The 288,358-nt window shown below is 39.1% G+C and overlaps 4 protein-coding genes and 2 long non-coding RNA genes across 16 annotated transcripts in view; 5 read left to right on the forward strand and 1 right to left on the reverse strand.

The window, feature by feature from the left end:
* Positions 1–18,296: 18,296 nt before the first annotated feature.
* On the reverse strand, positions 18,297–41,580 carry TMEM242 (transmembrane protein 242). Its single transcript, XM_042016964.1, has 4 exons — positions 41,390–41,580; positions 39,411–39,511; positions 34,035–34,172; positions 18,297–19,501 (listed from the first exon to the last, which is right to left on the reverse strand). Exons 1-4 carry the CDS (start codon positions 41,523–41,525, stop codon positions 19,403–19,405), a joined length of 474 nt encoding a protein of 157 aa, XP_041872898.1. The 5' UTR covers positions 41,526–41,580; the 3' UTR covers positions 18,297–19,402.
* A 7,345-nt stretch (positions 41,581–48,925) lies between these two features.
* On the forward strand, positions 48,926–53,242 carry LOC121658835. 2 transcript variants are annotated; one of them, XR_006014066.1, is made up of 3 exons: positions 48,926–49,774; positions 50,478–50,657; positions 51,343–53,242. It is a non-coding gene; the product is annotated as an uncharacterized LOC121658835 (long non-coding RNA). The 2 variants fall into 2 exon arrangements; XR_006014065.1 differs by lacking the exon at positions 48,926–49,774 and having other exon boundaries at positions 50,365–50,657.
* A 9,314-nt stretch (positions 53,243–62,556) lies between these two features.
* ZDHHC14 (zinc finger DHHC-type palmitoyltransferase 14) lies at positions 62,557–158,418 on the forward strand. 6 transcript variants are annotated; one of them, XM_042016161.1, is made up of 10 exons: positions 62,557–62,661; positions 63,627–64,158; positions 116,250–116,422; positions 125,338–125,496; positions 136,333–136,470; positions 140,088–140,136; positions 144,598–144,700; positions 146,413–146,522; positions 148,936–149,038; positions 157,177–158,418. In XM_042016161.1, exons 2-10 carry the CDS (start codon positions 63,908–63,910, stop codon positions 157,576–157,578), a joined length of 1,488 nt encoding a protein of 495 aa, XP_041872095.1. In that variant the 5' UTR covers positions 62,557–62,661; positions 63,627–63,907; the 3' UTR covers positions 157,579–158,418. The 6 variants fall into 6 exon arrangements, with proteins under 6 accessions (XP_041872095.1, XP_041872094.1, XP_041872097.1 ...); XM_042016160.1 differs by lacking the exon at positions 62,557–62,661 and having other exon boundaries at positions 63,207–64,158; XM_042016163.1 differs by lacking the exon at positions 62,557–62,661 and having other exon boundaries at positions 63,207–64,158; positions 157,222–158,418.
* Positions 158,419–194,677: 36,259 nt separating this feature from the next.
* On the forward strand, positions 194,678–202,703 carry LOC121659315. Of its 3 annotated transcripts, XR_006014272.1 has the most exons (5): positions 194,678–198,115; positions 198,869–198,988; positions 200,483–200,642; positions 200,759–200,948; positions 202,231–202,703. It is a non-coding gene; the product is annotated as an uncharacterized LOC121659315 (long non-coding RNA). The 3 variants fall into 3 exon arrangements; XR_006014274.1 differs by lacking the exon at positions 200,759–200,948; XR_006014273.1 differs by lacking the exon at positions 198,869–198,988.
* Positions 202,704–205,865: 3,162 nt separating this feature from the next.
* SNX9 (sorting nexin 9) lies at positions 205,866–264,696 on the forward strand. Of its 2 annotated transcripts, none has more exons than XM_042016729.1 (18): positions 205,866–206,015; positions 224,271–224,357; positions 226,738–226,812; positions 227,948–228,070; positions 241,576–241,759; positions 242,543–242,693; positions 244,109–244,193; positions 244,897–245,022; positions 245,310–245,427; positions 248,317–248,447; positions 249,852–249,955; positions 251,646–251,749; positions 254,473–254,550; positions 259,681–259,757; positions 260,670–260,759; positions 262,267–262,381; positions 263,814–263,905; positions 264,550–264,696. In XM_042016729.1, the coding sequence occupies exons 1-18, from the start codon at positions 206,004–206,006 to the stop codon at positions 264,595–264,597; spliced, it is 1,800 nt and encodes a 599-aa protein (XP_041872663.1). In that variant the 5' UTR covers positions 205,866–206,003; the 3' UTR covers positions 264,598–264,696. The 2 variants fall into 2 exon arrangements, with proteins under 2 accessions (XP_041872663.1, XP_041872662.1); XM_042016728.1 differs by having other exon boundaries at positions 205,867–206,015; positions 242,540–242,693.
* A 15,716-nt stretch (positions 264,697–280,412) lies between these two features.
* SYNJ2 (synaptojanin 2) overlaps positions 280,413–288,358 on the forward strand; it is a 68,373-nt gene continuing 60,427 nt past the window's right edge. Inside the window, exon 1 of one of the 2 annotated variants that reach the window (XM_042017112.1) lies at positions 280,413–280,879. In XM_042017112.1, the coding sequence (XP_041873046.1) occupies positions 280,759–280,879 (121 nt within the window). In that variant the 5' untranslated portion in view covers positions 280,413–280,758. The remainder of the gene's footprint in view (positions 280,880–288,358) is intronic. The other variant, XM_042017111.1, reaches the window with a different exon arrangement.

The raw sequence follows: 288,358 nt of genomic DNA on the forward strand, positions 1-288,358 counted from the left end.
TATTTACTTTTTCTATTTTGCATAATGCAGCAATAACCTATTGATTTGTCATGATATAAATATAGCACTAAGAATAAATCCTCTCTGTTAAATATACCATCATTTTATTCAGCCTGGTAGAAAAGGCATAGGAAACAGTGATGAAAAATACCAAGGAAAAAAATACGTTTTTAAAGGTTAGTTCTTTTTTGTGTGTATGTGTCTGTACTCTATTAATGTGCCATCTGCTTGCTAGGACGTAGATTCATTTACCATTACAGTGTTCTAACATGATTACCTTTTTCCCCCCCTCAAAAGCCACAAAGGGGCTAAATATAGATTTACTTAAAATTCTAGGAAAAGAGGCGGTCCTTGGCCTAGACTCAATTGTTCTCTTGATTTTGAGAGCATTACCACTAGCATTAAATGTAATTTACTTTATCTGATGACAGTTTGCTGAACAAGATCTTAAGTTTTAATAGGATCAGGACATAGATGGTAAGTGGAGAGAAGCATTGTGGGTGGAATTCATCCCACCCCATTACCCCTTTTTTAAGAACAAATTGAGCACAAAGAAGGTATTACGCTGTATCCAGGAGGTGGGCCGAGTTAGAGGGCATCAGCACATCCAGTCTCCAGGCTGGAACAGAGTCTGACGCCCTGCTGCATTTCCCCTGGTGGGTTGTTGCCCTGCTGTAGTACAGTTGTGAGCTCATTACTCAGATATATGCTCCTCTTCCCTCTATTCACCACTGCACTTCTAATTACCCTCTAGTTTATGATAGCTACTACAGGCTCACGCAGCAGCTCAGGGTACCTGTTCTGTCAGCCATCCACCATTTACACAGCAGAACCTTTTTTTTTTATGTCTCATACTATCACGGTTAAATTTCATAGTATGATAAAGCCCTTCACCAATCAAAGCACCAAGCATTAGAGGAGAAATTGGTTTCTCATTCAGAGTTATGGGACTATTATGACCTCCCACATTACTGCTGGTTCATTTGCAATCAGCTTTTTCATTATCTTTCAGCTACACCGGACCAGAATTATGTTAATTGCCCATTAACTACAGTTGGGTGATTCATTTATTCTTTTAATTTAGAGTATCGAAAATGGATCTAACCTCTATTTTGCTTTTAAAACTTTTTGACACAATCTCTGCCATTACTGAGTTGAAAGTTAAAACAAGATATCAATAAGACCATGTCCTTCATAGGGTATGGAGCCTCTGTGGGCAGCACATCTGGTATTTCTTGCAAAGTATTCTGCTAGGAATGACAAGTAAGTTTATCAGAAGAGTTTATTTCTTTTTCTTTCCTTTTCTGCTGGTGTAGAATTTTCTGCATGTATGCTGAAGTGTCTCAATTTTGTTTTTCCCTTTATTATTTCTGCCTCTTTTAAAGGAGTTGATCCTTCAAAAGTATCCCCTACCTAGCAAAAATTTGTATATGTCTTCCACACAGCGAGGTTATCAAACATCTGTAGAGTTTTCTGCAGTTGGGATGTATGGCCAGTCTTACCCAGGCTGAGAGTAGATGAGAGGGAAGACAGGTGTCAGTGAGGGATGGAGTCACTAGGGCAGCTGGAAGGTCTGGGGAAAGTATAAGAGACTTTGAAATGCAGAAGGAGGAAAAAGGAAAGTCATGTTGGATCACACAGTATCACACAGTATGGTATTTTGGTGTAGCCTATTTCAATTATAATTTTGAATAGATCAAGTCAGATGAGCACTTGGGGGTGCAGGAAATCTGACATTTGAGCATGACAATTTTTCTGCTTTTTTAACTGGAGTTTTGTACAAGGAAAGGTAAGGTACAAGGAGGGAGCACTGAAGTACAAAAAAACCCAAATAGGCAGCATTTTACTTTTATCATTCCTGAGGGATTTAAAATTACTTAGAACATTAGATTGCAGATACTACACACTTAAACCATAACCATTTTCAACTGAAAAATGCAATGAAATGGATGTGATTATTTGAGTTACATAGATAGATATAAGTATTTATGATGAATGTCTACATTTCACAATATATGAAGTCAATATTTGTCTTTTATTCCATCCTTTTTTTCTCTCCACTTTTTAGTACTTTGCTTTATTCTTTCAATTTTTTTTCTGCAGGTTTTTGTTGCCCATCTTTCTATAGCATCTGCTTTCTTTTCAATTAACTTCTAATTTTCCCTTTTCTATACATCCTCGGACCTTGACTTTTCAAAGCTTGTAGAAAACTGTTCATATTAAAATCAACTGTATTTTTATCACGTGAACTCAGTGTTGCGGGACTATGAAGAAAGTATCACTGATTTATTATTAAACCCTTTTTTTTCAACAGAATTAATGGGGGGTAGTGCTGTTGTTTTGATTTGCAGGGAGTTGAATTTGGTTTTGTGGGGGCTTGGGGGGTTTTTTTGGAGTTCTTTTTGTGGGGTTGTGTTTTGGGGTTTGGGTTTTTCTGTTTGTTTGCTTGCTTATGTTTGGTTGGTGTGGGTTTTTTCTCTCATCTCAGAGAAAGATTTGTAAATGAACTAGAAGTGTGTAGATCTTCATTTTTCTGAAAGCTGAAGGGTTGACTGCACAGGTAATTAAATTTTTGAGGGTTTTTCATGTCAATATCCTTTTTGTCAAAAAACACAGAGCAGAAATATGTCTTAAGCCATATTCTCATTTTCACATGTTACATGGTTTATCATTTCTCAGCATGGCAAAATCCACAAGGTCAGTCTGATAGTCAGTGTCACACAAACCATACACAAAATTCATAAATTTGTCCTCTGCTCAGCCATTTTCTACACATTACCATGAATTACATCTATGAAGAGCAGGTGTGTCTCCCACAGTCACTGGTGCACTCTATAAATTCAGAGGTTAATTCAGCATCTTAAAACATGGTTGTTGCTTCCAGCAATCTCTTGAACTTCTGTTTATGTAGCATCACTTCCCAAGCTCACTCTTGTTCTCCTAATCACAGTTGTCATCTTTTTGGAAAGGATAGCAGCCTTGTAGATTAATTATCTCTGAATTGTGACTGGAACATCCAAACTACTTGCTGGTCTTTCAGCATCTTTATAGTGAATCACACCACCCTGCTCATGAAGCTAAACAGTATCATGTTGTAAAGACATAAATTCAGACAAAGGGACAGCTAGAAGGAAGGAATAGCACAGATAAGCAGAGCAGCCCCAGTGTGGCTCAGCCTCACAACATGGGCAAATTTCCTCCAGTACCTTACATTAATGCAACTAAATTAGTTTATTGAGAGAATGAAACTGCAACGATAAAAAAGTGTAAAATATTAGGCTCCAAGAACCACTAGTTTAGCTGCTTTCACATGGGTAGACTGTTTTTTCACCCCACATTTTAAAAGTCAAGAGCCTAGAAGTGCTTAACAAAGCTGCTCAGATGTGTGTCTGCTGGAACTTGTGGATTTTAATTGCACCCAGGCACACAGACACTGGGATTAGCTCAGTTGGTCAGACCACGGTGCTAAAAATACCAAAGTCACGGGTCTGATCCTTGTATGGCCCATTCACTATAGAGCTGCACTCAATGATCCTCGGCAGTCCCTTCCAAATCAGAATATTCTGTGATTCTGCATTCAACGTCTTCTGAACTGAGGTTCTACTCCCTGATTGGGATTGATTGATTTACGCATTCCTAAACTATCTATCCTTAATAATCACAGTAATCAATGTAATAATACTGTGTTGTGAAATATGCCGAATGCAAAATATATAGAGATTTCAACTTTGCTTCCAGAATCTGAATTATTTCATTGCTGATAATCTTCATTTTAAAAATGTAAACTTTAATCTTGACTTAATAAAACATGGAACGGTATGATACTAAAAACGTTAAGTGTTAGGTTCGATGATAAGTTCATTTACCTATGAACTGCGGAGACGGAAAAAGGGTGATAGTCCCAGGCTCGCTCTGTAAGAGACGGAGCAGGATGCGCTAACTGAAGGAGAGCAGCGTTTTTCCATATACGGATACTGCTCTCTGCTGGAACAGCGCAGCGCTACAGCTTCATACAGCTTCACACAGCTTCACCTGCCCCAGGCTCACTGGAGGTGACAAAAGCAAAATCAGGTTGCTGTCCCGATTCACAGGTTTGCTTGCTCTAACCACCAGTTATAGTGTTTTCCTGGCTGCCCTCCCGCTAGAAAACATCACATCTGAGAGATATCTCTGACTCCTCTGCAAGGCTCTAAGAACAGAGCAAGGCATGATTGCCTCCATAATGCATGGCAGTGACGCTGCACAGAGTCCTTCTTACCATCAGCTCAGCCCTGAACCCACATAAGAAGCTGGTCCTAACGCTGATTTCCCTGCATCTTTCTTTACTTGGATGGATACGATCTGTTTGGGTCTAGTTCCACTTCTAGCTTTCATCTTTTCTCTTAAATCTATCCCCCGTCTTCTTCTGTCTGTCTTCTTGGCAACCTACCCTTTTCAGGGTGACTGTCTAGTTGAGAAGGAAAATGAGCTGACTGGACTTTCCTGTAAGATTAGTGCCAGCCATTGGGGTTTGTAGTTTTGACACTCAAGATTTCGCTCTTCCTGTATTTAGTTTATGCAAGATGACTTTTTAGCCATAGTTCAGACGGTAAGAATAGAGCTGTGAAAGAACGTAACGCAATGCAATCAACATGCCAAAAAGCCAAAAGAAAGTGTAATTTATGCCAATTTGTACTACCTTGATGGGTAAGCCCAGCAGAATATATTAACAGATGATACCTCTACATGATGCCATCTGCTATAATTTAATGTATAATCATGCCTTTAGTACAGAATACTAAAGGATGGTTTAAAAACTTGTAGAATATATCTCAGAATTACAGTAATTTCTACTGATCCCAATTATGTCTCATAAAGCTTTGTTGATTTTTTTTTTCCTTTCTTAAAGTGTAGGCTGTTTTCATAAAGGAATGTTTGATTCTGGTTTGCAGACTGCATAAGCAGAAGGGCTCACAGGAGAATCAGCCATATTTATCCTTTATTCCTCATATTGGGCAGAAATAAACCAGGATATTTACTGTATGAAGAGTTATTACACATAAAGGTACAAAATTCAGTTTCACATTTTGTGATAAGCACGGAACAGCCAGCTTTCTCAGGGGACGCAGATCTGATTTTGAACCAGCCTGAGCTATTTTAGAGTTTGCCTCAGAGCCCATATGAAGCCTGTCATTTTAAACCGGCATAAAATATGGAGCTTTTTTATTATTTGAGTGCTAAATACAACTTGATGAGGTTTAAATCACAGGAAAAATGTGTTCATTCATCATTAGAAACAGAATTGTTGATACTTTCCCTTATAGCTTCATGATATTGGTTTTAAGGTTTCTTGTTATCTTTATCAAAATTTGTGTTTTCTGTCAATTTAGAAAACTATTGAAAAACAAGTTCTTGAACCTTTCCAAAATGATCATCTCAGGCAAAGGATCAGTAGATTCAAAAACTCTAAGTGATTGTTTCTAAGATATAAAACAAGTTTATATCCTTCAGCTGTAACTCAAACAAATTATTGTGAACATTTTGTAGTATTTTGAGCTGTGGTAAATTTTGATCTTTATTATTTATCTCCAAAAGGAAATAAAGCGATGTATTATAATGTTTTGCTGCCATCTGCATAAAGACATTCTGGAACCTCAAGTATGCATTGGGTAAACAAATATATTTGACAATATCTTCCAAATCAAGAAGTTGATTGATGCAAAAATAAACAGAAATAGACATGCTACATTAAGATATGGGGGTATAATGTGATCAAGAAATCACAATAGGAAAACATTTTGCTTGTTTGTTTCTTTCAGAGTTCAGTTTTTCTTATAAAAGAATTCTTAGAAAAAAAATGACAGATATATTACCTGAAAGTGTGGTTGCTATGGATGTATTCATAGCATCTTAGCACAGATATTTGCTACCTTGTCTAACTTGAAAGAAACCCACATGAAAAGTTTCTTTTAAATTCCTAGTCAATACACATTAGCATGAAAGTTAAACCAGTTTATACCAGTAGAGGATCTCATATGGTTTATAGTGTCCTCCTGTTTCATTGTTAAAATATTTTTTCAAGCAGCATTCCAAGGGAAAGAAAATAAAGATATTTATACACAAGCCTTAGGAAGTAATTAAATAAAGTCAGTTTTCTGCGTGGGTGAAAGGTAGCTACAGATACATTTAGCCTGAAAAAGCAGAAGGGAGTTCTCAGTTATAAGGGAAGCTCATTCTGGAAGAGATTTTTGGTGGATTTAGTCAGAACAGCAGCAACTAAATCCCTAATTTATGAAGAATATAACATGGTCCTTGCAATCAGAGAGTTTTGAGAACTCAGGAGGTCTCTTTCACTGCTGTGTCCCTAGAAATAAGGTGTGTATTTGTAGAGGGAACAGTTCACTGTAAATGACCAGTATTTCTTAACCACTTCTTTCCAGTAGTTTTCCCTCCTCTTAGAAGTACAAGCTTAGAACAACCTTCAGTCATCTGTGGATCTTGATACCCAATCTTAAAACCACAGCCCAGGTTCTGGTTTTGAATTGTGATGTATCCACCATAGCACCACTAATGCTCACCTCCTGATCACCAGCTGGTGGAAACAGCAGATCCCTGTGTGTTGGCCCTCTTGTGACCTTGAGATATGTCTCCTAGTTGCCCTGGATTTCCTGTTCCTCCCTGAATCTTTATAGCACTGTTGAGACACAGATTTGGTTCCTTATCTATCAACTTTCCTTTTTTTTTTAAAGTACAAAAACCTGCAGGATTATGATCAAACCAACTGTTAAGCTAACTTTGGTTTTGGAAGGTACTGGAAGAAACATCCCCAAGTATGATGCAGAATAATCTCTTGCCCCGTAATCAGATCAGCTGTAAAACCTTGATCTGGATATTATTTTCCTCCTGTGGCACATTTTATGGTGACTGCAAGTTCTACTGTATTTATAATGTCTTTCTTTTTCCTCATCTGCATTCTAGCAGATTTGAGCAGGCCTAAAGGTCACTCTGCATGTAGCCACAGTAGCTTTTTAAAAATCTTTGAATGCTAATCCAGTTCTGAACTGCTTTTCATTTGCATATTTGCTTAATCAGAAGTGTGTAAGGTCAGCACAGGAGCTTCATTAGGATATTCATGGCTAAAATTCCTCTCCTCATCACTTCTCTTATAGTGTTAGCCCAGCTCTGCACAGGTTGCACACCTCCCTCATGCCCCTGCTGGAAGTGACAGCAGAGACAAAAACAGATCCAGAAATAAATGGGGAGGCTGAAACCCTCTAGCAAGTAAGGGGGCAGAAAGAGCTTGTATATGCCAACTATGTTTTAGGCTGTGCTATTTCAGCTACTGTGACCATCAAAACAAAGTCTGTTTTGGAAAGCAGAAGCACAAAGCAAAGATAAGGAAGCTAAGAGCTGCAGATGGCTGGAAACAAGCTGTTTTAAAGAAAACTTAATTGTTAGTCAGCAATGATGGAAGAATGCAATGCTTCTGGGGCTGGGTTCAAATTTATCCTTGCAATATTCCTTCCAAGGTGGCGGTATTCTGCAGAAATCTGCAGCACCACCTAATAATTGACTGCTACTCATCTAGCTGTTCTATTGAACAGTGTCTCTGGCCAGGCAGCTTGGTATGAAATAGCAACCTTTGCACACCTTTCCTTTTAGTATGTTATTGAGTCTTCAGTGTCCCTAGTCTCGTCATCTTTCACTTTCACCCGCTGCCCAGCTAAGAATTTTCATCTTACTGAGGTCATCATTTAATCCACATCCCTCACCCACTGCAAACATCACTTTCTTCCTTCCTCAGCTGCTTCTACCCGGATTTCTTCTACCAGTCATGGGTACAAAGCCTAACTGTACTACTATTTCATAAAATAAGAGAGAATTTAGAAATGGAGAAGAGAAAATGCTAACAAATATATTAAAAGAGACCATTAAAGGTACATGACTCTTTTAGAACATATAAAACTCATGAATGTCAGGAAGTGGCACTGCAATATATGCCATACAAATGTTTGACCTTTTGTACCTCTGCCTACCAAACAGGAGGCACACATCCTTCATGTTCATCTGGCTGGAAGGACACAAAATGGCCTTGTGTGATATTTCCCTTACCTGTTTTACTATTAACCACACACGCTGACTTCTATATGGGATGCGAAATAGTGGGAAAACTCTATTTCAGTCCAAGTGCAAGTGGTATCAGACAGATATTCCATGCTGAAATTTTCCCTACCTTGTGAGCATACAACCCATTTCTTTTTGTGACAACTTAGAGCTAGAGTAGAGATAGTTAAGGCTTTCAATTTTATATTTCAGAATGAATAGGAACTTCAGAGTTTACAGCTACTGCCCACTAGGGATAACTGCAAAGGCTATTTTGTGAAGATGTTTGAACACTATTGCCTCAAAGAAGGGAGATGTTAATAGAAGCTTTCTATTCAAATTTTAGGAGGATGTTACAGTCACTGTGGAGGCAATATAAGAAAACTTGTAGTTCTGAGAGTACAAAGCCCATTAGTAGAGTTGAGAGGAATTAGAAAACATACATGTAGACAAACTGAACATCTGCTAAAGATGAGACGGCTTTTTAAATGGAAAGCGGAATAACGCTAACAGATGGCCAGTAGGACAATTAAAAAAAGCAGGAGTTAATTCCAAACATCGTCTTACAAGAATAGATTCTGATGTTCATTACATAATATTTTGGTCAGATTTATTTTTCAACATTTTCTAAAAGCTAATTAATGTATCTACGCCATTCTCATATCTTTCCCCCTTTCTTGCCATTTACCCTTCTTCTAAAGTTTCATATTTCACTGGTTCAAGCTTTCCCTGTGTTTTGGTGAGATTCCACTGACTGCAGAAGTTTTGGTAAAAAGTGATTAAAGCCTGAAGAGTTTAGCTCAATGTGAAAGTAACTGTAATGAGTTTTCCTGTTTGTTGAGGTAATGATTTTTACAATAAAAGGCCCCAGATCACCAAGATCATGGCTTGCTTTCCCCAAACTAGTCCCTGTCCTCTACCTTGTACACTGTGTTAGCACAAGCTGAGGGATTGTGATGCACTAGGTCAGGGAACCAGAGCAGCTGGGAAATAATCCTTTTGGGAGAAATCATCTTTCAGCTTGAACTGTCACTCAGCTGCACTACTGATGCTGCTAGCTGAGCTGACGGGATGGCAAAGGATGTGGCTGCAGGAAAAAGAGACTTACAGGCTACTTTTTCATGCAACAGTATCCGCTTAAATAAATGTCCCATTAAAGCCTCAAGTGAAGCTAGAAGCAGTTGTAATAGGAATAGGCAAATGTTCAAGGTTGGCACATCACTAGAGACAGGTCATAAGTAGAACAAATACATCTCCATTCTAACCCAAACTGTCTCTTTTGTCAGAGCCTAAACCTAAAACCAATCTATTTTCTTAACAACATTTGAAGTGACACATAGTAGGAAATAGCCCATCATTCTTGAGAGATTTTTGCCCTTGAAAATATTTGGCTGGAAGCTTTCACAGTTTGTGTGATTTTTACCATTATTTTACTCAGACTGCTTTTGTCATTTAGCCTTGAATTTGAACAGCCAAATACAAGCTGTGTATACTCCCTCCTCACTTATCTAAGTACTGCCTTCCCCACCTGCAGGTAGGGGCATCTGGCCAATGGAACACACTGGATGAGTTGTTTTTTGTACAACAGAGTCTAGATTTATGAACCTTTAGCTTGTGATAGAAGGTTATATGTTAGTTTATGATGATGAATTAGCAAAGAACAACTTCAGAAAATCTTCAGTATCATTTTTCCCTTTGTTGCCTTGACTATAGAGAAATATTCTTACCATGTATCTCAGGGATCTCTGGTGATCAACAGAACATGATGAAACATTGCAAAAAACTGCACACATCCATGATTAAGTAAGCAAACAGAAAAAACCATGAAATTCTACTGTTAGCTCAAAATTTTTTACAGTTTTCTTTAGATGAAAAACACTCTGGTTCCACTTACACAAGATGGTCCCTAGATTATTCCAAAGGGAATGTGGGCTTCTCCATTAAAGAAGCGTGGGCAATACTGCAATAAGCTGCTTGTGTAACAAAGGATTTTTCAGGAACATTTCTTTAGTTTAATGGCAATAGAGCTTACAAGAGCTAAAGATCTGGCAACTCACGAACTATTCTGTCTGTCTAGAGCTCAGCAAGGAAGAGAGTTCTGAAATAGAAATCTTTTGATCTTAAAATGACAAGATCTGAATAGTAAAACCCCCTCTCATAAGAAACACAGGCTGTAATTATGGCACATCTATTATTTAAAATGTTCTTGAAAATTCACATAAAAGCTGTTCAAAACAAAGTAAAGCATTAGGTCAGGGAGTGGTCTGTAATACTGGGGGAAAAAATTTAAATAAATTTCTGCCTTCTTTATTCAAGCATTTGCTTGAGATAATTGCCATGCAACATATAAAATGTTTGACCCAAATGAATTGATTCTTTCCCTGTAAAAATGGATTTTAGTTTATTCTGTTTTGTTTCAAAGAAGACCCCGTGCATGCATTTGCAAAATCTTTGCTGAGGCTCAGGTCTTTCCCTTCCTATACAGCCTCCTCCCTGGACAGCTGAGCTGTATTTGTGCCTGATGGTTGGCAAATCTGGCAGAGTCACTGTTAACATGTTAGCCACAGCTATTATAAACAAAATTCTGCAGTGTAACTGTCTCACGGCAGATATCAATTAACCTAGGAAAACCAGTGAGCTGGAGCTTAGTCATATTTGATAATTAATGTGTGATGGTTTCCAACCAAAATTAATATAGTGATGGAGTAAAACATATGGAATAATACTTAAGCTTACATCAAAGGCAAATACTGAATACATTAGGATACATTATCTCTACTCTTTCTGGAGTACATTATGTTCTGTTAAGATGTGATGTTCTGAATTTCTGCCTGGGCTTCTCAGAGAATTTGTGTGATGGCTCACAAATGTGTTCCCCAGTGCCCTCCTCTCTAGCACTCTTCCAATTCAGCTATCATTTTTTTTGTTTCAGATGAAGCATTAACACTCATTATCTGTCAGTGGAATAAAAAAAGAAAAGAAAACAAAACAAAACCTTTAAGACCCAACAACCTTTTTTTTTTCCTGATGAAACATCTTTCCTGGGTGATACTTCTGATGCTATCAGTGGGAAAAGCCTTCAAAGAAAATGGATATCCAGCCTGAAACATTACATAATGCTGAGTTGAAAGACAAAGTGTTTTCTGGAATTTTAATTTTTTTCAAGCAGCTGCCTTTAAGTGAACACAGCCATCACTGTTATAAAATATTCAGAGCCTCATACATATCAGAGACACAGTTACTAGGGCAAACAATCTCACACATCCATTAAACAAACACTTAGAATTTTTCCTGAGCCCACTCTAGGTTCTTACAATACCACTAGTTTTAACTGATTTTTCCTGGTATCCATTTGTTCTCTTCTTTATGGTAATTTTCAACTTTCTAGGACCCTGCCGGCTTTGTGGGGGAGCAGGCTGGCACGCAGTCATGGGAGCCAGAGATTAAAAGACTCCTCTGTGATAGGTCATTAGCCATTCCGCTTGCTGTACCGTAGCTCATTTTCCCATTCCTAATTGATCACTTCATTGATCAGACATTATGGAGATGGCTTAGGAACCTAAGCCTTAGCTTTGAAATGCAGTAGAGACTGCAATTACCTGAAAGTCTTCAAGGGTGCCTGCAATTTTCAGACAGTCAGAGGCTCAGTTAATCAAAGATTCTGGCTAATGGAAAGGAGGGAGAAGAGCTGTTTCAGCTGGGGTCCCTAAGGCCAGGACTTTCAACAGAGATCTGGAGAGAGAGCAGGAATGTACCTATAAATTTTTCTGTGCAAAAATCTTGTGGGGTACCAGTGCATGTTGAGAGGAGATACAGAATCCCCTGTGCTGAAGATGGGTTGGCAAAACTGGCACCTGCTGACAGGTGCAACAAAAATGTTTGCTGAGCCATCCCTAGCAGTAGGGGTTGTTGCACCCAGGAGTTTGAAATGGTTCATGAAGTCTGTTCTGCCCCCTGTGATTATATTCTTTCCTCTGCCTTAGCACGTGCTGTCTGCCTTGGAGGGTCTTGGAGGGCAGAGAGGCTTGGGTGTTTGCTACGTGGGCAGCTGAGGAGTCCTGAGGCGGCGCAGGGCTGGAGCAGCTTGCCCAGTCGGCCCTCTCCTACACACACCTGTGGGAGCCGAGAATGCAATCACCACACTGTGCCTGCGTGCCTGCATGCTCATGTGTGCAGACGCTGCTGGCATCTTACGTGTTTTCCTCTTGAAATCCCCCAAAAGGCAACAGCTTCCAGGGATGCGGACAGTCTCCAAGTGATCACAAGTAGCGGCTAACTGGAATTGAGGCAGTGTCCAGAGATAACATGCTATCAGGCTGCCCTTGTGTTTCCCTTAGTCCCTTAAGGGAAGATGCCCCTTTTTCCAGTTAAGATAAATATGACATTAAAATGTGAGGTCTCTACTATTTTCTCTGGCATTGCAGATCCTGCCAAATAATGTTTTTCCTCTGTATTTGCTAATTATTTCCCTACTGCCAGTTAATATGCATCATGCTCCAGGTGTGCACACTGTGGTATAGGTCATCTGCTCTGAAGACTGGTTTTCAGTGGTGTGCACATTGTGGTACAGAGGATAAGATATTTCTCTTTGAAGGCAGTTTATAAATCTTATTGGGCTTCTTCATGATGAAAGGCACTATAGATATATGAGAGATCAAAGCTGTGTAAAGATCAGCGGTATTTGTTTGCATGAGGTTTCTCTTTCTGTTCCTTCTGAGGATTTTGAGCTTCAAAGTTTCAGCTTTAAAGAAATTCAAAACCCAAAAGAAAACCCTAGAAAAACCCACCATGTTATAGCTGGTTTGAGGTCAGGCCAGCAAAGGGCCACAGGATTCCAACATGGACTCAAAAAAGCTCTTCTCCAACATTCTCTATCTGGCAGCAAAAGCTGGCACACAGAAAATTCTTGGTCTTTCTTAATGTCAGTAGGGTCCAGAGCAGTAAGTTTTGGACAGAAAGAATGCTGCTTAACAACAAAGAGGGAAACAACAGCTTAACTCAAAACAAGTGTTTCTATTTTGACTTGTCAGCCTACTAGCAAAGTTATTATCATTTGTGACTATATAGAGGTAATTGGTCTAAAAATTCAGATTAATTTCTTACACTATTTATGGTATAGTTTTTAAGGTGCACTTCATTTTTCACTTAAATTTTTTAACATTGGGAATTTTGATATATGCTTCTGCAGATATCTATAGGAATTGGGAATAAAAATCCAGTACATTAATTGAAAAGCACTGGCTGCAAAGCATTGTTTTTGACTGCTATGTACTTTGATATCAGAATAGTGTTTGGCATCAAGTAAGTCATCCCTGATGTGTGAGCTTCTATTTTTCAACAGGACCACTGCAGTAAATTTTCTTTAATTCATAGTGTGTTCTCATAAATGACATAAAAATAAACCTGTGACCCATAAGAACAGATTTCTATAACAGAGCCACAGTATGGTCACACAGAACATTCAAATATATTACAAGTACAAATACATAATGTAGTAAGGCAATTTTTTAAAGAAGGCAGATAACCCTCTGTGCCCAATCTGAAAATCCTTCTCCTCTAAAGGGCTGCAAACAAAGTACTTGTCAGTATTTTCTGTTTATCTACTATCAATAAAGCCCTTACTGTGAGCATCCAAAATCCACACACCTAAAACCACTTGTATTTTTTTTTCTTCACTTCTTTTAAAGAAAAAAAAAATACCCAAATGAAAGGAGAAGTAATAAAGAACTGGTATGGATCTACATATGTCTCAGTAGAACAACAGAGTATGAAAGCAATGAACCAGACCCAGATATATGAGCAAATCCCAGACTTTCTGCAAATCATCTCCACAGTACTCTTGAGATAAGTTGTACCAAATAATAAATAAGCTGCGTAGCCAAGCAGAGTAGAGAACAATAACCTGTCCAGTACATTTTATCAATTTTAAGTCATAGTCCAACAGCCAAGGGGAAGAATAGGAATCAGGAATAGAGTTTAATCAGTTGCTATTGCTTGCAAGAACTCCAGAGGCCTTACAGAAGAGACAAATGCAAATCAAGTCCAGTGGTGCGCGATAAAAATAAGTTCAGTCTTGTGGTGAAAATGTTTCTTCTAGGGAAGAATACAGAAAATGTTTCCGTGCTGGAAAAATCCAACCAACCATGAAAGTAAATGTTCCCATTCTGAGTTGGTTTTTTGGTTTGGTTTTTTTGTTTTGTTTTGTTTTGCTTTTTTTTGTAAGGAAGAGCAAAGCATTCAATTTGAAATAGGTCTTCATGTCCCAGGAGGCTATCCTGGGGCATATCTGACACAGGAGGCATCCCTCTCCACTGTCAAAACTGTTCCCCCTTCATGTTAGTTATTCTTGAACTTTACCCTTTCCTATCCCAAGTGAATAGCTTGACCACAAAATTGTGAGTCAGCTCCTGAGGTTTTTTCCTCTTTCTCTCCAATGTAATAACTACTGTGTTATTTACATTCAGTGAAACAGCTTCAGCAGGAGCTAATGAGGCAGACGCTGTTCCTGCACGTCCCTAAACCATATGGCAACAGAGCTTTGGTCTGGGAAACTTTCCTATAGCTGGGTGGGCAGCGCTGCAGAGTGGATGGCACCGACTGCTCAAACTCTTTGAAGTGAGCGAGTGAGTGAGTGCTGCACCTCCATCCTTGGGAGAGGAAAGCCTTGTGCTGGCAGGTGAGTGTGGCTGAGCTAGAGTAGGGGCCAGCCATCACAGGGCAAAAACTGCACCCATAGCCAAATAGTTCATTGTCAGCTATCTCCTCCCTGCTCTGCTGATGATCAGAGTAACACCTCAGATGGGAAGGACAGCAGGATCCACAGTTGTCAGGCTGATGAATAACTGAACTGATCCTCTTGAAGCTCCAATTAACAGCAGAAAGTCTTTCATAGAAACAAGTGTTCAATTAAATAAAATTGATGATTTTGGGACATGGAGGATTAAAAATTTCTTAAACTTTCTGCATAACAGTCTACAAAAGCTGATTTGTTCCCTTCCAGAACCTCAGGATTAGCCCCCAAATATGCTTGAATAAAGTCTCTGCAAATAGCTTTATTTAAATGTGAAAGGAGAAATAACTTGTCTTGTTCACTCCATTCTAAGTTTCTAGTGCTCAGCATCCATGAAATGGATTGCTTATGGTGAGATAATGTCTTTTTTGTGCCTTCCAAAGTCTGTGAAGAATGTCTTCCTGGTTAATAGGTTGATTTAAACTGTATATGCTCCAGAACATAAATATGATTATTTATCATACTTGCCCAAGATAATGACAGTAAAGAAGACAAGGCTGAAATTCTTTATGATTTCCTCTCTCCCACAGCCAGTGACGTTCAGCACACTATACACAGATGGCACGCCACATAAAGGATCACATTAGCTGTTAAACATTTTTTCTTCCCATTAACTAATTTAACAATAAGTCCACACTATGAAGGAAATAGACAAATTACAGAAAACTTCGGTCAGCTTAATCCTGATTGCAAAAACAGGCCATTTGCCCAGATGGAATTGTTTTCTGGCCTATCAGGTTTGAAACATCTAGAAATTTGGCAACCACCAGCCCAGACTCTCGCAGTGTTGATTCAGCTCTTCATCCTTAATTGCATTTCAGGCATGTAACACTCTGGAGATTTTTGACTGACAGCCTAAATATTGAAGGCTACTCCGTTCTGCGTGCATGTTAGGTGACCTGAATTTTCTAAAACGATGAGCTCTTAGGAGCCTGGTTTAAGTCAGTAGATGCCGTAGGTGACAAAAATCACAGCAAAAGCCCCTGAATTTTTTTTTGCCAGAGTGGGCAGTGGACCAATTTAAACAAGCATTCCCATCTTATTTTCATTTCCTACCTCCTAGAGCAAATACACTGTTAGTGACTTTGGGGCTGGTGGTACTGTGGGGGCTCCCTCAGTAATCACAAGCATGGCAGAGCTGGGCAGGCTGCTGATCTCTTCTCATCACTGTTTGTTTTCCTATTTTTCTTTTTGCTTCTAAGCAACACAGGAATATGGAGGGAGCTCATGGATTATTAAGCATTAGCCTACAGGCTAATTTTAAGAACATACATGCCCTCTGTTATTCCTATAACTCAATGTGACCAGAAAGTTGGAAAAAATCAGTGGAAATGAAACAGAGACCAGCTGAAGAGTAACTTGAAACAATTTGAAACTCACTGTGGGTATTCTACATTACCCACTTTGAATGGCAGTGTTGCAAACATCACCTTACTTTAGTGTAACTTTTTGCGCAGGAAGAGTTGAGGATGAAAATAAACTTCTGTTTTGTTCTTACACTCCCTTGATAGAGAGTAAGCAATTTTTAAATAAAAGAAAGCAATTAGGGAGTCACTGATCCACCAACTTTTTTGTGCTAGTATCTACTTCTAGTATTTAACTTTTGAAACTTGTTAATTTTTTTTAAATGTCTACTGTCTGTTGTTGTTTTTTGCCTAATTTTATTCGTTCCGTTTCAATAACTACATACACTATGGTATCTAGCTGCTATTGGTGTACTAAGAACTTCTCCTTCTATTTGTTCAGTTTTGTTGTGGTTTCCAATAAGTTTTTGCCAAATATTTTCATAAAAAGAAAAAATGACCCATCACAAAACCAGCAGAATGTTCACCGAGTGGAGATCTGCACAGTGCAGTAACAAATATCCAAGATCTCTTGTGTTTTTCATGTCAACTGAGACTTGATTTACTCCTACATTATGCTTGCACTCTTCTACTCAAACCCTTATGTAGAGAAAATCCATTTCCAGCCAAAAACACAACTTTGGAATACAATGATCCATGAACTCCTCTCTCTTTGAAACATGTTTAATGTTCAGCCTTATACCTCAACATGGATTTATTTCATCACTCTGTACTTGTCCTGTTAAGCATAGTTCTATTTTAAAGATTTCTGTCTCTATATTTCACTGCTAGAATTTTTTGAAGAGCATAATCTGGTATGTCCTTGTAACTGGGTACCCCCAGATTTAATTTATCTGATGTGTCATAAGGGAATTTTTTTTATAATAGTTACACTAATCCAGTGGCTAACCATTTCCAGAAGGGACAGTTCTCCTGTGTCAAGACTTACCAACTAACCCTCAGAGCTCTGAAGTGCTAGAAGACCGCTCATATTCCTTCTGGGTTTCACCTGAACTGTGTCCACGTGCAGTCACTGCTGAAGGGGGGTAAGCAAGGGTAGGACAGCTCTCTCCAGAGGCAGCCAGCACGCAGGACTGATGTGACAACTTGTACAATTCCAGGAACAGCCATTCATCTCAATACAGTGCAAGCCACCCTCTGGCCAGCCTTTCTCCATTGAACATGCAAGGCACTTTGGATGACTGATTTAGGTGAGCTATTTAACCCAGATAAAGATGACCCAAATCCCACCTTAGAAACTAAAAGTAATCCTAAGGACATCATGTGATTTGCATTTATTTAGTTCACTTCAGTATTTGACCAGCTATGACACAGCTACTTGTTAAAATTGGTAACTCAGCACTAATATGCTTAAATGTAGGCAAAACAGGTATCACCACTCACACGAAAGTAACAGAAATACAAAAATAGTACCATTTTTCATGTGTGTATGATGGCAGTATTCACCACAATTTAATATTGAATTACAAGCATCAAGCTCTGGAAAAGACGTCAACTATTACACTTCAATTGTTTTAAAGGTATTATTTTAGTGTCATGTTTCATAGGAAAACTGTTGCGTTGTTTGGTTGGGTTTAGCAAGCCGCAGCCTTCTCAGAGGGTGCAGCGGGGCTGCTTAGGACAGAGCGGCAGGTCCGCTCTCCCGCAGCCCCTCCGGACGGCCCCGCGCCCCTGCTCTGGCCAGCTGTCAGCTCCGCAACACGGGGACAGTAAAGGAGGCAGAAGAAGGGTCCCTCACGGCGATCTCAGAGGAACTTTTATTGTCACACGCTGACCAGCCGGCTCCCAGCGGCGGAAACACACCTGGTCCGGGCGCACGGGATTTTCTCAGGGGTTCAGGGGCAGTACCTGGGCGGAGTTGGGGTACTGGAACCAATAGGGAGAACTGGAGGGAGAGGCCAGGGCTAAGGGCAGGGGAAGGGGGGGGAACAATGTGGAATAAGAAAAGCAGTGGGTAAATACAGTACCACAGAAAACCATACTTCTCTATTATTCATCTGACATTTAAGGCTTTTTAAATATTCTTTCCTAGGAATATAAAGACTTACATCACAAAAGACAACTTTTAAGAGGACTTTATTAAATCTGACAACTGACTAACTGGACAGTGTGCAATTAATAAGAAAATCTGATAATTGAGCAACAAAGGATTGTTCAATGACAGCACTTTTTTTTTTTTATTTCTGCAGTTTTACAGATCTTCAGTTCTGCAAATACAACATCTGAGTAAGACATTACTCTTTCTAGTTTACACCCACACTTCATGAGATTATTGCAGTGTGGAAAATGTCACATTGCTTCTCCTGGCGTAAGAGCCACAGAAATGACTGGAACACACAAAATTAGTCCTGCCCATACACTTTCTCAGCTGAAAACATCTGCGTAGGACTGACTGGGTGTCTCACTCTTTTACACCTTTTTCACTTACTATTTTAATTGATATACAAATATAGTAGAGACTTTTATACAAACTATCAGATTCATTATTCTGGGATCCAATTTCAAAAAGTTAATACTGAGAAAACAGTGAACTTTGTAGAGATCTCTTCTGATGCTCTGCAGAGGAGCTTATAGGTCACTACTTGCATATTGGGTTTTAAACTTACCCTTCAAACATATAAAAATGGTTTAGATACTTTCTCTGTTGCAAACTTAAATATGTCCTTTACTTTTGAAGAGTGCACTATATGCTTTACCCTCAGGCTCAGCAAGAGATCTGTTATGATTGACTTGATGGTTATATTCCTAATAGAACAAGTCACTGAAAGTACTGTTCTTGTTTCCTAGAGAAATTTCACAAAATTCTTCTTGAAACACAGGATGGGACAGGAGTTTACTGGGATTATATCCATATATTTTACTAATCAAGATCAGTTTCTTCTGTTAGTCTTTGAAAAAATCTTTTTTCCAGTTGAATCCAACTTATCTTGGAGGGTTCATTTTCTCCCAAAACAACTATACCAAACATGCTGAAAAGCACAGTATAAATTGGTTTGGTTTGGTTTGAATTCCCTTGCTGCTAGATGTTAACTGGCATTCCCAGGTTCAGTGCACTCAGTCAGTAACTTGCTCAGTCTGAGTCTTCTTTGTTTTTCAGAGGGGACACTTCTGCTACTTCTGCTCCTATTCTTGCTGGAAGAGACATCTCCAAATGGCTCTGAGTCTTTCACTTGGACTTAAGTAAGTTTTCCCATTCAACAGTGGACTCACTATTTTTAGGAATTGCTGGAAAGAGTGACTGCATCTTAGTTTGAAATTCTTTCATCTATAAAAGAGATTTAAAAATAGAATCAGTTAACTGTTACTAAGGAACACATAAAGTAGCACCATGAACCCCAGGCTTATCCCACAGAAGAAGGTGTGCGAAGCAAAGAATAAGTAAAAAGCTTTCAAAATAATAGAAAATTAAGACTTTCCCTCTGTTTATGTTGGTTCAGTTGACAAAGTGAAAAAAAGCATGAAGGGACCCACAACAATCACCCCTTCTAATGCACTACACTGGGGTGCCTGATTTGGAGTGCTTGCCTGAATGATCCACTACTGTTACATGAATTACTATACACACACACACACACACACACAAAATATTTTTGTTTGGAGGAAAATTATCTCAATGAAATGTGCCCCTATTTTGACTGCAGTGCCTTTTTCTACACTTGTAATGGATGAAAGGTCCAATAGTCTATTCAACGATTTTAAAACAAGGGCTAAAACAAAATACTGGTCAGCTCTGACAGCTTAGGTCTATCCCACCACATGGATAAAGGTGACAAAACAAAGTCTAATTCAAATGTATATACCAGTAGGAAAGAAAACAAGATTCATAACGATATATGGGACCAAGCTTTTCTTTCACTGCTGAGAAAATACTGTGAAAGAGGAAGTGTATCCGTATTTTATATATATATATTTATAATTTATATTTATGCTAAGAATTTTATCACCAATGTCTGATTCAGTAGTCCTGGAATGCCAGAACTAAACATTGACTTTAAAAAAATCACTTATATTAGAATATTTACATTTAGTGAGCTTCTTTCTTCCAGGACTTTTACATGTATTTTTACATATATATTTTAAAGGATAGGCATGGAAAAACCAAATCAGTGAAAATCCCATTACACAAACAGCAGGATGTACAGGCAAAGTTTTGGACTGCTATTTTTAGGAAGCTCTATGACAGAATCTATGACATTCACACAGAGAAGACAGGATGTGGTATTCAAGCACTGGATGCAATGACCTCTTGAAGAGCAAATGCTGTCTCAGGCAGTATGTCCCACAGAGAGGTTCCAGGAAATCTAGATATTCCAAACAGCCACACAGGCATCTACTCTAAAATGCCTATGTTTTGTGTGTTATAGGTCATCAGTATTTATACAAATACCTCTGGGTTGTTTTCTCTTCAAGTCCTTCTGTGTATGAATAATTCTGACGAAGAATTGGTCCTTCTTTAGAGACATGCTACCCGAATGCAATTGTTCAAGTTACAGCTGATCTACAGAATGAAATATCATGTATATCTGATATACAAAGAATGAAACAATTTACAAAGAAATTACCAGTCCTTTAGTAACACAGTAGCTAACTATGATGGATGAAAGCATTTCAGAACCCTAGCTTTTGTGTAATAATGCCTGGGTACTGCTAATCAAATAAAAGACATGTTATATAAAGCAGGAGGAAAATTCAGAGCCAAATTATCCTTTTTGCTTTTTCCTGATTTTGTTCCTAAGTAAAACTAATTCACTCTCTGTTTTGTATTTCATTCTGATCAGATAGTTGTTTTGATTAATTATTCCTTCTTGGATTTTAAAAATCTTGGCAATCACCCACAATTGTTCCTAAACTAACATTTTTGCTTCTTATTTAAAACTGAGAAGCTCTCATAGACAGCTAATGTTCCCAAGAATAATAAACACCAGTATCAGAGCTGATGTAGAGGAACAGCCCGAATTACATTAAACAATTGCTGACAATTAAATACAAGTATTTACGGTAGGAAATGTTTTAGGAGCTTTGGCTTAGCTGTTTTTTTCCAGTCCTATGTAATTAAGTTATCCCAGCTCACTGATGGATGGAAAGTATTCAATTTACTTAACATTTTTTGCTTCCTAAAGAGTGATTCAACTCTTCTACTCTTTCATCTCACTCTAAGTATTATCTGGGTGTTTGGAACACAGGAATGGTCAGATACTAACCTGATGTAATATGCTGTAGCTCTGTTAGTGTAACTGGAGATAAAACATTCAGCACCAGCCAATCATCTGGTGCAATGTGGATTTTCTGGCTGTTTCTAAACTAAGACTTAAATTTCTCTTAGTGTAAAATTTAAATGATAAACTCATAAGCCCTACAAGACACCTCTGTTACCCCACTGAAGATGCACAAAACCAAAGTGAAACTAACAGCAATTCTATAAAGCCTCCAAAAAGAAGATGATGGGTGGAGGAGCCACGCAGAAAACTACAGTGATTCCTCACTCTGACAACCACCTCATAATGATTAACATGCCAAACCCTAACTCTTGAATGCAAAAAGCTGTCTTGTCTGGAAAATAAAACACTTCAACTCTGTTCTGAAAGAAAAAAAAGGTATTTATTTAGAAAGCAGTGAAACACTGCTAGCAGTTGCAGATTTAAGAATATTAGATAGATTTCTGTCCCCTCAGATCATTAATTTATGTTCTGCAGGTAAAAGCAACTAATTTCCTGGAAAAGCAATTTTTCCTTAACACGTGGATCAGATCTGAAATATTCAGTGTCTTTCTTTTGCTTTTAAGACTCCCTGAGAAATTTTCTCAGCCTTGTGTTCCCAGATTTTGATGCTTATTTGTAAAACCTCTTGAAAGTGATGCCAGACTCAATGTTTCATTTACCACTTACTCTCTTGCCTGCCCTTTTCCACAAGCCCGCACTGCACAAAAATAGTTTCTCATTGCAATTCACAGCTTTGACCACGTTTTATGTTTTTCCACAGATTTTCTTCCTTTGTGATTCCTGGACAGTGATCTATTTCAATAAATTGTAATGCCAAGCTGATCACTACTGTGCACTGTCTTCTCAGTGTAACACTTTCGGCTGTCAGCTCTTTAAGAAGGACATTATCTGCAGTGACTGGCAAGGGCCTCATTAATACATGACTTCACAGTATGTCTAAACCAGGGCCAATTTCTTCCCAACAAAAATGTCACAGCTAGCTCTTACTAGAACCTTTCATTTCTATAGCTCCTAAAAGATACTACACCTGATCATTTCTCTCCACAACGGTTTTTGAGATCTCACTAGTAAGACATTAAGCAACTTAATTAGTACCAGTCATGGACTCCTATTTTTCCCCTCTCCTCCCAGTCAGATAGTGCAGTACAATGTTTCATTGGGGTTTTGACCTGGACCTCTAAGGTATCTTCCCCCTTCCCTCCTGTTCCACTAAGAACATCAACTTCTGAGTTTCTTCCTTCATTTCCACATTTGTGCTTGTTGCTCTCCCAAATGCACTTCCAAATCCCAGCCACTGTCTTCCCTGCACTCTCAGCTCCTCTAAAACTCACTTCTCACACTTTCTTAAACCACGGAGAAAGCTTTGAAAAAAGAACCATTCTCTGGTGTCACGGAACTGGTGTATACCCACATAAATAACCATGAAAATAGGATCCCTAAGTTCCTGTCCCTTGTCTCCCACTGACAATGCCTGCTTGCTTACAAACCATTCTAATACCCCATTTTAGGCTGTAACTTCTTCATGGATTAACTTTATGATCTTAGAGGTCTTTTCCAGTCTAAATGATTCTTTCAGTCAGAGACTTAGAGCTCAGTCTTCTTGGCCTTGATTGATGGAACTCTAAAATATTTTTATATTTAGGACCAAATTTGGCCTCCAAAGTACCTCACACTGGCTTCAGGGTTGTTCTTGCTTGCATTTAGTTGACACTAAATGGGTCATACTAGGCCCAGTGCGACCTCAAAGTATCCCTGCAGAGAAAGTTTGTTCACTAAACATTTAAGTTAGTCCCTCAACAAGCTGGGCATACCAGTGTCCAGTCCTCCTGCAGTGTGGTGAGATTCTTGTGAAGACAATTAATCAGCTTTATGTTCTATTATGCTGAACACTTGAGATGTGAGAATTGGGACCTTGTCTTCACTTGCTTTAACTCTTGGGACGAACACACTCCTTGATGACGGAAATGCTGCAGTTAGGAATCTGTGTCTTGCCCTGCCTTTTCTTTTCAACAGACATGCCACTCGGGAGGTCTCTTCTCCTCTTCTCCTGTATTTCCTCCAGATTCCACAATACTCACATCAGTGGTCTCAAATCAAAAGGCATTAATTTAATTACAAGAGCTAATGTGCTATGTACTAAGCACTGGAATGTTTTGAAATAACTCACTGCAATGGCTGCCTCTTTATTATTGTCAGCCACACTGGCACTGGGGTACTCGGTTCAACTGTGATAATGTCTTCAATTAATAGTGCAGTAAACCAAGCACTAAAAGCTGAATGTATTTTACCTCTTCCCGCTGCCTTCAGTACCATAGGCCACTCTCAACTGCTGCTTCTGAACGTAGTGGTACATGAACGATCTGTAACACATTTCTTAACATTCCAGCACGCTCCATTCCTGCAGGCGACTCTCTGAAGTGAATTTCACTCAAGTGAATTCTGTTTTTTTGTCACAGATATTACGGAGCTTGACGCTGTTTTTTCTTGCCAAATAAATTACAGTAACTGTTCTACCTCTGTCAGGCTTCTCTCTAAAAGGGTATCATCTACCTTACTGCATTAAATAATCTGTAATAGCTATAGATCACTGTTACTTTCTTATCTTAACCTAATGATCCTGCCTCAGATGGCAAAAATATGGGGACCTAAAAGCATCTTCCATTTAATAATCTCTTTTTAATGTACATCGTTGACAGAATGTCACACAAAAATTGGGATAGCACTATTACTGAGAGCACTTACATGGCTGCTCATATTAAAATGAATGGAAGAGGGGCTAAAAGAGTCTATTTGATTCCTAGAATGAAAGTTTTACTAAGAAATGTTCTCTTTAATGTCTGACATTCATAATAGACCAACCCAGATTCCAGGAATTATTAGTTTCCTATTTTAGTACTTGTATCAGTAAGAACTGCTTACATTAGCTTCCAAGTGAAATAAGGTTACATGCCCTGAACTGGAATATCAAGTGGCAGCAGAATGCAGTCTGTACATGCCCTCTGTTCTCCTCAGCCACCATCCATTTCACAAGGCATGAAGATGAGGCAGACGGCCCTGGATTTAAAAGTATCAGCGAGGATTGCTCTTGTCACCTTTTCCCAAATCTTAAAGTAATTGCTGTTGTCCTTGTTAGCAAATGATTACCAAGGGCCAGGTTCAGAAATAGCAAGTTATTTGTAGAAAATGACAAGTGTTGAGCCCTTGCAGGACTGGAGGAGCAGAGCAGCCAGCCTGGCAGCTGAAGGTGATTGTCCTTCTCTCAGTGTAAAATGGGGCACTCACTGCGGGTCACGCTGTGCCAGTTCTGGAATAAGCATGGAAAATAGAGCCCTGGTTCACATTCTTACATCTTGCACTTCACTGGCAAAGGCATGATGAACGTTTGGATTACGCAGAACTACAAGTCTATGAAAACGGCCCTGAGAGTGTCAATCCTGGCAGTAAACATCCTAATATTTAACCACCTTGCACTGTACTCTCATAGTACACTGTTCGCCACCTATTTGCCGATTCCAGTGTTTCAGGCTTGCAGAGAGAAAAGCAGCAGCAGAACTGTGTTAAGCTATCTAGAGAAGTCAGCAGCTCATACTGGCCCCCTGTCTCATGGAGGCTTACACACATGCCTAACCTTATGCGGTGTTGAGCACTCTCTCTGAAACCAGAGGGCTATTTGCAGTGCCTAAAATTAAACAAACACATTGACATATTTTTCCACAAATTTATCTCTAAAAATCTTGTGTAAGTGGGTAAAACACATCCTGTGCTTTTTAAAAGAAAATCAGCATGAAAATAACCTAAGTGAACTTTACAGGGAGAAGGGGAGAGGAACATCACTGTTTAGAACGAAGCTGTCAGCGTTCCCAAACAATTAGAAATATGTAGTAGCCTCCCACAGCTACTCCATATTCTGTCTTGAAATACCGGTGAACTACAGAGACCTGTCAAGTCACAGGGGTCAGGCTGCCTCTTTTCCAATTATTGGGTCACATGATGAGATAAAAACACATGAAATACTTTCCTCGTGTTACTTTTCCATGAGTGCAGAAGACATGTTGCTAATTCATAAATGGGAAGAGAGCTGGTCTACATCACAAACATATTTTACTAGCCTCACTTTGGCTTCATTTCAGTGCAAATGTGACTTAGATCCCAAAGTGGGAAGAAGATGCTATTCCAGTAGAAAAGCCTTAAGAAAGTAAAACTGTTCTGGGTTAAGGTTAGATAATTTTGAACTAAAAAAAAAAAAAGGGATGTGGTTAGCTAGTTATGTTCAAATTTTTTATTCACAGAGACAGTAATTTTGTAAACTGGATTCTGAAAAAAAAAAAAAAAAAGGGATTTCCTTAGGTTCAGAGATACAGGAGTGTTCTTTTCACTTTTATACATTTCCATGTTGATATTTCTGAAATAAAATGTCAAGGACTTAAATTTTTGTAGTATATGGTACCTCAAAGTAAAGGCTTTTGTGCCATGCAGAAAAATTGAGTGTGGAATACTTTTGATATTACTAAAGAATGTGCCATTTATTTCTGCAGAATCTTACTTTCAAATCTGGGTGCCTGGAAAGGACATCCACATCATTAGTCTATTATGGTGTATTAGTCATTGCCCCTTAGTCACCCTGGGCAATTTGAAAAATTAATCTTGGAATAATTTTAAATTTAAAGAAGTAAAATATCCACATTTATAAAGCTAAACTGGTTAATGGACCAAAAATCTCAGGACGAGTCTCTCAACCCTATAAACTCTTCTGCGCTGTAATTTGGATTTCTGAATTAAATTCAAAACAGGAATTGTCTGCAAGCAAGCAGTTTCCTGTAAAAAGCAAGCTGAGTAATTTCTTTCCTCTCTATGCCCAGGAATTAATTGTATGTATAATCCACAAGTGAGATTCAAGGCTGGGGAAAGGGCCGGTAAAAACCCAAAACTCTTTGGTGAGGCTTCAGCCTCAAGGCCATGACTGTCGCTGAATTCCATGCAGGAAGCTGTCAGAGCCAGTGTGACCCCCAGAGGCAGGCGGGAGAGCCGGATGCCTCCAGGCAAGCAGAGCACTGGGGATCCTGGCCTATAGCGGGGCACGGCAAGCATGGCCATGCACCACAATTAACACACAGGAGGATGCCAGGGGGCCAAGATGTAGCACGAATAACTCGCACCCATCAGAGAAGCCTGGATTCAGATCTTGCTTGTACATGCACATTTTATAGTTCTATGTGGCCAAGACGTGGATCAACCCACTCATCCACTTAGGGTGACACAGAGGTGTTTCAGACCACGGCTTCCCAACAGGTTGCTGGCAGCCAACAGCTGCAAGTCTCTCCCAAGACACAACAGCAAAACTCCTCAAGACAGCTACAGTTACAGCCTTCCCATATTCTTGAAATACTCCCTTACAGCTGTCCCTATTCATAAAGCAGATGTAGCAGCTTTCCAGTAGGAAAATGATGATCTTAATCCTTGAATAATCATTGGGCATTATCAAGTAAACAGTGAAGCCCATTGGTTTCTTTTTTCCCTTCTTGGATAAAATACTAGCAGTACATACGTGTGGAGGAAAGTCTTCTCCAAACCAAACTGATTAGGCACTATAAGCGGTACAGAAAAATCCAGTATAAGGAGGACAAAGTGCTAACTTGTACTAGTACTCCACCTTCTCTCTAAGAGCTTGAGTTTAAATAAGTGTTGAGGAAATTAAAAAAAATTTTAAATGGGCAGATTTGATTTCTATAGAAATATGTGATGATGAAATAGCAAGGAAAAGGTAAATTTCTATTATGCTATCAGACATAAGCATGATGAGGAACAGAAACTTCACGAAGAATATTTATGTGAGGATTAAAAACAACAATAATTAAAAACTAATAACAAAAAATTTAGGAACGACTCTAGGATGTCTATAATTATTTTAGGAGATATGGTGCTTTTATAGCAACATTTGCTCATTTACGAAATAGAATAATAATTTCAGCCACTGCAATATGCCTATATTGAGATTTATAAATCTCAGTACTATTTACAGATGCCAAGCCCAGGAACATCTGAAAACTATGTCTCCAAGCTCTCATCTTCTATTTTAAATTAATCCATCCTTAAAGCCAATACTCCTTTGTATTTATACTGTGCCTATGACTATACTTTCACAAAATTATATCAAGCATCTCGTGACATAAGCAGGGGGATGTTATTTTTACGCTTAAAATGGTGATTCAGAGGTTAGATTTTCTCTAGAGAAAAGCAGTTCACTTAGGAAATGTTCTTACCAACAAAGCCAAGCATATATTCTCTGCATTGCTTCTAATTGTTTTAGATGTCTCTTTAAGGCCATGCAATTGTTTTAGACTCTTAATATTTTAAAAGTTAAGATCAATGAAAAACAGGATATTTCATTAGGAGACACCATAAAAGTGATAAACTAATATTTTATAAGTATATTAGTCACAAATTGCTAAGCAATTCTTCTCACTATTTTTCCAGCTTTCCACAGAACAGCAACAATCAGAATCTCACAAACCTACATATGAATCATCCCAGCCCTTTTCCTACGGGACAGAGAATGCTTTTATTTCTGAGGAAATGAAACCTAATTTATTGAGGGCATGAGGAACAAGAGGGCTTTTAAAGCATAATTTATCTTGTTTGTTAATTGTTGTACGCTTCAGTCTACAAGGGCTGAGGGCACTGTTCTGCTTTTAAAAGAAGGTTCATAATCACTGGCAGTTTAAAAAAAAAGAAAAAAAAGAACATCAGACATTAATAGATATGTTTTAGTATCTGACAAGTACTCTATAGCTGCGAGTTTAGTTCAAAATAAAGGTTTACAACTCAACCATTAATTTCTAAAAAATTCCAGAAAACTTAAAGAAAACTGTCACCTGCTCTAGGTGACCCTACCTTGGCAGGGGGATTGGACTACACACTCTCCAGTGGTCCCTTCAAACCCTAGTTATTCTGTGATTCTATGAAACTTTTCCCAGTAATAAAAAGGCATGGTGGATCATAATACTAGTAGAATATGTAAATAAAATTAAAAAGGTTTAATTTTTCAAAACTTCAATGAAAATACTCATTTAGTTCAACTGTAGCAACAGCAGGTTTAAGATATTTTGAATATTTTACTTTTAAAAATTCTTACTGAGTGAAACGCCATTTATTCTTTAACTGAAAATTTTTAATTTCATTGAAAAGCTCACATGCAGAATGTTGAAATAAGATGTTTCTACTATTATTCAACTTTAAAATAAACCTGAAATGATAAATTGGCCAAACTCAACTTTTCTACAAAATTTATTTCAATACTTCCATGTTTTGCATCAGCAAACAGCCATCCCACTGCACCACGAGTGGGCACCTACATGGTTTGGAAGCTGCAAGCTCAAAACCAGCAAGATAGTGCCATGGAAGATAATACCAGGATGTGGTAGCTGTTAAATAGCAAATAAGCTTGTTGAAAACAGTGGTGCCAATTTATGTCAAGCCAGACTTATTTCAAGCTTGTGTTTAACACAACACATGTCCTTCCACATTGTAAGGTGCCTCAGAGAGGAAAGCTGTGGGTATGTCTGGATGAGTCTCAGATTCAGATCAAGCGTGGTCTTTGGAAGCAAATCTCCCAGTTGTCATGCTTCCTGGGCATCAGTCTGTGTACTACTGAACAGTCTCAAAATGCATGACCTGCAGTTTTTTAGGGTGACACAAATCTGAAGCGTTCTAGTAGTGCACATAACATAGTCCAACTGCAAACAGGCATTCAAGCCATAGGGCAAGGCCAGTGTCAGTCCCAATTTGGAAAATTCCTGGAATGGTTGTAGATATCAGATCCTCAGCCTGCTAATGCTTCACTGTCCCAGTGCTGCTGGCCGATGATACTCACTAATATAGACAGAGCTTCTATGCTCAGAGATAATCAAAGGTGGTATGCATTTAAATATTGTTCTGAGAGGTTGCAGGAAGCAAGTGAAAAAAGTCTGATTATTACTGACACGTGGTTATTTTCTTCAAGAGGTACAACATAAAAGTAGATAACCACCATCTCCTAGGTTCTGAAAAAAGATTTCTCTTTTATGCTTCTGAAAAATAGAACTTAAACCATTATCAAACTAAGTCCTCATTGAACCATCACTTCTTCACTTCAGAATAAGAGTTCAGAGGAACTTAGTAGGGTTTATTACTTACCTGCCTGTTCTCATATTACAACAGTGGTAAGTGCAATCAGGGAATATTAACAACCCAACCTGAGACAGAGTAAAATCTTTTATATTCCTTACCAAGACATAAAGATCAGTTACTTACTCTCTCCCCTGGGTTTTGACACTGGCATAAAAGCAGCAGACTGTAAAGCTACAGAGAACCACCTTTAACAATAAAGCCATTTAAGAGCTGGAAGCAGTCATTGTCACAGCACTGTTTTAAGAACTAATAAACCACAAAGATTAAATAAAAATCTAGAATCACCAAATCTGGTGCATCACATCAGTGCCTGGAAGGAATTTTAACAACAGCTTGCTTCTAGGGCAAACACAGGCTGTCTCAGAAGGTGTGAGGACAAGGAATCCTGAACTGTGGCTTCCGTTTCCTTCCACGACACAAACTGCTGAGCAATCGTGCTGCTAACACAGATTAATTACAAAAATTACAACTCATCAAGGAAATATCACTCCACTTTGCTCTTGTCATTTCATCTCTGACTTTGGGAGCGATGACAAAATAATTTAAACAGCCACAAAGCTTAAGGTAATATATATTTTTATCAATCACTTGCTGTCTCATCAATAATTCACTCTCACAGGAAACACGTACCCCACCATTAGAAGCCACAGTATTTTGGCAGCGGCAGCCAGTGAGGCCGCTCTGCTGGGCTCTGGCTGGGGGCAGCAGCGTTTGGCAGTGCAGCACCGCTTGTCTAAAGCCCGGCTGGCTGTGGGACCCGAGCCCGCAGTCCCCGGGATCAGGGATGAGCCGGGCCCTTGGCGCTGCTGTTCCGGCCGGCGCCACCGGGTGTCGCTGCGGGGCAGCGGCGGCGCCTCGGCCGCGCCCGGCCCCGGGGGAGCCGCCGGGAGCGGGGCGGGAACACAAACGCCAGAAACCAACCCGGCTTGGGGCACAGCAGCACCTGCCTGCCTTAGTTCTACCCTCCAGGGGTGCGGGAAAGGCCCATCACGGCTCCCTGCCGGCGCCGGGCCGCTCACAAGGCATTCCCGGCGCGTGGCACAAGGATCAGGGCCGCCAGTGACACCGACTGCACATCGCACTGCCTCGCAGCGGGGCGCGGCTGGCGTGGGCAGCGTTCAGAGCACAAAAAGCACGGAGCACACCTCGCACTGCACTTCTCCAACCTCAGTGAGCAGATCTGCTCTCTTCTCCGGCCCAGTCAGCCAAGCCCCGGTGTGCTGCGGGCCGGCCAGGACGGGAACTGCCCCCGGCCTTCCTGGCCACACCAATCCCTCGTAAACATCTGCTGGTTCTGTTACTCCTCCTGGTGTGACTTCTGCCAATCCAACACATCTGATTTTCTACTGAGGCTTCTTGTACTTCATTCAAGGCATTAAACACTTAACCATGCAGTCTTACTTGACTCAGAACTCCCCCTCAAACCTGGCAAGTGAAAGTCAGTCCTTTATTCACCAAGATCCCACCTCGAGAGTCCCAGGGACTGAGCTGGCAAAGGATTTGAGAGAGCACTGGAGTTGAGGTACTCCTATGTGCAAATGAAACATCCTTCTTGTTTGCTAAATGAAACACCTGCAGTGCTTACAATCAGAATTTTATTATCCTTCACAATTTAATACCAAGAGAAGCTATTTAAAATCAAGAGACTGTATTAGCTGTCAATAATGTTATCAGTATTGCTCTTAAACAGATGAAGCTGCTGCCTAGCAGGACCAGGTCACTAATTAGCAGGTCCCAAGGGCAGCTTGTTACTGTTAAGAGGAAGAGACTGGGCAAAACGTCGTCCTCTCTCTGTCCAGCTGCCAAAACTTTAGTTATTAAATTCACCCAGGTTCCTGGCATCAAAATTAGTCTCCCCCCAAGTTACATCTAATATAGCACACTGAGAGGCTAAAGTCTGCTTTAAGTCCCTAGTTTTCAAATCTTGATACCTGATGCTACTAGATTGGAAACTGTGACTTGAAATTTTACAGGTATTGGAAACTTGCATGGACTACAGAGCCAGTGAATTCACAGTTCTCAACCGCACTGAAGACTCAAGACATTTTATTCAGGTAAATCTGTAAAAGCCTCCTTTTAAAACATTTAACTGAAATTAAAATGTTCATTTGCAAATGTTAAACTTAGATCAAAATCTACAGTGTCTTCCATGATCTGAACAGTTTATGTGGAAAGAAACTTTATTTCACTCAGTCCTAAATTCGGTTTCCTAAAAATAAAACTTTATTTATTTTTGTGGGCATCTAATAATTATTAGACATAACATATGCACTGCAATTTACTCAAAGAGTAAAAATCAGTATTGTAACTGACTGTTAATCTATTATCTCTGCTTACATGAACACAATTAAGGATTTTCAAAAGTATCACAATGTTCCTCAAAAGTTTTAGGACAATGTATCAAATAAAAACAGGCCCTTCTGAGAATGAGCATATGTTTAAGGGTCTAATTTATTTTTAGCGCTATGAACCTCTTTGGTCAGAATATTCCATTTTTAACAAGCTTATACTTTTGTACCTCCAGCAATTTTAAACATATATATATATTTGATTTTAACAGCTATATAGCAACAGGAAATTTACAAATTGCTGATTTTTGATTCTGCAATAATGAATAGCACTACTGTATGTGTTTCCTTTCTGCAGTGAAAATTTAGAATTCTATAGTGAATGCAATAAGTACCTCAGTGGAAAGCAGAAAGAGCTGTTCCAAGTAATCTCTTGACAGAAATCTACTCCTTCAGCATCTGCAATCCTCACTGTGCACTACAGTGAAACATAAGCACTCCACGACAGAAAACAATACTAACAGACATTTTCAAGAGCCTCTTAAAACACAGTTTCCCTCACCTTCTTTCAACACTAACGCAACACAGAATATAATAAGGTGCACCTTTCTGACCAGGAACACTCAACAATTCTCTAAAATGCTTGCAGTTTGCTTCTGACGCAAGAGCCTTTGCTGTCAGAAGCCCCAGGAGACTCAGACATGTCCTAGGGCTTGGCCATCTCAAGCTTATGTGGGTGTTCCCTGTCAGGCAGCCTCAAGAAAAGCCTCACAGGGAAACCAGTAACTGTGGGTCTAGGCCAGTACTTCTCAAGGAAGTAAAAATTAAGCTTACCAACTACCAAAAACCAGATAACGTAAATTGCAGACTAGGATCAGACTCTGCTGTCCTTCAGCAGGACCAGACACCCTGACAGAATGAGAAATCAGAATTGGCAGTATAGTGTGAAATGAGTCCTTCTGACTGGTGATAGGACTGCTAGCAAACTGAGTGAACTGTTGTAGCTCAGCATGCAGAGAGTATAAACTGATACTCCCACTCTTCCTCCCCCTTCCCCGACATTCCAACTCAGCCACATGTGGAGGACTTCAGTTTAAACAAAATGTGCTGTAGCTGCCTCCTATGTCCTGCCATGCTTTTTTGGTGTTCGGCCTTCCTTTATCTGTTCCTATGGAGATTCAAGATTGAAAGCTAAGAAATAAAGGATTGTGTAATTCTGTATTTGGGACTCAAAGTGTGAGCTACAGGATACATCAGCAGAGTAGACAAGCAATAAGAGCTTCAAGAAAGGTATTAATGAGAACAGTACTAAGATGAAGTAGTATTATCTTCCTCCTTTATATATGCTTTGCTGAATATATAAATAATTACCATGTAGGGTAAAGGAAGTCTATTCATTCCTAGTCCTAAAGTGGATGCAAACAGCTCTGCCAAACTTATAGCTGCAGGGGACTCTAAGTCATTGCTCATTACTAGGGGCAAACAAAAATGCTCATATGACCTTTAGTGTTCACACTCAACGTTGTGAAACACTGGAACATAATCAATTTACTAAAGATAGCTGTAGCTGGTATCCTGGGATGTACAAATGCTTCCTGAGCTTCTCTGCCTTGACATGACATGTCAAGGACCACCATTACAATGCACATGATACTCCAGTTTCTGTCCCTTGCTGCTTCTAGAAAGCAAGCTGGTTTCCTTTCAATTTTTCTTACATCCTCTGTGCCCTGATGAAAAAAATAGAACTTGGAAAAATAAATGGATTGCTCTAAAGATAGGATTCAAGGGGGTAGCCTTCACTTCAATAAGCAAAGGATATACAAAGTTAGCTACTATTTTAGTCTCTAAATTTGAACTCTGGTTCTTTTGTGAAGTATCTGAAACATCTGTGCAAATAAACATAACGCAGGAGAAAACTGTTCCTCCCCCTAAACTGTCTCCTCCCACAACTTGCCATTTTTGCAGATGTAAGAACACCTTCCCTGTTTGCACACATTCTGGTTAGTCATTCTATGTGTGGTGAATGAAGGTGTAATTCTTAGGCTGAAGCAGTATAGAGATGCCATCCCAAGATGCATGACCCAAAGAAAAATACGGAGTTGAGGGCATCATATTTGCTACTCACACTGTGCACACCCAGAGCCTTCCAGATGGCAAAACTCAGCAATCCAACTCCGCACCACGCATAGAGTGAGCCCCATCCTAGGGCTCGTAAGGCCAGCGATGAACCACTCTCTGGTAGTGCAGCTGTGGCAGTAATCCCCTAGAACCAAAGATAAAGAGATCATGACAAAGCAAACAATAATTGGAAAAAAAATTAGAACTAAAAAAGTTGGTGATTTAGATTTTTTCCTGACCTGCCAGTTGTACTAGTGTGGCCACAGAAAATCTTATGGCTGCCAGCACATCTGAAGAGCCAGGAAAGGGGCTGGATGAACTGTGTTCCTACCAGGAGCAGCTTTCACAGTTGCCAGTGCAACCCAGGGATGATTTTCATTGCCCAGAAATACCAAAGTCAGCTGTTTCATGGGCAAAAGAATCCAATGCTCAGTTATCTCACTGGTCAAAATACAAAACTGAATTGAAACCAGTCACAAGCCCTTATGCCAGTGACATCTGAACATAATCACTGTATATCACTGATTTTGGTACTTTTTCATGGGGGGCACCCAGCGGCCTACAGGTCTTTATCTGCGCTTCTGGAACAGCACACTGGGAAACTGCAAGAACACAAGCAGCTTTCATCTGGACATGGAAAGGGTATAACAGTGACCCAGGGACTAATTTCAAGGGGCTACAACTCTGAAGAAGCTCTGGAAACTATTTAGGAAAATTTTTTAAACACAACCAACCATGCTGAACCCATGCCCATGCAGAGTTCACCAAGCAGCAACACTGAAAATGCTCTGTGGTCTCCACACTTCTCATTTTTGTCAGAAGACACCTACAAGAGCAGGTGGTTTTAAGATACTGCTGCATAGAAGTCTGCCATGAGACGTGTCCTGAAAACACAAAACACTGTCACTTGGAAAAGCCACCTCAGGCCAAGAATGGAGCATCAGCAATGATGGGGTCCCAGCCACAATGAAACCTTCTCTGTCACAGCACATAAATGGGCATTGCAGCTTCCAGGGGCACCAGGCACATGCTGGGTGACATCAATCCATGTGCACCCCACACTCACTGCTAGCTGGCCGTTCTCATCTCACAATGCCCATTGTACTGCACCTATTTGGTATAGCAGAGCTTCAACCTGTGTAGCCCACAGCAGCAGTCAGACAGACAGAATACTCTTGCTCATACTGGCAACTGCCATTCAGAGGATTTTTTTCCCCTCCGAATGATCACTGTTCAATTGTTCACAAACAAACACAGATTTTAGATGGTGATTGTTAAAGATGGGCATCTATGGTCCTTCGACAACTCAACAGTTCCACTTAACTGGGTATCTTGGAAAAACCCCAACTAATTATTGCTCAGGGGTAACATAAATGAGATTGCACACATAAAATTATATTCAATAAAGAATTATTTCATTTATAGTCTAAAATACAGAAAAGTGAAATTAACTTGTGGAAGGATCAAAAAAACTTTTCTCCAAAATGTGCCAAAGAATCCTTCTCTTTTACTCATCACAAAAAGCAGGGAAAAAAAATCTTTTGTATTCTTGCTTTAAAAAAGCTTTGAAATTTTTACTTTTTTTTTTTAAATGCTTCTCTGTCTTCTTTGATACAATTAAACATACTTAGTGTCTACCACTATGGTCAGTCAAGTAGCACCTGTAGTTTTTCTCCTCTCGGCTTCGTATTTACTGAAATGTTAAAATGATCCTCAGACAGTTCTCAGCATTGACACTTTCCCTTAGGATTAAGCTGTAGGCACAGCTACCCAAGGAGAAGCCCACACTTGGAAAGGGCACAAGAAAAATATTGGAATAAATAAGGGTATCTTGGCCCTTATTTATTCCGGTTTGGACATCCCAAAGTGGAAGCTGTTAACAAAAACAATGCTCTGTAAGCATACACACACACAAACAGCAGAGATCTCTAGTCACACTATAATATCAGGTCCTATTATCTCCTTACCACAGATAATGAACTATTATAACTCTTTCAGTTACTACTGCTTGGAGCAGATTTGAAATGCTGATTACTTTTGACATTTTTCCTGCTTCCGTTGTCTAATCATATACAACAACACTGAGAAAAAAATTGTCCCATTTAGAAGATGGGAAATGAATGGACAAAAATATCCTCTACACAGAATCTTTAAATAGGAGTCATTATCTGTGAAAATTGCTGGCAAAAAACCCACCCGAATACTATTTAAATGCTTGATTGTACCAGAAAAATAGTGGTAAATGGAAACAACTGATCTGGTTTTACTGACTGCAGTCAAACAGGGTTCAGTCACAGGCTGATTCCTCAGGGTACTTAAGTACACAGTTAAGGGTTTCTGTAAACAGGGCAGTTGGTTAAATGATTATCAGATATGCTGTCCAGAGCATCAAGAAAGCTGATTAATGAAATCCTAAAAAATTAAAAAGGACAACAGTACCATGAGGAAAAAAAGATGTCACAATCAAAAAAACATTTTTAAGATAATTTTTATTTGCTAACCTGTTATTCTGTGATCAGATTGTTTTCTCATCATTACTGCTTTGAAAAAACAAATTCTTTAATTTAAAGAATGAGCTTTTAAACAATATTTGAGTCTTTCCAAAAACAGGCCAGAAAAAAATAGGGCAGAATTAGCTGATTTGTTTTCCAAATATATGCTGCTTTTTTTATTTGGTTGGTTGTTGTTGTTTTGTTTTCCTCTGGAAGATATAAACAGGAAGCAGGAGAAGGAAAAAAAATCACTTTTTTTTTTTATTCAAACACAGGCCTTGATCATATAACTGCTCCCTTGTGTGTGGAGTGTTTCCAAAAGGAAGCAGTGCCTAAAATAAAGTGTGTTCAACTGTTTGGGTTGATTGTGTTCAGTGTATCACTGTTTTGTGTGACCTAATCCATTGTACAATTAAACACCTGAATAAATGCTGGTAGAAGTGGACACCTCTGACAAGGAGGCTGCTGCAGCTGAGCATTTAATTTTAACGCCCCCTCCCCCATAATTTCTTAACTGAAGTTTTTCTCAGTGGTTCATCACTAAACAGGATAATGTAATCTCCGTTTTTAAGACAATTTGGGCATCAGTCCTACCAATGTTTATATTTACTTTAATTCACCACCAAGGTATTACAACTTTATCTCTTGCCAGTAACACTGACACTACTCTACAAGAGTAGGATCTCATACTGTTGCCTCCTGGTGGTTTGAATGCAGTCATGAAGCCATGATGCTATGATGCTACAGGTTCCCCTCTAAATTGCTGCTTTTTTTTTTCCTCCCCTAAAACTATTTAAATCTGACCCAGGCTGCATTACATTTGCTTCCTGTTTCTACCTGATTTGCACGCCTCCATTTCACCAACACAAAAACTGGCACTAGCCAGAAAAGAAGCTGAAACAATAGGTCTTGCATTTTTTCCTAAACACTGAGCAACAATTCTCATTCCTTCAGACCTTCCCCCTAGTTCATACCAGCACAGTCACTGCAGTCATGCAGTGAAGTGGATCAGATGACTGATTTGGACCAAAACTAATGAAGGAAATTAAAAAAACCCCATTAATTAACCAGGATCATCTCACCAACCCAATAGCACACATATTGGTGTCTTCACTGGAACAGGAATAAATTGCCAGAAACTAAGGGCTGGTTGAATTAATTCTTTCAACATCAATGCTGGCTGATGTTGGCTTAAAGAACCTGCCAAACTATGGCCTCACCTTAACATGGAAAAAAATAGTATTTAGGCATTGAACATCTAAGAAGGGTGCAATTTCCTGTAGCTATTATTATACATGACGTATTATTAAAAGTTACTTGCAGTAACTATAAATTTAGGTAAAAATGCTAATGCAAAACTTCATTGGTACCTCAGAGAGCTTCTATAGAGAGTTAAGCCATTCTCAAAGTCTAGCCTTTCCTTTTTTAAACTGCTCACTGAAAAGTACCTTGCCAAACAAGTATCTTTCCACACTCTGGAGTATTGAAGTTGAGGGGCCCATGAATCACAGATTTTTGCTAGCAAACTGTTGTAATTCCTTTGCACAAATACCAACAGATACAGTTTTCAGCAAAGATCGAAATGGTATATATCACTTGATGACATTTCCAGCATATATATCCTTGGATGTCAATGCAATGTCACTCTTGATAAATTTCACACCGATAACAGGACAGCTCAGACACCCAAGAATATGTGCAAGCTGGAAAAAATGCAGTGCTCAAGAGAAAGGAAATTTAAAAAAAAAACATGGTGAAAAAGGAGACAATTTCCTTATTGCAATGTATTTCCACAGCTTGTGAAACAACTTCTCATGAAGTTTTCTATTTTTTCTATTTCAAATAAGAAACTCATGCTTATTGTTTCTGTAAAGGCAATGGATGAGTTATGCCATAGCAGCCTAGAGAGGAAAGTGGGAAGGCAAATGAAGGATCCTCATGCTCTTTGACCACAAAGGGAGATTACGAGTGATCAGAGATGAAGGTTCTGATATAAAGTACGATGGAAGATTTTTTTTTTCTCTTGATATGCATTGAATTAACTTGATATGTTATTGAATCATCATTTTTAAAATAAACACAACTGATCAGTTCTTACTTCCCTAAGAACATCTGTAATACATGTTGCATTTTAGGAGCTTGGTGGAGATGAGACTGATCAATTTCAAGGGCATATTTTTGACACTTTCAGCAATAACAAAGCATTAGTGAGGAATAAAACATCCTTCAATCACATGTGCTGTGTTTCAAACTAATATACCAACATGGTATAACTGCTAGCTTTGTTTTGCAGTTCTTTTCTTCAGAATGCACAAGTGGATCCAGTTAGTAATTGCCTGAGCTCAGATTCATTTTGGGCATCAGATCTTATAGTTCCATAATATTCATTCTCATCCTTCCCCTTACACAGTAGGATGGGAGTGGAGAGCTTTAATTTTGACTAAATGATTCCATTTACATATTCCACAGCTTGCAGACCTTCTACCTCCTCATTCCCATCCTTACTGCAGTCACCTTGCTTCCAGACTCACTGCAGCACTGAGACCACATGCTGAACTGGATCACTGAGGTGATACAGGCTCATGTCTGAAGTGCATTCACATCACAGAATCAAACGAGACCAGCAATTTTATTCCACTGTACAGAAGTATGATTCCAGCAAACAGTGTAAGCATTATGTATTTCAGCTAATCTCAAGGACTAAAGTGTTCAGCAGGGCCAACTCCGAACTGATTTTTAAATGAATCCTACCCCTGTACTGAATTCAATTAAGTCTAGTGCTCTCATCATCAGCTTTGCCAAGTTCCACATATATCATCATGTCTATAAGGCATCCAGTCCATTCTTATTTCCTGCACATCACTACTGGAAAACAGCTTAAAGGAACAAACCTTACTGAACCAGTCTGGGTTCTTCTTTTTTGTCATTGCAAGCGTGGTGCCAAAACCTGCTATCATTCCCGCTGTAGCAACAGTACCTAGAAAAATTCCACCTGCCAAGAAAAGTTGAAGAAATAAAAATCAACACTTCATTACTTAAGGGGAAGGAAAAAAACAACCAACGTGTTTAGAAAATAAAAAACACGAAAAATTAAGATCTGTCAGCACATGCTGAAGGGAAAGTCCCAGTTGCCTACATTTTTTATGTTAGCTCAATATGACAAAATAGCAAGACAAAGAATTAGTTCTATAAAAGAGAGCACTTTGAAAATAATGGCATGTGTATATATTTTCAAGCCACACACAGAAATTCAAATTCTAGGATGCTTTTTCACAGTACTTTGAAGTTTCTCTCAGTCCAGAGCCAGGCTACTAAAATCATCTTGTTCTTTGGTTATGCCTCACTCTTCCCCAAAAGAGAAGTTTAATTGGTTTTGTTGCATGACTTGTTATTTCAAAGGATCACCTAAAAACGGTCACCACCAGTTCCTCTGAAGACCACTACATAAGCAACGCTTGTTCTTTGGCTTTATGTTCTAATGCTCAATTTAAAATTCTGAAAAAATGTAAATTTTTTTTTTGTAATTTGAAACAATTTTTTTAAAACACAGGAAATTACACTCGCAGAAGCTTTCCCAAGACAGAAAGCACCCCTTGCTTTTCAGTCCTTTCAGTGTTTCCAAAGTCACTTGGGGTACCTGGATTCCTTCTAGCTCTTTCACCGAAGGCACACGTAGCCATACCTGCCCACTTTTAAGTAAAAGGCTTGTTACAAAGACTTACTGCACTGTAGAAACCAATCTGATTAATATTAAAATTTTAAAATTTCAGGGGGTTACATGTTCTTCCCTTGCAGGTATTGATACCCACCCTGTTTTCCCTTTCCTAATACTAGTTAGGTAATTAAAAAATGGTCTGAATAGGAAGTAAGAAGCAAAATAGAGTTAAGTTAGATCTTAATTTTAAAAAGTTTTTATCTGATTACTGTGATGAAGAAGTTTCCTGTACTCGTGTCAATGAAATCTGTTAGGTACCTCCTCTGCCTGGGAGCACAAAAACCTCGCATCCTGACCGAATTATGCAGTCCACAAAGTTTTACATTTCCAGGCCTGGTAACCAACATTTTCCCGATTTCAGGCACAATAATTGGTGTGGGTACGTCCATCCTCTGGCCGGGCGCGTCCCGGGATGTCCCGGCCGGCGGCGCTGGGAAAGGGCTGCCTGAGCCCCGGCCTCCGCTCCGCCGGGGGGCGCGGGGAGACCGAGCAGACACCGGGAGCAGCCCGGAGATACGTATAAAAATCACAATATAATATAAACATAAAGCAGGACAGCGCCGCCAGCCCGCCGGACGTGCGCCCGCTGCCCTGCAGCTGTGTGCGACTGCGGAGACTCTGGCTCTGCCCTACCCGCAGTTCTCCGGGTTCGTTCCCTTCGGGAATCCGCAGCGCTGCCCGGCGCCCGCGGGAGCCGCCTCTTCCCCGAGCGCTCCTGCCCCCTTCGGCCCGGCAGCGCCGAGCGTAGACTCCCGCAGGGCTGAGCTCCCTCCGGGAAGGAGGCGGCTCCGCTCAGCGCCCGTCCCGCGTCCCGCGTCCCGCGTCCCGCATCCCGCCCAGCTGCCCGCGCCGTGCCGGGCCCAGTGCCCCGGGGCACGGCGCCTGAAGGGTGACCGGCGCCGCCGCTGCCAAGGACGAGGGAAAAGGCGGCCGGCGCTGCAGGGGCTTCCCCGCTGTGTCCAGAAGCCTCGGCGAGGGCATTCCCAAACATCTCGCCTTCTGCCCGGGGGCGGGAGAGTGGGGAAAGACCTGGGGCTACGGCAAGGGGAGCACGGCTGGGGACGGTGTCAGGGCTGCCGCACACGCTGCCGCTCGTCCCTGACCCGTGCAGGGGCAGGAGGGGAGGAGAAGGGAGGAGAGGAAGGCTGTCTGCACCTTTGATTAAGAAGAGCTTGTCCTGGGATGCCGCAGAGCCCGCAGCCCCCCGGGGCAGGGACAGCCCGCGCCCGGGGTCCAGCGGCGCTGCGGGCACTGCCCCATCATGGGCGGCCCCGCCGGCAGCCGCCCCCATGGCCCAGGACACGGGAGTAGGAGGCGGCGGCGGCTGCAACCCGGAAGGAGAGGGAGCTGGGCTGGCACACGCAGCCGCCTTTCCTCCTCGTCCCGCTCCTCGGCCGCGCAGCCGGGCGGGGATCCCGCGGGAGCGCGGGCGGAGCTGCCGCTGCGTTGGGAACGGCCTCCTGTTGTTCGGGCGCGTTCAGCGTCCTGAGAGCCCAAATCTCGCAGAGGGAAGATGAGAAAAAGTTGTCAAAGCCTCTTTTAAATCAAGTCTTTTGTAGCAGCCTCGTAAGGGTTTTGATTTGGGTTGTTTTGTGGGGGTTTTTTTATGTCCGTGGGACAGATCGCGTAGTGGACTTTACCAAATAAAACTGGGAGACCAAATAAAACTTAATTCCCATGAATTCTAGGAAGGTGTACCTTGACGAATGGCGTTGCTTTAAAGTACATATTTTTGTTCTAAATTCTCATTCTTTCAAGTTATGTAAATAGTTTCTCACGCTACGAGAACATACATTTGGGTTTTTTTCATCTCTGTGCCACCCTAATTCTCAGCTGCTGATGAATATAAATTGATGTGCTATCTAATTTTATCGCTTTATCAAACAGTGTACTAATTTAAGATTCAGTATGGACCGGTAAAGTGTATTTTTAGTTGTAACAGTCAGTACTTCAACAGCAAACAATGAATGTAAATAAATCCAAACCAAGCATTTCTTCCCCAGCTTCCTTCTTTGTATCTTTCAACATAATTTATAGCATGTATCTAAGGGTCTAATTATAGGGACTGGGTTGCTAGGCAAAAATTTAGTATTTTGGGAAACTTCCTGTTCATGGTACTTCTAAAAACCAGTCCAAAGCTGTTTCCTAATAGTCCATGTGCTGTGTAAATTAAACAATGTTTTACACAGAGAGCCCATCACTAACTCATTTTTTTCTAATCTGGACAGCAGGCAAATGACTCCTAATCTTCTTTTCTCTAGTCTTATTTTTCCCATAAAAATGTACCCCAAAATCTTGTGTGTGCTTCGGAATAGAATTAGACCTTGCCACAAATAATAAAACCTCCTGGAAAAGCTTAGAGAAGGGCATCTTAGAAAAACTGCAGAGTGACAATGTGAAAAGAAGAAATTACTTTTTATATAAAAGTACTTAAATTTATTAGAATGCATAAAAATAAAACAGCAGCATGCATGTCATTTTGATTGTAATTGGTGTCAAGATCATCACTGCATCTGATAGAGGAATCCTTGAACCGTGAGAGGCAATTAGATTATTGTGTCTGTTGTATTTTTTTGTGTCTTTGCTGATAACAATCCTATATTTTATTCTCAGGATAGCTTTTTGAGTTCACATCAGTCAAGACATGACTTTCTTTCAAATTTTTCCAGACCAGGAAAAAAGAGAAGAGAAAGGTATAATGATGTTATTTAATCCTGTTTTGAGCAATGCCAAGAATCTATATTTGAGAGTTAGATAAGATCTGTCTCTATTAATCATTCACAGAGACTTAAAGTAGGGCATAAAGACCGTGAAATCCACTCTGAATAACTTAAAATTCTTAATGTTGTAAATTTTACTTGCTTTTAAAAACCCAAGAGATACTCAGCAGAATTGTGTTCATTTAGGTTACAATATTAATCTCTTCTTGCTGTATAATTGACTGTAATATAATGTTGTCTTTCCTTTTTATTACAAAAAACTTGGTGAGCCAAAAGCAGACAGTGGGAGGGAAGCAAAGTTTTCCACTTCAAAGGATGTGTAAATCTTCACTTCTGATGTTATGGTTAGGAATTTTATATCAACCCCTGGGTTTTAATGAAAAATTGGTAACATGGTGCCTCTCCCATGGGAGTTCATATTATTGTACAATATTGGTGAGGGAGGAGTGTGGAGAGTAAGCAAGAGCACCAGGAAGAAAGTAAATTTTAAAATAAAACCGAAGAAACAAATTAGCATAAGAATATTCCCTAAGAGATTTTTATAACCCTTGCAAACACGTGGTATTGCTGCCAATAAGCAGCTCTATCACGAAATAGAACCCCAGTGTGCAAACTTCTTAACGTAATGCTGTGGGATATTTCAGTCCTGGCCTGTGTATCTCCTGCCCTCCTTCCTTTCCGGTGCAGGACTGCACAGGAATACCTGGCCTTCTCCACTAACAGTGAGTTCCACTTGAGGATCAAGCTTGCAGTTCAGGTATTGAGAGGCAAAGAAGCTAGTGGATAAGCTGGCTGGGACATAATACAGGCACTAATTCGATATATTCACTAAGTTACCCGTCTGATTATATAGCCAAAAATCTTGAGTGCCACTGCAAAAAATGTTTGCACCTGAGACACAGAATCCTGTTTGGAGTTTGAAAATCCAATTCAAAACAGAGAAGAGGTTGATTGGAATACTGGTTAAACTGACATGTTCAGTAACTGAGCTGGATTATGGAAAAGAACTTGGGAAAGAGCCAAGTACTGGTTTTGGAAAGAGAGACAATGCAGCAGTTGAGCTACCCTTTGGCTCTCAGGAGAGCTGAGCTTTATTCTCTGCCTGACTCACTGGGGTCATTTCCTCAATTTATGGCAGCTTTGATATTCCTGAAAGCACCATGCAGCATCAGCACTGTGTACGGGCAGGGGCATGAAAAAACCAGTTACATATTTCCAAACAATTTTCTGGTCGATTGGACGAGAAATTGCAGCTATGATTGGGTTTCTGCAGAAACCTCTGTTTTTACAATTAGCTGGTTACTGTTGTGCATCTCCTAAGGATCTGGTGGCTGAAATTCCCATGTTGAGAGTCTGTCCTCAGGTCTCTTGTCTCATACTGCAGCAAAAATCTGGTCATCGAATAGTGATGGGTAGACTTCAATCACATAAAAACTGACAAAAGGCAGTGCTCATTTGTCAAATGTATGCATGTCCTGGGTTGCAGTGTATTCTATCACCATCCTCATGAGGTGTTGAAATCAGGTGGGGCAGTGTTTCCTTGCCTCCTCCCCCCAGACTATCTTTCTGTTAATTGCCCATCATTGTCCTGCCGCCTGACTCAGAGATAACTCCCTCCGGACTATCTTCTGTTAATGAGCCTAATCAACACTTGGCCTCATGACTCATTACCCCATTGTGAGATGCTCCACCCAGAGGGAGGAACCAAGCATCCCATCGTGGATATAAGCTGAGGCTGAACACCAGAGACAAGGCCTTTCCACTGGATTTCCAGAGGAGAGGAGCTACACAGCCACCATTGGACTTCTTGAGGAAGAACAGACTCTTTTACTACAGGATCACTGCTTCAGAGGACTGCAGCCACTATTCTACCAGACTGCTACCACCACCCTGCCTAACAGGGTGTCAGGTTGTACCTTGACTCTGTCAGTTTGACAGTGTTTTCTTTTACCTTTTATTTTTCCTTTTATTTAATTTCCATTAAATTGTTATTCTGACTTGGTGCCTCCCACTGGTTTGTTTTCAAACTAGTACAATGCACAATTGTGAAGAGCCTTGCACTGGAGAATCAAAATACATAAAAAATGCTGGTTGAGCTGTCTTCGCACACTTATAAAGGGGTATTTTTTGTTTTGGAGGTGATGAGGAGATTAATCATTTTGCGCAAGGTTCTGCTGTGGTTCTGCAGCAAAGGCAGGAGCCAAGAGGCCAGATCTCCAGATTCCCATCCACCTACCCCAGCCCCAGCGATGCTTTTCTAAACTGCAGCTTGCTTATACAGAATATGCAACCCTCTTCTTTAATTTCACTTCTCCATTTGGTTATTCAGCAGTGCATGTGAGGCATAACGTTGGACAAGACTGGGTGTTCCAGCATGCTGCACAGACACCGCAGGGGCATTGTTTGTTATGGCCACAGCCTGGCCACGTTTCGGTGAATGGCAGAAGTCCCGTTTGGCAATCTGGCCTGGGTTTCAGTTATATATCCCCAATTAGCATTGTGGATGATGACACTATGGCTGGTCAGAGGTGCACTACAGGTTTCAGACCAGCTGATAACCTATCAAGGCTGTCACGTGCCTTGGACAGAATTCAGGTGAGGCTGCAGAGATGAGAAAACTTACAGAGGTCTTATATGCCTGTATCCACTTGTTTTCTGTTCTTATCCTTTACTAAATTACATGTTTTATTACCTGCTCAATGTTTATAATACTCTCTTTTGGCAAGTAAAATATGCCTGTATCTGTTTGGCTTTGCCCACATTTACTAGAGAGAAAAATCACAGATCCCTTCCCAAATCCTGTAATATTCCTACTATCTTTAGAGACCTAGCAAATATGTTTACAAGTTATTTTTTAATTTCACTGCGTACCACATCTTTAGTGGTGTTAGTATGTGTTTTATTATAGAACTTTTAATAGTTACTTTGCTGTACCATATTAGAAAAATCTCCTCCACTGTCCAGAAAAAAAAAAGTATTTCTGACTGAATTTTTTAAAAAAGAAACAACAGAAATTAATTATTACTTCATGGTGTCACTAGAGCATGGCCTGGTACTTGCGTCTCAGCCACTTTTACTGGATGCTGCAACCTGAGGTAGCAGCAGGAATCCTGAACCACTAGACCAGCTGACTGGGTTCTGCTGGGTGACAGCCTGGGAGCAGGATTTTCTACAGAGAAAATCTGCTCCTGGCCCACATGGCCAGAACTGGAAACCTCCAAAATTATGGTTGGGAAGACAAAGGAGGCCTCTGAGTGACAGTCCAATCCACAGAGTTGTCCATCCTGTGTGTTACCTGCTGTGGCTCTGAGAGATGATTTTGTTGGCAACTCAAACAGATTCCCACAAGGACAGTCAGGCTCAGATCACACTGCCTGGAGAGGTTTTACAGTTTCCTTTCAAGAAAGATTTCATGAGGATAAAGCCATGAGTGAGCTGCTCTGAGCACAGAGCTTGAGCCTGCTTTGGGAAGGAGGTTGGACTGAGACCTGGATGTCTGGTTTGACTCCACAAATATGTTCATGGGCAAGGGTAACTAAAAGCTTGGCTCTGATGTAAGACCCCACACCATGGTGGCTGCAGGGTGGGAGGGATGCACTGCTGGCATGCACCCCTGGGCAGCAGAGGATCCCGTGTTCAGATGCTGCTGCATGGCATGTGCCTGTGGGAGAGCTGCTGTGCCTGCCCCATGCCACTGGCCATGCTCATGTGGCCAGAGACACCAGTTTGGGAACCCTCAACAGTGGCATGTGCTGCAGAGGAAGAAATTGGACTGGCATTTCATTTATTGTGAGGAGGTTGCCAGTATAAACTCGACTCGTGTATGCTAATAGTACGTCACCTGCTGAGAAAGCCAACTGTAAAATTAATTGTCAGGAATACGAGATGTATATTTTTCCTAATTGGCTTCAGTGCAATTCAGTGCAATTATATCCAAAGTCATTCATAGAGCTTAATTGCTATAGTTTAATATTACAATTTAAAAAGGCCTGGAAGAAGAGCTAGGTTCCTGATGAATTATAATTATCACTTTGTGTAGATGGGTGGAAAACATTTTGAATTAAATTAGTCTTGTTACATAAATTAATATTGTGATCTGGATAAAGCACTTCTGATTTCACATCTAAAATATTTTTAAGAGCACTAAGTTTGTGCCAGAATTTCACTTGGCAGGTCAAACTGTCTTTTAAAATTACTTGACTTTTCAGTAGCATCTTATCATAGATTTCTGTATTGAAGATGTTTGGCAATGATAGAATGATTCAGTGGTTGGGCAGCAAATAAAGTAAAATATAATAAAATAAAACTATGCAACTAGCATAATTTCCTAGTTCTATGAGCATGGGGGATTCACAGTCTGAATGACAGGTATTCATAGCATGACTGTCACACATTTTCTTCCTGTATTAATTTCATCTCCGTCTGAGGGTGTTTGCGAGACACAAACCTCTAATCTAATACTTTGAAAACAGGAAAGCTCATTAGCAGCTCTAGGGAAGGGAGTGAGATGGGTGAGGAAGGTGCAGGTCATTAAAGGTTTAAAAGTAAAGGAAGTGTGAAAGTTTTAAGAAGGATTACTCCACAAACAATCTGGCTGTGCTCTGTAAAAACCCAATGGTTTTTGTATATCTCGCATTTCTTTCTCATTAACGAGACCTGCAGTGAACAAAGTAAACAGGCAAATGGAGAGGTGTCAGCTGAAGGTGTCAGGCTGCATGTCAAGGAGTGGGTTATAGACAGTCACTCCCAGATGACCGGCAGCTTCATGGCCTGGTACATGTAGCCCACACATCAGGTGTTGAACACGGCCCTTTCCAGCAGGCCTCCTGCAACATTCAGTGTAAGTTCTCAGAGCAGCTGGAGTCTGTGACTCCAACAGGGTACTTGTGAAGGGCATAAAGTGGGAGGTAGATGGCCACTTTCTGGCAGAAGATAGTGGGAATATTGTGTCAAAACCCTCTGTGCATATGGAAGACTGTCCCTGATTTTCCTGCATGCATGTCCTCTTGTGTATGCAGTACATTACAGCTTACCATATATATCAAAATTTGGCACTACTGTATCTCCCTAAACATTGCATTAATCCATCTGTCTGTCACCATGGTAACAAGGCTCCCTATTGATGACTGAAGAAGAGCTGAACCATTAAAACTAAATGTACACTGTTAAAAAAAAATCAGTAAGCTCACTTGGTATAGCTTACAGAGACACAAATGGTCAAAAATAGACTAATATTTTCTATGCATTATTTTTATAGATTATGTATGTTATGGATCTGAAATAAAGCCTGTTATTAAAATGATCCTTAAATCTGACCTTTGCTTCTTTGTATCTATTTTTTATATAATCTGCTGAACTTGATACTAAAAATTGTGCATTTTTTCAGAAATTTACTAGTTCCATAGTCATTCGTCCCAGAGGATGAAAAGATGAAATTTATATCTTAAAAACACCACATACAAAGCAGATTAGAAATATTGATTAATGTTTTACTGCACATTTTCTTTCTCTCTCTTTCTCTCTTGCTTCCATACTTGTAACTTTGCCAAAATAAAATCAGTAAAGTGCATGCATTCATTAAAGGATCAATGTCTAACTGAGCACTGTTAGTTAGTTGGACCTGAGATTTTTTGAGAATCACAGCATTGCAGAAACTCTGACATGAATTACTGGACTTCATAAATCATTCTTGGACAATGAATTTCCATTTTTTTATTACACTGGCACCATGCATGCTATTAATGGTAGACTTGAGTCTATAATTCTATTAGGCTTTAAAGAGGCCTTTGATTTTAGAGCCGAAATAGAACTTAAAGCTAACAGCTGACTTCTCATCTACTTCTGGGTTCATTGGATGGTGCTTTTGGTTCTCTAGAAATGAGAGGACCAGAGAAAGAAATGGGAATACTGCATTTAAGAACACTTTGTCACATTCACTGATCTGAAAGTATGATTATTCTTGCTTATGTCAAGATTGATACCTGGTTTAAACTATGGCTCTGATCTTATAATAAGCCCTTGGGTCAGGAGGTAGCTCACAAGGATGCTTTATGAGCCCCATGGAATGTTGACAGGTTGGAAGGTCAGATGGGGTCATTGCTCTGTCTGTGCATGGGGATGTGGAGTTTGTACACGTGCACCTATGTTGCATGGGTGTATATCATGCAGATTTTATTAAATCTAATGTCCCAGTGGGCAAACATGGATGGTTTGCCCTGTTACAGGGTATATGAGCCCCTGGTGGACATGGAAGACAAATTGAACCTGGAAGATCAACTTGGTAAAACCAGGAGGCACAGAAGCTACTAAGCAGCCTAGAGTTTCTGAGTCATATCTGACATTTAAAATGCTTTCAGCTCAGAAGAAGCCAGAGAAACTTACAGGTCTGGAGGAAAGCTACCTCCCTCTTTCCTTTCTTTCCTCCCTTCCTCTTCAGGTGGGTGAAGAAATGTGATCCCTTGAACTGATAGAAAAGAGTATTCCTGTCTGATATGAAGCAGACAAGAAAGTAGCAACTGAAGAAGAGTCTTCCTAGTTTCATCTTTGACAGAAAACGAAAGTATAATTCTGAACTTTATAAATGCCAGGGTTGTGGCATGTATTGCTCTGGGTGGACAAAGACATGACAAAATGATCCGACATCAAACGCTTTTGGAGGGCATAAAAGTGGCACTTGGCCATGCAGATGATGGGCCCCTGTGATGTATGCTGTGACCTAATTTGTCTTTGTTCCAAGCAGTACATCACTACCACTGGATCCAGCAGGCCATCCAAAACAGTGGCAGCCACAAGCACAATTTCTCAGTGTTCCTCTAGTGAGGTAAGCTGTCTCAGATTTTAAGGAGATCTTTGTTGGTCAATACAATTTATTCTGCTTTCCCAAATGTTAAAACAACAATCGACTACGTTCCCCTGATACAATTAATTTCAAATAGTTTATTGTATAAAGAGTAATACAGTGCAATAGCATTCCTAAGGATGGAAAGAACTTTGCTTCTTTACTTATAAAATTATAAATTGTAGCAACTTTTAAATTAAAGCTCAAAAGATTGTGTTAACATTCAAAATTCAAAAGCCTTACCTATTAGAAGTTAGTATTCCCATTATAATTATTACTGAAAAAAGAGTATTCTCTATCAAAGAGAGTATTCTTATTTTCATAATTTTTAGAAATCACAACATTTCTCTTTGATTTTTTAAATTTTAATTGCATTTTGCAAGATCTGGACAACATTTTTTTGTCACTCCAGTGAATTCCTTCCTCTCTTGAAAACTCAATCTTGTGAAAATTTCCTTTTCTTCAAAACATGCCATTGTAATAAAAACTTGGTTTGAATCCTCACCTAGCATGGGAGAGTTATTTCCCCACCAGCTGTGTTGTATTTCTGTTCTCTCACTCCCGGTGTAAGAAATTTGAGTGTCTATAGAGGGCGTGCTTCCGCACTGCCGCTGGCTTGGGCTGCTAGTCGTATACGATGGAGTGTTTCTTCAAAAGCTGTCTCGGCACCTTCCCTTTTTAACAGGGACTTACACCCGCTTAAAACCCCATCCAAGGAGGAGCCACATGAGTTCTCTCAGCCCATCAAGCAAAGAACCGGCCCAAGCAGCTTCCAGCCTGAGCATCCCTTATCCATGGTAGCCAAATCCCGCGTTTCTTTTCTGAAGCGGTCTCTGCATAGCAACAGTAGATGGAGGCTTAACACGTAAGTACTTGGGTTTATTTAATTGAAGGGGGTTAATTATGGTGAACTCTTCTACTTGTGAGAAATACTTAGATCTACATGTATTGTACAACATGTTTTTATTTAAAGTTTTCTGCTTGCCATCCATTTTGAGGTGTTCAAAGGCAGGTATTTTCTTCCCTCATCTCAGCTCCATGGCTGGCCTCCTGGAGTGGGAGTAGGGGATGTGGGCTGCCCCCATCTGGTGGGGATATGGAGCTGGAACAAAGCAGTGAGATCCGGTTATCTGCCCAAAAGAGTTTGGGTTTTTTGTTCTTGTGTGAGCCTTTCATGGCACAGGCCTGACCACTGACTTTCGAAAAGAGTACTGCAACTTCTGAGAGGCAGGGGAGGAGCTACTCTTAAGAAGTTTAAGAAGGTGGAAAGCTGTATCCTTTGGGTAGGTTGGTGGAGAGAAGAGATAAACTGGTGCTTTTCATGAATTTGGAAGGAGGTGGGAAAGGAAGTGGGAGGATTGAGGTTTTTTTTGGTCTTTTTGAATAGAGAGGGAACTTGTATTTGTCTTGTTGAGGAGGTGCAGAGGAAGGAAGGAAGTTAGTGCTTTTTTTTTTTTTTTTTTATATATATGTATGAAGAGAACTGTTATGCCCTGTGAGCACTGGTTGGAATGAACATTCATTAAAGTAATGCCTTTCTTGCCCTACAGCCCCAGGTGGTGCTTGTGACTCTGTGTTGTTGCTAACACATATTTGCCTGCCATCCCCGGGGCTCACAATTGCTCAGAGGCAGCAGCAGTGCTGAGACAGATATAGACAGACTGAAAAACAAAATTTTACTGGGCTATTCCACGTTGAAGAGTTCACCAAGCCCTGCATACAGAGATGGTGTGGGATATATCCGGTCACAGGAATTCTCACAGAACATGGAAAATTGACATTCCATGAATCCTGGCAGTCCACGTGGTCAACAAGCTGAGTGCACAGTCCCTCACAACACAGCATGTGTGCAGCTTGGCTGGGTATAGAACTTCATCCAAGATAAAAAAACAGCAATGCCTGAAATAAACACAAGTTTTCCAGCTTTACAGAAGCCAAGGTTCTGCAGTGGAGGAGAGAGTGCCAGCTACCCACTCTGGAAGAGTAGAGAGTTGACAATGACTGGTATTTTTTCTCTTCAGTGTAGTTGTAAGAACTGCATGGATACATCCTGTGGGAATGTGAATCCTGTCTTTTGTTTCCTGCAATGGGGGAGTTTCCTGCAATGGGCAAAGACCTATCAATATTTTCAGTGTTGCTGAAGACTGTGTGGGGACACAAGCTGTGGAGAATGGTTTTGAAAATCTTGAAAACAGGCTCACCTAGGATTTGCTGAAGCTCATCTGTACTAGATGCCTCCTGAATATGCATGGCTGCCCAGAATGCCAGTTCATGCTGAATGGCAGGTGCTAACTCTGAGACAGGCATCTGGCATGCAGAGAGTTTTTGATTATCTGCTGCTTGTTCCAAATACAGACCATAACATGGTGCCACAGGGAATGTTAGTCTTCAACATGCAAAGCATCCTAAGTTATGAAGCTATTGAAAAAAAAAAAATTATATAAGTCTAGAAGTTCTTGCAAGGTATTGAGATGTGATATCTGGAGTTGGTTTATCCGGCTCAGGCAGGCTCAGGAGAGGCCTGAGATGCTGTCATGATTTCTTGAGCTGTTGCACAAGGAGCAGGTAGAGTGGCAGCCAGCAAGCAAAGCAAAATACCAGGAGGTGGGGCGTGTTTGTAGTGTAGGCTGCACAAAGGTTACGGATGTGTGCTAGGCTTATTCTGAGCAACATACTGTGGTTAGAGCAGACAATTGCTGAGCGTTGTGCATAATGCACGACAGGCAGGGCTGTGGTATGCAGATAAAAACAGCGTGGGATGGATTTTGCACTAAAATATGCTCTGTGAGTGTGAAGAAAGGATGAAACCAGTCTGCTAGGAAAGCCCTAGCTTTGACCTGTGTGCCAAAAGCTAGTCTGCGCCAGATGGCCTGGATGAGAATCACAAAAAAAGGGAGGTTAAATTGGGTTCTCATAAATCCCCATGAGCTGCCCCTTCATGCCACCGGTAATTTGCTTTTTGTTAGAATTTCTCTGTGGAAGAAATCTTCCTAATTGCACCTATCTTCAGAAGTGGAAAGAAAATGCAAGTTTTGACAGATAATTTCCCCTTACAAGATGTTCCTTCTGAGTATGGTATACCTAAAATTCCACCTGCAGTTTCTCCACGGGCAGTGAGTGCCAGACTTTTCCCCCTTGATGTCCTCTGTCCCTAGTCCTCAGCTCTGAGTAGACACCTGCTAGCTGAAGCTTCAGCCATCAGCTTTACCAAGTATTCACCGTCTCTGAGGCATCAAGGGCTGATGCTGTTTGCGTGAAGGACTCACACTCCTCATGGGTGTTTGGAGACTTCATTTTTCTACATGTAACCCCACTTTATACATTTTTGCATGTAAATATTTATGTTTTTATCTCAGAGTTTAAAATTTTTTTCCTGTTTTATTCCCTCTGGTATTCTGTACCCACACTCCTTTTAATCAAATAAAACATACCAATTCAGAATGCCCTCAAGACTAATCTTTGCATATTATTTATTGCATGAATAATTTTCTCTAGAATTCTGAATCGTTTTCCTGGATTTGCTGGTTACAGTTTTATTGGTTTAAGACGTAATTATACTCCAGACTGCCATTTGCTCATCAGAATTCATTTATATGAATGCTAGTAGATTAGTACTAGAGTTAGATTAAACTAACCTTACAAAAAATCAGATTTATAAACTCATTCTCCTATTGTGGTGTAAAAAGCATATGTTCTAGAGTATTTACAAGTCGTTCTCAGAACCCTGGCCAAAACCTTCTCTTGACCATACAAATAATCCCTTAGCTTTTCTTAAAAGAAATTCTTGATTTTTTTTAGAGAATAATTATTGGTTAAAATAATTAAGGTTAATAATCTTACAGGAAATAATAGAAAAAGGTCTAATGACACCCACATGGACATATTTGATGAAGACAAACTTCTGAGAACACTTAAAAGTGAGCTGTCATGTTGATTTTAATATGGAATATGCATTTATTAAGTGAAAATCAGATTTCCATCAGAAGATGTTGTACTGGTAGCAGAAGTAGTTGCTAAAACTCTGCTGCCATAAACATACCTAGTTGGGCACACACTTCTGAGCAAAGTCCATCCACTTAAGTGTTCACAGAAATATCAGAATGATCATTATAGTAAAGGCATGAACAAAAATAGCAGAAAAAATGGTTTTGTTGTATGCCTCTGACCACATTTGTGTATGATCAGTATCATATTTCTGTTGATTGTCAGACTCCCTTTCTCTACCGCAGTGTTGTCAGCCATATGATTCATGAGTCATTCTAGTCCTTTGTATACAGAGCTCATTGAATATTCAGATTCCACAGAGTACAAATTACCAAGTAAATGAACTAATTTTTTTCTCCTGTTTGCTGAGGGGGAAGGGAAGAAACCCAGGCTTTCCAAATTAATTCAGTCATTGCAGTGCTGCACCCCTGAGCAGTGCTCCTGGCTTATTGTCCTGAAAACAATAGCTCTGAGAGGTGTAAAATGACCTGTTCTCCCTTATTCTTTTTACTCGTTGTTTTATGTCAGGAAGGTGGGAAAGAGCAGTAGGTATGAAACCCAAGACCAACATTGCTGTTTGCTGAAATAACCTATATGCAGTGAGGGAGGGCAGGTCTAGAATAGACACAAAACCAAGTGGAACTCAGGAAAAGAAAAAAAAGTATCAAGAGAAAAGCAATGATATAATACTAAATCTTCCCAGTTAATGATGCTGAATGTGACAACGAAGAGATTTTCAAAAACAGCTCTATTTTTAGATGGCCTAGTTAAGTGTTTAATGATGCAGGTAGCCCCACTCTGTGGTTTACAGAAGTCTCTAATTGCCCAATTTCTCCAGGAAAACTATTATGTATTTTGTGTTAATCCATATACGCACACATCACGGATGTGACGTGTTCCACTGACAGCAATGGGTGGTTCTTCTGCAAATGCTCAAAATGTGTAGTCCAAAGCAGTGAAACAGCCCACAACTATATTATGAAGAAGGCTTTTCTCAAAATGAGTGTCATGCTCCCACATAGGCTGGATGGAGTCACTTTCTTGCACTCCACAGCAAAGCATAAGTTCCTACTTTCCCACAGTACTGTGAGTGGGTGTTTACTGAGGCAGCAGAGAGGAGAAAGAAGAGGTATAAGGAAATATACACAGAGGGGGGCAAAAAAGGTTGTATATGAGATAAACCAGAGCATATTTGCAACTGTTGTTTTGTCAGCCAGAAGTACAGTTCCTTCTACAGCCTCAAGCAGGAAACAGGAGGGAAAAAGAAAACCCGTAAAAGCGGTATTCTTTTACACAGGAGATACTAGTTAAAGAACAGTACCAAAACATTTTTACTATGTTAATTGGTTAATTAAAATAATTGTAGTTGACAGCATCCCTTTAATTGCATGACCCTTTGTAGGTGTGTATTTTATTATTCTTTGTTTTGTTTCCTATGGGAACAGACTTAGGCAATTGTTTAAAGTGTCAGTTGGACTTCTCTTCACAGAGAAGAATTTGAAAGTTGCTCAGCTGAATGGGAAAGAAAATAGAAGCTTCGAGTTTAATTATATTTTTTTAAAGTTTCTACAAAATCAATGAAAGAAAGACAAATTGATTTAAAGTACTTGGGCATGTTGTACTCGAGCAAGTCATGATGAGCTGGCTTATCTAACAGCCCATCACTACGGGCTGCGAAGGTCCTGCTCTCCCTTCCTTTTCTGTCTTTAAGCTGCATCTTGTGTCCTCTCATGTTTTGCCAGCTCTTGGCATCCTATGGAATGCCTCCATGACCACATCTGGTTGAGCCCGAAATTCAGTGGCAGCCTAGGCCAATCTAACTGCTGTCTACAGTCCTACTCTCTGCTCCTTTCTTTTATATGTATTCAAATTTATATCATAGATATTTTTTAAAGAGGAAAGCTCTTTCCTCTTTCACTTCCATTTCCCTGGGCAATGTATTCCTGCCCCTCCCTTGTTGCAGTCTTTTGTCACGTCCTTTGCCAAGTCATTTCAGCATGATAAAGCAGCAGAAAATTAACTTGCTGAAAAAGAAAAAAGTGAATAGTTTTTTATTTCTACTGATATTCTTGTACCAAGACAGCTCTGCAAAACATCCAATAAGGTGTGGTGAGACTGCAAGGGAGAGGGTGGAAGGATCTGAGGAGAGGACAGGGCAACTGCCACCCTTCACTGCTAGTTCAGGTGCAAGGAAATGTGGAGCGAGAGAGGCCTCCCTCCCTTGGTGCTGGTGAGCTTCGAGCTCTGCTCAGCACTCACCCATCTTATGTCACTTCACTTTTGGTCATGTGGTGGCAGCCAGCTGGCCCCTGGTCAGCCTGAGTGCAGGCTCCCATTAGCCACAGTACGTGGTGCTGGTGTCAGGTGGGGAGCGTCAGGAGGAGCCCGGGGCACAGTGAGGTGGGTGTGATGGGGAGAGGAAATCCAGCTTGCTTCATCCACTGCTCACACTGAGACTTGTCTTGATGTTAGTTGTGCAGAACACAGAGAATGAGGCCCTGCTCAACAGTAGGGAGTTTTGCCATGAAAACACCTAAAAACTGAAAAGCAGTTGTGTGGTAAAGAGTACAAATAGGTATGACCCATTTGTTTATTCAATTTAATTCAATTTGTTTATTCATCATTTGTTTATTGCTCTGAAGTGCTAAGTTCATTTCCCATGCGTATTCCTAAAAAAAAAAAAAAAAAAGTGGTTTTAAAGAGGAAGTCCACTGAAGGAAAACAGCTGGCTTGGTGAAGTGGGATTAGGGTATTAGAATTTTCTGTATAGTACTGGCTGATTAAATGATGCTGTTCTGCTTTAAGCAATGATCAATACAAGGCTCTTCATGGGGAAGCAAAGCATCAAACAAACTGTAATTCACTCCACTCTTTGTGCAGTGAACTCTACTAATCCATGATGGAAGACTAAGGAAAATTATTTCCTGGCTCCAGTGAGGGAACTTTCAATGTGACTGGTAAAACTGGAAAATTTGGGGGTTTTCCTCATGTAAGTGTACTTTCTTGGCCCTTTCTTTTGGCTGCCTCATATTCTGTGTCAGCTTCCCAGAATGAAAGACTTTTTTCTTTCCTTCAGTCAATTTAGAGCAAGACAAAATGTTCAATAGGCTTAAAATAGCACATTGATAACTTCATACAATGCTCATCTTTATTTTTTTCAGTTGAAATTTTAAGATTTTGATGCAGTTTCCCTTCATCTTTGGAAACAGTCACTGATCAAGGAAGCATGGCCAGTTCCAAAAACTTCTGGATTTTAATTGCATTTTAAGGAGAACTGTCAATTTATTCTGCTGGAATAAATTAGAATATCCATAAATTCTGATTTCTATCCAAAGCAATGGAGTTATATGGTAGGAGGCCAAAGTTAGAAGTTGAAAAACTACCAAAATATTCCAGACTTTATATGATTAGGCAATTTCAGATTTTTAAATTACAAACAACTGTGTTTCTAATGCTTCAAAACAGAAAAATAAAAGCCACCCTGATCAAGAGATATGGTTTCAACATGCAGTGGATAAATGTAAATACAAAATTGATTCTGGTCTCCAGAACTTGCCATGAAAAAGCTCTCTGACCTCATCTTGCCTTCTAAACTCCCCCACTGCAGAGAAGTAATATATGTTACACTTTGTTCAAAGGCTGTACAATAAATGACTAGTCACCTTGGTCTTTCAAAAGCAAGACTTTAGAGACACTTAAAAGCTTTTTGGACCTGCTTAAGTTGATCACATTGCTGTAGTAAAAAACTATTTTTTTATTCTTTAGAGAGTGATTCTGATGTGCATTCTCACTCTCTGTTCCTGCCAACTCCTATGTAATACTTCTAGTTTGCACAAAACCTTTTTTAAGGAAATTAAGTATTTTCACAAAATGAATAGCTGGTAAGGCTCTAAAATTATGGCAGGGAGAGGCAACTTCTGAAAAACAGCACAGAAAAAGGAGAAAAATATTTGGTCAGAAAAACAGGTATATTGTAGAAAACTCTTAGGATTATGTGCTTTTAACATTGTAAACTGGCATGTACGATGTACTGTAGCATTCAGCAAGTATGGAATGGGCAAGACACTGTCAGTGTCTTGCATGGCAATGGTATTATTGCTACTTTGTTTGAACTTTTTTCATTTATTTTTCAAAATTAATGGTGAAAGATATGTAAAATGTGCCTAGAAAATGTGTCCACAGCAGTGCCTAACTTACTTTCCATCTGTAAGAATAGCAGGACTTTCAGTTCAATATTTGACACTTCAAGTATTTTAGGTATTTGTTTATATAATCCCACTTTTTTGATTGGAAGCAAAAAGCAATTTGGCAGCGTTGGATATATGGTGTACAGAGATCTTATGTCCAAAATGCTACAGTTTGCTAGTTTGTGGTTTTTTAATCATTTAAATACTTTTCCTGATACTGCTTCCAACACATTCAAGCAGATTCTGCCATGAAGCACGGTACCAGATGTTCTAAATATGTAAGGTGACGTGTCATCAGAGCAAATCAGCTTCCCTGTTGTTTTAAGACTTGCCCTTTAGACACCTCCACACTGTAGACAGGGTAAGAGACAATAATTTCCAGCAGCAACAGCTTTTTCATTAGCACTTGCCTAACAGAAAGATAGTCTGTCTTGGTTTCTTTTAAGCCAGGTAACATTGCTGCATCATATTCATCTTTTGCATGAGATCAACCTGAGTCAAAACAAAGAAATCAGAAGAATACATACTGCAACACAGGATCCTAGAAAGTTTTATGGAGGGAGAATATTTGTCATACCTACTGTAAGATTTCAACTCTTTAGTGCCTCAAACCAATTTTCATTAATGTGAATAAACAATAATAAATGCTTTCAGGAATAACGTTGAATCATGTGAAATACTACTATATTTAGTGCTTTTTGTAGGGGAGTTTTCAAATTGTTTTCAAAAAAACTTCAAAGAGGTATTGACATAAAAGATATGATTAATACTTTTAATTCCAGTGCAATACTAATATTGATTAGGGACTAAAACAGGCTATCAGGTGAAAAGTACAATGTGTAGGACTGGATGATCCTGTTAGAATCAAAGTAGATTCACTATTGAAAATAAAAGTGTGTTTGTTCTCTGAATTTGACTTTTAGAATTATTTTTCCCGGCACTCCTCAAATTCCTGTATGTATTTCTCTCAGTTAATATGCCTGAGGTTCACTTCTCAACTATAATGTCTTAAAACCCAAGGGAAGGACTGTGGCATGAGACAGCAGCTTGAACGAGGTGCTGGTATTGTTTACAAGTGTTTTGCTTTTGAAGAGTGTTTCTGAAATTAGCCTGAGTGCTACCTGTGAAGATAAGCCAACAATGACATTTTTGCATAAACCATTTGCTCTATTCGTGAATGTCTAAAATATTCTGTAATCTCAGGAGAGAACAGTGCCATTTGACATGATACAGTCATTAATATTGTCAAAGCACTGAAGGTAGAGCTCCAGCAATATGCTAATAAAAACCCAATGAAGACTAAAAATGCTTGTCAGTGAACCAAAAAAATTCTGTCAGCAGCGTTCTGAATACATAGATGCTGTATTCATTAAGAAAGAAAGAAAAGTGATTAGCTGTTTATAAAGACCATTTCAAAGAATAAAAAATGCTGTGATATCTAAGTTATGAGATTGCAGGCAAACTGTTGACAACAGGCACTACAAGAGGAGGAGGAGATGGGAAGGAATAATGCAGCAGCATCTATTACAGGTGTGGAAAAACGATGCCAATGCATTTTCATGAGAGATGATATCAGAAACTATTTTTACATCCTGCTGCCAAAGCACTACTTCTTTACACCTTGCAGAGGGAGACACCCCTCCATATTTTTCCCATGTGTCATTAACATTGCCAGAATTATTTCTTTGTATCAATAAAATTGGTTGTAGAATCACCAAGAGAGTGTCTATCAGGCTACCCTGTGTAATTTAGCTACCAAAGTAATTAATTTCCTCCAAGGAAAGGGAAGTTACCCAGTGCTGGTCAGTCGGTCCCTTTGTATCAGGATCACTGTTTATGGATAAAGAATTAGCTTATTGTATTAAAGGGATAAATACTTCATCTCAAAATTAAAAATGAAATTATGAAAACAGAAAACACATTGCCTGAGAACTCAGCTGCAGCCTCACGTGGTTTTGCTGTCTCTCCTAGGACAGCATTCAGCCATGAGAGATGCAGGCGGATTGTAATCAACTTTTTTTCTCAACTTTTTACTAAAGTTTTTCCGTGTGCTTTTGGCTTTTCTGAACAGTGTTGATTCCTACCACATGTCCCAAACTAGTCCATTCTCTATAGCTTACACAGCTCTGCTAGTACATTGCAAAACTTCGAAAGATGAATCAAAATGAATCTTTTTAGCACTGTTTATGCCTGCTTATCCCTAGCAGATCATAAAATTATAGAATCATTTCGTTTGGAAAAGACCTTTAGGATCATTGCGTTCAACTGTAAACCTGGCACTGCCACATCCACCATGTCCCTAAGCACCACATCTACAGTCTTTTAAATACCTGCAGAGATGCTGATTCCAGCACTTCTCTGGGCAGCCTGTTCCAATGCTTGGCAATACTTCTAGTGTATAAATTTTTCCTAATATCCAATCTAAACCTTCCCTGGCACAACTCGAGGCCATTTCCTTTTGTCCTGTTGCTTGTTATTTAGGAGAAGAGAACAACCCCCACGTGGCTACAACCTCCTTTCAGGTAGTTCTAGAGAGCAGCTCACTCCCCAAGTCACCTTTTTTTCCAGGCTAAACAATCCTTGCCACTTCAATTGCACATCATAAGGTGCTCCAGACCCATCACCAGCTTCATAGCTCTTCTTTGCATGCATATGGAGAACATACTAGGCAGAAATAACAGCAAGCAGCTTTGAGAGTGGTTCTGCCTTAACTGTGGGAAGCCTCCCTGGGTTTTCCCTGCCACCAGTGCCAGTGTGAGAAGGGCTTGGTGAAGGATTGCATTCATGGAAAGTGTGTCCTTCATGGCTCATATCTTTCTGGGATGTGTAGTACTTTCTGGGATGTGAAGTCAGGACACAGTGAGGGTCTGTACAAACATGTCAGCATTGGTGGACAAGCCTTGTACTTCCAGCAGTGTGCCCATGTGGAAAAGAAGGCCAGTGGCCGTCCTGGCCTGTATCAGGAGTAGTGTGGCCAGCAGGACCAGGGAAGTAATTCTTCCCCTGTACTTGGCACTGGTGAGGCTGCACCTTGAGTTCTGTGTCCAGTTCTGGGCCCCTCAGTTTAGGAAGGATGTTGAGACTCTGGAGCGTGTGTGGATAAGGGCAATAAGGCTGGTGAAGGGTCTGGAACACAAGTCCTATGAGAAGTGGCTGAGGGAGCTGGGGTTGTTTAGCCTGGAGAACAGGAGGCTCAGGGGAGACCTTATCACCCTCTACAACAACCTGAAAGGAGGTTCTAGCCAGGTGGGGGCTGGTCTCTTCTCTCAGGCAAGCAGCAACAGGACAAGAGGACACAGTCTTAAGCTGCCCCAGGGGATATTTAGGGTAAACATTCGGAAGAAGTTCGTAACAGAAGGGGTAATTGAACATAGGAATGGACTGCCTAAGGACGTGGTGGAGTCACCATCCCTAGAACTGTTTTTAGGAAAAGACTGGATGTGGCACTTTGTGCCATGATCTAGTTGACAAGACGGTGTTACATCACAGGTTGGACACGATGATCTCAAAGGTCTTTTCCAACCTAGCTGACTCTGTGATTCCAGCAGCATCATGGAGCCTGTGGATGCTGCCGGTGGAGCAGTGAAGCACTGGCGTGCAGGAGGAGGGACGGCCGCGCGCTGGCCCAGCAGCGGTGCAGTCGAGCACTTCGGGCAGGTGGGACAGGAACCACCTCTCGTTATGCCGGGTGACCCGCAACGCGGGGGGGCTGCGCGGCTCCCGACGGAACGCGGTTCCAGCGCCGGCCCTCCGGCCTGACTGGAAGACAAGCCCGGACATAGGTCCCCGCCGCGGGGGAGGGCACGCGGGGCTGCCGGGGAAAAGCGGGGCCGTGCATGGGGCGACGGATGCGGGGCACGGCCAGACCGGGCCGGTCCGCGCGGAGTCTCCGCCCACCGAGAGCCGCCGGGGCAGCCCGGCCCCGCCCTGCCCCGCCAGGACGGCTCGGAAGGCATGCTGGGGCTTGTAGTCCCGCGCGACGCCGTCCCGCCTCTGGCTGCGAAACTACAACTGAGGGAAACTACAATTCCCGGCGGGTGGAGGGGCGTGTCTCGAGTGCCGCGTCCGAGTCCGCACGGGGAGGGGGCTGGTCCCGCTAGGTCGGGCCCCGCGGGTGGGGCTTCCCCGTGCCCATCGTTGGCTGGCGGGACTCGCCCGCCCGCGGCCCGGCAGCGAGAGCGGGGCAGGACGCGGCCACCGGCCGGGGCTGGCGGCATACACCGCTCGCGGCTCAGCGGAGCGTGCGTCGGGGTCGGCGAGGGCTGAGCGGGAGACGGCGGCAGCGGGAGCGGGGCTCCAGCGTGGACACCCGCTGCCCGGCTCGCTACCCTGCGCCTTCAGCCCGGCCGGCGGGCGGCTGCCTGCGGGGAGGTAGCGATGGAGAAGAGTTAGTGCAGTCACCGCGCTCCAGTGGCCGAGGAGAGGGCCGGGCCGGGCCGGCTGGTTGCGTGGACCTGCTGCCCTGTCGCCGAGAAGCGGCTGAGTGACCGGCCGAGGGCGGCGGAGGGTGCGCGCCTGTGTGGTCCCGTCCCCCGCCGGCTCCTCCCGCGGGCGGGCGGGCGGCCGGCGCTGCGGTGGTTACCGCCTCCCCCTGAAAATGAAGAGGTGGTGGCAGCTGCTGCTTCGGGGTCTGGCTGCCGGGGGGAAACCTGGATAGAGGCTCCTAAAGAAGGGTGAAGAGAAAGTCGCCGCTCTCTGGTTCGCGAAGGGGGAAGCCGGGCGTTTTTCTCACCTTGCTGCGGGGCCAGAGCACAGCGAAGCCAGGGACGCCGGCGGGGAGCCGCTCCTGTGCGCCGGAGGAGGGGGCTGGATGCAGGGGGGGGCCCGGCACCGCCGCGGGCCGTGGGCGAGAGCTTGCGGCGGGGCGGGGTGCGGGCGGCCGCGGCGGCGCTGAGCCGGGCGGCGAGGATGGTGCGGGGAGGGAGAAGTCCTGGCAGAGATCTAGCGGCGGCCAAGCCTGCCTCTCCCCTGCCTCCCAACCTCCCTCCCGCGGGGCCGAGGCGCTGGGGAGCATGAGGCGGCGGCGGGGACCTGTTGTGTAGGGGGAGGCACGGGTTGAGCGGCGCGGCGGGCAGGGAGGATGAGGAGGACCTGCTCTCGAGGCGCTGGTGTCTGTCGGCCACCGGCCGTGCCCCGGGCTGCCACGGGCTCGGGAGAATCCCTTCCTGTGGAGTGGTGACAGGGGAGCTCTGCGCCCCTAGGTCTGCGCGGAGCGGCGGCCGCTTCCCGCTGGACTGCGGCTTCAGGAAGAGGAGAGCTTGAAGTGTTCTTCGGAAGCTGGAGTTGCAGCCTGGTTCCTTACTTGCCTTTTTTTTTCTTTTTTTTTTCTTTTTTTCTTTTTTTTTCCCTCCCCTCCCCCTTAATGATTTGTTTCGCGTGTCTCTCGAGGGAACGTCTTAAGAATGATCATTTTTAGCAGTGGAATCTGCTGCGCAAAGGAGGATTATAACAAATCTCTATGAATGATAGACTCGATTGCTAAACTTTGCCTTGACCAACCTTCTGACCCTCGGAGAAAACTCTCAGGGCGTGCGTGGGAAGGAAAAAACCTTCCCATTTGAAAATAAACTTGATAAAAAAAGACTGATTTTTTTTTTTTTTTTTGAGAGCCTAACTGATTTATAATTTTTTTTTTTTTTCTTTTTGTCCTGTTTTGTGATAAGTTGTTTTTAAAAGGATTGTCTACGTGGTTGTTTTGTAACTGGTGGAGGAAGGAAGGATCCCTCTCAAGCGTTTCTGATATGACAGCTTTGGTTTCTGAAGAGTTAAGTGATGTTTGCATGATACACCTATTGCTAGTCTGGTAGCAGACTTTTCATCATTTTATTTGCTTTTTTTATTAACTGGGGCTGGTGGAGAGGGCTCTCTTGGTCAGAAGAATATTTGCACATATATATTTGTATATATTTTTGGTGGGGTTCTCCCCACGTTTTACTCTTTCTTGATGACTCCTGGAGGTGGTAGTGGGCCCATGAAAGACTGTGAATACAGTCAGATCAGCACACACAGCTCTTCGTCTCCCATGGAGTCTCCCCATAAGAAAAAGAAATCAGTTCCCAAGAGAAAATGGGAGGTTTTTCCTGGAAGAAACAAATTCTTCTGCAATGGGAGGATCATGATGGCTCGACAGACTGGAGTCTTCTACCTGACTCTTGTTCTCATCTTGGTCACCAGTGGACTCTTCTTTGCATTTGAGTAAGTGGCTTTAAAGTCTTTGTATATTCCTTCTCCTCCTCTAGTTACTTATTTTCTGCCTGAAAGCAAAATTAACATTTTTTATTTAGGAGAGAATGCTGACTGAATTCTGCTAATACTGGTTTATATAATTGAAAATATGATCTGATAAGATGCTGAGGGGTGCACAATACAGTTTGGGTTTTCATACTCTGTGGAAAACTAATGAGGATTAAGGTTGAAGAGCTTTTATACCGCAGGTTTCCAGCTCTTGCTGGTGGTGTTGCAAGAGGAGTGTAAAACAGCAGGTTTGGGATGACTAGGAAATGGTGAAGCTCCTTGTCTGTCAATTACTCTGAGAGTCAAAACTGGCACATGCAAAAATACTGATCCTCTGTCACCGAACTGAATGCAAGAAAAGCAATACTTTTCATTCGTTTAGGAATCAGGCATGTTGGTTTTTTTTTTCCCCTCTTGAAATCATTTAATAGCTTGTAGATGGGAATTCGAAATGAGAAGAAAAAAAATAAGAGCTGTACAGTTTTGCATGTACGTAGCTTTCCACCACTAGGTAACAGCGTTACTTTCTCTTTGTGATGGTAACTTATATGTGAGTTCAATCTTAGTTTAAGCTCTATTTGCTGGAGGTTTGAACTCTCTATTTTCTAAGCCAGCTTCTGGTGTCCCTCTAGGGCTTTTTTTTCTCTGTTGCTCTGGAGTCCTTTTCATCTATATAAAGTGAACACACAGCGACAGCAAATCAAATATACTGATTTTTGCTCTTATGTTGTAGTAGTTAAATTAACTACACATGGCAGTAAAGAATTAGGCACTTGATATGAGCAACATACTGTGGCTTTTATTTACTTATTTTTATTTAGGAACCAAGTACAAAGAAGTTTACACTGCTAAAACACTTCCTATAAAAATAATTGAGTTGTCTTAAAGGTTTAGTGCTACTTTACCTGCTTTAAATTATTGTACTTGTGGCAGGATAATATGTTCAAGTTACTTTTTTCTGCAAGAAGAACTATTATTTATAACTAAGCTTCAGTGCTGCCTCCAGAAATTGTTTGTTTTGCTAAGCAGTACAGTTGAAAAACAAAGGTCATTTGTTACTTAGTGTCTTCAAGCAAGAAGATAAGGACATTAACAAACTCTAAATTGTACCTGTTAAATGCAGATCATCTTAACAATAGAAGTAGCAGTAAAGAAGGTAAAAATGCTCAGTAGGTAACCAGTGGCTAAATGTATATGTGAGTTCAGCAGATGAATTGTCATTAGTGGGCTCCGGACTACTTTAGAGGGATTTATTAAATGTAAATCTTCTGCAGACATTATGAAGCTGCTTGAATATCATTTGAGTAGTTGAAATAACACAGTCAGTGATGGTATCCACACTGCAAGTGTGTTTACTTTCCTGGTTTTAAAGGGGTATTAAAGGTGTAATCTGATAGTATTGCATCAGGACTGGGTGCTACTCTATTCTGTTTGCCATGATTAAGCTTTTTTTCTATGTGGGCTGACACTTCTGTATGTGTGCAGTCTCATCACCTTCAGCACAGCCTCTGAAGCCTGCTGGACTTCCTGCAGATACTAGAATGTAAATGTAGGATTGAAAGTACAATGTCTTATAATCAGGATTGTAAAACTGATTTATTAAGTCACCATTTGCAATTTATTTATATGTTTTAACATTTTGATCTTTCAGAGATAGATTTTCTTTGCAGCTGCATGATTCAGAACTGCTAGAGCAGGATATGCTGCTAGCTGTTCATTCCCTTCTGATTTCATCACTACTGTGAGCTACCTACATGCTCTACCAGAGTTGAATTCTGCAACTTCCATCATGCCTTTGAGAATATTTGCAGTGTAACCATATGTGATTGACGAGATTTTTAGTCAAGCATCTTCATATATAGTTGGTGCTTATTCTAACTGGCAGTCTTGAAGCAGGGAGGATTCTTGGGCTTTATATAATATAACCATAAATTCTCTGTGTGTGTACTGGTCCTGAGTCATTCTTGTATCACTTTCACTCTCCTGAGGAAAATCAAAGTAGAGGGTGGCAATGGTATTTCATTTTTATAATGATAAGGTAGATTTTGGTCTTTAGAAAGCACTTGCATTGAAAAATTATTACTCATCCTCTGAAGGCTAATTAAAACCCAAATCTAAAGACTGTAAGAATGGTGTTGAGTATGTTTGTGATGTTTAAACTGCAGAGGATTGTCAGTGTTAGAAAAAGAGGGGAGTCTCTTATTGAAGAGTGTTGCTTTCAAGCATTTTCTAGCTGTGTCTATTCCTAGTAGTGTGAAGTTACTATTTATTGATCACTGATGACATCCTGGGTGTTAAGTGTCACTGCCATTATTGGCTGGATATGGTTATGGCGTTCCTCATTAACCAGCCATTTATTGAATATGACAGAAATGTCTTTCAGTCCTTCATGTACCTGTGGAGCAAAGTGGTTTTTAAATGAACATGTGCCATGTGTGTCTGAAATGTAAGGTCAAACTGCCATTGAAGAGGAAGGTACCCTGTATGTTCTTGGAAATGTTTGTTCTTTTTTGCTACAGTGGAAATAAATTATTTTGTTCCCTTTGGTTTTGGAAAGTTGAAAATAGGTACTCATGATTCAGCTCATTCCCTGGTTACAGGCAGGGATGGGGGGAAGTAGGAAAGAGATTACTTTGACAGCTAATTCCTTGGAAAGCAGCATGCTAACGTAAACAGTTGTCCTTCACTTCGTTTGTTCCTTCAGTGTGATTTCCCTCCCTTCCTTCTATTTTACTCTTGACATCCATACATCCAGAGCTGTATCTCCTGTGCTTTGGAATACTCTGCAGGGAAGAAATACGTTTCTCTGAGTCAACAAATCCTACGTCTCCAAAAGCAAACCTATGTCATACATCTTGACCTGTATAGCTTTTGACATTAAGTGATGCCTTTGTAATTTCTGTTTCTTCATATTTATGCTTTTGTGCCTTTTTTCTGCCTACTTTCTCCAGCTCCTGCTTTCAGCTGGTTTTATTCCTTTCTCTCTGTTGACTTTTATCTCTCATATACTCAAAGTGCATCACCACTTCTTCCTTTTATCATTTCACTGTTCTTTTTCATTTTCAAAGAGATAAGCCAGAATTTGCTTAAAAGAAAAACAACAAACCATGAGCTTTCAAGCAGGTAAAATATTTATAAGTCCTGCTTCCTTCCCCTTGCAAAGGAAGAGAATGCAAATAACAAGCAGTTTTATTTGTGTAACTTGTTTATTAAATGTAAAATGAACAATTGCGAGCACTTTTGGGTCCTAAGAGGGATGCTGTGCTGAGTTGTTCCTAAAAATTATGCCTATTTTAAATTGCTCAAGGTGGGACACCACAAATTACTGAATTTGTCTTTAAAATTTGGGTATGTTATTTTACCTTGAAACTTTTTCCTAACTCTAACCTTGAGTTATTTAGCTGTTTTTTCTTTCTTCTTGTAAATTTGGCCTTGTGTTGCATTTTGGTTTTTTCCTTTGCCTTGCACCAGTACCAGACGTATATTTTTTAAAACTATTTAGCACTCATTTATCAAGGTAGATGCATGTAAGGCTTAGAAAACAAATTCCTCTCCCCAGAGCAAAGATAGCATCTGTAACTGAAGGGCAGATCTGTTGCTGTACGTAGCCAGTTCAACCACTGTATTTACATGTATGTAAAGTCCTTTTTTTGTGCAATAGAGGCAGAACTAACATACTTCATGCTTACTGCATTTAGCTAGGTATACATATTCAAAAGAAATAAGAGCTCTTTATGTTTCTGGTCATTTGGGGTACTGTTTCTGTAGGTTACAGGAAAGCAAAATGGAGGCTGAATGACATATTTAGCGCAGTAGGATTTGTGAAACAAACATATTGTTGTTAAATAGCAAATCTCGTGTGGATGCACAAGATCAGGAGTTCCAGAGCAGTGGCAGATGACCTTTGCTATGTTGCTACTGTGAGTTCATGCTGCCTCTGAGCACTCCCTTTCCTCTTGGGCCTTGCTGGGCAGGTAGCAGGAAGGAACATGTCTGCACCTGAGCTGCTTCAGCTCAGGCAGGCAAATTAAACTTCCCATAAAACGTGGGTTTAAGTGAAGAGGCCGACTGAACTGAATTGACTCAGGCACAGTCATGTTTTCTTCTGTCAACTTACTTGCAGGGTGAGTGGCTCTGGAAGAAGGTTGAAGCAGATGGTAGGATGCTGGAAGGGCTGAAGCAGTGCAACTTTTTTCTCTGTAAATGTGAATCAGAGCCCTATCACTTCTGATACCATTTGACGCTTGCACTGATTCAACAAGCTGGAGGGTTTTTTAGTTTGTTTGTTTTGAGCTAATTAACACTTGATTTTTTGTTGTTGTTGGTTTTTTGCTGAGCATTTGTGTAATTGCATTTTCTTGCAAAAGGTGGATGCTGGAAAATTATTTAAGCTGAGGCTGTTTATGCGTATACGTGTGTACAAACCATTGATTTCTATGCTCTCACAATTGCTGGCAACCTGCTCCATGCCTCCCACTTTGAAAACCAGTGTGACTGGAGGACATTCATGAGTCACACTTTCTGAAGCTGTGTGTGGATTGTTCAATATTGAACTTCTGTGGCAAAGTGGTGTAACTTGCTGCTCACTGCGACAAACCTCTATGTGTAAACACTGAGGTCAGTAAACTGAGCATTTTCACTGTGGTATCAGCAACTCTTCTCATCTTATGGCAAGTGTTTTCTGCTCTTGCAAGAGGTTACCCTCTCTTAGTATGAGGTTGTATTCCAAGTAGGTGGAATGTTCTTCATTTAATAACCTCCTTTATCTTTGTTTCTCTGCTCTTAAGACAAGTAAGTTACTTGCATCTCTTGATGACCATGTCCTTAAATGATGAGTTCCTTAGAAGAACGTGCTACTAATCCAACTTCAATCCAACTGTTAAAGGCTGCTCTAAACTTACAGGGCGTTTCCTGTTGAAGACGTCAAAATGGATTTTAAAGCAAAAGCCATAATATATAAACTAAAATTATTGTTCAACAAGAGAACTGCATCTACATGGAAGGAAGAATGCATTTTCTACATGGAAGGCAGTCACTGCCTAGTTGTGCATAGTGACATAGGCAAGTGCAGTGTTGAGTAGGTGTTATTTTCTCCCAGTTTTCTTTTGTTTTGTTTTTTTAAAACCTGTCGTTAAAATTAAACCTAAGTAATATTTCTGTTCCTCATTTAGTAATATTATGCATCCCTGATAATTTAGTGAAAAAGACATGGAATACAGTAAGTCTAATCTTTAGGGTTTACATTTTGTATTGAGCAAATGATACTGTCAATTTCTAAGGGACTGTATGCATTCCAAGCAAATGTTGTTTAGTCTTTGCACTTAATTGCCCTGAAAATGTTAACTGTCAGAATCAAGTATCTCTCATGTACTAAGTATCTCTAATACTTTTTTCTCAACTAGGGAATTTTCTTTCCTTCATTACAAAAGAGTTTGCTTAATCTCCTAAGTTTCTCAGTGATCTGAGCAAGTGTGTCTGCTGAAGTTTCTCCCTGGCCAAAAGAGAGTAGTTTTGTACTATCTTATCTCAAAAATAGCACATCACTGTGCAGGTATGTCAGGATAAACTTGTAAACCTGCTTTAAATGAATTATATGATATAAATTGAAATCATTTCACCCAGAAATGAACTAATGGCATTTGATACTAGGTCATGTACTTCTGTTTTTCAAGGCAAGGTCTGTTTATGTGGAAATGGACAGTGATTAACCGCTTCATTTTCAGAGTAAAATTCTGTGGGGATAACAGAAGGAAGGATAAACTCTCATGTTTTTAGAAGTTGTGTCTTCTTTACTTCCCCTGAAACTGCAGAAACTTTTAATGGTTTTGTAACACTAACCCACTTTCCAAAACAGCTGTTAAACAGCTTTTTTTGTTTCTTTATGAGGTGTTTGGCTTGTTGTTTTTTGGTGGTTTGGTTTTGGTTTTGTTGGTTGGGGACTTTTTTTTTTTGTATTTGGCTTAGTTGATGGCCTTTATCTGCTGTTTCGTGGAGAAGTTTTGAATACTTTTTTTTTTTCTTTTTGTACTTATATTTCCATCTTTTCTTTGTGGAGGTGCAGGGAAATGAAAATCAGGACTATAGTGGTATAATGGGATGTTGGCTTCTGGGATGTTGGCTTCTCAGATAGTGTATCATTTGGAGACCTTGAGGAAATCATTGTGTAGCTTTGGATCATCAATACACATACATCTTCAGAGTGAAATGTGAATATTAGTGGTCATCTTTGCCTGATGCCACCCAAACTATTTTTTGAGAAATGGGAAATTCCATCACTGCTGGCTGGTGGGTGGTTTCTAGGCTCACCATAAGTGTTGTAGATAGGTGTAAATCCTTACCTGGAATATTTTATATTCATTCCAGAGAAGAGGGGAAAAGGTAATTTTAATAGTTTAGTTATTCTTACCTATATATATATACACAAATATATGTATGTATCTTCAAGTGTTTACAAATGCTGATAGATAGTACTTCTCTATATCTTGAATCTCCAGAATATGGGTTTTGACTTGTAATCTTGTGATGATGTTTGATAAAAGGTATCTTAATTTATCACTCAAAAGTCTGAGGCTTCTATTGTTGATATCTGCATAGTATGCCTGTTTTATTTTGTCCTTCCCCTTTGTCTGAGTGAATGTGTGTTAAAGATACATTTTATATCTTTTGGAGACTAGTGTAGGGAGAATCATGCGAAATAAATTTACACTATTGAAATATCTATCTGTTCTTCTTGGAAGACTGGTATTTTCATGTGGCTATCTGGAAGTCTTTTCATATCAACTCTGCAGAAATTTTCATTGGTGTTTTAAAGGAAAGATGGTCTTTTTCAGGTGCTTTTTCAAGTTAGTTTCTCAGGAATCATGTTAGATGTTTAGGTTCATGTAAAATATTCTTTTCTTTCATGTTGAAAATTGGACTAATGATGCAAAAGATACCTTTGTTGCTACATGATAATTTCTGTCATAGATGTCATGTTGCATTATTATTTTGTGAATGGCATTTCATACAAAACAAAGTATCTCAGTGGATCTGGATGACCAAGAAATTATCTTCCAGGGGTGGGCAGGGAGAGGGCTGGAAAAATACTATGTTAAAAAATATCTATGTTTTTTTGTAGATTTTAACACCTATGTTTTACTTTTTAGGTAAAATCCTTGCAAAACAGTTTCTGTTGGAAATGGTCTCTCTGTTGTTGCGCAGCATTAAACTGTTGACTGTAGCACTCAAACATGAACTAATTAGTGAGAAAGTGAAAATTGCTGCAGAAGAGGAGAAATCTGAGAATATTTTAAACTTTCTAAGCTGCATGCTTGTTTCAAAATGGCCCAGACAAAAAACCCTATAACACTAGCTTAAAATACTGGAACATTTTGAAAAATTGCTTAAGAAGTTGAACAGCTTTATCTAGGAAATTTTTCTTATCCTGATAGATGATTCTTAAGACCAAGTGAGGCTGTAGTAGCTGATGATCACTTCAGGTCCAGGCTGCCAGTAAAGGTTTGCATACAGCAGTGCAGTTCATCTTTCATGTGACAAAGCTGATGGAGAAAGGGGGAAAATCCCCTGAAGTCAGCTGGAACTACCAAAAGTTTATTAAACTTAATGTAATTACAGCCCATTTGTTTTTCAGAACTTAATACAAAGCTGTAAAGTGGACAAATTTTTTACAAATCAAAGAAAGAGACAAATTGAGAAATCAAGATGAAGCCTAGGTGTAATAGCCCCAAATAAAATTCTGTTCATATTTCTCATGTTGCAGAAGTACTAAATGATACTAACATAAAACATACTTAAGGAAGGATGCTGAAGTTGTTTTGAAGTTTCAGTTTTCAGCAACACACGCCCTGTCCCTTACTCTGTTGTTTCTGTTCGTATTTGAGCTCCTGCTCATACTGCAGTGATTAGGCAAAGGGGGCTTTGTGTTTGCAGAGCCTGACCATGGGCTTTCTGCAGTGCATAGGGGAGCTCTTACCCAAATGCATCCTAGAACTTCAACTACTAACTTGACAGTGTGCTGTAGTGCTGTATGATTGTACAGTTCTATGTATGATCACTTCCATTTCATCAGTGTCCATAGGGTTTATTCACATTATTGTGGCATGGTGGCTAATGAGCTCTTACATAATGAGCTTGGCTAATGAGATCACAGCTGGTTTTGGTTTATGTTTTTCCACCCCTGCTGTCCCCTGAAGTTGCTTACTGCAATAAATACTGGCAGTGTGCATTTGTTGTGGTATGTATGCAGTCAGTTCAGCTGCTTCTATAAATTTTACTCTTACTTAAAAAAAAATAAATTGTGGAACAAATCAAATAGAATACTGAAAATCAAATTGAGAACTGAGAACCTGAACTCAGAAGCTGATGTATATAAAATCTGAAGTTTGTGAATTTCATGTTATAGTTTAAGTGCAAGATAACATTTTTACATTGTCTGCGTTGAATGAGTCTATGCAATTAGTTTGAAGGCTTTAGTATATGTTTCTTGTACATAGGATCTATATATATCAGTTCTCAAGAGCAAGGAACAGATATGTTAGAATTTGTTATTATTTTAACATAAACACTCAGCATAATACTAAAAGTTATGAATATAGATTAAAAACATGGTCAGGAATTGGAAGCTTCCTCTTCCCCTCACCTCGCAAAAGGAGTACCAATACAAAATTTGTCTGATTTTGATAAATTTTGTGTACCATCTTTTTTGAACTGTATATCACTGTCTGTATATCATGAACTTGCAGTCTTGGTCTTGCATGTCCATTACACTTGTGAGATACCCCACTGGTTATGAATACCATGATTAAGGGCAGAGAAGCAAGTGTCAGACCAGCCTGTACTTAAATTTTGCAGGCATGCCTGTTTGTGCACATGGTATGGATTTTTGTGGCGCATCTATGCATGTTCCTTAGTAAACACTTTGATTGGCAAAAAGGGTTTTCTAGTGTTCAGTTAGTATACGAAGAGTTATGATTGTTTCTTATTTGGAACTGCGTAGAGCAGTTAAAAGTACCACAAAGAAAAGTAAGAGCTAGGATAGCCGTGACTTGTCTCTCGTCAGCATTGCAACTCGTTAATAAACTTACTTCTTATGTGTGGTTTCCTTAGAGCTGAAGCTCATAATGCTTCTATATGAGGAAAAAATACAATTTTTAAGATACTTTTATCATTTAACATGATTTGAGCTCTTTCCAGGGCTGAGAGGCATCGGGTGTGGGAACAGCAAGTAAACTATTATTAGTCAGAGTAGACAGGTTCATGAAGTGTGCTGCATGGTGTGATACCAAAGATTGGAGTGCACTGTTAAAAGAGCATATTCACTTCTGATTTGCTTTGGTGCATTAGTTTGGACAAGAGAAAGCTCGTGGGGGAATCCTATTTAATAAGTACCTGACTGGGGAGGGGCAATGGAAAAGAAAGAGCCTTGGAGCTTTCTCAGTTCTGCTCAATGACAAGACACAAAATGAGTTACCATTAAAACAGAAGAAAGAAGGGTGGGGTTTTTTTTTTGGTTTTTTTTTTTGTTTGTTTGTTTGTTTGTTTGTTTTGTTTTGGTCTGCTTGCCTGTTAGTTTTGATTTGTGGTGGGTTTTTTTTTTTTGCTGTGAAGATGATTTGACATGGGCACAGGTTGCCTAGTGAGACTATGGACATACTGAAAACCAACCAGGTACAGACCTGAGCAGTCTCCTCTAGCTGACCCTGCTTTGATCTGGAGTAGTTAGACTGAATTTTCAGAGGTCCTATCATACCTCAGCTATTCTGTGTTATCTGTGAAAATCAGAGAACTTAACATAACACAGTGAAGCAAGATGTTTTTAATCTAGAAAGATAATTTTAATCTTGTTTTGATGACTCATTTATCACCTGCATACTTTATGACATCTTCAGTTTTATCTAGTCATAAAATCTGAACCTAAAGTCTCAGTCTAACAAAACTTAAATTTTCCAAGTGAAAGTCATAGCTGTTCTTTCTATCCCTTCTCTTTTCTCACATTTGAATGTGGCTTTCTCAGTTCAAAGTGCGTTTTCCAACACTTTTTGGAGGTTCTTTTCCTGGTTTTTTCTGCTGTTCCTCACCAAGCTTTGCCCTGAACTATTCATCTGTCTTTTGCTGAATTATACTTACTGCTGTTATTTATAAGAAAAGAAAATATTAGGTTTTAGTAAATTTCATACAGAAGAATGTCTCTGTGTACAGTTGTTCCAGCAGTGTTTTATGTTCATCTGGTTGCCTTTGTCTTGCTTTTAGAACTTGTCTCTCCTTCTGTCTAGTATTCCTAGGCACTTGTTCACTTTTAATCGGCTAAGATCACTGCTGCTGTAGAGAAGGGATGTGAAGGCAGTAAAGTGAAGTTGAAAGACTTAATTTTTCCTTATAGTCATCAAAAATGAGCGTACCAGTTTTTTTCCTGTAATCTGCATTGTTTGCCTGTATCATTATGCAGTTGTGTGAAATCATGGGATCTGTCTCCTAGTGCTTGAGCCAGGTCAAAAAGTCATTCAGATCCTGCAGGTTCAGCTTCTGCCTTGAGCATGCTACTTGACAAAACAAGCTTCAGAGCAGCTTCTGTACCTTAAATGATAGTGCATTCCAGCTTCTAAACTCCTAGATACAAGGGATGAAATGGCTAGTCTGAAAAGCCGCTAAAGCTGGATTAGTTATCTTTGGGGAACGGAAAACACCCTAGATATGTCAGATTAGTCCAAGCTCCCTTTAAAGAGTGATTTGCTTAAAAAAATTAAATGTGTAAATAATTCCAGTAAGGCGGGTGTCCAGTTCTAGATTAAAAACTGGAAATAAAATTATAAGAGAAGAAATCTTAAATGAAACAGGGTGTATTTTATTGAAGCAAAAAATACATATTAATCTCTGTGTCCCATAGCAGCTATCAGAATTAAGTTTCTCCAAGGCTGGTGAAAGCCAAAGGGGACATCTTCCCATACCACATATCCAAAGCACTGTTTTTCAGAGTAAAGTTCATGTCTGTAGACCTGCGTGCTTTGTTTGAGAGGCCAGGAGTTGACATTCTGCTCAAGAATTCAAACAAAACTTAAGAGTACTTTATAGGAGCATGTCGGTTTCCTGTCTGTTTACAAGTCTCCATTGCAGCAAGATTAATCTGGTGGGTTTAGACTGCTGAAAAGGATGGACCCACCTCTTCCCTTCTCCAGGCCTCAGATGTCACTTCTTTTGTCTTGCTCTGCTGTTTTCCCCACCCAATGGTGAGCCACTTCAGGGAGTTCCCTTCCTGCATAAAACCTATGCTTCCCTTCTGCCCACACAAAGAAAAACTTTCTGCTGCTTTAGATCACTGAGCTGAATCCCTAAAAAATCAAGAAAAAACCTTACTACTAGTGAGAGGCAGGAGATTGTCAGATCATCTTAGCTGTGATTTGGAACTGTATCCCAGCTTGAGGAAACTTGTTAAGTAGTCTCGGTTCTTTGGCATCTGTGAGGGTGAAAACAGAACATCTTAGTTGCTTAATGCAAATCTAGAGAGTTCTGACTTTTTAACCATACTTTATTTCTGAAGTAACTGGGTTCTACTTTGTAGAACTTGAACTGCAGCATCTTTCAAAGAGCACCCCTTAGATGTTCATGTCTTACGGATTGTCTGATTTTTTTTTTTTTTTTAAGACATTGCACCCAATTTGTAACACAACACGGGTAGTAACTGAAGCAGTGTTTCTTCCTGCATCACTTCTTCAGTAGTCTGTGTTCCCTATTTCCAGACTGCTGAGCCAATGTATTGTATTCCATTTGATAGCAGAGGCTATGGAAAGCTCCATGAATGCTCTTTGACTTTCGTCTGTAAAAAAACCAGCTGTGTTAGCTCAAAATATGCTAAACTGAACCAGGAAGGGAGTATTGTCAATCCTTGCCATTTCTCCCAGCTTCAGCTGAGATAGCAAACAGCATGGGGAAATAGCTTGTTTCTTCACAGTCCCATTTAACTGCCTGCTTGGGTGAGGGGTTTTTTTTGGTTTTGTTGGTTTGTTTGCTATTGTAAATGTTGAAACATTCAACTTAGGAGGATGAAGGAAGGATGATAAAACAGTTAATGGAAATTTGAACACCCTGCATGCAAGAGACTATTGGGAGTGTATGTCTCTATTCACAGTGCGATTAAAAAATGGCCTTTAAAATGATTTTGTTAAATAAGACACCTAAAGCTAATTAGAGCAGAAGGAATTGTCTGCAGAGCAGAAGACGGGGAAGAAGCTGTGGACTGAAATCTGACAGAGATTAATCTCATTCAATATAAGACCTTGAAAGGGTAATCATTCTTTTACAAGACTCAAAGCTCAGAAGGCTCTCTTCACCTTGAGGTGTGGAGGCTTTGAGACTTCTCATCCCTGATGAGATGACTGTTCATCTTTAGGGTAGAATATGGGGTTTTTTCTTCCATAGACTCTTTCAGGATCAGGCTGCAATGTGCATTGGTTTTTAATGCTAGCCTCTGAAAGCTGGAATCTCATTTCCAGTACTTGAGTATATCAAAAGTAGTGTGCTGGAGGGCAGAGAGACATTGCAGAGGAGAGCCTGTAAGGACTGGGTGGAGTAAAATAATTTTGCTGTTTTACACAGCTCATGCTCGAGAAGAGTTTCGGAAACAGGCAACTGACTACGAATGTGAAAATCAAAACAGTCTGATATGTGAAAAACAACTGACATACTTGAGTCCCAGTAAGTGAAACTGTTACGGGCTGATATCCAGCTCGATTGAAAGGTAAACACGCCCTTCCCAATGTGCATACCTTTCTATTATTGCATCCTAGAAAACTTTAACCAAAAGTTCAAGTTACTAAATGATAGTCTGAAGGTGCAATTACACAATGGTTGACTGTTCCTGGTGAAAGTAAGTTTATTTTCTGTTCTGAAACTTTTATAAACAGTTGTTGGCACTAGTTCTTGCTGTTGCAACAAAGAAATGCCAGCTGCAAAAGGAGACCAAAAGTTTGCTACTTCTTAGTTCAATACAAAAGAAGTGACATTTTATTGAAATAATACCGTCACATATAATAATACTTTAATTTCAGCTTTATTGTAAGTATTATTTCTGACTGCACAGTAAAGGTCAAAGATTTAGGGAGCATATAATTTGTTACTGAAGTTGATCCTACAGATAGGAGTTGCATAGTTATGTTATTCATTCAGAATGAGTGCATCCCTAGGCCAGCTATACTTGTCCTCATGTTCTGAATGATGAAAAGATGGACAATTTTTGAAGATTGTTCAATACATGCATAAGAGTTGGGGGTTGGGGGGGAACAAGGAGTGGAGAAGAACTGAAGCATTTGCTGTAGTATTTGCTTTTAGAAATAAATTTCATTTACTCAAGGGAAAGTTGTTTTGTTTCCATATTTAGTTAGTACCCATAGGTAAGCCAGTAATAACTTTGGATGTGCATGCTGGATTTTTCAGTTGTTATTACATCCAGTACTGTAGACAGAGTTGGACTGTATTCTTAAGTTGCTTATGCATGTTGTGTCCTATCAACATCCCTCTCACTTCAGAGCCTGAAAGTAAGAAATAAGCATATGAAAAATAGGTGTGAATAGATACAAAATGTTGACAAGACTTGGGACGAAACACTGACAGTCCTGCTTCATCAGTGCAGAGTTAAGAATGCTGGGAATGACAGCATGGGGCATAGAGCTTTGTTACTTGACTCCTTTGGAGTTTGGTTATTTATATATTTGTTTTAAGAGGGGGTCAGGAAAGAGAGCTGTTAAGGACAGTTATACTGGTAGTTCTTTAAGGTTTCAAATTCTTTTTGTGGGGTTTTTTTTCAGTCCAGAAATACTTTTCCCTTTTCTTACTGTTCTTGGTTTCTCTTGTGCTACTCTTTCATGACCGGGAAGCTCTGTAGCTCTGACCGGTTCTTTGTTGTTCTTTTTTTGACTTCCAGTATGATAATGGTAAGGGAAAGACCTAGGAGACTGGCTTGCAGGTTTGCAGGTTACATATAGAAGAGATAGTGGGTTATTCTGACTCTTGGTTATACATAGGCAGTAGTCTGCAAGTGTGGCAGTCTCTCAAAGGTGTGTGTTGTGTTGTCTTCATAAAAGTAACTGACATTTGCCAAGAACTTGATTTTTAACAAGTAAAATCTGATACCTGTGCCTACGCTGGATATACCTCGCTGAGGGCAAGGCAGAACTCCTTCACTGAAATTACAGTTTTGAGTAACACCAGCCTAGCCATGAGTTTGGTAGCACAGCTGGTTTTGGGAATTAAGGTCTGCTCTGTGGGTGTGCTTTCACCTGTGGCTGTAGGCAGCATAAATGAAACTCTTTAAAATTGCTTCATTCACCACTTGTCTTCCAGTTTCTACAACCTTGAGTTCTGTGTAGTATTGTTATTATGCAGAAGTCATCTTTGCTTAAACTCCAGTTCATCTCCAGAACTGTCCCACCTAAAGCTTTAAGGGAAGCAGGACTCTCTGGGGGGATTTGGGGTGGAGGTGTTAAAACTAAAAGGCTTACGACAGAGGAAGGAGAGCCTGGCAGGAGAGTATCAAATTTAACTTCTACAGGCATGCTGGCATTTTACTGCATTTTGGCAGTCTTGAATGTAACAATTTTGCAGTTTGTTTTAGAATAGCTTTTCTGTGTGTAATTATTAGACCAGTAAGTTCCCAAACAGGCACTATTTCTGTTCTTTTCCATGTACTCCCTCCCAAATCATTATCTTCCCTTCTCGTCTCTTGTAGTACTAATACCTTGCATGTCCTTGCTCTTTGCTTTTGTGTTCTGTGGATTGATGCTTCTTCCTCCAGGTCTTTTCAGAGAGCCATAAAAGGGGCAGCACTGCCTCTTCTGCTAATCTTCAAGACCTGTTTCAGTGATGGGAAAGGTAGAGCCAAGGGCTTCTTTAATTTTGTAATGATGTTGTAGTCTTGAATATTTTTACCTCATTTTTGCAAGTCCTCCAAATAAGTCAAAGTTCCTTTTGTTTTTCAGTGCTTCTCTAAGTGAGGAGGGAAACACTATAGATAATGAGAGTACTAGAAAAGAAGAGTTGCTGTGCTGTGTAGTTTGGAGGCATTTGGCTGTTCAGGTGGCACTTACTTGGCTCTGTTATCTTTCATAGTTCTCACAGTGTAGTTACTGGAAGAAACTGGGGGAGGTCCAGAGATGCTCTTTGCAGGCAACGAAGTACATTTGTGAATGAATAGAATTGGGTGTTTTGCACAGGCTACTGCTCTGCTGTATGAAACAAGGTGGCTTGATGCATCACCTGTTTCTAACATGGTACCTAATGCATTGCACAGAATACTTGATCAAGGGTGGCTAAACGCTGCTTGTATAGGAATAAAAATATAAACCCCACTTTGTAACCTGAAATACTGATACTGCTTTTCAGTCAAAGTTCTAAGCAAATTGTGTAAGTGCAGCTATTTGATTTAAGTACACGTCAGTAGTGAAACGTGTGGTATACCAGAGTGACCAGTGAAACTGCCTGGGTCTTGATGACATGAAATTCATAGCGAATTTAGGTTAGCAAAGTACATGACATAATGGCTTTTACTGTATACCCTTTCCATTTTGTGACCATTTTATGTGCTTAAGACACTATTCTCCACAAGGTAATGTAATGCATATAGTTTGTTAATTAGACACACCAGCCCTATATTGACTGGTTTTGATTTTCATATTTTCTGGAACCTTCTTGTTTGCTATCATTTTTTGTCATTACTTCCAACATAATTCTTGTGTTCTGATTCTGACAATCAGCTTTCATTTGTGCTTTTTATATATCAGCGTTAAATATTAATCTTTTTTTGTTTTGAAGGTGCAGAAAACTTACTGCTTCAGCTTTGGTCGTATATCATAGTTCTAAATTTATTTTCAGTTTGTAAGATGACTCTATCTTTTGATAGCTTATGTTGACTGAAGTGGACTAAAGTTCATTTACCAGTGGAGGAAACTGAGATCAGCTTGGTTCTCCAGTGACAGCATTGGTCTAGTATGCATGCAAAAAGAATAAATACATCAAAATAGTGTTTAACTGTAAGTGGTAGTTATAAGAGGGTCAGGTGTTGATCAGACTACAGGCAGCTCAGAGGTGTGGGCATGTGTGTGACAGACATGCTGGATGAAAATTTTTGCTCTAGTAGAGATTTTTCTCAGCTGTTGATCAGAAGGCACAAAACCTAGTTAATACTAAACAGCTGTCAGGATGGAGAAGCAAAACTACTTTTGCTTTGCTGTTTGTTATTAGTTATTATTCCACTGTGACTTGGGGTAGGTTTTTTTGCAGTAAGATTGGCACTGGCTGCTTCCTCAGCTAGTTATCAAGGCTCCCTGCCATTTTGAGTTTATTTTTCTTGCACAAAGCTTGGGAAAAAAAGATGAACCTTATTCTAAAGGTCACTATGTCCAGCTGTCTTTATGAGCAATGGGAGTGAATGCGTTTCAGAACTACTGACCCTTCATCTATAATATTGTGCCACTGACTGCTCTCATTTAGAGCAAGGACCCACAGGACACTGAAGGGGTTTCAGCAGTTGTGAAACTGAATGAGGAGCATGTCCTGTTAAGGTAGCTGAATACAATGGATTCTTGTGTTGGCAGGTTCCACTGGAATTCTGGAATTTTCTTTAAGCAAAAATTCATCCACAGACAAACTTTTTTCTTTATTTGATGACAGCAGAGTTTTGAAGGGGGTGTCTTTTCCTTATGATAAGACATCAACTAACTCTTAGTACTGTTTGTGACTTTGATACATGAGGCTGTCTGCTGGGAAAGCTTGAGTCCAGTAATCTGCATCTGTCTCTTGATCTCATGTTTGTGAACACAGCTGTGTCATCAGTTTAATAAACATGTTTCTGTAGGGTGGAGTTCGACACATGGTGGAATCTTTGAAAAGGAGAAAATGCCCATTGACAGATGCAGATGCAATATTTGCTTTCTACTCTTTTTTGTTTTCCTCTTTGACTGGAGACAAACTATATCCTTTCCTAAGAAGTACCTGACATGTAGTTGTGTTCTAGAAGTGTGGTGTTTAGCACAATTCATGCTACAAATTGAAGACCATCTCCAAGGTCTGGTTTATTACAACCAGAAATATCTTTTGGAAGGCACTGTATTTTAAGATGGTATCTTCCCAGGCTTTTTTCTACAGCCTTCTTTTTTTTTTTTTTTTTTTCACATGGTTATACTTAAAATTGTTCTTCAGAATCTCTTGTTTTCAGTTTGTATTCTACCAATAGGACTAACATCGTGAAATCAAACCCTTCAGAATGGTACATTTCTCCTTGCAGCATTGCTTGGTTAGATGCAGGATAGCAACTCAACAAATTGTGTGCTCTGTGTTGTGCAAAACAGCAATGGAAAAATCTGCAAAAAGAAACCTGTTGTGAATGAGGGGCACTGAACTATGATAAATAAGGCTTTAAGAATCTATTCAGAAACCAGATTAGATCAGATTATTCTTCTCAGATTTGAATGATGATTTCTGTGAAATGAAATCGTCACATATTTGAAAGACATCAGAGGCAATACTTATGATGTGTACAAAAATTGTTAAATCCTGTTAGTGTAAACTGTTACTGTAGATCAGAAGTGGCATGTGTTTAATTACTTGAGCATGTTGCTTTTACAGGAGAACTCACTCTCCTCCCTAATACTCCTGATGGTGCATGGAGTGATATAGGCAATATAATGGAAGGTGCTGTACTCCCTTGGGTATTGCTTTCCTAACAATGAGTAGGTTAGGTTGTTAAATTGAGAAATGTTTTGAATATTTTTGTTTCGATTTCCTGGATGTCTTCCCTTTTATTTCTCTAAAGAGTAGAGAACCCATCACTAAAACTGGCAGCTTTCTTCATCACAAGAATTTCTTCTTTCTCTACCCCTTCCCTCTCACCACCCCAGATACCTTAAAAAAGATTGGGGTTTATTTTAGTCAGAGAAGGGTGATGCTGAGAGAGTTGCATTTATTGCCTTTGGATATGTAGAAGGATGATAAAAAGATGATTCTCCACATTGTTTAGGATGTGACAGGACATTATGACTTTTAAGTTGCAGGAGGAAGAATTCAGGTTAGAGCTTAGTAGACATTAGGAAAAAGAACCTTTTCCAAGAACATGTATGGATGAGGACTGAAATAAATTTCCTAGGAAGATTGTGGAATTGCCATCACTAGAAGTTGTTTGCAAGGCCTGTTAAATCTGAAGTGATTAGTGATCTTTTCTTGAAGAAGAGTAACTTCCAAAGATGGTTCCATTGCCATTATTCATGAATTTATCTATGAGATACTAGAAGGATTTTAGCTGAAACTGTTGTTTTTCATGTCTTCATTAATAATGCAGCACAGCTGGGGGTTGGGAGAAGGAGTGTGCTGTATATTGAGTAGAAGAAAATTATGTCAGTTACTTAATGCATTGTAACTATTACCACACAGAGGTGATATTAGAAAGGACTTCTGAACTTTCAAAAACAGGGATGCTGTTGTGACTCACAAGTTTTAAAAGGAACCTACAATCTAGAGTTTAGAGTAATCATAGTAGACTATTAATGTCTACAGAAATCAGTATAAATATCCACTGATGTCTTAGGTGATCAATGAAGTATGACATTAAAAATGTCATAGGTTACCAAGTTGATTAGATGGTATTTTCCAGTCTTACTACATTAAAAAAACCCTCATTTTATTGTAGAGCATGACCATTTTATCTGTTCATATTAATCAGCTAGCTGTAAATGTATTTGCCTGTTAGTAGGAAAAATCACACCTCATCTAGTAAGCATACAACTTGCTTATTACCTACTAAGGTGATTCCTAAATCCATCTCTTGGAAAGCCCATGGGGTTTTTGAAACAAATGGTACTGTACTCCTGGGCATATTTTTTTCAGATGTCACCTATGATATTTATTTTTTTGTAATAGGGAAGAGTTGAGCCCCTCTATTTTGCCTGGAAGAATAATGGCAGGTGAGAACAGCTTGGTGATGCCCACAGATTCTTTGATGGCTAGAGGTAGGCTGAACCAAGTAATTAGGAGTGGTGGTTAGCTCTTGCCTGCCTGATTTCTTGAATAGTGTATGCATAGTTTCTGGGAAGCCCTGGAGCTGTAGTGTATACACTTATCAGCTGTCTTGACATGTAACATGGAAAGGGCAAGTGCCTGCAGCAAAATTCTGGCATTGGAGAAGCTTATACAGTTACCTTATTAGAGACTATATGTGGTCCAGTATCTTAAATTTCTTGAACTAAGATCAAAGGAAGGATGAAACTTGGAAAACTTCCAGAGGACTTCCATGTGATTTATTGAGCTCTAAATATGTGAATTTCTAAATTACGGTATGTGTTATGACCTTCCAGTGAGTTTCAGTAGCATTGACAAGAGATACAGTAATAATCAATAGTGTGTGAAAATGTTTGGTTTGACCTAAATAAAATAAATGCTTATGGAATCTGTTCTTACTGTTTGCATTACTAAACATCTGAATTTTAATGACTAACTAGTTAGTACTTAGGATTATCTTAGCAGGTTTACCTGTCCAGTGTTAGCTTTGGAATCAGAATGAGTAAGGAAAACCTCAATTTAACAAGGTAAATTAGAGGTAGACAAAGACAGGTGATGAAAACATAGGCAAACAAATAGCAGGACTAATCCTGAGTTGACTGGCAGGACAACAGACTGGCCCACGATGGCAAGTGGAGGGTAGTTCGCTTCTCTTGCACTGCTGAAGTACATCTGGGACAAGTAGTCGAGGTTTTTATGAAAATAATCTCTTAAATACATGTGAGAGCAATTTGAAAGTGAGAGAACACTTGGAGCTTGCAGCATGGCTGTAATTGCTATGTTTAATTCAGATAAGCGATTTGAATAGGTAACAATCACCTCTGGACCAGTTGTTTTGCAGATCATTGATATCTGGTTTGTGTGCTGTAGCTAGGTGTTCTCACTCACTGCTGCTGATAGTCTCTACAGCACTCAACAAGCAAACAGCTAACCTGGTCTGTTGATTAGAGGTAACTTGTTTCCTAACATGTGGAATCCTGCCCTCTTGCTCCTCTTATCTGTGACCACAGCTGTGCATTAAAAGGGAGAGAGAAGAGGTCCCTGTTACGAGTAGATGCCAAACTATTTTACTTCTTTACTTTGTGTGCTTCTGTTATTTTGTGGCTTTTTTTTTTATGTTATTAAAAAAATAGTTAATGTTAAAGTAAGTATATGGCAGCTGTAAAGCTTTCACAGTCGAATGTTAAAAATTTGTGGAATAGGAATTGATCATAACTGCCTGGTATCATATTAATTGTGCATCTGTCTGAGGAGGGAAAAAGGCTATCTGTAGATTGAAAGTTCAGATATATTCCTCCCCCTCCCCACTGCATGCCTGTTAAAAATACTGCTTTTGAGGCATCCTCTTCACTGTATGAAAACTCTAAATTAGTTTCTTTGTAAGCCTGCCTTGTTTCCTCATGGTGGGACTTCGCAACTAATTTCATCTTTGTCCTGTTTCATTGGGTTTTTTTCCTTTCTTCTTCTCTAAAGTCTGATGTACTCTTGCAAAGACAAATTTAAGGTAAGTAGAGCTACCTATTTTCTGTTTTCAGATATGGTAGTTTATTGATTGTAAACTTTACTGAGGTAATGTGTAGAAATAGGAACATACTACTGTGGGTGATGCTAGACGAATCAATTAGGGCTTGGTGTTGCCCTAACCCATTTCAGCTGGGTCCTTCCAAGAAGTTAATAATGTTTTCTGAGAAATTGAATCAAAATTGGTACTGCAGTTGCCACTTGGATATGTTTGAGAATTAGCAAATGGAAGGGATAGGGCCATAGTTCTCCGGCCACCTTTCTTCTGCTTCCATTGACTCATAAATATATGTTTTTTAAACCTTTAATATTAGCTGACAGAGAATGATTTGTATCTCAAAGATTAGAAAATAATGTAACATGCAGAATAAAGATAAAATACTTGCAATGGTTTGTTTCTAAATTCATAGTTATGGTTGCATTAAGTTTGTGTGTGCTAATCAAGAGCATAATGTTCTATTTTTTCTATTAACTACTTGAATATATTTTATTGTGTTGAATTTTTGACAGAAAGTACTTCAATTTTCTTGAATCTAGGAATATTTAGTCAGATTGAAAAAAATCAATCTATTTGTAAATACTAGGAATACTTGAAAAAAATTGCATATGAAGTAGATTAAACCTCCCTTATTTATAATCTGTCATTTTGATTGACCCAAAACTATGCAGTAGTCTTTATTCTTAGTGGGTGTTATCAGGTGTGTAACTTCAGATTAGATGAAAACTTTCTGTGTTAAAGAGACCTAGGTATATCAGTGCCTTTAAACCAGTAGGCAGTTTCTTCATATATTCTACTTTTGTTTTTTGCAGTGCACTGTGTAAATAGCCATCATAGCTCGGACTGGCATGTGACTTAGAGCACTTTCTTTAGGGTGCACTTCAAGTCTGCTTTATATACTCTCCTTTGTTTATTTATTTTTTTTTTCCTGACACTAATTTATGTTAGATTTGGGCCCCATTTTGAGGTGAGTACAGTGTAATTGGTAAAATTAATTGGAAAGTCTGCTTCTTCTATGTCATTTCATAATGATAGAATTATGTCTTTGTTATTTTAGATAAAAAATGTAGCTACCAGAGTACTTATCTTCCTGGTTTGGCAGCCTTTAACATACTTGGATTTTGTATGTGAGGTTTACCAACATCACATAGTTTGATTCTGGAAAGTGAGTAGACCAGATTGTTTTCTGTTTCCTAAAGCATTGATTTTAAAAAATTGTTATAATTATACTTCTTGGGAAAGAGAAAGTAGGGCATTACTTGAAAAATAGCCAGTTTCATTACCATTGAAAGATACAAAATATTTCCATGAATACTATCAGTTCCAGAATTTTGCAAAGAGACAATGGCAAATTCCTTTGATATAAGACAAAAGCTCACAAAATTAATGATCTGTGGGAGTTGTTTTTTTATAATTTACCATTGCAGCTTTTAAGGTTTTCATTAGTTTTACACTGAGTAATAGTCATAGTCAAGGCAGAAACATAAACTTCTTGATGAGCAAGTTCTTTATTTATCCCATGCTGCCTGTTCCTGCCTTTTGTTGAAATCCTATGTGGATCTTTTCTAACTTTAAATATTTTGCTTTATTCTAAACTTCTGTATGTTATAAAAGATTTGTTTCAATGCAAGTTTTTTTTTTTCTGATTTTTTTGTCTGTAGTACAGTCCTCTCTCAATATCTGAAAAATGCAAATTGAAATCACCTTCTGATCATTTCTCTAACTTAATAAAACGCTGCTGCAGAGTCCATGAATTTTCTTTCTCTGCTTTTCCTAAGTTAAGGAATGCAAGTCTGAAGTAAAGCTTTCTTCCAGGTTTTTCTTTGGAGCTTGTTGTCTACTAATTTGTTGCTGATTTAAAGCAGCAACATGCCAGACAGTTCCATTAATTTCTTTTGTATGACTCTCTTTTCTTTTATACACTTAAGAGTGATCTTAAAGACTTTGAAATTAATCAGAATGGGTATCTGCAGGGTATTCTGGAAATCTAAATCGAAGTTTGCTTTGGGTATCTTTTGCAATATGGATTGTTATCGTGTCTTATATGTACTGTAGTTGGGTTTTGAGTTGATCCTGTACCAAGATTATGTTGTATGGATTTTGTTTAAATAGATCTAGGTCTTCCTTTCTAGCAGATAATGAAGATTGTATTAAATCAGCTGTAAAATCTCCTTTGCAAATGAGCCAGTGTCTGACTTCCTTCTCAGCGGAAAAATAGGTTGAATTCTCACAGTGATTTATTTTTTGATTCGAACTATTTACAATATAAGCAGTATACATGGAAACATTGTTTCATTTCTGCCATGCCTCTCTTAAAAAAGTTTCTGAAAAGAGGCCAGGCTGTTTTCAGGTTTTTTTAATGGATAAGATTATCCAAAGATAAGGGCAGGGAGGGACAGGACTACAAGAACAGTTCATTTCTAAACCTCGACAGAACAGTCAAGGTGCCTTGATGAGTTGGAGATGACTAGAAACAAATATAATCATGGAAGACACAGAATAGCATAAAGCTCGTTACCATCTTTGTGTTGGCAATTCATATACATCTGACTGTGCAAGTCTTGATCTCTCAGCCTCTTTCAGTGACATTTTATTGCAAGTATCTGGCAACTCAGGTTTAGGATGACTAAAACAAAACAGCCTCCTCTTTCCACTGTTCATTTCCGATGTTTGATCAGTAGTAGCTGTAAATATACTTCCTATAGATTTTTGGCTTGTTAGCATTGAATGATGGCCACTGGACATGCGATGACGCAACTGGATTTCTCTAACTTGCCTTTTCTCATCTGTGATGGCAGTAAGAGTAGGAGGTTTTGGTCTTATGTGTAGGCAGTGGGAAATACTCTGTTACTCAAGTACTTTGTATGTATAGCCCCCAGCTCTCTTGCTACTTGCACAGGGATTTACTTTTGGTGTCCTGCCAGGTGTTTGCTGGGATTTAGACATTTGCAGAGGAAGAAAGATTTGTAAAATGTCTGCTGTAAACTCATGGAAAGGTATACAGGACATGCTGTTACAGACAACATGGTTTATATTTGTAGAAATATTTATAGAGGATACTGTGGTATCCTGAGTTTGGCTGAAAGGGTGTAAAGCCTACCATTGAACATGAAGGAAAACTTAATTTGGGGCTATTTTGTTTCATGCCTGTCTGTAGATCCTGACATCTGGTTGTGGAGTCCTGTCTTGAATTAATCAGTAATGCATAGTCAGGAGACTGAAGGATGTTAAAGCAAGTCTACTTAAAGATGAAGAAGCAGTTAGAGTGATTTTGTGGTCCAGTTGTAGTTTTTATAAACTGAGCATGTTTTAGTGCTACTTTTCAGAGAGTAGGAGTCCAAACACAGGGATTCTTCTGAATACTGTAATTACTAAAAATCTGCTCTTGGATAGTTGCTGACAGGGGAAAGCAAATGTTTTCTTTGTTACAGTCAGCAGAAATGTGAGCAACTCCCATCAAAGTAAGAATTACTCCAAATTATTATTTTGGGTGTGTCAGTCATTCTACGGAGTAAGTAAAGAGTGGCATGTTTTGGTACAGTTTCTTACTTCATAAATTTAGCCTTGTTATCAAAATTGGTTTCCTCTCTCTTTACAGTCAAGGAATTACATTACATCATACTTAACAGAAATGCAGCAGAAAATACAGTCTTATTTATCCAGTTTCACAATAACCACAATTATTTTTCCCTTATTTAATAAGCTCTTCTTTTTTGACTTATCAACCCATGTTTTCATTGCCCCTAACATACATACTCGGAAAAAGGCACTTTTGTTTAACAAGTGTATCTTTATAAGGGAAAAGTAGTGAAGCTGCTTTTTTAATCTTCTGTGAAATCCTTTTAAAATAACTGCATCTCCTCTTCATGAAAATGCCATGGAAAACCCTCAGATATAATACCTGCCCCCAGCACTCTCTTACCCTCCTCCCACAGTATTTCCAATATAAAAGATATTTAGTAGAGTACTAATTTCTTTGTCACCTCTACCTTTCGATTTTAATTATAACAGGAGCGTTGTTAGATATTCTTTAGTTCTTTGTACTTTCTCAAAATTGTGTAGAAGGTTTGTCCTGGTCTTTCGGAAGTTATGGAAAAAAAGCTGGAAAAGAGAGAGTAGATGGACAATTGGATAAATTGTGCACTCTGGTCCTTAGAATGTTTTAAGAGGAAAATAAAATGGCTGAACTTCATGTCAGTTCTTCTTCACCTTCCTTGTGTGGTGGAATGGCCACCAGAGAATTGAGTGGTTTTTGTATACATGTACACGCTGTACAGGGTGTTTCAGAGTTGAGGTGAAAATACTCAAGTGACACTTACTGTAAAATGTAACTAATGTGCTTTTGTATGTTTCCCCTACTTTCTCTCTCTTGAATTCTTTTAATCAGAGGTAGATAAACAGTTGAAACTTAAATTTTTTTTTGAAAAGTGGGAACTGAGATGGCATGCTCCCTCAGTTTAGGCCTGTGATCGCAGCCTGAATGGAAGGAGAATGTGCATAAAATCCTGGAAGTGCAGATCACGCTCAATGACATGTAATACAAGTGAAAGAGTGATACTTGTCTTGGATATACTCTTAGTTTTCTCTTATGAAAACAACATGCCAAGTCCAACAGTTTGGGGTTTTCGTCGTATCTTTATTCCTAAAATCATGTCTTTTTTTTTTTCATTGAGATACTTTGAGGCTATTGATTAAAATCTCAGCAGTAAGCCATGTAATAGTTTATATCTGCCTCTTTCTTAAAAATATCTGTGAATGCTTTTGGATGTTCTTTTGTATATACTCTAAATTACTAGAAAATGTGTGAAAGAATTCTGTAATTGTTTGCCCTGCTTAGCCAAGGAATTCTGTGGCAGTTGCAAAGACTGAATCTGCAACTAGAGAGAGTAACTATTGCAGCTGATTGGCACAGAATGTTTCTTTGGAATTTATACTGTTACCTGTTTTTTCTTTTCTTTTCCTTGTATAGGAGTTCAGAGACAGGCAATGCTTTGTCTGCATTGTGTGCTTTTGTGTGTCTGACACACATGCCTCTCAACTGCCACATTTTTAGTTTGAGAACCCTCTGAACTTGCATGCATAACATGTAGTTAAAATTTCATTTAAATGTTAGCTAAGCCATATAGATTTTTCTGTTTGTTTTTCACTGCTGCTTAGGTTTAATGGTATTGAGCTCTGTAGAGGACAGAGGAATTGGCAAGTTTGTTTTCAGCAAATACATGTCATCCACTTGGTCTAAAGAGGATGCTTGTATATATTTTTAGCATAGTTGACTGTCTTTCTGGTAACTTCAAGTAAACTCCTGGTTGTGATGTATTAATGAGGTTTTTTTATTTGAAATAAATGGTCTCTTAAATCATGCTACTGTTTATTTTGCTTTTATATAACAGCAAAAATAAATTGTGATATCTTTCTCATAATAAAGTTGATTTATATGGGATTAGTGTACAAGTGGACTCAGGTGCACAGAGATGTTCAGATACCTGACTTCCTGACGGAATCAGTAGAAATTCAGAGAGATACCTTAAATACATTTTTGAACCTGGCCACAAGTACTTTTAATGTGTTTTAGGCCTAATGATAACTATTTGAAGTGATCACTAGGTGAACTCTTCTTTAAAGTGATCGCTTTATTGTTTAGAACTGTAAGTTTCTCTTGCAAGAGATATTAATGTAACTATGTATCACAGAGAATTACCAGCAAGAATAACCATATTTCAAAAATTTTATGCAGACATATATAGACAAGCAAAGTTTTTTTGCTTGCTGCCAAAGTGCTGTACAGTTCTGTCCTTTAAGGGTAACTTGACTTTGCTTTTGGAGCTGTGAGAGACAGTTACTGTTTTGGTAAATAGCCATGGTTTGAATATTACATTAAGCTGCCTGCTGACAGAAATTATTTTAATTGAGAATATAATTAAAAAGAAAAAAACAAGACAACAACAACCCAAAGCTGCTCTCCTAATTTATTTAACCTTCTTTAAAAAAGAACATCAGTGCATATGAGGGAGACTAAGATGGAGGGGTAAATATGTTCAAGTACATAGCAAATTGAATTTGAATATATGGAAGGAGGATGTGTAGCAGATTCATTTTGCTATTCTTAACCTTGTGGATAACACCTCCAAAGGAGATCTTTACCTCTGGCAAAGAGCGTAGTGGTGGACTTTCAGGATAGTGAGTGTGGGCTTGATTTGATGGGTTGTAATAATGTATTTATTACATGGTTTCCTTTGGGAGAGTTCTTCATGGAGTTTGTGGCTAGAAGGGACCATTAAATTGCCAAGTCTGGCATCCTTTACATACAAGTCTTTATCTTTCATTCAGTTTTCCTGATAATGAACCTTTTGACTTAAATGACCAACATGCAGTTTCAGTTTGTGCTTAGCTGAAGTGTATTTGCCAGAAGTATACGCGTCCTTCATTTAAAGCTGTCGAGGGATTGAGAAGACACTAATTTTTGTGCTAGTTTTGTTCTCATGATTGCTTCACTTCCTTGTTTGTAGGGAAAAAAATGTACTTCTGCACTGTGGCGGTGGTTTAAAATTGATCCTGACTTTTCAGGTTGATAACATGTTTAACAGCTGTAGCTGTATAATAAAAATGCATATATGTGCATAGTATATACATAGGTCCATATGCTCTGTCTTAATTCCTATTATTAAATGTTTTTGTTTGGAAATTCTGCTGTGCCCTTTGTCTTTTACATATGATATATGAATATAGTACAAAAATGGCAAGTTGATTTGAACACAAATGCTTTTATTGTAGTTTTATCTAGTACAAACATTTCAATACAATTCTGTAAATTAATTAATAGTAACACAATTATCTCAGCTTTTTATTATCTTTGCTCTGAATTTGTGGTACAGAGCTTTCATTAAAGAGCATCATTAGAACAGGATTGCACAAATATCTGCCTTTAGGCTTTAATAACTTCTGATACTTATTTTTGAGCATGTGCTAGTTGGATCTTCTAGCTTCTAGATTCATCTAGCTTTTTTTCACAATATTCTGCAGAAGTTGTATTTTTATATTTATTTTTTTGTCTCAGGTATTCAGGTCCCTAGTATTCATCAATTCCCACGCTGTATGGGGACTGAAAAAGTATTTTGGCAGTGGACAAAATCCCTAATGGCTTTGCAGCCTCCTATGAGAGTGTTCTTTTCAGCCAGGTTTTGGGTTATTAGAATTTGACCCACATAGTATTAATAGACCTTCAAATATGGTGTTATTTTCCATTCCCTTCATTATATTACTGTCTGGCATGCTATTGCATTCAAGTGCAAAATTGCTTTCAGTATGTATGTTTTGGTAGACATCAGTGTAGTTTTCTATCTTGTATGGTTTACTTTTGGTCATGTTGCATGTCCTCCCCCTACCCTGTAACAGAATTTCGGCCTTTCATAGGTAATCCTCTTATTTTTAGTATGGTGACCTACATTTTTCAGCCAAGTATATATATTTGAGAAGCTTGGGACTACTAGCCATGTTGTTGACTTTATTTTAGAATTTAGTGATAGAGTAGAGCTCAGTGTTGTGTTGAGATCTGGGCAGTATTCCTACCTTTCCCAGGTTTCTTTTGGTAATTCACGTAAAATCAGAATTTCTGTAGTCACTATTTGTGGAGTTTTTTGGTTTGACTTAAGAATCTAGAATTTAACTTAGAAAATCTTAATCTAATTGCTCTAATCTCTCATGTACAATTGAATTAATGGCAATTTTGTATTAAGTAAATACAAAATTCTGCTTTCATATGTAATAAAAATACTATGCAAGTACACCTAGTGTGGAAGATATGCTGCTGAGTGTTTCAGTTGGACACCCAAACCTTGAATGTTTGTTTGCCTTTCTGCACCTGAATTTTTTCCATCTCAAATTTTGAGGTAATGCTTTATAGGTTTTAGGGATGTATTTTCAGGACAGCGTTTTGTAAGATGCTTAGTTGATATAATTATGAGCCTTATTGAGTACCACATCAGGAAACTGAGGAGTCCACCTTTCTAGAAAAACTTGAGTAGTGCTCAGTAGAGAAGGTCTCAAGCTGTATTTCAAATGCTGAGAAGAAAACAGAGTACTGAGTAGTTAGTTGCTCAGTAAATGGGTGTTGATTCTTCTTTTTAACTGAATCAAGGAGCAGCCTTGTGGGCAGTGGTGGGATGTAATTCTATAAATAAGAACTGACCATAATGCATGCACACAAGGCAAGGGCAGATCGAGGCTCCCAGGCATCTTGCCCATTGCTTCTGGCAATGGCTTTGACATTTACTGACTTGGGAGTGCTTGATATTGCAGCTTGATTTGTCTCTAGGCCTGGTGTCTGTTCCTAACTGTATGACTAGTAATAGCCTGCGGAACCTATGACGTGAGTGAGATATGGTACGGAACAGCTTTTAAAAGTTGATTTTGACAAGGGCCATTGTAAGGTTGGAAAGAAAAATCTCATGCCAGAAAAAAGGTCAGGCGTTTCGGGGTTAAGAACAAATGACTGATCTGCCAGTGTATTTGTAAACTGTGTTTAATCATTGCTGTGGACAATCCATAATTTATCTGCTGCTAAGGAAAAGGAACATGAAATTTTGTTCTCAGAATGAGCAATCTAGATGGGAGCTATTCATCAAAGTTTGAATGTCAGAAAGGTCATGGGAAGAGATTTGTAAAATTTTCATAATTCCAGAAATAACTCCTTCGGCATCCAAAAAGAAACTTGAGTATTTAGGAAAGAACCTAGTGTATCTGATACCATCCTGCAGCAGGGTGGGTCAGCTCTGTGTGATGGATGTTCTGTTCAGCAGGGCTGTATGTTTTCTCATACCTCTCCCTTCCACCCTGTGGGAAGGAAGGGGGAGATAACACATTTTGTGAGACAAACAGAATTCATTCCCTTTGCTGCTTAAGTCTGTCTTGTTTTGTTTTTGCTATTCTGTATGAAAACCAACAGTATACTTCAGAGACCCTATATTAAACTTGCTGTTAATTAAGTTCTTCAGATAAAAATCTCCCAGCAGGAGATTTTTGAATTGGGAGGATTTAAACTGGAGCTCTCATACGGGGCCTCCTGCTGTAGCATGCTCTGCTCTCTGTGAAGGCTCTACATAACAAAAATGTCAGAATATGCAATGTATTTATCAGCCTGTTTGTTAATATTTTTTTCTATTCAAATGTTTTCTACCTCTCTTCAGTTCTGTCATGTCTCTTTATTGTCCTTATTTTTAAACACATTCTATGTCAGAATGAGTTTCCTGGTATTTGGTTTTCAAGTTCCAATTCTTAAACCGTTAACATCTTGTGATTGCAGATAGGAAAAGGAAACAGATTTCAGAGGTTTTTCTTCGTGGAGTAGGTATGTCAAGATGCAGAATATTTGGTTGCATATTGTAAATGTCTGTGAAGTACTCTTGGAAAAGTCTATTTTCAAAGAGACTAGTATGAGGAATCAATATTATTCCCTTTTTGCTTGGTCTTTTCTCCACTCCCCCGAGAGTTTAATTAATCTGATCAGTATTGATGCAGGTAGTAGCAGAGAATATATTCTTTCTAAAGCAAAAGTAACAGGAATAACTTTATTTTCTTTAAAAGCAAAGTATGTGGCTTTTTAATACACAGATCACAAAATCATTGAATTGTTTGGACTGGAAGAGAGCTTAAAGATCATCTATTCCCAGTTCTGTTCCAGTAGAGCAGGTTGCTCAAAGCTCCATGCAACCTGGCTAGGAACACTTCCGGGGATGGAGCATCAGCCATGGAGTAGTAAGTGTGCATTGTCAGATAAAGGAACACTTGCTACGTAATTGGTAGGCTGGTATAAATCTTGCAGGGAAGTATTTGATTGCAGCAGGCAATATTGCCATAAATTTAAAAAAAATCTCTAAAATAAATTGCCTCTGAAAAAATCCAGATTGGCATTTGTGTATGTTTCTTCCTTCCTGCAAGTTTTTTTAATTAGCATTTTGGGTAAGGCCTTGTTTATTGGTGATGTCGAAAGATAGGCAGAGAGTGGAGTTCAGGAGCATCTTAGCTTCTTCCCTTACTGTTTTCACTGTTGGAGTAGAACCAGCATGTAACAAGGTTTTTAAAATGTTTCTCTCATTCATGATCTAAGGCTATTGATAACAATTCATAAAAAAAATGTGAAGCTTTCAGAAAAGAGTGTGGTTTTAAGAGTAAAAAATTTAGCTTCAGGCCTTTTGAGGCTAAAGATCACAATGAAGAAAAATTTCATTTTTCTATAGAGATTTAAGTGTGGGTCCTGGTTGTTTTTTTTTTTTTAATAATGCCTATTGTTGCATTAATGTTTTAAATTTTGCCTGTTTTGTCAACCATTTAATCTGTCTGCATCTAGTTTCATCTTCTGTGTGGTATTCTGTGCCATTTTTCCCTTTCTGTTTTTCATAATCTAGAGTGCAGCCTGGCAATTTTGTTCTTCCTGTATAGTGCTGATTCTTGTAGTAAAAGATTGGCACAAATCTAGCAAAGTCTTTTCTTGAAAATTGCTTTACAGAGGAGCTGTGAATTTACAGTCGTATGCTACTGCTGTATAAGTATATACAGAGGACAGGTTTAGTTGTAATGATGTTTTGAAGTGCCTTGACTCTACTGAAAGTGGCTCCAGAAAGGATGAAAACTGCAGTTCTATGTCTGAAAGGAATTAGCAGAGCTCAGGAAGTGCTGTGTAATGGTTTTCTTGATGATTCATAGCACATTTATTTTTAGCCAAGAAAAAAAATTACTTCACAACCTGGTGGTGTTTTGAAAAAGAGTGAAGAAATCAAAAAGTTTGTTCTGGTATGCATCACTACTATTGCAAAGTTAAAATGGGTTAAAGTGCACTAATCAGAATTTATATGTTTGGGTTTTTTAATAATTCTAAATTTCTTCTTTTTTTTTCTTTTTTTTTTTTTTTTTTAAGATGAACTTAGTTTATGGTAGAACATTTTCTTTTTTGATGAATTTTTTTAGGCCAAAGAATAATATGGCTGTTAGGACTTGTGGATTTGCACTGTCAGTTTTACCTCCTCTTACCTGTATCAGTGTGTCTCTGCAGCAGACTTAGCGATTTTTAAACCAATTGCTGAATTGAAATAGTTAGTTCTGAGAGAGAAAACATTTCAGAAATATTTCTTCTGTGCTTGCTTTATCAGATGTCCTGGGAGAGAAAAGAATTTCCAGCTTTTCTCAGGCCAAATACATTTTTTTATTCCTTAGAATACCATATGGATTATGATTAGTAGTACCATAGTGTGAAGATATGGCTGTAAAGCTCTCTTATCAGAATGGACTCCCACTGATGTTCAGACTTACAGCTAGCAAATGTTAAAAGTGGCAAGGTTTTTTATATTGACTTTTCATATATTATTTTTTAGTGTATTGTCAAATTCCCCCTTGTAGAGGTTTAGGTCAGCTTTTTACAGTTGGTTTAAAAAAAGCGTGACTCTGGCACTGCTAGTGCCAAGCCTTTGCTTTGAACCTTTTTTCATTTTCCTTCCTCAGATTTCTCAAATTCCCCTGCACCTAGCTAATGCCTGTGTCACCTTTGTTCTTCAGAGATAAAACTTCAAATTAGATTTTGGATTGCTCCATAGCTAGATATAGTTACACTGGAAGCACTTTAAAGTTCCTTGGGACCATGAGGGTCAGAATACCCGCGTATGTATACATACTCATGTATGTATACATACTCGTGTATGTATAAGGATGTATTCTTATGTATCTGTACAGAATTGTATATGATATTAGATTCTTATTTTTGTTCAGGACGTGTGAAGACAACGAAGTCTAGCAGATTCCTAGGAACTTGTGAGATTTACACATGCAGCTATTTCAGAAGAGTTTAGAGATTGTAGATTGTATAAATTCTATGACTCTGCATGAGGGGATAGATTTTAGTGCAAAACATCTTTAATTCCCTTTTTTGCCAAGAAAGCCACCTGTTATGGTGAGCAATCTAGATGCTTGTAATTTCATATACACAATTCAGGTATCTAATATCAGGTGGCAGTCCTGTAACCTTGGCCATTACCTTTGGAAGCTTTAATAGAAGACTAATCTTAAAGTTTCTGTAGCTAAAAAGCTCTTCAAGTTTGCATGATGTGTTGTGGAGTATTTAATGTATCCTGTTACTGTATCTGGTATGTGATTGCCAGCTTTTCTGATTGCTTTGGTAGCAGCATGATGTAATGTTGTGCTGAGAGTGAAATTAGTGTTATTTATAATGAGCTTTTTTTCTACGCTTTTAGTAGTTGTATTTAGCAATACCATGAGTAAAAATAACATTTTGAAGTGGTTTTGAGGAAGCAAAATGAAATACTGAGGCAAAATGATGACTTAATGGCTTTCTGCTTTACAACAGTGGCTGCTATTTTTTCAAATAGGAGTGAGACAGCAAATGTAGTACTAGAAAAAAAGACCTTAAATGCTGTTTGTGTTGGCTGTCTACTGGGGATGAATTTCATGCTCAGCTAGAGAATATCAAAATGAGTGGCTGTAAAAACCCTTGCAAAGCCTTGGCAAAGGTTGAATATGAAAACAGGTATCAAAAGGGTAGTAAACTTAATAAGTTTGGGGGAAATACAGGTCTTTGTTTCAAAGAGCGAGGCAGCAGTTTCTTCAGCTGAGACAATCTGATGTTAGGTACTGTTAGCAGAAGAGAGCGATCTTTCTAGTCCGCTCCCTTAGCTGTGGGTATGGCACTTTGCTCTCCCGTGCTCCAGTTCCGGTGCTTCATGGACTGGGCTGTGATTTCCTGCAGTTGCTGGAAGCGCCCTTTCCCTGCCCTTCTGCTCGGAGAGGGAGCTGGGCCGGCTCCCAGGGAGGCTGGCACGGGTAGGCAGCAGGACTGTGCAGTGCAGGGTGTGTGGGCAGAGCAGGACTAATTGACTCCTTCTGTCACGTGGAGTCCTACCTTTGTCTGTAATCTCTCTGCTTTTTCACATTGCAGAGCAGTCATTTTCCAAGTACACCCTACATTAAAGTTCTAATTTTGCACGTTTCAAAACCATATTGCTGTTCTGTCCTAGCAAAGCTGCTCTGCAAGAGATGAGTTTTCCTTGATCCTCATGGGCTTTTTTTTTGGACTTGCAGATTTTGGACCTCACCTTTTAAACATATCTTTTCCCACTTGCGCATTGCAGTGACATAATATTCGTTTTACTGAACTTGGGCTTCTTAGCCTTCATATTTTGCATCATATCAATATGCTTATTGTAACTTATAAATACTCTGAATGAGTTTCTTACAAGCTGCACAAATTCTTACTTGTGAAGCTTTCAGTACGAAGTGTTAACATAATTTTCTGCCTCGGCTCCTGGTTGATCTTTTTTTTTAATCATATGCCTCTCTTAATCTAGGGATTAGTATTGGTTTCCTATAAATTAAACAATTTAGATGAGGATAATTCTTTTGGCTGAAAGTCTTTAAATGTGCAGCTTTAACATTATTATTAAAGGGTTCTTACAGACAGAATTTTACTATTTTTATGCAAGTTAATAATTATTAAGAAGATTATTATTTAATATAAGTGAGCTTTTCCCAGGTTTTCAGGAGTTCATCAAGAATGTATTTTTATCTCTTAGCAAAAAAGTGCTAAGTAACTGTAATCAAGTCTAGACTTCCTGTAAGTCCCTTTATTTGCTCTGTATCAAAGATACAGACTTTTATAGTTGTTCGCTTTGGGGTAATTTACAGGATCCATCATTGTAATCTGTAGATTGGTTTACTGTATATGTGCCTTGGTTTACTTTGTGTATGACTTAATTTATGTTTTTCTTCTGTATAAAATTAGATTTAAACTGCTGTTTTCAGTGAAGTTAATTTATATGTCTGTTTAAAACATAGTTGCTTCATAACAGCCCTTTTAATAAATTAGGGTTGTTTAGTGTAGTAGTAATCTAGGATCAGTAATCTGCTTTTAAAAAGTTTACTAATTTGAGAAAAAAGTCATTGAAGCAGGCTGTCAAATAGAGGGTCAGCACTTTATGTTCTTTCTGACTTACATGTGGAAAATCTAAATTTCCAAAGTAACTATGGTAAAAATGTGATTGTACTGGCAAATGGAATGGATTTTGTTCTTCAGAAATTCCTCTCTCTTCTCTTTCTTTTATATTAATGGGTTATTCTGCTTTTGTGAGCTCTTGTTACGATTTAGACGAGGTAGAGGTTTTTGTCAGTCCAGAGTAGAATAAGGGTTTGGGACACTGTGCTGGTGTTTTTGCAAAGAGTGTGGGACCTTGAATTAGGCAATGTGGGTTGTGTGTCTGGACAGGACAAGAAAAAGGTATTTCTTTGTAAGTGTCACTAGTTTACCTCAGTTGATAAGTAAATATGGAAAGAATGACAGTGGGAGATAAGACTTGCGTTGTAGTTTGTCTTTGCTTACTTTGTATTTCTTCAGTTTGGTTTTTCAAAGCGAGTTCTGAAGCACTTTTTATGGTCCTTAAGGCAAAATCAGAGTTCATTTGTCAGAATTGGTTTCACAAATGCAGTTACTTGCTGCTTGCTATTCATATGGTAACATATAGCTATTTTCTTAGACTTGTTACAAAAGCTTGCTACTTAATTTCTGGTTTAATATGCTGCTTTTTTGAGTTTTCTGGATTATCATTACCATTATTTCTGTATTCAAATGCAAATGTCTGTTATTGCTCTTTTAACCTCTCCTGAAAGAGTCGGTTCAGGTTCACTTCTTTCATGAATTTTCCTGTAGTGTCTACAGTTCCCATCCATACTGGTTCCTCTGCTGTCCTTGTAGCTGGAGAATTCTTTAACCCTATGCTGTGTCTGTGTATCCAGCTTCACATGGGTGTGGAAACCAAAACTCCATTATTACTCTTGGGGACTCCAAGATCCTAAATGCGGGTACTGACTTCATGCAAAAACAAGTTTAAGTTAAAGGTTGTACACACAGGGAGTTTCTGTATTTCCTTCCTAATGTCTCTGTTAGACACTTCTGCTTTGGTGAGTAGAATTACATGTAAATTAACATAAAGTGGATTGGGTGATTTACCTATAAAGTTGCTTCAAATTGCTTGAAGTCCTACCTTGAATTAAGATGATACTGAGTGCGAATGAGACATGATTAAAACCCAAAGTGCAGTTGATAGTGTCTTTCTGTTCTGCTTTGCTAGACCAAGTAACAAAAAGAGTGCCAGAAGAGGTGTTGCTGGTTGAAATAATATACAAATCGAGTCTGAGTGTCACCTGTATAACATATAAAAGCCTGACTATATGAGGACTTTCATGAAGTGTATTTTTGTACACTTTGTCAACAAGATGGCACTTGCTGGTCATTGCCATTGTCTCAACCCAATTTATTCAATATCACATCCTTTAACAAAACAGTAGTGGTGGTGTGCAGATAGTACAAATACTTCAAAGAAAAAACGTCGTTAACTAAGGATTGTCTCTCTTGGATGTTTGCATTTATTTAGGGATCTTTTTTTTCCTGAAGCTTGAGGCCATACAAGGACATATATTTTTGTATGGCATTCATCATTCACTGCACTGTTGGGTTTTGGTGGGTTTCTTTTTCCCCATTTCAGACTTTGCCATTGATTGCACAGTCAGAGAGTGAGCTGCAGGGCAGAGAGGGAAATGTACTTTTCTGTCACTCAGAATTTGCTTTTGTTGGAAAGGAAGCAGTGCTGAAAGGAACAAAAATTAAGCATTCAGTCAATGCTGCATTGAAAATGCCTTTCCCCCCAAAATGATTCTTTTCTCTTTTATTATAGGTTTATAACACTGGAATATAGTTCCTTCCTGCCAGTTCGAGATAATTGAAACCACTGAGTTACAACATCCTTCTGTATAAAGAGGCTCTCAGGTGTAGTCCCTGTAGTTGTTTCACTGCTGAGCAGAGGGAATTGTCCTCTGTCTGGCGTCTGCAGTGTTGGAGCACTGAAGTATTTGTCAGATGCTGAGATAGTCTTGATACCTACCTAGGAATAAAAAAAATGTTTGCATTTTCATTTGTAAGAACTGTTTAGCAGGATACTTTCCTGGATAGGTATTTTCTAAAAGTTTAATTTCACTGTGAATGCAAGGTGCTGTTTTTATGGCTGCTATCCATGTCTCATGGCTAATGTGCATGGTGGGTGGAAGGACAACCAACACTCAAGACTCTTCAGTACTGACCATGGGGATTGATCTGCTCACAGGAAAGGGCTGTGAACTGAGGAAAACTATTAGATTTGAAGGAAGGTGTTTTGGTGCTTCCCAGCTCAAATGGTCAGTAAGCCTCACTACTTACTCCATTTGTAGTCCTGCTCCAGTGTTAATCCTTTCCCAATTTAGAGGTGTTTGTGTCATCTTAAAGATGGCGCTGAGCATTTGGCTTTTGGATTAGTCTCATGTGATTCATTCTGTGTTTGCTGGAGTTGATTTAATCAACTCATACAGGCATTGGGGACAAATACAGATTTGCCCAGTTTGCAGAAATTTCTAACAGTAAATGCTGGAGAGACTGACGTGGAGATGTGCTTTTCTTGCAAGTAGGAGGTGCAAAACACTTGATATCTGTATTCAAGATTTAAAGAAAGTAAGTAAAAAATAAGGGAAGTTTGACAGTGTAGGAAATTTTTTACCCATGGAATCATAGGATTATTTTATAATTTACTTAAGCCTAGAAATCATATCGTTATTGAAGTATTATCAATAATGATATGATGTAGTATGGAGAATATATATAAAACTGACAACTTAACTGTTGTTCTATCCCAAGGAGATTCCAGTCCTACTAAGTAAAATCATACAGCAACTATTTTTGTTTGACGCAAGAAGAAATTGTAAATCTTATGTCAAGTAGCAATAACTCTCCTACAACACCAACACTTTTTTCATTATCTGGGATTCAGAGAACTGCTATATAACAAAATCAATAACAAAAGACAAACTTCCCTCGTTGTTATGATGGTAATGGTAGAATTTGCTTTGTAAAGGCAGTTCATGTCTCTGCAGATGATGACCTGTTTTAACTTAGATAACTGTTTTGAAGAGGCTGAGTGAAATTGGGATTTCTGTTTGAAGAAGTTTTGTCTGTAAAATTCTGTGGCCATCAAGACTAAAATATTGAAAGGGTCAGGGATTTTTATGTGCTTTGGCTCGTTTCTTTAATCAGTCATCTCACTTATAACAGGCTGCAGGAATTGCTTAATAACACCTGTTCCTATTATCTATGAATGTCTGTTGCTTTCTTTTAAAGTTCAGTGTTACTACATAGTACTTACTGTGCTGCAGTCAATCCTATGCTGTGCCTCAGATTAAATGGAGGTGTCTGATTTTTCCCTAAAAATATTTCAAAGCTTTTTCTCTCTTGTAGCTGTGTTTACAGTTTAACTGGATATTATTTCAGATCTTTGAAAGCTGGTGATCAGCTATTTATTAACAATCAACCATAAGAGATAGACAAATCTAAACAATGAAAGCCAGCAATTTTAAAAACAACCAACCAACCATCTCACTTCTCACTCTAGCACTTACTCCCTGGAACATTTGTGTCAGCACAAGGCATGAGTGGAAATGACTAAGCTGGCTGAGAGGAAGAGGAGCTTTGTTTGGACTCTAAACAAAAAGTTACTCTCAGCATGTTGGTGATGGAGGAAATTACTTTGGTCTGTATGGACTACAGTGTTATTCCTCACAGTAGCAAATAGATAATATCTGATTGCTTCAGGGCTCAGATACTGAAAATCAGAAAGTCTGGGGCTTTTTTTGAATGAAATTACTTTCTTGGAACATGCATGTTTCTCATTATCATTCACTTTACAGAAAAAAAGGAGAATTCAGGTATCTCTAGAAACTTTTTATCCCCCAGAACTTTGAAGTCATTTCCTTAGAATTATTGTCTAAAACATTGACAAACATGTGATGACTATACTTGGAAAGAAGCTATTGCTAATGTGTCTGTCAGCATCAGGTTCCTATTAAATATATTTGAAAAACAGTTAAGTTCTTGTTTGAAGCTGAATTGTATCATTTTATAAAGCAAGATTAAAACATATAAAGGACAAACACCTTGTCTCTTTAGGAGAAGCTGGAACATTTCTGGTTTGATAAATTTTCTTAATTTTTTAATTTGCAACCTCAAATTTTAAATTTTTTTAAATTCTTAAAATTTTAATTTGCAACCATAGTATTTTTTTAATGGGACAACTAATAATCAGCTTAGTAACATATGGAGTTACTATTTTAAGTCCTCTTCCTTTTTCTTCCCCTGTTGTGTTGTGTAAGCCAAGCAGTGTTTCCTGTTAGTAATTATTTGTATTTCAGTATTACCTAGAGATTCCAGCTGATTTGCTTGCTGCTTAGACAGTGTTTTTATACAGTAGTGTGTCCAAGACCATCATCAGTGTTCACTGGCAGCAAAAAAATCCCCCATAAGAATAAATAACCTGGGGAATTTCTAGTCATACAGGATTTGGCACGTAATTTTGTCTTGAATATATCCTGGATAGGTGTATGCTGCAAAAAAGAAGAGGGATGATAGTGTGGTGAATTGCCTTAGCACAAGGTCACGCAACAGAATGCCGGCTGATCCAGGAAGCCAGCTTTACCGATTCCCGGTCTCCTGCCCCATCCACTGAACTGTTTCTGACCTTTATTGCAATGGGCCCCTCTTAGGTTGATCTGTCTCATTTTTGAAAGGGAAGAAAATAAAATATTATTTCATCAATCAAAAATGAAGTCCAATGCACACATTCAGTGTCCTTCAGAAGAAACAAAAATGGACTTTGCATTTAGCAACAGTTGGAGGATACAGTACTATTTGTGCAATACTCTTTAGGTCTCCAGAGATCCTTTCCTAAGGATAGAAAGGCTGAGGAAGTGAAGGCATTGGCATGGTGTCGAAGCAGCTGCAGAGGGTTGGCTAAGCTACAAGCATCTGAGTGCAGAGTAGTTCAAAAAATAAGGAATGTTTCTTTGTTGTTTTGAAAGCATATATAGTTTTAGCTAATTACAGTATGAACATTATAATGTCGTATACACAATAGAGACAATTGCACTGTAGGGTTGTAGTGTAGCACATTAACAACTGGGGGGGTTACACCATATGTTTCCAAAATATTTTCAGTGCTTATTTTGTAGTCCTATACCCCTTTGTCTCTAACAGTCCACCTCTGGCCAGCAGTGCTACCAGGGCCTTCATTTGCACTTTGCTTACTTTTTCTGATTTCCTTGACATAGAGATTTAATGTTTAATTTAGCTCTTCAGTACCATAAGAGAAGTACTTTGAGAGGTTTTTGTAAAGGGCAGTGTGCCTGCAGATATTTTAATTATTTCTGTCAGTTGTATGTATGTTTCCAGAAACAAGAGAGAAGGGGTTAATAACGTATGAATTAATAAAACTCTCTCAAAGATTGGATTCATATTGGCGCTAGGTTCTATTAAAATCAGTGTTAATCGTGTTCCTAAATGGTGTCTTTTTCCTAGGACCTTACCCTAGGGTTGGACAGACATTCAGAACAAGTGTTTACATTTTTTTTAGGTTACAGAACACAATGCAGCTGAAGGTGTTATCACTGCTGTTGAGAAGCAGCAGAGTGTGTTCATGTTTAAAGAGGGAGATTTGTGCTGTCCTGAGGATGCTCACAGTGAGTTGATGATATCCTCTGCATAGTGCCTGAGCCTGGAACACAAGCCTGGCAATCGTTCCGGGTTGGCAGATGTGGACTGTTACATTTTAATGGCTCTTCACTGTTCGAACAGACTGAAAAATTGCAGAGAGCTCTTATCTTAGTATTTCTCAGTGTCAGTGAGGAGTCAGACGCCAGTAATAGGGCTCACATGCATTGATGGCTATGAATTTTAATTCAAGAGTAGTTGTATTAAAAAATCTTTCGGGAGAATGAATACAGCTGTACTGGCGACTTGGTATTTGCCATGCTTTGCTATTTTAAGGTTTGTAGCTTTTCTGAATAGAATAATTGCACTCTTAGCTCTTGCATGTTTACTTCTATTTCCCTCCAGCCCTAGTATTTTCTGCATGTTTTAAGCAAGGTCGTTAATATGTATTTGGGACATAGAGGATATTAATGTTGTGTTGCAATTCAGGACAAAAATGTAATATTTAGCATTTTAATTAACATAAATTTGAAATAGAAGTTTCTCTCTAGATTAGAGTGTGGTTTAGGATAATGTCTGGTTTTTATAAGACATGTAGTCTTCAGTCCTTTTTTCATGCATTCAGCAAAATCTCATTAGAATCTTCTGTATCCTTGTAAGCTTTGACTTCATGGACAGAATAGAAATGTATCTGAAAAAGTTTCAAATATGAGACAGGAATGGAAGTGGTCTAGTAAAAAGGGGTTTTGTATACCTGTGAAGAAACAGAAGCTTGTGCTCCTGGTCTGTCCTTTATTTGTAAATAGAAATTGCTTACTCTGCTGCAGTTATGGATGTACACTTTGCTTTGTCACTTATTCACTGTGAGCTTTAGCGTAATTTTTAGAACTAGGAGCAAGATGCACCAAGGTCGCTCCTTTCTGAACACTTGCAGACAAAAAATGCTATAAATCCCCATTATGTTGCACCTTTCTATAGAAAAACTATTCAGAAATTAGGCACAAACCTGAACTTTGTTGTTGTGTAAGGGACACGAAAAGGAAGGAGTAGCAACACATTGGGCATTTATCCTTTCATTTAGTGCAGCTATTTGAAGTGACATAATCAGCATGCTTCTTAGTTATATGTAGCTCATCTCTTTGACTGTAGTATGTTCTGCCAACCTGAAAGGCAAGCTTTTCCATGGAGAAGAGATGTAATCAGAAGACAGGTTAGAAGAAGGCTGCAGAAGGTTACCAAACTCGGGTCTTCCTCCTGATTATGGTCTGTTTGTGTTGCTGTGTGTAAAGCCACTGATTAACCCAGGGTAGCAGCTTCTCTTAAAATTCAAGTTGCAAATATCCTCAGATAAACTGGGACAGTGGTGGGGTGTTGTAAAATCTGCAGCTCCCCTCTGGTACTGTGAGGATCATGTGCATTTGGAGCTGGCAAAAGGGCCTGGGCAACCTCTGTCCTCTGGTGACCAGAGTTCAGCCAGGAGAGAGTCTGAGGTATTGGCCAAAGACAGCAGCAAAACTGGTTAAACACAGAAACACCAGGGCAAAAGATGGAGCTCATGATATCCATGCTTGAAGGACTCAGTGAAATACGATGCTCATCACTGATGTACATTTAGAGATGGTGCACTACAGAGATACAGGCTATAATGTGATGTCATTTTGTGCAGTCAGTTGCAATCTTTGTTTTATTTTAGCTTCTGTGCAATTGTTCTGGATGTTCAAAAGATTTCCATTTCTATTTAGCTTTGTGCCCTACTGGTTTCCTGTTTATGTAAAAATGTCAAAGTGAAGACCAAGAGTTGGTGTGGTATTTGCATGGTTGAGAGTGTCTGAGAATTGTTTTTATGTCAGCATCTGAAACTGGAAGGTGGACAGCAGAACATCTTTGACAATGGAAAGATGGAGAATAAATCTTGTGTTGCAATTCCAGAGAGTATATTCTGGGAACAATGAAGTAACTGAGCTTTCCTCTGATTTTCATGGCGGGTTTGCCTTAGGGAGAGAGTTCACATCATTCCATTTGCAAAGCTGTCTACTGATGTCTGTATAAATACTGGCAAAAAAAGTATTCTTACAGTGTGGCTGGGGATCATGTTGTATACAGGTGCTAACAAGTTGCATAATTGAAATGTTAGAAGAAGAAAAGAATTTGAAATTTATAGTCACAGCAGATGTAACAAAGACCTTTTCTTTGCTTCACCTTCTTGTGACAATTTTTAAGAGTTTTGGCAGTCTGACAAAAATAGACAGATGATAAATTGAAAAAAAAATTACACTTTCAAAGGATAGCAGTAACACCCTGTGTTTGTTAATCTCCCCTACCTGAAATCCTGTTTTGGTTTACATTAAAATTAGGAGTTGTACTGGACAAAATTGCATGTTAGTTGGGAAAGGGCTTGAAAATCTCAATGAAACAGTAGAAAGGGAAATTTGCATATGATAAAAAATTAAAACTGAATGGGAATGTTGAATAAAATATTTTTAAGAAACTGTAAAAACTGGGCATTTCTTTGTTTGTCTTACATTCAGGTGTGGTTTATGCATTAGCAGTCAAAATATTGTACAGCAGATAACTGTAAAGTAACTGTCATTCTTAAGTGACTGGCATTTATGTGAAGAACATAATTATTTTAAATGTGGAAATTTTTTTGTTATTGAGCTTGCTACAGAACCTTCTGTGATACTGTCAAGTTCCAACCATTAACTGGGATGATTTTCATCCTTAGGTTTTCATTTTTGAAGTAGCATTTTTGTGATAACTTTCATTGTATTTTTCTGTAATATGTATTTCTTGATGTAGTTGACTTAAGAGAAAATACGCTGGGATATGTTTTTTCTTATTTAAACAGGTGATTTAAATCACAGAATTGATGTATGCTAGAAATAACTTGCGGTGAATTAAAGAAGTGTGCAGGAAGAGAATATTAAATTAATAATTTCAGTCAGTGGCCTTGCCCAAGAGGAAAGTGCCTCTTGGTGATGTGTTTGTGGAAGTACAGAGAAAAGTATATGATAAAGCCATTGATTTTCAATTTGAACATGGTTATCTAGGTTTGATAAGTATTTAACATAGAAGTCTATAAAGAGCATTTAAATGTCTTCCAAAAAAAGGAAATTCTCAGACGAAAGTGTTGCATTACTTAAACAGTGCAGTCTTTTCTGCACACATCCCTGAAGGCTATTAAAAGCTATGACATTGCTAAATTCTGGTGATTCAGAAGCAATTTTTCATTGTAGGGTATTTCTTAAACTTTTCATGCCTGGACTTCTGTGACTTGCACCGAAATCTCAGTTCTAATGCAGAACAGTAAAAGGCTATTCCTAGCTGTTTCAATTATATTGCTAATCCAAATATTTGTAGTGGTGATGCTTTCTGTGTAGAGGAAGCACTGTGTGCTTTATTTTTTCTATGAAATAAATTATTTGCCTCAAGCTGGTCTTAGCAAGTTGATATATTTAAACTGACCCATTTTTAGATATGGAGATCTGGCACTGCTTTGGAATCATGAGTGCAAATTAGTTGTTGGGGTTTTTTTAATCTGAAGTAGCCTGCAGTATGCCAGTCTGCCTCTCCAGTGAGTGCTTAGTGTGGGATAAGAGAATTCACATGATACCGTGAGGAGGCGGTAGGAGAAAGCAAAGGATGCCATTTCAGGTAAAACTCCCCCAGCACTTGTGGAGACTCATGGCTGTGAAGTTACTACAAATAAGCCTCTTGAGTCTTTGTATGATCAAGTTGCTGAATTGCTCAGCTCTGCTTCTTTTGGGGGAAGAGGAGGTTAAGCTCTCTTGGTTTTATCCTCCTTCTAGCTTTATGTTTCCAGTTGCTTTATTTATAACAATGTGAGATACACTTTTGATATGTGGTGTGGGTAGGATTATCAGTTCTCTATTTTTAAAAGTAAAGGAGCCCTAGGAAGTGCTGTGTCTGCTTTTTAATGAATATTCAAAGACTTTTATTATAGTGGCTTTCACTGAGAAGTTAAGATGTAAATATTTTTTCCCTGTATTTTAGATGAATGTTCATTTGTGTGTTCTATACAAAAGACTTGTGATATGGAGAACTACAGAGGAAAGAAGAGGGGGAAAAAAAATAAAAATCCAGGGTAAATGAGCAGCTGTGTGGTGTTTAGATACCCGCCAGGTTAAATCATGACAATAAGACCCTGGATCCACTATTCATGACATTGTATTAGTACGGGTGGGATTTCCACATAGCAACTGAGTGGATCTAGAAATCACAGTTGAACTTTTTCCTGCTTTCTGTGTGTTCCTACATGTGCTCCGGCCCTCATTAATTGTACAGTGAATGAAATTGTTTAAGGAAATTGATCAAACAGAAAATGAATGTTTTTAGGAGATTTTTGAGTTTGGTGGTTTTGGGTTGGTTTTTTGGTGTTTTTTCAGAAAAGGGAACAGATGAAGAATAATTACTCTGTTTTAACTCAGTGTTAGCCATTTGTGTACAGCTCATTTGTGCTGTACAGGGTGACAGTGGAGTGTGGCCAGAGGTACGGATTGTATTGACAGGCCTTTGCTCTTTAGCAAGAGCTAGGCTTTACATCTAGCCTTTAGATCTTATAGATTGAGGAGGGTAAAAACAAACTAATAGGTTCATTGAAAGCTCAGAGTCCAATAACTGGCAGCAGCTTATTTGTGTGTGCTTCAGTTTCCAGAGGATCCTGTGAAAAATTGTCTAGAAGCTCACACTCCTTTAGGGACTTAGTTGTGGCGTAAGGCATTTCCGCTTGTTTTGTCCCAGTTTTCATTTTGGTTCATTAGTACTTGGGATTAACCTGATGGTTTAGTTATAAAATCACCTAACAGGAAATAATAAGAAATAGTAAGGAAGCAATATGAAGCCCAACAGGAAAGAAAGTGTTCTATATGGGCTGCTTAAAAGAAATTACAAGTTTATGTACTGAGTGGAATTCATTGAGTCTTATACTGTGAAAACCAGACCTTGCACTGTATGCAAAACTGGAAAATTTAAGTACAAATATATTTTTAGATTTTTGAGTAAGTGATTAGTCAGGGAATGGAAATAGCAATAAAGCAAGACTTCAATTTGTTGCATGGTTGGAAGCCATGCCTTTTCTGAGTTTGTCTTTTGAGGAGATGCCATACTTGCATTGACCTTTCACAAGAGTCAGGCACTTGATGTATATACCAGTTTGGTAGATATTTCCCATTTTCTTACTACCTTGCTTGGAAATTTCTGGCCAACAGTTGGTGCAATCAATGTTTTTAAATTGGTGTTTTGTAAAACAATGATGTTCCTTATCTCTAGAACAAAGTAAAATTTACCTGCCCTTGCAAGAGCTTCAGTAGCCACATCTGTTTTGCAGACAGGTTCATTTTGCATTATGCATTTTATCTATTCCAGCTTTGAAGTTTGATAGCGGATCATTAGAATTAATTCACGTAGCAGTAAAAATTGGGAGGTCATGCAAGGCTGTTGATTGTTATATATCTGTTGTATTAAACCCTTAAGATCTTTACTTCTAGGAGAGAGTTTGTGGTTATCTTCTACAATGTCATAATCAACAGTGCTTGCTTTGCTTCATCTAAACTCCTACATCCAAATCCAACCCTTATTTCAATGGTAATGCATTACAATGTAACGGAGTCAGTGCTGCAAGGAGTTCCATTGAACACTTACAGGTTTGAACCAGAGGAGAGAGGTCCCTGCAGTCTCTTTCTTATGGGTTTGAACAGCTTTAAATACCAAACTGCATCATGTTTCCACATGAAACTTTGAAGACCAGTTGTTAAGCTTTTGCTGTTCAGGGTAATGTTAAGCTAATTTTATTTTGTAATAGGTTGGAGAGAACCTATAAAGTACTTACCTTATTAGGTTTAAGGATCATGATGGTTTAGGTATCTGTGTGATTTCATCATATTAGTCGTCTTTGTTTTAAGTAATCATTTCTGTGTGCTGGTAGAGGCTAGGATACTTAGTTACCCAGTAGAATTACTATTCGTAACTATTATTCGTTTATATGGGTTTCCACTTAAAAATTATTTTCAATTAGAATTAATTCTAAATGGAGTTAAGCCCAAGAAATATAGCAAGTATAGAAAAAATAGGATGCATCTAGTACTGTAAAATAGAGAATAAAGCAGTAAAGCATTTAAGCAAGGTTAAATGGTATATTTAAATGCCTCTTGTCTCAATCCATTCAATAAATACGCCTTTCTGATTAGGGTATAATATTTTAGATTATTAAGATGATGAGGAGATAGTATTCTGGCTATTGCTTCTGTTCCTGTTGTCATTCTGCCTTTTGTTTGACAACTGTTCTGTTTTCTGTAGTCTTCACATGCTTGCAACGTTTCAAAACATTGCGAAATTTCCTGGATTTGAAATGAAGCAAATTATCAGAAAAGTGATTTTTGTCTTGTATTTTACCACTTAAGTTTTTGAAACTGCTTTACCATTCTGAAATGAGGGAGGGTATGATTAAGAAAGAGGGTTCAAAACAAAAAATAATAATGAAATAAATTAATTTTTAAAACTGCATTTCAAATCCTACTGAAATTAGTCTGTGTGTTCCTTAATATCAATTAAAACAAATCTATAAGGTTTTTAGAAGCTGTACTAAAGAATGAGGCAGATGTAGGAAACGAATGCAGAACTTCCTTAGCTAATCTTCTAATTTTTAGGAATTTCATGTAACATTACTTGGACTAATCTATACTCAAATTATACCACATTTTTTGTGTGCAAGCAGCATGTTTCTGAAAAACAAGTAAAAAGAAGCAACCCTCCAAACCCTATAACAGTGAAATTGTTTCACTGTGATCAGACTTTGTCCTGTTTATATATTCTGTATCAGGCAGCAGCCTCCAAGGTTCTTGCTGTGCCCTCACATTTTGCCCATCTTTGCATCTTCCTCTGTCTGTGTTGCTCTTCCTGCGTGTCCTTGGCTGCTTTCTTTGAACTGGCAACTTACCATTAGAAAAGTAAGTTAGGAGCTATTTTTGCTCTTTTAGCCCAGAGGCTTGCTTTGCCTTTAATCTGTCTATATATGGGTATTTTGTTGCCATGTCTAAATTGGAAGAGGTCAGGGTTAGAACATGGTTTCACAAGAGGCTGTGGTATGAATGAAAACCTCACTGACAGCTGCTGAAACGGAGGTCTCCTCCCACTGTCCAAATTTCCCTCTCCCTGTAGTTTCGTGTGTGCTTCTTTCTCCCTTTGTGCCAATATCCTTTTCAAGTGCATGTTAGAGAGACAGAAAGTCAACAAAATGGTGTCATTTTCATACATTTTAGTAAACTAACTTTGCTCACGAACCTGACAAAGATTTGTGTTGGCATAAGGGCAGAAGTTTGGGACAGTGGCTTGGAGCAATGATGCAGTGGAGTTGAAGGAAGGGTAAGCTGCGAGGAGCCATAAATGAGAGAGGAAGGAGAAACAACAAACCCTTTGGGCTAGTTTAAAAAAAGCAGCACAGTCTCATTCAGACTCAGATGTTAACTTGTAACATGTGGAACTGAACCCAGGGTTCACAGTGCCAGCCTTCTCTCTTCTGTTGGATATCACCTGCATACCAGTAGCCGCTGGTATATTAAACAGGCAGTACCTGCAGAAACAGAAATGAAGTTGATGATGTAGGAGAAGGAATAGTAATTTTATTTCCGTATGTTACTTCATTCGATTATATTGATATTATATTTTTCCTAGAGTACGTGTATTTTATATCTGCTACAAAGAGTTTTGTATTGATGAACAGCTTGACATAGAGTATCCTCTGAACAGTCTTGCTAGCCAAACTTGTAGGGGTCTTTTTCTAAGTTAGTGTAATTAAGTGTGATGGCTTTCATCTTTGCATGAAATTTGTACTTTTATTGTTTTCTGCCTACCAACTGAGCAAATATTAATTTAAACCTTCAAAGTGTAAAACACTGGGGGTTTTTTATTTTAAATACAGGCTTAGCCTATCTCCAGATATCCGTACTGGATAGATTTGTCATTTACTGAGTCTCCCCATCAGTGAATAACTGTCAGCGAACCTTTCAGGAAAGCCTTCATCTTTCCAGGAAAGGCCTTCAGGAGACTTCTTTTCTTTCCTCCCCTTTTCTAATAACCATGCTTGAAAGCTGTGGGACTCTCACTATGCGTGCTCCTTAGCACAGTTACTACGTGTATTTTTCTGCTCATCTCGGTAGCCACAGGGAGCACGGTTACACAGTTAAGAGGGCTGCTGGGTGGTAAGAGTTGCTTTTGTACTTCTCCTGCATTGTTTGTTCACAGGGGTGATGCTTGATAATTATCTTTTGTATTTTTATCGAGCTGTGACAGACTAGTCTTCCACCAGATTTTATTTCCCTCCTACATTCATGCAGACTTTCACATGATGCTGCAAAAAAGCAGCTGAGAAGCCAAGCAAAAAGCAGGGCTAAAAGTATAAAAGTTCTCTATTAATTAATTCAAAAATTCAAGTTATGTTACAGTTTGTAATATGCAGATCCAAACATTTTTCTCTGAAGAAGCTATTTTCACAGTAACAGTTTCTAATGGGATCTGTGGTCAAGTAGTACTTTATAAAAATGTGTTTTCTGGGAATGACCTAGTCAGTACTTGGTGTCATTACAGATGCTGATTAAGAACAATTGTTTTGCCCTAAGATGTAAACTGAGGATGTCAGATCACATCTAGCAGTTACCAGGTGCCAGTTGGAAAAGGTTTGTCACTGCTTGCTCTGCAGTAGGACAGAGATTTGTCCTGGAGCTCTCTGCTGCTTATCACAGTGTTGCTGGTGGTGGCTAGGTTGACTGTCAGGAAATACCCACTAATGTTTGCTTTAAAAACTCACTGAAAATACCCTCCAAAAATAAATTTCTGGTAATATCTGAGGAAAGCTGATGCCTGAAGGGATACATCCTCAATTAAAGCAAATTAATTAAGGAATTTGAGCAAATATGAAGGATAATCCTGTGTTCGATATTTGACAATTCTAAAAGTAGTAACACTAGAAATGTTCAAAATAATATTGACTTAGTATAGCAGTACAAATATTTGTTATATAAGCATGCAAATATAAAATACATAAATATGCAAGTGTATTTCTACAGATATATTCACAATTTTGAGCTAAGATCCACATTTTTAATTTGAAGTCATATTTAGTGGATTTTTTAATAACCCAGAAGAAGTAAGATTTTTTTCCCCCTTCTTTTAAAAAAGACGAGAAGAAAAAAAGATCTAACAGTATCTACTGGGTTTGGTTTGTTTTTTTTTTTTTTTTAAATTTAGCTCACAGGGATTTGAAAAATTAATTCAGCCTTTGTAAAGGAGACATGTCATTTAGCTTACTGCAAGCCCATGTGATATATGGTCTGTACATAAATCCGACACTATTAAATGGCCTGCCCAGGCTTACTGTCTGAATCTCTGTAAGGAGCTGCAAGGACTGGTTTCTTAGCTTGAAATAATTTTTGAATTGGTGGAAGATTACTTGGTTATTATTCCCAAAGATGTCATCTTCATTCTTTTCTGCATTATTGCCGAATTAATTCCAAGTCAAAGTTGGTAAAATACATGTTGTTAAAACTTGAAAACACCTTTAGGCAAAGGAGAGTACCTTACACTTGCTTGTTGTGAACAGTATACAGGGCTTTGAGAGTGAGGATTTTTTCACTGCAGGTGGTCTTGGTTCAGCAAGGCAGAGACAGATTTTTTTCATGCTTTTTTGCTATACTAACATCACTTTTCAGCAATGTTGGGCTTTCTCAGTATTTTAGCACAGGAATTTGTTCTTTCTACCAATTTTGTATGAAATTACTGTTAAAAGGAAACATGTTAGAGTCATGATGGCCCTTAGTTTCTGCTCTTCATCAGTGAGAATTTAAATTGTGTATGTAATACCATTGCTGGTTTTGTGTTGGCAAGTGTCGAAATTGTACTGGGCCTACTGTGCTACCCTGAGATTATCTCATGTTACCTTTTGCACACATACAACTCTTGTTTGGTCAACAGACTTCGACACAGTTGCAATTTCTTGGGTACATATAATGAATAATCCAATAGAAGAGTAAGAGCACTGTGCTATATTTAGTGTTCATTAATGTACACGTTCTCTCTAATCCTTTTAAAAATACATTCTTTCTTGCAGCCTATTTGTACTCTTGTCTGAGCATATTACAGTAGTTTTGATTTCAGTAATCCTTTGTGGCAAGAAATAAATTGAGCAGTAGGACATTCGTGTGATATGAAAGCTTCTCTTTGGCTGCTTGTTCTGACTGGCTTGTCTGACATGAAGAGAGCAAGGCTTATACCAAGGCTTATGTCTTGCTGATGCTTCCTTTAGTTAGCACTGATTTCATAAATCAGGGTCTTTTAAGCAGATTTTCCTGAAAGTGTACGTTTGAAGGATGTTTCCTAGTATTTCAACAGTCTATTTGTTATGTGAAACCACAGTATCTCTTGGTCCTGGCCTTTTTTATTATACCCAGTTGTCTTTTTAATCTTTTGTAACTTGTTGCACCTGTAGTATTGCATTCATGTAGGGAAACATGATTTCCACTTATGTTATGCACCGCGTAATGCATATGGACTCACTGCATCCATGAAACCCTTTGCGTTTGGTGAAACAGCGAAGTATTTTTAAGAGGATTATGCAGGGAGATAAATGCTTTGTACGTGGTAGCTGGTATGAAAAGTGTTTCCATTCTCTCCCCATCCTGTCAGCAGAAGTGATGAGCAGTGGAGCTGACATTGTCATCACTTGCTCAGAGTTAACATTCCACTGAGGTTAACTGACTTGCAGTGCAAAAGCTTGCACGTCTGAATCATCATTGAAGGCAGTCAGCAGAAATAGGGAAGACAATGTTGATTAAACTTGATTGATACCTAGAAATTTTAGATAAAGCTCTAAGGCATAGAACTTGATGATTTTTGACTCAGGTTTTTAGGCTTATTTTATGACTTCTTGCGCAAACGTCAGAAGTAGGTGAAGCCATCTTGGTATTCTACCCACACCTACTTAATATAAGGGCTATGAGAGTCTTCAGCCTGTGTGTTTTCTAAGATAGTGCTACAGTGCTTCTGTAATGTCTAAGTGTTCATATCCTTCTTTTTGCACAGCTGTAAAGAGATGCTTATATTTGTGTATTGGTTGGATTCCAGTGTTTCTGTCCATTTTTATTATAAAATTTTACTTATAAAAGCAAATTTAATCATGTGAAGCACAGAGGAAAATTTGCTAAAACTGTAATCCACTCTTAAGCCCTGCATGTGCACTGTAAATCTGGTAAGCACAGAGCCGTTTTTGCCCTGGTCAAGGGCTGTTGATGTTGCCATACACATGCCCCTGGATTATTTGCTCCTCCCAGGTGTGTTGCACTGTCATTTGCATTCTTCTTACCTTGTAAATGAGTAAGCAAGTTTACTAAGTTACAAGAAATGGGTTAAGAAAGAAAATCAGTAGAGGTCTTATAATATTGATACACAACAAGGCTGTTAAAGGAATGTGTTAGAAGTTCTTGAGCACCATCTTTCTAGACGATAAACTTGTTTTATAGACTTAATTATGTATTTCAGTGTGGCTTATTTCATCATGTTATGGGCTTCTTCAAGTTATTTCCCCTTTCTTCTCTCTGCCCAATTTACTTTTATGCAATTGGGCAGCAGGTGAAGAAATATATAAGCTTATTATTTTGTGATAAAAATACTTTATCTTCTTATGTAAATGAGTATTGCATATTGGTGAGGTCATTATTGTGCTACTAGTGCCTTTATTATATTGAACGTATTATGAAAAATTCCAGAAGTGTCACGAACACATAAGCAGAAATTCCAGCTTCAACAAGCATTCCAAGGCAAGTAATGTATGAAGAGAAGAAAGTGAATTCTTTGTATGCATTTATAGAGGTAAATAGGTTTTGAGAGCAAGTTGCATTATGTGTTGTTGATTGTTTATTCTTTTTCTTTTTCCAGTTGTCCATATTTGTCCGAGAAGATTACGCCTGCTATACCTGCAATTGGTGGGATTCTTTTCTTTTTCGTGATGGGGACCCTGCTGCGTACTAGTTTCAGTGATCCTGGTGTCCTCCCCCGCGCAACACCAGATGAGGCAGCAGATCTAGAGAGACAAATAGGTAACACTGAAGGTCTGTTGTCTCTTCGCTTTCCTCCCAAGGGTGCATGTACTGTGTGAAGGCAGTGTGCAGCTCTGCTCATGGGAGGAGTTACTCCTATCTTGCCACAGTGATTGTTCTGGAACTGTAATGTCTCATGACATTGCAGTGATTCCTGTGGAAAGATGATTGATCGGTTCTTCACCAAGAAAGTAAACAAAATCCTGGCCTTTTAGAATGATAGTTAGTACTGTAAATGCTTTTCAGCAAGTCTGGTAGAACTCTGTAGTACACAAGAGAATACTTTTTAAAGTGTTTTTGGCAAGAAAGCTGATATTGCAAAAGATCTGCAGTTGTGCATTTTAAAAACAGTGTATCCTCAGAGTTTAACTGAGATAAGTCTCTGTGCTAATATACAGTAAAAATGTTACTATTTTTTATTTGTGTAAAGCCAGCATAATTAGAGAGCTAGATTTTAATCATTCTCACTTAGCAAGAGCACAGTTAACTAAATTCTTTAAGTGGGACTTCTACAGCTACAAATATGCTGAGTAGTTAAAATGTGCCACCTGGGATAAGAAAACACCGGATGAGTTTGCAGAGCTGCTTCATAAATAGTGGGTTTGTGTGCTTAGTAAGCTACTCAACCTTACTAAATGCTACTATATGTGCTTTGATATGATAGTCAATGGAAATCCCATTTTTCTGAAGCAGTTTCAAAGAAATGTCCAGTCAAGTAATTGAAAAGACAGGTAACAGGTCTGTGCGAGCACAGGAGAAATACCTGCAGCATCCTTGATGTTTAATACTATAGTACAGTCTTAGGCTTTTTATGGTAGAAGTATTAAAATGTTTGCTATTGATCTGAATTTCAAAAGTGGAAAAATATAATGAAGCATTCATTTAGCATCTTTTCTTAACCAGTGTTATGGTTTACTTTTATTGATCTCCTTCAAGGAATTCTTTACCTAGAATGAGGTACCAGCTTTAGTGCAAAACACAGACACAGGTTTCTGTTCTAGGAATTGCTTATTTATCTTGTGTTCACAGAAACATTGATCTATGTCAGGAAATAAATTATTTCAAGTAAGCAGCTCATGACAATAATTTCATGTTGTCACCTGTCAGCATTTTGGCAAAATACAAAACTAAAAATACAAATTGGTTACTAGAAAGGAGAGTCAAAATGTTCCCATGTGCAGCTATTTCAGAACTTTGTGTTTACAAATTATAGTTCTTCTTAAATGGTATTGCATACTTGTTCACAGGTTGAGGCTACTGAGCTGATCAAAGTCATTGTCTTTCCTTCAGCAGTAGCAAAGGCAGTACTCTTCCAAGAAGGGACAGTGGAATATTGAAGTGAGGAATTGCATTGCCAGCAAATGTGGAGTTCCCAAGCATGAGGGCTTATGGCAAGTCTAATAGAGGAACAAGCTGGTAGCTGTAAGAAATAATTCTGCCCGAAAATTGTCGTTCTGGTTTCAACAATGGAAACAGAAAGAAACATTTTTGTGCTGTTACAATATATTTTTTTAATGTGCACTTAAAAGTGCACTCCACTAGTGGAGTGGTATCTGTGCAGCAGGAAAAGCTGAATGGCTCCTGCTGTTGAATAGAAAACTAGATGCTCCAAAACTATCCTTCAGGCTGGATTGCCTTGCTGTACCTTTCAGCTTGAGGCCCCTTCTAAAGATGGGGTGCAAGGTTAACAGTAATTTATTTCTGGACAAGAAGTTCTTCAGATAACTCATCTAAAAATAATGCCTTTACCAAATAGCTTCTTTTCTAAAGTGTGTGTATGTAACCTGTCCTATTTGTGGCTTTTACTTTATTCAAATCATTCTTAGATACTTGAGACTTACAGACTTAGTCTTACCCTGCCCTACTTGTCTCTGTGGGAAGCAGCCTCCCAGAAATTATTACAGATGCTCTGAGAAACAGTTGTGTCCCAAGACAAGGAATTATGATTTAAGAATGCTATTTTAATCAAACTTTATTTTTTTGCATTAGAAAGCATAGTATAGGATGAGCTGATTAGAGAGAATGGTTCTCAAAATAAGACCTTCTAAAGAAGCTGGCAGTACTTCATCCTTTCAGGTGACTTTCTGGAAACAGGGTGGTCAGACTGAGAGTGAAAAATGTTTCCACCTAGGCTATCAGCCTTTTTCAGGTGAAGATGGGGAACTAACAGAGCTGTGATGCTGCTATTTCCACCCCCTGGGTACAGGAATGGAAAGCAGTTATTTCTTGAGAATTTGCTGTGTTCATAGAAAAACAAAAAGTGAAAAGAATTTAAAAAAATGAAATTGTCAAAAAAACAAAAGGAACTTTTTATTCAAAAATATTATATTAAATGTGGATCATCAAGCTATCCTCGTACAGAGGAGGGTTGGGAAGTGTAAAAAGAGGCCATTCTGACTGTATTTGATTGTAGTCAAAAAGGTACTAGTGTCAGAAGTTGTGGTAGTTTCTAAAGGTCAGTATAAAAAGATGGCACAAACATATTGGGAAAGCATGGGACAGACAAAGGAGAATAAACTCAGTTACAATCAGCAAGGAACAGTAGAAGACAACAGGACAGGCTCTGTTAGAGGTCAGAGGAAGAAAGAAAAGCTGAAAGCATGCTGTGTAATTGGGAATGGGAAATAGCAGAGGACAATCTGAAGGATTCAACACTTCTTTGATCTCAGAAGATAATTTGTACGCTTCTTTACAGCTGATAGAGCAGGTCAGAAGAAAGAGAGTAGTTGTAGATTAAAAGTCTGTTAATCTACTATAATATATCATTATTGGCTTATCCTAGTGTTCTCCTTTAATAGAAATCTGTCAATTCTATCACTACAAACTATTCCCTGTCTGGAAAGACATGGAGTACACTGCTAAATGTCCAAATTATAAGAATTGGGACTATCGTGGGTTCGCATTTATGGCTATTTAAGTCTCAAAACAAGCAATAAGAATTTCAAGAGCCAATCAAGTGTAACCAAACTGATGTCCTTCATTGAAAGAGTAACTGTCATGATGGGAAAGAAGAGGATGTGCTTAATTTCTCACTCTAATTAAGGTCTTGATAGTGTCCTGCATAGGATTCTTTCTATGTAAGTTTTGGAAATAAGTTCTAGATGAAATCGCCACAAAGTCAATAAGCACCTTTTCAAAAAGACACTCTAGTGGCAAATGGTAAGTGCTCAAGTAGGACCTTTCAGAGACTGATTGTGGGCTCATGAGGAATATGCTTAACTCTGAAGTTGATGCTGAGGTGGAGAAATTTGCAATCACTGGGTTTGATGGTTTGGGGTTTTTTAATATATCTTAAATAGTCTGAACAACTTTAGGGAAAAACCACAAAGTATATGAATACAAGTGGAAATCAAATACTAGTGGAGAGGGGTCTAAGTAGTGAATGGTGCAGGAAGAGGAGACTTGAATATTATTTCCAAACAGATTAAGTTAGCATTGTGATTTGACAAAAAGGGGAAATACTTTTTGGGACATGTTAGAAGAAGAGTCGCTGCATGAACCAGAAGAAGTGACGTTCTGTGATACCCAGTGGTGACGAGGGCTCAGTTCACTGTCTGGTTTTCCACAACGTGTGTAGGAACTTAAGAGGAAGGCAGCTAAACAGAGAAGTCTAGAAAACAGGACCTGTAAGAATATTTCATACATACATGCATTTGGCCTTAGACAGAGGAGGAGCAAAAGTCTTAAAATACTCTCGTTCGTTGGGGTTTTCATTTAGTGTAATAGAACAAAGGCAACTAGATGCATGAGGCTTATATAATGAAAAATCACTGAAGGTAACTTTATTTGCTATAAAAGTGCTATAATTTCACTGAAATGCAGCAGAATTTTTTCTTTCTTTAAATGCTTTCTTTCTTTAAACTTATTGATGTAGTATTTTTACTTAAATTATAACTTTCATTAAAAATGAAAAGTCATTATTTCCAGGGGTACCCCAGCTGTAATTGCATTCTTTTCATGGTGCATATAAGCATGGCTTCTGCTATGACACAAAATATTATATTGAGAGAGGCTGTTTTTTCTATGGAAACGTAAATACTAGGAGCAGCCTTGTTTTGTGTAGCCTTTTTGCAGTTATGATATGTGTTTCTTGTAGTTAGGTTAGTGTTAAGTCACTTCAAGTGGGAAAAAGTAAACTTTTGAAGATGAAGGCTTAGAAGGATAACCCAATCCAGGAGAGCGGGTTTTATAGACAGGAAAGCATTTGTCCAGTTGACATATACAAGTTTAACAGTCCTTCCACAGTATCGATTTTGTTTGCATCACATATGTGATGCAGATAAATTAAAAGATGGTCATGGTAATTTATCCTTCCAGCCTTAAAATACTTGGATTTTTCTTCAGGCTAACTGTCTTAAGTTATGTGTATCTTCCTTATTTAATCAGTACAACCAGCTTAGGCTAGTTCACAGCACAGTTTCTGCTTGCTTGCTTTCGTGTTTTCAAAGCGCTGAACTCAATGTATGAGCTACACCAGCCCACCATCTCTGCAAATCATTTATGTCTTGGCTGTCTAATTTATGCTGATGCTTAAGGCCACATTTGACACTCCTTCACAATTCCTTGTCTTTCATTTGTTTTGAAATGCACAATTTGATTTCATTATAGCCTTATAAAATTAAATCTGTGCCAAAGCACAGGCATTTCTTAGAACTGGCAATGGCCTGAACAAATCCATACCGTTTATGGTTATCACATGTTTTGCCGTCTTTCCAAAGGTGGGATACCAGCTTCCTAGGCTTATAGTTGTACCTGATACTGCACTCTTTAAACAACATTCTTAAAACAAATAAAATGAAATTTGTGTGTCAGGTAAGTCTTAGCTCTTCCTGTCTATGCTTTCCCACACTAAAGATTACATTTCTTTCTGGGAACGAGCATACCTTTCACATGAAGTTTTGGCCTTCAAGAAGATCATGCAACTCTACCTTTAAGAAAATAATACATGATTTCAGAAAAATCTAAGGCAGCAAGTCTTTAAAGTCAGGAGCAACATGTAGTTGATATCTCTTGTTGGCTATCAGATGAAGAACTATGTGAAGAATGCTGTTAGCTGCTGGCTTCAGTCTAAGCCAGGTTCCCAGTACTGTTTGTCCCTGAGATTACTGTCCTGAAACGAGCATTTTATTAAAGTTCTCTTCCCTCCAAGAAATAAATTACTCTTTTGTCTTCTAACAGTTTTGTTAAGCATGTAGCTTAAATTTAAGTGGTTAAACACAGAGGAAGACATTTCTTAGAGGTTTGCCTTGTTGAAGGGCTTTGTTTTGCTTTGGTTGGGGTTTTTTTTCTATTGTTTTTCAGGTGTTATAGGTTATACATAAAGATTTTTTTCATGACATTTTCATTTAGTCCTCAGGAAACATTGCAATTGTTTCAATTTACTGACTTCTCAAATAATATTGTTTGAAGATTGAAATTGTGTCCTTTGAAAGTTGTCACCAAACCTTGCATGATACGGTTGTGAGGCTTGTATAGAGACAATGTAGGGATGTCTTCTAGAGGCTGTTTGTCTTAGGTTCTTAGGAATATTGACCAAAAAACCCAACTCTTGATTGAGCAGAAGAATCCTAGTGATATGTATACAAACTTGCAGCTTCTGTCTTTCGTCAGCACCACCTACTTATTTGCAGCAAAATAAATTGAGAAATCTTGTGGAGTTTGTTGTCACATTAGAAGGTTGCTAGGCTGTGCTGTATCTCCATTAAATACTTGGAGTATCTTTCTTGGAGCGGTTCAGGTCTCTTGGTCCTGCAAGGACATGGATTTGCATATATGGGGGTTTTGTAATACAGTAATAAAAATGCTGGAGCCCCATCTAGTGCATGAATAGTTAACCCTACTAGAGAAGTTACAAAATGTGTCAGAACAGAGAGGATGGATGGCAGTCCCATTAGTGGCTAAATTTTAGCCTTTTTGTGAAAGAACTTGCGTTACGAGAAAAATGTCATAGTGGTCAAACACAGTTTATTTGAGGACGGTGATTCCGTAAAGGTTAATCTTGCTGTGCCTCAAAGAGATCTTCTATATTGGAAGATTTAACTGTGTTAGACTCCAAGTATGAGCAGTCAAATTGAAGGTGAATTAACAGCCTGAAAATTCACAGTGAGACCAAGACATGTTTAGCACATTTAGGTTAGATAAATCGTATTAAATCCAAGCACATTTGACCTTGCTCACAGCTTGTTTCCAGGAAAAAGATGTTAGTAAACAGAAAGACTGGAACATTCAGGTTTGATTATGTAATTTAGGATTTTGAGTAGAATTCTCAGCCCATGGAAAGTCAGAAAGACTGTTTACTTTGATTTCATTTGCATCAGCTTTCACCCTTGGATTTCGAGATTAATTCACCTTGGAGAGCTAGGATTTGCTGTCTCTGTGAACTTCCCTGCAAATGTTTGGGAGGAAGTCCTCTTAGAAGACCAGTGTTGTAAATATAATGGGCTGGACAGTAGTCTCACTTCTCCACCAGAGAAGACAGAAGTTGCCTTTGAGATTCTGCCAGAGCCCATTTAAAATAATTGCAGTGCACTTTCTGAACTTCTTGAAAGGGAGGAGAAATACTGGGTTTAGTTAATGTGCATTTTATAAAATAAATGTTTATCTAGGAAAAAGAACATTTTTCTTCTAAACAATTCCCCTTGACTGGTTTAAGTAATTTTCTTTCCATGATCATGTACATACTCAGGAATAATAAGATTTTGTGAAATAAAAAAATCTGAAATATTACTGTTATTTTAGGACATACAATGCATCGGTATTCCTAGCAGTATAGAAAGCTACACCTAGATGAAATTCAGGCTTTATTAGTATTTTTTATAATTATGCACCTAAATTTGAGTATCAAATTTAAATCTTCAGTTTATTAATTAATACGCCATGCCAGCATGTGTTAAATGCTTTATTCAATAAAAAAAATAACTAGGGCTAACAACCTATATTTATGTTCCCAGTTTGTCTTGACCAAAATATGGTCAGAAATGGATGTAGCAGTGTGTTTTGTAATGCCCAAGGATTTCTAGAAGGACTATGACTATTACAAGCCTGTTGGTTATAACGTCACCAGAAGCTTTTTTAATGTAATGTGAATTATAAGAAATTCTTCCCTGCCTTCTGGATTTAGGAAACATCCATGTCTCTCTAAAGATTTAAATAGTATAAGCACAGTTGTTCTGTGCCTTCCAAAGAACATCTTTTCAGCTTATATGGTGAAATACATTGGTAGCTTGTAAAGCGATACTTATTTAAGCAAAAATATTTGTCAAGTAGTATTGGCCTTGAGGTCAAAGTCAGTGTAACTGATAGTTCTGGGAACCACACAGTAATCCATGCTTCCATGTGCAGATTATAGGACCTGGCCAAGCCTCACAAGCACATTGCAGGAGTTGGTTTAGATCCAACACAAGTGAATGTCTATACCTCATCAGGCTGTAGGAGTCTGCTTTTTAAGCTGCTCTTCCTTCAGTATTCACCCTTTCATTCTCATAATGGATGTTTAGGAGCTTTATACCCAGATTCCATCTGTCTCAGCTATTGCTCCCTTCATTTCATCCTCTTCTCCATGAGAGTTTTCTGATGTCTGATTGTTTCAATGGTCAAGTTTACAATGGTGTCACACAAAGACTTTCACTGATGCATATTTATGGATCATATTTATGGGTGAGCATGTCGCAGAAGAGAACTCCTTAAGTTGGATTTGCTGCCAAATCAGTACGTTGTATAATTGCACCTTTGCTAGCACAGCTGTGCTCTTGCCAGTTTGAATACCTTGCTAGGTGGGAGGCTTTCTTGTTGCCCACTTGAAAAATACGTAGTTCGTAGGCTGTATAAGTGTCAGAAATCATAACCGTGGGTGATATTTCTAACAATTTGAGCTCAAATACAAGTCATAGATCTTTTAGTAACAAGCCCCACATGAAAGGGGGACAGCTTAAGACTGAATTGTTCAAGTGACTTGACTGTGACTTTGAAATGTATTTTCATTCATATATTAGAAAATATTTTACTTCCCTATTGTCTTAGCTGTTCTGGTATCCAGGTGTAATAAATTTAGGGGTTTTTTTCCACTTCTGTGGTTTGATTTGATTGTGATTACACAAGAACAGATAAACCTAGAAAAAGGCACCACTTTTTACATGTTGAACTTTCAGGTAAAGCTCAGCTTGGACAAAATCGAGCTTTAATGATTTAGCCTAATCAGTCCTTTGGTTGCTGGAAAAATTATTGGTACTATCCTAAAATAAAAGAAGGCTTAGAAACCCAAAACTCTACCACTTGTATCAAACGAGGTAGTTGGAAACTGGTTTTATGCAACAAACAAAGATGTGTAGAAGTAGCAGTGAGAGTTGGGTATTCAAACTTCTAAACAGCAAAAGCTGTAAAATACTTTCGTGAATGTGCTCCATTATGTCACAGCATGCAAGAAATCTCAACATACACCAGGCTCAGATGACAGAGCTGCTGGGTTTAAGTAAATGTGCAGATTCTGTATTAGGTTGTAGAATTTCTGCAGCACTTCTAGGGAGACTTTTTGTTACTAGAGGAATTCTGAAAAAATGTAGGAAGATTCTAAAGGTAACTTCTCCAAGTTCTGCTATCCTACACCAGTAGTTACAGTTGGCTGTAATATATTGTCTAAGAACTACTAGGGGGTATGAATCTGTAAGAATTTTGGGATCAAGGTCATTGTCAGCATTTGAAAGTTGGGTTTGGATAGTTTCCTTGATTCAAATTGATTGGCTTTGGATGCTATTTGCAATGAAATATCTCTTTGCTACTTGTTACTCAAAGAGAATTAGAAGGGAAAAAATTGTTTATTATAAATGTGTTAATATAAATTTGAAATTTCCTATAGATTGCCATCAAGGAGAATTCTGTGCATACATCACAGCTCATGTGAGACATTTCATGTCTTGTATTTTCATGTTTAGATATAGCAAATGGCTCCAGTTCAGGAGGATATCGCCCCCCTCCCAGAACAAAGGAAGTGATCATCAATGGACAGACAGTGAAACTAAAATATTGTTTTACTTGCAAGATTTTCCGCCCACCTCGTGCCTCACATTGCAGCCTTTGTGATAACTGCGTAGGTGAGTAAAAAAATATATGGCATATGTTCAATTTAGTAGCTTATATATTGTTATGAATACTTTTCATAGGAGAGAAAAAAAACAGCGACAAGATTACTCATGAGGTAACTTGCTCTGTTCATCTTTCCTACGAGATCTGTTAAATGTTAAGAATTTTAGAGGAGGCAGAAAAGGAGACTTGGCCTAGCAGATGTTGCTAATCTAAGAAGGGAAATTATTTTCTGATGCATACATCGTTCCTAACCTGCCCTAATGGCAAAGAACACACCTTACTCGAATAGGGCTGCATACAAAGTACAATGACCTTTCCAAGCTTTATGGGAGTCTCAGAATTGTTTTCTTCACCAAACTAAATTGAGGGCAAGGAGCTGCTTCTCCAGTTCATTAGTAACTAACTGTAAGGCATGGTTCACATGGTTAGGGCTGTGTGACCAAAATATACACTGTAGGTGAGTCTTACCTTTGAGCAGTTTTATGACTAGAAGTACTTAAGTCAGAATTCATAAGAAATTACTGGGCAGACATGCTATTTTGAGAGTAAGTAGATGTTGTCAGGACCTAAGCATATTTTATAATGGTAGGGTTGGTTTTTTTCTCTTTGAACATCTTGTCCTTTTTCATTACTGTTTTCCATGGAGGTCAGACAAGGTGATTAAGATATGCTTGGATTTAAAAGCAAACCAAAGAAACCCTAGCAAACAAATCTGAGTAGTTTCCAGTTAATTAGATCACATTTGCAGTTTAGTGCAGTTGATTAGCACACTGTTGAGCCTGGATCTTACGCATTCAAGAAAATAATGTAGAAAGATGTCTCCAGCCGAGAAATGTAATTGCAGCATTCAACAGTGATATTTTTAAATATAAAGCAGTCATTGGAAGAATTGGAGTTTTGTGTTTAGATGATACTCATTTAGTATCACAGTGATACTTTTCACTTACATCACAGTGAAAAGCTTATTATCCTTTTGGCCCTATAGAATTGATTGGTATCTGTAGATGGTTCCTTCAGTAAATTCAATTTTTGATGTGCTACAATTTTGTAAGTGTTGCAAAAGCTTTTGGGCTTGCTTTTATTGAGCAACTAGGGATGCTTATGAATTGCAGTTGGCACATTTTTCAGAAAAATGTTTTAGCAAATGTGTAACCTAAACATTAGTGTTGTCATATTGCTCAGCAAACTTGATAATACATAAATACAGTTGTTGACCAGTGTGATAAATAAAAGTTGAAAGGCTGTTGTCTTTACCAAGAGAGGAAAAATAAGAACAACTTCCCCCATACAACCTGAGGCTTATTTTAAAAAAATGTTTTGGTTTTTTAATACGCTGGTATGAAGGATTTTTCTATAGGTTATTCTGTAATCTGTGTCCTTTTTATACACATCTGGAAAACCTATTCTGTGAAACATACAATTAGTGATGGCAGGGAAACAACTTACACAGTCTTCTGATCATGTCTGTGATGAAATAACAGATGTGAATTATTATGAATATTTATCAGAAGAGTCTGAGCAAATGACTTATATAACTGAGATGTCCTTTCTGCTCTTAAGATAGTTGTAATTTCCTCTTACATATTTTTAAATTTGGAGTTACTTGTTTGAAAGTAATTAAATGGATTTACTGTGGTTTTTCTCCTCAGTGTTTATAATGGGAATTACAATAAACTGACTTTTTCGGAGTACACCATATAGTAGCTTTGTTTGCTGATTAGATATGTGTGTTTGTCATATAAATATTCAGGTGTACTGTATGCAAAAAGAGAAATCTACAAGTACCTGCAACTAAGTTTCTGTTGAAAATAGGTGTTAAGAAAATTGGATAGCTCATGTACCTGTGGAAATCTAACAGTCTGAGTGCACACTTAATCAGAGTGTGTTAAGCAGTTTGCCATCACTCTTAAGTTAGGATTGTCTATATAATGATGCTTTTATTTAGTTTCTGAATAAATCTTTTAATAGCAATGAGTGTTCTTGTGCGACTGTTTGTTAGTTCCTTCTTGAAGTAACTAAACCTGTGCACAAGTAGTCCTACTTCATATGCATATGGATATTTAAGTAACTTACGCTATTTAAACATAACATATGATATTTAAGCAGCTCACTACAAGTATGGCCACGCATTCCTTTTTACCACATAGTTTCAAAAGATTTTGCTGCAGTTACAAACCAGCTACAGAGACTATGTGGTACAGGAATAGGGTCTGTCTTCAAACCAGCACTCACTGCTAAGAAAAAACAATATGCTGCTTTTACCTAAAGGTGTCCTACAATACTTGGCTAATGAATGCAGTGTGAAAGAGAGGTTCTTTCATTCTCTGTGTTCTATTAATGTTTTTTATTCTGTAAGGAATCTATTGCAGCATTTTAAATATGTAAGTACATGCAAAAACCTTACTCTGGTTTTTTTCTGTCTAGTTGTTTAGTAAGTATATCTGTTACTTGTTACCTTGTTTGGTTTTTGTTTCATCACTGTGTTTTATAAACATCTGTGTGGTATTTGTAGATAAAAATAACAAATAGCTTAAAATAAGAAAAAGAAGAAGCAAAGAGCTAATTTGAGTTCTAGCCATGGTAATACTTCAAACTCCTTTAGCTCTACAGTATTTTCCTGGTAGTATCCAGAAAAATCTGTATTTTCATACAAAAGTAGTTTGTTCTGTTTATGTAATACCTTAAAAAGTTTGGTTGAGTAAGTGTTCCCTGAAGCACATACCTTGGGTGTATTCCTGATTTGCTTTCTTTACTGCCTCTGTGAATGTCAGTTGGAAGTTAGCCCTTCAAGGGTTTTATGTACCATTATGTTTCTTAAGAATTACAAATGAATTAAACATAACATGCATCTGAACACAAGAGATAAAGACTTCAGGAAAAAAGTAACCAAACCAGACATAAATTCTGAGCTCAAGCTAGTTACTGCTGTGTTTTGACAAGAGGTTTTGATTGCACTGTGTAATGCTAGAAAGAAGGCAGTGGTTGGACTTGCTTCTGAGGTAACCAAATGGCTTCTTTTTAGTTTATTTTTGGTCATTGCAACATCAACTGTTGTAATATCCTTTTTTTGTTTGGTTTTAATAAATAATTTTTGTTTTGTTTAATTTGATTTCTGTAATGAAAGCTGAACAAGAAGCAGGTGGCTGTATCTGGACAATATGGGGAAAGAATTCCTAAAGCACACATAACATATAACACAGACAATGTAAGACAGAGTGAGAATTACCAGTGTCTTCTGGGGAGAAGCTTTTCCTTGTCATTACTCAGATACCACCATCTTCCAGCCTGAAGAACACAAATTACTTCAAAAGCAGGCTGAGAGGTCACATTGTAACAGTCTGACTTTTATAATGCAGACAATGTGTCTGAGAGTAATTTTCTCAGGACTTTGTAGTCCTTTATAATCAATGTGTATTTACTTCATGTTAGGACTTCGGTTTGCTTGGTTTTAATTCTATTCTGTAGCACTCTTTTTTCATTACCTTATTATTTCCTTTCTTGCCTTCAATTCCTTTTCATGGCCTTTGCTTATTTCTTTCCTTACATTTCCTGCAGTGAACAGAGTACAATTTTCACTTCATTTTGAACCTTTTAAACCTTAGCTCTGGTTGTCTTGAAATGACTCTTTTGCTGAACAGTTAAAAGCACAAAGTTGGCTGCTATGACCGTTTTTTTCCTTTTTCTTTTCCTATGTATTTTTCCAAGTTTTTATAGGTGAGAAATGGCTTGGACTCTTTCTGTTTGGGTGCCCCAAAAAGGTAGAACAAGAAACTGCCAAATGGAGTACACACCAGCACTTACAGAAGTGATAAATTATTTAAGATTGTGCCATTTGTATAATTAGATGTACTTTGGAAATTCAGGGAGCATGGCATGTGTGTCAGGGTTTCTAAATCTTAAGCCAAAGGACTGCAAAATATGTCAGAAAGTCTCTTTAAAAAAGAAAATCGTATTATAGGTTATTTAAGAGAGGTTGTGGCTTATGCATTGGTCTGAGTATGAAAAAATGCAGAGATGATCAGAACATCTGACTGTGCAAATGATGTTGTAAACCTCAAGGTGTCAGAGTAAAAATTAAAAGAGAGAAATCACCAGCTAAGAAAAATTAGGAACCTAAAAAGAGAAACACACATTTATGTTGCAGTAACAATCTGCAAAATGGTTATAAAACTCAAATTCTGGTAAAAGACAGCAGTGGAAGTGTGCTTTCCTGTAGAAAAGAGAGAAACTAATCCGTAAACTTTGTGGATGCTGTTACTTGGTAAGGATACTATGCTTCCTCTAGGGACAAATTTAGGGTTTTAAAAATCTCTTCCTCCACAGTTGGGTGTATGTCAGGTGCTCGTCTGGGTATGCCAGAGTACATGTACTCGAGTGGGTATGTAAAGAGATACTGTTAAGCAGTGAATTCCTTCACTGTGCCCTCTTTGTACCTCTCAAAGAGCAGCCATTCTAAACTGCTGCTGCTGCCTTTGAAAACATCGCCATTAATGTTCCTGCAGTCAAACGAGTTTGTTAATTAGTCAACATTTGCTATATGAGGGTGCAATGAAGTGATCTATGTGACAATACAGTTTAATTACTATGAGCTATCCTAAGGCAATGGCTGGATGTTTTCCTAATAAATCAATTGCTATTTTTATTTTGAAAATTAAGCATGTTTATTTTCTTTTTGTGAATAGCAGTGGTCAGCAACTATTGAAGTTGATTAACATGCAAAAAGTTGACATTGCAACTTATTTTCTTAAAACCTCACCCAAATATCTTAGCTGTCTGGAACAGTTTAAATAGTCATGAAAGTGAAATACACGTTAAGTAGCCCTTGTGTTTGTTTTTCTGATTGACTTTTTGTTGTAGATACCCATGCACATTAATAACTTAATTCAGTAATAGAGGCCCATCTTTCCCAGTGTTACATTGCTGTTTCAGTTTGCATCACCTTGTAGAGATTAGTGTCAAGAATGTAATTTGGAGTAAACCTGTGGTATTTCCCAAATGTAAACATGAAGCCAGAAGACTCTTTCTGTTTGGTTTTCATGGGGTGTTTTGATTTGGAATCAGTGTACAAAAGTACGTGTGATTTAAAGGCTCCATTGTGCATTGTCCGTAACAGATGTTCTAAAATAACATCAGCATGCATATAAATGTAACTTGCAATTGGCCTTTTGTTAATCACTGCTTTCTTCATATAAATTTCTACTCAGATTTCATTCCACAAAGTGACAGCAAAGGCATTGTCAGGGGAACGACTGTCAGACAGGTGAATGGTGTATAAGTTAAATTGATCCAAGTATTTGATTGCTGTTGCCAGTTGATGGCAAATCCCATCAGCGGGGCTGGTTTTATTAATATGATTAAATAAATAATCTTCTTAGGAATGGCAGTTTCAGTCGGTGAAACTGAACATCAGAGCTAAGGATAGTTTTAATGAATATGCTATGAATATTGGATATAAATTTTTTTGTTATGTTAAATTATCAGATTTTTTGAACTGACTGTAAGGGACTTAAGGCAATGGTTATATTTGCTTTCATGCATGTGTGCATCACTTTCAGCAATTGGGATTGGACTGCTGTATCTTAGAAGAAAATAAATACTCTTTGTAATAAAACGTATTTCTTACATGGACTTCTAAAGGTCTCATTTGTTTTCTTAAACATTTCAAGAGCAATCAAATTCTGAAAGTACAGTTTGTTGTGCAAAATGTCAAGTCAAGAAGCCTGAATAGATGTGGTCACATCATGACATCATAGTCCTTCAAAAAGCTTTAATTGTCATCATTATAAATATGTGCAGATGTGTCAGTCTCTCTGCATAATTACTCAGTGTGTGTCCTTGACAATGGACATTGTAGTCCTGTGTTGTACTACTGCTACTATCAAAAGTAATTTTGAGTTATCCTGGCCCAGTTGGTTGAGCTATAATGTGACTTCTTGCATGACGCAGGATGTGAATAGTGGGCTCTTGACTCTTTCCAGTCATGGGATACATGTTTGCATGTTGTAAATAAAGATGGTAACATTCAGTGAATGCCATAAGTTTGTGCATTTGCCTTACAGTGCTTTGCTTGCACAGGGTGGAAAAATTATCAAGTGAATTCTAACTTGTGCTCACTGGAATCTCCTAGTAATGTGACCTAGATATTTTTGCACCTGTCGACTTCTTGTCTTTGAGTCCTGCCTTCGCATTAAGCTTTAGAAAATGTATGCTGGTGTGCTGTGATCTAGTTGAGCAAAGAATAAAAGAAACAGTTCATAAGTACTGCAAACTGAAGGGCCAAGCTGGCCTACAAATGTTCCATTTAAAAATGCTTTTGTGTTCCTTGTAAATTATAAGGCTTTCATTAAATGTTTTGAAAAAGGAAGGAAAGCGTTTGGGTCATTTTGTGCATGGTTTCCTGGAGTGTAGTGATTGGAAAATGGAAGCAGAACATTTAAGGATTTAGGAGCCTACATGCTGTGCTGTGGAAAAGTAGAGATTTGACTCTTTGGTTCTGAGCAGCAAAGAACATGCCTTGGTGTGGCTTCTGAGGGAAACACTCCATCTATAAGACCAATGCCTGGTAAAATGGGAAATGTCCTTAGGTTTGTTTTTATCTGAGATATCCAACAGTTAATGTTTCTTAAGCAAGTTTTAAATGTTTCAGGGAAGGTAAAAAATGAGGAATGTCTAAAATATGAAGTAATGTGTTCTTCTGTTATCCAGTTAGCATAGGTTATAAGGTGAGTGTTAATGAGACTAGTTAGGTGAGTGTTAATGAGACCACTGAGTCATGCTGACAGCTTGCTGCTTTCAAAGGGATTTGAATGTCATCTTCTTCTTTTTTTTTTGTTTCCCTATTTCCGTGATTCTCTTCTTTGTGCCTTTGGTAACACACAACCATTGGTAAGTCAGTTTTTCCCACTGATCAATGAACAAAATAATTCCTGGGGTTTTTTTTTCCTGCCAGTTCAGGGAACTGACCTGATTCATCATCAGCTTACACAGTGAAAGAAGGAAGTGGGATGAAGTGGCAGGAAAGGCAACATGTGACCACCTCTTTCACTGCTACTGAGCTTTTAGACTGGCTCAATTATCTTGTGAAGCCTCATCCTTTGGGGGTGCTGGCTTGTCCTCAGAAGTTATTATCTAAATTCAAAGGTGCTGATCACTTGGGAAAGAGTAATGAAAAAGTCTTTGTTACAGGTTTACTGACAGTTCTTGAGGTTTTTTACCTGTCTGGTTTTCTGTGACTTCTACAGCAGCATTTTTAGTCTCCATTTACTCATCTCTTCTTTTCATTGATGCTTTACATTATGAACTCTTCACACATTTTTTCAGTCTTTTTTTATTTGCTTCAGGTTTTGTTCTCAGATCCTGAAAAATTAATCAAAACTGGATTTCTCCTGGCATTGTGATAACTGCTAACCTGTAGTAAGGTTGGTGTCACAGCTAGGCTGAATTAACACTTAGCTGCTTCTGAAAGTGTTATTTCATCCCTTCTCTGACAGAGTGTTCTCACTGCTTCACGTGGGCCAGCTTTGGTGTTTGCCTGATGAGGTGATCTGAGGAGATAGGCAAAAGAAAGCCATCAGTTTTAGGTTAATCTGGCTCTATCAACCTACTCCCTGGAGGGTAAAATGAATACCAGGCTTGGCCTAAGAATGGAGAGCCATGAGCGCACAGGCAAAAGGCTATTCACAGGACTGCTGAAAGGGTAGAAACTGGGCCATCTGTTCTAGTAGCAGTTCTTAATTAGGTAGATACAAGGTACAGCTGTAAAATCAAGAAGGCAAATATCTTGCTGGTTTTGCTTAAACTTGAGTGTAGGAGGATGCTAAATCACAACGTTCTATCCATAGGGTGCTTCAGCTTTCTTCTTCCCTCATAACGAGTTCTAATACACTTTTATAAACAAGAGTTTGTATTACCCATGTTTTAATTCTCTGCGTTTGCCTCAAATATTTTTACATTAACCTTGTCACAAATGTTTGAATACAGTAGTATGTTAACTATCCAGAACTGCAGTCATCACCTCTAAATAGTCTGTTCTTCATAACAAGAAATTGCATTTCTATTTGCTCTGCATTTTAAGTTCATGAGGGTTAGAATTCCAGTTTTTCTCAGCATCAGTAGTTTTTCATTTAGTGGTGAAGTTAAATCTTAATTTTGCTGCCAACATTGTCCAAGTCAAGTAGAGATGTCAGAGCTTCCTTTACAAAATCATTGGTTCAGTTGCCAGGCATCTGGAATGCTGGAGGTGAACCTTAAGACACTGTGTTACTTCTTCATTAATACTTAAGTTGTCTTTTTCTAAGGAAGAAGAAACAGCCCCACATTTGATAGGTTTTATATTTCTTAACAGCATTTGAAGTTTCTGCTTAGCATTTGTCTCTTCATTCTGCCCAGGTTGGCAGTTTTCTCCTGCATTAATAACTAAGCAGAGCAGCTCACAAGCTGTAAGGCTGTTGTCTCTAAATTGCATTTACGTATTTGTGTTCTGCTGAGTAGAATAATGTCTCACTTTTTCATATACTGTTTTGTGGCCCATGTCACATGCCTTTCTACTTTATGACTGAGAAAAATGAGAAAATGAGAAAAATTTATTTATCATAAGATTCATGTAAACCTTTTAGTATGTCTCTTTTTTCTTTGGAGTTGATTCCAATTTAATGCTGTAGTAGTGTTTTTCATATCTGGCCTTTCTGGTCCATTTCTCCTTTATAAACATCTTAGGTAGTTACTTAGCTTCACAATGATTAGTAAGGTATTTTTTGAGAAAGCAGAGCCTTTCAGTTCACCAGGAAAGTTTGAAGATGGAAATTGAAGCGGACCAACAAGTAGGTTAAAAACACCAAGTCAGTCTTCAGTAAGTAGTGTGGGTATGTACAGGAATGTGTGTTTATAGATAGAGAAGTTGTGTGTATGTGTGTGGTTTTGTCTGCATTTATCCAAATCCATCAAATAGATGTCTGCATAGATCTAAATGTTGCTTCATGACTAGAAACTGAGCTTTATATCAATATAATTCATTTCTTACTGTGTCAGCATAGAAGAGAATGAATGTGTATATACGGAATTCATCTTCCAAGACATGTAATGTATTTTTTTAGCAGTAGGGTACAAAAGTACCCTAGGATTCTGCTCATTAAAGTGGCTCTGTAGCTGTGTTTCTTTGTGGTGTTATTTGCTTATGTGTTGTATATATGAATGAATTTAAATGATGTAGAGTGTTTATCAGGATATGAGGGCTTATTCAGAAGCATGGATTTAAAGACAAGCACTTTTAAAATGCAATGTCAATTTATTTTGGGAAAACAACTGTAGTCCACTGAGAAAAGGTAGTATCACCTACCCAGAGTGTTTAGTTCTTGGTATTCTTAGCAGTACTCACTCAGTCAAAGTATTCTGAAGCCTTATCCTAAGAAAGTTTAGTAACTTCACCTTGAATAGCCCTGTTGAAATTTGAAACAGATTTATGGCAGAAACATGTGGTCCAAACAGCTATCATGCAAAATTATTTTTAAAAAACCCTGAAAGTCTGGTGAACTCAGAAATCCGTTGTGCATGTTGTTTTGACTTTTTTTAATGAAGATAATACTAAATACATCCTTCAAGAAAAACCTCAAATGTAGGTCTTTAACATAAATCCATAACTAAAACAAGCTGGTGCACTTGGTCAGATGTGCCTTTTTAACACAGGGCTTAAAGGACTTCAGATTTATAGCTCGCTTTTCCTGTGGAATTACAAATAGTTTGATAGTACGTCAGTGGAGGCATAAAAGTCACAGAAAACAAACCAGGATTTGGACAAGGATCAGAGAGTGAAAGAAAGAGTCAGCATGAATGCATCTGTCTTATGATCTTGGATTTGATGAAAAAAACCCTTAAAATTCTGTCAGTGTAATCCCTCCAAAGTAAAGTTAGGAAATGCAAGTTTGTTTCCTGGCAATAGCTCTGTTTCCATTACCCAGAATACTGGGACATGGAGGGTGGATCCAGGCTGCCTGAGGAGAAGCAGAGTAAACCATTCCCTCTGCTGCTTTCCAGCACTGAGGCATTTCCCCCATGTTGGGGACACTTGTTTCTGATCCACCCTGGCCTTTTCCTATCTCACGAACAAGTTCTCTCACAGAGACAAAGGGAAACAGTTTCTCTTAGTAAAAAGGAGACGGAGCCTATCGTGCAAAGGGTAACAGAGGATGTAGGTTACATCAACCAGTTTTTATACCATGTGTTTAAATTTTAACATTTGAAAAATGTTTGCTGTGAATCATTTTTAATGATCTTGTATGACAGTGTCAACTCCAAGTGGAAAAATAGGTGGTCTAGAATGAAGAATATCTCGAGCGAAGCAATAAAAGGAAGTGGGAAGGTGTAAATATTTCATGCTCTGTAATGGATGGATGATATGATAGTAGGCATAAGTCGGAGGTGTGATCATGACAGATGTAAAGGAAAGAACCTCAGAAATTCCAATTTTGAGTAGAAGATGCACTGAAGAAAAAGAAACAACCTTGTTTTGAAAAAATCATATACAACTGAGTTGCTAATGCTCCTTGTGACAATGGATAAATACATGCTTGCTGGTCTGACTGCACACTTTGTCACAGTAAGGCTGTTAGTTTAACAGGAACTCACCTCAGCCATGCTTTGATTTCTGTAAAAACTATAAGGTTTCATTAAAGTACTCCTTCTTTTCTTTTCTACATTTTGTTCCTTTCTAAATAAGAACTTCTCTGTGGCTACTTTGCAAATTCCAGTTAAATCATGCATTTTAATATAGTATTCAGAGAGCATTTTTTCAAATAAACAGCATTTTATTAATTGTTTTCCATTTTTTTTTCTTCTGCCTCTCATTTCAGAACGGTTTGATCACCACTGTCCCTGGGTAGGCAACTGTGTGGGGAAAAGAAACTACAGATTTTTTTATATGTTTATTTTATCTCTGTCCTTTCTGACAGTCTTTATATTTGCATTCGTTATCACCCACGTCATCCTTCGTAAGTATGCTGGTGAAATCAGATTACGTATGTAGCCATTTGCTTGAGTTTTTTAAGTTAATATTTTGATCATTCAGGGTTTATTTATTTATTTATTTGTTTATTTGCCTTTTTCTGGAGCTTCACGATCCCCAGTGAGTCCCATTCTGGTCTATAATAGGCCCTGGTCATAGTAGCCGTTGGCCTTGCACTGGCTTTATCTTAATGCAGTCTTAATTTTTCAAATTTTTTTTTTTATCCTTTTATGGATGATTTAGTGAAAAAGCATCACATACACTGTATGTTGAAGTATACAGGTAGTATCATTTACCTAAAGAATTTCGTGTGCTTTTTTAACTGTAAGCATGGGTCACTTGCCATCCAGACAAAGAGGTAAATTGCTAGAAAATAGACTGGAGCTATACTTTTTGTAGTTTGCTGTTTAGTTTTACACCATTCTCAACCCTATTTGTAACGCGTTATTTTCATTTGTGTAGACATTCTGAGAATAACCAATTCATAATGGAGTGAATCAGAAATATTCATGAGCTTGAGACTGATTTTTATTTGTATTCTGGATTGTGTTTGAGGTCAAAACTCTTTTGGGTACTGTCTTTTCTTTCTATACCCCTAACTAATTTTGCTGACTCCTATATGATGATGATGGTGACATTTATGGTGACAGGTTACATGACTTGTCTTTAAAGACCTTCAGTATGTTGGGTTTTTTTGACCCACTATCACTAGAAGAGTGGGGTTTTTTCACTAATTATATAGGATATTACCATAAAGAGTGCTTCTTTAACCATTTGGGAAATGTGATCTGTTTATTTTTTTGTATTTTTATTACAACAGAAACCTGATAGAAATAATAATTTCAGTATAAAACATTTATAAAGCTAACTTGATAATGGTAATATTCAGAGAATGTTTTACTGGAAAAAATATGTCAGATTGTGCTCAATTTTCTAAATTGTTTACAACATGCAGGGAAAATTATTTTAAAGAGCAGAATTCCTGCTCTTATTTGTTCTTCACAAAACTATGATGCAAGCACTGAGAAGCTCTCCTATAGCTCGGAATCTAGCTCATAGCTTAGAACTGCAGTCCCTAATTTTGAGGGCGTCTGAATGAACAACTTGTTCTCACTACCAGCTACAGCATTTCTAATACCAGTTGGAAAAAGCAGAGATAAGATGTACATACTGTTTAAAAGAGGAAAATTATTGGAAAAAGAACACTTGCCATTAGTATTTAAGTGCTTGTTATTTATCTGGGCATACATGAGTATATACATACCCACCTTTTACATTTAAGAAGAAAGACACATGGGTTTTTCTGCAATCTTTGCTAGAGTTCAGTGGTTGAAAACATTCCTAGTCTGACAACTATTTTAAAGATATTTTTGACACTAACCTACCTTCATTTCACAAGGACTTCAGTGCTTTTCTCTTTAGTTTTCAGTATATCAATTATCAATATAATGTCAGTATTTCATGTTCTGTATGTCAAGTAGGTTTATCTAGTGGATTTCAAATTTACAGTGTCCATACCTAACTCTTAAGTAGACAAAGAGTGTAATGAATTGTGCCTGTGTGTGGTTGAGAAGCATTTAAGTGTTGTGTAGGTGTTACAGATTACATATAGTAAATGTTAAATGCTGAATTGCCTGTCAGCTGCAAAATATTCTTGTCATGGAGGTTCATTTACCTAGAATGAGATAGGGAAAAACATCCTTAAGCTCTAAAGATTGGTCAGTCCTCAAAGGCAGTGGGAGCAGATATGAAATGTGATTAGTTTCTTGATGTTTAATTGATACACTGGAGCTTCAAACCCAGCTTTCAAATTTGTTTGCTATAGTCTTGACAGTGTCCAAAAGAGAGTTCTTTACAAATAAAGTTTTCTTATCACTCCACTCTCTCTGTGCCTACCATACCTGTAGAAGTCTTCTCATCTACCTTTCTAACAGTTACCACTCAACAATTTGTGTTCTGTTTTTTAGCTCTGCAGTTCTTTAACTGATTCTAACTGTTAAGCAGGATTCTCAGTTACTTAATCTGAACCTTTGCACTTGGCATAGACTGCTTTTTGTTAGTGTGGCTGAAGAAAGTCTTGGTTTTTAGACCTTACACTATGGCCTTCTTATAATATTTCAAAGTCATACATAAGTCCTGGTAAAATTATTTTATTATAATGCCTCTTGATTTAGACAAATTTTTAAAATTTGTATATTTTTATAATACATCTTGCAAGCTGGCATTTTATAAATTTTGGTGGGCCTAAGTGGTGATGAGGTATAAGATACATCTTTTTTTTTCCTGTGGCCTTCTGAGGCATACGTTGGAAATTTGTTCTTTCTAGGTTTCAGAATATGTGTATATAACATTATTGAAGATAATAAAACTAATTTGTAAATCAGTTACTGAAGATATTGTCTTGCAAGATTGTCTTCTGTCTCACCAAGCTGAACACATTTCCAGTAGTAGTTTCTGTCTCCACTGTTACTCATCTCTGTTTGAGGCATCAATATTTCAAGTGTTTGTTGCAATGAACAGCCTTCCTCTTGTGATGTTTTGGGAACTGCTTGGAAGGGTGTGACGAGCAGTAGAGTATAGAAATCACACCTATCTGCTGCCATTGCCATTAAGGATCCAAAAAATAGTAAGAAGGCAGGGGAAGTTCCATTAGTCTTGTACCTTGAGACTAAGAACCAATTATGAGAGTTTGAAAAGGCTCAGAAATACAAGGTAAGTAACTTCACTTTTAACGATAAGCAGTAAAATTGGCCGGATAGGTCTAGAGAATAATATTTATTCTGATCAAGACAAGATTCTTCTCTCCATACGGATCTTCAGATGAATTTAGCTAAGTGGAAAATTTTTACTGTGGGGAAAACTTCCAGCCGGATGCATTTAAATCATTTATGGTATACAGTGAAGTTCAAACTGTGTGCCTATAGCTACGTCACATTAAGTCAGTTTCTACAACAAATTCACTTGTTGCAATCAGCAAATTGTCAAATCACCCTTTTTGATTAATATCTCGTGTTTATGGAACCCAAATGCTTTTGTACTCTGCATGCTTCTGCATTTCTAGTTGATGGGCTCATGCTTCTTTTGGGCTCTTTTCCACTACTAGATTGTCTTTTATTTGCCCAGAGGCAACAGTAACCTATTAGAAACATCTATGTAGGTGCAGTAGAAGCAGAATTATAATCAAGAAAGCTTTGCTTCCAAAACAAAGGATGGAAAATTGAGAATTTGAGTTTATAGAATAAATTTTCCAAGCCAAGAAGTTACTTTGAAAGATAGTATTTCAGAATGAAACAGGAGGTTGTGATTTTTTGTTTCCATATTAGGTCTGAAAAGAACTGGGGTAATCATAAATCTTGTTCATGGGAAAGTATGTGTGCATCAATTTGGTATGACTGAGAAAATACCCTGCAGATGCTAAACCTGATAACTTACCCAAGGGCTTTTTTGATGCTGTTGTTGCTGAGCAACATATTCTCAGATTCACGTTAGTAAATCTATACTATGATTATTTGGTTATTTTCAAATATAAGTTGTTTTAACTATAGTGAAAACCTGTAGTCCAGTTTCTTACTTGACTGGTAATTTTGGGTTCTATTTCTACAGGTTCTCAACAAACAGGGTTTCTCAATGCTCTGAAGGACAGTCCTGCAAGATATCCTTTCAGTGAAATATATTGTAGATTATGTTAGCAAATAGCATCTGAGATGTGGTTTTGCTTGTTTTCTTGCTATTATTGAATGCGTGCTTTTAGGCTTTATCAGTTAACGACTTCATCACTTCCTGCACAATAGGATTTCTGGCCACGTGTTGGAGGTAGGAAAGAGGCTACAGCCTGGAGTGGTTTTTATTCTTCATGTTTTGCAAAGCAGTACTCTTGACAAAGATCTGTATTTTCCATGTCCATGAAAAATGCTTCACATTTTGTGATGGAATTCATAAATACATTTTGCACTATACGTGTGCTGTGGTTTCACTACAAGTGTTCAAGAATTGTTCTGCTTTTACAGCCGAAGGCATCCAAAATGGCTGATTCTTTTCAGGAGGGAGAAAGTAGATTTTGGAACAACAGAAACAACATGCTTTCTGTGAAGAATTAGATTTCTGAAACTATTCTTATGTTTTTAGAGAAGTCATTTTCAAATAACAACTTGTGTTAAGTTACATATCAGTATGTAACTTGCCTGCATGGGGACTACTACTGTTGTTCAGCCGGGAAAAGACAAGGCTCTGGGGAGATCTCATTGTGGTCTGTCAGTATATGAAGAGGACTCATAAGAAAAACAGAGAGACTTCTTAACAGGGCCTGTAGTGACAGAACAACATTTTAAGCTGAAAGAGAGCAGGTATAGATTTGCCATAACAAAGTTTCTACAATGAGGGTGGTGAGACATGTGAACAGGCTACCCAGAGTTTTGGTCAATGCCCCATCTCTGGAAATGTTCATGGCCAGGCTGGATGGTGCTCTGAGCAACCTGGTCTAGTGGAAGGTGTTCCTGCCCAGGGCAGAGGGTTGGAACTATATTACCTTTAAGGTCCCTTCCAACCCAAACCATTCTGTGGTTCTATTCTGTAAATGCTCCATGCACTTTTTATCACTTCATGGGAGTGCTCTGTATATTTTCTAGTGAGTGAGAATGGAGTCAGAAAGCAGCTAAAGTAATGAGAAAATGGGAAGCTGATGAAACTACTGGTTAGTTTCTGTACAGACAGTAAGCTTCCCATTCCTTATGTATATGTTGTGAATGGTTCCTGTCTGAATAAACAGTTTTCACCTCTCACAAAGACGCTATAAAAAAGAATTCTTTCCCATTTGTCCATTGTGCCTCACAGTTTGCCTTTCCACACACAGGTAGGGAGAAAAAACTGTCATTCATAGTTGTGCATTGAGACCTCTTCCCAGGTAATTTTCCCAAGTGTCAAATTCTGCAGATACATTTTTTGGTGTGCTTGTATTCATCAGGTAGAATCACTGAGCTGTAAACTTCCTTTTTAAAAAAGCCATGTTCAGATTTTTTTTCACAAATAATTTTAAAAAGCACAAACAAAGGGTTCTAAATAGCACAATAGCTTCCAATTAAAACAATTACAGTCAATTCTTACAAAAGATAATTCAAACTATTTTCAAACTGAGAATAGCTTTCAGTTGTCCTTAAATCAAAAGGTAATTACTTATGCATTTGAGGATTTTTGTACAGAAACAATGGCCTGATAATTCGTAATTTGTGTTCAGAGATGTGCTGCTTTAAAGGGCTCAGTAGCACATCTTACAGAAATACCTGGCTTGATAGTGATACGTTGGATAATTTAAAAGCTTGGTTACAGTTAATAACAGTAAAAAATTAAATTGTCCAAATAGTATTGGGAATGCTGCTTTGGAGACAGTCAATTCAGGCACAGAGAACATTGCCATTTCAGTCTTTGCTAACAACCGTGTGTGAGATACTAAGGGAAAATCATACTATATTATGCTAGTAAGATACTATACCATAGTAGGCTAGAAGGTTATACTTCGTTGATGAAGGTTATACTTTTTTTGTGTGTTTGTTTTTTAGTTAATGGACTCAGGTTGAATTAGTGGATTCTTGTTAATTTGACATAAACTACCTCTGCTGTTCTCAAGTTCTTTTTGGATCATGGTGCTGGGAACTGAAAAATGTCCCTTCCTGTGGGGAACTGATAGAGGTCTTGAACTGAAAGGAGTTCCCTTTTGTTTTTTTCCATAGGAATTACCATGTGGAGGGAGAAACTCACTTTTCAGTACCCTCTTGAGTGTAGTTGTGGTGAGGAACATCGTTAGTGATATGTTGCAGGGAGCCCTTTTCCCTCTAAGGTTCTTCTTTTCTAACCTGATGATCTTCCTCCTGGTGTATAGATTCTACCCAACACTGCTCATCTGCAGCCTTCCTTACTATTTCTACTCTCTCAAAGCCCAGTTTGTATTGTGCGTGATGTTTTGGGCTGTTTCCTTCTTCGACACGTTTTGGAACCCTCTGCCAACAGTCAATCTCCTTATCTATTATCCCTTGTACTCCTTGCTTTAGCTGTGGCTGTGGCAGAGAGTCAGAATCAGAGTTCCTGTCTTTTGTGTTGCTTTGACTTCACACAGCCTGAGGAGGAAATGAGAGACAGAGAGTAGTGAACCTGCTGCTCAGCAGTGCACTTTGGTCATCCTGCTGCTTTTGGAGCAGATTTTCTCAGAGTGCAAATGGCTCTTTTCTGGCTTTAAACCACTCTGATTGAAATGGATTCTAGGGAAAATTATACAGACACTTCATGTATCTCCCAATTCATTAGGGGTGAGCAGCCCTGCAACAAAAAACTCTTCACTTTTAACTAATATTAGGATTTTTTATTGCAAAAATTTATGTCCATCCATGCCATTTCCAGGCTGTGTGTCTGTGTGTCCTATTTCTCTTCTTTTGATAGGTTCAGTGATAAGGGTGGTTGTGGTTTTTTTTCCTTGTTCTGGAAAATTTTGAGTTGATGTTGTCTTGGAAACTGCCTTCACTAAAGGTTGATATGGTTAATATACAGATTATTTTTATCCTATTCTTTTCTCATCATTTTGCTCCTAGTGATAAATTTTATGTATTTTTCTAGGAACCAGAGCCTTTTGTTCTGTTGATTTGTGTTATCCCCCCAAAAAAACAACCCCCAAATTATTGAAGTGTTGTAGAAAATAGCATTCTCAAAGCAGATATATTCTTAGTCCATGGCTATTTCATGTAAATAAATAACAGCTGTTGAAGGAAGCCTTCTATAGAAAGTTTGGAAAGTTCCTTTTTATGTTCAGTTATACAAAAGTTTAGAAGCAGCTTTATTGTCTTATTTCTGAGACGATGACTCCTTTAGAGTTAAAGGAATTATGTAAACTATAGTGAGTATGCAATGTTGAGTGCTGACTGATTTTCCTAGTATACCAACCCGTGCATGTGCACAGCTTTGCTGCTCCCCTGGAGGTGAGGGTGCTCCTGCTGGACGTGTCCCTGTGCTGTTCCCTGTGAGTCACACGTGAGAGCACCCCGTGAGCTCCCAGCCCTGTATCTCGGGTGCGCAGCCCTATGCACTGCACCTCATACCGACGGCCTGCTGGCTGGACACACGCTCCTGGCAGCGTTGGGCAGGGGTGGTGCTGTGTCTGAGCTAGGCAGGTGCCGGCAGAGTTGCTTGTGGCTGTACCAAATGAAGTTTGTTCTGCTGCTGCTCTCACTTGTGTGGGGATAGAAGTTTTCTGCCATTTTTTGTGATTTGCTCAATTCGGGCTGATGCCTGCATTAAAAATCTACTTGTAATTCCTCAGAGAGTATTCTAATAGCCACACTGTGAGTTGGGAGTTCATAGTCTTCCTCTTTAAGATAAGTTTTGGGCAAACGCTGCTGAATTTTGAATATTCAACCCCACCCCAACTATTACACTTACAGGCTTAACAGCAGTTCTTTTCCAGGTGATTTGCCAAGTCTGGGCCGATCAGGTACCCCACAGTTGTAAAGTAGAATATATCCAGTTATTAGAGGGACTTGAGAGAGCACGTGGGTTTTATTTGGACTAGTGGACTTTATGCTAGTGTTGGAATGCCTATCAACATCTTAACTTCATTAACATAAGAAAGCAGAGTCTGGCATTTAGAACATAAGACTGAGATCCAGCTTACTCACATTGTGGAGTAAATATTTGTAAAAACATCTCTGTTCAGTTTTTGGTATTCAGCTAGCCTTGGGTTACCTCTCTTGTGTTTTGTCTTCCCCTCACCCCATCAGAACTGTTATTTACTTTTACTTATCAATAGACCTGTCTGAATGCAAGTGTGATGACTTTTACAAGATAAATATGAAAATTTAAATTTCAGCAAGTAAGATCAGAACTCACCAGTAGTTTTTAGCCTTTTTCAATCTACAAAACCTTAAATATTTGCTGGCGTAGATCCTGTTCAGTGGTCTGTACAATAAAGCCTACTGACAATAGGTCTCCTTTTGAGTTTATTTTTGCTGACCCCTTTGAAGTACCCCAGAGATCGCAAAGGACTTGTGGACTACTCTGAATTTTGTGATTTTAACTACTTGTTACTGGATTTTTTTTTTTCCCATTTCCATATATTTCCTTGACTTTCAATTACTGTGCTGGAAGCTGTGGTGTGTTTTTTCTCAGTATGGTCCATTGTTGGCCTCTCAGGTTTTCATACGTATTTGATCAGCTCCAATCAAACAACAAATGAAGATGTAAGTTTGTAGTATATTTTGACATACACATTTCTAAATAGTAATTAGGAGGTTTTTCTCAAGTCAGACCTGTCTGCATAATTTTGTGAATACCTCAGTAGGAAAGAAGGAAAGTAATATATGGTCATACTTGATTCAAAAGATCAGATGAAATGTTTTTGACTATATTTGTTGTGGCTTGAAGATGTGCTCATTATGTACCTAGTATGTCCATTATGGTTTATACATATAGGATCTCTATCTTGAAATAGGAAAATACAGGAGAGAGGAGACAAACAAACAAGTGTATTTTATACAGTAGGAAATTAATAAATATTTTTCAATATCTCCTTTTCATTGGGAATGATAAATATTCTTTGACTCAAAAATTGCTTACTGTAAAACTTGAAGTGTATTGCATTCTCTAAACAAAAATTTTATCCTTTATTTTACCTTACCTCTGAAACTTTTTTGCTGTTCTGAAGTTGAAAACCTCTGGCAAGGAGTATATCATTAATTTAAAGGTCAACTTTCTCATTTCTACAGTTGTCTATTTTGCATATAGGATTCCTTTGTTTTCATGTGGAATTATGCTTAACTGTGTGTGGAGTCCTCATGTGTCCTTCCCTAACCAAAAGGAGAAATGCAAAATGAATGGAGAAAATAAAATTAGCTAGGCAACTAATGGTATAGAAAGCTTTTGGAAATTTAATAAATGATCTGACAAACCACTGCAAGCTTCAAGTTATTTTATTGTAATTTCCTATTGTACTTTTTTCACAGGTATCTGGCAGATATAAAAGTAGCATCTTCAGTATTGTCAGATATGTTTTATTTTTGTTTAAGGTCACAGTTAAAATTATAAATCTTACACTAAATATCAATCAACCAGAAAAACACTTCCCAAGCAGGGTCAAAATGAATTGTGCCTCAGCATCAAGTATCAGGGCAAGTAGCCTGACTTAAAAGAAATCTGCCTTGTTAATAAAACAGATGAGATACTTGGTTATTCCACGGTTTATGCAAAGAGTGTCTCTCTAAATGGACTTAGAGTGCTTCCACCCACTTCCCTCAAATAAATGTCTCTTTTGGATTGTTATAAGATAGATAGGGAGCTGCAGCAGTGGAACATGTCTGAATATCAAGTAAACTGTTCAGTAGTTTAATTTAAAACATAAATTCCCAATTGAATACAGCAAGACATTTTACTCAGGCTCTCAAGTATCTCACAAACAGAAGAGCAAACTAGCTGAGGGAAAATGTAATATGCAGTAAAAGATAGCAATGGCTGCATTTGCTTTACAATATTTTAGAGCCATTTGTGAACTTTAGGGAAGATAATGTTGTGTGATGCTGCGCAGCTTGAAAACTTGCCCAGGAGTACGGAAAAGTGCTCTATTGCTGGCTTTAATAGTATGTTGCAATTGAGCCTCTTCTGTAAAACATGCTATAATATTTATAAAATTGAACTTAGACCATTATGTTTAGATGCTGAAATTCCTGCTTTGAGTATATTGATCCCTTCAGATTGTGGGTTGTCTGCATCTGTGGAGGTCAAGCATGTGCTCGTAGGGTCCAGCCTTCATAATAGCCCAAAACTCTTAAGTTGTTTGGAAAGTGTCATTATGGGTTTTCTGTGGTCTCTTCTGCAAGTAGCATATTGCAACCTTAATTTCTCACAGCCATTTTCTGTATTGTATTACATGTGATGCGTATTGTTCATATCTCTTTAGATTAAAGGATCATGGTCAAATAAAAGAGGTAAAGAAAACTATAATCCCTACAGTTACGGCAACATCTTTACTAATTGCTGTGCTGCGCTCTGTGGGCCCCTTTCTCCAAGGTAAGAATATCAGAAATATTGTTAGCATAGATGAAGCCATGTGATTATTGATGAAAAAATTATTTTTGATTCTTTGAGTTTACTCAACAAAATGAAAGTTTTGGATTAGTATCCATTAGAAGCTTTAAGTTTTTCTTCAGTGGTAAAGAGATAAGTTGGTAAATTGTGGTTAAACTTAAGTTAGTGATAAAATCCTGTAAAATAATGTCTGAAATGAAAACAAGCTTGTTTGTTGTTTGAACTTTCACCACTGAAGTTAATAGCTTATAGCAATAAAAGATTTCTGGTAGTTATCTGTTACATGAAGGTCAACCTGGAAGTTTATGAAACTTCTACATATCTAACAAATGTGACATGAGTTGAACCTTAAGTCCACAACTAGCTTGATAATTGTTGATTTTTGTCTTTTCACTCCGAAAAGTTTTATTTAAATAGTCTATTTTTTTATTTTTTACTTAATACTGTTAACATATATACATTAAACTGATTTTGGTGGTCTTCCAGCAAAGCAATTCCAAAGAATGCATAATGGATTAAGTTTTGCTGAATACATTTTCACCTTTGGAAATCTGAAATATTTATATATTTAAGCTTGGAGAAAATGTAGTACAGAGCTGAGACTAGAGAAATAACACTGGCAACTGGAGAAATTATTTTCTTATTCCTGTGCTCAGTGATTAGACACTTCATGTACTACATAGACAGTAGAGGCCCAGTTTCACTGTAGAGAGGGGCAGACAACTTGCAGATAATTTTGTGGCCTTCTCATTGGTTGGTACGTTTTGCTTTGCCTGGAATTGCATAGTTATGAATCTGAACTATCAAGAAGAAAGAAGGTAAATGACTTTGTGGTCCAGTGGCTCAGGTGTTTAATTGGAGTGGGATTTCTGGATTTGCTGTCAGCAATGTCAGAGGGGGTTCTTCTATGAGCAGTCAGAGTTCTATGGGGCAGACCGACATCATTTCCTAAAGAGGAAACAACAGAATAGAGATTTCCACATACTGAGTTGCCCCTGGTGAGAGTGAATAGCCCTGTCTCTGCTTCCTTCTCTGTATGGATGTTGCCTGAAGCCAACCTTTTAATTCTGCCATTTTGCTTTTGATTAAAGTATGTGACACACAAGCTCAATGGCATGCTTCAAATTCTTTTGGTTCCAAATGGAAATCTTTATTAAAACTACATCCTGTTTCTCAGTATATGAAATAGGGTATTAGGCAGATAGCAACACGAGTGGACCAGACTGGCACTGGCTCCTGTGTTTTAGCAGAGTTTGTGCATTTTTTCCTAAATTCCGTGAAGCAACATTACTTATTTAGACACTGACATATATATATAGAGGTTCTGCAGGGAGGTACTTTGTGACCAAGGGGAAAAACTTACTGACTGTAACATGTAAATTAGAAGCTTGCTTCTTTTACTTTTAATCTCAGCTGTGTCCCAAGTCACTAATTTTTTTTTTTTCCTTAAATTCTGGAAAAGTGGCTTACCAGCAATTTCATCTTGAAATTCAAAATGTTCAAGTGCCTTTGAGTGTGGAATGCAGATGAAGAGAGGATCTGTAAATAATCAAAACTTTTCTCACTTCTGTTAAACATCATTTATCATTTTTAAACCTGTGCTAGCAAATTCAGAATGTATTTTACATGTCCTCAACAGTTACTTTCAAATCTTAATTTGATCAATGGCTGTCAGCATAGGTCTAACCAATATTCTGATACAACAAATCATATAACTTCTTTAAGCATCTTTAATCTTTAACTAGGTTGGATTATTTCATTCAATTCAATTTGTTGATAATATTTCGCAGATTTTTACTTACATTTAGTAATTTCTCCACAAAGCATTTTCTTAGAAATAAGAGATTTTATGAGTGCATCACTTCAGTAAGCACAGTGCAGCACTATAAGCAGTGTTAAGTAGCTGTCAGGAAACACCTAACAAGTTAAGTTGTCTGTCAGAAAGAAGTATGAACTCTTCTTCATTCTTGCTAAATTTTGTGATTAAGTAGTTTCAGTTTAGATGTGAAAGCTGGTAAAAAAAAGAACCTTTAAAAGAGGTGCTGAATCAAAGTGCCCTAGTAAATTTCATAATTTGTTTTTTCACCTGCGGTTTAAAATTCTTTGTTTTTGTGGTATCTGCTGGTAAGCTTCTAAGTCTATTGTCTGTGATAAAAATCAAAAAAAGTAGCAGTGCATATGATTATATGACAGGCAGGATCACAAGGAACAAGTACTTTACTGGTGAGTAGAAAATGAAGTCTAATACTTCAGTTGACTAAAAGGGGACATCTGAAGGTATTGGTGAGGTATTAAGGTCTGTTGTACGATAGAAAGTTTTTCTTTTTATTGAGAGGAGATAGTTATTGATCAGCAATGTCTCTAATACTTTTCCTTAATTGTGATTATTCTGTAGCTTAATTGACAGAAGAGGATTTATACAGCCAGATACACCGCAATTAGCAGGACCATCAAATGGAATTACCATGTACGGGGCCACACAATCTCAGAGCAACATGGTAGGAATCATCCCATAGTGTTGTTCATCAAGATTCCTGTGAATGTTTTTCTTCTCCACTTTCATGTGAACTAATCAAGTAATAACTAACTGGATACAGCTGACACACTGGGTGGAATGAGTTGTTTAATAACAGTAAAGAAAAAAAAAAAACACCAAAATCCAAGGCTCTTTTGAATGTACGTTGCACATGGTGTAATAGTTATTGCTCATGGATTCTTAAAAAAAAAAAAGAGGCTTTTCTACGCTGTTGATTTATTGAATATACTGGTATTTTGACTTTTGCTGTTGACACCTACTGTGTTTTGAACTGGAATATTCAAGTATCGTGGACTTGCTCTGGTTCGTCATTTTCCAGCTAATTGTTATTTTGTGTGACACTTTCTTCGTACTCTATTTCCTTCTTTGCTTGTACACTGCGGTTTTGCATAGTCTAATGTGTTTTATAAAGCAAAGATGAACAAAGAGGAGTTTCTAGGGGAGAAGTATTTTGAAGAAAGAGCAGGAAGACTCTGAACTTTAAATGAACAAAAAATGGCAACTGGATTGTTACAACAAAAGCTTTTTAAACATCTTTGAAACTGTGCCAATAGTATTTACTTTGGTTTTTTGCTGGTAGCATTGGCTATCACAATTGAAGATAGGATTACCAGTGCCAAGAAGAGGAGAATAACTGTAAAGAGATCTTTTTCTGAAAGCAACCATCTTGCATATGTGCCTATTTCTGAATTTTCCACATATCTTCATAGTATGGGGTTCTAAGACTTTGTCAAAGAAGTCATGAGTTACGGATACCCTCCCTCTGCCAAAAAAGTGGAAGCCACAAGGCCTTTGTCATATTTCAGACTTTCTTTTGAACAAAAGAAGAAAAGACTCACTCTTCCCAGACAGATTAGTTTTAGTGTCACTGATAAAGTGATATAAAAATTTTGCTGTAGTTCCTAAGCTGGTTTTACTTAATGTTTTGAGGATTAAATAGATTTATTAGTCTCCTTAATAAGAAAATGTATTAGAGACAAGGTATTAAGTCTGAATCTTCTGAGGTGCAGTTGAGCAGAACAAGGTAATGTTCTGTGTAAATTTTACTCAAAATACTACAACTCTGAAGAGAGAAAAGGGAGTTTGGAAAAAAAAAAAGAGAGAAGGCGAACATTAGAAATGGGCTGAGGTCTTTCAGGGATTACCCAAACTTTCTGACTCTGTCAAAGCTTCTTGTTTGTGAGGATCGTAAACCCACAATGTGTCCATGGCATTAAATTGCCTTATCATTGCAAGAATTTAGACACTATCATTATTCCTAGATATTAATGAGAAAATCTTTGCCAGTGTGGTATAAAATTGACTGTCTCTGGAAATGGAGAAATCTGGTATGGTATTGATTGAAGTCAAACAGGTAGCTGTTATGATTTTAGAGTGTAATACCTCTAATTGCACAAATTCTTCAAAGATCTCATCTTACATCCTAGAGCACCACACCACATGAGCTGGGAAAAATCTGGGTTCTTTAAGAGTTATCAGAGTTACTAGGAAATGTGCAGATTTCACTTCTGAAAATGACCTCTTAGAAAAGGCTTGAAAAATGTAATATGTCTTGTTTGGTTTGGAGGAATATCTTTTAAGACTGTAATGCCATTTTTCTCTTGGTCTGTATCCAAGACCGGTTGGTTTTTAATGGCTGCTGACCACCAGCATTAAAATTTCTCCCTTGAGTTTTGTTGCACACCGTTAAACACCTGCTTTGTTTACCAGTTTCTCTAACACTATTTTCCCTTCCCTGTTGAAGGGGATGTATCTGGTACTGCAGCCAGTATTATTACGATTTCAGATAAGGTCAAAGTGAAATTCCTTGACGTTAAGGAGCATATGTAGATCCTAGCCATAGACCACAGTACTTTTCAAATGGCAAAAGCTTGGCCGTTTGTATATCATCAGAGATATTTATACTATCATAGCAAGCTTAATGCTTTTGATTACAAGAAGTAAATTACTAGAAGTCTGAAGTGTATTTCAGCACACCTTTGTGGTGTGTCTCTCTTGATTTTATTCTGGAATGCATTACATCAAGTCTTCATGTCTAGATGTTACCCTGCTTAATCCACATAGTGTGCTAAAATGTCTCTCCTCACCATTGATATAAAATAAAGATTTTAATGAGCATATTCTTTCACACTTGTCTTCTCTTATTCCTTCCTTCTTTAAATCCTTTTCTTCCCTCAAGTCTTCTACAGAATCAGCTACATTGGAAAAGACCTTTGAGATCAAGTCCAACCTGTGACCAAACACCACCTTGTCAACTAGACCATGGTGCTGAGTGCCACATCCAGCCTTTTCTTAAACACCTCCAGGGATGGTGACTCCACCAACCTCCCTGGGCAGCCCATTGCAATGCCCAGTCACCCCTTCTCCGAAGAGCTTCTTCTGGATGTCCAACCTAAACCTCCCCTGGTGCAGCTTGAGACAATGTCCTCTTGTCCTATATCTGCTTGCCTGGGAGAAGAGCCCAACCCTCACCTGGCTACACCTTCCTTTCAGGGAGCTGTAGAGAGTGATGAGGTCTTTCCTGAGCCTCATCTTCTCCAGGCTAAACAACCCCAGCTCCCTCAGCAGCTCCTTGTGGGACTCAGTGATTTGTGGCTTTCTAAATAGAATTCTTGTGCTTCACTCAGTGAGTCTCGTCCCTCATTAAATCTCTGTGGGTTGCTTAGTATAATATTTTGCTTTCATTTATATTAATAAATCTTTTAGCATAGCCTCATTTTTGCAATTAAGTTCAAAATAAATATCAGGCTAAGTGTAAAGTTGCTAATCCTGCTTTCCAGTGCAATACATTATCTCTTGTTCAGGATACCAGTTGTGGGGCACTCTTTGTATTTAACAGCTGTTGTGGTAAGTTTGCTTCTGAGACTTTGAATATTTCATACAGGATCTACCCTACTCGTGGTAGTGACCCAGTTAGTAACAATCTCAGAAAGTCAGAGTTGTTCTATAATCAGTGCTTGATAAACCCATACTGTGATTTTGGGTTTTTTCCAGATCTTTGTAGAAGAGGTTTTTCTCATGTTTTCTTTGTAGTATCTGCCTTGTTTTACTAAAAGCTGGATCTATACTTACTTCCATGAAGGCTGGAAGCACATACAATTATTTTCCTGCTGCATTCCCGGTGTTTTTAATTTCTTTTCCAATATAATTTGAAATTAGTCTGGTAAATTCATTAGCCAACTTCTTAATATCCTTATCCGCATGAAAAGCATGGTCACTTGGAGATCATAATCTGTAGATCTCGCTATTTCCAAAGTATTTCCCTATTGCATTTTATTGCTGGTTATTTTTATGAGCTCATCATTAGTTTGATTGCCCAACTGTTTTCCTTATTCCTAAGGATTTTTTTTTATGAAGCACAGTATCTCACCCATTATGAAATAATAATTTTCTCTGTAATTTATTCCTTCTCTTTCATTTTAAAGTTTTTTTTTGCTTTGTGTTCTGAAAAAAGTTCTTACTTCACCATAAACCCATTAGTTACCACTGCTTGGATCTGCACTACTGTAGTACTTAATTTTCTCTTAAAAGCTGGAGTTGATTCTTGGGGTTTGATACAGGGTATTTTATTCTTCAGTGTAGTCCATTGAGAGGAAACACAGAATCTTATCTCAATCCATGAAGTTTTTTAGAGGAATTAGTTTGGTTTATATTTACTATGATGTTTCTAGGAATTCTCTAATGCCTTATAAAGTGATAGACTTTGCTTCTATCTGACTCTGTGTCAGGACAGGTTTATTTCCTCGTTTTTAAGAAATTTTTTTGTATTCCTGCATTCCTAGACATCTCTTCTTCAGTGTATATGTAGTTCCTTGTGTACCAGATTCTCTTGTTTCTAATTCTCCATTTCCTTTCCTGGATGCAAATTCTTTAAAGTGTTTTCTTACATATATGTACTACTGAAAATTGTAGGAACTGTAGTGCCTGCACAACATTTATTACCAGTGATAAGTGGAGGAAGGTCCTCTCCCACATGTTCACTTAAGTATTTCTGTTACTGATATAGAAATAGATCCAGCTGACCCAGGAAACATTAACTCTGACCATCCTAGCATACTTTTTCCTTTGCTTTTCATATTTTCATTATTAGGAGTATTTCTGTCATGACAGTAACAGGATCGGCAAGGGCCGCAGTCCCATTTTGCTGGGAGTTTCGCGAGTGTGTGTCCTTGCACATTTACTGATGTACTTCCCAGATGCCCAAAACAGAACTCAGGGCTCTTACCAAGTCGACATTACTACAGTCAAGGTTGATAGAGGTTTTTCATTAATGCATTTTATTTCACAGTTAAAAGTTATGGGTTACAGGCCTATGCAAGTAAATCAATTTCAGCATTTCACTTTGGGTTGAGATATGTTTTAGGAGCAATTCTTTTGGCAGTGCATGTTTACTGCATTTTTATTCACATCTCAGAGCAATGTCAGAGCACATGAACTAGATTTATTTTAGGAGATACCCCTGTGGAATGCACCCACGTTGCTCTAAGCATTCATAGACTTTTAGTCCATAAAAACAAACAGTGTCCAATCTGAAGAAAAATCTCTGGGCCAAGTGTAGTTTCCCGTTTGGCTTCAGAAGTGTTTCCCTTCATAGATCTGCTCCTCATGCACTGTGCTACTTGATAGTGGAGCCATTGACTTGGTGGGGTTTGTGGTTCAGTTGTTGCACAATATCCACAGTACGTTGATTTTGATTGTGAAATCCTACACCTGTTGGGAGCAGTTACACAGCTTTGTCCCTGCACTCTTTACCCATTTGCTGTATCCAGAACTTGGTATTTCAGCATCCATCCTGTAACTTCATAGCACTGTAAGCCTCCTCTGAACTCCGTGTTGTTTGTACTTTATTCAGAGATTGAGACTATTCAACCTGCTTTTCTCCATCTTCTGAGAACTGTGACAATTCTTGAATGTTACTAGCATTTAGGAAATTTTTAACTAAGCTTATTTAATATTTAAAGTAAAAAATTTTGATTATTTCAAAATAATCACATTTAGAAGTGTGAAAAATATATTGCTATGTACAACAATGTTATCATGTATTTTCTGTGTAGCTTAGAAAAAAACACATTTTCTTCAGAAAAAAAGAAAAATATTTTCCCTTAGTTTGTATTTATTACTTGTGAAATAAACACAGAATTCTAAGGTGTTGTTCAATTTGCTTTAATTTGTGCCTTTTTATGTGGAAATAAGTAGCTATCTAAAAATTTCTTTGCATATATTTAGTTGAACTTCTGTACTTGTAGAACTTACTAAAACTTATCTTACCTTCAGAATCTGCTGTTTCATTGAAACAGTGGAAATTTTAAGTGAAAAAATCAGCATATTTGAAATAAGAAGATACTGGTGGAATAATTTTTACAGTAGGTTTTTAGTTACTTAGATTTCAATGCTTAGCTTCCTTTTTGTTACAATCATAGGCTTTTTTGTTTCATTTTAAATTCTGGTGTTGGATAATTCATGTGATTAGTAGCAGCTAAGACTTCCTGCCCTAAATCTCATTCAGTCAAGAGTGAAATAACAGAATCGAGGAAAAACCACCATGCCAACCCTATAAACAAATCTGATTTCCTTGTTGGAAAGGAAATGTGTTGGCTGTTTAGACTTAAAAATAGTCTACCTGTGTATTATGTGCTGTTTTTATCAGATGTTTCTGAGAGCCTCATAGAACACACGTACTTTTTCTGGCTTAGACCCTGCACTAGTTCACTTTTGAAAGCTCTTTACAGCCTGTATTTTCCTAAGGATTTTGTGCCAATCACTGTTAAGCAGACAAGAAAAAGAAAACCTGAAATTTATCTAAGTCAAAGGAGAGGCTTTAGGGAAGTGACAAGTGCATGGAAAATGAAGAAGAGATATACAGCACCTGAAGAAGTTTATAACACTATTTAATGGAGCTTTATGAGGCTACTTTATCTTTCCGATATTGATTTAATTGAAATGCAGTAGAGTTCTGTAAGAAGAAAATTAATTCAGGCTATACAATGAGTTCAAGTAAATTATCTTCAGCTAATATAAAGCTGTGTACTTGTATTGCCTGGAACGCATTAATGATTTCCTTTTGAAGATCAGAGCTGAAGGTTCACTAAAGCAGTAAGTCAGCTGCTAACATTATTTGTTTTCAGTGTACCCCAGTGGTTATAAGCATTCCTTTGTTATTTAATTTGTTCTTTGGCTACTGCCTTCCAGAAAAAATAGGTTTTGCTGGTCTTTTTGAAGTATGAAAATTCAGTTAACATATTTTTAAGGTCCGCATAGTAAGGTTGGTTGAAGTTCTAATTTAAATAAGCAGGCGTGAATAACAGGATATTAATCAAGAATGAGTTATTCACACTGAATTACTAATTGAAAGCTCTACTTCAAAAGATGCTGACAGTTTTCTTCTTAGTAAGGTACTTAAGCAAGGTTATGGCTTTAAGCCTGTGAGTAATCCCTCTGAAATGATAGGGAACTAGTTCAATTGTTTGGCTGGGACTGTTCATCATTTTGTGGGGGGAAGATTGCTTGCAATTTATATGAACTCAATTTATGTAACGGGAGGTCAGTCCGTTTATCTTTCTGAAAGCAGAAGTCTTGGAAATATGTGACTGAGTAAGGATTGAGCTTCTGCCTGTCAAAAAATAATTGGTCTGGGAGTCCTGAACCACTTAGACGTTTTAAACACTACCTATCTATTATGACCAAGTAGTCTGCTTGCACAATTGCTGAATGTAAGGTGTGTGCATCCATTATTAAGCTATTCAGTGGTGAATTGGAGAACCCTAAAATATCAGAGGAAGCATTGTTGGTCATGGTTTTCATCATACAGTAAAGGAGGCAAAAGTCTTCCCATGGGTTTTCAGAGAGTATGTCACAGTGGCTTATTAAACTCAAATGGGCATTTTAGGAAATTGCTATAATGTTAGTAACAATGGTTATGATCAGGAGTATCTGAACAGATGATGGATTTGTAATACGTAGTAATTTGATATAAATCTAAAATGTCAGGCATAGAGCAGAACACATTGCCTTAACAGAATACTTGAAATAACAACAGTGCATAGGCATGTCTTACCTCTGGATATATATTTCATTCTCCTTGCTTGCCTCCAAATGTCCTTTATTGCATTTGTAGCTGTATTTACTGATTGTAGTGTTTTTCTTACCCAACAGAACAGTACTATGGCAAATGAATCTAACAAGATTTTTGAAAGCTGCAATGTTATAACTGATCAGGCTATGAATTAAGTATTTTTTCCTTAGAAGCTCTTAAAAATCATGCCAATTCATGTTAAAGAGACTTAATTTGGCAGTGGGTATACTACCCATTTAGCTAGCTGGACACTACTGAAACACATACCTGTCTTGTCATCTCAAGGAATGAGTTGCAATTTTGTATAAACAGATCTTAGGAATGGGGGTAGAGCCAAAAAAACCCATTTCTGGTAACACTGACTGAGCTTAATTGGATTTATATAATGCCGAATTTGGTTTGTTATTGAGACAGTGCTTGCCAGAAAACTTGTGGTTTGTACCTTGATTTGTCACATTGTCAGGATTAATCAAGAAACAGCCTAAAAATCATTAAGGTTGATCTCGATGCATTTGCGGTGCTGCCTGGTTTCTACACATCCTCTAGAGTATGGAGTATAGTGGAAGACATTCTCTAGAATGTATATATAATGTATTCAATTGTGAGGTGAAAAAATTTTTGCTCGTGGAGGCTTTATTACTAACTGTATCTTTACAAGGTCATCTGTGTCAAAAGAATTCTTGTTCTGAAAAATTTCTGTGGTAGGTTAATTCTTAACATGTGAAGACCAGTTTAAAGAAGACAATTGCCCAGTGTTTTTTAAGGAACCCTTAAAGGAACAGTGTAAATCTTTATCATAATTTGGTTTGATAATAGTCCAAAGCATTGGCTCAGTTATGCATGCCTTTCTTTTTTTTCCTGGGCAGCATGTAATGGGATTTTTGGGTGGCTAACCATGGAATGTTACTAATGGCTTTCTTTTTCTCTCTTCACATCCCATTCTTTTCCATACCTTTTTATCCATATTCTCCCTTTTTTTTCTCTGTTTTGTTTGCTTTATATGATTTTGACACCCTTCCATTCTACAGTGTGACCAAGATCAGTGCATTCAGAGCACTAAATTCGTTTTGCAGGCTGCTGCCACCCCCCTCCTACAGAGTGAGCCAAGCATAACTAGTGAAGAGCTCCCTTTACCAGGAAAGACTTCTATCAGTGGGCCTTGTGCAAGTCTAACTCTAGGGCAACCGACACCACCATCTTCTATGCCAAATCTCACATCAGATTCAGGTTTGACAGACATCATACCATTAAAAGAGGAGCACGAAGGCCATCAGTTTCTCACTCCTGAAGAAGCTCCATCACCCCCTGGGATGCTGCCAAGTGGAAGTCCTATTACACACAGCCATACAATGCACGTTCTGAGTCTAGCCAGCCAGGACTCATTGCATGAAGACTCAGTGCGTGGTCTCGTGAAGCTTAGCTCGGTTTGAACAGCTTTTTTGAACATCACACCGTTTCCTGGTGTCAATACAAATCCATACTTAACAGGATTGACACTGCAGTACCACTGTAAGGCTTCGTAACATGCCTGTAATGGAAACTTGATCGCATCATGGAGTCTACTAAAAAGACAAGTTATTTTTTTCAATGGAGCTATGGCATTTTTTTGACCAGGTTGTTAATGGTTGTGCTTTGATGGTGACTGCATTTTATTTTTAAATAAAACCAGAAAAGGTCAATAACTTTGTTTCCTGAAGCTTGGGTACACCGAGTTGGAAATCAGCCTGTAACAAACACCATGTACAGTACAAAAGAGAGAGATTTTTGGATGTAAGTGTCATGCTCTGTATTCTATGCTCTTGTAATACACACTTGTTACGGCTTACCACACCTGTGGCCAGAATGATCTGCACTTACATGTTATGCTACCAATATTTGAGATAGAAAATTACCATTCCATCTGTTAATACAAAACAAAACAAAAGACTGCAGATGTGGATTTGCATGCCACGCTACAGTATGTGTTACAGTGGTGTTGGTATTAAGAGAAAGTGCTGCTTTTTTATTTGTGACTTTGAAAGTGCTGTTTGATTTAAAGACAGTACAACAAACAAATTAATGGACTATATTTTTTCAATTTATGACATTTTATTTTAAATTAATCAGTGGTGCCTAGAAATGATGAATTACTGATTTGATCATGTTGCATATCATTTAACCTTCTGTTTAAGTGTTTAAGTGAGGTATTGTGTTGTGCCATACCACAAGATTCTTCCACTCCCTAATGTGATACAATTACCTGTGGACCTCCAATAAAATGACATCCTCTATTTCGTGGACACGTGTACAGTTGTCCTTGCACAGTTTTCCTGGGGAAGGAGGGGGAAATAATGTCCTGTTGCCATAGTTTGTAAAGATTTGACTGGAATATGTGTACATGATGAAACTAGAGCTATGGAGGAATAGCTGGTTACAATTAGGATTGCTTCACCAATTTTATGGTTTTGTTTGAGATGTGTATTTGTTCCCATAGGAGGTCTTTACCAGGAAACAGAAGAATTAACCTCTGCTTGCACTATAATTCAGTGTTCCTTACCCTATGGCTGAAGGGTGAGTGGCTTAAGATTTAAGAAGACAAAGACAGAGCTTAATGAAGTAATCTTAAATGGTTAATAGTCTATAGCCAGCCATCCTTCTTAATTTGTATTTGTCCTTTGATATTTTAAATGGAAATCTTGATTTCATAGAATTTTTCTGTGCTTTTTGTTTGCTTAAGTAAAACACAACTAAAAGGTTAAAGAGAATTTTATAAGTGTTTTTTTGTGTGACAGCTGAAGAGAAGCTGAAAAACTAATAGCTTTAATACTGTGTTCACCTGATTTTCAGGATGTGGAACCTGGATTCTTCTTTTCCTAGGACAAACTACATGCACAATATGTTTTATCTGATGTTTCTATGGCATGAAAGTATTCACCAGTTAAAAAATATAACAGTTCTATATTGTTGACCATGGTCATTCACTGACACCAAGCTAAAAATCTTTTTTCTTTTAACTTTTGTTGTTGAAATTGAGAACAGTCAGCCTGCAGAAAATCATTCACTCATGCTATTGAAGATTCAGACAAGGTACTGACAAAACCCCTACTCCTGTAGGATTTCATAAGTCTGTTTCTATAATTGATGATGTTAGCTTGGACCTAATTCAGCGTGTGGAACATAGCAATGCTTTTGCTTTGTGAGTGCCATAGTGAGTCCACCAAAGAACCTCTGGCAGACAAATCTGTCCCAGTTGTTTGAGCCACTGAAGAAGCTCTGGTAGACAACTCTGTCCCAGCTATTGTAGCCACCCTCCCAGCATTTTCCAGAAGCTGGAACAGTCTAGAGTTCTTTCCACCAGCCAAAGTGTAATGACTGACATGTCCCAGTTGGTTTCTCAGTAAGCCATGAGTTTTCAGCACTTCTGTGTCTGCTCTTGAAGAAGTCAGTGGTGCTCATCTTCCTGATTTCATTTTTCCTTGATGTGGCTTCTCAGGTATGAAGCCATGAATATCTGCATTAAAGCAGGCAATGGATTGAGGGCTGGAGATACTGGTCTGATAGACCTGGGTAAAGAATCCCAGCTTTGAGTTTGTAGACCAGTACTTGATGAATCATTCTCTTCTCTCATAGATGTCTGTGGGTAGTTAACTGTGCATGCATTACTCAATACTTAGAAGGGCAAGTCAAATATTTTTAATGTGGTATCAAAACTTTCCATTTGTACAAGTCATTATGAGGATGATTATTTTAAGGAAATTGTTCTTTTTAAGTCTGCCTGCAATAGCTGGTGGATTTTATGTTTCCAAGAATACCAACTTCATGACATTTGTATGTCATTGCCACTAGGGAGTAGTGAAGAAGGCTCTGTGCACAATAAAATTAGTGTCAGTTTTAACATAAAATGGAAGGGAGAGAGACAGGATTAGAGTCTTTATGGTGTTTGCCTTGTGCTCATGCTTTTCACCATTTTTTGAACCTTCTGTTTTGCTTGCACGTGAAGTGTAAGAATTACCAAACATTGGTGGGAACAGATGTGCTACTTCAAACACGTACTTATTCAGGTGACTTTCTTTTCGTTTTTAAGATGACACTCTTATTTTCTAAATGTGCTGCCTATGTTTTTGAATTTGGCTTTTGCGAATACACTGAATACTTTGAATTCGTTTCTATATTTATATCACCCCTGTCTTAAGTCTCTTTTCCTCCCCATCTTCCTGTTTTAAATGGTGGCATCTTGAACCTCCCTGGCACGCCTGCCTTGCGAGGACATCTGCTGGAAGGCTTCGGAACTAAGTCCTAACCCATCTGGATCAGTAATTGCAGCTTTGACTGACAGCAGGCAGTGATTCAGCAGCAGGTTGATCAAAAAGGTACCTCTGACGGGTTTTTGGTCCATTCCCCTCACCTTCATCACACCTGTGTTCAGTCGTGGGCACTCCCTTCGTTGGAACTTGTGTATACATCTGGAATGAGTCAGCAAAGTAACTTATTCATCACCTTCTCTACAGATTTGATTGTTGAAATTTTGCTTTGCAGTATAATTACAGCGCATGCACACTAAGGATCGAAAATTATAATCCTTGTGAGTACTGCACAGGGTTCTTTCAATTTTTTTTTCTGTGACAGTATACTACTATTAAATAGCTCTTTCCATGTTTGATTTATAAATCTAGAATAAAAATTAATATTTTCAGAAGAGTAAATTTTTTTTTTCTTAAAAGCCTAAAATTTCTGAATGTGTAAAAACTGGTTCATTGATCTGATTTAAAATATTTATTCTGCTTTGGTTTTTTTAATAATATTTCCCCTTCTAGTTGTCTATATAATATTGTTTGTAGAATGAAATACAGTGCTTCATAAAATTTTTTAAAGGCTCTTTATTCGTGTGTTTTCTCAAAGACATTTCTATCTTGAAAGGGAGTTTTATATTCATACCAGTTAAATAGTAATATAATAAATGTTTGAGTGTTACTGTATTTTTGTATTATAGTACATCCTTTGGTAACTTTTTGTCTCTTCCTGTTAACTGATGATACAGGTAGCTGTATTTCTGCATTCCTTAAAAAGAATCTTACAGATGGAAGATTGGCTGCTTTGCAGTTGATCCTAGTAAATGCTCCCAGAAGAAGCAAACTGATCTCATAAGCCCAAAGAGCCTATGTTTTAGCAGCATGTCTTACAAATGCAATGACCAACCTATGGCAATGCAGATTTTTTTTTTTAAGTCTGTAGGGTGATTGTAATAGTTCACAGTAACTAAATGGTTGCCTAATGTTCAAAATCCCAAACAAAGGGGCTTCACTGGAGAACCAGCAAAAGTGAACTTCTATGTGTGTTTTAGTTCCCAAATTCAATACAGCTTGAAGAGCAACTCAGCAATTTTTTAGAGGGATCCAGTCCTTACTTTAGTTATATTCTGGTTTAAATTTTATATTGGAACTGCCATCATGTATTTGTTGACTTACTCTTTTTCTCCCTTTCCCTCCTTACCAGCAGTGGTACTCTGAAGCTGAACATTGTGTGTTCGACCATGGGCCGTTCTGAGTCTTCGGTTTAAAGCCAATTGCTGCCCAGATGATCTTGTTTCAGGGACTGGCATGAAATGAAGTAGTACACTTCAACACACTTTCAAATATTCCTAGGCCGAAAATATGAATGAAATGTGTTTTAGACAGTTGCATGTAGATTTAGTTCACTTAAATTAGAGCTGTCCTAGTTTTCAGGATTCATCTGGGTCAGGGCTCCCTGATTTTGATTGCCTGCCTGCAAAGATGTTAATATTTGACAGCTGAGTGCACTGCCCGGGCTCCCAAAAGGCTCATGAGATTAAGTGAGCCGTTTAAACCTGTGGATATATAGATTAATTATGAGTTGTTGAAGCAATTCAGTTCTACCACCAGAAGGCAACTCTCTGTTAACATTCAACTAAATGATTTGAAAGTTCACCACAAACAAGGCAAGCTGGGAGGAGACTTAAGTTTTGGATGTTCTAAGGAGATTAAATAGGAGTTTGTTTCTAAGGTAGGTCAGAGAGGACAGGAATAAGAAGATGAAAGGGAGAAGACTGAGTGAAAGCAGAACAGAGATTAGCAGGTGACATAGAAGAAAAGAAGAATTACCTGTAAACTGTGGAGGGAAAGGAAGGGGGGTATAAACAAAAAAGCCTCATGGGAAAGAAAATGAGGACAGCTGTCAATATTGATCAAACAATATTTAAAAAAAAACCCAAAACAACAGCAATTACTCATTGGTATTCAATTTTTTTTTCTGAGAAATTCCCTAAGTCATTCCAGAAAAAGATAAGGTCCAACTTCTGAGAGAAAGTAATTGTAGGAAGATGGTAAGGAAAATGTGTGGAGTTAGTTTGCCCTCAAGTTGCTCCTCTCCCTTAATATCTTTTTCTATTTCTGTTTTGAAAATACATCTGTAAATATAAAAAGAGGTGAAGTCTTGGTTCCTTTGAAGTTGACAGGAATCTAAGGACAATGACCGTGTTAAAAATGGCAATTGCTTTAGCATTTTGGATTTCCATACTGTTAATCATTTTAGCATTCTGTATTTCCATATCAGAAGTGCCATTGCCTTGAGAAAATGAATGGTGTAGTATGGTTTGGTGTTTCTTGGTGATTCCTTCATTAAATTTGCTCACCCTTCAGTGAAATGTTTTCCTAAGTAGTAGTCTCACCAATTTAACATGAAGCCTGGAATTCAGTCAGAGTTTCTGTGAATAGTGTGCAAATAGAAATTAAGACTACAGGCTAAATAGAGTTTGTGGTTTGAAAACCGGAAAGATCTGTCCCATAGAGATATATTTACTTTACAATATATAATGAAGTCAGTTCCACTGGCAAGAACACATTAATGACAGTGTTATCTTGATGTATTTTATGCACTTCCCAACTTTAGTTACATTGCCACTTCTGAAAACCTGGAAAAACAAAACTCAGTTTAATCCAACTATAATTTAAATCTCCTCAAATCCAAAACTGGTAACAGCTGCTGGAACAATTCTGTGTGTATTTAGGTGTAGTTACAGAAAGGACACGAAGGGACCACCTTAAACAACTTGGCTAAATGATCTGTGATGTGAGGAGAACTCTTGTACCCTTTCTTCAGCTCCTCTTAAAAGCACCATCTACAATTGAGAAAAGCAGGCTCAAAAGCATCTCACTTTGGGTTGTGCTCTGTAGTCTGTCCATGGCAATCTGCAGGGATCTGACTGGGCACTGCCAGCTCAGAGGTGGAAATGAGCTGGACTGCTTAGAGGCTGTACTTGCTAGGGAATGAACTTCAGAGAACAGGGAGAAGTTCAGCCGAGGTGGTGGCACTGTTGTTACAGCAGCGCTCGTGTGAAGCCTGTGAGTGATTCCTGTCACGTGCGTGTTACTAAGTGTGAGGGGTTTGGTAGCAAACTTGTTAAAGTCCTGGGACCTGCTTCCTGTGTCTTCTGTCAGGAGAGAGAGAGCTAGTGCGTGATGGGTTCACATGGGAAAGTTCATTTCTCTATTTCGTGTTCTTCATAGTAGCTAGTATGGGACTATGTTTTGGATTTGTGCTGGAAACAGTTGATAATTCAGGGATATTATGGTTATGCAGGCAAACCACAACTTCATTGCGATAAATAGAAAATTTCTTACAGGATTTCTAATCTGTCTGCTCTGCTACCTGCTTTGTGGTAGTGGAGCAGTTGATGGTGGTTATTGGCTGCAATGGGAAGGACACAGCTAGACAAACTTCTTTTTTGTGAAATGTTAAGTTTCCTTCTATGTAGGTCACAGAAAAATAAAAGCATGCTCTGTAGTGCTGGCCAGCTAATTTTCTAGTATGCAGAAGATATTTAATGTATCTTAGTTTTCTTCCTAAATTGAATGGAAAAACAAAGTTCAAAAAAGTTTCCACAGGTTCTGAATTGAAGGATCTTTTGCAACACAAATGGTGTTTAATTTTTAACTAAACAGTAGGTATTTAGTATTTATTTTATTACATATATGAAATTGAAATATTGAAATATTGAAAAATAATCTCAAATTTCTTCTGTTGTTTTTGTATTCACAGTGTCATAACATGGTTTGGAAGGGATGTTAAAGATCATCCAGTTCCAACCCCTCTGCCATGAGCAGGTACACACGTGTTACTGCAGTTATATGTGAGGAAGAAAACAAAGTTAAATGCTTTATTCCATAATTACATGTGTAGCAGCTGTTTCTAATATTCTTGTCTTACTCTTGAATATATTTTTCTCTCTTATATCAAAGATCTAAAATTTTCTTCCCTCTGTAAATCAATGTTCTGAATACATTTTACCTTGTTTTTTTAATTATTTAAGTAAACTTCTGATAGGGGAAGTCAGGGCTACTAAAAACAGTTTACACAAATCAGGGGGAAAAATCAAAATGCTGGTTTTTATTACTTCTGTCACAAGACTTCACTGCACAATAGCAACAGAATTACTGCAGTTGATATTAGATGGCTTGCTGTAGATTCCACGTACTGGCCATGCACACAGGAAAACAGACTGAAAAAAAAACCCTAAAAGATTTCATTTACTGGCTAAAATAAGTTATGGAAAAAGAATACATGGGCAAGGAAGGAGTAAGAAGACTTAATCAGAAGGTTCTGGATATAAATGCCTTGGACTGAGTTTGTTCTTGCTTTTGGTTGTGTATGTATCCACATTAGTATTTTAATGCACTTTGGAAATTTGTTTTCTTGTTACCTCTGCTTAGCACTTAGACCCATTCTATGGAGCAGTCTTGTAAAACAAAGTAGGTTTCTTTTAAATTAAAAATAAACCAGAAGGTAAGTTCCAGCAGCATACCTAATACAATCCAAATGCTCACAGGAGCTGGTCCAGAGTTTCTGTCCTCAAAACAGTGTGGACATGAGGTGAACAGAACCAAATGTCTTGCCGCAGAAATCTGTGCATATTAAGCTCACTGCTTGTGAAAGTAGATATAACCACAGGTTGATTTTCTAACTAACTTGTATTGTTCCTCTGGTTCATACTGCTGAAGTTGTGCTCTTTCTTAGCTGAAAAAATAACCCAAAACCCCAAGAACCTAGTATCTGTCAGAATTAGCTTTTATGAATTCATAGGTTGTGTTTCTTTAAAATACAAAAAATAGTTCTTACATGAACAATGTGCCAAAAAATGCTCCTGGAAATATGTCAAATGCAAGCCTAATACGTGCAATTCAAGGATGAGCTTTCAGTAGCATCACATTCCTCTGTAAGATGCCTATTCATTCTGACAACCTGCTGTCTAGAAATCTTGTGACCTCTTTTTTGGTACATGTCAGTTCGTTAGTTGGTGAGCCTTAACGTGAGTTATTATAAAGAGATGGCTTCTGCTTTGTTTTAATTTATGCAAGTCTATTTGAAGAGTTTAAAGTATGTATTATTTTAACTATTTATGTTGTTGCTGAATTATGGCGAGTTTTGTGCCTCTACTCTCTGCTCAATAGTCAGTTGCTCTGATCTTACATCCTTGACATAGTAATTAGTGATCCTGATGCCTAAGGAATGGATTCCTGTTTTAAGACTGATGGTCGCGTATTTTCTTCCTACATCCTTCTGCTGGCTGTAATGACAGAAGCATCCTACAGAATTTTACTGACACATAAGTCAAGGATAATTAAGGAGCACTGATTAGATTACATACCTAAGAAGTCTTAAAGAGGTGCATTTCTCCCACTGGCTGTAAGGAACAAATGTTGAACTACATTAGGGAAAACAGAAGTGTGGTGTAGCATGTTGGATTTTATCTAGTCTCACTTCAGCAATATCACATTCACACAAACTCATACTTGTCAGTGGTCACACAACTGTCTGTGGGAAAGACACGTGAGTGTAAAGAGGTGGCCTTAAAGTCTTTAATTCAGTGTCTTTCCACTGAGGTACACAGCAACAAGTTGTTAATAGCACCAGTTCAGTGACAGATGCATTGCCTTTTCATTAAAGGAAAATGAGTGGGGAATGCTGCATGCAGCCTGGTACGTGATTCACAAGGACTGTGTGCAAATTAAGCACACATGCAGGCCTGAAAATTTCAAATTGTTAGTACTTTTACCTTAGTCTAGAGACTAGCTCTTGACCCAGCATGCTCTTGATGTTATCTGTGCTTGAACATCTGCATTGTAGAGATTTGTTCATACTGAGAATTCTGTACCAAAGCACACTGTAATGAATCAGTCTCAAAACACATCAATTTCTTGATTTTTCCTGAAGCTACCTTTTGCTCAAAAAAAAAAAAAAAAAAGCTTTCCAAATGGTTCCCCAGGGTTATAATTAGGCAGTTCTATATAACCAAAATGTTCAAGCACTGACATGAATTAAAGGAAATGCAGTGTGACATGATTCATTATTAAGATTAGTTTTGCAATTTGTAAGTAATTTAGAAATAAGACCACATGCGTGTCTTTGTGTGAAATCACAATTTTGGATATTTGTCTTGAGAGTGCTGGTAAGTTTAGGTAAGAAGTGGAATTTCCAAAAGAAACATATAGCTCAGAGGCCAAAATCTCTGACCTAGTTCAGGCAGCCCCACATAACTAAAGGCTGTGTATTTATTTTGGTTTTGTCATTTGAGGGGTACATAAGTGGCAAATACTGTGTTGGTGTAACATTATTCTTGACATGTAAGCTTGTAATTAAATGAGCCATATTTTATGAACAAGATAGATTAAAAGACTAGTGTACTATTCTTGAATGTAGAAAGTCTGATTGATTTTGGAGTTCTTTTAACACAGCTTTTTAATACTACGTTCTATTGTATTTAATAACATATAACCCATATAAAAAAAAAAAAATCCAGGTTTGATGTCTTGGTAAGGTGTTCTGCTGATTTCACAGAGCCTGATGTTGTCCCAAGACATTATCATCATGTAGATCTGAGGTGCTTTTTCTGTCCTCACAGATTTAGGCAGTGGTCTGCTTTATTGTGCTCAATGTAAGTCTTTTTCTAATAGACAATGCAATTGGTTACAGTTCTGCCCCAAACAAGGAGCAGGAAAACTTTTCAGGCTTTTTTTCAGCTACTTGAGTTTCATACTTATCTCTACAGTTTCTCCTGCACTTCCTTCTTCTGGGTTTCTGGATGTCCTGTCCTTTGTTTTTCTGATTTGGTTCTAGAACAAGGTGTTCTACTAGGAAGTTTCATCTAATTAAACATTTTTCTGTGTTTCTCTTTTGATTTCTAGTTGCACCTCTTTCAAGGAGGGAGCAGCTATAAATGGAGTTTCAAATATTCAGTTCTTAAATCGAAAGCTGGTGAGGTCTGTAGCCTTCCACTGAGCCTCACGTGTCATGTCTTCTGTTCAAGACAGGACTTTATATGTGGAGGCTTTTTCCCTACTTGTGTAGATCTTTTTTGGTTTCCTTAGTGCACAGAGGAATTTACATAGGACATTACAAACAAAGATGCAGTTATATTTATGATCAAGTGAGTGGATAAATTGAAACTTTTTCTGATGCATGACCTGAAAAAAGTTTTCCTTATGGTTGCAGGAGTTTCAAAGAATAGGGAATAACAAGATTGCATTGGGTTTGTCAATTAAATATATCTAAAAAACAAACAAAAAGGCACATCCAATTAACATGGGGAAAGAGCTGCTCTACAGTTCTGGGATTTTTAAAGGAGGCCCTTTTTCTGGCCACACTCTCCTTTGTTACTTACACTTAACTGTCACTTGTCATCACTGCTCATTTTTATGTTTGCATTTGCTTCCTAATTGGGAACACACCAATTTTGACTCTGAGCTAGGTGATGGAAGAATATATTGTCTCATTCTCACTATTTTAAGGGTATCAGTTTCCTGCCCAAGACTCGTATTTTCTATGATTCTCTCGCCACAGCAGCATGATCATCTCCCACAGCCTTGTAATGTTTATATATGTATGGATATAAATACACACACACCCATACACACTCCCTGTATTGCCCCAGGGCTGTTCTGCTCCAGCTGCCGTGCTGTGTATTGGCCTTTGCTGAACTTCACAGTTGATGCTGCCAGTCCTCTGTCCTGCCTCAGGCAGCCCTTCCCTCAGCCCACTGACAGAAGCCCATCTCCACCCCCCATACAATGGCTTGCTGCCGTCCTTCTCTGGTAGCTTCAAGGTTTTTAGGAGGATCCACACCCTCAAGCTCAGGATGAGTGCTTGAGTCTGTTTTTCCTTAGAAGATCCTTCTAAACAATCTGCACAATTTTGCTCTGTGCTTTGACTTTCTTTACAAGCCAGTCCACCACAGCATGGACTTTTATCCGCACACATGCAGTGCTGACTAATATCTGATTTTGTTCAAAGAATATAAGCCGTAGAGTAGAGCTTCTTTTAGTATACATCTGCAGCTCCCCTGTGTTTCTGAGTTTTATCTAAAGTAATTCTTTGAGCTCATTTGAAAGTCTGCTGAGAGCTTCAAGATTGCAGATTACTTTATGTAAGTGGCTTGGTGGACGACTCAACCGGTAAATTATTTAGTACCTGTCTTTCTAGAAGGGCTGAAGTTAGGTTATGTGTTCTATAATTCAGAAAATACTTAACACTTGAGTGAACAGGCACATACAAAAAGAAACATGATTCACCCAGCATTAAAGTAAATCTGTTGCTTTCAGATGTAATTTTTTCTCCTTCATCATTGTTCAATGTTCCTCGTTCTACATTAAATAAAGTAAGGGATGTAGGATTATGCACTGAGATCTAGAAGGCAACAGGAACACCGACAACCCTGTTTAATTGTACTGTTACCATGGAGCATTTAAAACCTACTGGATTATAAAAACAAATGCTGTTTGTTCTTTCTTTCAGAATAACTGCTTGTTTCAGTGCAGTTGGGTTCAGTGATGTGCTATTTCAGTCCTCCAGAAAATTTACTATTTCTTTTCCTGTGAAAATGAGTATTTGCAGAAGGGATCTGTGCTGCAGACAAATGTGTTATCCGATCATCTTAATATCTCTTCCATTCATTTAAGCAAATGTTTATTTACTGAAGTATAATTCATAGCTGCTGTTTTGTTAAAAAGGAAAGTTTCCAGGCAATAATTGTCCCCACTTAAAATAATAGGGGAAGTTTGTAGTGTAGTTTTTAGTGAAACTGAAGAAAAAACACTGTGAAGTGTGGCTTCACATATAACACCTGTGTAAAATTGTGGTCTCTGTCTTTATGTTGTGAAGACCTTGTTCTTGAAACGGGAGTTTCGTTGGGAATGAATATATTTATCAATCAAAAGAAAAAGAATTGCTTTTTTCAGGATCTGATGTAGACAAAATTAGCAAAATGGTGTGAATAGGAGACAGTTTTGTAATAATTCCCGTGAGGAAAAAAAGGACCCCACTTCCAAGAGATAAAATTTTGTCTGCAGTCATATGAAAGTCTTTTCCTATGTACCTGTAATGCTGCAAAATTGGCTAAGCAATTGATAGTTTTACCCTTTGCATGTAACAGGAGTTGGAAGCCAGCACACATGGTATTATACAAAACTTTGTCATCCAGTGGTTTGATCAGCTAAGATTTAAATAAGATTAACAGTAGAAAAAAAAATCCCTTTTCATTTCATCTCCTTATTCCATTATCTGCTGAGCTTTGAGTCACCGTTGCCTCAGGTTAACGTGTTAAAAGAACAATTAAGTAAAGAGGTTTACATCAATGCAGGGTTCAATTTTCAAATTATAGAATCAGTGGTACTCTGCAGTGATGAGAGTTAGATGCATGTGTGACCTAGCAAACAGATTACATTTTGTTATCCTCTCTTGTTTGCTGCCTTAATGTTGCCTTCAGTAAATTCTGGGATTTGGAGTTTTTATTTTGTCTCTTAAAATTTCCGAGAAAGTAAGAAGCTTTTGTGTCTTTCAGGAAATTAGCTGGGGATTTTTTTCTGCTTGAAGCCTCTCAGTCTTGAAATTGGTGTCATTTGTTCTAATTTAACCCATGTTCTAGGCTCTGGGAATGGAACGTTTAGCTCTACAAGGAAGTGAAATATGGTTTTTAAGGGTGTTTTTTTTGTTCCTTACTCCCATTTTCACTCTGAGAAAACTAAATTAAAGGTGTGTGGCCCAGTCAAGTCGTTAAACAGATGTTAGTACTGCAGTAGGTTATATCTCCCAGAAAACAAAATATATGGGTTGAGTGTTAAACCCCAGATTAAAGTCAGGAAATAGTTATTGAAAGAAGTGTCAAGTGATGGTCGGTGATGGAAGAGACGGAGCAAATTGCTTGGATGCAATAAGCCATTTTTATTGATACAGAGCTGAGTATTTATACCTTTTCAGCAGTAACTAAAAATAAATGCTTATATAAGCAATAATCACTGTAACAACCATATCTGTGTTTCTTAATAATATTGCAAAACTAGAAGCTAGCACTAACCGACACAGGTACATACCAAGCACGCCTTTCCCTTACGCTGGCTATTCTGTGGTAGGCTGTACTGCCTGCCACAGCTTATGGCCTGGCAACATTACCATGTCCACTGCTGACATGAGTTTAGCAATGCTCTCACTTCTGCTTTCTAACTGTATCTCCACATCTACCCCTCTCTTATCTACAAGTAAAATCCTCTTTGTTGACTTATCAATCAGTCTCTGAACACATTGCAAAACACATGGCAGACAAATCATCATAAGTAGCAGCATGGCTAAAATATAAATTCCTGTTTTAGCTAAATGCTTAAGCCAGCCAGTAAGACCCCATCCTCCAAGTATGTTTCCAAGCCAGTCGTTATCGCTTACAACTCTTAATTTGATGACACTATCTCGAAGGGCTTGTATGTTAGCATGAATAGACAGGGAGTGATCAGACAGGTTCATGCAGCATAAGCCTTCAAAATTGTCACAACCGTGCCCATGTGCCAAAAGCAAAAAATCAATTGCAGCTCTATTCTGCAGTGTAGCATGTCTCACACTATCAACGTCTGTTAATAAGCCTGTTAAAGCAGAGCTAGTAGCATTAGTTTGTTTTGCAAGCCAGTAGCCAAGGTTATTCAGGGTTTTCAGTGCATGTGCTGTTCCAATAGATGGGATAATAGAGGCAAACACTCAGGCTCCTAGGTTCCAAGATTGAACATTATCATCACAATCCTGGCTATATGTGTGTGTGCTGCGTTTTGCTCGCACCAGCTTGTGCAAAGATGGTAAGTTTCCCCAAAAAGAGTGAAACATGGTTAGTCGCCCAAAAGTACAAGGACCTCCTATGGCCTTACCCGGTATTCCCTTCCAAGCTCTGTTTCCACATATCAAAAATATGTTGTCTAATAATCCAATAGCAGCGCTTCCAGGAGTAATTGGTTGGGGCAAAGTATGGTTACACCAGGCAGAAGCATTGGTGTAAATTCCTGTTCCTGAAACATCAAGGCCGAATTTTCTCTTGGCATTGTTAGTATAATTTAGATAAAAACACACAAAAGACTGAGTGGATCCAAAAATATCTAATTCTTGAGGTGGCATAGAAAGAGGGGGAAAGTTAAGAACTTTATTTACTCCCAACCCCTTTTCATTAGAAAAATACCACTTGGCTGATTCACCAGCCTTTTTACGCCAGCTTTTCTGGCACCACCAGGTCGGCTCAATTCGACCCATAGCAGTACACTCTCTTTGAAGTGTTAAATTGAATAAAGCATCCCATTCACTCTTCACTAAGGGCATAGCTACCAAACAGGTTTGGAAAGGGTCACCAGGGGAGGTCATGGATAGGCACAGCGTCGACTCGTTCAAAGCTTCAGCCAGCGTAAGCCAAACATTGCGTTGTGGGAGGGGTGGCATTGCGACCACCTCTCCTTCGTCGAGAAGGAGTCCTACTAGGAGGACCAGCCTGAAAAGGCGGATCCGGCTCCCAAAAATACCAATGTGGAAACCAGCCATACTCTTGTCCACACACAAATTTTAAAAGATACAGTTACCATAAGAGTAGCACAAAGGATCGCACTGTGTCCACGGAAATCAAAGAGTGGTATAAAGTCAGTAAGTCCTCTGGAATCAGGTAGAAGCTGGTTGAGCTGGTGGTCGGGCAGAGGTGACCTCTGCGATCTCTGGAACCGAGGCTGAGACTGGAATGGCTGGGGTCTCCACTGATAGTGTGCCAGGGTGGTCAGGATCCTCAGGAGAGGTATTTAAGGATGCTCTGAAGGGTCTCACATTCTTAGATGGGATCCACCTCAGGCCATTCTCTGTAGAAACACAGGCAAAACCCCTTTGCCATGTGATGAGGAGATAAGGTCCCATGATCTTACCTGTTTCTGGGTCCTTAACAAAGACTGGGGCCTTCTGTTTAACCTCTAACTGTTGGTTATTGCTGAAGTGCCTTACAATCAGAGGGTTGGGATCCATCAGGGAACAATTTAAAAACTTAAAAACATACAATGCCTTCTGTAATCGCTCAGCTGGGGTAGCATTCCCCATTCCCCCTTTCTGTTGTAATAAAAGATGCTTTAGTGAAAATAATAAAGTAATAGTAATTAGTAATAAAAGATTGCTCAATGATAGCTTGGTCTGTTAAGGAATGAGGAATCCCCGTTTTGTATGTCATTCCCCAGAGGGCAAGAAAATTTGCAACTCTCTGGGAAATAGACTCTGGGCCATTATCAGTTTTGGTCTGTGCAGGAGTTCCCAAGACTGCAAAGGCACTCGGAAAGTAATGGCAAACATCTTTTGCTGATTCTCCTGTATGACAGGATGCAAACGGGGCACCTGAAAAGGTGTCTATAGAAGAATGTATATACTTCAGTCTGCCAAATTTGGGAAAGTGAGTAACATCTGTTTGCCAAATTTCAAGGCTCTGGAGTCCTCTAGGGTTAACACCTCCAGCAAGAAAGGGAAAGGAGTGCCTTTAATAGTCTGGGCACACAGCCACAATGCTAGAGGCTTGGCAAGAAGGCAAAGCGAAAGCTCTTGCCAGTGCAGCAGTGGAAAAATGAGTGACTGATTTTTGCCTGGGAAAAGCAATCAGGTTAACACCCGCTCAGGTAGCGTAGTAGGTCTGTCTGGCAATTCCCTTCTGCAATAAAGCCAGGCAAGGTAGTGTGAGATCTAATGTGCATTACAAAATACAACTCTTGTCTATTATCTAAAAGAAAAACAAGTTGTTGCAGCCAATAAAACAACTCTGCGTTAGGCACATCTTTCAACACAGCAGCTTCAGCTCTTTCCACAAGTCGTTACTGTGGCTGAGCTGTGTAAGTCCAATCTGGAATCACCTGCAGTTGCCAGGCAAAGACTTGAGGCAAGCTTCCATTGGGCATCTGTGGGGCTGGCATCTGCGAGGGCGGCTGAGGCATCTGTGTCAGAGCATGGCACTGCCATCCTGCACTCTGGTTCCAGTTTCCCTGATATCCTTGGAGCAGGCGACCTTCGGAATCATACTTAGAGTGACACTGGTTAGCAGAATGTGGGCCTCTGTGGCACCATGAGCACATGAGTGGTTTTGGGTTTATCTCCCTTTTTTAAGTGACCGGGTTTGCCGCAGCCAAAACAGACTCCTGAAGTTGCAAGGGGCCGTCTCATGGCTGCAATATTGATGTTCTATTATTGATGTTCTATTTGTGCATATTGATGTTCTATTGTGCCAACATGGTTACACGCTTCAACCATTTCAATTAGAATTGGATTTTGGTTAGGCAGGGACTTAAGGAGTTTTTTACAGTCTGCGTTTGCATTCTCAACAGCAAGCTTCAAAAGCAAAACTTCACAAGCATCTGCATTATCAATTTGGCGTTTGAGTGCCTGCTTAAGGCGGTTGACGAACTGCATATAAGATTCTTGCGGCCCCTGGACAATAGTCGTGAATGATTTCTGAGGCGTTTTTACTTCAGGGACCTTCAGGAAGGCTTGGTGAGCCGCGTGTTGGGTTCCCTCAAGGGCTTCCCTGGGAATCTCTCGGGCTTGGACGGCGGGATTGGTATATGGTCCCATTCCCATAAGCTGTCTAGTTGTGAGGCCTGCCAGGGTCTGATTAACATGACCCACATAAGATAGAAGCAGATCCTGTAGACCTTTTTCCCACTCCTTTTCCCACAAAGCGTTTTGAGTGGGGGATAACAACAGCCGTGCCAGTGTTTTTAAGTCATATGGTGTCATGATATGAGCGGCAAACACACAGTCTAGCAGGCTTGCAAAATACGGTGAACTGATACCGTGCTCTGTGGCCGCCTGCCAAAGCTCCTTAAGCTCTGGGAAGGATAGTTGTTCCCAATGGGCAGTTGCCTTTCTTGGTCCTGTATATAAGACCAGTGCCACAATTTTGTCTGCAAAGTCTAAATCCCCTTCCTTTAATACTTGTTGTTTCAAGTGGACCCAGGTATCGTGAGGGTCGGCGGGAAATAAATCTGGCTCTTTTTCAGGGTAGATGGGTCCAGGGTCAAAAGGATCTTCTCCTTCATCCTCACTGCTGTCAGCTGTACCATAGCCAGCAGTAAATGCTTTTCTAGATGGTGAGGAGCCCCTCTCCCGTCTTGTTGCAAGGGGGACGGGAGCTTTTAGTGAAAGAGGCACAGTCTCTTCAGATTGTAAAGAGCTCTGAGGCTCCGCTTCTGCAGAGGGGGGGCAAGGGGCATCCTCTTTATCTTTAGGAAGAGATTTTTCCTGAGCTTTTAAAGTTTCAAAGATTACTTTCCAGGAGGGAATCATCTCTGCAGCAGCTTTATCACCATCAGCTACAGCATTCCAAAGTTCCACTCCTACTCTATCCCACAGATCCACTGTACAGATTGTGGACTGAGTTACTCTTTGCAGTTTAGAAGCAGTCCATCAGAGTATAATTTTTAAATCATGTGCAGGCAAAGATTTGCCTTGCTTGTCTAGCAGCTTTGACATAAGGCCAAACACGTCTCTTTCTAGGGTGGTCATCCCCTGACCCTGGCCCATAGTTCCCTGCAGCGACTCACCTCCTTTTCAGAGGATCAGTTGCCGGCTGGCATGGCTCCCGCTTCTTCCCGCGGCTTAACCACAGTTCTGAAGGCTCCCGCTTCTCCTGCGGCTTAACCTTCGGCAAAGTTACTGAAGTTCTGCAGGGCGTCACCGACTGTCACTTAAGAGCAGTCCCGTCCTCACACAAGGCACCAGATGTCAAGTGATGGTCGGCAGTGGAAGAGACAGGGCAGATTGCTTGGATGCAATAAGCCGTTTTTATTGATACAGAGCTGAGTATTTATACCTTTTCAGCAGTAACTAAATTCTTATATAAACAATAATCACTGTAACAACCATATCTGTGTTTCTTAATAATATTGCAAAACTAGAAGCTAGCACTAACTGACACAGGTACATACCAAGCACGCCTTTCCCTTACGCTGGCTATTTTGTGGTAGGCTATACTGCCTGCCATAGCTTATGGCCTAGCAACATTACTTATGGCCTAGCAACATTACCATTGCTAAACCTTCCTGACATGAGTTTAGCAATGCTGTCACTTCTGCTTTCTAGCTGTATCTGCACAAATAAGTATTGCTAGAAGGCGCCCTGAAAGCTTCTAGCTTATCCTTGTGTCCCAAGGCGTACAAATACTTGTCTCTGTCACACCTGAACTGTTTATGGTTATATCGTGTTTAATGAGGGAGACTCTCCAGGCTCTCACCTTCTGTTGCTTCAGCAGCCTGAATTCATTAGACACGTTTTCTTAGGCTCTAAATTAAATTTTAAATTAAATTTTCTTACAGCCTAGATTAAATCTCCCACAAGGTGACTGGTTCCCATTATCCCTTCTCATGGCTGTTGGGGGTACGTTGGGCAGGCAGCGCTTTTCTTGCCACTGGCACCTGAGTTCGCCTTGGGTAAACTGGTTTGCTCTGGTCAGGCTCCATCTCTCTGACCATGTTCATTCCCTTTCTCCCACCTCTCACTGGACTGGCAGCAACCCTGTGGAAAGCCAAATCTGAGACCGGAGCCCCAAGTCCTTTACTGAAGAGCTGTTAGCCAGCCTGCTCTACTTGCTTGAGCTGTGCTCTGCACCGTTTCCATGGGACACTTGGGGCTGTTCTGTAAAAATGAGTAACTGTAGTGGTTTGGGGAGACTTTATCAATTCCGCTTGTAAAGGTCTTCAATGGACATCTTACAGAAGATTCAGGACATCTTACTGGATTTGATTTTATTTTTATTTTATCCCCAAGATGCAAACAAATGAAGAAAATCTGAACAAATACTTAGATCCTATTATCTTACCTGAAAGTGTGGGGAAGATAATGGAGATTTTAAATAACTTCATTTCAGTGGATGCATTGTGACAGTTTGTTAAAGCCAGGTCATCCAAAATTCCTCATACAACTGATATAATTCTTTTGAAAGAAAACTTGTTTTCATAATACAGTTCTGATAAAGTTTTGGTACAACACAGATCATTTAGAAATGGAGGTCTCTTGGGAGATGGTTGGGGAAGGAGAAGGGGAGAAGGAAAGAAATGGAGTAAAGAAGTATGTATTTCTACAGGCATGAACTGTTACCTGGTTTAAGTCTAACTAAGGAGATTGTACGTAGTTCTGCACTTCAGGATATGTTCTGCTGAAATCATTTGGATATATGGAGTCTGTGCTTTGCTTTTACATGCAAGTTCTGCTTGCTCAGCATAAACAAATTTTATGCTCCAGCAGCTGCTTCCTGGTTGCTCTGTGGAAGGGACCTTAAAAGCAGCACATCCCCTGCTCTCACCCCAGAGAAAATAGCATAAATAGCAAATACCTAACCAAATGGAACATAATGTATAATTTCAAGCCACCTTCCATTTGCAAAGCATTTGTGGATCTGCAGTGTTCATTTAGTCCCTCAGGCTCCCCTCTCAGTCATGGGGAGCACCCAGTAATGCTGCAGTAAGTGCTGAGTCCACTTGTTCTGGTGTGAAATATCCTGGGGCTCAGCTGCCCCAGCAGAAGTCTGAGCATGCAGACTGGTCAGTTTGAGGGTTCTTAGCTCCCTCCTCTCCCATACTTGAAATGCAGTCTCTTTGTATGAGAGATGTATTGCTGTATTTATTTATTTATCAGAGAAGTTGAATTAAGCAGCATTGCTGATGTTCTGTGTTTGATGAGAGGCTGCATAGGGCCAGAGGGGTGCTACTGTTCACTGGCAGGTAGCACGTGCCTCGTGCTGTGGTTCATGTAGTGCTATAAGGGTGTTCAGAGGATATGAAAGGGAGCTCTAAGGAGCAGGTGAAAGGTGTGTAGGTACGTGTACCTCCTGCCCTAAACAGGCAACTACACTTCCAACAGTTCAGTCTTTTCCAAAGCAGTTTCAGTCATTACCTACAAATGGCTTGATGAGACGGTTGTAGAGGAAGAGAGAAGTATGAAAGACAAGTAGAACCTAAGAATGCATGTTGGGCTGTGGTTCAGCTCAGCCCTTGGCAGAAACCTTCTGAAAAGCCTGGCATCTCAGCAAGCAGAGGTGAAGGTAACAGTCCTCAGAAATCCAGCAATAACATCACTGGCCTGGAAATAACAGAGCTCTGAACTGGCCACTTGGCTGAAGCTATCACTTCCACAGAGGTTTGGAAACAAATAAAAAAGTAGGAAACACAAAATTAGAATAGTCATTGCTATGAAAATTTGATGCTTCATGAACACTCAAACCTCATGATCTTTCCATGCTGTTTTTTGTTGAGATGAAAGCCCTCTTTTGAATAGAAGGTAGTAGCACTAAGGGGTTCTTTTGTAAGATTGGGAACCATTTAAGGCACATCTGCACAGTAATCATAGGGTAATTAATTTTGGTGTTCAGTCAGCAGACCCAGTCATCTGGAGCAAGTATGCTGTGCAGACCTACCCTGCGTGACTGAGTCGTAGGACTCAGGAAGCTGGGTGGCTGACTTGCTGTGTGTGATCTCAAGCAAGTTGTTTATTGTCATCATGTTTACTGTACCAAATGTTCTACAAACTGGTTGGGTTCATTTTGGGAACTAATGTTGTGTTACAATACAAAGATGCAGTTCCCAGGCAGAAAAGCAATTTCTCCTAATCTTCTGTTTCCTCATACATAAAATGTGGTTTCTTGCTCCCTCCCTCCCTCCCTTCCAGAGAGGAATTGTATTTACTTAAATTCGCTTACTTCAATGAAAACATGTACCAGTGGTCTTGAACTTGAGAATTCTGGGGTTCAGGTTTATCATGTTCTGCAGTCCCCAGGTGCTCCAGGTTGCTGGAGTAATATGTGCTATAATGTGATGTGCTTTAAGAGTACATTTTATCACCTTACAGATTTGTCAGGGATCAAGTATTTTTCACACAGACCTTTACAGTATAAATTTACTACTTGCATATGTACACATGTACCTACACCTAAACACATGATAATAGCTGTATTTGTGTGTGGATAAACGTGTTCTGACATTGGTAGTCATGGCAGGTTACAGTCAGCAAAGAGGAAAATTGCTCCCCTTTCTGAGTTACCATCAGGCATTAAACTGCTTCATTCGGGGATGCTTCCTTGTTGTGCCACGCTGTAAGGAGAGAAAATGTGACAATGTTGCACTTCAATTGAAGTTTATTGTATTATTATATACTTACTAAGAAATAAATTGATAAATTAAGTAAATACTATATTATTAATTAGTATATAATGCAAAGTGGCATTATATTTCTGAAGTGGAATGTGCTTCCTATGGTACACTGCTGAATGAAAGCTTGTGGTGGTTTTGACCATATGTTAGATGCTATACAGGGATCTAATGATAGCTAAAATAATGGTTTCCAAAGTCTGCTTCTCAGACTACCTGCAATTTTTGAACTTCCTGTTAGTAGTCCATTAAAAAATGAGCTGTTCTTGTTTGCTGTTGCTGCTGTACTAGACTTAACAGAAGCCGAAATTTATAATTTGTTTTTTAATTTGTTACCTCAGTAAGAAAAAAATGGTTGTTATTGCCATAAAGATGTTACCAGTTGCTAGCAGAAGGAAGAGCACTTGTTTTCAGTCTAGGAACTGAACTGAGAACCTCTGGCTTTGTCAGACTTTTTCAGGCAATGTTTCTACAGTGTCTGCCAAGCCACATGATTCTGTACTGAGCTGAAACCTTTTCTTGCTCTTCCAGAATCTTTGTGGACAGATTGCAGTCCAGATTCAGAAGATCTTGGTGCAGCTTTGTTGGTTTCATTATAAATGTCCTTCAGATTTCTGAGAGTTGCACAAGAGTTCAGACATGCCAAGGTGTTGAAATGCTAAGTCATGTCTTTCCTCCCCCAGCTGTCTCTCCAAGGCATCATGGAAGCGCTTTCCTGAGGTATATTGCTGCCACCTTCCAGATCCTGAAAGAGTTTTTATGGAGTTCTTATTTTTGGATCCTACACATTGGTCATAGACAGGATGGTACAGCTCTGGGGGTAGACTGCACAAAAATGACTTTACTCTCTGTGCTGCCCCAACCAGTGATAGCTGTGAGCTCTCTGATGCTCTGAGTAGCAGGTTGGTGTCCTACAAATTGCTGCAGCTCAGGCTTATCTGATAATACCTTCAGGAATCCAGTGCAGCAGAAAAGAGCTGGCAGAGTGCGAGGATCCACACTTCCTCATCCGAGAGGAATGCAACGCAGATGCTCCATAATTATGGTGCCACTGGAGATTTACTCTCCAGTGTGGAGACCTTGCAGTGATATCAGCCTTAGAGCCTTTAGTGCTGCCAGGGTAGTTCAAAGCAGTGACCGTGCAAGCCAGAATCTAGGCCAGTCCCTTTTTAAGCACATGGAGTTTGAAGAGAGGAGGAAATATTACGACTTCCAATACTTGGGCTGTGGCCTGAATGAGGCTATCTCATTGTCGGCACAGATCAAGTGTCCTTGTCTGTCTGGCAGACGTGTGCTGGGAGACTTGAGAAGCAGGATGAAATGGTGTTGTCCTAATGCTGGGGCTGTCCTTACTGGATGCAAAATATGAAAGGGAAGACAAGTGTCCTTCCAACTTCTTTCCTTTGCAGTCTAGCACTCTCCCCAATGTGGACAGCAAGTTTTCAAATATCCCAGTAACTATGACCACTTCCTTACCTTTGTGGTTATCCAGAGCTGAACATGTGTCCATGCTGTAGCTACTCTAGTTATTAATTGGCCTTCTCAATCCTTATTAGTATTTCCTAGGAGTGTGTAAGCCAGTATTTTCTGTGATCTGCGTTTCTACACAGTGCATAGGTCTGTATCCATAACACAGTCTTACTTCTGTGCCTTCTTTTGTCCTTTCAACCCACATTTCAAGATGATTCAGATATAGTCATGTTTTCTAAAATCACTACACCTTTGAAGGGTAGATATATGTTATTTTCAGCCTATCATTAAATCATACTGGAAACTGAATGGCAATTTTCCAGGTTGTAGCTGGGGTGGTTTGGGTTTTTGTTTGTTTGTGTGGTTTGTTTGCTTGTTAGTGTGGTTAGTTTGTTGTTGGGGTGTGGTTTGGGTTGCGGTTTTGTGGTTGGGGTTTTTTGATTGTTTGGGTTATTTTGATAAGCCAATAGATTGCAAGGAGAGGAGGGGGTTTGATTTCAGTCAGCCAAAGGTAGTGACACATGCCTACAACAGACACAGGGGAATGAGGATGAGCTGTAGCTGCTTGGCTTGCAACTGCTCTCCCAATGCCCCAGTGAACAAGAAAAGATACCAACAGCTCAGTGAATTTTATTTCATTCTGAAGGATTTGCTCTCTACAAATTATCTTACTGGAATGAATAACTTCTTTCTTACTGAAAAGTCCAGAAAACTGTGAAGAACTTCTATAAGTTAAGTTCATCTCAGCAAACTTTAGGAAAAGAATAGTTTTTATCACTCTTTTTCACTAGCACTAGTGTATAAGTAAAAGCTGTTCTGTAGAAAAGTTTTGACTAATATCACAGTTTTGTTCCTTAAAAATCCACTAGTAGATCAAATCTGTTCAACATGAAATTAATTTAAGTATTTCTTTCTTTTTATTTAATTCCCTGAGAGCAGAAGCGGTGGCATCTGTAGTGTCCTAATAAACCATTTAGGTTAATTCAATCAGGGCTGGTTTCACATGAGAAGGTTCCTGGAGCTGGTTAGTTTCTTTATTTCCTTATTATTTGGAATGATTTTAAACATTTTGAGATGTCTCTGTACAATTAATAAAATAGAAAGAGCAAGTTTGAGAAGTAGAACTATGTGTTACTTTAAGTTGTAAATTTAAATGTTGCTTCTTCTTTAGGCTTAATTACACATATAGCATAGAACCAGAGCAATTGTCAGGTCACTGATCTGTTTAGTCCAGTCACATTTGATTGCAATGGCCAGAAGGAAGATGCACTTATGTCCTGCCGTGAGCAGTGAGGAAATCATCTCTCAGAGGAAGGGCAGGCCCAAGATATGAAACCTGATGACTTTTAGCTATTTCATAACATCCAGGATGGTGATGTTAATTTTTTTGTTTAAAAAAAATTAATATAAAAAGGTGGGTTTGTGTTTCCCTAGGAATTTCCAGTGCTTTTTATTCCTGCTAAGATCTTGGCATTTGTGATACATGTGATAGTGAGTTTCCCTGCTTAGTCAATACATGTTTCCTCCCCCAAAAAAATTTTCCAAACACTTTGTTTTCTTACTGTTGATCTCCATATTAAATATTTTGTTGTTGTTGTTTGGTTTGTTTTCTCCTTTACGTTCTGAGGCAAAGCAAACAGATGCATTGCTTGTCTGTGGTGCGAGGTCATCAGTGGATTTAGGCTTACTGCCATTTGCTTACACGTAGAGACAGATGCAGGGCCAGTTCTTGAGATCAGCACTCCTTGTAGATCGTTCCTCTTCAGACCAAAGCTCAGGACCCCTTGGGCTGTCTCCAGAAACAGCTTTCTCCAGGACTTGCATCCAGCTAATCACTGGAGCTGAACTGGGGTACCTCCTTTTGTGCAGCTGCCTACAAGTAACTGCAGAGCTTTAACCATACAGGTGTGCATTTAAATGTAGCAGTGTACAAAGCCTTCTTCAACAGAGGCTGAGAGAATATACATTAATCTCTCCATACAGCATCTTTCAGCTAATCATGGATAGATGACTTCTTGCATGGCACTTTCACAGTGCCTACATGGGAAGCTGCAGCGTTAATTAGGGTCTACAAACAGTGCAAATGACATTTCGACTTCTGGCCCTCTGATACTTGTGCAGTGGTGGCAACAGCCAGTATCTGTCACCCAGTCCCTGTGCTCAGCCTCTGATATGTTATTTGCTCGTAGAGTACACTTCTATAAATCCACAGGGGTTCCAGTAATGCAGTTGAATTCCAGAGAGCTTTAATTATGCCCATGCTTTTCTGTTCCTCTCCCCTGGTGCCTGCTTTTAGTGAAGTAAGACCTTGTGATCAGAAGGGCAGGAAAGGCTGACCACCAAGGTTGGGAGGCTCTGGGAGAAATACTCAGGCTTTCCTCCCAGGGCAGCAAGAGACTGGGGCAAGAAGGGTTTGGCTGCCTTGTGGTTGCTTGTGTTGTTGATCTCTCAAAGCAATTTTTAGAAAGCAAAGAGAGATTGCCTGAATCGGTGTTTTCATAGCCTTTGTGCATGACGCCAGCTTTTTTGCATTGCATTTTTTAAAAAAGGGGTGCATTCTGCTGCCTGCTGCACAAATATCCAGCTGAACTAACTCCATCCCTATCCAGTGAACCAAGCAGTTTTGTTTGAACAAGTAGTTTTCTTGGTGAATAGATGCAGAATAAATGAGTGCTCCCAATGTACACTCAGCAGAGGCCAATGGTTTAGGTCATGTACAGCACTAACTGTGCAGTACAACCATTTTTTCCCAAATTAGGGTATTTGAGGCTCAATCACGTGTCTGTGCAGAAGGTGTTCCCTCAGCAAAGCACACAAAACCTTGTGCTCAAAAACAGCTTTACTTTTACCAGGACTGATTTGTGACCTTTTTTCCCTACCATTTTGCCATGTTCAGTAAGACATGCCTGAGGTGTTGTTCCAAACTCCCTCTGGGTTCTTATAAAAGACAGTAAAAAAAGCCATGCTTATTTATCTAATGGTGAAAGTCTTGGATTCCACCTTCTCTAGGTGACAAGCTGTAGATGCTGAAAGGGTTGAGTCTTCTCTCTTCAGGGTGTATTTGCAAGAGAGAACTTCAGATTAACAAAGTAGGATCACTAGTATATCCCATTTTCACTTTATTTTAGAGCCTGGAGTTTTCATTTTCCTTTCTGCCAAACTTTGTGCTGTCCTCTCCTGCTGCAATTCCTGCCTTCCCAAATGTTAAACTCTATTAAGTAACTAGCACTTCAGAGCCAACCTGAGTCCTAACAGATTGCAAACCCACTGTGAAGCAGAATGTCCTTCCGCATGAGGCTGGACAACATTCATACTGCAGATTGCAGGTTTTTCACATAATTATCCACGTACTTGATATGAGTGTATGAATTTATGGGGTAGTAAATAGTATGATTTGTCATATAAAATTAATGGGGTTTAATGCACATAGCCTGTTACTGTGGATGCAGTATTGATTAAATCCCTTCAGTGCAGTATAGCATCTGTGAAGAACAGCTTGCCCAAACCCTACTTCTGAAACACAGTGACTTATCTCTTCAGGTGACTTATTAGTCAAAGCAGCACGCTTTGGCTTTTCTTCGCCAAAGTGTGAGATCTGAAATATTACCTAGGACCAGATCATTCCTTCTGCAAAAAGAGGCCTGGGAGAAGCTGAGGGACAAAATCTCTGTCAGCAGACTGCACCAGAGTCCCTCACTGGGGCAGGAACTGATGTACCATTGAAACCTCCCCAACGGGTGGCAAAACCTGGGACCTTACAAGACCTAGTAGAAGATTGTGTGCTTCTGTGTAGGAGCTTTCCCCCATGGCAACTCCCTGAGCTGCAGCTGCCTTGGGATATTTATCCATCAGTGTGGGGCTGTTACTGTTGTCTGAGGTGCTTCTTCAGTACCTGTCACTGTCACATCTGAACGCTTTGCACGTGTCCTGCACTTGCCCAGGATATGTGCTGGCAGCTGCTAACAGCACACTGCACCTCAGCCATGCTCAGCCTGCATGTGGCCCCAGGCTGAGGTGATGAGGATGGTTGGGCTCTTCCACAACCTCCCTTCAAGTCCTGGAGACGGACTGCTTGTGCCTTCAGTTCTACACCAGCCGTCACACCCAGCTGGTAAAGATCAACTCTGCAAAGACAGTGGGCACCTTCTACCTGCTTTGACAATTTTGGTAGCAGTGCAGGCACTTAAATAGGTGACCAGTGCTTAAATTGTTTTGAAGACTTGGTGTGAAGCATTTGAGTAAGGCTGTGTTATAGCCAAGAGTTGAAGTTTGCCTTCCAAGGCCAACTGACTTACTCCTTCTGACCTCTTCTGGAGAGGAAAAAGGAAGTCAAGTCTTCTGTTCCTGCCTCGCTCCAACTGCATTTCCTCCCTGGAGCAAGGCCCCAGCACAGTCCTTGCCTAGTGAATGGGAGCCCATCATTGCACCTGCCTACGGATTGTGCCCTGCAAGCATGGGATCTGTGGGGTGCACATGTGCCCAAGTTTCCCCCTTGCTGGGCACTTCAGTGCTGCATCCTTGCAAGAGCAATAGGAATTATAAAGCAGCCAGCCAGCTGGTGCCCTGGCAAGTATTTAAGCTTTGCTTAGAATAGTTGTGTTGGCCAGAACTGCACAGCTCCCTCTTCTACCTTCATCCTGGCTGAACAAGTGTAGAAAGACACCTCTCAGTTCAAGAGCATTCCAACATCTCCCCTGGTGCTTTGAAATATTTTCCTATCTCTTTTATCTGTTAATATTGGCAAGTGTCTGTGTTGGCAGCTTTCTGGCTTTTGTCAGAAGCCATTGGGTTGCTCTGTTAAGCTTCAACACCTGCAGCCAAATGATAAATGACCTCTAGCCCTGGGGGGTTTTTTATGGCTGAGAAAGAAATGCCACCATATCAGAATTTTAAAATCTAGAAGCTAGGGGGAAAAAAAGAGAAGTGACTATTCATTGTTGTTAATAATAAAACCATGGTGTTATACTGCTAGTCACATTGTGTGTGACATGTGGCAGTGAAGAACCCTTACCAAACATCACAGAAATGTAAAATATTATTAGGAGGAAATTCTCCAGGCAACAACACACTGACACAAATCTTCATTCTGTATTGGTTCAGCCATTTGGGCAGCACTACTTCCCTCTCATGCAGTAGGTGTGTTGGTGTAATGGCTGGTATCTACAAGGTCCCTCACTGTTAGCAAGGACATGTGGGTACCTTCCAAAGCAGAGCAATTCCATTCCTCCAAATGCCTCTCTGTGTCCAAGGCTTGGCCTGTTAGTCCTACCTGCAGCCCTTTCTGTGCCCTCCTTCCAAGAGGAATGTGGCAGCCAGCCAGCGTCTTTGAACAGAGAGGATCACACTGTTGGTAAGCAGAGGTAAGCCAAGATTTCCTTTGTTACAACAGAAAGACAGAGAATAGCTCGGTGTACAACACATTTTCCCAGCTGCAGGGATCTGCGCTGCTGGAGCTCAGGAAAATGGCTGTCGGAGTTTAAAGATTAGCAGCAGCATACCTCGAGTCACGGGACGACTCTGCCCCTTGCACTTTGCTCTGTCCCCGGCTGTGGGCTGACTGCCCCAGGGAGACAGCTGATGCCTCTGCTCTCCGAAATAGCCACTGTTTGCTTCCTGGGGAGAGCTGTCCTGCCCAGGCAAGTCCAGCTGCATTGTCCTTTTCCAGGGAGGGAACTAGGGACAGAGAGGTTAAATGACTAAGTAAGGCCAAACAATGAGTCAATACCAGCAGTCGAACTGGAACTCACGAGTCCTTGGCTTCTGCTCCCGTGTTTTCCCTCCCGCTGGAGGAGACGGGAAGCCGAGAGGCGGGCGCCTGGGAGAGAGGCAGCCTGCAGAGGACGGAATAAACACCCTCTTGTGCGCCAGTGAACACAACCTCGTCTGTCTGCCCCTGTGCGCTGAGAAGGAGTCCAGTGTGTGCTCCTGCCATAAACTGGAGAGCCAGATCCTCTCCTGCACTGCAGCTGCTTTGTGCTGCCCGGAGGAGCGTGGCCCCAAGGCTGGCACGGCTGGGCAGGAGCGGACACCTCTGGCTTAGCGCGCTGTGCCGTGACAGCGTTCCCTGGGGCTGCCGGAGGGCTCCTGCCTTGGGAAAGAGGACTTGAATGCACCTGCAGGAGGCTGGCGGGGGGCTCCTCCAGCCTCCATAATTTGAGGGATTTTGGGGAACCTACAAGACACCAAGATCCACTTGACATCCAACTTCTGGGCACTGTCCTTGGCCACCGCTTGTAGTGTGACAAATACAGAAGAATGTGTTACAGTGTTAGCTCATTAGATGAAAATAGTTTTTCTGAAAGCGCTGCATACTTTTGATCAAAAATATTATTGTTATGAATCCAGATGGTTTGAGTTATATATCCGGATGGTTTCATGCCAGATTTCAGTCCAGACTGGAACTTTCACGATTGAAATCTATCCTCTCCTTGAGGGAGTTGCTCATGGAAAGAAAAATAGACCTTAAAATGCAGTGAATGCAATATTAGAAATAATTTTCTTACAGTGTCATTTAAAATTACATAAAATTAAAAAACTTAACTGCTTTACAATTTTAATGTAGGCCTCGTATAGATCTAGTGAAGTTGTCAGAGGATAGTATAAGCCTTGAATTAAATAAAGCAAGATTGGTTGCATTCCTGGCCCTGACAATATGAGGTGACTAAAAGGTGACCTTCATTGACCTCCTGCCTTTTTATTCCAAGATACTTTTGACTGTTTCCTGGCTTTGTTTAGCAGAAGCATCCAGCTCTGTCATGGAGCTGACAGTCAGAGTGCCATGCTATATTTATGCTTTACGCAATATTTGTGTCAAAAAGCCTCTGTCTAAACAGACTCGATGTCAGTAAGAGATGACCCTGGAACAAATGGTCTGAAGTCCCAGAAAGCTGATCTTTCCCAAAAGTGACTAATGGAAATGGAAAATATTGTCCTGAAACAAGTCTGATCCAGCTGTGTGCATCTGATTAAAAACATCAATTGCTAGGGTTCTAATCCAAATAAATTATGACACATTTTGATTAAACAAAACCAGGAAATTTACCGTTTTTAGGATGTGTTTAAATGTGTCAGTATCTATTATCACATATACTGATACTTTTGGTATCTATTTAAAGGGACCCCAATGTACAGACAATATATGCTTTTTTAGCCCAAATTACTTTTGTTTCCTTGCATCCAAGATAAAAATTCTTGTCCCCCCCTAGCAATCCATCTCAAGATCACATACAGCTGGTTTTCCTGTAAGTCAGCTGCTTCCTTCCAGCTGGGATTCTGTGCAACTGAGTGGTTTTTTTCAGACCTTGTATAGGTCTATCTGGAGTGTTTTCACTGTAATGAGTACGCTACATAATAGTGGGGAAATTTTTTTAAAGTGTGTAACAGAATATAAAATCTGAGGACGTCTGAGAACTCAGACGAGAAGAAGTCAAGATGAGAAAAATTATGTCATTTCAAACATAAAACATAATCACCAGTATAGCTTAATCCAAAGAAATTCATGTTAGCATCAGCATGCCCATATGAGTTTGGAAAGAGCTGAAAATGCTTCCTAGCACCATTCTTCTTAGGGCTTAGAATATCTAAGAATCTAATTCTAGTATCTTAAATAAACAAACAAACAAAAACCCCAACTCAGTTCATCAGTTGAAAAGGAAATCTAATTCTTAAGATGTATGCTCCATGTACATATCAATAATCATAATCATCTACTTCTAATAATTTAGTAATTACAGCCAAACTCTAGTGGACATAGCAAGTGGTGACAGTGGTGGCAAGGATTACTTCAGAGGAGATATGGCACTTCTTTTGCAAGTAACACAAAGTGTAATATTAATAGTACATTTTCAGGATGTTGGACTGCTTGAAATACTCTGATCTGCTGAGATTTGGGTAGGTGGCTTGACCGGGAATTCTGCATAACATTAAGGTGCTGATATGCCTTCTAATTACAGGGCAATGTGGCAAAATCAAAATTTGGATTTAAGAACTAGTTTTCAGGAAATTTGATCTCCAGTAAGCAGCTTGATACACAGGGCAGAAGGGTACAGGAACTAAAAGCTGTATGAGATGATGTATGTTAATGCCCATGTGAGTTTTTTAATAATTTATGTTAGACAGAAGCAGTATGGGACAGCAAAGAGGATTGTTCTTGGATCCAGCATGAAGTGGTTTCACAGCTCTCCTAAAGAAACAAGAGGAGTTACTTCAGTACAGCAGCCCTTATTTCTGCCCAGTTTGTTTGGGGAAAGGGTGAGCCAGTCCATTACACACAGTGCAAGGGAATGTCCTCCGCTCTGCCAGAGGATGGCAAAATAAAAATTGCCTCAGACTGAATCCATCTGTCACCACAGTATGTTTTGCCCTCTCTGTAACAATGTGGTGATGGCAGTTCCTGATCACTCTGGCATATCGCCCTAAGGCAGACAAGGAGATTAACCTAAATTTAGCATGATATTGTTCAAAAAATAACCCCATCTCTCAATTCTTTTTCCCTAAGTAAGCAACAGCATTCTGATAAGTGGAGAAGGTAGGAAAGGGAAATGCCTTTTTTGTAGACTAGAGGCCTCTTAATTGCAGGATACCATCCATCTTCTCAGGATGCATCTGACACTGAATTTCCTCCAGTGGCTTGTGAAAAAGAAATATTTTATCAAACATCCTGAATTTCACTCCTGTTTGGGTCTAATTATGTCATTTGCTAGTCAGGACGACTCTGAGATACTTAAATATGCAAAGATACTATGAAGTTCTTTGAAGGTCTTTTAGTAAATTATTTTGTAATTATGCATAAACCCAGTCTGAAGCAGATGCATACAGATAAAGCAGTGAAGGTTGATTAAAGTTATGTAGGTCATTAGAGTGAAATTCAAGACTTGTGTTGGTTTATGTTCTTACTGCCTCTACAGGATGCAACCTTGATAGTTGCTACATGATCTAACAGAAAAAAAATGTTGAGTCTTGCCCAAGGATATGTGTTAAATCAATTTCTTCTGTTGTAAATCTAATTATTATCTAAATTACATAAATCCTTATTTTGTAGAATAATTGCTGCTTCCTCCAAAGTATTTGTGACAGGTATCATAGTAGCTATCAAAGGCTGGCTTTTCCAAGACTTCTGTGTTCTGAGTACAAGATTCTTCTGAAAAATTTCTCATTTAATGCCTGCATATAAGCTGAGCTTGCGTTTGTTTGGACAGTTTATACTATGCTGGAAAAAGTAGACAGATATTCCACACAGGGAACTTACACAGAGCCAGTTCTGGGTTTTCTTGTGTTTACTGGGTCATTTCTTTCAGCAGGTCTCTCTGTAGGTATGAGAGTACAAGGAACTTAGAGGAAAAAGTAGGGTACAGCCGGCGTTGTTTTGAGGAGGAAGTTCAGCACTAGCACATGGAAAGGACTGTACATTTGCCTGTGCTCCAGTATAGGTTGCTTCTCAGAGACATGATCTTGTCACTCACTTAGTTTTTCAAGCTCTTCCTGAATCTCTTGTCACATGTTCCTTATTTGTGGATATTGCATCAGAGTAGCGTGAATGGGCTCTATGTGCTGATGGGTGGAAGAGTGATTTGGCAGAGGAGTGTGATTCACTTTGTGAAGAACTTTGGCCAGCAAGTCATTAAAACGCGCGTGCGCATGCACACACACACACAGAGCGCAATCCTGTCTAGGGAGGATATGTAAATTGTGAGTAGCGGAGGGGATTAAACGCCTGCTGACCCATCAGGCTTCAAGAGCTGAGAAAAGGAAGTTGCCTATAATCCAGAGCAAAGCACGTGATTAAATAGCAGCAAACTCATGTTTTAGGAATCCCTGAGTGGATAATTCAGCCTTTTCAGGCTGCAGTGATGAGTCACTGAGTGTTTTTGTGGGTGTGAGCCCTCCGGTGAGGAAATGCTGGCCACGTGGAAGTGACCTCGACAACAAGCTCACTGGCACAGATCAGGGGCTGTTCTACAGCAGAAAGGCAGTGGGCCAGCAACACAGAACACATAGTTTAACTGTAAGGTTTGGACAGAATAATGATTTGTCAAGATTTAAGAGCACAGCTCTATTACATGTTTGAGGCAATGTAGGTGCTGTTAGCATCTAGCTCAACAAATGATAATTATACACGCTACCTTCAAAAGAAAAGTAATCTGAGCTGCAGTGAAATAAAGTTGTAAAGGCAGCAGTGACTGGAAAAAAACGTGAGGATTTTCACCCTTCTTTGTCATTGCAAAGAGCTGAAGGAGAGACATTCAGATTTTGGGTTTGGAGACTTGTGATCAAATATAATGTTGTTGTAGACCCATCAAAATCAATTAAGTTACCTTAAGCATGGGTTCGGTCATATTTCTGTAATTACAGAATGGTGTATCCATCTTAAAATATAGTACTTGTACAAAATGCCTAAGAAATCTTAACACACTCTAGAGGTTTTAAAGTGCATATGAAGTTTTGACCAGGTAAGTATGGGTAGCTGTGTGTACTTACTCAATAGCTCTCTGCGATATTTCTGTGATATTGTGTAAAACAGATTATTTTGTCATACTGTAAGTACCTTCAACAATAAGTTATCAAAAAGCAAGATAGAGACAAGCTAGCACTGCAAGCAAAACTACCTGTCCCTGCATAAACAGTGCTCCTGTGCTCCAGGAGAATAGACAGACAGACAGACACCGCTGTAATTGTAGTGAGGGCCAGCACCTTGCAGGCATCAACATTGCTGGACATTGAGGGTTTGGATGTCACGAGTTTCCATGACCTCATTGCTCACAGAAGTTTGTTGTCTGGGCAGAACTGCTGTTGCTGCAGCAAGCCAGCTCTCCCCCTGGCAAGGACTGGGTGAGGAGGGCAATGAGGGGGAGTTGCATTAAAACTTGACAAATCACTGCTGCTACTTGCTGTTTTAGGAACTCTAAGAAGTTAGGAAATACAAGATTTGTTCCTCTTTACCTCCTAGATTGCCGTGTAGGAGAGTTCATAGACAGCAACAATCCAATTTTGCAGCCTTCTCCAAATCTGGTGGGTTTAAAGGGCAATCAATTTAAATTTTATAAAAAGACAGCTCTGCCTGTTGGCAAGCAACCTGCTGCCTGCTCGTTGTACTGAGTCATGCTCCATTCCACAAAAAGAGGTTAATCTGTCTGCCCAGCCACAGCTCTGACTTGTGGCTCAACACAAGGCTTGATCCAAAGCTTGTCCACGGTCAGTAAAGGGGTGTCTGTCAGCTTTGGTGAGACTAAAACTCTGTGAGGGTCCCCAGTATCGAGATAAATCTGTGCTAGGGCTCTTTGGCTACAAAAAAGAACACTTAATGTCTAGTTTTAAGAAGCAGCATGAAGATTGTAGACTTGAGCAGAGTGTGGTGTTTGAGCGGTGTCAGTGCCCGTGGATTGTTGAATGGAGTTCATTCAAGAACTCCTCTGCTCACCAGGCTGTAAAGTCTCCATTAAAAAACAAACAAACCGACCAACCAACACTTCAGTTTTATTTATGCTATTATGAAAACCTGAAAAATGAGAGAAGGAAAAAAAGGAAGCTGTTTACAATTTCCTGAAATTTGAGAAAATGTAAAACGTTTTGTCTTGATTTGCTATTTAAAAAGGAAATTTCCTGTAGTCAAAAACTCTCTCTGCTTTTATAAATCCAAATGTACACATTCTATCAGCTAAGGCAAAGCCAAAGGGTTTGGAACTTGGCAGAAAGTTTTACTAATGAATGATTAGCATTTATCTTGCAAATAATATTGTTTTGTTTCAGTCTTGCATAGGAAAAAAAAGTATCTGAGTTTTAAAAGCCTCCTCAAGAAATCATTACCATAAACTTAAAAACACCCGTTGCACTTGAGAACAGGGAAAGTGGAAATTAGCATGCTGTGCTGACTGTGCCCTCCTATGATTTTCCCTCTTGGAGATGGATAAAAAGCTGCTTCCTCCCATGCCAGTATCTGCTCTAGCATTTTCAGTGTCAAGAGAGGAGCAGATCTGGTCTGGGAGCATCATCTTTTGTGGGGAAAAATTATCTGCCATGAGTCCAAAGAAAAGCCTGGAAGGGTGGAGCTGATACAGGGCATTTTGTGAGACAGCTACGACTTGGTGGCTAAACCACTCTCTAATCTGTTAGCACTTTGAATTTAAATATGGTCACTTTTACAGTGTTTTCCTCCCACTTACAAGTTCCACAGTCCCAGAGAACATGAAGTCCTATAGAAAGTTGTTCTTTGGGAGATAGATTAATCCAAAAGGATCATAAAGTATCACATGATTAATACTGTGCATTAGGCTTTGTTTACTTCATAGACTTTGTTAATGAGGTCAAAACCAAGAACTTTTATTCAGAGGTAGACTCCATCCACCTACATTTTAACTCATTAAAAGCCAGACATCCTGTTTCTCTTCTCCTAGTCCATTGACCTCTGGCCCTGAAAGTCTTGCTCTGGCTATGGGATGGCACAGAACAGTTTGTGGGAACAGCTCCTCCACCTCATAAAAACCCCAATGTCACTGAAAGGACTTTGTGGACTAAATTTTGTCTCCCTACACAGGGTCTGTACTTCTAGGTGATGCTTGTCTACAGGTCCCTTTTTCTTTCTTTTGTATTCATGTGTTACCTCTTGCAATTTGATTTTACTGTAGTAGAGAATTTCATACTTTAATACCATTGAACTTTTGCCTATTTGATCATCAGAGGTGCTGGAATCAGAAGAATTCTGCCAGCTCTTCCACATACTTCCCATGCAACCTTGTGTACCATGCACTTGGGCTGTGTAGTATCATCCTTACTCATGTTGATGACCATGCAAAACACATGAGCAGTCCCACTGACTGCTCTGGCTAAGACACGTGAGTGAGCAATCACCAACCCAAGCAAAGGTTACAAAATCTTGTATGTAACCTCTCTGCACATGCAGAGAACTGTTAACTACTAGGAAACATTATTATTTCATTTCCTTACTGAGTGGTGCAGGCTAAAATGCCTTAGCAGCCTGAGAAGAAAGATATAGCAGAAGGGTAGTGGAATGACAGGATGAACCTATTAAGCTCCCCAATTTACGCTGTGATATTTGGTAGCTTTGATAATTCTCTCTCCAAAATCCCAAACAGGAGACTTCCTCCCAGGTATGAAATATTCTGGGTCAAGGCCCAATTACTGTCTCTGAACTGTGCTCCCAGCTGGCCTCCTGCAGAACTTTTCTCTCAGATCAAGCATCATGATCACATTTAAATATTTAATCTTCTTTGAAATATGTTACTGAAAAGCTTAACCGAAATCCATTCAGAAAATATCTGTTTCTGACATAAATTACCATTTTTCCTGATAGGGGTTTGTTTGTTTGTTTCCCTTTGACAGAAAAAAAAATCCATGTTGTCTCTGCCAGATGAGGAAAACAGGTCGTGTTGAAAAAGATGTGGGTAACATGCTCTTAGCACCCCCACCCCCAAACAAACCAATGGTAAATGCTACTTAAAACAGGTTTAATATATCTAAGAGATTAGGATCAGTCTTTGTCTCTAGCCTAGGTAGCCTGCTTTTAAATGTGACCTCCTTTCCTTGCTTAGACAGATGCTCTTTGTCTGCTGGGACCACTCGCCGTAAAGCCATCCTGACAGCTACCTCGCTTCCCAGTCTCTCCTGAAGGGCCAAGACTCTTCCAAGTGGTTTCCTCCTACTAAAAAGACTATAATTAGCTGCTTCCTCCATTTTCCTCTCTTTAGAATTGGCATTACACAGCCTTTCTTCCTATCTTCTCAAGCCTCACCCCCCACCCTGTCCTGCTTTCGGACCCATGTGAAAGGAAATGCTATGCATGTTGTTTAATAAAGATGAAAAGCGGAGTTTTATAGTAAAGAATCAACACTTTCTTCCTTTCCCATTGGGCTGTGGCTTCTCTGTTACCCAGAATAAATACTACCTGCTTGTTTCTGAGCTATGACTTTCTCCACATTTATGCTAAATATTGTTATTACCCTGTTTATTTCAGTAGCCCAAATATTAAGATTTCCTCTCTTGCTCTAGTGTGTTATTTTCCCTTATATATAAGTAGCTGCATAATAAACTTTCCTATCCATTTCTATCAGTGGAATAGCTTTTGAAAATGTAAATCCAGCAACAGTACTCACAGATTCAAAAACTTCAGCTAAGAATGTATTTTGAAAAAATGTTATGAGGAAATTCTTGGTTTATAAGGGATTTGAAGCTGAGAAGTCTCCAAAATCTTATAAGCAGAGACATTTTCTTACAAAAAGTGTCAGATACCATTATTCATTTACCAGAATTTACTGTTGATATTTTTAAACTTCTCCAAAAACCCCCCCAAAACAAAGAGAAGAAAACCCAATCCCCAAAATCTTAGCATCTTCTGAAAACTGGCTTGGCAAATTTATGGAACTCGTCTTAGTTAAAACAAATTATGTGCCAGCTTTTCAGATTTTTCCTACTCAATTATGCAGGTCTCAAAGCTCAGATCACCAAAGAAATGGCTGAAAAGCTATTTTAAGTTGTTTCATGTGTTAGTTTATCCAAGCCAAGCTTTGTAATAAAAATGTGACAATTAGCATTCCTTTGTAATTTAATACAAACTTATTCCTTTTTAATTTATTATAAATTTATTCCTTTTAAATTTATTTCAAAGGAGGATAGCTTTACAAAATAATTTTCTAGCTTTTTGCATAGGCTTTGGCAAGTACACTCTTATCTACTGAACTATGTGTGTTTGAAAATAGATAGACAGTACTTGAAACAGCAATTCTGAATTATTATGGAAGCATAGCTGTTAGTATGTATTTCTTTTTAGCCTTCTAGCCTAGGACATTTTGTAGGACACATATTCACTTTGCCAATTAAAGTCTTGTGTCAGTCTCAGTGTTGAGAAGCCCTAAATCCTGTTGTTTGTTTCCATACTTTGTTTCTGTCTGTTGTATCCATCGGTTCATAAATCTGAAGTCTAAGTTGTTGAATCCAGAATCTCCACCCAGTCCAAAAGGCCTCTGCATGTCTTTACACACCATAACTTTCAAGATAGTTACCCTATCAGACCTATAGAATAAGCACCCAGTTAAGTTTTGTGTTTCATACTACTCAGATGACATACGAGACAAATTTCACTTATTCCTTTATTGCTCTACATAAAATCTGATTCCACCTCTTCAGCTAAGGTCCTTATTAATTAGTATTATCTAGCAGAATTTCTGGTAGTCAGAATGCAGTAGGTTGAACAAGGACACATCTAAGATGCGAGCAGTTTCACCCATACTCTTGAAAAACACTGAGACTACTGAAGAACTTTATCTTACTCCTTGTCTAAACTCAAGCTTATTGCTGGGCCTTCATGGTCAGGATCTCTGCTGTCATAGGTTGTGTGCACTGGTATAAACCAGTAAAGTAAGTGTATGCCCTAGGAAATCCAGTGTGCCTGGGGATGTTCTCCGGCCAAAACGGAGCCAGAGAAAAACCTCCTGGTTTACCATTGTCAGTGATTGCATTTAGACTACCAATCCAAACAGTCACGGGAGACTGGCAAACCTGTGGGATTTCTGGTGATCCAAGGAGTACTGTAAATGCTTGATTCTGTTGTGTTGTCATTAGCACAAATATCTTTTCCATGGGCTGATATTCAGAGCAACAGCAGTGTGCCATTTCCAGAGATTTTGTGACTATGTGGTATCAGAAAGGAGAATCAGTGGTATCAGAAAGTGTGGTATCAGAAAGGAGTACTCATTGTAGTGAGTACTTATGCTGAAGTTATGGGGAACCCCACGAGCTGTTCTGCCCTGAGGATTACACAGTAAAACAAGTGGCTCTCATCTTGCTTGACAAATAAGACACTCATTCAATTTAAACAGGTATACACTGTGACATCCTTTATCAGAGGAGACAATTTTCTACTTGAGAGAAAGAATGGCCAAATAGTGATACAAGAGCACAAAGCTGACACAGAAAAGAAGTTACACATTCAGCTTTTATTTGAAATGACCTTCATCCCCTAGAACAGCCAGGGCACTTCCCCACACACTTCTGCCACTGGTGGCAGAGAATCAGCCTTAGAGAGAGCAAAGTGCAGTGGCAGCAGCAGCAGCATCATCCCTGCCAGGCCCCAGCTCTCTGCTGATTCAGGTTGTCACTGAGCCAACAGAGACTTTCATTGCACAGCAGGTCATCTACCAATGCTTTAAAACAAGACTGCACCCCCTTTCCTCATTTGACCAGCTTACTGAAAGCTCATAGCAAAATGTGCTGGTTTAACTTATCCTCAGGTGGGTAACATTCCAATTATTTTGACATTGTGAAATCTGGACTTTGCTAAGCAGGTAGGAAAAATAAAAAATGCTATTAGGTTACCCTGAACTGTCTGTTGGCATTCATGTCCCAGACGCCAACTGGTTGGAATAACAGCTATCAGGCTCAGTTATACTGGAAAGACACAAAGCAAAAACTGCCTGTTGATGGGGATGCCTGAAGGAGGGATGGTGTCAGAGGAACTCAGTAGAAAACAGCCTGAAGTGTCTCTTCTCACATGGTCTGTAATTAAACATAAGAGTGAAGACTTCCCTTCAGAAAAAAAACACTCTTAAGGGAGACTTAACATCTTACATAAAAACAAATGAGAGAAAATCCATCCAGAATACAAAATCCAAGGCTGTCGCACAGCCAGAGGCATTTGGCTGAGGACAGTAAGCCAGCAGCAATTGCTGCAGGGAAAACCACTGTAGATTTGGCAGCAGAGATGTTTCCAGGCAGTCAGGCCATATGAATGGAATAATAGCATCTACATGGATGGGAGATATGCCTGCTGGATCAGATCTGGATATTCTGATGGTTGATTTAAAGGAACAATCCTTTTTGTTTAGGAAGAGCATATCTCACTAGGCATAGGATACCCATGGATATGTTTGCCTCTGTCAAGGAACATCTCTTAGCTCCAGGTGAACTGTGTTTTTGTGAAAGTTCCGTCTTGCCTGTCTCTATCCTTCCCCAAATCATGTGACTGAGAGGCTAGAGAATTTAAGTCTTTAAGTCACCTGTCCTTGAGGAGAAGTCTGCAGTTACAACTGCTTTTGTGCAAGGAAGCTGCTGAGCAGCTGTAGCCTGAGGAAAAAGAAACCAACCAACAAATGGTTGTTGCCAGCTGGGGTCAAAGCAGAAGCTCAGCGGGGTTTGGTTGGGGATTGCTAGGGAAAACAGTGAAGAGGTTAGCAATGGGAGAAGTGGCCTGGAGGATGCAGTCAAAAGTGAGTTTCTGTGAGCTGGGAAAAACTGCTTGGCAGGTTAGGAACCACCTGTAGGGACGAGGATGAGGTAAAGCCCAGATTTTTATCTCACTGCAATTGCCTCATTTGATGGTGGTCTGCGCTTCTCTGCAGAGACCCTGAAAAGGTGCTAGGAAACTCTTCAATTTCATTGCCATTAAAAATTCCAGGGAAATCTCTGGATCTGATGTGGAATTAAAGCTTTGAATTTGCCTTGCAAGCCAAAGAAGGAGACAGTTAGGAAACATGACAGACAGGTCAACTATTTAGAACTGTGGGAAAAATGTTCATTGTGGCTACAGTCCTTCATATAGAAGGGCATGGTTGTAGACTGGATGGCCAGAGGCTGCCACCAGTCCTACCTCACACAGGTGCAGGGTAGATCCTGTATGTTTGTGGTGGAAAACAAAGCTTAGAAATAGAAGATTCACAAAAGAAAACTAAAAATATTAGTAGGTTTCATGACTCACGGCAGTGCTTAAGGGGTTTTATGTTTGTTTCGGTTTTTTTAAAAGTCGTATTACAGTCACATTTTCTCTTTCATTTGTTATAACTTTAAGGAGTATCTTTTCAATTTAACTTTAATTTAATTTTGTGACATTGTCTGTAGCAGCAGTTTTTTATTCTTCTAAACACCTTGGACTGATGTAGCAATGACAGGAAACACCAGCAACCTCCTGATAAAGAACACCTTTTGGGTAAACCCATCGCCAGAGACACACTGAATGATGTGATATGCTGAAAAAATGCATAGGTTGAGTTCAAGAAAATGAGAAAATGTACTTCATCATCTTGCAGGTCTTGTCCTCAGCATCTCTCTGGTAAGCTCACTGAAGTAATTTCTAAACGTCAGCTGTTACTTTCATAGCATAGTGCTTTTTTATTTGTTCAGTGACTGTTTTTTATGTCAAGAGCAGCTGTGTTCAGTCTTTTTTCTTTAAAAAAAAAAAAAAGGGGTATAGCTTAGCATCTGAAAAAATTGGCTTTGTGTGACTAACCACAAACAGGACACATGACTGACTGGTGCTGCATTTGCTATGTTCCCCTTCAGTTTAAACCGTTTGAACAAGAATATTCTGTAAACTTAAAGGGGAACTCTCAATTTACAGAATATGTTTAGAGCTCCTCATCGAAGCAAGCTCCAAGCTTTATCCTCTGTCAAAAAAATAAGAAAATCTGTACTCTGGAAAAGGGAGAAGCAGAATTTGCTCCCCTCTGTCTTCTCTCTTTAACCTCAGTGTAAGAGTCAGATTTCCAGGAAATATTTGTAGGGTTTTTGACAACTGCCTTTCCTGGGTAGCTAGAGCTATCCCTAGGGCTGTTTCTGAATATCTGAAGAAAAGAAGTGTCAGCTAGTATGAACATCTCACATGCAGAAAGAAGTGAAGCACTTAAATCCCTAATGTATAATTTTTATTTTAACACTGGTAATAAATTAAATGCTTGAGTAGACTTACTGGTTTTTTTAGTAATACTGGATTTTTAAAAAAGGTTTGAATACTTAATTCTATAAAGTATCTTGGAACTGCCAGCTATTTAATACTCCTACTAATGAATGATCTTGTACCCTGCAGCCAAAGAAAAATGCTTTTCTTCAAAACCTAATATGAGGCAGTGATTACAAAAAACCCCATAGATACTTGAAATTTTCTGACCTGCCCACAGTCACATAATTTGCTCAGCAGCAATGCAAGGTATGCAGCCTACAAAGCCTCTTTTGTAGCCCATCATCTAGCCATAGGCTTTCATTTTTCTTCTCTTGTACATTGTTATCTCTGTACTAGGATAGCATGATCTCTATTGGTTACAATGAGCAGAAACAAATCACAAAATGTAGGGTCAAAAGGACCTTAAGATTCCAAGATCCTCCCTCAAGACAGGAGAAACTTATAAAAGGACTACATCTAGTTTATGAAATTCATGAAAGTATAATGAATTTCAGGAAAGCTTCTATTTTCTCCCTTTATTTTATCCCCTTTTGGACTTGTCTGGGCTAGAAGACAGATTATGCTCGGGAGATCTAACATGGGTTGACTCAAGTGAGAAATATATATGCACTAGAAAGAGGCTTCATAACTCTTTCTCTAGCTGCAGGACACCCTAACCCTACTACAGTAAATGCAGATGAACAACAGCTAGTGGAAATTAATTGCTTTGCTTCTGCTTTGAAGCATTTCTCATCACCTTTACCCGCGTTCATTAAAGATGGGTTTATGAATGCAGGGGAGCTGCTGATCAGCAGCTTCTGTTGTGAAATAATTTCACTGTCAATTATTTCTAAAGGGATCAGTGGCTCAAAATAAGATTTGAGGGGTAAAGGACACTAAGGCCTGTTTTAGTCTTTTGGTGATCTCATAAAATGAATGCTACAGGACTGAATTCCTTGTATATGGAAACACAGTAAGCTAGAGACCCTGAAATCCCCAAAATCTCCATGATGAAAACAGAAAAAAATGTAATGAAGTAATAAATTTTTAGAAATGGAAAATCACAAACTATTTGAAAAGTCAGAATTGTATTGCTCCAAAACATCTTCTGTGTCATGGGGGAAAAAGCGTGAGTGAATGCTGTCCACACTGGAGAGCAATCAGTAAACCAGGGATACAACACATTTGAAATCCATGCTGGTCAGGTAAAATGATAATTCTTGTTTTATAATAAAGAGAGCACATAAATTACTTTGTTTACATTCAAAAGTATATACTCATGACAGAGCATTTATCCACCGGGTCTGCAGCTTTGCATGCTTACCATCACAATGCAGAGCAATGCATGCCTTACAAAGGTTTGATACTGACTGTCCTTTGAATTTAAATATAAATGGCCATAGATATATGCCCATAGATTTGATCTTACTTTCATTAAGCTGTCTCAAAAAGCTGCAGCCTGGTGCTACACAGGCAGACTCACAGTGTGCTACTGCTCCCCTCCACAGAAACTCAGAGACCAGTGCAGGAGAGCTCAGACCATGTTTGTCCTGCAGCCTTCTGTAGCTTTCTTCTGAGTGAGCTACTCAGTGAGGACAAATAGCTGGACCTTCATCTAAACACATCAGCAGAGAATAATCAATTACATCTTTAGCACAATCAACTGTCTTGTGCGTTGGAAGACAACTTGAGTGCAATCTTAAGAAGCAAAAGCTTATTAAAGTTGACAGGACCTCATCATTTATGTACTTGTATGTTTAGGTGAACACATAGTGGATCCCACTCCTGTTGCTTTGCTTGTTGAGACCGCAGTCCCCTGAGATGTGAGGGCACAGCAGCTGGCACAGCCCTTTCACCATAACAGGAAAAATGGAAATAAGCCACAGGCAGTTAGCACTCCAGATGGAAAGGGTCACTAGTGGTAAGAATCAATAGTGTTAATGGTATGTCACTCTTTTTGAAGCTAGTAAGAAGAAAAATGGAAACATTTATCCCTTTTAAAATATACTTTTTACTGAACTGTATTCTATTTTTCAGGAAAGCTGAGTTCAAACCCTATTGATCCCAACAGCCCTAGCACTGACGCACAAATGAACATAAAGTATGAACAAAAAATCTAAATGCAAACCATCTAAAGTGCATGACATATGTGTGTACAAGTATCCTATCACAGATGTAAGCATGCATACTACCAAACAGTATACAGCCCAGAAGGGAATGAAAAAAAGTAAGAATTATAGTAATGTTAGGTGTTTTGAGAAATGTTTTATCCCTTGCACAAGAAAGTATCATTTTTTGTATAATTTCTTTCAAAGCTTACACTGCTAAAAATTACATACATCTATCATTGATTATTCTGCTGAAAAGTCAGAAAAAATAATACCAGAATTGCTCAAAACATTGGTTACAGTTAAGGAAAAAAGAGAGAAAAAACCTGGTTCACCCGCTACTATCTAAAGAAAGAATAGATCATCATGACCAAGCAAGCTCCTAGCTGTTGCAGCCATGGTGCTCATCCGTAAGGATCTGCACAAGGTGTTTAATCCAGACTTCTCCCTCTCCCTTGAGTGTGATCAAACCACGACCTTTGCAATCAGCTTCACCAAAGAAAAAGAGAAAAAAAGGCGCTTTCAAAAAATTGACCAAGTCCAAAAGCACATTGTAACAACATGTTGTCTCTGGAACACCCACACTTTCTTTCTCTCTTTTCTCTTCTTCTTCCTACCTTCCTTTTTTTTTTTTTTTTTTGGGGGGTAGCTTTTTCACATCTTCAATGGCCAGCAGCTGTTTTTATGGATTTTTAAACAGAAGATTGAGTCTAGGTAGTCCACCAAACTCTCGGCTTCACAAAGATGTGTTTAAAACACCCCAACACCCTGAGAGTACAGAATTTAGCATAGCATGGCATTGCACTTTTCCCACAGTGTAAAGAAAACATCAGATTCATACAGGGCACAAAACCAGTCTTGGCTGTGTGTTTATTAGAAATGTAAATACATAAAATCAGAACTTAACTTGAAAAGGGCTCACATTATATGCCACAGTTCAGATAATAATGGCACTTGATTACCAGCTCTAAGGAGATAAAATCCTTAAGTTAAAAGCAAATGCCTGAAGCACAGTTTTTCTCAGAACTGCTTGTTCAGAAAGAAATTCGGAGATGGAAAACTCACAGTAATTTGGGTGCAATTTTGGGTGCAATTTTCTAAAGAAGCCTTTATGAGCTAGGAAATCCAACAGTATTTCAGGACTGTCTGCCTTACTGTTTTGATAGTGATCTTCCAGCGCCAGGTGCAGAGTAAGATCAGAAAGTGTGTCTGCAATCTCTTAAGCATCATTTTAAACTGCCACGTTAAGTTCTGGGTAAATGAGAGGTAAGATCATGCTTTCCTGCAATGCCATATGATTCAAGATTTCATGTCCTTTCTGTCCAAAAACTCCCAACACAAAAGAAAGGAAAATATTCTTTTTTTCCCCTCAGAATGCATTTTGTTAAATGTATTTTTCAGATACATTTGCAAGTGATGCCACTGGACATTGCTGAACAGAGCAATGCACAAATGTGATTCAGCAGCTGTTCCCTTCCTGCTCTGCACAGATAACACGAGGTTTCATGCATGTGGCAGCTCCTATCATTTTCTGTCCAAATCTGGGGAAGGAGACAGAAGATAGGAGGAAGCAGTATTTTATATTGCTATCTAGCAAACTTCTCAGAAACATTGAAGAAATGGTGTCAACACACCTCTGAAAGAGAAACTGCTGCTCAGCTGAGAGGAAACATGACGCCCAAAGAACCTCTTGTGAAGAAGTGGATGAAGGTGTGCAGATACGACTTCTGAAGATGAAGAATACAGTACTATTCTTGATTCATAAAGCAAGTAATTGCTTGTACAGTTAATTTTAAGGCTTTGAAAATGTGAAAAATCTTTACCCCTTCTTAAGAGATAGTGTGTATCAGATGACTAAGGTAATCATGATAATAAAAAGGAATAAGAAATAGTTGAAATGTTTTTGTGTTAGGTTTCCTGATTAACGTAGTTAGAAATCTTGAGCTAAAAGCATTTAGTGTGGAACAGATGTTATCGTGCAGGCCACATTGTTAGGCTTTCAACCAAGAAAAAATTCAATCACTTCTTACTTTATAAAACACCTTTGAAAGGAAAGACCTGGGACAATGTACTCTCTGTATGCCTCCTGCAAAGACTTCAGAAAAACTTGTATTTGACAGCCTGCTCCATTTGCAAAGTTGTTGGCACTAGTGATAATTGTTGCTCAAAATGTCATCACAGCTGTGGGAAACGCCTCAGGGCCACCTCAGTCACCACAGTTCGTCACCCAGGTACTGCTCAGGGCACAGCCTGCTAGCAGGGAAAAATCCAAGGTGCACCACCTCAAGGAGCTCCTGGGGACAGCGGCTTAAAAACACAAAACATAGTTCTTTCTCCAGATCGTTTTCAATTTGAAGGTTATCTGAAGAACACTTTTTCTTTATCATTCCCCACCAAGTTTGCATAAGTCAGAACATACAAGGTCACTGACTTCCTGTGAGCTTGAAGCTACAGGCAGGCCTTGCTGAGCAGAGAACAGTATTTAGCAAATGTTCTCCATGTCCCTTCTCAGAGTCCATCTTTAATTAAAAAACCTGCATAGCACTGTTGGCAGGAGCTTTTCGTTTGATGAGGCTCTGCAACAGATCACTTCTCCGTGAACTCTGAGTTCCTGGGAACCACTGCAGACCAGCTAACTGCAAAAATACACACCTAGTAGAAATCTGTAGAGAAAAGTCACTTATGTGCCAGGCAAGGGATTTTCTTCTGTTACTGATTGTTTTTTTCTGAGTTGGAAATATTTGTTGTAGCATACATGGGGGCTTTAGTACAAAGTGAGTAATGAGTCAACTGTGTTTGAAAGCTGATAAGCTCCACACAGAGCACTACACTTCAAAACTACCAAAGGCTTAGATATGTAAACAACCCCACTGAAGCCACTGAGATTTCTTTTATGTCTAATGCTAAGCTAACATCCTGTCCTAATTAACTAGGACATGGCTTGGTAGCAAAAAAGTAACAATTTTGGAAGTTTTGGAAATGTTAAGTGATTTCATTAGCAATTTGTGGCTATTTGGCCCTCTGTGTTAAGAAATAATAAATCTTAACGGCTAAAAAGAGATATGTTTACTTGCAATCCAAAGTGATTCCTAAGAATATCTTCATTAAGACAAGAATTACCAGCAATTAATTGCAAATAATATTGGAAAGCTCCCATAATAAATTGGTTTTTTCCAGACTATTCTCTCACACTGAAGGAAACTAATATTTCCTTCATCCCTCAAACTTACCAAGTAAGACTTATTTTCAGGAGTACCTCACAGTGGAAAACAGTAAACTGGAGGCTTTAAGCATACAGAGAGGCTGAACAAATCATGACTGTGTTCTTCATTCCCCAGATGGCAAGCAGAGCTCTGCTAAAGCACACTGGGTAGTAGCTGCACATTAAACTTTTCTGGCAGCTGTGCTGACCACAGGTAAAAAATGACACAGGCTCGAGCTTATGCTAAAGCCACAAGTTTATTATATTTCACATAGCAAAGCAGCATCTGGAGAAAGGACAGAGGGTGCTTCACACACCTATCAGTTTGGGATCCCTAAGGGACACAGTGCTGGGTCTCTGCGTTTCATACCTTTCCCCTTTTTGTAAGATGTTCACTAGAGGATTGGATCAAAACATACCATGTTGGAAAGATTGTTGGTGAGAAGGTGGAAAAAGAGGGTCTCTTAGTACAGAAATGATGCCAGCTTCACGGAGTTTTGCTTCTAAGGTGGATGAAATGCCAGTCTGTTGAGGGACCACATGGCAAAGCTCATGCTAAATACAATACTTCTGCTTAAAGGTGGTGTCCTAAAAGGTCTTTTGTGGGCCACACACAAAGATTTCACTTTAGGTACTGCTGTTACAGAGAATAGGAAGTTGGAAATGTTGTATTTATTTGAATTCTGAAAAAGTTAAAAAAAGAAGTGAATGAGCTAGAAAACTTCTGAAGTTAATCAGTTCAATCACTCAGAAAGTGGTGGCAACTGAACAGCCAGCTTCCTCTTATTTCCTCATCCTCACTCTCCATGGAAACTATTTCACAGGTCCAAGGTGGAAATTTTTTTCCAACGTAAAAAACCAACCAAAACCGGTGAACATATTTCTCTCTTTTAATAAAGCTCTCACTGAGAAACTATACCAATAGCAGAAGAAAAGCTTGTAATTCTTTGGGCAAGGAAATACAGATGTAGAGTTCTATGCAGTTTCCCTACCGCCTACCTGCCTCCTAGGGCCCTCCCTGGCATTCCTGACGGTTACACCGTGTATTTCCTTCTACAGAAAGGAAACACCTTCTGATTCCAGGCCAACCACTACACAAATACCAATGAGAAGGTGCACTTTTTGGATGGTGCAGTACCTTGCGTGATCTGCCACTGTATTTTCATATTCCCCTTCTTTTAGACTCTCATCTCATCTCTCCTGCAGGCTGGAAGTCAGGTAGGGTCGCAGTTAGTTTTTATGATATGGTCGTAGTGTGCCCAACAGGAATGCTACCGACCTTGAGCAGCTCCTTGGTGCTTTTTACTGCTGCTGTGCACCAAGACCCGGCTGAAACAGGTCAGGGGTGACGCACAGCGCCCTGACAACTGCGGATGGAGCATGGCCGAGGAAAAAATTGCTTTCCTTGCTGTACAGTTACTTTGAAATTTCCGTTCAAAGGCACCCGAGGGGCACATAACGCCTTCCTGCGGGCTCTCTTCCCCACGCGAGCGAGAATTTGAGGCCAAACTCTGACTACAAAGCGAAGCCCTTTAGGGCACTGGGGGTGGGGGAGGTTCGTCTGCCCCCATCGCCCCCGGGACCGGCCGGGGGCTCCCCCGGGGATCACCGCAGCGCAGCGGGTGCCTCCCTCCCCCCGGCCCTGACAGAAAGGCTGCGGGCAAACAGCTCCGCCACTGCCTCCGGGTGCCGAGCCGAGCCGGCGGAAAGGGCGGCCGAGGCGGGGGCATCGCGGCGCGGCCACATCAGCCTCCGCCTGCCCAGCGCCGGCGCTCGGCTGCTGAGCCGCACAGCGGCCCCCAGGAGGCGGCGGCGGCCGGGGGACGCTGAGGAGGAGCCGCCTGCGCGGCCCAGCGGCGGCAGCGGGCGGGCCGGACACACCGACCGACCGACCGATCGAGCAGCCGCGGCACGGAGAGAGGGAGGGAGAGAGGGAGGGCAGAGCGGCAGCGCAGCCCGCGCCGGCAGCGCCATGGCCACCAAGGTGAGCAGCGCCCGGGGTTCGGGAGGCGGCGCCGGGGCGCCCTCTGCGCCCGCGGGCCCGGCCGGGCGGGTGGGGGTCCCGCGGCGGACGGGCTGTGTGCCGGGGGTCGGGGGAGCCGCTCCCTCTCCGGCGCCTGCCCCTCGCCGCCGGCCGCGGGAGGGAGGGAGCGCCGCTCTCGGGCCTCGCCGCCGCTGCCCGGCCCCTGGTCGGGGCTCGGCGGGGCAGCGGCGACTCCGGGGCGGGGAAAAGTTGTTTTTCTGCTGTGTTTGTGCCCCGCCGTCCCCACGCCTCGGCGGAACGACCGTAGGGCCGAAGAGCCGCCGGAGGCCGAGTGTGCTGCTCCTGCAGCCCGGGCGCCCCTGCCCCGCTTCCACCGAGCCCGGCGAGTGGCGGGGCGGTGGGAGAGGCCTCGGCCACCCGCGGGCCCCGCCGCCCCGTCCCGGCACCGGCTGCCCCGGCCCGCTCGCCCCCCGCGCCCCCGGCGCGTCAGGGCAGCTGATGCTGACCCCCTCGGTGGCATCCGGGGCTGGCTGTGCTGGGTCTCTGGTGGAGTCCAGAGTCCGCACTGTGCGACCTCTTAATAGTAAGCTCTGATTTTACACAAGAAAAAAAAAAGACAGGAAGTTAAATTGTTCAGTTCTTCAACAGTATCTGCTACTAATGCAACTGTCAAAATTAGCCCATCCTATCTGAAAATATCTAAATAAACAATATTTGTTTACTATATTGGTTGATGGAAGCACCTCGGCTTGTGTAGGTGTGAGTTAACATCCACCAGCAACTCATCTGTGACTTGTCTAAATATCTCAGGAAGACTTTTTTGGTATTTGAAGTATTACTTTGAGTCACCTGATTCCATTAGTGTGGCCAGCTGTTTAAAAAACGTCCTTTTACTGAGGCGGTTCTCATACAGTGTACTACTTGTGTTGCACTTCTCAGTGCTGAAGAAATTCCACATCTTTAACGTGTCAGATTTAATGTATAAGCAGCTGTCTCTGTAACCATGTAAGCTGATGGTGGCTCATGTTTTAATGAACTTTTTCAGAAGAACAGAGAACTTGATTTTAGGATTCAAAATCACTTAGGCAATTTAAAAATACAGTGAATATAGGGAATATAGTGAAATTTATGTTCCTTTTGAGCTTTTAGAATATTGTTGATAGATTTGGTTTTAACATTGGTGGGTTCCACTAATTTATGGGATGTGTGTATGAGTAATTTTTAATCAATCTTGTAGGTAGCAAGAAAATTACTTCTGGTGTGCATATACTACATAATACACAGTATGTTAGGCAGATACTGTACTAAACCAGTTTACTGTTTCTCTGCACGCTTTGAGGTGCAGTATGCTCATGGGATCCTGTGTTCTGTGCCAAACACGTGATCCATTTTATTCATACATTTGGAAATATTCACTTTGCTTTTCTTTAAATATTTTTGAGACATTGTGGTCCCAGACGGAAGGACGTATAATTTCTGACTTCCTAACCTGGACTGGCTTGAAATCAGATGGTGCAGTTTTTTTCATTCTACACATTGCAAGATATGGTAATGTACTTTAACTTGAAGGCTAAAATTGGTAAGTGGTAGTCAGTAAAGAGTTGGTATTTTATTGTTATTATTTTCTTATGCTGAAACTGAGAGCAGTACTGAAGAGCTTACTTAATTTTCTGTGAGCTCTACTCGGGAGATGGGTCTCTCTCTGCAAACTGCCCTGTTTTGGATTGTAATTTGTTCACGTTGTGCGAACGTCAGCTGTAGTAATGGTTACATTGTTTTTTTGAGCAGTGTAAGGGCTGAAAAAACAGTTTTTAGGAGCTCGGCCAACAAGCTAGTCATCATTTCATTTCAAAAGTAAATTTTGTTATTTAAATTGTAAACAAACTTCTCACTTTCTGCTTCTGCGCCTTCAGATTTGCATCTTTTTGGAAGAAATATGCAAAGTGTATTTGTATTTTACACAAAATATTAACAAAACTGAACTGTAGGTAGTTGTCTGGAGTATAAATTTTTTGAACTTTTATGGTGTAAAATCCTATATAGCTGATAAGGGTGACTGACAGTCTGGCCTGGCCTGTGCTGTATGGGCTGTTAGCGTTTCCTGTATTAATTCCTGTTTAAACTAGAATATATTTTCCAAGGAAGACTGGGGGCAAATTCAGTCTTGATTTGAATGCTTTCAATGATGGAAAATCCAGTCTGTCTTTTTTTTTTTTTTTAACATCAACTCTCCTAGTGTTAATGCTTCTTTATTTTGAATCTGAACTTGCCCAGCTTCTGTTTTCAGCTTTATCATTTTCTCTACAATATTTACAAATGCTTGAATCTAGGTGTTAGATTTTGTGAGGATGGAGGATGCAAACAGGGATTTCTTCCATAGCTAGTTTGTAGTCCTTGGCCAGTTTTCTTGCTCCCACTTTGATAAACAGCAATTAAATTCGTAGAGTTTTTCTGTATGAAGACATGGTCTGCAGTTGTGTAATGGGCCATTCAAAATCAGTGCGTTTCTTATTGAAACAATAAAAGCTTTTAGGGGAAAGGACTACTATTTTCATACCAAGAAGCCTTTACTGATGCTTTCCTAGCATATTTGTTAGCTGGCAATTGGTAGGGAGTCTTTTGTCAAAACAGGTTGGGGTGGCTGTAGGCCTCAAGCACTCTGAAGGCTGTGGAGGCTGTGTCTGATGCTGTGAGCTAAACTAGCAGTGGCCATTGCTCCTTCTCCTTTCTTGCTCCTCATCCCATGCTGTATGTACATCCCAGGAGTCTACTCCAACACTTGTCAGGCCTGTTTTTAAGCTACAGTAAGTTGCTGAAATAGCAAAAAAAAATTACTGAATGGAAGCAGCGGAGCCATTCCTCCAGTTCTAGGGAGTTGCAGTAGTTGAAAGTTTGCTCAGAGCTGATATGGAAGATTGGGTGGGGTGGTATATTTGGGAGGGGGAGACTTTCACGAGGAAGTGTGGAAATATACATGGGAAATGGAGGATCTGAGGCTTCTGGAGGCAGTTCTTTTGTTGGCTAGGTCCTTACTGTAGGTTGGCAGTGGATTTTGTGGTTTACTCAAGGTTACATGCTCTAAAAACTGAAACAAGTGTTAAACCCTATCAAAATAAGAAAAAAAGAAGATTGTTTAGGAGACTTCCAAAGTTTTGCAGTCATTTAACTGAACCCGACTTCAGAGGTAAAGCAATTTCACGTCCACATTTAAGAACCGATGCTTTAAGCTAGATACTTTTATTTTCGATACTTCCTTCAGAAACAGAGTTAATCTTACTAATTCTTATTTTTTAACTGTGTCACAAATGATGTCAGAAAGTGCCTGAACCTAAAAAATTTTCAAAACTTGGTCACAAGGAAGATGCAGTTTTGTAAATGTCTTTCTGTCATAGTTGCTTACAAAAGCCACAGATGAGATTGTCATTCTTCTGTTTGTTCTTCTGTGATTTCTTTGGCCTTTCCTATTCTTTCCCCACTGGAGTTTGCCAAGTCCCACCTTTACTCATGCCCTTTCTTTTGTTTTTGAGCTTCATTGAATAGGGAGAGGTAGAAATGTCAGGGAGCAGTATGCTGGTTTTCAAACAACATTCTCCCTACCTTAGCCTATTTTTAAACTTATTTATTATTTTAGCATGTAGGCGAGTCCTTTTCTTGAAAAGGCTGATTTTTAGCCATTTGTTAAGCCCTGATTTCGGAAGGAAGTGATGTTATTGAGAGAACTGGATAGGCTATGGGCAAGACAGTTCTTCTAGAGCCTGTGCTGCTAACATGTGGTGAGAGTTTTAATTTAGAAGTTGAAACTAGGAGCTGATTTATTGCAGTAACATCATTGATGTTGCTGACATTGCTTTCCCAAGAGAGGTATTTCATAAGGCAGCTGTTGATAAGCTTCATGAAGTTAGGCCCCTCTTATTGTCAGTACCAACAGTTTTTTCTTTATAACTTTAGGGGCACTTATATTCCACCATTATGTTCTTGATTGTTCGATGGTTTGTCTACTTTGAGGACTCATTTATCTGGTTCTGGTTTTAGGATGGGGCCCTTTTTTATGGGAGATGAAAGCTTAGACTGAAAATTCTGTTCTTTAAAGAAGATACAATGTAACAGTACTTCTAAAACAAGGAAATGCTGTTCAAGACTTTCTGTCCATCTAATCATGTTGGATTTTCTCTTGTGAATATCACTGGCCAGGTATAGTTGAATTCATCATGGTTCTTGCAGTTGTGGTGAGGGAAGGTCATGATTTACATATGAAAATTTCAGGTAGGGAATGGTAATAGCACATTAGACTTAAGGATTATTATCCTTAAGTGTGTATTCTTCCTTTCATCTTTCTTTATCATTCTCCATTGCTCTCTAAGCAGTGTAAGGCTTCCCAAAGAGGTCCCACATTTTCCATTATACCATCACAAATCTGTATGTTTTCATTGAGTTGGTCAGAAACAATTCTTCGTTCTGATTTGCGCTGGGAAGTGAAGCACCCCTCTGTGCTAAACCCTCCAAAACACCCGGACTTTGTGTTCTGTTAATCTACATTTTGTATTTTCCTGACTTTGGAAGTAGACTCCTCTCGCAAATCCATCTTAAGGGAAGATTCAGTTAATAAATCTTAACACATCTGTGAGTTGGGATGATCCTCTAGTATGCAGATCACGTCATAATCCATTCAACATGTTCCATTATCTAATTCAGCAAAACAAGACATAAAGAAAAAATGAGATCACAGTTGATCTATATATGTAGGATGTGATGGAACAAAATTAGTTAGGTGAAGTAACAATTTTGATTTCATGGTCTAATCATGTGAAATGTTGTTTGGGTTTTTTAGGCAATTATTAAGTAGATGTGGGGATACTTCCTAGGGCTTTTTAGATTATTTTGGTTTGGTGGTTTGTTTTTTAAGGGGCAATGAGATAGCTAGAGAAGGTGAAAATGTTTGGTAATGCAGATTGGCCACAGATTCCTGACCTATTGGAGGAGTCAGATGTTAGGATGAACGTGAGAACTGATATGGTCTTATTTTATGAAGACACAGGTTTTCTGTCTTTTGTCTTTCTGTCAGGCCTTATGCTCTTTTAAAGGTTCAGTGATATGTGGTTTGTGTTACATTGCAACAATTACGAGTTCAAGGTTTCTCATTTCTGTGCTGGAAAGCTGGGGAGCTGGTAAGACTCTGTGTGATGCTGGGCTTGAGTAATGATTCCTCTGACTCAGTTTTTCAAAGTTATTTTGAGCACCTAGGCATTGAGTCATCAGAGACTCATTACCAGAGGTCATCATTTAAAAGCATGATTACAGCAGCTAAAGAGAACGATGTCTGGTATCAGATGTCATAAGCTACATCTGGTTTATAGATTTAGGGTTTCAGATTTTCACTCTGGCAGAATTTCTCTGTATATTGATTTTATTTCAGCAATAAGTCTTTACAGTTAACTGTAGTTTCATAAAAAAGTTTATTTTATTCCATTCTTTCAAGGTTTTCCTGTGAATTATCTTCCTCCTCAGATTTTCAGGTCTTGAAAAAACTCTTAGAGGAGTGTATGGATATTCAATAAACTCCTCCTTATTTGATTAGGGCATCTGCCAAATTTCAGAGTTTACAGAGATCACCAAGGTAAAAATCATTTGAGAATTTTGCGATTTCAAATATGTGGGTTCCCTCCTGTATTAAATTTACGAGCAATTGCAACATTGATGATGTTGGAAGCAGTCTTGCAAAACATTTTAAAAGCAGGTAATAGAGAAGAGACTGTAAATAGTGGGAGTGATTTGTTTCAACCAGTCCTGCAGTAGGACAGACGGGCATTTAGATATCTAGAATTATTTTAAGTAAATAGCTATTGCAGTGTTCAGCATTTAAAGCTAAACCTCTTCTATTTCAAGGCATGTTTCACAATTGCATTTGCATCCAAACTCACTTGACACTTCTTGGAGGGCTGAAAACCAGAGCTTGTGCTTTTATTTTCTTTAGTTGTATTGGTGCTTTCTCAGCAGTTTATGATTGGAAAGGAGCTTCCCAAGTAACAGAAAGTTCAAACAACAGAGCAATCTTGTAGTAGTCCAAGAAGCAAAATTCAAGTGCTACTGAAGAGAAAAAAAAAAAAGCATATTGCTTACTGGAAAATTTAATTTAAACTCAGAGCCTTATCATTTTTTTTCCGAAACAGTCTTTATCTTTGAGCTTCATATGAATAAGAAGCCTCTGTAAAAAAAAAAAAAAAAAAAAAAAAAAAAAAAAAAAGACATTTAAGACCAGAATCATTTAACTTTGATAGATAGTCATCTGTGAGACCCATAGTAAGGGGAGAAGGGCACAAGGGACAGCTCTTCTTGTAGGGAGCTGCCATTATGCAGCCTGACCCAGCTGTTGTGTAGTTGCGAGGAGGCATTCAGGACATGGCAAGGTATGAAGGGCACATGAGCTGTCCTGGGCACTGCTGGTAACAGGGTGTGTGCTCATCGAAGTGTGCTGGGTAAAGTCAAACCAGTGACTCTGTGTGTGAACTTCTTTTTTTGTGGGTAAAAGCTCTATTTCCTCCTGTATTTTGGAGCAGCTCTTCCCCCAGGTCCTGCCCCTTAAAGGAAGCCACTATACAGGAGGGGTTTCCAATGTGCAAAATAGGTGGCTGGAAGGAGGAGGAGGTGGTGAGAAGGTAGGCAGTGCAGTTTGTGGGAGGTCTCTGGGGAGTCCCAGCAAAACAGCTGCTTCTGGGGACAGGCAGCCATGTCTGGCCTGGGGTTTCTGCAAGTGGGACATGCCCAGGTGAAATCATTCAGTCTCACTCTTGTAAAACAGTGGGACTGGTGTACAACTGGTTGATGGGTGTTCTTTCTTACTACTTGTCATTGAGTTACTGACTTCTGCTCTGAGCTGCCATCTGCTCCTCCTTGGCAAGGGAACTGTTGTGCTTTTATTTTGTATATTCATATGGTATCTCTGTTTAAACACAGTAGGTTTTGGACTTGCTTTTGCTTTTCCCAGCCTTCTGAAACTGCAGTTCTCAATGTTCAGAGCAAAAATAAGTTGTCATCTCAATTCAAACGAAGTGTTTGCTTTCCTGGTTGATAGAACAAAATGGCTAATTTTAAAGATCAGCCATAAAAATTGTCTTAGAATAGCTTTAAGCTGTTTCTCCCTTCTGTATGAGGATTTTTTTTTCCACTACAGTGATTATATAAGTGGTTTCCAGAAGAAAGACTATTGATATAAGACTATTACATTTATTGTTTCTTCTAGTTCTGATTTAAATTCAAGTATTGCCTGGAGAGCCTATACAATTCATCTTTCTGCAGCAGTAAGGCAATGACTGATGAGGTGCTTCACTTCACCCTATACCTTCATCAGATTTGAGAGTGAAGCTTAAATATTTTATTTCCTCCACTGCATTAGTCCTGTTTTGGCGGGTCAGGGTTTAATTCAGTAACTGAATATTGCAATTACATAAGATAATATAATGTAATTAGTGCTTACCTAGTTACAGCACAGTTCTTTCAGCAGGATTGTAATTTCCTTCCTTAATTGCCCTATATTTTTCTTCTGAAAATTATTGCTTGTGGAATACAAAATTAAGCATCTTCCTTGTTGCAAATAACTAGACCACAGTCTTGGAAGTTTGTATGAAGGTTGTTGAATTACATTTTTTTTATCAACAGCTCTGTCACATTCTGTCAAGCTGCCAAATTTTCTAGTAATTCATGAGGAAGCAGAAGTTCTAACTTTCTTTTCAGACTTTTTTGATGCTTTCTGTCGCTGTAAACGTTGCTGGTACAAGAAAAGTTTGTGAGGTGTCCTGTCAAACTTTAAATGTTGCATGACTTAATCCAGTTCTGTCATTCATTATCTCATTATCTCTCTTTTTTGTTTTGTTTTGTTTTTTTGATGCATCTGTCCAGGCATTGTTGTTTTTTTTTTTTTCTTCTTTGTCTTGAAGTGGGATAGGCCTACACTGGTAGTGTGCACATTGCATTAAATTGCAGATCATTAATGTCCAGTTCATGTGCTGGGTATTCTCTGGCCAGGTCTAATGACTGAGCTTTGCTTATTTGAGCTGCCATTTATCATGAAATGAAATTTGTAACTTTACTGGGTCTTGTACTTTTCTACGCTGCCAATAGAAAAGCCTAAAATAGCTGTAGGCTTGGATACTTTAGAACCCCAAAAATGTGAACCTTGCCCATTTCTAGAATAAAGAAGCTTCATCTGATAAAATGGTAATGCATTTATGTTGGTGTAACAGTTTCCTTACTTGCGTTCATAAACTATAAGTAAACATAGGCTTTCACATAGCAGTGCTTCTAATAAGAACTAAGAGATAACAAAACATTAGTATATTGATTAATGTTGGTTACTCAAGTGACAGAGAATTTAGCAGAATTCCATGTGGAGAGTTCATCCTGCTGCGTTTCAGATTCCTTCCCAGCTGCTTTCAGTGAGCGTGCTATTGAGCACGTGTTTTCCTATTAATATTTACCAGTGTTTGGGACTTCAGAGTAGTACAGCTATTCCATTCTGTATTTTATGGATGAAGTTTTATTTGAAGTAGCATCATTTTAACATGCACTTAGTTTGCTTTGCCGAGTATTCGTTTGCCTATACTGTGCATGTGGTGTATTGAGATGCACAATGTATAATAGTGTGCTGAGTCTGAAAGGGCTTGAAGTTCACTAGATAACCTTCGCAAAACTTTGTCCCTCTCCAATTATTCGGATAATTACTAATTTTTTCTGATTTCTGGTCTCGTAGAGGCAGCACTATTGTGTGACTACAAGCTGTCTTAATGAGTAGGTCACAATGTGGCGATTTTTCTGGTGAATGCTGCTGGATTTTTCTGAAACCTTCACATCTTACTGGCTTTGTTTTTTGGGGACAGAACTGTGAGGGTGCAATACTGATGGCTTTAAAGTTTCAGGCAAACATCAGGGGACTTGGCACAGCAGGCTTCTGAAACATGCCATTAAGTATTGGTTCAGCAAACAGTTGCAAGTGTTGCAGTTTGATTTCAGAGACTCGGTAATGATAAATCTAGGCAGCGATTTTAATCACACTTGAAATAAATGCATCCTGCCTAACATCCGTAAATACAAACCCGTGCTGTACTTACTGCAGTTATTACTTGCTGTAGTCGTGGTGAAACTGGAGTTAATGTTCTCAAATTTGAAATTGTTGAGTCCCCAGTTTGTCTGAGGATCTGGAAAAGGTTGGTATTCAGAAAGGAAAACACGGGGAAGTCTGGGCACTTGGAGCAGTGCAGTAAATTGATTCTGAAAAAGATCTGATATCACTGGAGCTCCTCACTCATGGTAGAAGTTTTGCAGTACATTTTTAACTGAAAACTGGTTTATAGGTAATATTTTAAACAAGAAAAAAGCTTTTTAGGTGCTTAACCCAACTGAAAGCTCAGATATGATTCAGGGGAGTATCTGAGTCAGTATTTGGAAATATCTCTAAATCACATGGGTGTCTTGAATGTATTTCTGCAACTGAATTTCCCTTGCTTCAGTATTGCTTGGGTGCATGGAGATTCTGTTCTTGGGTCTGAAAATACCCCATAAATAAGTCAGTATGAACACACCAAAAGGTAACCAAGCACCTCTTTTAATAGTGCATGATAGTTATTCTGAAAATATCAGAATTTGAATGCTGCTTTTTTAAACCACTGAACTGCTTATAGATAAATCTCAGACTTTAACATTTTAAAGCACTGTTGTAAATCTGGAAAACATTGCAGTTTCTCTTTGCTTTTTTTCATGCTCTGTGGCATCTACCCACCTGAGTTATAACTGCATGGAAAGAAGCTATAATTTGCTTTAACACCTTAAGATTTTAAGATCTGTTATATTCTAAGACTTTTAAGAGATCTTAGTCATATAACCATTTTAGACCTCATTCTGCATCAATGACTTTTAGTCCCATATGCTTGAGCTGAACAAGAGGCCTCCTGTGTAGGAATTCACTTGAATGCAAGTTCTTGACATGCATTCTGCCTGTAGTGGTGGCCAGGAGACATTTCAGTGGGCTTTGGGGTGTACTGATGTTTGCTTACAGGTAGACAGCTATAAAGAAGGTCATGTTCTGTGAATCAAAAATAAAATGTGTAACAAAAAATGAGTGGGACTAGCTTGAACAGAGTTCAGGTGGTCTTTCATGACCAAAAAATTATTTTCAGCCAGACAGCGAAGTCCTGTGTGGTAGAGCTAATCTGTCCTCACTGAGGAAAGCCCAAGTTGCTGAAGAGGCTAGTAAGCTATTGTCTTTATTACTACAGAAAACATTTCCAAGTCTCTTTAACACTTGAAAGCTTGCCTAGACACTTCTTTCTTACACAAAATCATACAGAAATGGTTTCAAGATAAGCTTATTACACTTTCATTCTAGAAGTGCCCGTAGTTTAAACCACATGCATGTTGGTGGGAATTGGGTATTGCCTTGCTGTCCCTTACCCTATAAAGGCTTCAGACTTTGTATTTTGTACTTTTTGGAAACTCTTCATGTTTTGTTATCAATTCCAAGATGAGATAGGCCTTTTAATCCAGTGTGAATACTTAATTAAATACCTGCCTGAAATACTGTAGGCACGTGCAGCTTCTGAGGCTGAAGAGATCTCTTTGTTCTTCATCTGTCTGCAAGCATGTTTTACTAGCAGGAAGAAGTGATGCAAGTCCTTGTTTCTTAGCTTTTTGTCTGTGTTTAATTTCTAATGTGTTTATAGTCAGTATGGTTGACTTCAAATTATTAGCTGCAGGCTAGTGAGCTTATTTTTGAGTTGAAAAATTGCTCAGAGGAAAGTGAGCCAGCAGGTCAAGAGACATTTTTAATGTGAATTTGTAGAGTGATGTGAGGATCCAGCAGTTACAGCTGGTGAGGGAACTTGGAATAATGATACCTGGATATTGTGATCTCTCTTCATCCAGAAGTGGAGTTCTTTACTGAACTTAGTTTCACTTTTTGGATGAGTTTGCTTTCAATTCTGATGTTGCTGAAAGCAGAACACAGTTGTATTGAAAAGAAATTTAATACTAAAGGGAGGTTTTAAATAAACAAGTAAATTCTATGTTTTGCTTATTGTTTAATTAAATCATAGTATAAAATGTTCCAGTTTCTTCAGACTAGTTTTCTAGGCAGATGTTGAGCACATACACAAGAAGTGATGTCTAGCACTATACAAGCAATATACATTTTCTCCAGTTGCTCTGTATTAGTTAAAAAGAGAAAATTGGTGTCTCTTCTTCATAATAATAAATCTTTATCACTTAACTGGCAGTTTCTAGTATAATGTATAATCTCTTGAATTCCCAAGGTACTGTTTCTGTAGAAGTCTGTCTTAGAAGACAGTGTCCCTAGTGTCCTCTTATGCTTCTATTGTCATTTTTCAATTTGTTTCTTGTCTCTTAAGAAAGCCTGTGAGAGGAACATGTAGGCATTTCTTTACCATAGGCAGAACAAAGAGTAGCTGCCTCTCCAGGCTGAGAGTCATAGGCACTTGAAGAGCCACTTGATATTTCTGCATAGGCTGTCCAAATGCACACTTTGCCTTGCAGTCTGATAGAGTGTGTTTGAGGGACTAAAATGAAAAGGCATTTTTTGTCAAATCATAGCCCCAGGTGTTTCCTTTATTAGTGGTTTAAATGTTTTTTATACTTTTAAGGCCAGGCTGGATGGAGCTTTGAGCAGCCTGGTCTAGTGGAAGGTGTCCCTACCCATGGTAGGGTGGTTGGAAAAAGATGATCTTTAAGGTCCATCTAACCCAAACCATTCTGTGATTCTGTGATTCAGTGTTGCAGATGATGCAGTGAAAATCTCTTCAGACTTGGAGTACTTAGCTTTTGAACAAGCTTAGATTTCAGGATAAAGGGTAGGGAAATGATTAAGTCTGCCTGTTAGCCACTGTTGGAAGAAAGCTGGTGTCCTCAGTCCTCTTGAGATGGGAAAGATGTGAGGGGCTCCTGCCTGTATTCCTGTATTTATACTGTTTTTCTGGACATTTTGGACACCAGCTCTTTTGAACTTCTTGCAGTATTCTTTATGATATCCACAGTGGAACTTAGCATGTGTTTTGACCTGTGGAGAGTTTTTTCAAAGATGCATTGATTAAAACATGGCAATTTAAGTAGTCCGTTTGTGAATGGTGAGACGAAACAATGGCTAAGCTGTCATTTAGATACATGCCTACCCGATGTCTTCCCTGGACCTTCACTGGTGCAGTGAAGACAGCAAGGGGTTTAATGCTTCTGCTTCAGCTGATAACAAGTCAGATGTCTTGCACTTGTTCTAGGCAGTAAAATACCTAAAAACCAGTAGTTTTTTACAAACAGTAATCAGAGGGCAAATTGCTGTGAAAGATCAAACAGTACAGAAAAAAAAAGCAAAAATAATTTTAAGTTAATTGCCTGTTGTTTGCAGAGTATTGTCACTTTTTAAATTAAATGCTTCATTTTGAACCTTTTTTTTGGATGTAATCAAAAGATACTGCCAATTTCTGACCTGGTGTGTTTGCAGCTAGGTTTTTGGTTTTGTTATTTTCTTTCTGCTTTCTCAATTTCTCTGATCCTGAGATCCCAACCTGTATCCCAGGTATGCTATTTCTGTTTTGTTCTTTTAGAACTGCCCTTGAGAATGAATATTTTATTTCTAAAAACAGTATTTGTGGGTAAAAGTTATTCTGAAAAAAACCTAATACAAGAAACCTCACAAAAATGTATTAAAAAACCAAAACCAAACCCACATCTAAATAACCTATAGAAGAGAACTAATGAAACAAAGTCTGGGAAGAAAGATATGCATTTTCCTCTTCTGTGCTTCCAGCTGGGATCAACATACTGCTTATCACTATTTCACAAGCACTGGATTTCAAAGGCTTATGCTTACTAGACCTACTCAAGAATATATGTATTAACTGAAGCAGTTTTGTAGCAAACTGTTCTGACGTTTATTCATAACAGATGTGTTACTGGAGTTACTTGAGGTGACCAAAAGCCCTTTGTTGTTTATCCCAGCTGAAAGCTTAAGCTGCTATCCTAGAAGAAAAGTTCATCTTCTTACTGACACAGCCATTTAAAATTTAAGGACTTAACTTGTTTAGAGCCAATGCTAATGATTAACTTTTCTTTATTTTTAAATTTTTTTAAATTTTGTTTTTGACATTCTGCCAGGATTCCCAAATTATGTTTTCTGCTCTTCCAGTGGATGCAGATTTCAGAGTAACCTGCACTTTTCTGCCTCATATACTTCCAAAAATACAGAAATATGGAATTTGATCCTCTTTCTGTGAATATGGGAACTGCTGCCACCAACATAAAGTGTTGCCATCCTGCTGCTGTGATACAGCAGTTGTATTTGTGACAGTGGCACAAAGCAATTGAAACCTGTGAATCCCTGTCTCTTGACAAGAGCAGTGCAGGGTGGTTGAAGCACTGAACTGCTGAAGTGCTAACTGTGAAGAGGAATGTGTGCAGTTATGGGCGTTTCATGCTATGAAACTTCTGTAGATATTTCCTTTGTACTATTTGCCACTGCCAGCTGACCAAGAAAAGTTGTGGTAAAAGTTTCCTAAATTGTAACACACGGTTGAAACAGATGTTTCTGTAGAAGTCTGTCTTAGAAGACAGTGTCCCTAGTGTCCTCTTATGCTTCTATTGTCATTTTTCAATTTGTTTCTTGACTCTTAAGAAAGCCTGTGAGAGGAACATGTAGGCATTTCTTTACCATAGGCAGGACAAGGTAATTACAGGCGTAACACAAGATCTCTTTCTAATACCAATGAAGTCCTGTGCATACCATTTTCAAAGGTGTGTCTAATTTTTGAGTGGCTTCTCCAATTTTTGTGCGATAAAGCATACTTTGATGCAGAACTGTCGTGTTGCAGTCAGGAAGTCCAGCGTTACAAAAACATTTTGCTTCAGAAGTGTGAACTCAAAGAAAAAGCAGTAGTCACCCTCTGTGGGTTGTTGATCATTGATCTCAAGGAAGGCTTGGGCAGGGAAGCTGTTGTAAAAGCTGCTCTGAGCACATCTGATATGCATTAGGTGTTAGCCTGTCTGCTTACGGCTGGTGAGGAATAGACAGGGGCTTTCACTGTCCTTCTCCATGGCAGAGCTATCCTGCAGGTGAACTGCAATGCAGGAGAGTGTGGTCCTGTGTACATCAGGATTGTTCAGTTTCAGGGTCAGCTGCTTTTCCATCTCAGCCTAGCCTTGAGTGAAACATCTTGGAAAAGGCAGAAAGATTCTTCTCATGAGAAATAGGTGTTTCTGTTGCTTTATCACCTCTTTCAAGATTCTGGGGGCCATGCAGCAGGAGCCAGTGGATCAGGATGTCTGCAGAGATCTTGGATACTCATCTAGTAACTTAGTGAAGTGACAATGTAACCTTTCATTGGAATTTTATTGTAATGACTTTTGCTAGGCAATTTCCTTCTCATTTATGCTGAAGAGCCTTAACACTGACAGGTATAGTTGCATAGTCTTATGTTTGCTTTCAAAAATAAGTTGGCAAATACTCTTGGTTTTTTGTTGTTGGGTTTTTAATATTACAGAAAGAAGAGGGAAGTGCTCAACTCAGACAGAAGTAATGGAGGAAAGCTAAGTCTGCTCCAGACCTGCGGAGGAATAATACTTTCACTAGTCTACATACTGCCTTTCAGTGTGAGGAATCTTTGGTGTTTGAATATTCCTAGGCATGATTCTATCATAATTCTAAAAAGACAGTAATGATGATTGCTTGCAGTGCTTAGAACTTCTCAATGTTGGGAGGCTTCACACTGTAGTAAGTCAGTAAATCTGTAAATTGGGAAACTACAGTCCAGTTGTATAACTACAGCAGGTAGAACCAGCTCTGTAACACTGAGAATTGCCAGTTTCCTTTTTATTTCCTTCTCTTTATTACAATCTAAATATCTATATCCATACTGCTGAAGAGAGAAATTTTCCTTTACCTCTTACTGGTTTCCCCTATCTTGGACTTGTAGAGAAAGCTGCTGGCTCCCTCTCATTCCGGAGAAACTGCAATATATGCCAGAGGTGCAGACATGCTGGGGATCAGAGAGCCCTTTCCCTCTTGGCATGTGCTGCTGCAGGGTTCTGCTTAATCCATGCCAGCCTTTTCTCACATGAGGGAGCATGAGATGAACGTCAGGATGTGTTCCAAACTCCCAGTGCAAATGTTCTGCTACCACCTGAGCAAAGAAAGCAGGGTTAGCAGGGTGTTTTTTCTCAAAGGAACTGACAAAACCACTTCAGAATCCAGAACTATTTGTATCTTGGAGCAGAGGTGGTGGTGGGAGAGGGAAGATATACGTGCAACCAGTAAAAGATACTAATTTTCTTATAGCTAATAGATTTATTAATGGTTCTTTCTTGTTTTGCACATTTGCAGTATTCTGTAAATGAAGCAGTGGCCTTTATTCCACTAACAAAATATTTTAATTTCTGAAGTTCCTGTAACTCTTGGACTGTTTGATCCTTTTGTATATGATCAGAAGTAAATATGAAACACAACAGTTACTGCAACAATTTTTTTTTTCTAAGCTGTGCTTTGAAGAAGTCGTGTTTGTAGTGTTCATTCTGTGACCTGGAATTCATCAGAGATTCCCATTTTATGAATATTCAAAGTGTCCCTAAGCTTAGCTCTAATATTCAGCGTGTATATTGCAGTGCCCAGGAGCTAAAATCCTTTTCTTGTTAAATGCTTTTTTTCATGCCCATTTGCAATTTTGCATGAGTTGCAAAGATCTATCTTTTAAGTCCTGTCTGCTACTTGGACATAATATTTATGGCCAGAAAGAAGGAAAAAGCTTATTGGAAAGTCAAACCATTTTCCATTTTATAGTATTTTGGAACTGATTGTCAGAAATTTAAATAGAGTTGAGGCTGATGTATCTGCCTAGGGAAAGGCTAGGGGGTTTTCCATTGTTAGCCATACACTTATTGATTGAGAGAAAACATTTAGTCACTTAGTGTTACTTACTTTGGAATTGGTTGAGTTTATACTATTTTCCCCATTAAATCTCAGCAGTAGGAGGGTAGTGTTAAAGTTTACTTGCCAGAAGTTCTTAAGGTCTTAATTTCCAGCCTAGGCAAGTGAGCCTAGAAATGCAAGTGAAATGGAGAGTACTGGCAGAAAAAGATGAGGAATGTATTTGACATGTCAATATACAAACCAGATTTCAGATGTACCTCAAATTCTTAATGTTCTGTAATAATCCATTTCTGTAGCATTGCAAATATCTTTCTTTTTATTTTTTTTCCCAAGTTGTTAAACTGCAGGAAGCAAGGTTTGTTTGTAATTTTTTTTCCCTGTCTTCTACTTTTTCTAACAACTTTTGAAACAGGGATCCAGAGCAGGTGAATAGGTGGACTTTGGCATAATGACTTTATTAAATTCTATATATCTGTTTTTTCCTTCTCTACAAACTGAATACTTCCATTTTTTTGTTCTGAGTAACTTTTATTTCACTGCTGTATCTGGAGAATCTAGTATTTGCATCTTTTACTAGACAGAAATATATTTTACCTTTCCAGTCTGGTCATTACTGGGGATGTTTTGCCAGTTTTTCTGAAGGCTGATAAAATTTATCTTTTGCCTTTGTCCTGGTAAACTCATCATTCCTGTGAATAGAATTCAATACTATGGTGAATTACTTGAAAAAGGCTCAGAAGACTCCCTGGTTAAGAAAGCTGCTTTCCCCTTGATTCAGATGCCCAGCATCTGAGTTAAATTGACTTGCAGAAAGTGGACAAATTTTGGTAACCTGCTGTAAAAAGGACATGTTCAACACCTCCATCTACTGCTTTTGAGGGAAGAACTCTGGAGAGTGGTGCTTTTTACACCCCTGCTTAAAATATTCTTGTATTTCAATAGGTGCGTGCTGCTTCTCTTCAGTTTACTTTTTAAGGAAAGCAAGGCAGCTTATTCTTATATTTCCATGGAGGCCAGATGTCTGCTGGAAGAAAGAAGTCAGTTTTATTATCGAACACAGTTTTTGCCTCTTCATCTCAGTTTTGTGTGGCATAATCTGAAAGTGCTGAAAGCCTCCATTCTAAGGGAAAAGCTTTCATGCAAGGGAGCGTTCAGAGTGCTTAGGACGCATGGTTTTCTGCAATGTTGTGCTGCTGTAGTGGAGAAGACCAAGTGTTTGATTTGTTGTGCACATGGTTTGGGATTAGATTTGTCAGCTGAACAGCTGAAATGTGTGTTTTTTCTCAGATCTGTTTTTATTTACACTGAAGTAAAGTATCTTTTGACCAGCAGAAGTATTTCCACATGCTACTCATGAAATTAAAATGGGGGGGGGAAGTTCTGTTTTCCTCTGGTTTTATGTCAGAAGATGTGTATAGGTGAGGATCATAACAACATCCAGTTTTGAGACAGGCAAGACTTGATGGTAAATGTCTGTCCTTTGGTATTTTTTTTTCCTATCACATAGCTTACTTTCAACAGAAATTATTTTATTGTCTCCTTTGACAGAAAATATTACTTTTTGTTTCATTTCTTTTTCTTCCCCTCACCCTCCAAGTACAAGAGGGGAAGAAAAAAAACCTCACTGCTGTACACTGAATGATGTTATTAGTAAAACCAAGTGTTTCAAACATTTCTTTATGTGGTGTAGTAGCAGAGTCAGTGCTCAGCAAAGCCTTTGTATATCTAAACACTTAAAATTAGGTTGGCTTTATTTTTCCCTCCCTCCTCATGCCAGATATAACAGACCTATTGTCACTGCTTGTTTCTGCATTTGCATAGTTCTTCCCATACAGAGTCTCAAAACATAATTTCACATATTACATTTTATGCACAGCAGTGGTTACTTACATCTGCAGTTACTTTTTTTTTTTGAATTGCTTGCTCTATGAAATACTTCCCTTTAACCAAATTTTAGTTGGAATATGTCTTGTATTAAAAAAAAAAAAAAAAAACCAAACGGAATTGTTTTCTAAAGTTAGAAACCTTTCTTTCTTCCCCTGGAAAAAATTGTACATATAATTCTGGACATGACAGAGAACAACCAGTCTTAAATCCTAGTGGTAAATTATCCCAAAGAAGCTCCACGTGAGATTTTTATCTTTTAAAGTTGTTGTTACTGTTGAGTTTGCAGTTCAGATCTAGGAAATGTCAGCTTCCTATGTGCTGAGTTGCTCTTCGTACATTCAGCCTTATCCCACTTACTATTTCTGTAAGTTAAGGATAATTTGTGCTGATACTTCCTTCATGAAATCTTCTACATAAGCTGGAAGCTTCACTGTTACATTCTTTTCCACATACAGGCTCGTGTTATGTATGATTTTGCTGCTGAGCCTGGAAACAATGAGCTGACAGTCAGTGAAGGGGAGATCATCACAATCACCAACCCGGTAAGAAAACTGAGATGGAATCAACTTCAGTGCACTTCCCTGACCTACTTCTACCAGCAGATGGAAGAAAAATGGTGCTGGGTGACATCTGAAAGCCCTGGCTATCCTGCCCTGAAGAATTAGCAAAAAAACTGAATACAAAGAATTTTCTAATAATCTTGTGGAAACAAATGCAATGTTTTGGAGAATAGGACCTCCTCAAACTGTGCCCACACACTTAAGAATGTGCTTGGCTTTGTTTTCCTCTAAACAGAGCTGAGAGACAAGGAAGAGGAAGGAACTAAGGATGGTGATATCCTTTACATGTGAATGCCTTGTCTTTTTTGTGTGTGCTTAATATTGCCCATTTTGTGTGTATGTAATCTTTCAGGTGTTTGCCACTTGCATTTAAATGTGACATCTAGCTCACTTCTAGGTTCTGAGTTTCTTAGTCAATGATTTCAGCATTCCAAGTTTGCTAAAGAACTCGCTACAAAAATTTGTTACTGGATTTGTGTGTCCTTTCATAATTAAAGAAATACAGACAAGGTATAGGGAAGAAACGGTGACAATACTATCATAATGCTATGAATTATGAATAGGACTTTTGAGCACTGATTTTTGATTTATGTGCACATTTTGAATTTCAGTGCACTTTAATTGTTGTATATAATTCTTACCCTTGGTAACAAGGTATTAGTTGATTCTGCTTTGATTTTTGTGTAATGGTATGACTTAGTGAATAGACTTGCCTTTTAAAACAAATACAAACAAAAACTGCTTTATCTTGAAGTCAGATTTTATTTATCTGTTTATATAGAACACATGAATTTTGCAGAATAAATGTAATTCTTTGAACATCCTAGTCATGTGTAATCCTGATAATTTTTAGTTTCACTGATCTTAAATACTTGAAGCAGATATTTAATAGATCCAGCACCCTCTTGGATAGTGTGCTATTGCAGGGGTAACATTTTAAATAAAGTCGGGAGCTTAATGCCATTTCACAAAAGTAAGACTAAATGTAAGTAAATAGATCACCACTTTTAAGCTAGTTCTCACTAGCTTAATCTGTGGTTTAAGGCAGTGTACTCAAAACCAATTGAAACTTTTTCTGCTGTCCATGATAAATTGCCACAAAGGCTCTTGATCTTTTTTGGTATGATTAGATGGCAATAGCATAAGTCATGCAAGTCCACTGATGATTACTTTTAAGTGTAGCAGTGCAAATAGGACTTCTGGCTCAAGATGTCATTGCTCTTGCAATTTAACAAAGCTAGTTGAATTTATAATCTGAGATGTCTAGTTATTTTTGTGTTCTTGAGTATTAAGCTTTTAGGTATATAAGAAAAAAACAAATGCAAGTTGTTATTTCACTAACTGCTTGATCTTTACTGCATAAAATCTTGAATACATAAGCAGGCTTCTCCTTACAAAGTGCAGGATTACATAAAATTTTGAAGTGAAAGAACAAAATGGGGAATAACCAAATACTTCAATTAAAAAGCAAATTAAGAAAACCTAAAATTCAGTAGTTGCTGTCTAGCATATGTGTCTCCAGTTTTCATCTGTGAGCTAGCTTGACATGTAGCTGTGTGTTCCCTGAACAGCTTGATTTAAACCAGAGCTGGCTTATTGCAGATAGTGTTGTCCTGGAATTAACTTCACTTAACTGCAAAGGTCTGCAGAGCTTTCTTAGTGTATGTAGAGTATGTGTTTAAAAAACCCCAAACAATATCAGGATGCCCCTGAGATCAGAGCTGAACTGTTGTTAGTTCTTTCTAAACTAATAGCATAAGACTGCCTCTGAAAAGAAATGTGAAGCAGAAAGAGTGTCTCCAGATCTTACATGGCATGTGGCTCTTTTAATCTTGAGAATAGCCTTAGTATTTCTGTGGGTGGTAGCTCTCACTCATCACACATCTCTGCACCTTCAATAAATGAGGCAGAGGTTTTACAAATATTACCAACAGCTAAATCCTTTGAGTCTTGTTTCTTTATAGTCTATTGATTAAAATTAATTCTTTGAAACTGACATATTAATAGCTGTGTTTTTCTGCAGTCTGTGGTCAGACAGTTGACTGTGGTTTCATAAATGATCAGAAGTGGTGAAAAATCAATCATTTTCCCCTTCATGCTTGTTAAAATCTAAAGTCCACAATAGCTGTGTAAAACCAGCACGCTCTGCGTTGTGTTTAAATGAGTATCTGCTGCTTCAGCAGCTTTTAGTGAGTTCGTTCCACAGTTTCACAGTCATAACTGTGTTTTGAACATTGACAGCAAGACAGTGCTTCCTGCTGAGCATTTGACATTTGACAGCGAGACAGTGCTTCCTGCTGAGCTGTTTGAAGCATGTTGTAGGATCCATCTAGCAAAATTATTTCTGTATTTCTTCTTTTAGGATGTTGGTGGAGGCTGGTTAGAAGGAAAAAACAGCCAAGGCGAGAGAGGACTTGTTCCAACAGATTATGTTGAGGTAAGTGACTACACTGCTCTGCACTAAGAAAGCAGAACTATGGAAAAGGCCATCCTCTGGTTTGCTGACCAGACTGAAATGCTCAAATAGAAAGCTTGTAATACATAATCTCATTGTAACAACTGTAGCTGGCTTTGGAAACGAGTGCAAACATGCCCTCCAAAGCTCCTGAGCTTCTTAGTGGTTTCCCAAGAAATGCAACGGGAAGTTGTCTATAGTAAATACTGCTGATCTGCAGAACATGAGTTGTTTTGAATCTTCTTTGGGTTTTAGGGGTCTCATAATCCAATAATTGGGGGTTTTTTTCTGTCTGAAAATACAAATGTGGAAGTGAAATGAGTAATGCAAGTTTACAGTGGTGTTGCAGTGGCAGATTTGCCGTGCACTCATAAATCTGGAATGGAGCAACATTTCTGGGGCCCAGGATATGGGTTACCATATCTCAGGGACTACTCAGCTTCTTCTGTTGTCTCTTCAGTGCGTGTTCTGATTTTTGTTTAAAGACCAGTTGTATTGTTTTGGGGATGGAATGGGATCTCAGTGCAAAGACCGGAATCTCATTAGCTCTTGAATGGCCCAGTGTCTGCATGTATGCAGGTTGCCAGTTAGGTGGGTGAAGACCTTGCCTGTAATTCCTGCAGCCTCTTAAGGCATGTGCCTCTCTTCCTTCACCGATGTTGTGTTTATTTAAAAAAACAAAAGGGGGAGGGAAAGCAGGATCATGTTGGCTCACATGACCTTGTGTTTTTACTTCAGTTGGCTAGCACATGGTCTAGTAGCTTTTGACTCTCTGAACTTACTGTCCCAAATCCATTCTCTGAGCATTGAGTTCCCAGTCTCCAGGCACTTATATTAACAACCTTTAATCCCTAAAGAATTTATAGATAGGTATTACTGCCACAACAGTCTTTCATGTTGCAATTACAAGGCAAAGCAGTTCCATCTGGTGTGGAAGTAAATCCTCCAGAGTATCATGTCAGTTTCTTGTAAAAAATTCAATTGAATTTGAACTTAAAAAGGTTATATGCAAACATCTTAAAGTCTAGTGATATGAGTGTTAGGGTGATTATATATGATAAAGCATAATTTGATTAATTAAAGCATGAAACATCTCTCACAACCTTTTCCATTTTAGATTATAACCGAAGGTGCAAAAGATGGCATTAGCTGCGGTAACTCATTAGCTGACCAAGCCTTTTTTGATTCCCTTTCTTCAAATACAGCTCAGACCAACTCTGCTGCCAAAAGCAGTAATCAGGTATGTCTTGTGGTTTTTCGGGCACTGTGGGCATGGAAAGTTTTGTTGACGTAATTGCTTGCTGTACTGTATTTGTGAACCTTCATGAAAGTACTAATTAAAGTAATTGTGTTTTCATTAGGGAACACTTTTGTTGAATATTAATTATGTGTGTGTCTGCTCAGATCCTGTCACTGCTGGAAAATTCAGTAGTCTTAACACTTTCAGAAATGGAGCATTTTTATTCTTTCCAGTCTGCAATGATATAAATCTGTTACTACTTCAGTCTCTGTAAGTGCACTCTTAGCACATTTATTTTATTTTCAAGCTACTTGTTTTATGCTGACCTTGTTAAGGAACCACAGCTTTCTTTTCTAATGTCTAATAGAATTAGGTGGTCTATACATCAGCAGCCAGAGTGAATGGATATAATTCTTTCAGAATTTGAGTAAGAGTGTTTTCTTGGATTAAAAAAGATGAAGCAAGTTCATGCATTTTCTGCTGGGGAAGAGGCTGACTTTGGTTTTGCTGCAAGAATATTTTTGTCCCTCTATTCCTAGCTTTTTGCTTGGTGCATCAGTTCATTAAGCAGCAAATATTTAGTTTCAGATTAGATGTCTGAGGACACATTATTATCTTAAACACAAGCTGTTTATTATGGTCTACAGACTGGTGCATGTCCCACATATAGGAAGTTAAACATTTCGAAGTCCATAGCTCAACAGAAGAACAAAATCTGCTTTTTTCCAACAGCAGCATGCAAAGGTCTTTTGTGTTGGAAAGTAAGTGCTTTACTTATGGTAACAACTGGGGACACCCACCTGGTTTGTAGGTCAGTTAAATATCAGTTACTAGTTTACTTAATTGCACCACAGGACTTTGACATGAAGTGAGATCTTTTGAAAACTCTACATGGGACATTTTTGTATGACACTGAACATAGCTGTTCATTGACTGTATAGTGTTTGATTTGTGCTTCCTTGTAGTCCGCTGGACAACGCCAGGATTGTTATTCTGTGATCATGTGTTTTCACTAGAGGACTCCAAGCCTCACTGTGACTGTCTTAATGTTTATTTTTTTTAATTGATGCCCAGTTAATATGTAAGGTTAAATGCAGAACTCTTAAAATGCCTCATGAATTTTTCATGTCAGACTGAGCCAAAAATATTGATTCTAGGCTAGCTTTCCCTCAGTAACAATTACAGTCATTTGAGCACAGAGTGGGGAACCTCTTTTCTTCTATGCTGTCTGTTAACCTTGCCTCATTTTTTTTCCTACTGTAGTGTTTCTAGCAAAACTTTGCATCTGAGGAAGCTTGAGATATTTGCAGCAGCTACTTGCTGCCAAATCAGAGAGTACCGTTTCTCAGAGGAGAAACATAACTTAATTTGATCTAGGAAGAATTACTTACTAATGCAATACACAGAATATTTTGAATGGTGGTAGAGGTATCTGTCAGAGTTTGTTCTGGGCTTAGCACAAGGCACTTGTTCTTGGAGAAGGGAAGAAAAAAGGTCTAGCCTGTATAGAGGGAAAGGTTAAAATAAAGGTATCTATTATATTCTAAATAATAGAGAATTACTCTGGCAATCTAGTCTTGGAAGTTGCATTTCTAGAGGAGTGAAAAGCTTGAAAATATGGTCACTTTACGCTGTAGTTTACAGCAGTATACTGTCCCTGTAATACATACCGATTTCAGGGTTTTTCATAGAGTTTGGAAAAGAGTAACTTCAGGAAAACAGCTTGTCGCATTTGCATCAAGGCCCTACTCTTATAAGTGTCCTGTTCCTCTCAGTTATCCTTCAAATGCTGTGTGAGACAGCTGGGAGAACCACTGTACTATAGTGCATTATGGTAAAACTATACTGCTGACATGAATAGGAGAGGGAGAGAGAGGAGGACAAAGTGCACCTGGATGCAGTCAAGGCCGTGCAAGATCCAGGGGAAGAAGATTTCATCAGGCTGGTGTCTTTGAGTCTTCAGTTTTGCTGTTTTTTTTCATAGGAGGAACCATTCTGTTGTGTGGTCAGGATTTTATATCAAAAGTTATTTTCATTTTCTCAAGTTTTTTTCTTTAACTGAGTTCAGTAACTGCTGTATGGTTATATGTATTTTCTAGAAAGTTGGAGATCTTGATTTGAAGATTGGTTTCCTCAGCTTCTGACATGTATCTGGTAGTTTTCTCTAGTGGCTTATTGTTAATGGGATTTTAATTTGTGTACTAAGCAGTCTGGAAGGAGTTGTGTTTTCCACTTTTGGCTGCTAGGCCTTTCTCCCAGATCAGAGAGCTCTCTAGTGCAGGCATTTTCTCCTTGCAGAAATTCTATGGCTAATTGTCTTCTTAATTATGAAATTCTGTCCATTCATTCTGTCCTTTTTCTTGCTCTCATGAAAAACAGCAAGCTTTCTTCTGCAATGACTTTGATCCCGTGACGTGTCTGTGAAGCGCGTGCATTGCTGCTGTGTACATTGATAGCGTGGTGTCAAATGGGTTTGACATTGCTGTGCTGGCACAGAAACACCTGATAGAGTGAAGGATTGCAGTGGTTCCAGTAATACTGCATCAGGAGGTTAGGCTGAGTCACTCATCTCCTGCATACTGACATCTCTCTTTGAGGCACTTCCAATAAGAATACAATCTTCTACTTTGTGGGTGTGGCCCTTCTTCCTAGATGTATTACTCTGAATTTGGTTGCAATAACATTTATGTTTTTCAACACGAGTTTGTTGAGGCGCTTGGGCTTGAGTTCAGATGCACAGTTGCAAGCAACTGACAGTCTGTTCAAATGCTTTAATGACTGACTAGGTCAATATACAAAGCTTTTAATCTTAAATGAAGCTCGTGTTCAGGCTATGGAGAGTTAAGAAAAATGACAAATTATGTGTCAATGTAAGTGGAATAGATGCTGGAGGTGGCACAGTAGCGGAAATGAAAATGTTTGTAGATATATTAGTCTGATAGACTGAATAAGAAATAGCAGCATTCCTAAATGCTGACATTTGATGGTATCTATTATATTTTGTGGTAACACGGGGGGAGGTTGCAAGTTTATTACAAGAAATCTTTATAAATGCAATTCTAAATAAACAGGATGTTTTAGGATTTTTTCTTACTATGACTGTATTGAAGAAATTGCTTTCTATAAACATTGTCACTCTAACATACACATAGTTACACAACAGCCCCACTCCCCAATTCAGTAAGTCAGAAGATGTTTTAATTCTTGGAATTCCTTCCGTTCTTCTAACAGTAAGTTAAAAAAACCAAAAAACAAACCAGGTTGTTGTGTAGTCTTCAGTACCAAGCTTTGTTAAAAATAATAGATCTGTCTGAGTTGAAATGGGAGTGTGGTGCTTTTTCCTTTTTTATTTTAGGGAGACCAGTTAAACCACAGTGTTGTGGTTTAACCCTGGTAGGCAGCTCAACTCACTCAGCAGCTTATTACTCCCTCAAAGGAATGGGGGAGAGAATCAGAAGGGTAAACATGGGGAAAATCTTGGGTTGAGATAAAGACAGCATAATAGGTAAAGCAAAAGCTTCACATGCAGGCAAAGCAAAACAAGGAATTCATTCACTGCTTCCCAAGGACAGTCAGATGTTCAGCATTTCCAGGAAAGCAGAGCCCCATCGTGCATAACCTTTACTTGGGAAGACAAATGCCCACTCAAACAGCTCTGCTGCTTCTTCCCACATCCCTTTTTGCTTTCCAGTCAAACAAGAGACTTTTGGTTTCCTACTCTGGAAACCATAACTTTTTGGTGTTAAGAAAACATCATTGACTCAAACACTGCCCTACTCCCTGTCTGTTTTCCTAAGAAGGTTTTTGTTGTTGTTCAGTAAATAATCTCCTGAAAAGTAATTAAAAAGTAATAATTAAAAGCAGTTTCTTCTTCTTCCTTTTCTTCACTGAGAAAGATTCAGTAACCACAGCAACACTTTGATATTGTACCCTACCTGGGTTTGCCACAGATGTAAAGTAGAAAAGGGGCACAGAGATACTTCCTAAGGGCAAGAGAAGAATTCCACCTGACCCTTGGCAGTTCACTCGCTCCAGCTCATTCCTTGCATCAGCCATGTCCCAGCAATGGCTGCCTTGGTAAAGTTTGCAGCTGCTCTTTTAAAGAGCTATCTGAGAAGATGCTGGGGACATCAAAACAATCAGAGGAAGCAGTGAAGCTAATTAAACACAAAATGAGGGGGGAAAATTGACTCAAGGTGACTATTTACACACTTAGAAGATAAGCAGATAGGATAATTTAATGCTGCATCTGCCCATAAAATTTGTAGTTTAATGTATGAAAAAATTGTTCAAACAAATACAATATAAGGAAGCCTTAGTTGCCAAGGATGGAGGCTGTTCCTTGGCTTTTGTGTGAGTCTCATCCTGTTTTGACCTGGTAGCCCTTGGGCAGAGAGAGCAGAGGGAATGAGAAATCTTTCTTCTCTGTCAATCTACTGTTCCTCTGAGCAGCAATGCAGGATGCTAATTTTAGACTGTCATTTGGAACAGCCAATGAGTAAGTATATCAGCACTCATGCTATTTCTATTTGTTAGAGTTGCACATGCATGTATGTTTTAAAGTAAGTTACCTGTAGACTCTCTTGGTATTGGAATAATACTGGCAGTAATGGCACTGAAACTAATATAAGTTTTGTCAGGTTAAACCAAGTGAACCTGACAAATACAGTGAACAGAAAAGCTGTCATTTTGATGAAAAAATGCGTAACGTGTTTTTCTCTTATAGTATTTCTTTGCTGAGTTTCTTCCAGGGGCTGTAGCAATAAAGGATATTCTGTTTCACACTTTTAGGCAGTGCTTCTCATTGCAGCTGACCAAGAGGTTATTAGCTTGGTGGCATTTGGAGTCTTTGTAATTCAAGTATGTATGGCAATACAATCATTAATGTAAAATTCATTCTGAGTTGTCTCCTCCATCTGGGTTGGTTTGGGTTTTTTTGTGGTGGTCAAGACTAGTGCTTCTCTAGTCACAGATGTATTTGCATTTATTTTGTTTGTATTTCAGGTTCAGAGGCTGCTGTTTTAACAGCCATGATCTCTCTTCGCCTATTCTGAACCACATCTTGTGGTGTTTTTTCATTTATCTAACTTAAAATGCTTTAAAAGTTGTGAACAAACATCAGCTCTGTTTTAATGATAGTGTTTGTCTGAATTATTTAGATTTTGTTACAACTATATTGGCCCAAGCTAGTTCTTCTTATTAAGAAGTCAAAACACTCTCTGTACAGTAATTTCATTAGTGGTCTGTAAGCAGACTGTATGTACAATTAGCCACAATGTAGTCCAGCTGTTTACAGTCTTTGTAAGCAGCAGTCTTGAACAGAGGATAGAAATGCTATAAATTTTAGTATATTATATTTAAATTTGTATGGTTTCTCCTCCCTTCCTTCTAGAGCTCAGTATTGTCTTTTTTCTTACTTTTCTTTCCCCCTCGCTGCAGAATAGAAAGCTAGTATTAGAAATGTATAAATGAAAATAAATTGAAGTGCTGCCTGTCTGTTTCAAGGTGGAAGTGGATCACAGCTACATTGACGTAAGAGCTGTAGATGTGGCTTCCCTATATTTGAGATATAAATATAGTTCTTGTACCTTACCATAAGTTGCATTTGTAGAGGAGTTTGTTCCCTTTTCTTGACGCTGATTCTGTAATCACTGCCAAGTCTACTTCTCTATGAAGATGACTGTATGGTTCTTCTAAGTTTGAGATAAAATAAGTATCCTGAGAGTTCGCATTTTTATGAATTACAGATTTTTCCGCTAATTCCTGTTGACCCTAGAGAATCCACATGTTTTGTGTCTTGTGTGTTATGTTGTGGGCAGAGCAGCAAGGCCCCATGGGTAGGTACAGGAAGCATTTAACACAAACCTCTCATGTTTGTGTTGTTTTATCCAGTGGTAAGAGTGAAATCCCTTTGGATAGTTTCTCTCTCAGAAGAAAAGTAAGATAAGTGGACTCTTATGTGTGCAAAACCCTTTCTCTTCAGAAGGCTGTGGGACTTAGGTATAGACAGGAAGAACAAGTAGCAGTGAAAACACATAGTTTGATATGCAGGAACTAAGGCAACTCAAGTTACCTGGTATGTAGACATAAGTTGTTGAGCATGCATAAAGAGAGCACTAAGGAAGCTATTCCCAAAATTTTACTTCATATATTCCAGGCTTTTTGCAATGAAGTGCTGGAAAGGCAAATTGTCATTGTTAAATTTACATACCATAACTCCCACTCCCCCTCCCTGAATTGCTATGAGCAGCAATGAATGCTAAGATTGAAGAAAATAAGTATGGTGCTCCTATTAAGAGTGCAGTATTCTACTTATGTGGAAATTCTGACATGCATGTTATCAAATTCATGTAACAGCATTTCTGTTCTCTGATGATTCTGTGTGTGTGGTAAAGCAGAAGTATTATCACAGGAAGTGTAACTCACCTGTACTTGACTGAGTCCAGTTTGTCTTGTTAAACCAGTATGCTGAATTATCATATAAAATATGCAGGTAGGTTCACCATGGGAGTTATAATTACAATTGTAATTTCTAGTTCCTGTTACAGATAATGACACTATAAAATCCTCTATTGCTATGTGTGATTTGAAAGCAACTCTTTCCACCATCTCAATCACAATGTTGCATTCAGACTGGTAACAGGAATTTGTGACCAACTCTCATTTAAGCAAAGTACAGGGCAGTGGCTTCTCTACAGTACTGGAAACAGTGGCTTTCTTGCTTTGAAATGAATCACATTCACATATTAAAAAATAACCATCTAACATATGACAGTGGTTGCATCAATTCCAATTATAGAGTTGTCTTGAGTTTTTTTGTTGATGACCCAGTGGAATGCAAAGGTTTAGGCAGGAAGTTATTACACTGCTGTAATACTGTGATCACTCCTTGCCTTCATCTGCACCCATACCCTCAGGCAAAATCTGACTATTGAAATAGTTTTCCACAATTTACAGTGTTGGTATGCTTCGTTTCCTGGTACGGTTCACAGAATCGCAGAATAGGTAAGGTTGGAAGGGACCACAGTGGATCATCTGGTCAAACCTCCCAGCTCAAGTCGGGCTATCCTAGAGCACATGGCACAGGACTGTGTCCAGATGGTTCTTGACTATCTCCAGTGAGGAAAACTCCACAACTTCTCTGGGTAATCTATTCTGGTGCTTGGTAACCCACACAGTAAAGAAATCCTTCCTCGCTCAGGTGGAACTTCCTGTGCACCAGTTTCTGCTCGTTGTTCCTTGTCCTATTGCTCAGCACCACCAAGCAGAGCCTGGCTCCATCCTCTTGACACCCTCCCTTCAGATACTCATAGACATTGATGAGGTCCCCTCAGTCATCTCTTCTCAAGGTTGAACAGGACCTGCTGCCTCAGCCTTTACACGTAAGAGAGATGCTCTGGTCCCTTAATCAACTTTGTAGCCCTCCTTTGGATCTGCTCCAAGGGCTCCATGTCTCTCGTGCTGAGAATCCCAACACTGGACACACCACTCAAGATGAGGACTCACCAGGGCTGAGCAGAGGGACAGGATCACCTCCCTCAACCTGCTGGCAGTGCTCTTCCTAATGCACCCCAGAATACCATTGGCCTTCTTGGCCACCAGGGCACACTGCTGGCTCATGGACAGCTTGGTGTCCACCAGGACGCCCAGGTCCTTCTCTGCAGAGCTGCTTCCCAGCAGTTCACCCCCAGCCTGTGCTGGTGCCTGGGGTTATTCTTCCCCAGGACTCTGCACTACCTTTGTTTTCATTTGACTTCTTATTTCATTGAGGTAGTCTTGTGGTTTGGTTTGGCACTGACAGTATAAAGAATGTTTTAACTTGCTAATGGTGACAATCTTGTCAACCCTCCTGTGAGCATTTCTGCTAACTTGCACACTCACAGTGCCATGTGGCACACATGGGTTGCACAGTCCCCTGCACCACAGTAGGGGGCTTACTGCAATGAGTAGTTTCCTTCCTGGGTTTTTGGTTTTTATTTTGTTCATTGAGCACTTCTTTTAAAGTGGAATCGTGGGCACTTGTAATTGAAAGTGATAAACTGAAAATAGCCAGTAATACTCTTCAATTCCTCAAAAAAAAAAAAAAAAAAAAAAAGGCAACCAGGGAAACCCCTCTCCTGTATTTCTAGACAAAAAGAGAGTGCTTTTCCCAAAAAGAAAGGATAAACTTTGTAGCTTGATCCTGGGATGTCTAGAGAACATCAAAGAGGAACAGGGTGCCTTTCTTTTCTTTCTGGCATTGCTGTGATTGGAAAACTGTCTGAAATTTCTCATCTGTGTTTCAATAAGAAACCATTAAGAATTGAAATCAGCTTAAGAGAAGACAAGGATATAAAGAAGTGACTTGATTGCCATTTACATGTGCAGATGCGAGTAACAAAAACAGAAGCCTGAGAGAGCTCCATTGAATAAACTATATAGGATTTTTAGTGTCTGAAAGTTGAAACTAAGCAAACTTGAATTAAAAAGAAAATTCCTTGAAGCAGTCAGAGTGACAATAGATGGGTTTTCCCTCCCCTCATCCTATCACTGAGTATTCTTTACTCAAGTCTAAATTATGTATCTTTCTAAAACACCTTTCTGTACTTCAAAGATGGATTTTTTTTGAGCTGAATCAGGACATAATAGACAGAAATCGTCTGCCTGCACTGTGCACAAGCAATGCAGCCCTTAGTCCAGTTTGGTTATGAATAACCTTACAGGTAAGGAAATGGGATTGGAAGCAGGAAAAGAACAAAAAACTAAATGCTCTGCTGTTCATGGAAGTGTCTCAGTTTGTCCACTGGTGGTTTAGATTTATTTCCTGCTGAAAACAAGGAGTGTCCAGTGGGTGTGTCTTGGCTTTGTGTGGTTTGTGAGCAAGCAAAGCCCAGCTCTTGTGCAGAGACTAAGTTATGAAGGGGGCAGTGGGGCTGATAGTGGAAGTATTGGACAATGGTTTCCTCTGGAAGGAACTGAGAAGACAGGAGCAGCTGAGGGACAGATGCGTTCCTAGGACAGCATTGCTACAGCTTCCTTGCCAGCTGCTTCTGGAGGTCATGTTGCTTTCAAGTATTTATCTACAGGAGCATTCTAGTATGCAAGTCCATAAAGTTGGTTATTCTTTAAAATCTAGCCCATCTCCACTTTTCCTAGAGGATTTCTTTAAGGATGTTTATGTTGTACTATAGAAAGAGGGCCTTCCTTCAGATGTGGAAGAAATGCCCTGGACCATAGTGCTTAGGTAATGATTTACCAAGAAGAAAGCTTAGCCATAAAGTATCATGGGTAAGGCAGCTGCTTCAGTTATCTACTAATGTGCACACTTGTTCTATCTTAAATACAGCACAGTGAATGCTGTTCTGTGATTGCTGCAGAGTAGGCTTTTAGCCCTTCATCTTCCTTCCCGGAGAAAAACACTTGTTTTTGAAGGTGTCTGTCTATATACTCACTTAGTTGTTTGGGGTTTTTTTAATGTATCTTTCAGAGACTGTTATCCAAAGAACTTAAGTTTAGTGTAATGTCTGAGTATGCTCAAGGCTTTGTTTCCATGCAGGTAACTAAGGCAGCTATAAAACTGGAGAGGTATGTTCATTCCTGTGAGCTATTCAGCTGAGTTACCTTGAGTTTTCTTGTGTTTTCTGTCATTGCTTTGTGCTGTCTGTCTCTTTTAAACTCCTCTTCAAGAGCATAACACTTCTCGATGCAGCTTTGGCTGTCCTGAACTTCCCTTGATCTGATCAGGCTTACTTCTGCTACTCACTGCTTCAGCATGGCTTCTGTGTCTGAGTAGATTTCAAGATGTATTTCTTACAGTTGGAGGTCATTATTTTTGATGGCACTGTTACCTAGGTCTTTTTGGGTACTTAAATCAGTTTTACCATCTGAACATTGTGTTTGTTTTGGCTTTTATCCCTCAGGGGTAGAATGGATCTATTTGTCCATCAGGAACATGCATTATTGGAGAATGCAGAAGGAATCTGCCAGAGACAGATTAGTTGGTCAAGAGATCAAATAAAGTTTTTTTAAATTTTATTTTTATTTTCTTTTTTAAAGATTTTTTAGCCAGGGCAGAGAGACACCTCAGTGCCTTATCTTTACAGCTTTACTGTCTGTAGCTTTGGATTCTCTGGAAAACAGCAAATATGTCACTTCTCCTATTTAATTCACTATTCATTTGGTAAAGATACTGACATTCCACTTCCAAGCTGAGGATTTTTCTGTTGTGATGGAATTTTTTCTCATTCAATTACTATTAGATCTTTAAAAACCTACTAGACTTCTCTTCCTATCCCCCAGGCTGCACCAGTAATGTTCTGTTTCTGTAGTGAGTTTGAATCTGCCCTTAATGGAGTCCTCTTAAAACATTCAGTAATGGTTCCCTCTGTTGTCCGTTCCCGACATAGCCCTTTTGTCTTGTTTTTTCTCGTAGAACAGTAGGAATGAGCAAGTCCCTAGTAGTCTGCAAAAGGGAAAATCAGCTGCCTTTTAGGAGTTTATCCTTGAATTTAATCTCAGTGTACTTGTTTGACATTACCTTGGGGAGTAAAGAGATGCAGTGCTTCATTTGAAGGCTGATTAGTTTCTTAGTTGTGTGGTATGGCATTTCTTTTTGTGTGCATTTGAGATGGCTTGAATACTTGGATATTAGGTGTGCTGTATCAAATTATATTGACTAAATATCAGCTTCTTGCAAGGACTCTTCACCTTTTTTGTGATGACTAAGGAGAGATCAGAGGATTATCAATTTCAGTTACAGAAAACTAAAGCTGTAAGAATATGGCACTTAATCACTTGCAAAATACTTGATGGTTTAATTAGGGTTTATTCAACCAGAGCTAGGCCACGTAAATGGCTTCTTGTATGGAGATTGTCAGCTGCTGAGATCCACAGAACTACTCACTGGAGCTGAGATTACCCTCTTAATAACTGGTATGTCTTTATTTGGTCCTCCTTGATGCCCTGGAACCTTGAGGATGCCAGGCCTGATTCCTGAGCCCTTCTCCATGTTTACTGATGGTTGACTACCACTTAGGAGTGTCACAGTATGTGTGCATGTAGGAAAACATTTCAAGAAAGTTGAAGGGAGTCCTGTAAATGCTCTTTGAAAGTTGTTGTCTATATATATAGATTCCTAAGCCCTCTTAGGAATCTTCCCCTGTGCTTCAGAAAGAAATGTGGACCTTTTGGCTGAAAGGAACTGAGAGGAAAGTAGCATATTCCACCCCTCTTACAGCCTATAGATGATACACCTAGGGGCAAGACCTTACCCCACAGCTTTCTTGGATACCTCAGAAGTGAAATTTTCTGATTTGAAGAGTGCTTCCATATAGGTACATAGAGATAAGACATCTTGAGAGCACAATTTAAGTAATACATTTCCCTTTGCTGTACAGCATCTGTGTATATCAACATTTGTCTGCAAGTTTAATGATTGCTCTTGACAGTCGTTATTTAGTAGTGTTAATATTATTGCCTTCCTCTTTTTTTTGCAGCAGATTTTAAGGTTTCTTTGCCTTTTACTCATGTACCAGATTTCACATTAACTACTACAGAAAAGAGGAAAATTTTACTCAGTCCTTTGGCAATCATCCCACTTCTGGACTTTCATTTGCTAGCGATCAGCACAACATATATTGCAGAAGTATAGGTATATAATATTATGCAAACTAGTCTTTTCTAGGTGCGCCAAGTTCTGTTAGAAGCACGCATGCTTCTCCGTGTGGTTGGGCCCCATCCCTGTGTGTTTTCATTTAGCAAAGAATGGATCCTGACTAATGCCATGTATGGTTATTTCTCTTTACATAAACTCATACCAGGTGAACATCGTAGGAAGAGAGCAGACTGGTATAAGCTACCAGCAACTTTGTCATTTGCTCAAAGTAGCACGGTGTATCAGCTATCCAAGAATATTGCTCCCCCAGAGAGTAGTGTTCTTGTGTCAGTTTCATCCTCAAAAAAAATTTAAAAAATCCTCAAGCTATCACTGTAGAAGCTGTCCAAGTAATCTGTCTCTGTCAATTCCTAGAGACCCACGGACACTTGTGAGTCTTTGGAATAGTGATTTTTCTCCTCAGTTTGGGGGCTTGGTCTTAATTTCCAGATTCTGAGGATTGTGAACTTAAAGATATAAAGATGTTATATGATATCAGCATCGTTTTTGAGTCTTTATGGTTTGATAGTGTCCATGAAATCTGACTTTATTTGAGGAAAAACTGAAGGGAGAGTTCTTATTCATAAGAAGAATATCAAAGTTAAAATGAGAGGAGAGAATATTCAGTGGAGAAAATTGGGATGTCCTGTACCTTTTTTGTATAAGAAACTTTTTTGCAGATAATATAGTTTTTAGTGGGAGTTTTATTAAATTTCCTGTGTTGGCAAATGTTCTAGGATACATGTAAATGTTGTAGTCTAATAATTAATTTATATAAGGCACTTCTTTTATATGATTCTTTGTGATAAAAATAGTGCACTACCATCAGTAGGATTTGAGACTTCTTTTTACAAAACTCAATTTCTCCCTCTTTCGAATAAGACAAGCCTTCTCAGCTTTATTTGCTTCCTTCCTCTTCTCTTTCTTCCGCCTACACTTTGGGTGTGTGGGTTTCGATATGTGTGCAGTTTTTTCTTTCTGCCAGCAAGTCTCTGCACTAAGTGTCTGGAGTAGACTACACTTAACTAGTCAATGTGTTTTCAAAGTGTAGTGTTAAAATCAAGGAGCTGAGCAGGATGCTAAGCTATCTATTAAGCCAGGATGAACTTGAAAATGCAGTAGTTAGAGACATGTCTGCTCTGCACTCCTTCGCTGAGGTTTCCACCTCCACAACAGCATCAGCAGAGGGGGGTGTGTAAGTACCTTCACCACAAGCTTATGCTGAGAGAGTAGGTCTACAGGGAGATACCAGACTGTTCCCTGGCAGATGTCTGTTTTCTTCCACTGCCCCCCTCTGTCCCCCGCCCCCTTCAACACCCCCGTTCACTGTGAATGAGTTAAGCTCTGGCAGGAAAGCTCAGCAGGTTAGGCTTTAACTCCCTAGCTGCCACACCAGTAGTGATGACGTCAGTGGGCAATTTATTATTTGCTTTTAGTAAAGAAAATAAGTATTTGCAATAACCTAATTCTTGACTTCTGAGTTCCAATTTTAAATGCACTAATTTGCTCATGGCTTTAAGTAATTAATAGTTCACAAATACCATACTTATTACGGTGTAAGTGTAAAATAATTACCATGGATGAGATTGCTTCCTAATACTGTTGCAACAAATAATTTCCCTGAGGAGAAGCACTCTTGTTAATATGTATTGGTGTCACATTGCTGGAAAGCTGATCAGTTCTTCCAGGTGCTTGCTGCATGTAAGAGTTGTGTAGCTGGAAATGCAAGATTTGGCAGCTGCTTCTAAATCAATCAAGTGAAGTGCTGAATGCAAACTCAGCCTACCAGCAGGAGATCAAAGACTTGAAGAAGAAAGTATGTAGTTGTTGCTCAGTTCTTCAGCAATTCTTCTTTTGTCTCTGTACAATGTAGGCAAGCATTGCCAATGATCCTTGGTCCAGCTGGAACGTTGGGAAGTCTGGCAACTGGGATAATGGAAATGCTGTTGACAGCTGGGCAACGAAACCTGAAAGTGCACCTGGCCAGAGGAACAGCGCTTCAAATAACTGGGAGGCAGCAGCAGCATTTGGTCATCCACAGGCATATCAAGGACCAGGTGTGCTAATAATGCTCTTTTTATTTTTTTTAAAATAAATTAGAGTAGGTGGAGAGTAGAGGTAAGAATTATTTAATCTTTCATAATTGTAAACCATGGCTTATTTAAAAAACAAAACTAAACCAGTTTCCTAGTAGCACATTGCCATGTGAGTAATCTGGACACTAAAATAATAGGGGTTTTAAAAACTAAGTTGTTTTTTTTTTAATTGGATCCACAGTAACAGACACCTCAAACTTTTATGGAAATCTGACAAATCAAAGTCTTGCGCATACACGATCTATTCTCAGGCATGTTGTTCAGCTTGTGTAACTGGAACTTTTAAACTCCCTTGAATTAATGCTCTCAGGCCTTTGAAGGAATAGTCTCTTAAATCCTTAGTTTTAAGAAGTGACTAGCCTTTCAGAAGGCTTCTTTACCTTTTTGTAGTAACAGCCTAAATTAAGGGGAGAACCCATAACTGGGGAATGCTAACTTGGGGTCTGTGAATATGGAACACAATTGAATTCATCTTAACACACCATCATCTCTTTTTTCTTGTTTATTTTGTTTTTTTTCCCTCTCCCCCAGTGGATTTCTAGTGCAGTGCTTTGCAGGTTGTGTTTGATGGAGATAGTGGTAATTGAGGAGGAATCATAAAATAGAAAGGCTGAAAGAGATTTTAATATATTTACCTGGTTGATTATTTGTATGTGAATGCTGAAGTACCTGCTTCTGCTTTTGAAGAGAAATTATATAACTTTCTCCTTTCCCTATCCCCTGATCCCTCCTGTACTTCAGCAGCTGCTGATGACGATGATTGGGATGATGACTGGGATGACCCAAAATCAACTTCACCATCTTACCTTGGTTACAAGGAGACTGAGGCATCAGAGGCTGGGGGGGTCCAGCGTGGAAATTCTCGTGCAGCTGCTATGAAGTTACCACTTAACAAGTAATGGAAAATGCAGGGGAAATGCATATATATTGAAGAGAATTGGAATTTGTCAAGATGTTTAAATTCAACATTCTTGAAACAACCAATGTAAATATTACAGTTTTGGGGCAGAAGAGAAGATGGATTTGTAGTTCAGCGTACTCCATAAGCAATCAGAGGACACAGATCCCTGAAAGCTTGAAAGTACCTGACAAAGCTGTATGATTTTTGGAGGTGTCATAAAGGCAAATGACCTTTTCACAATGCCCGAACTTCAAGTCTTTAAAATGTAACTGTCTTTGACAGTTTGCTCTTAATGGAAGTCAGAGGTGGTGGATGGCTTGTCCATACAGTAGAAACTGATCAGAGATGCTGCCCCAGAGTTCTTGAGCAATTTGAGTTTCTGCTGGAGAAAAGTTCTGTTCTACTAAGTGCATCATCCAGGTTGATTCTTGAGCCATAGGAAGTTTGATTTTATAGATAAAAATCTTACAGTAGCATCAAGCTTTGTCAGGGTTATACTAGCATTATCTCATGTTGTAGCTTAATGTTTGTTTACTCTAAAACTGCTCTTACTCTGAGAGCTAGTGTGTGGTAATCTCTAAGTGGACAAAAGCAGAGTGGAAAAGGATTGTAGAATAATGGTTCCTTGGGCACGTGACTAAAATCAACTGTGTCTGCATGACTAGTTAGTTTTGTTCATCAGTGGATTTTTATGTCCAGTGTTGCATGAGTACCTCTGCATCATTGTTTACCTGTTGTAAACTCACAAAAATATCTGATCTAAGAGATTTTTTTGTCTGTGAAGTAAGTCCTACTTCACTGCTCATGTTTCTGCAAGCAGGTTGGCAATACTTCAAGGGCTAATTATCTTCCTAATTAGAAAGAGGACCACCGTGTGCTTTTTATAAGTCCTTTTGTAAGACTTTAAGAACATTACAGTGATTTTTTTGCTTTCTTTTAATTGATGGATAAATTATTTAAGATAACTCATGTTTGGAAGCACTTGATAGATCTTCTGTTTATCATTCTTTCAGATGATTGAATTCTCATAATTTGAAATTTCAGGTGCATGAGCCATCTGTGTGTTGTTTCCGGAGAGGGTGGGGCTGCAGAGGAGTGACAGATGTTACTTTGTGTCCTCCTGTTATGTTTGATATGCTGGACAGCAGAGCACAAACAGCCACTTTGCTCTGGAAGAAGGGACCTATTACACACAGACACACAAAACACACTCAGAAAACCTGGATGTCAGTACCCAAACCTTTTCTGCGTTTTTCAGTGCAAAATGCTGGTTGTTACAGTAATTCACGTAAATGGTTTTCTATACTTGAGAAATACTTAAGGGTTTTTTTCCTATAATGGCAGGTAATTCTGCATATGTCAAAGGAAGGAGAATCTGGAATAAACTTATCACTTCATTTTATTGTTAGATTTCCTGGATTTGCAAAACCTGGAATGGAACAGTATCTGTTGGCAAAGCAGCTAGCAAAACCCAAAGAGAAAATTCCCATAATTGTAAGTTGGGGATGTGTGGAATTTTTCTGTGTGGGTGGTATGGTTTGTTTTGGAGTTGGGGTTTTTTTGGGTGGGTGGGTTTTATAATCCTCCTCACCTTTCCCTGTTTTTTCAACTGAACTTTTATCCTCAAGGTTATTATATGTATTTTGGTCAGAAGAAACTGATACTGAACATATAATTAGAAATAGAAATGTCGTAATAAAAATCCTAAATGTGATGATAATTATTATCTTCAGTACTTTTTTCCTCATGCTGTATCTGCACTTGTGATGAACATAAGCCTTTTTGGGATTGGGAAGCAGAGCAAATGCATTACACTGTCTATTAGTTATCTAGATAGTTACATGTAGGAGCTACATTTGTAGAGGTTTGCTATATTCAGTCCTGATGGTCAGGTCATTTTCTGATCTAAAAACCAAACCCTTCTGTATATATGCTGTTCTAGTGAAATGTGGTTGAAATAGCCCTAGAATTCACCACTCCTTTGTTATTTGGGAAAGACTAAAATACACAAGATAAATTCAGCTATGGTCATTCATCCTTGCTTGCAAGGATCCCCTCTGTTTCCAGAATTTCCAGACTCTCAGCCTCTCACTGAAATCAATGGAGACTCTCAAGTGAAGAGAGAAGATATTTGTCTCTTTGTTTGCAGTTGGTGCAACATGATGTATTTAAAGATAATATTTGCAATTTCTTACAGATTGGTGATTATGGCCCCATGTGGGTATATCCTACCTCTACATTTGACTGTGTGGTGGCAGATCCCAAAAAAGGTTCTAAAATGTATGGTCTCAAGAGCTACATTGAGTATCAGCTGACCTGCACTGTAAGTATATCTGAAACAGGATCTTTTGTCTCACAAGTATGTGTCATTTGTACATATAAATAATACAGTTTGTGTGACTTGGTAAGAGCATTGTAAGAGTAAGTGGTAGTTGTCATACTTTTTTACCCCAAGGATTTGCTTTGTTCTAGAATTTCAAGTTCTTCTGTATTACGGCTCTAAATCATAAATTTTATTTACATTCCATGTGGTTACCACTCTGGTCATGCTTGTTTCATGTCACTGTGTGCAGATGCCTTTCCAAGTTCAGAGTTGTGTTTCTCTTACAGAACACTAATCGGTCTGTCAACCACAGATACAAGCACTTTGACTGGTTGTATGAGCGGCTCCTGGTTAAATTTGGATTAGCCATTCCAATCCCTTCTCTTCCAGACAAGCAAGTAACAGGTAATTATTCCCAGTTTTGAATTCATGGAATGAGAAATAAGGAAATCACTTTTTAATAAGGTTCAGTTATTTCTTAGTGTTTGTTTTTCTCATTATTTTTAAAGAAGGTGTCAAAAACCCCAACCTTTTACCATTCAAAACTTATAATGAGTTGTTATGACTGACTGATAATAACAGATCAGTACTAGGAGAATCACTTCAAAACTCAGGTTCAATTATCTAGTCCAGTGATTAAAATAAAAGGTAATTAAAAGCAAAAAAAATCCCCCTAGTTACTACATGAGATAATAATTACTATTGGAGAGAATAGATAGCTGCTTATGTCCATACTTGCTGATTGGCTGGTCAAACGTTTTTGAGTGGGGTTTTTTTGAGGGTGGGGGAGGGGTTTGGTGTTTCTTTGGGTTTTTCTCTTTTGCATTTGATTATATGTATGTTATGTGGTAGGAGCTTTGAAACAAAGTTCCCAGAGGAAAGGGAGCATCCCCTGACAAACGGGTTTTTTGCTTCCAAGTGAAATGCTGCAGCTGTTTCTCCTCTTGCTTGATTTCACACTTGATTTAGAAAGCATTTTTCATTCGTATAGCATTCTGCTCTGGTTTGATGTCAGTTCGGCTTGACCAAACTGTCTGAAGCTTGTGGAAATCTTTTGTTCTGACTTCAAGAAAAGTGGGATTGGATCCTTTAAATGCACATACGTTAGTCTTTGCAATAGAATATGACAGTGCCTATGCATTTTCAGTAGTCTCTGGCTTCCTTTCTACAAGTATGTGCTAGAGTGTATGTGAAGAAAAGAATGGACACCTGTATAGGAGTAAAATGCATTACTTTAGTCCATTTCCACTTGTATGTTTTCTGGTAAGATTTTTATACAGCCTTTAGGATAAACAGCCAAAACCAAACATACGAGCACTGGCATGTTGCCAACCATGTGGCTGTGGGCATCACTCAAAATGCAGCAGCTCTGCTGCATTTGAAGAAAGCTGAGCATTGATGAAGTTGCTGGGATAAATGCCGAGGAAACTGAAAAGTGAGGAAGTGACTTCTTCCCCTTAGCCTCGTGTTTAGAATTGACCAGCATTTTTATTTAAACATGTGCATTTTTATTTAAACATGTAAAAGGAAACCAGAAGACCTGATGGGGTCTCTAGATTTCATTGCAACTGTATCTTAAAAAACTCAAGAGTCTGGCATTGCATCTTGGCAAAATCCATTGCCTGTGAATTTCTGTCTTCTGGCATCTGTGGGAGAGAATACCTTGCCTCATGCCAAAAAATAATAATAAAAAGCATGTCTCTTTCTGAAGCATTATGAGGAAACTGGGAAAAGGATACTTATCTTTCATTGTGTTTAGGAGGCTTCTTTCTGAAGATTGTCTACAAAAGCATTTCTGTCACTTGCTCTTGACAAAACAGGACTCCAGACTGACTTTGTCAGGATGCTGGTTTTGATGATATACTGGCGATGACATGCTTAATGACCAGCATGTAACTTGCAACTGCTGCTCTTCTGTTGTTTTGCACTCCTTGGAGGAATGCTGTGGAGATTTCTGTATAGATTAAAAGTGATGCAAAGGATAATATATATAATATATATAAGTATATATATAAGTATAATATATATATATAAAATATATATAAGTATAATATATATAAGTAGTGTTTGACTTTTTTTTTTTTTTTGCTAATTTACAGGAAAAATACCTATACACAAAGTTCATTTTTCATTAATTCTGTTATTTACCTGCTAGTCTTGCTGGTTTCCATATTTGAAAAAAAACCAAAAAAACCCCAAAACCCAAACCACAAAAACCCCAACCTTGTAGATCCGCTGCCATAGTAACTATACAGTAGAATTATATTGAAAGAGTACACGTGTTCAAAGCTTGTTATCTGCGCTGCTATGGAAATTAGAAGAGTTGGGTGCTGGAGGAACCTCTCTTTCCTTTCAAATCCCGTTCCCTGTATGCTTTAGAAGTCTGATGTGATGCTTTTTTTAAAATTAGAAAAGATTCTATCAAGAAGACAGTTTGTACTAAAAAGAAAAGGTTCTTAATGAATACACAGTGATGATGCATTTCTGGTTTAAGAAAAAAGGGTTACTTATTTAGTTTGTGTTAAAAATATCTCAAATACCAAAAAAATCAGTTACAGTCTTACACGTATGTGTATGTTCTAACCAGTTTATGGGTATGAATTATTGACATTTTTTGATTTTTTTTTTCCCAGTTTACGTATATGGAAATATATTTAAAGAAGGCACTGCTTTTTAAATCTGTGGTTTTTATTTGACTAATTTCAAATGTTTCTGAGCCATGCAATTTCAATGTTTTGAGCAGTTTAATTTCAGTGCCTTGTTGGCTTGTACATGGCAACTTGGACTGTACTTCCTTTTTCTTCAATGTTTTTGAACCTCCTATTGACCAAGATTTTACTAGACTGTATCAGAAAAATACCTGCATTCCAAGCCAGTGCCTGACTTTTTTCTTGGGTCATCTGAATACCTAATTTTTCCATCCAGAAGTTTATTAATTTTTTTAAAAACGTGTTTGAATTGTGGGTGGGTGTTAGGTTTTTTTAATATTTCTTGGCTATCTTAAAAAGGAGGAGAACTCTTGATCAGTAATCATATAATATAATTTAAGGTTCTTTTGATTTGTTAGCATAATGGGCCATTTATTTTACGAATTGGACTCGATGATCCTTGTGAGACCATTCCAACTCAGGATTCTGTGATTCTTGTGAGTTCTAAGTCATTAAATTGTTAATACCTCACCAAGAGAATTACAGGTTGTTTCAATTGTTTCAATCAATAAAAAAAGAAATGAACATAAACAAATTTGAAGGTGCTAGCCTGTAAGTGTAATAATTATTGTTCAATGTGTAACAGGGCGCTTTGAAGAAGAATTTATCAAAATGCGCATGGAGAGGCTGCAAGCTTGGATGACAAGAATGTGTCGCCATCCTGTCATCTCAGAAAGTGAAGTTTTCCAGCAATTTCTCAATTTCCGAGATGAGAAGGTAGGAAATGAAATAAAGTTCACACACAGACTGGGACTGAGGAATTGCTGTCTCCCAACAGCTCCCCTTCTAACCAAGAGTTCAGGTCTGTAGCCGCCCCACTGCGGGCAGTAGTGACAGGCTGGAAACTGCTGGGGTTCCTAACTCAGCTGATTGGTCAAAGAAGGCATGAAATTGCTCATGTGAAATGCTACACACTATTCTAACAGAGTTGTGCTCTTCGAAGTAGCTTTGTTGCCAGTCTCTTAAGGGATGGGTTTTGTCCTCCAGCAGAATAGGAACATATGTAAAACTCCTTTGGCTGTTGCCCTGCTCTGTCTCTGCTGGATTTACTAATCACTGTGATCCTCTGAGTGGTGCTGCTCTGCTAACAAAAACTACCTCATAGCAGATCTAGGTTGTGTCTGATCCTGTATTATATTTAAAAACAACCCTCTGCCCCCATCCCCATCCCTCAAAACCACAGTTTTTTACTGAAATGGGTTGCAATCTTGCCTGATATAACCAGCCATTTTTTATTCCCCTCATACACACTTTATTATGCTTTTTTAAAAGATATTTTAATATCTTAAGTAAATGATAAATAAAGTCAGAAAACCTTCAGTAAATAATGGTTTCTTCATGATTGAGCTCCAGCTCTGTTACTAATGAGGAAATAAAAACTCTGCTGCTTTCTCCTCAATATAATCATACTTCTAAATACACAAAGACTTAGCAGAAAAAGTAAATTATCCAGTCTGGTCTTAAAAATCTCCAAGGTTAAAGTCCCCTGTGACTAAGGTCACAGCTGACCAGTTTTGAGTCAGACGTTGGACTACAAACCTCCTGAGGTACTTCTAACCAGAATTATTCTGTGACCCTGTAAGTAGAGGCTTAATAACATAGTAAGTAGTAGTCCCGGTGCAATGCTGGTTTGATGGCTAGTGGGGAGTTGTATAATTCTGCCAGCTAGTCAGCTGTTCTTAGTTTCTAATTTATAGACATATAAACAGAACAGATGTTGCAATACAAAGGGAATTTTTAACCACTAAGAACTTAGTATAATAATTGCATAATAGTTTCATGATTTTCTTGAGCAGCTTCTGATATCAGACTTATCCCATGTGCAGAGACAGCTGAATATCATTGCTCTTACACTGTATTTCAGTAATACATAAAAAAGGTCTGTTGACCCAGAATTTAGATAACAAAGTACACAAAGGAGGAGGGGGAGAACTTTGGGAAACTGCAAAAAGCCTTGGCGCCTCTGAAGCTTTCATTTCTTAATGAAAGGTTTTAATTCAGGGGTGGTCTGTTGGTTAACAGTTCTCCTAAACATTTCATTCACTCCTTAAGTACATTCCCTTAAAGAAGGATGAGTGGTGGTCAAACTTTGTCTCTCTCTCTTTTCTTTTTTTTCTTAAGGAGTGGAAAACTGGAAAGCGGAAGGCAGAAAAAGATGAAACTGTAGGAGTCATGATCTTTTCTACAATGGAACCAGAAGCTCCTGACTTGGACATGGTAGAAATGTAAGGTGATTTCATTTTGTATGGGCATTATGCATCTGGGTATACAACAGATGCTGAGATAATCCAAAACTCAAATACTAAGTGTGCACATATATTTATAGATTTGAAGAGGTATTCATCAAGATAGAGCTGAAAAATTGTTTAAATAATGAGATTTTCATATCAACCTCTCCAAAACTTGGTGGAACTCTATGTGATGTCTTTTTTTACCTCAGTGGCTGAATACTGATCCTAAAACAATTTATGCAAAACTAGTTGATGGGATAAAGTACTGTCAGATCCTATGGAATTACATTTTATATTGCTGTGGAAGTGTATTTTGATCTTTAATCTTTCAACAGTTCGAAAACATGCTAGACTTACGAAGTAGCTTAGGATAATTGTAGATGGACCAATAAGCAAAACAGTGTTTCTGTAAAACAGTTGTATGTAATGCGCACATAGTATGATTTGAATATCTGTAATCCATGGAAAGCTATTAAAAATGGAAAGTGACTTAAATTATCAAACTTCATTCTGGAAGTGCAAATGGATATATTTCTTTTATATATGTGTATATTACATATACATGCACTTTTTAATGTATACCCTGTAGGTGATAAACCTTTGGGTTTCACAGAGTTAAAGACTGGATTTACTATGCAGCCTTTATTTCACTCTTTAGGATTAATAATTTTTCTTAGAAGACCTGTAGTATGCATGACATGCTTTTCTTGCTGTTGTAGAACACAGAAACCTGGATAAAGTTGTGTGTGTGTGTGTGGATAAACTGGATAGAAGTGTTTTTAGTAGCAAAGCAGTAGTGTATCTACACCTAGAAATATCCCAGCACAGGCTTTATGCATGTGATGCAGTGCATATTAAGTGGATAAAATAGCTGTGTGGTAGCAGTTCTGTACCAGCACAAAAACATGCACATTTTAAGTCACTAAATAATGCCTGTATCTGTCCTGGGGTGATGTTATGAAGCCGCTTTATTCCTTAACCGTCCGCTCAATGCCCAAGGACGCTGTGCCTTTGAGATGGACCCGGGGCCGCAGGACCCACAGGGTGCGGGGCCGTTTAACGGCGGAGCCCAACGGCTCGGGGGGCTCTGGGGCTCGGGAGGGAGCGCGCCGGGAGCGCTGTGCTGATCTTTGGGTTTCTTTTGTGTTCTGGATAGCTGGAAAAAGGTTCTGTTGGTTTCTCTTGCTCTTTTTCCCTTCCCTCTCCCTTGCCTCACTGCCTCCCTTCCCTCCTTGCCAGTCTGGGGAGCCTGTGGGTGTGGCCCTGGCTGGTCCGAGCCCGGGTGTCTGTTCCCTCTCTGGGAATTCGTTGTATTTTGAGGTTTTTTTTATCTTGTTCTACCCTGTTTTCTTTGTGTATTAATAAGCAGTTAGTTTTTTTCCACTTTCACTTGCTGTGACCCACTTGTCTTATTGGTGGAGGAAAAGAGGAGGCCCTTTTCCCTTCAGAGGAGACGCTCACTCCGGAGTGTTTCCTCCTGAAGTTTTGTCTCCAAAACTGAGCCAGTATCTAAAGAGGGGAATTCTGAACTTAGTGAAATGGTAGAAATTTCAAGGAATTGATTTATATCTCTGATATTTTTAAGACCTAGTTGACATTACTAGACATTTCAGTATTGTGTTTAAAGTTAGCATAATGCATCTATTAAACTGCTTTTTGTTTTTGCTTTTTCAAAATGCCACAGAGAACAGAAATGTGATGCAGTGGGTAGGTTCACCAAAGCAATGGATGATGGAGTTAAAGAGCTGCTGACAGTGGGACAAGAGCACTGGAAGAGGTGTACAGGGCGTAAGTGTCCTTCTGAACTCAGCAGCCATTTCTGTGGTTCTTTTCTCTCTTTTGTAATGTGTGTAATTCAAGGCACATCTTAAAACTAAAGAAAATCCTGAATTATCATGGGAATTGTACAGCATCCTGGCTATTTGCAGTCTGAGAGTATAAATTGTGCAAGTTTTTTGTTGGTATGTTTGATGTGGGGCTTTTTGTTGGGTTGTTTGGGTTTTTTTTTCTTTATCTCATAACAGAAATATCTGGTCCCTGCCCATAGGTTTAAAAATACTTAAATAATTCTAGTAAAGCAGCTAAAGCCCTTGTTGGACCTGTTCTCATATATTGGCCATTTATTTAAATTTAAGTGACATGGGCAAAATAGACCTGTTTATTTGATGAAATCAAATAATTGCATCTTATCAACCCCTTATTTAGGATCCTTGCATGCTAGGAGGAGTGATATAAAGAAGAAATGAGTTTAAGAGAAAAAGAAAAGAAAAACCAACTTGATTCTAACTTAATCTTTAGCCCAATTCTTTTTTTTCCTATCTTGTCTCTTCCTTCCCACAGATATTTAGGGTTGCAGAACTTCACACCAAGTCCCTATGACTCTGCCTGGGCTCTAATTTCCTAGTCCACAGCAGTGTTCAGTGTTTGTGGCCACCACAAGGCAGCTATTGAAAGGAAGCAGGTACTACAGCTGAGGATCATAATAAGAAATACTTCAGGGCAGGCTGTAGTGTCTGGCAACCAAAGACCTATCACATAAATCTCCTCAAATCTCCTTGATTTTTTTTACTCTCCGTTTAACTCCCACAAAAAAACCCCAAAACATTGCCCCCAGAACTTGAAGTATATCTCCTGAGTTATGTTTCTGCCTCTTGCTAATCTAACACTACAGTTGAGTGTTTGGGGCTGACCAGAGAGAATGGGAAGTGTAGCAGCTTCATCTCTCATGGAAGTGATTACATTAGACCTTAGTATCTATAGGATGTTAACTTTAAATTATTTACGTTTTCCCATTTTGAATAAAAGACTTTCCTTCTACACACCACTGACCTTCCTGCTGGTCAAAAATAGTCTAACACATGACACAGTCATGTGTTACCATGTTAGTCTAACATGGTACAGATCTTGCTTCACTAGCAAGTTATACTGAGGGGAAAATGGAGAGCAGAGGAAGGAATAAGGTTCTTCAGATGAGACTAGAAAAACAGCATTGCTTTGCAGTTACAGACGCAATGATCAAACCAAGGGCTGGCTGTGACTTGTGTTTACAGTAGAAATTCTGTATATTTTGAACCGCTAAAGTTTCTGTAAGTTCTCCTAAACTTACAACACTAGTGCTTTAGATACTGAATGACTCTTCTAATACTTACAACTATTATTTACTTACCTTTGCATAGATGCAGAAATATAGTTGTGATTGTGTCAGAAATTTTAACTTTCTGTTTTCCAGACATTCATACTGAATACAAAAAAGGAGACTGGTAAACTGGAACATGCAAAACTGAAGAATTTTAGTAGTCTCTTAGGTTTTAAGTTCCCTGTCAGCTCTAGTCTTGACTCTTAATTGAAAGTATTTTTGGCACTTCCTGAGCAATAGTTACATGCCTTCCATTCAGTGATATTTAAAATGACTGATAGTGGAAACTTCTTAAATACATGTGAAAAGAAACCAGAGATTCTTCACTAAAGTTTCCACTGGGGATTCAGTTTCAGTGTAATGACCAATAACAGAACTCTAGTACTCTAAATGGTACGTTGTGTAAGACATACCGATTATCATAAATAGTCTAACTTCTGAAGAAGAGCTTGATCAAAGATAATCAATAAAATAAGGCAGTGGGGGGGAGGGGGTTGGGTTTGGGGTTTTGCGGTGGTTTTTATATCATACAATGGGGTTCTTCTGTAAAAATCAGGTTGTGTGGGTATGCTAGAGCAGGTAGAAGCCTTGTATTTGCCTGGACAGTGTACCCTCTGAATACAAATATTTGATAACAAAACCTACATCTACTTGGGTTTTTTTCTGCTAGCATAAGCAGCATATAAAAAATTGCTTTTGCTTTTCAGATGGCTTTTTAGGCCTCTGGAGTGGTGCTGTTCAAATTGTTAATAATGAATGCACTCATAAATCACAGCTGATTGATTTAATTGTGATCGAGAAATTTATGCATCCATGTTCAATAAATAGCTTATTTAAAAAAATTTTATTATTCAGATACTTGCATCATTTTTATCCCTAGATAATCTTGGTTTCTAGTGCCTTTAAATATAAAATTCATTATTTGAGGAGAGTTTAGGTATTATGGGTCTGTATAATAATCTCCTCTCTTAAAATATTAATGAGACCTATTCTCCATATCACACTGCAGCACTTCCCCCTCTTCCTTCCCCCATGAGGGGGAGGGGAAAAAAACCTCACTGTATGCATAGGAGGACTGAGCTAGAAATGCAATGAGATTGCATTTTTTAAAAATAGCATTCACACAGTGTTTCCCCAACTGTTTGTACCTTTCAAGGATCCAGATTGTAAATGCTTTATCCAGTTTTGGAACATGTGTAGTAGGGGAGGGGGGTAAAGAATATGTAAATGTGTCACTAGAGAAAATGTAAAACCTAGTTGTTCTTGATATCTGCTTCTGTCAACTTTTGGAAATGCTGCAGATTTAGTCTCACTTACCCTTGTTGGTTTTTTGCTTTTGTTTCCCCTCTTTTCCTCATCCTTTTCCCACCTTCAGCACTACCGAAGGAGTACCAGAAGATAGGAAAAGCATTGCAGAGCCTGGCACTGGTCTTCAGCACAAGTGGATACCAAGGTACATCTATAGCTCATTTGTACTTCGTTTAAAAAGAGGTATTTTAATTACATCATGCTACATTTTTTTTCTGAAGATCTTAATGCTTTCCTCTTTGAGGTTTAGATGTCAAACAGGGTTCTGGAAAAAACACTGAAACCTTTCTTCTGTGTATGTTATGGGGTTTTTATGTTCTAGTCTGCAATCTTGTTTTCTCTAGCTGTATAATCTTGTGGTGGGTTAGTGGTAGTGGAAGAGTTTAGTTTGATCTCTTAATATATAATCTGGTCACTGACCTAACTGACCAAACATGCTGTAGGATTTTTGTGATATCAAAGGGAAAGGAGAGAAAATGCAGCCTTGAAAATAGCTGTCACAGAACTATTGTGTGACTTCATGATACAACAACTCCGCATGAGGATGGAAAACTTACTACAATGTTTTGTAATCCGTTATGCGGGCTGGAGGGTTGGCTACTGTAGCGTTTTCTTGTCCTTCACCTTTGCTTCTCCTTCAAGAGCCCTAAAAGAGAGCCTGTCATGTTGAGTATGAAAGTTGTGGGAGGGAAAATGAGGGCATCAATTGCTCAAAGTTTTCCTAAGGTGTAGTCTTTAGACCAAATTTAAAATTCTTTGATATGTTAAGCTCTGTTGATGTTTTCCAGACAACTGGAAAATATGTCCTCATATACAGAGGGAGCCTGTTGAGTCAGTTTTCTCTGGGATTCTCCTTTCAAAGGTGTTTGAGGTTTTGGTTTTTTTCTTTCTAAGCAAAATTACTGTGTTCTAAAACCTTAAATGTTATAGCATAGAAGCTTCCTGAAATCTTTGTTGACCAGTGCTTACTCTGATTACTCATTTATCACTTGCTTTATAATCTTAAAACATTTTGCCCCATAAACAATGTATAAAATGCAACCTTCTGAAATGCAGATTTTCTGCTGCTGGAAGCATTGGAAATAGGCATTGTTCTCATAGTTTGTTCTCATTTGTGTCCTGTACCTCAACAGGATGACTGCTTAGTTAGAACTGAGCATAGCATACTGCCTAAAAAGTCACTCTTGGATGTGAGAATGAAGTAGGGGATTTGCATGGTTATGTATTCTTAGCATGGGCTAGAAAACTGTAAATCCTGGCTGGATAAAATCTGTAGTAAGAAGTCTTGAGAAAGGACTGAAGATTGCCTGGCCTCTAGCACATTCTTGTGTCAACGTAAAGGGAAAACAATGTCATAAAGCTAGGATACAAAATTGCAAATCAGCCTTAGAAAGGAAAGCTTTGATTTGATTTCCAGCATCTTTGAATGGTATGAAAAAATAGATCTCATGATAATTTGGGAACAAGGCAAGCATGTCTCTCTTTGCTGTTTGCCCAGTCATACCTGGTTGCACCTGTATCTTGTTGAGGAAAGTGCCCTTCCTACAGATGCCTTTGCCCTGATTCCATGTATTTTGCTCTTTTCAATAATTTGTACCCTTGTATTATTTCCAAATTAATAATACATGGGATTCTTTGCTTTTTAATTTGAGTTCCCAGGAAGAGAGAGCAAGTAAAATGCACATGTGGCTTTAAATGGCTTCATCACTGCTGCTCTCACTCTGTCCTGCCTGCTGCTCTTGTATGGATTCACTTGATCATTCCATCAGGTGCGGGTCTATGGATTAAGCAGATTCTCTGCAAGAAATGCAAGCACCTGAATTTAAACTGAGAGGGTGCAGCTTTCCTATCTCAGTATTTAAAAGAGGACACATTGCTTCCAATGAAGAAGTAGTAGCTAGGCTGAGTATGATGTATGATTTTTCTGGACTATCAGTAAAGAGGAATGGCTCATTCAGCCATGCTTAAAGACACTCAAGTTCAGTTTCTATTGGGAGCTGAATATCTTCATCCTTGTTTTTTTTGGTTTTTTGTTTTGGTTGGGTTGGTTTTTTGGATTTTTTATAATACTAGAGTTCTGGAAGTTTAAGCATATAGGCCACTGAAGATTGCAATGACTGATTTGATGAAAGAAACATTTTTAGCTACTGGTAGCTGACTTCTGACATACTGCATATACTGTTAGTTGGTTCATTTGCATAGTTAGGATGGAATGTGTCTGCTGCCCGTACCACTTTAATCAGTGATGCCTGCTTGCTCTGCAAAGCAAGATGTGTGGTGATGTCTACTGCCTTCTCTTCTAATTTCTAGCCTAAAATATTTAAGATTGCACCAGACAAGATGCACTTCTTAATCTGACTCACTCCAGCTCTTTTTCTCATGCTACAGAATGAGCCTTATCAATTAGTTGCCAGCCCCAGTGTGTGTTAGGAATCTGTCTCCAGTATTTGCAGAGGCAAGGGTACCTTTAAAACTGTTAAGGACACACTGATGTTCTGATTTAAGATTTAACTTGGCTATGGGCCTATGTACTGTCCAGTTGATCCTAAGAATGCGCACTTTGCGAGCATGATCCTGATCCAAAATATGCATATTGGACAGTACCAGAACATGCCTGGAAGTATCCTGCAGCCTGGCAATGTGTTGCCTTTGCTACTGTATCATAGGATACTCTAAGGTTTACACAGCCTTAAATAGTATGGCTTCTCTTTTGCGGTACCAAATCTGGAGGAGTCTTTCTCCTATATTAAGAAAGTGTGAATGACTGGTATGCCATTCAACCTAGTAAGATCTCCTAATCCTACATCACCCCTCAGGAATCCTGTTAGGCAGTTCCATGCAAGTTTCACTATCCTAGCAGCTAGCAACAGGCAAATCCTGTTTTACAAGCTGCTTGTGTGCTGAACGTATTGGTTTGAGGCGTACTTATCAAGAAAAGTTTTGCTGCAAGTATTTGCTGCTAGTACATCAAACTTTGTAACTTTTCTTACTGAAACTTTTCTTATATTGAAACATACTTTGAAAGAGAAGAAAACAAAAGCACTTCTTGACAAAAAAAAAATTCTTCTGCCCCAATCATGCCTTGGAGTATTAGCTCTCAATATGTGTGGTGTGGTGTATTCCTTCCGAAATGATTATCACTGGCATTTACCAAACAGTTGAACTGCTAAGAGAGGCTCTATTAAACATCTCCAAAAGTCTCCTCATAGTTTTACATCTTCCTTCATCTCCTTATGACAGTATGTAGCCTGTAAACCAATGAAAATACCTGTTTCTCCTCGTGGTTGGGCTGAAATATCTGTAGGATATTACTGGCCATTTTAACTTCTCTTTTTATAACTACCTTCAGTCAATGCTTTTAGGCTCCCTCTGTTTCTTCTGGGGATATATGTGTTGAACACTAACATAATTTTGTTAAAATTTTAGCAACGTTTGGTGCTTTCTGCTGTTCCATTGATTAAAGAACCCCTGACATCCTGGTGTATCCTTGCACTGGGACCCAATTCACCTCTCACAGACTGATTTAAGAAGGCAGTTCCCAGCTTTGCATTGGTTCAGAAGCTGAGAATGCTCAGAATGAAAGATGATTGGTGTTGGAAATGTTTGTCTAGATCCTTTGAAGCTCTGACCTGTGGAAGTTCCTTGAATGAGCTCTGCTCAGAAGGGAACAATTTTGTCATTCAACTTAAATATACATACTCTTCCTCTTTGTTCAGATAGGGAAAGTTACTGTCTTTTATGGCGTTACAAAATGAACAGCAACATCTAGACCAACCTGGCTTCTGACTCTGAAGCCACGCCATGTTTTATCCCAAAATCTATGAGTCAGTTGCCTAAGCAGCAGTTACTTCAAGGTTCCTTCTGAACAAACAAAGGAATTCTGAAATACTGAAAATACTTAAGCCTCCCTGAAATAATAAAATTGATCACCCTTCAATTTTTAAAATTGTTTTACAAAAAGGTGGCGATGTCTCATGAATTGTGTACCTCTTGCGTCTCACAATGGGAATTTGTGTTGATTTTTGTTTTTATTTATCCTAATAGGCCCAAATAGGAGAAAAAATAATAGTTTGTTTAGCAGTGTTTGTGTTGCTGGACTTTTTAGTTCTTAGGATATGTCACTTTGCCTCACAGCCTTTTGACTTTATGAAACCAGTCAAATGGAAAGTAGGAATCTGTGGATAGAACTGAACCAACATTCAGTCATTACCTTGTTTCCTTTAGGACATGCTAAAATGAAGGAATCCTATGTAATCTCTAACGTAGATTAGACCATATGTTGTAGTAAACCAAGATACTTTAATGTTCAGATTAATCATTAATTAAATCGATGGTAATTTTCAATTAAGTCACTGATTAATATCTATAGAATAAAATCAAAAAGTTCATAAAAGACTAACCACTGCCTAATATCAAGACATGTCTGAAAGCATAAGAAAAATATTTTTTTTCTTAAACTAAAGTTTGATACCTGCAAACAATACCTTCGCCTTTCTACTCTCTACCTCAATATGCTTTCTGTACTGTTGACTACATGCTTTGGACAAGCTAACATGGATGGGAAGGTGAAGTGGCATGAAACATACAAGAATGTAAGGCTTGTTTCCATCTTTGTCCCACGTAGCCTGTCCTGTTAGTAATACAGTGTTATGAGTGCTTGTGGTGTTGTCTAGCTTAGGATTTATGATGATGTCTGTATTGTTAAGTAGGTTGTAGGGTCCTTTGATCTGTTTCATATCAGGATGAAAGTTAGAAACTCACTCTGAAAACCAGTGATTTTTACAGAGCTTGAAAATATTATCTAAGAGTTCCCTAAAGGATCAGAAGTCTTGTTGTCAAGGGAAAACTTACTTGAGCCTCCTTTTGCTTCTCTGAGCTTTGAACAGTTATGGTCCAGGACTGTTGGAGAGCTCAGGGCTAGCAACACATCAGCTTTGTCAGTATCTTTTGTCATCCTCCTCATTCTTCCTTCCTTTCGATGCTGGTAGACTTCCTGTTGCCCCATATGGGGGAGTATCTGTGTATTTAAACTGCATAATGTTATGAAATGTGGAAGCAAATAGTGCTAGTACTGTAGAAGAACGTTTATTTCCTACAAGGTCTTCAGTTTTCCTCCTTTAATGGTTTTTTAAAATTCTTTATTTCTCCTGGCTATAAAAGTATGGGTAGATATTTATTATTGTAAATAGGTTATTTTATAAATTTGCCTTGAATTAAGGCAAGTTTCTTGTTGCAATTGACTTATTTTAATTTGAACACTGATGTTTACTTTTAGGAGAATCTGATCTAAATGGAGCAATTACAGAAGCTGGGAAAACTTATGAAGAAATTGCCAGTCTTGTAGCAGATCAGGTAGGAGTATTACAAATGCAGTGGCATAGTGTGTACAAACATATCACCTGTTTGGATTACTTCTGACTTTTCCTCTTGTATTCAAACACAACTGCTAGTGCTGTAGAGCAGTTAAATAAAATTGCTATTAACACTTTTAAATACACTTTCATTTCCTTTTCTACTCTATGTCAGCTCAGGGGGAATGTGTTGAGAGGGTATTTCTGTGGGTCAGAAAGCCCATACTCTGTTTTCTAAAATACTAAAATGATCATTTCCTCTTTTAGTGTGTTTATTTTCTGGTGTCTGTGAACTGTCTTCATTACTGACACAAAAGAATGATATTTAATTAAGGATAGAGTTTTTGCCTTCCCTCTGCATTCCCCAAATGTCTACAGGATCCAGATTTTGCTGTTGCTCCATATGGGGGAATACCCGTGTATTGAACCTGTTCCGTTGCCTTGACATGCAGACATAAATCAATGTTTAGCGTGTTAAGCCTAAAGTCTCCAAAATGCAGATCCTCTTTATCTCAAGGGTTAGTCTGAAAGTTCTTCAAACACCTTTCCAAACTGACAACTAAGAAGATGCTCCTGTGCATGTACATATTTGTATATGTAAACAGGTTGTACTGGTAAGTCTTCCTGGGTGAAAACTCAAGGCAGTTAAACCTCTCACTTGGTGAGCTAGTGTTGAGTGAAACAAAGAACAGAAGCATCTGCTCAATGACGCTCAGTGCCTTGCTCTAAAAAGCTTATATTTTAAAAAAAAACCCTTTCAAGACTTGCATAAACAATTAATATTTTGGTTCGGATTTTTTCTATTGATTCCTTCCCTTTTCTCCCCTTCGCCCTTTCTTGGCAACATAATTTCTTTTCTGTGATGTAAATATGCCACAGATACTTCTACTAATGCTTATGCTTTGTTTATTAGCCAAAGAAAGATCTTCACTTTTTGATGGAAACAAATCATGAATATAAGGGATTTCTTGGTTGCTTCCCTGACATCATAGCAGCTCATAAGGTATGTGAAGAGCCTTTCCTTTTAAGGGCTGGGCAGTAGAGACAGCAGCAAAAGTGGTGGTATGGTACCCTGCCTTTGTGCAGCAGCCTGGCCCTTGCTGCTGAAACACTGAAAGTTTCTGTGAAACTGGTGTGTTGATTTTTAAAATAAGAAGTACTTAGAGGGGAGGGGAAGGGAAAGGAGGGGAGGGGAAGGAAGCTAGGATTTCTCTCGAGATTTGAGAATATCATGACTTTCTGCTATAGTAGAGCAGAAGAAGGTTCATGATTTTCTTCAGGTTGACTCATGTCCCAGTGGGGTGAATAGCAGTAGTGTAAATTTGTAATATTTGAGCCTTATATGGTAGTTCATAATAAAACCATATAAGTATTGAAGGAAAACTTGTGTACACTTATATGGCTGGTTTGCTGTTATGTGATACATAATCATGTACTGCCTAGAAGTTTCTTTAGTATCAAAAACCAGAGACTAGATCTAAGCTCTAACATTTCTGGGGGGAAGAAAAAACAAACAAAACACCAGCAACAAAACCCCACCACTTTGTTCTCTGTAATACAAAAGTCATGGTGTATAGTTTTGGATATTCTACCCTTTTTTTTTTTTTGGTCATAGAGTTTTCCTTATGTTCATGTGTCTGCTGCAATGTATTTCAGGAAACGAAATATTGTGAAGTAAATTAAAAAATAAAATTAAAAATATTGTGAAGTAATTAAAACAAGTGCACCAATATGTGGGTTTGGGGTTTTTTTGATCACTTGAAGTGTTAAGTGTATAGAACAAGAACATAAGAACATACTTCTGAGAGCAATGAAGATAAAAGCATGTCAGATTTATGTATTCTTTCTTCAGGACACTTACAGTCCCTCATCCCACAGAATCATTGGGGGAAAATACCATAAAAGGAGGAGAAATGTTTTTAAAACTTGAAACATAAGCCTACTGCCAAGAGACATGTAAATAGATTCTCTTGAATGTTGTTTGGCACAAATACCTTGTGCAGGGGACGCATATCTTTTTATGCTTGTTATTCATGTGACACAAGGATTTTTCTGAATCAATGGCTATACACTGCAATGAGTTGTAGTCTCTTGAAAAATAGTTTTAGGTCGCCTCATCTTGTAAAATGCGCAAATAAGGTTCTACAGGCATCTGATAGTTTGAGGCTTTTGGATGCTGGTCATGTTGATTTATGTTGGTCAGCTGTAATTTGAAACTTGGTCCTTTTGTCCTTTTTGTATATATCCTTGTGTATTACAGCCTGTACCAAACTCAGTTTGCTGATGACTCTGATCATGCCTGTGTTTGAAGTCACTTTTTTCAAGGACCCTTGAAAGCAGTAAAGTGAAATAACAAACTTTGGATGAAAATGTGAGAAGGCAGAATCAATCATTTTGTGTATATATGTGTATTGAATGCAAACTCAAAATGTAGCTAGTGGCATTTCAGATTACCATGAAGACCTCTAAGTTGACTACTCTTTTAATCTTTCTGCATTTGGTTTCTACAGGGAGCAATAGAAAGAGTGAAGGAAAGTGACAAGTTAGTTGCAACCAGTAAAATAACGCCACAAGACAAACAGAACATGGTGAAACGTGTCAGTACTATGGCTTATGCACTACAAGGTAAACCAAAATTTTGAGTTAAATGGCAATGTTGTAGACCTCGGAAGGACTTCTGTTAAGTAGCATAATTTGAAAGAAAATCTTTTACTACCAGGAATAAAACCTGGTCATGGGTTGTTTGTGGGGGCTTTTTTGGTGACCTGCTTAGATTTTTCTAAATTGCAGTTATTTTGCCTTCCCCTTTTTCTTTTTAATCTCACATCACTATTGCGAAAGACACATGTTTTGAAAATGCAGTTTAAAAACCCCAAAACAACTATCCCAGGCTGATTCTTTTATTTGGAAGTGATAATGTCTCGAATTGAAAGTATGGACCCTGGTGCAAGAAGAAAGTCATCATGAGCCAAAGTGTTTTTCTGACTTTCCGTTTAGTCAGACATAATCCATCTCCCATCTGAGATGCTTGTTCTTTTGGATAAGATCTTTATTTCCTGGATGTTCTTTGAATGAACTTTTTCTTCTTTAGATTAGAGGTGTTGTAAATATAAGGTGCAGCACACCACACTAGAAAAACTGGGGAATGAGGAGTCAGGGCTCAGTCCTGCAGGATATCAAGTCATTAAGTGCATCCTGTTACTGACTTCAATGAGATTACTCATTGCTGAGGGGGTTGCATCTTTTTTGGATGATTTAAAGTGAAGAGTACTCGATATATTATGTGATGAAGTCAGAGCAGCACACAAACTTGATTTTAAAAACAACCAAGAACACTCCCCACCTCCTTCTTCTTAATCACAGTGACGCAAGAGGATTGTGCTGTATGTGTGGTAATTGTGGAAGAGACCTCTAGGATGACTTTTACAATGTAGAATATTTCTTCTCCCTCCATTGATATCTCAAAATATATTTACCTTCTTCTTTCAGCCATAAGCTGTGATCTGACAAGAGATGTAGAAAGTGGTGTAAGATGTTACAGATTCAGTAATGCTGTTTCTCGGGTGTCTATTGAAACAGTCTCAGTCAAGAATGGGTCAGACACTACTGGTTGTATCTTTTTTTTGTCCTTTTTTTTTTGAGCTAATTATTTACAGCTGTTGCTTACAACTTGATATCCGTACCCTTGGAAATCTGAATGTCCTAGCCAAAATTCTGTTGGAAAATCTTCAGGAAGGAACAGTTACCTCAGTAGAAGAAAATCCTGCTTGTATTTTTTATCAAATCCTTGTGCACCTGAGTATTGTAATACAAGAACCTGGCTTTGTCCAGGAAGTGTCTGGATTGGTGTGTAATTGATGCCCTACCAATCTGACAAACAGTTCCATTATAACCTGAGTGCTGCAGTCAGAACAGGTTGTGGAAGCATGAGAACAGTAACTGTGATGGTAGGGCTGGACACTGAGCTTGCTGCAGAGTAACTAACTTGAACTGAGTGAAACTGTTCCTAATTATAAATGCTTCTGTTAAATAATTTGTCTCCTGGATCTGATTGCAGCTGAGATGAATCACTTCCACAGTAACCGGATCTATGACTACAACAGCGTCATTCGTCTCTATCTGGAGCAGCAGGCACAGTTCTATGAAACGGTAAGGGACAGGGCTTCAGCACTGTTTGCTTGGCACATATTGTGCTGCTACTTTTATAGGAAATACTCACAGGACTTAATCCATGCTCCAACAGAGCAGATATTTGAAGAGTTGTACAAAAAATTGTAAAAGGAATTGTAAAAAAAACTGAAAACTGAAAGAATGAGTTAAAATAATATCCTTCTGGTTGCAGCATCACCAGTTTCCTTGTACCAATCCTCTCTCCCCCAGTACATGTTCACATGGGGGGTCATGGCTTCCGTGGGAACTGTGGGGAGTGCACAGGAGCTCTGTTCTGATGTTTCAGCCTTGCTTCAGCAGGGAGGTGGGCTTCCTGGAAAATCTGGCTTTGTTCCTGTAGCTCTCTGGTGTAGTGCAGTGCTGGATAAACAAATAGGCAGAATAACAGCCCTGCCTACAGTGCTTTCTCCAACACAACTGGAGCAGTGAAAGTACCAAATTAACAAGGCAGAATGTGTATATATGAGAAGTCTTCAGAATGGAATGTTTTGAGAGTCCTGCGTACACAAACCCTGCAGTAATGCCTGCAGTTTTTTGTCACGAGGGAACACCTAATTTCTTAGCCTGCAATAATTTCTGCACAGTGTAAAGTGACTACATATTCTTCTGTTTCTTTGTTTCAGATTGCACAGAAGCTGAGGCAGGCACTCAGCCGCTTTCCTGTGATGTAGAGAATAAGGAGTATTCAACAATAAAGAACAACTCCAAAGTGCTTTTTTGATGTGGGGGCAATGCTAATAAAAACTTGTTAGCCTTTGCCAAAAAAAAAATCCCCAAAACCCCCAAACCAACAAGAATCAGTTGTAAAAAAAAGTATTATTTAAAATTTTACTTTATCAGCCTAAATCGTACAATAAGACTCTCCTATCTTGAAAGCTCTCCCATTTGTATCATTATTTAAATAAAAACGGCTAGTTAATGCTGTCAGTTATAAGGATCAAAATTATCAAACTGATATGTTGCCATGGACTTCATGAAGACTTGTCTATCAGATGTTCTTCCAAAAACTCTGGATCAACATCAGAGTTACAGATTTGTAGCTTTTTTTTTAAGTGGGACAGCAGACAAACTTGAAAATGACTTAATACTCATTATATTCAATTGAGCTCTCCAGCGATTCAGTAACCAGGAGGAATTATATTCGTGTATGTTTCTGGCACATGTTCCTGATAATCTCCTGAATGAATGCTTTGTTCTTAAGTTTTGCCTCCCATATGCAGCCATGGCATCCTGCTCCCAGTATGACTTCTGGTAAATATAAATCATTCTTCCCTCTCTTCTTTTTCCTTCTAACTACATCTTGTTCTTCTGGTGCACCACCTCAGACCTTATGTCAGGCTCGCTTTTTCACTATGCACTGTGTAAGAAGACAAAGTACAAACAAGGAACGAGCCATTCAGGAAAGTGTGAAAAGCAGTTTTCCATACCAGCACTTTGACACCCCCAACGTTATGCCATAAGGCACTGGTGTTTCTCAGTGCTGCAGAGGGCCAGCTTCCCCTCTGACAGTTTGCAGTGTTTCAGTAGAGGGGACACTGCCATATCTAACCCCAACTACTAAAAGTCCCAAATTCCAGCTAAGCTCAGGTCTTCGTATAGTAGTATGGTGTGCTATTGGTTCGGGTTAACTTTTTGTTGCCTTTTAACGCAAACCAAAAGGTGACAAAAGTACTGAATAACATCATTAATTATCACACAAACTCTGTTCTTTGATCATCATCTTTTATCAAGTGACTCAGTATCCTCTTCCATACTACTGAATACCATTTGAGGCCTTGGCTTTTCACAGAATCAAACCAAAAAAAGCCACCACCAACTGTGTTCACAATGGGCATCAACTACAGTAATTCACTTCTTGCCACAGGCAAGCAGGAAAGCCAAAATGCAGGTTTTGCTAAAATGTGCCTAGAAAATAAATATTTTAGTTAAAAAAAAAAAACAACTAAAAAAGGCATTTTACCAATAAGCCATTCTAAGTGACGGGTACAGTCTGCCAGTTCAATAGTTGCCTTACTCTGTTTTGCATTGGTTTTACTTTTCTGTGCTAGAAGGAAAATCTGGGTCTGCCTGAATAACCAAACCAAACAAGACTAAGCCTAAGTCTAGATGCTTCTCAGTGTCATGAGTTTTGTTCACCTTTTATAAACCTTGTCTTTTTCTCCTTCCAATTTTAGTTGTTTGCTTCCAAAATTCCATAGCGCAGTGTTGTTTGATACAGCCATTTAAATATGTACAAATTGTAAAGAATGTGTATAAATGTTTTACACCAAATGTAAGATCTGCTTGCATGTAGAAGCAGCTTATATAATAAATTGTTACAATGTGTACAGTAAATTCTGAAATCACTTTTTCAAGCCAGCATTTTTCTAGCATTTGTATATTCACTTTTTGGTAATGAAATCTCTTTGTAACGGACTCTTCATTTGGGAGGGGGAAGGGGGTTCTTTTTACCAATCTTTAAATAGCTCCATATGCACTAAAGTTGAAAGTTCTTTATCTTGAATAGACTGTTTTGGAATCTTAAGTGTAAGCTCTGCATTCCCAGTGCAGGGAAGCTATGACAGTAGCAACTGTGTCAGATGCAACATTTTGGCAAAAAAGAAAAAAAGAAAAACTGTTTAAAGACTTCTAGTAAAATGAAGTTAAATTGATAATAAATATTTATGTATATCCACCAGACTATTTTATCTTTTTCTTTGAAATCATCATGTTGGTTTTTAACAGGGTGAATGCAGTATGAGGCAAATCCTCCCTGTAGCTTTTCACCAGCTAACACACGGGCCAGCTGAGGAATGAGAAAGCCTCCATGTGTCTTCCATAAAGCAGGCATCCCAACTGGATGGTATAATAGTACCAGTGACTGCAAACCAGCAAAGGCTACGCATATGTTGTAAGCTTTCTTTATTCAGGTCAGTCCAGCTCGTGGTTGATGGAACCCTCCTGACTGCAAATAAGTAGTAGAGCACAGTGCTACTGTGTATTCCTGGCTGTGTGTCAGCATGGTGTTGACCCAGAATAGAAACTGGATGGTCTTTGATATTTGTTTTTTTAAATTAGACATGAATAGTGGCGTAGTTTAATTGCATGAGTCGGGGGCAACAGAAAACGTGCATACTGAAGATGTGGTCATAAAACAGAAAGAGCAAGTTAATGTAAGACTTGAGCAGTGCTCTCCTGTGTTTTGTTTGTCACAGCTGAATAATTAGTGTCTGCAGCATCAAAAAGCCTTACTACTGTTTCCTGGCTTATGTTTTCCTTCCAGGGTGAGCCAAACACTGGCACTAGCCCAGTGACTTCATAAAAGACACCAACAGTCCACACTGTTTGGTTTAACTTTATACTTTAATTGCTCATTCTGTTACTGTAACTACGTCCATTTTTTTAAAAATAAAAATGTAGCTGTACAGAGAGGAATGCTACCTGCATGTCTTGCAATTAATCCAACATGGGATTAGACTGCAGCAGCAGACTTTGTTACATGGTATGGTTTTGGAGGTGTACTGTCAACTGCAATTAAGAGTTCTTCAATGAGTCAGAACTTTACATGAGTACAGAAATTTTTGTACTACTGAGTAATTCCTGTTTGCTGTGACAAGATAATTGAGAAAGTACTACATAACATACACTTCATTCTGTAAATCCTAATTAATACATCAATTTTACTGCTACCAAAAATAGTCTAGTTCAGACTCTTAGAAGGAATTCAGACTAACAGCCTTGTAAAGAAAACTCTCACAAAGAAAGAGGTGCATCTCTTGTGCTGTGGCTTAGTTTGACATACACCAGACACTCAGCCACTCTGGACTGGCCAAAATTACTCCCTCCACCGCCTCAGGGCATGCAGTCCAGCAGCAAGAAAAGTATTTGCTAGGCAAGTGTCCTGCTACTGCTGCTTCTGCCTTTCTCATGGCTTTCCACTAAGACATAAGCATGCACCAGGCAGAAGCCAGTTAGTTGGGAAGGAGTGGGGGGGTCTTTGGGCAGTTGTTTTTTCCATGTACTTTCCTGTAACTCTTCTGATAAAATTAATGCTAATACCTGGGGTATTATTAGCATATTAATTACTTGAGCAGAAACAAACCCTTTTTCCTGTCTAAACAACCCCTAACAAAAACAACCTTACAGAATTAGAAATATATTGACTGGCTGGTGACCAGTCCACCCATTCTGTCACGTGGCAATATCAGTTACACCCAGACTGTTTTAAAGAACATCTGAGTCACAAACTTGGATTAGCTGTTTTCTCCCTCTTTTTTTTCTCCCATGGCTCTTTGTACATGAGTTGTGACTCTGAGATCTTTGAAGTATCTTTGGGATACTGAATTTAAACTGGCTTAATTTCCTTGTCCTATAAAGAATGTGTTTGCCTATTTTCCATCTTCTGGGCCTTTTAAATCTTTCCTAATTGGCCAGATTTTTTAAAACTGTCCTAAATTTTTTGCATTCCTTCAGATTCCAGCTACTATACTTACTGCCTTCCTGCTGAACTTTCTGAACTCTAGGTTCTTCTCATCTACAGGGTTAAAAACTGTTTGCTTTACAATAGGATTTATTCATTTCTTTGAACTGGTCCTGTCAATCTGAAGCCAGCTTTCTCATTTTTACTAAATATTATTCTTCCCTTATTCTAACCTGTGGCTGTATTCTGTTAAAATACATTTTTGTATGTCACATTTTTCTGTCAGGACTGAAGCAAGACTCTGTGTAATACTTACTATTTTCTGTTAACAACAGATTTCTGGTACCCTTAGTTTTCCTTTTATACCTACCATCTTCAACAACTATTCATTTTAACATATATTTATATGTTAAAACATATAACTTGTGATCCTTTTGCATTGCCAGCTCATCAAGACCTTTCTGGACCCATCAAAATTTATTGCACTCCTGACATACATTGCACTACATTCACTTCGTTGGCATCTCTGAGACCTGTATCCTCTGTAGAGCAGGAGGGGGTCATTGCTAGGATGTCCTTGCCGTTGTATAAGACTGTCGTGAGGGCTTTGGCAAGCATGGCACCCCCTTACGATACTATCAGCACTCACAGCTAAACTGGGAATCTGAAATATCTTATTGGCATTTCTTAAAGTCCCTTAAAATCCTTATGTGAGAATCCAAACTTTGTGTTTTGTTGGGGTTTTTAAACCTGTCCCTATAATGTCCAATGACAAGCTGGAAACAAAGCCCAAAATGACAGCGTGACACTGTTTATCCAGTGTTCATCTATCTCTATTTTACTGGTTTTTATCAAATTCTTTCCCAGCCAGACACAGAATCTTGTCAAGTCTGGTGCGTCCATCAAGTTTAACTCATCAAGTTAAACTCTTGCTGAAGGAAAAGCTGCCTCAACAATAAGGGCAAAACAGGAGTGAGGGTCATTTTTCTAACTGTTGACTAGTTCCTGACTAGTTGAGTCATATTTTTAAGCTCAGTAAAGATTTTGTTTAAAAATTCAACAGCTGGGAGAGAAGTGAAAAGATAAACTTAGCATCTGTTGCAATATAGTAGCAAAATATAAACTAGGCTGCTTGCTGCTGGGATGCATTTGCTGAGCTTGACACACTGCCCCAGAAGATTCCCACCTGCTTGCACTCACCAAGACTGCACCACTCCGGACTGGTTATGCCAGCAGAGAAAACTGAGAAGTAAGAAAACTGTTCATGTGTCTTCCCTGTTTAAGTAGTGATGCTTTTCTACCTGGTTACAAATTGCACGTAGTAAACTTAAGGCAAGGACTTTTTTCCAAACCTTTGGGAAGGAGGTAGGTCTAGAACATTTCTTCCCTACTGTGAGCATGTTTATGCTTACTTGGCAATAGATAAACTATTGGGGTAACAACTTGTGCCAGTCTATCTGCTGTCTTACAGTCTTAATGCTTGGCAGAAAGGAAACAACAACCAAAAAAGCTTCACAAACCCACAATGCAACTGTTTATGAAAGTCTTCCAAAATTTAAACCAAATTCACAATCAGTAAGAGGAGGTTGCTATCCATAGACTGCTATACCACAAAATATAAGTCTGCAGGATGGCTGCAGGACTTGGATCTATTCAAATGTGCTGTAAAATCAGCACTGGAAAAGGGGAACTTGCAGGGACTGCAGTGGTTTCAGAGGGGATTGAGGGTCTGCTCCTAGAGTAAGAGTGGAGTTCGTAGGTGTTGTCTGGCACAGCTCCCCTCTGAGCAAGGAGTTTATATTGTAATTATTGAGTGTTAGAATCCAATAAAAATGACTAGTGGTCTTAAGTAATTTTTAAAATAGTAAAATAAAACAGCCCTTCCTGAAGGGGATTTTTTTGTCACAGGGAAAAAAGCCAAAACCCAACCCACAAGTAAACAGTGTATTGGGTGTTTGCAGGGGAGCTCAAGCAGACACCTTCAGCTGCACACAGGCTCTGGGCTGTTTCTCACTGCTCTGCAGGTAGAGAACAGTAATCAGCTCAGGTCCACTGCTGAACCCTGGCTGGGTCCGGGTGTGTGTGTGGCACCCAGGTCTGGTGATGAACTCCTCTGCAGCATGGAGAAAGACAAGACAGATGTACACCATCACTGTCTGGTTCCACCTGAGCCCCCAGGATGCAGCTGCCCCTCAGCTAGCCCTCTGTGGCCAGCTAAGATCATCAAAGTGGTTCTGCCCTGTGCTTTGCCAAAGAGGCTGTGCTAGACAGCTGCTGGCCCTGAGGGCAGAGAGAGGGTGTTGAGTGTGAGTGTAGCTGGCTTCTGGCATGGTGAGGAAATAGTCAGAAAAATCTGTCTCAGGAGACCTTAGATTTTTCTCCTATGGGACTCTGGCCACCACTAAATTAAACTCAATAGCCGGCATTAGGCTATTAGTTCAAGTGCACATAATCAAACAAAAAGTAATGCAATCACCCTTATCAACAGGTATAGATGTGCCTCTTAAGGCAGCAGGTTTAAAAGTAGTCATTATAAAGGTTTCTCTACAATATGTTGTATCCTGACTCATCCATTCTGAGCAGCAGCTTCTAGAATTAAACGGAGATTAGTTAATCTGACTTCTCAGAGGCATTTTTAAGATCACAGAGCATCTCTGCTTTTATTCAGGCATACTATGAACTCCATGCATCAGTGTTTCCATGTGGAAAAGATCTGCACCAGTTCTGGCCCCTTCATGTAGTTTGCAATAAATCTCCAAGATCGGACAAAGTCTATTTCAAATTTCTGGAATAAGTAAAGAGAGAAGTCTGTTGAACTCCTACCAAAATATGCAGGGAACATTATTCAAGATATCTACTCTGCAAGAGCAGCACAGGAAACCTGTCACTGCACCCAACGTTTTAAAAGACATGGAAAGCAATTGCAATAGCTCTATGTATCAGGGTCACTAACTACAAAATCTAACCATCAGTGGACCAGCTGGGCAAAAAGTGTCAGAGACCCAAGCAGGGGGACAGAAAGAGAAGAGGAAGGGTAATGGAATTATAAGGAAAAAAGTTGGTGATGAGGGCAGCTAGGAAGGCAATCCAAAGGGCTAGTGAAGTAGAGGTAACAAAACCAGCAGCAAACAGACATTGCACAAGGTGAATCATAGTGGATGGGGTCTGTGACAGAAGAAGGGCTCTTACTTTTGGCTTCAGAGGGATGACATGAGCACTGGTGTCATGCCTCAGCTTTCCCTGCCCTCCAAAGTTAGTTTTACACGGCCCAGTAATTCTCACACGCCAGGAGCTGGCTTTCTCCCAAACCCACGGGTTTGCTGAGCTTTTCCAGCCACACCCACACAAGGTCTTTCCACTCCACATGCCCTCCCCGCCAAGATGCTGAGATTATTTTGGCCTGCCCACACTCTGTGCTCACCCCTTCCCAAGCACACCAGCATTCCCAGGTCGCTGGTACTACTGGGGTACTACTGGGGTACTACTGGTAATGGTGGCTGAAAGTGAGGAAATGTCGTAAGAATGGTGTGCAGGCTACAGGGGAAGCCTGTACCTCCCTTTCACCCTGGTAATTTCTGAGATACAGACACACACACACAAACACAGACACATATTTGGAGGGGGGAAAAAAAGGATAGTAGCCTGCAAATAAGTTAACTGTAATTCCTGCAACTTTCAACCTGCTTTCAACTTTCAACCCTAGCCTAGCCTACTCACCTATGTGGAATAATCATTTTTGTTATGTGCGCCATGACCCATCCGCAGGCTAACAGGGATTGTTTGAGAGCTACAGGCACAGTGAAATCTAAACCACCTGCAACCTGGGGTGGGAATGTATCATTCCATTGAACCTCAGACTCACATAATAATTTATATGTTAATAATGAATGTGGCACGAGTTAGAAGTACAGGCAATTCTTGCTGTAAAAGCAATGCAAACATCTCGTTTTAGTGAAACAGAATGGCACACCTAAATAAACAAGTCAAATTGTCAAAAAACAAACACTGACTAGCAAGCAGAATGAAGCCAAATTATGTTTACTTGCACATACATATAGTCTGTGTGCATTAGGATTTAACTGCTGCATTAGGAATAATGTAACATACCAAAATGGTTGTTCAAATAACTTCGAACCATGATATTCCCTCAGTTCTCTTTTCTGGTCTGTTCCCCTCATTCACACACTGTGCTTTGTCAGCTTCCCCTTTACAGCAGCACTGACAGAGATAACACCTCATTCTACAGTCCTCCTTTCCTTTCAATAAAAACATATGCTATTCACTCTGCCTTCACCATAAAATGGGGCTGTGAAACAGCTTGACTCCTCGGCCAGTTTGCTCTATTTTACTGTTTCAGTTTTTCTTTAACCTTCTACTGTTTCAGTTTTTCTTTAACCTTCTCCAGTTCAATGCTGGTGGCATACTGAGGGACTCCATTAACTACTCTGATTTGAACTAGTTCGTATTCACTGTCTTTTCAAACTATTCAGTCTAAGTTATCTTGTCATAAAGCTGCTGAGGAGGAGAGGAACACCTGAGATTTATTTCCCAATTCCATTTCTACAAGATTTTTCAAACTTTACCAAAAGCAGTTGAAAAAAACCCAAACCCCCAGTCTTCCAGGTAAACATATATACATAAATACGTTCTCTTCCTTCAAGGGAATGTGTTATTACACTGCCTCTTGCTCCCCTTGCTCTTTGGTCTGAAACCCCTCCCAAATCTGAAAATTAATGGACAGGGCTTTCTAAAGCATGGGGAGGCATAATACCACAAAGCATCTCTTTATAAAATGAAATGAAAGAAAGAAGCCTAACTTCATTTTAAAAGCACTACATATGCTGTGCTGGAAACAACTCAAATGGAAAAAATGTCAAACATTTGATCATAGAAGACCAAATCCATGCATGCAAGACATTTTCTGTTCCTTTTAGACAGTGACTGAATGACTCCTTTTGCTATGTGGGTTAGTATCTGGCATACAACAAGTAGTCCATTATCAAAGGTCTGTATCTTAAGAAAGATGCAGCAAACAAATCCCAAACCTTAAACCTGAGGAATGTTTCCCATTGAATTTTGATGTACCAACCGGGATTCTGGATTGTATTTCAGATTTTGGCGAAATTAAGCTGCTCATTACAGAGCCATAAGGCTTCTTAGTAGCTGTAGGGTGGTGGTACTGGTTGCATTCCACAGATCACACACTGTGTTTAAGGCAGTTTTGAAGACCTACGAGAGCTTTCTGAAGAAAAGCATGAAACAGTAAAATACTGCTAAATACTGATAATACATCCATTTAAACTATCCATTACATTAAGATGAAGTAAGCGTCAAACAACAGCAATAGACTTTTGTCCCTTGTGTTCTCCAAAGTTAGTTACTTTTTTTTTCTTTTGGAAAGCATTAATTTAATGTACTTTTAAAAAAAAATCACGTTTCTGAAGATAAACACAGCTTCTTAAAATCTATTGATGGCATGACTTGATTGTATTAAAGAGGTGTTCTCCAAATAGAAAACTATTTTTAACCCTTTCTTTTCCATTCAGATATTTGAATAAATCTGAAAGTTTTAAATGGACAGGTTGCATCCAACATTCACTTTTGTTCACACACGCACAAAAAATCCTTAGTTTTGCTTTAGCTTTGTGTTTTATATGCAAGGAAAAAACAGAACTGGAATGTGAGAGAACTTTAAGATATGAGCCTCTATTGGGTTTGTGTATGCATTTCTGTGAACACAGAACACCTGTTCATCTAATTAGTAAAATCCTATTATAAAATACTACAACTGTAAATAGCCAGTACTGGACATAAACTCAGTTAACATGTCCTATTATGTTCAATCAACTCTCACTAATGTTTACACATAGAAACTTCATAAAAGATACTCTCCCTTAAATGTCTGATCCCACTGAGGGCAAACTATAGTTGAATAAGCTTTAAATGAATTAACGTTAATTAGTTATGAACTGAGCATGGAAATGCCATTCTCTTTGCCCTCTTTTCCCACACCTCCATTTCTAAATGCCTCCATCATCTACCCTGTATGCTCCTTTTTTTTTTTTTAAGTATAGTTTGTGTTATCCAATAGGACAAAATAACTGAAGATTTTTATGTTAATGGAATTAATTTACAAATGAATCATAGTAAGAGGGATCAAAAGTTAACATCTTCCTCAATAAATAGAGTGTACCATCAAAATTATCCAGAAATACATGAAGTCCTGCTGTCACTTGCCTGACTGTATTTTGTCCTTGACTTTTCTGATTTTTGTATGATTTGGTTACTCTAAAAATACAAGGGTGGGTTTTATTCTTTTAACTTATTTAGCTTTCAGGTCCATTGTCTGTATCATAATCAGCTTTCTGTTGTGTTCTTGCATTGTCCACTCTTGTATTCATCTGTTTCTGTCAGGCTAGTTAAAACATCTCAACAGACAATGAAGCTTAGAGATTCTCAACAACCATGAAAACTCTGTTCTTCCTTCATACAGATATGGAGCATCAACAGAATAGTTAAATTCTTATTTAAGAATGAAGTTAGGAATCACTCTGTTGCAGGCAGTCTCTTCCAGCAGTCCAGTGTCACACCATCTGTGACAATGATGGCCACAATTATACTGCTGAAATGCCCCACCTGCCAATCTGGGATTGCCTCTTCCTGGAGTTTTCTTCATAGTTGATTCATGGAAAAAAGGAAGGCCTTTTTTTTGTCATCCCTTGATATGGGGTAATCAATAAACTCTGCTTTCACTCTTGATACTCAGCAGAGGTGTGCACAATTTTTGATCATGAGGCATGTGCTCACTGAGGAAAACTGCCAACATACTTGCTGCAGCTCTTCCTGGGCAGATATTAAGCAGTCCACTTTAAATTCAAATTTTCTAATTTTATTAAGCATTTTGTTTTTCCTATCAGGAGTTCCAGAAAATGAGGCAAGAAGAAGTGGAAAACTCTGTGGCTTTCTCATGTCCTTTGAACATGAGAAAGGGATGCCTACAACTAATCATAAGCATGTCAGTCTGGAAGAAAGAATAAAAATTTTATCTGGTCTGGTCACTATTACTGCCTAAATAAACACCATCTGACTAATGTTGCTCTACTGCACATAGTTTTGGGATGAAGAATGTTGAGCTTTAAAACAGCTGCTGTTACTGAAAATAGTCTCTTAATAAGAAAAGCCTAGTGGCTGTGAATGCAGTCGATCTGCCTCTCTAGAGAGACCTCTTTCATTTGGCACACACAGAGTTAAAATATAGGTGGAAGAGGAGGTGAGAAATTCCACTGACCTCCCAGCAACACAGTTTTTCATTAGCAGCATTTCTAAAAGTGTTAGCACTCCACCAGAGCATGTCTCAACCACTTCTGGAACACTTTCAGAGCTTGAATTCACAGCCCAGTCTTCTGACAGTGTGGAGCTACAGCCTGCAGCCAGATAGACCCTGACTCAGTCTGAGCCTAAAGCTAGTTTGCTTCCAGTCCAGCTACCGTGAGCAGCCGAACCCACACTGTTTATTCACTTGAGAAGGAAGTTTATTCACCCAAGCAAGGAGCTGTGAGATTTAGGCTACTGATATACTTAAAGTCAGGCATATGTTTAGCCGAACCAGAAGCTCAGGTCTGAGCCCATCCACCCACCCCTCCCCCTTCCAAATAATTGGTTAAAGGGTAATATGATACAGATTTATTAGCATTAAAAGTTTCTTTCTCCTGTTGTAAGGATTGCAGACCCCAATGGCAAGGAGTAAGAGGAGCTTGACAAGAAAGGTTGTAAACAGTAGAAGAAATTTGAAAATATTGTCACTGACTGAAGCAAAGAAAATGTCCCTGCATCACTTCTCTTACACTCATGGCAAGGTCAAATGTTCTTTGTCAAAATCTAAACAAATAAAGCATACCAATATATCACTCATGTTTCTCATGCTCTTCAGTTATTTTTGAGGAAATGCAGTTGATGTTGAGTAACAGTGACCTAGCTCAAACTATATTGAGTGTCTTTGTAACAAAGTACCAGATGTTCTTTACTAGGCCAAGACAGGTGTAACCAACTAGAATAGAAAGCTCTTCTCTCAATTTCACTGACAGTGTAAGAGGTGACATTAAAACCCCACAGTTACTTTCAGAGCAACATTTTGAGCACTTTAGCCTAAAAGTGTTGTAAATGCTTCTCTGTGTCAAATTCAGCTTTAAATAAAATTCATTCTAATGTTAACTAGAAAATGTGGAAACATAGTAGAAGTTTTTGCATATTAGCAGCAATTACTTGTTGTTTTGAATGCCATGTGCAGGAAAAAATATGCTGAGATATTTCCCCTAGTTCTTCTTTACTTGCTAAAGTCAAAAGTTTGTCATAAAAGGCAAAACACAAACTGTTTTCAATGATCTTGTAAGCACACACATTTCCTGAGAAATTTGTGACCTCTGAGGCTATGTGCAAGTGCCCAAAAGACCTGAGGAAGTGCCATCATAACTAAACTTTTATATTTAATCTCAGAGCTTCAAAAAGTTACTGAAAAAGCTATTTCAGTAGCATAATATCGGACAAAGAAAAGTATATTTTGGTTGTTTCTACAGTGTATCACCAAAGCTTTTTCTAGAGCCCCAGATTGCAAAGTTCACTCAATAGTACCTGAAGACAGACAAGTAATACAGTAGGGACATTCGCCCATTCTATGCCCCAAACTCCAGACAGCTACTTCAGACAGAGAGCAGACAGCTAAGCCAAAAACTCCATGCTCTATCCAGTTCTTCTAAACTCTGTTTTGCAACATCCCTGTTGTTCCTCTTCAGACGGTCTTCAGACAAACAAACAATGCTACCGGCTAAGATCAGCATGCAGGACTCTTTATCAGGGAGGCAGTTATCCGGACCCTGGAAACATCCATTACCATAAGGATCTAGGAGCTGGAGTCATTATAGTGCATAGCAATGCTTCAAAGGTAAACAAGGGGCTAGGGAGGAGAAGGGATCGGAAATTCAAACTAAATGGAGTGACTCTGAAAAAGATAGAAGGGTTCAGAAATTACACTGAGGTGATTTCTACAGCTGAGGTAACAGCTGAATGCTTAAAAATTTGTATAAATGCAGTGTGGACATTGTCTTCAATGCAATTTAAGCTTAGAGGTGAGTTAAGAGGAACTGAACTTGATTTAGTAGCTGAAGGCTCCATCCTCCTACCATGAAGGCTGCCCCTAAAATACCACTGCTGCAATTCTGTTTGAGCTGCATTTCACATAGTTCCACAGTCAGCAAACATCAGATCTTAAGGATTCCTCCCCTTCTGATACAGAGGGAGAAGGATTTCCCTGCCCTTATGAAGACAGGAGCTGGAAGAGGAGTTGGAAAGAGAAAAGGTAAGCAAAGGAACACTGCTGCAAACAAGAGAGATTCCACCCTCCTAAAGTATTGCCACTATTCTCCGCATGCTGAATAGTAGAGAGAGCCCACTGGCTGTTGCTTCTCTCAGCTGAAGGCTGCAGGGGCAGCAGCAGATCACCTCCCACTTTTTAGCTGTGGGAACATTCAGAAAGCAATGCAAATTATCTGTGACTGCTCAAAGGCAGAAAGAGTGATAAAGAACCAAAGATGGGTGAAGAGGGGCAAAGAAGCTAGGATGATGAAATTGTCAAGGCAGGAGATTAAAAGGAAAACTCCACAGAGAAAGGAGGATGAAACAAAAAATTACTGAGGAGGTAATGAGGGTGTATGGCCTGAGTGAAAACAAGTGATGTGCACGACGGAATGAGTTCACCTGAGGGACTCCTCAAATGACTGCAGGAATTAATGTTTCCATGATACTCAAATACATAAGGTCCAGAGCAAGACAGCTCAACACCAAAGGTCAGATAAAAGGTGATCTGTCAGTTTCAACACTTTCCCTTAAAAATGGATTTCCATGCATTGAAACACAGATAGTTTGGTTAGATGAAAAGATCTTATCAAAAGAACACCTTTGCACACATCCCCAGTATATCAAGTAAGGTTCCTATATGAGCCCTAAATTTGGATGTCTTTCTTTGTGAAGGAGGTTAGTAAAATGAATGGTTTTATTCACTGCTACTCTTCACCATTTTCTGATTGTTGCTTTCTCAGGCTTGTGTTTCTAACACAAAGTCTAATTAACCGATTTACTGCTTTTTGAGTGGATGTTTTGCAACACACTGAAGAGATCTGTTTGTAACAGATTCGAACAGACTAAACCAGAGACCCACCTATAAAGCAATGCTTTCTCATACACAGTGCTAAAGGTTTCCAGTTTCCCACCTTCATCTGAGTTTTCCTCTCACATACTTATCCTCTCATAATGATTTGAGGTGCTAAAAAATACTATCCCATGTGCACTTTCTTCAGTATTTTACCCAACAAATTGGACAGTAAACTTTTTATTAACAATCCTAACTTGTGTGCTCTTGGAATTTGCAGTGAAAAGAACTAATGACAAAAATTACTAAGGAGTTACAAACACAGGCAATGGAGAAGGACATACCTGTGTCCTCCCAGGGAGAGTTTGCTCTCATGATGGAGTTTAAAGGGGACTGTGAAGAATTATTCCTTAAAGGCAAAGACACACACACGCACACACAAAAAGGAGTGGGGGGTTTTGCTGCTATTTTTAAACATGTAAGCGTATGATCCAGGGCAACTTTTTAAAGTAACATGATACAACTGTCTTGGGAAGCAGTGATTAAGCAATACTTTAAGTATTTCATCTCAAATGAGCACTTTCCTCTAGGGAAAGAGTGAAAGATGTCAAAGACATAAACTGATTCTTGGCCTGCCATTCACATTGGCTAGCTGTTAGAAAGGCATCCCTTTTCTGTTTAAAATGGACCATGGTTAATCCATGTTCTTACATCCTCTAAAACTCCCAAACTTTGAGCTATGTGCTGTCTTGCTTTTTTCATCCTGGTCACTTAATTTCTACAGTTTTTGGGTCATTTCTTTTGCTTTACCTAGTACTTTTAATCTCACCCTACGTACTATAATCAAAGTTTAGGAACGGGGGGAAAAAGCCTTATGCAAACATCAATTCCACTTTCCATACCAGATCCTTTTAAAATGCTTTTGTAAGGAGGCACCATAAACAAATGTAAAATTAATCTCCTTTCCGAATTACTGCTGGTTATAAAATAAACAAACCAGATGTGTGTCATAGGCAGTACTTGCTTTTCAGTTTGTTTCCATTACGTTCAAAGAAGGCAGGGAAGCTGACATTCCACCTGGCAGCGCACAACCATGACTCACGTTCTCGACGTAAATGTGAGTGAACAATAACAGATGGTAGTTTGGGTATTTTGAATTTCGCTGTTTTCTCTACATATAAATTTAAGTTGTAATTCCTGATGTTAAAAAATTAGAATTCTGCCTGGTTTACCCGTGTATGAATAGGACTACATTTTCTGCTAGAGATTACAGCGAGTTTTTCTCTCATCCGGACACACTGGCGTACCTGTGCCTACCTCCTCCATCCACTCCTTATGGATGAACTCCGGGAAAAAAAACAGGACTCACCCTGCACAGACTCACAGGGAATTGTGAAGGGAACCCTGCAACACCAGAACACGTGCGCTGTGCCTTTACCCGAAACTCTTTAATACGCATCCCGCGGGACAGCGCACAGTCGGAAGGCAGCCCCGAGGGGAGCTCCCTGCCAGCCCCGTCGGCGGGGAGCGGCGCCGGCAGCCCGGCGGCCGCTCCCGCAGGAAGCGGGAAGGAGCGCGGCCTCTCCCCGGGCAGCAGCCTCGCCCGCCGCGCCGGCCCGGGGAGCAACTCCGGCGCCTCAAGGCGCTGCTGGGCCCGCCGCGCTCCCGGCGGCTCGACGGCGACCTTCGCCACCCGCGGGGGTGGGGAGCGGCACCGCCGCGCCGGGGCGAGCAAAGCCGGGAACAACGGAGCTGGGAACAGCCCGGCCGGACCGCAACCCACAGCGCCCCGCTGGGTTCGGCAGCGGCCGCCGCTCCTCCCCTCGCCCGCGGGCAGGGCGGGGGCAGCGCCCCGCCGGCGGCTTGTACCTGTCCCGGAGGAGGAGGAGCCGGAGCCGCGCAGCCAGAGGGACAAAGTTAACTCTGGAAAGTTTACCGCGGGTGGGAAGAGAAAGGCGGGGAGCAAAGGGGAAGGTCGCTCCCGCCCCGTCGGCCGCAGCCGGGGCTCCCCGAGGAGGAGGACGCAGCGGCGGGGCCGCCCGCGGGGGACGCTTCGCTTCCTTCGCGCTGGGCTGGGCGCCCTCGCAGCGGAGGCACCCGGCGGCCTTCTGAGGCGACCGGCGAGTGGGAGCGGGAGAAGCGGCCAGGACCGGGGACGGGCGCCCGGAGGAGCTCCCGCGGGGGTGCCGGCGGCCCCCGAGCGCCGCGCCGTGCGCCCGACGAGACGGAGGCTCCTTCGCCCCCCCCTGCACCGGGACCCCTGCGCCCTCCTCCCCGCGGCCGGCGGTTCCCATGGCTCTGAGCAAAGGGCTGCGGCTGCTCTGGAAGCAGGAGCCGGGGCCGAGCGCCCTGCTGGAGGCGCGCAGCCGCCAGGACTGCCTGTTGCTGGAGGCCGGCACCGTGGCGGCGCTCAGTAAGTGCGTGCGGGGGCGGCTGTGGGGGCGCGGAGCTGGCGTGGCTGTGGGTGCCCGTGGGTGCGCGCCTCTGCCTGCGAAGGGGCGCTGGGGTGCAGCGGCAGCAGGCGATGCCCAGGAGCATTGGGGCACTTTCCCCCGTGGTATGGAGAGAGGAAGGGGAGCGCGTAGACCCGCCACGTCCAGTGGGATGCTAGATGCGGAGAGCGCCTCACCTCACTTACAGCCCGATCTCCAGCACGGTCCTCCAGGCTTGGCCACTTGCTGTCGCATTTGGGTGACCCTCAGTACGTGCCATGCACGGAGGGTTGGCCAGCATCTCCTGCCGATCCGTGTCCCATCGCTGCTCTGGATGTCTTTAGCCGCCTCACCAGCAGCCGGGTAGAAGAAGCAGGAGAGGCCACCTGGCTGCCTGGTGGCGGTGGGGTCTCGGCACAGGGCACCTTTAGTGTGCAAAACTTATCCTCGACAGCCTTGACTGCAGAGGAGGGTCCAGATAAAGGGATGGGGTCCACCGTCTCTTGAGGAAGTTTCTACTCAGCTACATCAGGTGCTAACTGCCAGTGAAGACAGCCAGCTCACAGCAGAGATGTTTTGGGATGACTGACTTTTCTCCCGTAAAAAAAGCCCAGGCTTCTTGCTGTGTTGCCCCTGTGATTTGAACGGTATTTGGTTACTTGAGTGTCTGGCTCTTACTGGAGGAGTCTCGTAAACGTGCTCAGGGTTATCTCACCTTGTGTTTTTGATACTTGTCACACTCGAGCTAATGCAATGGTGATAGTGCTAATGCTGCGACAGACACCGAAAAATGAGGTGACTGAGAATGTGAGGTGCAAGAAGCAATGCAGGGAAACACATGCTTGTGCTGCGCTCTTAAATTGTTTTCTGTGTGATACCCGTGCCTGCAATCATGCTGCTGTTCGCAGCATTGTCAGAGTCTGTGTTCAAGCAGCTCAAACTGTTGTAGAAAGACCCTGTGTGTACACTGTGATTTGTACAATGTCAGTCACAATGTCTCCTCAGAATCTGGGTCTACTGAGCTGAATCTTCCACATTGTACAGTGGTAGGACATGCAGACAAAAATGCTTGATTTTCAGGTGCTGGGGACTTTAGGAATGATGAAAGCCAAAACGGTCATCAAGGGGCAGCTGATTTTCACAAGAATAGTTCTGACAGTGGAAAAATTTTGACCTGTCATGAAAAAGATGTTATTGCCACACTGTGGGGAATTTTGTTTGGTTGGTTTTGTTTATTTTATTGGAGTTTTATATTGTGTAATATTTGGGGGGTTCTGTTTCTTGCTAAATTCTTCAGTAATAGTGGACATGAATGTGTTACATTTTTCTAGGGGAGTTTTTTGTGTCAGTTTTCAGTGAGCTGGCAGTGAAAAGGCTGTTAGTACTGAGCAGCACTTTACTCACTTTCCCTGATTCTAAAACCTGTTGACATTAAAACTCTATATTGATATCAGTGGGGTTTGGTCTGTATTTTGTTTTTCTGATAAAAATCTAAAGCACCTCTGCTTCCTAAAACCAATGTGAATGAATAAAATTGAGAGTCCAGTATTTACCTAGCCAGCCCTGAGCCACCTGTAGGACCAGTGGTTGGAAAGATTTGAAATCTCACTAATTAAAGGAATCATCAACATAGAGTAGATTTTTTCTCCCCCAGTGTTGCCATCCCCCATTTGAATTGCTATACCTAAAATGATTTAGTGGCTGGAAAATTGCCCAGTGGAAAAGGACCTGGTGGTGCTGCTCAGCATCCGTCTGAACATGATCCAGCAGTGTGCCCAGGTGAACAAAGAGGCCTATGGCATCCTGGCCTATCTCAAAATAGGACCATGTCCAGAGAAGGACAATGAAGCCAGTGAAGGTCTGGAGCACAAGTCCTATGAGGAGCAGGTGAGGGAGCTGGGGGTGTTCAGCCTGGAGGAAAGGAGGCTCAGGGGAGACCTTATCACTCTCTACAACTACCTGAGATGAGGTTGTAGCCGGGTGGGGGTTGACCTCTTCCCCCCGTAACAAGCAACAGAACAAGAGGAAATGGCCTCAACTTGCACCAGGGGAAGTTTAGATTGGATATTAGGAGAATTTTCTTCATGGAAAGGGTGATCAGGTATAATGGAACTGGCTGCCCAGGGAGGTGGTGGAACCACTATGTCTGGAAGTGATCCAAAACTATGTGGATGTGGAAGTTGGGAAACATGGTTTAAATGATGAACACAGTGGTACTAGTTTAATGGTTGGACTCAATGATCTTAGACATCTTTTCTAATCTTAATGGTTCTATGATTTTGTGATTCTATCATTCTAGAATTTATACAGTCTCTCTTAAAATGTGTTAGGAGAATTCTGAAGTAGTGATTTGTGTGGTGTAAAAAGCCTGTTTGCCATGCCTTTTGGAAGTCCAGTGTCATGTCTTGAGACAATTGTAATCACTCATCCGTTGGCATTCAGCCCACTCCATGGTAATAACCTTGTCATTTTATTTCATTTGATTTCTCTATTCCTTCCTGGGTCGGTTCCTGTATTATAGGAAAAGCTAGTTTGTCCAGTGGAGCCTGTTTAGATAATTTCTTCTGTTTATGCAGCAGAGGACCAGAAAAGGAGGGAAAACCAGTAATAGGTATTGTGATGGTGAATTTAGAAGAATTGTGAAGAGGAAGCTTCACAGCAGGGTGGTAACAGAAACAACAATAATTCTGCTTTGTTTGACTTGCCTTTAGGTTGTTACTAACCATAGAACACGACTGTGGGAGGTTAACATAAACTTTGTATATGTGTGGTTTCAGACATACTAGTCCTGGGATTGTGTTAGTTTTGGCTTCTCTGTCTATTTTCTGTTTCTAAAATAAAGTTCTTTAAAAATTGCATACCTGTGATGAGGAAGAATTATGCAACTGTGCCTTATACAAACCTCTACACTAAATAAAAGCAGATTGGTATACCTGGAGCACTTAAGCTGTACAACATTTTATGTAGTTTTGCAATTGCACCCTCATGTAAACAGAACTGTAGAGAGGATTAATCATAGATGGACAGTGAAGGCCCAAGAACAAATTTTAGTCATTGTTCATTATTAGTTTTTCCATAATTACCAAGTATCTCTGCCCTTGAACAGGCATGACGTCTGCACTTCCAGAGAGTTTAATTGCTTCTATAATAATTTTGTACTAGAAGAAACTTAAACGTTGAATTTAACCTAGTTCAAGTGGCAGAAGGGAGTGGGCATTGTCCTGGAAGGAGTGGTGTTACAAAAAAGAAATCTGAAAAACCACACACTTGGGTAGACACAGTGTCAATACAGGCTATAAACCTCTGTCAAACTCCTCATTAAAATAAACACTTTCAAACACTTGTGAGCTAACAATTTGATGCTGTCTTGTGAATGGATGACTTTATACTTTTTCCTCTCTCGATATGCTATAAAGGTAATGATGACAATTTTAGTTGCAAATTGGTTATGTTTCAAATTTCTGTACTCCATACAGAGATTTAATACCTGGAAAATATTTGCATCCTGGATACCAGTAGTGGAAAAATACTGTAAAGATCTCAAATTGTCTGAGATGTCAGCAATTTATAAAATGAGAACACTTGTTCTGCAATGGAAACCTAAACTAAGAAACTTTAGGAAAAATCAAGAAATCAGAAATCACTGGAAACTAGGAAACCTAGTTGCATATCCCTAAACCCCTTGACTTAATCTGTATAGTGATGTGATATCAACAGAACAGTTTTCTGCTCTACCGTAAGTCAAATAGTATTTTTGAGGATGGGAGTTTGTCTTCCTCCTCTCATGATGTCACTGTAGGGTGGGGGGTAAAATCCAGTGTTTTGAACTGAGTGACACATTTTGCTGGAGGTTTTTTTTTTTTTTTTCCCTTTTTGGCCACTGGCAATCCTAGAGCTCTAGTTATCTCCAGAAGGGTGGGTGACAGCCTTTAACAATTCTTCCAGGAATTCTCTGAACTAGAACATCAATGTATTCTGTGGAAGAAACCCATAGTCATGAAGGATGAAGAAAAATTGTCATTGATTTAGAAGTTTTTGCTTACTACAACAGGGAGTATAGATACAGATGCTGTTCCTCCTTGAAACACATTACAGTTTCAGTGGTTTACAGATGAAGTGAACTGCACAAGGTAGTTCTGGACTGCTGTCAAGGCAGTTGCTAAACTAAACTAAGGCTATAGTGGTGAAAATATGGTGATTTAACTTTATTATGGCAGGTAATTTCAGTGAAAAGCTGTCAACAGGAGTGCTCTGCTATTGAAATTCAGCATAATAATGTGTTTTCTCAAGGGCAGAGCCAAAGGGTGCAGAGATTTTTTTTCCCCCGCAAGCTCTTTGATTCTGCAGCTGCTTTTGTAAAGGATGTTACATTGCCTGTTACGGTAAATCCTAAATGACCATGGTGTCTGGAAAGTACAGAAGTTCAAAGCTGATACAGTGTGTGTTTTTGCAAATATGTCTGAGGTTTTTCCAGACTTTTACTCACAGATCTGGGAAGTTAGCCTTTACTAGAGACAAACTTACGCAGAGTTGAGGTGTGTGTACACTCTGTGGAGGAGTTCTGTGCCTCCTCTGCCACTTAGTTGCAGGTGTGTGTGTGGTTGTCTGATGCAGCTGAGTGAAATCCAGGGTAAAGTCTTGCAAAACCAGGAAGTAGCAATTATTTACCTGTGCATCCTTTTTTTTCTTTTGTACAGAAAGCAGTTTCTGTGCTGTATGTACATTCACTGTTTACAATGAGCTCTGGTTTTGTAATTATGTGAACAACTATGCCACTGAGTGGGGTATGGGAATCAAACACCAATACTTTTATAAGCACACTGTGAATGCATTTCTAAGCACTACACTCTATCCAAGACGGTGAGCCCTCCACCATGGCTCATTTCTACTCTTACGCCAGAATATTCATGTAGCTAGCACAAACTCTTATGAAGTTTTCTGTAGTTTAGTGGTGTTCCAACTTTTTCCCTACTTGTGGAAGCAGTCTGCAGAGCAGAAGTCCTGTCTTCCTTGCTTATGCTGGCAGTGGGCACTTGCAAGCTAGGGTTTCTCAGGCTGAACTTCACTGCTTTAGATTGTAGGAAAAAGTGTGTGTTGCAATTCTTTCGCTATTGTCAAAATGCAGACTGGGTACAGAGAAGAGGGAAGATGTATTAGTGTAAATGTAGAGTGTTGATTACAAGACTTGTTTTCTATGCTAGGAAACAAGTAGTAGTTGTGAGGGATAAATTCTTTGTGGTGGTTATGTCTATAGTGACTGCTGCATGTTTCTATGTAAATATGAGTCATACACGGCAGAAACCACATAAAGATAATGGCCAAGCTTCAGAGAAATCACTAAGGGACTTCTCTTTTATTTTCTTGACTGTCTGCAGCAGCATGGAGCTGGCCAGTAGAAACCCAGTGGTTTCATTAATCCATTATTCTTTGATTGTGACTGAATATGTTCATATGTGCACATGCAGGTATGAAAACATAATCTCTCATTAGAAGCAGATTGTTCTCAATCTCATATAGAAAACCAGGGAATTGATCTTTCCAAAATGCCAATTTTCTGTTTTGTTTGTTGTGTTTTCAACCAGAAACATCTCTTACTAGAAAATTGGTAAATACATTGCTTAATGTTTTAAATATTTGGACTCTCTTAACTATAATTCTGAGCACCGACTTCCTCCAAGCTCTGTACTGCTTGGCCTATATGGTGTTTCTGAATGCAGTCTGACTTTCACAATGCCTGTGTAGCTGGGATTGAATGTGAACAGGAAGATTTTAGTGGTGAAATATATTGAAACCAAAACAAAGTACTTTAAATGTGTCTGCAGATGACTGAAAACACAATTTGGAGGCAAGTTAATTGTCTAAACTCCTATAATACATGACACTGGACTTATTTCTAGGTAAGATGCTTGTGGTAGTGCATATATGGGAGTTTTGGTATGAAATTTGTTTGATTACAGATTTCCCCTTTTTCTGGGAAAAGTTCACACCTCTTTCCCCCAAATGCTAAATGACACAAATAAAGTCATCCCATGACACCAAACCAATGTTTCTTAAAATACTTAGAAATGTGCTTGAGATGACATTCGTATAGCAGTCCCTACAGCCAAGCAGGTGACTATTTCCAGAATCAGGCTGAAAAATCACAAGGGAGAAACAGAATCCATAACCTAGTCTCAGGTTCTTTCTTTTTTTCAAGAACTTTTCCTTCATTTTTATCTTTAAGTTGTAGGTATTACTATGTCTGTCCTTAATGTTGGACTTGGAATTATGATACCTTTCTCTACCTTCTTACTCCAGTCACTAACCTTTCTGTGCTCCATATGCTTGGGAGTTGTGCTGATTCTTGCTGAAGTCTGGGGGTTCAGTCCTAAGGAGAGGTTGAATAAAGGAAACTGCCTATGTCTGGCCAGTTCCTGCTAGCTGGTAAATTGAATTAGCAGGTTTTACAAGCAGGAAGTCACACTTGGTTAAGGCATACAGCATAATGTAGTTGTATGTCTTTTCATGGTGGGAGGTTTTTTGGCTCTGAAGTATTTTATGCATGGAAAAGGTCACTTTTAATTGATTTTATTGTAGGTTAGTTTCATTGAATTATTGCATACCTGTTGTTTTGCAAGGGTTGAAGTGTTGAGGTAATGTGCCAACCTTATGTTTACATCAGGAGCTTATTAATAATTAAGGAAAGTGCTTGAGGAATGCAGATCGTGTGCAGATCTAAAGCTGTTATGAACACAGCACAGTTATGGTGATTATTGCAGGAGAGCTGATACTCATTACATGCTTAGTGGAAGGAAAGATTACTAAAGAATTATTAATGAGAAGCTTTAGTGGAGTTTGGTGATTATTATGTGTGCCTTAGTTATTAAGTAGTAAAGAAATGCACTATGTAATTTCAAACTAAACTTGTTCTCTAAGTAGAAAACTTTTTTGTTTCTTCAACTTGTGTAACAGTATTGTGTATTAACTCTGTATGTATATATGTAGGTATCTCAAGTTGGCTGGCTTAAAAGAGGAAGGATTTTACATGTGAGCAGAATATAGCTAAACATGTAGCTCTCATCTTAGGTTTTCAACCAGACCACTCTCACTGTCTCTGCATTTCAGAGATTTCATAAAAGCTGTTGCAGAATAAACCCCCTGATTTTGGGAGACTTAAAAGAGAAGCACAGAAATAGTTTTCATGTTACCACAGAATCACAGAATCCTTAGGATTGGAAGGGACCTCTGGAGATCCTCCAGTCCACACCCCCTGCCAAAGGCAAGGTCACCTAAAGCAGGTGACACAGGAGCTCGTCAGGTGTATTTTGAACTTCTCCAGAGAGGGAGACCCCATGACCTCCCCAGGCAGCCTCTTCCAGTGTTCTGCCACCTTCAGTGTAAAGAAGTTCTTCCTCATGTTGAAGTGAAACTTCTTGTGTTTTAGTCTATGGCCATTGCTCCTCATCCTGCCACTGGCCATC

The sequence above is a fragment of the Corvus kubaryi genome, unplaced genomic scaffold, assembly GCF_017639235.1.
Source record: "Corvus kubaryi isolate FWS band 111438036 unplaced genomic scaffold, C.kubaryi_AGA036_p1.0 split3-73, whole genome shotgun sequence".
NCBI lineage: Eukaryota > Metazoa > Chordata > Aves > Passeriformes > Corvidae > Corvus > Corvus kubaryi.

Bases quoted from the DNA above. Each gene is read 5' to 3' on its own strand.
- SNX9 (XM_042016728.1), top strand. The intron at 241,760-242,539 runs GTGTGCTAATAA...CCTGTACTTCAG, and splicing joins ACAGGCATATCAAGGACCAG to CAGCTGCTGATGACGATGAT. The intron at 242,694-244,108 runs GTAATGGAAAAT...TTTTATTGTTAG, and splicing joins ATGAAGTTACCACTTAACAA to ATTTCCTGGATTTGCAAAAC.
- TMEM242 (XM_042016964.1), bottom strand. From the start codon at position 41,525: ATGGGGGCGGCTGCCGGCGGGGCCGCCCATGATGGGGCAGTGCCCGCA. The intron at 39,512-41,389 runs GTGCAGACAGCC...TTTTCTTGGCAG, and splicing joins CAAGCTCTTCTTAATCAAAG to GTGGAATTTTTCTAGGTACT. The intron at 34,173-39,410 runs GTTTGTTCCTTT...CTTTGGTTCTAG, and splicing joins ACCCAGACTGGTTCAGTAAG to GGGATTACTGCCACAGCTGC.
- ZDHHC14 (XM_042016161.1), top strand. From the start codon at position 63,908: ATGACTCCTGGAGGTGGTAGTGGGCCCATGAAAGACTGTGAATACAGT. The intron at 125,497-136,332 runs GTGAGTAAAAAA...CTCTCATTTCAG, and splicing joins CCTTTGTGATAACTGCGTAG to AACGGTTTGATCACCACTGT. The intron at 149,039-157,176 runs GTAGGAATCATC...TCCATTCTACAG, and splicing joins CACAATCTCAGAGCAACATG to TGTGACCAAGATCAGTGCAT.